We start from the raw sequence: 264,876 nt of genomic DNA, 5'->3' as shown, positions 1-264,876 counted from the left end.
GTTAGATCACTCGAACCACAGTTTCTAATCGTTGTAAACAAATACATGCAACTGGACTAATCGCATAATGTGTCATGGCCATAAAATAGAGCAGCTGTCCAAGAGATATTTGAAAATGAAACTTTTTGTCAGGCAGAACTCATTTAATTCAAATCTTCATATCCATGCAACATTCAGTTGTGTATAATAAAGAACGAACATAGTCAACTGAAAATCTAAATATTGACTCGTAAAAGAAAGGTAATGAATGTAACTGCCATTCTTACATGTTTACAAATGGTTGAGTATATATACATATCAGTAGCCTTTAAGCTCAGTCAGAGAAAACTGAGTTAAAAATTCGTTTCATACATTCGATGTTCGTTTTACTGTGAAAGAACTGCTGCATTGTGTGTCAACAAATTAGGCTGGTCGGAATCGGTGGAAAATTGATTTCTCTAACGGTTAATATATCAACTGACAACGTCTTTCATAACTAGGCAACGGTCCATGACATCGACCGTGATCAATACCATGTTAAAATCACGGCCAGTGATACTTGGTTTATTGTACCAGTCCCAGGTGGGAGTGTTATGGCGAACTGTCAACACTAACAGCTATAGCTGGTCTTGCTGACTTATAACAACACCACATTTTTTGTTCATTGTAACACGCCTTAATGAAGCAGTAACGTTTATGATAGAAATGGTTGTATATTGACATTCGTGTTTTATTCGTTATGTCGTTGTAAGAAAGATTCTGACAGTATTAATGATGTTTCTTAAACATGTTCCATGGCTTTGGGTCAGTCCCCATTTTGTTAATTCATTCTCAATAGAGTAGATACAGTCCCCATGGTCTTGGTACAGTCCGCATGGTGTTGATTCAATCCCCATGGTGTTGATACAGTCCCCATGGTGTTGATTCAATCCCCATGGTGTTGATACAGTCCCCATGGTGTTGATTCAATCCCCATGGTCTTGGTACATTCCCTGTGGTGTTGATTTAATTCCAGTGGTGTTGATTCAATCCCCGTGGTGTTGATACAGTTCCGATGGTGTTGACACAGTTCCAATAGTGTTGATACATTCTCCATGGTGCTGATACAGTTCCCATGGTGTTAATACATTCTCCATGGTGTTGATATAGTTCCCATGGTGTTGATACAGTTGCCATGGTGTTGATACATTCTCCATGGTGTTGATACAGTTCTCACAGTGTTGATACATTCTCCATGGCGTTGATACAGTTCCCATGGTGTAGATACAGCTTCCATGGTGTTGATACATTCTCCATGGTATTGATACATTCTCCATGGTGTTGATACAGTTCCCATGGTGTTGATACATTCTCCGTGGTGTTGATACATTCTCCGTGGTGTTGATACATTCTCCGTGGTGTTGATACACTTCACATGGTGTTGATACATTCCCCACGGTGTTGATACACTTCACATGGTGTTGATACATTCTCCATGGTGTTGATACAGTTGCCATGATGTTGATACAGTTGCCATGGTGTTGATATAGTTCCCATGGTGTTGATACAGTTCCTATGGTATAGATACAGCTTCCATGGTGTTGATACATTCTCCATGGTGTTGATACAGTTCCCATGGTGTTGATAAAGTTCCCATGGTGTTGATACATTCTCCGTGGTGTTGATACACTTCACATGGTGTTGATACATTCTCCATGGTGTTGATACTTTCCCCACGGTGTTGATACAGTTGCCATGATGTTGATACAGTTGCCATGGTGTTGATATAGTTCCCATGGTGTTGATACAGTTCCCATGGTGTAGATACAGCTTCCATGGTGTTGATACATTCTCCATGGTGTTGATACAGTTCCCACAGTGTTGATACATTCTCCATGGTGTTGATACAGTTCCCATGGTATAGATACAGCTTAGATGGTGTTGATACATTCTCCATGGTGTTGATACAGTTTCCACAGTGTTGATACATTCTCCATGGTGTTGATACAGTTCCCATGGTGTTGATACATTCTCCGTGGTGTTGATACACTTCACATGGTGTTGATGAAGTTCCCATTGTGTTGATACATTCCCCGTGGTGTTGTTACAGTTGCCATGATGTTGATACAATTGACATGGTGTTGATACAGTTGCCATGGTGTTGATACGTTCACATGGTGTTGATACAGTTCCCATGGTGTTGATACAGCTTCCTTGGTGTCGATACATTCTCCATGGTGTTGGTACATTCTCCATGGTGTTGATACACTTCCCATGGTGTTGATATACTTCCCATGATACAGTTCCCATGGTGTTGATACAGTCCCATGGTGTAGATACATTCTCCATAGTGTTGATTCAGTTCACATGGTGTTGATACACTTCCCATAGTGTTGATACAGTTTACACGGTGTTGATACATTCCTCATGGTGTTCATACATATCACATGGTATTGATACAGTTCACATGGTATTGATACATTCTCCACGGTGTTGATATAGTTCCCATGGTGTTGATACATTCTCCATGGTGTTGATACAGTTCGCATGGTGTTGATACATTCACATGGTGTTGATACAGTTCCCATGATGTTGATACACTTCCATACTGTTCGTACACTTCCATACTGTTCCCTATGGTGTTGACACAGTCCTTATGCTATCGATGGTGTTAATTCAATTGTGATGGCGTTGATACATTCCCATTGATGTCAATGCCCGTGGTGTTGATACATTCCCCATCACGTTCAATCCATATGATGTCTATACAGTCCCAATGTTGATTCAATCATTGAGGTGTTCATTCATTCCTCACGTCTTTGAAACAATTTCCATTATGATGCGGCACTCCCCATTGTGTTGCTGCATTCCTCATGGCGTTGGCTCAGTCTGTGTACTGCTGGTTCGAGCCCAGTGGTATTGATTCAGGCTCAATACTGCTGATTCGAGCCCGATGGTATTGATTCAATCTCCATACTGTTGGTACATTCCTCATGGCCTTGCCTCAGTCTCTATACTGCTGGTTCGAGCCCGGTGGTATTGATTCAATCTCCATACTGTTGATACATTCCTCATGGCCTTGCCTCAGTCTCTATACGGCTGGTTCGAGCCCGGTGGTATTGATTCAATCTCCATACTGTTGATACATTCCTCATGGCCTTGCCTCAGTCTCTATACTGCTGATTCGAGCCCGGTGGTATTGATTCAATTTCCATACTGTTGATACACTCCTCATGGCCTTGCCTCAGTCTCTATACGGCTGGTTCGAGCCCGGTGGTATTGATTCAATCTCCATACTGTTGATACATTCCTCATGGCCTTGCCTCAGTCTCTATACTGCTGGTTCGAGCCCGATGGTATTGATTCAATCTCCATACTGTTGATACATTCCTCATGGCCTTGCCTCAGTCTCTATACGGCTGGTTCGAGCCCGGTGGTATTGATTCAATCTTCATACTGTTGATACATTCCTCATGGCCTTGCCCCAGTCTCTATACTGCTGGTTCGAGCCCGATAGGATTGATTCAATCTCCATACTGTTGACACATTACTCATGGCCTTGCCTCAGTCTCAATACTGCTGGTTCGAGCCCGGTGGTATTGATTCAATCTCCATACTGTTGATACATTCCTCGTGGCCTTGCCTCAGTCTCTATACGGCTGATACACTTCCCATAGTGTTGATACAGTTCGCATGGTGTTGATACATCCCCCATGGTGTTGATATATTCCACATAGTGTTGACATATTTTCCATGATGTTAATCATTATATTTTTCACAAGATGTTGAAATAATGTACAGTTAAAGCACATGTACTCTTTTTCACATTATTGCAAAACTTTCAATAAGTTGCAAATCAGTGGCTCACAAGGACTCTGTCTTACCTAAATGCTTGAAATGCTTTGGGGCATAGTTTTATTGATACTGTGATTTCGCAAACACAGAAAACATGACGCACTTTACAGAGAAATTTGTTTTTGTGCTTTATTAGTAAATATGTGCAAGAAATTGAGTTATTCAAGGACAATCAAACTATTACCACTCTGTGAATGACAGTATTAGCAGTCACTGCAGAAAAACACATATTTGCAATGGAAGCAAGTCGAACACAGATCAATCCAGCGTATTGAACAGAAACTTTGATTTATTTGGAGTCAATCGCCAAAACGCACCGTTCCCAAACAAACCAATATAAACTTATCGAATTCACTATCAGTGTAGCGCACTGTGATGCGGGGTTAGACTGGCCAAGCACGTCGACAGTGGAGGGCATGGAGAAACATAGAACTTATCGTCTGTTTGTTGTTTGGATTGTGACCAGCATGGGAGCAATTTCTGGTAAGTCAGCCCAACTGTAAAGGAAAAATCATTCTCCATTAATATATTGAAAGATGAAAAGCAGAATGTCTTCTCTCAGTGTATTCGTAATGGATACACTCTAAACATATCTCAGTGTTGGTATTCTCTAAGTATATACTTCATTCTGTGACACTAGAATTATTGACTATTCCACAGTCACTGTCAAACAAATAGGTTACATGATCTAAATGCGCACCGGGCATGGCTTGACAGGAATAAATTTAAGTGGAGTCTCTATTTGTATATCTGAACATGAGATCTCAATGTCATTCTCTTTCAATAATTGCACATTTAATATCTGAACCCGTCACCACTCATGGCAGCATTACTATATTAACTTAAACTTCAGTAAAACAAGTGGAATCATAGTATGAAATGTTCGAAGAAAAAGTAGCAACAAAATGCAAACAGGCGATCCTCTCTTACAAAATATCACGTTTGCACCCAACGTGCTCAGTTGTCGACTCGCCATTGTTCTTCATGCCTGACGCTTGGTACCTCTCAATCTTGACTGACATTTAAAGATTATTTTTGATGCAAAGATCATAGCCATTCAGACTCTCTGGAAAGTGCAGTAGATTGTACACCTATTCACACGAAATGTGCATCATAATTAAAACTGAATGCTTTTTCTTTTTAAATGATAAGTGAAGACCACATGAATTCGATGAGCCTTGTGGCAGCAAGAGATGTATACTTCCCAGGGAACTACTAATATTTCCTGCTGTTGTGCAATATGTGATAAAAAAAACCCCAACAAAACTTGGCTATTATACAAATTGAATACCAACCTTGCAATCTACGTCAGAAACTTAGAAACATACCTGTGAAATGCTCTTTGTACTATTCCTCAGAGTTACTTTTAATATGTCATCTATTTTATCTTAAAGTACAGACAGTACAAAGGCACTGTGAACATTCATTCAAACTGTAATCACGTTACCTGCTTAGTTTGATGTAAATATCAAATATGATAAGTCAGTTAAAAGGAAACAAGTATTTAATGTTTAGAAGAGTTCATGCCATACCTTTAGATCCATAAGCTATGTTACCGGAGCAGCCCTGATTGCGTGTGATGAACTGTAAAGGGTCATAAGACAATCGTGCACATTTCTGCCACGCCACTGAACAAAATGTACGTCATGCCATGTGGTATTGGCGCTCGGATGACAGCGGCAATATTACTTTTGGAACCAGTGGACAGTCAGTGCCAAAGGTACGTAACTAGTGTGTGCCTACTGCGACTGAGGTTACGTAGATTACGTAACGTTGATTACACATACGTCCTTTAGCGCTCACCAAACGTTGAGTGTAAAGGAAGAGCAAGAGTGTAAAGGAAGTTATTACTACTAAATAGGCCCATTCATTTTATACCCCGTTTGATGACAATGAATGTACAGTTTTATCCTATTGCACTGTGTACATTATTTCATATTTCAACATTAGCATATTTCCCATAATCCCTCGTACCTCGTTGGTAATTCTCTAAATATTCACTCAAAAGTTACACTATCATTGAAGACATGCACATTTTGGTGATATTTTTACAAATGTCTTACCCTGAGTCACATACATGAATAACATATCATTAACAATTTCTACCTGTCGCCTAATATAAGCATGAGACGTAAAATAAACAAGAAAGGTGCTTTTTAATGCGTAGACACATAGAATTACAAATGGTGCACATTTCGTGAGGATGGGTGCGCAGAGTAAGGATGACTTTACACTCGCGGAAAAGTTCTTGGCGGGTTTGACCTGGCAACATTTCTGCGAGTGCGTGTGAAAATAAGAAGCAATGACAATGATACCGAAACAGTAGGAATAATATGAGAACTAAGGAAATTATTATAGAGAAGGTGCAAAGGCGATACGTATCTCTAAGCATATTTCGGGAGTATATATCAAGTTCTGATGTTTCCACAATGCAGGACATCTTGTTTGATTACAGTTGATTAGTTTACGTTGAGTTGCCAGTAAGATTGCCAACCGTTCTAAACAAAAGATATCGTCCGTTAGAATGACAGTGTGCTTGTCCCACAGTCAAGACATGACACTTTCAGATCTGACAACCATTCGAGCAATATGTGATATTTAAGCTACCCAGCCCCCTGCTCCATCGTACCTAACATGACACGGTTTGTCTAATCAGTGAGAAGCCGTACCGAAGACATACTTCTCTTGACCTTTTCAACACCATCCCGATAGCTGTGTGCTAAACCTATATCACATACAAAGAGGTGTTATGTTAGAGACGAAATATAAGCAACAAAATCAGTTCCGTAACCATAAGAACTTACTCCTATCGGTAAACGCAATGTTACAAATCCGACTATACATACATTGAATGGTGATGATACCAGGTGTTTTCTCGAAAAACAGTGGGATCGGTGCAAGCCGTGACGAACATATACTGATATAGGTCGAATATTCACCATACTAAACTCGAGACCACATGGTACAAGTCCAAAAAGGGAATTGAATCGCACCCAATACCCGTCTCATGATGCGCTAAAGTGGGATATATACTCCGGTTACCTTTATTTCTTAAAGGCTTTACAAAGGACTTGACAAAGGTGTCATGTTTTGTGAAATCTTCGAGGAACTGCACCTCAAACGTTATGACAGCAAGGGCACGAGTCGCTGGTATTGTGCTGCTCGACATACGGGTACATTGACTGTTGGAAAGTTTAACTCATACATCTATTCATGCTAATCCCCTAAATCTGAAACAAAAGAGTCGGCTTCGTCGGTCTCTGTCATGTAGTTCAGACGGATAAATCAGTGTTGTTGGCGGGGCATTATTTAACGTCACTAAATCCCAGACATAACCAAGGCCAAGTTAAACTTTTTGATCATATTCCCGAATTTTGATTTTGAAAATAGGGAAAGAATATGTCGATTCGTGTGATTAAATAAACAGAGAGGATACATAGAAGTAACGTCCGAGAAGTTTTTTTCAAATGACAACTCATGAAAGGGTCATGTCAATATGTTTGCGAATATTTACAGCACACCGACAGGTAACTGTTTTCATTTTTTTCCAGCAGCAGGATTGCAGCAAGGGAATGCCACCATTAGACCAAAATATGCAGGCTTCAATTACGAATTTGACATTCGAAATGATCTTATTAGACAACGCCATCTACTCCAGGCGGAAACAATATCTTCCACGACACTGGCATATCCTCAGGAGAAAGACCTACTAACAAAAATCAATGAATTTTACGCGGACAAGAACAATATGGCCATGTTCTGTGTTTTGCCTGTTATGATAATAATATACGGCGGTTGCAGCGCCATATATTGTGCAGCCAAGTGCAGACGATATATACGTAAGAGACATACACGGTCATCTAATCACCACGACGATAAAACACACCTGAACAGTGAAGATGTGTCTAACAGCGAGTTTATCGATATTCCTCCAAGTGAAACAGGTTCTCCGAGGACATTGGGTTCTCCTCCTGCTCCCACCGGGCCTACTCCTCTACCTTGGTATACTCCCGCAGACCCAATGGTACCACCGCTATCTTCTTTACCTCCGAAGTTCACAAGGGGTCACAATCACCGTCAAACTAACCACGGCGACGATAGGCACAGGACTTACAAAGACATATTGCAAATCAAAAAGCCAATGTGTGGGACAAGCGGGTACAAAGATGAGCCTCAAGGACATATCTGTGACATGTATGGAATGGCCTTCCCTGAACACTCCAACGATGGTAGGGACAGTGTCGTGTCATACAAAGACGAACTTTTGGCCAGATTTGATGCTTTGTCAACGTTCACCATGGCCAAAAAAGCTGCAAATATTCTGAGAACAGGAACCAACAGTACAAACAAAGAGCCTGATCTCTTTAATGGTAAACCTAAACAGAAGATGATATTCATTGCTGAATAAAAATCCCTGGAAGTCTCGGAATGAGACCGTCAACTACGCCAGCTATTATTTAGAAATGTTGATTTGTATGTTTCACGTATTTCTGTCCCTTGAAGGAGTAATTCAAGCTGAATAGCCTCATTTGAGTACCGAATCACTTAGTGAAACAGTTGAACACTACTCTGAGGATATACCAGGAGAAAAACGCATTTTCTTTATGCGAATTGTTTCAAGGAATCTAGAATGTCCTTGTTTCATTTCTGAACTTGTGGCAAAACACCTTTTCTCGGTAAAAGATGGTGTTAATATCATGTTTTGGAAAATGAACCATGATACTTGGTAATTCGTCTGATGAAAGCTTTGTCATAACCTTTTGGACAAAAGCCATACCTAGTAAGACAAGGCGTAAAACAAGGGCACAGGGGCTGTGTGACCACCGTGAATATACATGGTCTTGTTGCTTTGTGGTGGGGAAAATGCCAAACGTACGAACGCATGACACCAGATGATGGAAAACAGCTTTAATGATGGACTAAGCTAGTGTGTTGTTATGTGGGCAGGTATCATCTTGCTGATAACTGACATTGTATCTAGCTCAGAAGTGGCAGTACATGTTTTCTTACGATACACAAGATGCGCACGTAAAATATATGTACATTCACAAGGGTACAACTCGTGGATATGAAGCGGCTCATTTTAATGCCCTTAGCAATGGTCAGTTATGTTTGCCTATGGCTGATGCCACCTCACGTTATTAAACTTCCACTTTGTCCAACTCGCGTCTGCAGTTTCAGCCTGTCTGCATCACACCTAGGCCTCTATCTAAGATGTGGCTTTGCGCAAGTGCTGTTTGTATATTTACAGTGTTTTATAGGACAGCTAAATTCCATCAACGCGGACTGTTCACTTTCAAAAACTACGTGTCCGAGCAACATGATGTCCCAGACAAGTAGGGGTCCTAGCTGAGAACACACGTGCAAACTGTTGATTAAAACTTTAAAGTCGTGGAGATTTTGTCATAATGAATTCAGTTTCACCGAAATATATGTCACGTACCGTCGCTTTTTTTGGCTAGTACGTGCTGAATTTGATGTGATAAACATGTCGACACTTTACAGGATCATGTGAGTGTAACACAGGTAAATACCATTCCTAGATTTACCTGGAGATGTGGATTTGCTGACTCCGTTAGTATTGCTGTTTCTATGGCATCGACGTTATTTGCTGATTTATTCACGTGTTATCTGTGAATGTTGCTTCATCTGTTGATTCCTCTACTAGCGTTCTACGTCATTGTGCTATTTCATGGGGGTCGTCGTCGTCTGCTTTAAAACATTCTAAATGTACATCTAGGGGAAAATGGTATGATAAAGAGAGTGAGAATTTGAGATTAGTAAGTTTGGAAGAAAATAAATAGATCAACGAAGAATGTTAACTCCAGTGTCTCCAGTATTGGTACAGAAGATGGAACATTTCCCTACAGACATGGATCACATAAAACATGTAGACATACCATTGACAACCACAATGAGCAGTTGTGTGATGTTTGTACAGATGATAATGTAAATAATATTCTGAATGTTGATGTTGCAAAGGAAGAGACTGAAGTAGACATGAAAGATCTAAAGCAGGGTAAAGCACCAAGACCTGATGTTGTTAAAACTGAAATGATTCATAGTTGTAGCAATGTTTTAGCTCTGTATCTGTACAATAATATTTTGCCAAAGGGTATCTCCGCATCTGACTAGACTAAAGGTATTATTGTTCCACTGCACAAAAAAGAAAGTTTCGATTGTGTTGATAACTATTGACGTACAACGTTGAGGGATACCTTCAAGAAAATATCTACTCTATCATAAATGAATGTCTTAAACGTTTTGCTGATTTTTTCACAGTATCCCCGAAGCCCAGGCGGGATTTAGAAAAAGGTTAACAGACAATTACTTTGGCATTCAATGATGAATAAAGGTGTCCATGGTAAATTATTTACATTGAGAAATATGTATTCTAAATAAAGGCATACGTTAGATTATCGAATTCTACCATAACAGAATACTTTGATGGTCTAAGTGGAGTTAGGCAAGGGTGTGTAATTAGTCCACTTCTGTTTTCAGTTTTCATTGCTCAGTTTCAATCTATGATTGAGGATGCTGACTTCAGAGGTATAATCATAGGTGCAGAATATTTAGACCTTCTGTTATGATGATGTATGTATTTTCGATGACACTGTCATTGGTTTACAGAAAAAAATGATAATTTATGTAAAGTTTGCAAATCATGAGGCTTACAAGACAGAAATGTTATAATTTCAAGGTGATGGCTATTTACGAACTTATGAGACGGAAAAAACACTAAAAACAGAAACGTATTATAACTATCTAGGTGTTTTCTGTTGTACTAGATTCTCGTGAACAGTGTGATACCCTTGTATCAAATCAGTACGGCTTTACTATTGAGCAGCTCCAGCATAAATATACAAACCCTGCTAAGATATTATTTAAACTGTTTGACTCTAAATTTAATCCATTTTTGTTGTATAATGCAGAAGTATGGGAATTTTTGGAAAGATATCCCAGTGATAGATTTCCTAATAGTTGTTGTACATATGTTTCAGGTGTGGGTAAACATGTATCTACTAACGCTGCTTTGACTGAATGTGGTAGATATAGTATTTATATAGATTATTACTTGAAATGTGTGAAATATTGGTGGGAGTTGTTAAGAATGCCTGACACTCGCTACCCCAAACAATGTTGTCTTTTTATTAAGAATGTAGACTTTGTTGGACGGAACGCATGAGCTTCTTGTGTCATGTTATTGTTGAATATGTATGGTTTTGGATATGTGTGGGTTGTTCAAGATATAGGAGATATCTCATATTTCTGTCGTTATTTCAGCAGAGATTAAAAAAATAGTGGACAAAAAGTTTTTAGCAACATTAATGCTTCACTGAGATTATCAACTTATTAAATCATTGCATAAAGTTGAATATCATGTATCAAATACTAATAGTAGGGAAGTAAGAAGATACTTGTGTTTGTTAAGATTAATTGAGCTTCCTTTGCCTTGTAATGTTAGACAGAATATCTCAGCCATATCCTGACGAAAACAATTTAGACAGTAAAAATGAAAACATGTGGAAGATTAAAACCTGCCGGCGATGGACAGTAGAAATACTGGAGAATCACAGTTAGGAATATACAACTAGCGAGCTAAACGTTCCAATTAAAGAAGACAATACAGTATAAAACACGGGCTATAGATCGCCAACAACGGAAGGTACATCGCCATACTAAGAACCATGGGGACTTGCATTACTGTTGCAACTTGCATGGACACTAGCTGGATTTACACGAGCCCTTCAGCTGCTGGCGACTGTAAACGTTAGCCTAAAGTAAAGTAACAAGAATACTACGTTTAAAAATGCTGGTAAGATGAAACTGACTTTGCAAGTTTGGGAACTTACGTACCCTCTGAGGAGGACAATAATTTTACGGCACTTTAACCCCCCTCGAGGATACAGCCACTAACAATTTCAGTTACTAATTCAAACTTCCAACAATAAAATATCTGTCTATTTTCAAATCAGTTAACAAATCAAATGAAAGTGCAATAATTAAATGAGAACTGAAATTATTAAAAAGATTCTTCATAGTTCGGGATTTGAAATATGCCTCCCTTGTGATGGAAAGCTGAATAGTGATGCACGTATACCAGTCAACGGTCTTGAAAATGTATATATGAATTGTATATACCTTTGGCCTACAAACGGAAAATAAACCCTCTGCTATTATTGATTCTGTGTACTCATCTCTGTGTGCGTGTGCGTGGGCGTGGGCGTGTGCGTCTCACCACCAATGCTGGGAGCAAATACGTGGCACATAAAGTAAATCATCTTTATACAATTAGTGAATTTCGAGTGTTGCATCTTAATGGTTGCATTTGGTCAGTCATGTTCAGTGTTGAAGTTCTTTGAATTATGCTTGATAATGTTTCGTCTTAGGTATGTGATTTTTTAAAAAAATACCCATGTTCACACAGCAGAAAATGAGTACCCGGTGAAATAAGTCGCCTGATTTTCAACCTTCCAGCGCAAACAGCAGTTCTTGACAAGAGACATTATTCAATATATGGGGAGTGGGGAGTCGCAGACTTTTCAGTGTTCACCAGAGCACCAGATCTCGCCCTCGAGATCGTTTCCTGCAGACCAATTCCCAAGATATCCTGAGAAGCGGCCGACCAAGAGTTACCCAGGTTCTAAGCCCAGGACCGCTACATGCAGGCATGCTCACTCACGTCATCGTCATGCCACAGAGAAGAGTTTGACCAAACTGTCAGAATCGATTGCGTGGATGTGGGATTCGACCAAAAAGCCAGTTGTTCCCTCTGTTTCGAGGGGCTTCGGTACAATTCTTGTAGTGGTGTCGTAGAGTCAGAATTGGAACATTAGAAACTGGAGGCGAGCCTGGTTCATTGATGAACGCATATATAGTAAGCATATACTTCTGCCAACAATGCAAGAACGTGTCTGGATCCCTCCAGTGAAGAAAGTGGTTTACACCGTCATCTTTGGTATCATCATCTTTGGTGACACCGCTGTCATCATTTGCATAATACTTGCAATTCTGCCTTTAAAAGGTTGAAATCTGGCAGTGCCAAATGTGGTGAGTACAGAGGATATCCAATGAGATCAAGGCCAATTCATACATTTCAGCAATGGCGACGACAGACTAGTTCCAACGTGCAATGTCCTGGTGGAGCACAAATATATCGTAAGAAGTGAATTATCTTCGGTTTTCTACCATTTCTTCTTAAACACTGCTGTCCACAGTTTTTAACACCGAAAATATAAACAATGCATAATATTTTCAAACTCTCTTTGTTGCCTTGAGGCTATTAAATATTTTTGTCTCTACAACTTTTACTTTTATTTGATATAATTGAATTGTAAAATGATCTTGCTACTGACCAATACGATATCGCCCTCTGTTGGTAACCCAACCATGTTGGAATTCCTGGTAACTCAATGGGCGTTTCTGCAACAAAGGCAGCACTCAACAAATCTGTGACAAACCACTTCTCATCCCCATACTCTGATTACAAAACTGTCATAAGCACATCTAATATTATCTGTGATCTTATGCAAAAGAAGTGGGACACCCGACCAGTTGCCAATAAATAAGATATATTCTTGAATATTTGCTGAAAAGGTAAAGACCCTTCGTTCCCCGTCCCTTTTGATAAAATAATCACGGCCAAGCATGTCCTGCTTAACTGTATTGGTAATTACCTTAAAGCTCAAAGATAGATAATCTGTGATAGACTAGTTATTTTACTGTCCTGTGACATACATGCAAGTGTAAAAGTTTGTTTTTGTTGATTTATTCATTTACAAATTTACAACCTGCATTTTCATTTTATGGCTGAAAAATTACCGCCGATGTGACTTTTAATGACTCGAAACACTAATGCACAAAGGTTTTAGGCGCTATCATGTGGCCTGGGCGCTTTGTTAGTCCAGTGTTTCCCTCAGCGACTTCATTTTCCGAGAAGCCCTTTGCAATATTACTACTGAATTTGAAAAAAAAACCCCAAACCTCACAGTGACATATGCAGACAAACTATCCAGTGTCATGTATAGAAGTCGAAGTCACCTAAAGGTGAAAAAGCTAGATAGATAATTAAAAGTTTGATAGGTGTTCAGGCAACAAGGCCCATTTACACCTTGCCCATCATAAAGGTTTGCTAATATTCTAAACGTTTATGAAGTTGAAAAAGTACCCCACGCTTGGATATAAGCAAGAATGACATTCTGAACATCATTGCGAAAGGTATTCCTCGAGTTCAAGAGTCCAGTCAAGGAGATGTCAATATTGAGAGATTGAGGTACATATTTTTGGCAATGCAGTAAATATTGGGCCACATTATCTAGCTGATTACACACTGTGCAGTTAGCAGAAATATGTTTTTAATTATATTTAGATAGTCACCAAGACCCCAATGCCCAAGACGAAATCTTGTTAAAATCATCTCTTCTCGACGGTTACTTCTGGATAATTTTGGCATTGTTACAAAAGGTTCGATTCTATAGAGATGGCGTCCTTTTAAGGATGAGACCCATGTCTGTTGCCGTTTCGTTCCATAAAGGTGAAAGCTTTAAAGAGCCTTTTGCGCTTTCTAATTGTCATACTAAAATTTACATTTTCAACAATATTGTTTATGTGTCACCAGAATCCATGGGAAAGTTTTTAAATAACTTGGTCCAAACAACCAGATACTATTTCCTTGCCTGTTTGAATGTACATGTAAAAGTACGTGCCAAACGTCTGTATGTTCACGTACGACTTTTTCGGTAAACATTTCACATCGTGTACTACAGCTTTCTAAACCGATTTGAAAGACGACAGTACTAACAATTGTCTTTTCGAGACATGACAAGAGGGAGGCTAGTTACTAAGATGTCCTGTCGCTACATTGGTAGCAAAACAACTAGAATATCAACAATTAGAATTAAAACTAGCGTGGAAGTTATCCCTGATATCCCTATCTGGGCAAGAAAACATACAACAGGTTATAGATTACCAACTCGACACCACTGGTTACTTATAGTACCTTTGCTACCTACATGGATCCTAGTTGGATTTACACCATCTCTTCAGTTGAGGGCAACAGTAGGAAATGTTGGCCACAATTTAAAAACAAGAATGCTACGTCTAAAAACCCTGATAAGTTTAAATTTACTTCAAAAGTTTGGGGGCTTACGTACCCTCTCAACTACCAGTAATAGAATATTCAATTATTTACAAGTCATTTAACAAATCGAATTCTTTTAAATTAATTAAATAACTGTTATTATTAAAAGATATTCATAGTTCGTGTTTTAAAATAGTTGTCCCATGTGATGGAATATTCAACACAGTCAAGCAAGACGTGCTTGACCGTGAGTCTTTCATCACAAGGGATACAGAACGGATGATCGTCACCTTTCGCATGGTGATGACCTCTTCAAATCTGGACTGACAACCCAAGTAGGTATAACCAATGTAAGGTTTTATCAATGTAATTTAGTTACACCTACTTGAGTATCCCACTTCTTTTGCATCAGATTACGGACATAAGATCTAATGGTAGCCTTAAAATTAACGAATGGAACAGGAAGTGATGTCACAGATTTGTTGGGTGCTGCCTTGGAAGCAAGTTCGACCATTGTGTTACCAGAAATGTCAACGTGGCTGGGTAACCAACAAAAGTCAAAGTCGCATTAGCCAGTAGCAAAGTCATTTTATAAGTTAATAATTTCTATTGAAAGTGGATGATTACAGGATAGGTTTTAATGGCATGAAGGCAAGAAAAAAGAGTCTGACTAGATTATATACTGTTTACGTTTAGGGTGTTTTTGCATATATTTAAGAGCTGTTAATATGGCGTTTGCTTCAGCAGTAACATTGGAGCTGTTATGTGGAATTCTAGAAGATATTGTTCTCGACCCAATGACAGTGGCACATGCTCCTTCACCACCGTCCTTGGAACCATCTGCAAATAAGGGTTTGTAATTGCAATATTTACTATTTAATTGATTATATTGTTTATATTGTAATTCATGAGTGTCTTATTTTTTAACTGAGGTTAATGTTAGGTCGACTTGTGGCTTAACCAACTGCCAAAGGAGGAGAAGAAAGGGGACGGGAGGGAGCTATGTTTTCCAGCTCAATGCCGGCTGAAGAAAGAAAGGGTTTAATTCTGTGCCCTAGAGGTGGAACAAGAGAAGACCTCTTGTCGTACAAATCCTCATAAAGTGGATTGAACACACAGTTATATGCAGGGTTAGATTCATTAAGAGTATAATTTAGTAATGTACTGTAAGGATAGTTTTATACGACGTTGTGTAAGAGATGGTTCATCGACCTCAACGTAAAGACTGTCAGTAGGGGAAGTCCGGAAAGACCGAAAGTCTTAAACCTTGGTGGTGGACAGAATCTAAAATTTTAAGGTTGTTTTTGCAGGCTCCACCACATACGATGGAGCCGTAATCAAGTTTCGAACGGATGAATGATCGGTAAAGTTGTAAGAGGGTAGCTTGGGTCCCCTCCTCACTTACAATTAGAAATGGCAACTTTCAACAAGTCAAGTGCCTTCAGGCATTTAGTATTAAGGGATTTGATATGGAGGAGAAACGTTAGATGCGAGTCAAAAATCAATCCCAAGAACTTGGCCTCTTTTACTCGATGGTGTGCTATCTTCAGCCTCAACAACTAGAAAACGTGGTCGGTAATCGTTAGGGTTGGACAGTCTAAGGTCAGCATCAGTATGATCTGCAGAAAAGCAGACGGTTTTTTTTGGGGGGGTGGGGCCATGATTGGGGGGTTCATAGTCCATGATTTGTTTTTGGATTTCATCATCCGAGTTCCTCACCCACCACGATGTATCACAGGGACAATACTAAGGCAAGCGGGTCTCCAGCTTGCAGCACCAAGGATACCCGGATGATAAACTCCATCAGAAAAATTAAAAGGTTAATTATTCTACCACATTGGCCCATGAGCCACCGCCTTCTGTGTATTCTCAAAAACAAATCGGAAAGTCTTAAAATAGCATGTTACAATTTTCAAAATGTTTGCAACATTACAGATTGTAATGCTCGGGGCTTAGCGTGACCAGCCGATTGGTTGAACCGTGTCCATTCAACCAGTATGGTGAAGTAAGGGCCGAAGTGGTGTGTTCAGCAATAAGAGCACAGGTCCTACTCCTATGCCCTCAACCACCAGGATCCCTTCTTCCACCGAGACAGGGCACGGCAAACAGCCCATGGTTTTGAACAAGGTTTAGATTTGCTGTATGAATATTGTCAACAATTAGGCTCAGACGTCAGTGTAGATAAATCTAAGGTTGTAGTGTTTCGAAAGGGTGGCAGATTGGCCAAGAGTGAGGTTTGGAATTACGTAGGTAGCACGTAAGTGTGAAAACGGTATTTTCAAATAACTAAGTTTGGTAATTACACATGCTGATAATCCTTTTTTATCATATATCCTGCTTTTAACATACTGTCACCGGACAGTATTGTTATACTTAGCTTTCATTTCCCAATATGACTGGAGATGTGAATATTACATATGCATATGCATGATTTTCCCGGATATGAAATTATTGCATTTGGTGATTACAATGCAAAAACTGGTGCTTTATTTGATTATGTGATTGATGATGATAATAGACACATTCCATGTCTGGAGGATATGGACTACGTATCAGACGCCTTTAATATACCACGTAGGTCTAGAGACGAGGTGTATAATCAGTTCGGAAAGGAGCTAACCGAATTATGTGTTACATTTAATATTCATATGTTAAATGGCCGATATCAGGGTGATTATAATGGCGCTTACACGTGCTTCCGAGGAGAGGGGGCGAGTTTAGTCGACTATTGCTTGTGTTCCAGTAGTATATTCTTGTATGATATTGACTTTTGTGTTGAAACACGATGTGACTCTGACCATTTTCCGATTGTAATGACTATGCCAAAGAATGCGAATGTTTATATAGAACCAAATCGGGAGGAAACGGTTAATACATGAACTTTACCAAGATTCACATGGAATAATAGTACGGGTGCTTCTCTTGTTACTAACTTGTCGAATCTTCTTGAAAATTTTACATTAGCGGATTGTGAGGCCTGTTGTTTGAATGATATTGATGTGGCTGTTGACACACTTGTGAACATTATTCAAGAATCTGCTCGACTTTGTGGTCTTCAGAAGCACTTATCTACTCGACATCGTCAAAGATTTGAAAATAACAACAAATGGTATGACGATGCGTGTACTGCGTTAAAACAGAAAAAGTTCAAGACGTTGGATATTTTCAGAAGAACGGGGGATAAAGAAACTCTTAAAGAATACCAACACGTTAGAAATGAACATCGACGTGTGTGCAGAAACAAGAAAAGTGTATATGAAGATGACTGTGTAAATGATCTCGTGGCCACCAGTAATAACGGTAAATTATTTTGGAGAAAGCTCAGATTATTAACTCAGACAAAGGATAAGACAAATAGAGATAATATTCCCCCGGAGGAGTTGACTGAGTACTTTAAACGAGTTCTTAATCTGACGGATATTCAAGTGGACCCTGATAATATGGAGTCTGCAACTTTATATGAATGCAACCACACTGAGGAGAACTGTAACATCTGTCAAGATGTAACCTTAAATAGCATTTTGATATATCAGAGAGTGAAGTGTATAGGGCCATAAACAGGCTAAAATGCGGGACTGCACCTGGACAAGATGGTCTACCGCCGGAAATAATTATGAAATGTTGTAGTACTTTAGTTCCATATTTGACAGTATTATTTAATTGTATCATGCATACGGGAGTGTTTCCTTCTACGTGGGCCAAAAGTATTATTATACCTTTACATAAGAAGGGAAGTGTGAAAGATGTTAATAATTATAGAGGTATATCCTTGACAGACACGCTAGGAAAATGTTTGACTGCGGTTATGAATGACAGATTAGCTCAGTTTGCCGATTTGTATGAGAAGATCCCAGAAGCACAAGATGGATTTAGACGCGGATACTCTACTGTAGATAATATTTTTACTCTACAATGTTTGGTTCAAAAATATCTATCTAAGAAGGGCATGAGATTTTATTGCATTTTTGTAGATTTCAAGAAGGCTTTTGACTCTATTAACAGGAAACTTCTTTGGTACTCCATAATGAAGAATGGTGTTCATGGTCGTATACTTGTTTTGTTAAAGAACATGTATTCTAAAATTCAGTGTGCCGTTAAACTCTCTAACACTACAATGTCGGAGTTCTTTGATTCATTAAGTGGTGTTCGTCAAGGGTGTATTATTAGCCCAATGTTATTTTCCATGTTTATGTTAGAACTTCAGAATATGATAGAATCGTCCACTCTAAGACGTATATCGGTTGGCCAAGAGTTTATGGAAATATTATTATTACTACATGCGGATGATTTATGTTTAGTTGACGACAGTGTCATTGGACTGCAGCGGAAGATAGATATTCTTGATAGTTTTTGCAATAAGTGGGGTCTTCAAGTTCATTTAGATAAAACGGAAGTCATGTTTTTCAGAAATGGTGGTATATTAAGGCATTATGAAAAATGGTTCTTTAGTGGCTCTCAGATAAAGGTTACTACGTATTATAATTATTTGGGCATTTTGTTTTCAAATAGATTGTGTTGGTCAAAGTGTGTAGACACGTAAGCTGTCAAAGGCAACAAGGCGCTGTTTTTCATAAAAAAGTTACTTTTTATGCTCCCGGGATTGCTAGCTAATATTGCATTTAAACTATTCGACATTAAAATTAAGCCTGTGTTGCTATATGGTGCTGACGTCTGGGTATTGCAGAGATATCCAGTGTTAGAATCAGTACATTCTAATTTCTGTAAGTTTGTGCTGGGCGTTAGCAAATATAATTCTAGTAATGCTGTTTTGGCAGAGTGTGGTAGACATCGATTGTATATAGATTATAATGTCAAATGTGTTAAGTATTGGTGCAAACTTTTGAGGATGGATAATAGCAGATATCCCAGGCAGTGTTATCTTTTAATGAAACAAGTCGATGAATCTGGCAGGACAACATGGGCGAGTGGTCTAAGGCAGCTACTTTCCAGATTTGGATTTGGTGATGTGTGGTGGTTTCAGGATATTGGCGATATGGATAGGTTTTTAATGCTGTTTAAGCAACGCATATGTGAGTGTAACGTGCAAGTAATGTTTGATAACATAAGTACATCTTATAGGTTAAAGCATTATCTCCAGTTAAAATCATGCTTTGATACAGAATATTATGTCATGAATATTAGAAACTGGGAGTCGAGGAGATGCTTTTGTTTGCTTCGATTAGATGAGTTGCCTATTCAAACAACCATTGGACGAAGGTATGGTATCGATAAACGATTGTGTTTCTGTAAGTACTGTAATGATAAGACAGTTGAAGATGTTATGCACTTCTTATTTGTGTGCCCAATGTATAATTTGGTAAGGGCTAGATATATACCATCTCTATTTTCCGATAACCCCACTGCTTACTCATATAAGCAACTAGTATGTAGTAAAGATCATCAAACCATACTCAATGTAGCAAACTATGTTAAACATTGTTTGTCTCTCTGCAGTGCATAATCATTGTCACTAATGCTATATCACAAAGTTAATGTTCACAGATGTACATGGGCCGATGGCCTAAAAAACGAATAAAACAGTTACTTATGCTGTCACCTGACAACAATTAGCGAGAAACGTGACCATTATATTATTGCATTCACTGTCTTAATGTAGACTTGCAATCTGTAACAACATCCTAGTACATAAGTTAGTAGCACTATAGTTCGTAAACGAGTTAAAAGTTTGTAAATCAAGTTTGTTAATCACTTATCCTTATATCCTTGTTTATCATATACCCTGCTGTTAACATACTGTCTCTATATAAGTAATCTAACAATATTTACAAAAAAAAAAAAAAAAAAAATACATTGGAATAATAGCTCAAGTGCAAAACAGTGTAAGCGTGCACGTCTGTCGCCTGAGCGTTGGGGTTCCACTACACTATATCAACATCACATGCTCTCCGAGCGAGAACCGGGCAGAGGCCCGTGACAGCTGTGATTGGATGAAATAGTGTAAGATATTTATGTGTTTTAAAAGCACATCCACCCCGTTATTAAAACGGACCACAATATTAAGCATCTAGTGTTGTCGTTTTTATCACCATGGGTTATGCTTATGTGTGTACATATATTTTGAAGTAGGTGACATTTGGTGCGGAGATGGGGGTTGATGTGTTCCGCTTCCTGTGCATCAAAAATACGGCGGACAAGTTGGCCACAACTTGTGTTTTATTGTAGCTTAGAGGCCAGACTGTGCCCATGTGTACATGGAATGGCTAATGATAGTCTGCATGATTTTTTAAGAAAATATAACGTTACTATAGAAGTCTTTAGGAAAACATTTGGTGTCGTGTAACCTAGGCGATTGCAGCGCTGTTTCAAGGGAGGTAACAATGTTCTATTGTAGATGTTACAAAGTGAAAGATGTGGCCAATGGGAGGTAACTCTTGTCCTAACTCAAAATGCATTTTATGACCTAAAATAAAACGAACATTTTGTTATATGTGCATATACAGCCACCATGCAACAAATATGTGAGAAACATGGCTACAGTATTACTGCATTCGGTGTCTCAATGTTAATCAGTAATTTGTTCCACCATCCAGGTACATCCGTTACTTGCATATCGTTATATCCTTGTTTACCATGTATTATGCTGTCAACATACTGTCACCAGACAATATCGTCATATTAAGCCTCATATCCCGGTGCCATTAAATGTGTGATGCGTCTTTTGAATGTGTATTATTGCAATATGTATTGCCATCTGTAAATGAGAGTGAAATCAGTAGTTCAGTACTTTAGTTCATTAACTAAACGACTTGTGAGGAAGCCTGTGGCCTCCGGTGAAGTAAAGGATCGAACAAGACCTGGAAGATATATATGGCAAAACGCAGTGACCAATGACGAGGAACTGCACCAGCAATGGAGAATGGAGTACAAACTCTACACTAGTACAAGCAAGGAGCTGCATGCTAGTGTGAGGCCACGTCTACCGATCACATGTCCCTTTCTATGGCGTGGTTCAATGGCTGCCTTCTACACGTTTCCGACGCGAATGGAAACGTATAGAGAAATCGTAACGAGCCGTATCACCAGGAGATGATCCATACAGCTGACTCGTTTAACGGTTGCTCAGTGATGTGTTCGGCGTGCGTTCCGTATGGCTGGATCTCAGGTTGGATCTCAATACAATACCTAGGACAGTCATTGGTAATGTTATCAATAGGGAGTACTGGATACTACGGAGTATTTCTCGAACAACGCCTTCGAAACATTGTCAATGGCCACAAGAAACCCGGATATGAACCTCATCGAACATCTTTAGAACCATAGTAGACGCCAGACTTTCCTCCCGTTCAATGCCCGCGGAGCTGGGCAGATGTTAACCGTAAAACAGGGGGCTACACACCAATGATGTGGTCGCTAGTGGTGGTTCATATAACGCCAGCAAACTTTATTTGAGAACTATCTGACAGTCAGATTGATAGCGTAGTCATGGCGGCCGTCCTTTCCGAGATTGCAGATATTCACTGTTATGTGTACTTTCTCACACATTGCAAATAGACTGTTTCCAAATTCCGTTTTCGGTCTTATATTTATATTAATCCAAGTAAAATATAGTGAACTATAGTTTCCATAGTGAACTATATGTAAACTAGTGTCCAAAAGAAACGATGCCACATAAAATGAAAACAGAACAATAGACACGGTCAAAATTGGTGTTATTCTTTTGATAAATATCATTTCTCAATATCTGTAAAAGAATTCATTTCAGTCACATTTGAACACTGAATTTGACAAGACTTTAAAGATGGATGGGGTCGAAAAATGAACATTTCCTTAGAGCACTAATCAGGGAAACAATATGAAATGTCAACTGAAACGTCTCAAAGTCAAGTCAGTAGCGGATATGTCCACCGTCAGCCTCAATACACACCAGAACACGCCTGCGGACTGATGACGTCAAACGTCTGCCATTCCTCGAGAAGATATCGTTCCAAGTCCTGAACGTTGACCGGAGGCAGAGGGCGACGTCGGATTTGCCGATCGAGGTGGTCCCATAAGTGTCCGATGGGATTCATGTCCGGTGAACATGCGGGCCATGGCAAAACCTGTGTCTTGGCGTTGTTAAGGACGTTCTGTGTCAATCTTGCTGTGTGTGGTCTTGCATTGTTTTGTTGGAAAATGATTCCACAAGGTTGTTGCTGAAGAAAGGGCACCACAACAGATCGTAAGATGGCATTACGACAACGTTGCGCATTCAAATTTCTACGAATTACGACAAGCCTTGTCTTCATGTCACCACATATGCCACCCCAAACCATTAACCCTCCACCTCCAAACGGTCAGACTTGATGAACACAGTTAGGCGCCAAACGTTTCACCAACTCTTCGGTAAACAAGCTGTCGTCCATCGTTTCTGAAGATGGGGAATCTGCTTTCATCCGAGAACAGAACACGTGCCCAGTCACGACGTTGCCAGCGTCGGACTCGCCTGGCCCACATCAATCTGTCGTGCCGATGTCGAGGCGTAAGGGGCGGTCCGCAGTAGGGATGACGGGGCCTTATACCATACTGCCGTAGTCTGCTGTAGACAGTCTGTCGACTGATCCGGTGACCCAGTGCTGTAGCCGCCGTAGACGTCGCTATTGTTGATTTCCCGAGACAGTAGAATATTGCGGTTCTCCCTTGATCATTTGTTTCTCCGGATCTGTCCCCAATTGAACAGGCTTGGGGTGAAAAGGAGAAACGTTTACGTCAAGCCCAGAATGAGTCATTAACGTTAGCTGACTTAAGGAAGTGTTGGTTGAGACAATTTTGAACAACATTCCTCAAGTTTTCTTCAGTCGCTTAGTGGTGTCTGTACGTCGTGGTTATCAAGTGTGCATCAACGCCAATGGTTCACACACACGGTCCTATATTTATATCATTCTATACTCATATCTGTGACATGCCGATTCAGAAACCAAGCAAAACATTTTACAGAAAATTCACAGTATTCATCAGACATCATCGAAAATCACTGAAAGGTAAATTTCCAAACCTCCAAACTAATTGGGAAGGTATATCCCCATTACTGTTATCGATCTGTTGTCTCCATTATTGTTATCGATCTGGGGATCTGTCGTCTCCATTATTATTATCGATCTGTTGTCTCCATTATTGTTATCGATCTGTCGTCTGTTGTCGATCTGTTGTCTCCATTATTGTCATAGGTCTGTTGTCTCTGTTATTGTCCTCAATCTGCTGTCTCCATTATTGATCTGTTGTCTCCATTATTGATATCGACCTGTTGTCACCATTATTGTCTTTGGTCTGCTGTCCCTGTTATTGTCCTCGATCTGTTGTCACCATTATTGTCTTTGGTCTGCTGTCCCTGTTATTGTCCTCGATCTGTTGTCTCCATTATTGTCATCGATCTGTTGTCACTATTGTTGTCATCGATCTGTTGCCACCATTATTGCCATTGGTCTGTTGTCACCATTATTGTCATTGATCTTCGATCTGACGTCTGCTATTGTCCTCGTCTGTTGTCTCCATTAGTGTCATCGATCTGTTGTCTCCATTAGTGTCATCGATCTGTTGTCTCCATTAGTGTCATCGATCTGTTGTCTCCATTATTGTCATCGATCTGTTGTCTCCATTATTGCCAGTGACCTGTTGTTTCTATTATTGTCATCGATTTGTTGAATCCATTATTGTCATCGATCTGTTGACTCCATTATTGCCAGTGATTTGTTGTGTCTATTATTGTCATGGATCTGTTGTCCCTATAGTCATCTCTTTTTTTCTGAAAGTGAAGTGTAAATGTCTTTATTTCTATTTCGGATATATATTCCTCTTCTATATAGTCATCAATGTGTGTCGCCGATTTTAACAAACGAGCAGTTGCAGCACAACTGCATTTGATCTAAATTGACACAAAATTATGACAAGTTGATTTTCCACACTAAGTTTATAAGTATCTTTTAAGGGTTCTCGCCCTGAAACGATTAGGCCTGTATGTTATGAAAAACTGGGGAAAACATACAGTTCTATGTTATCGATATTTTCGCAGTAATCGAATTTCGACGTTGGGCGGCAGGACGGACTACAGGCCATTCGCTGGCTCTGGTGATTTGTTCCAAAATCTGTTGATAAAACTATAGTGACCTCAACACCGATATACTCTGTTCAATCAGTATTTGTTATTCTTCCTGGCAGATGGCGAGATCCATACAAGTGAATCGTCATTTGCGTCTTATAAAAGCTTTGAAGCCGAATTTGAACCTGGATTCGTTGGGGAAAAGAGACATTTTGAAATGGCCTATTGTTGATGGTAAATGTTTCACCGTTCTTTGATGCACCGAATTTGAATAAACGTTCTGCCTGATGTGACAGACGAGTCCTTCGAGTCCTTTAACATAGCCTGATCACAGACCGTAACAAAGAACGACTAGTTCTGCTCGGGCATCGATATTCCCCCTGGTTCTAATGCGTCACTGTAGTAAAGGAGGAGCACATGTTACCACCACTACAAGTTGGAAACTCACGCCCGAATCTGGTTGTAAACGAATGAATTCAAGGTGTCATATGAGAGCAGGCTTTCGAGACAATATTTGCTTTTATTGTCCTATGATCAGTAAATAAGGCGTTCACTCCTCACGCCGAAACCCCGGGTTCGATTCTCCACATGTGTGAAATCCATTTCTAGTGACCCATGGCGTGATATTGCTGGAATACTGCTAAACGTGGCGTAAAACCAAACTCACTCACTCACTCAATTACGAACTGTGGTGCAGCATAGTACTTGTAGTTTTAGATTGTCATATTGTTGCATGCAACGTTTGAAGGATTAGTTTTGTTAAAGGTTTAAGTGTGGGTTGTATGTGTCAGCTGTTAATTGAAGAGTTCATTGAGTGTCAAATCTTCTTTTAGTCTGTGCTTGTTCTCTCGTAAGGAGGGTGACCTCCGATTGTTATCTTTGGTCCAAATTCTGTCTTAGAGCTGGATGTACTTCGTCCCCTCCTCAGAGAGGTTCGACGTGAAAGAGCTTGTTTTGGGTTATTTACTCAGGTGACTAAACCATTCTGGAAGGCTAACTGTACCCAGATAAGACGAGGACGATTGAAGGCCTTCCTTCTACGATCTGACTTGCTCCTTTTCTTCTCACCCAGTCCCTCTGCGGACACCATACCTGTTTGAGTTATTCTATAACGACACATCGGAAATTTCTCAGAAATGTATACGTAAATACACTGACACCACAAACAGCTTTCGCCAACAGACGGTAAAACTGTTGGATTTAGGTTTAAAACTTGCATGTAGCCATTAAAACATAAAATTCGACAAAACAATAGAACACAATAGCGTGCTAAAAAAAACCCAGCAGATGAAGGTATATCAACTCACCAAGGACAATGGAAGTTGTAGTCCCTCTCTGATATCCCCTCGGGTGTTGGTAATGATTGGAGAAATAGACCAAACCTTGAACAAACATATATACTGCGAATATGCTTGGGATGACGCTTACCTTTCTTTATTGATTTGAAAATCCGTAATTCAGTATGTTTTGCTGATGGTTCATTGATCCAGTGCTATTATTTACTGATCCAACTATATATGTTTCTGACTGTTTTAAGGGTTAACCTTCGCGATTCAGTTTGGAAATCAATACATAACACTGGGGACGGGAGACTGTGATCACTGTCCTCGATCTACATAAGCAATTACAGAGTAAGCTTGAACTAATGTGATATATTCCAAAATATAAGAGGCTCACATTAGTTTTACGATTACTCATAGATATTGTTAGTTACTGACGGCACGACTGACCTATGTTGTGACATAATTGTCGGACGCTGGTTAACGGTTAAATATGTGTATAGGGAAGGTTAAAGACGCCATGGCTTGCTTTTATATGGGTGAGTACCACGTTACGTTATGAATTTAGGCCTTGGACCAACACTAGGGGGTATATAGTTTATCCATAACAGATATTATTGCTCATTTGTGTGACCCTAAAACCAAAGGTGCCAAACCTGAATGTTATTACAAGAAAACTTCAAAGTATCTGAACCTCTGAACCTCCATCTCACTGATTTGTAAGCCATCTGTAATTCTGTTGTTGATAATCATACTGATCTGCTTTTCATCATAGTTCATTATGAAACAAAGAAAATAATCCCCAAACATCACATGTATACAATTTCAACCCCAAATATTTACTGGAATGATGTCAAATGAAGAATGACCTAGTCCTTCGTTGCTTTGATTGTCATCAGAAAGCCAATATCCGGGCCGTAACAGATACAATGATACAGTAGTTGGTAACAAGACGCCTAGTGTGCAGTTACGAGCTCGATGCGAACTAGACCGTCGCCATTGCTTGACTGATAATGCAAGGGGTTATATTTACAAGCCACGTTCGATATTTATTAAAAATGACAATACTATGCAATACGATATACGTGTTTTTATGACCACTGGGGCACACCATAATGCTGTTGTCAGTATCTCAGATATGTTGAAGATTATTTTCAATTATCGTGTTGTGCTATGACGTCAGGTGGTTGTTCTGGTTCGGTACAGGCTAAAGACACTCACATATTAATGGCATTGATGCAATTATCGACTAGGTTCTCCACTTGGTATGTGTTCATTGTTATCGACATCTGAAGGTAGATGTTGACATGACTGAATTCATGAGTCACCAGGGAGACTTTTGTCGTTGTATCGATCGTTCACAAGCAAAGCGGGACTCATCGGTAAGACGGGAAGAAAAGCAATGAGTCTCCATGAGACATAACACAACAATAATACTGCACATGTTAGGAGCCTAACGCAAATTAAACAATCGGATAGACCTTCGTTATCACACACCCTCAAAACAAGGAGGTTAAAATCCCTGGTTTTTCATTAAAGATGAGACCAGCTAAACATTAGCACAGTAAGTCTATATCAATGCGGTTATTGTGATTCGTGGTCGGAGGTTAGTGATAAGCTATTTTCCTCATCAAAACGCACAACAGACTGTGAAGAGTCCATCGCAAACAGAAGACACATACGTATAGTGCACGATGAAAACCCTAACATTTATTGAGCAGGTGGTTCAGCCAATTCTCATCGACGAGTAATCCTTTAAAGTTGTTTCAAAGGCATTTAGACGCTGGTGGAATCAAACTGAAAATGCTTTATGGTTCAACTTCTTTATTATACAAGGTCACAACAGGTGAAGAAGAGACTAGGAACTGTCTCGAAACGTTGTGACCTTGTGTAATAAAGAAGTTGAACCAAAAAGCATTTTTAGTTTGAGTAATCCTTTCGTTAAGTAATATTTCCTCAAAGTTTTCTTCTGCCCATTTTTTGTTGTTGTTGTTGTTGACAAGACAGAACCACTCTTTATAGGGCCACGTTCAAGGCTGAATAAAAGTGATACAAGTCGTCAATCTGCAGTGGATATTTTATCTTCACAGTGTGGTGTTCATACTGACTGTAATCTCTCTACAGAAACATTCACAGTTGTATAAATGCCGCTATTTCCATTTGAGAAAAATTGGATCCGTTCGCCATCTGCTGACACGAGATGCTACCACGTTTCCCATGGGAACGTTAATCCTCTCTCGGCTATAACATTGTAACATTTTATTGTTTGGAACTGATCAACACGTTACAAAACATCCAGAATATTGCTGCTCGCATTAAGACAAGAAACAAACCATCCAGTCACACATGACACATCCTCCTGTCTCTCTCCACTAGCTTCACATTCTTGAACGCATTAAATTGAAAATACTGATGCTTAGCTGGCAATTCACATAATGGGACAAGCATATGCCTAAGACCTCATGACGCTGTACACTCCTGTCATGACTCTGCGCTCACATGATCTACTGTTCATACCTAGTTCAAAATTAAATTGCTTGGTGCCAAGTCCTTTCAGTATGCAGCTGCTACCTTTTGGAACTCTCTGCCTTTCGACCTAGAACAAGAACCAACTCGTCAAAAGTTTCGACAAATAAGCCTTTTCACACACATGATCAGCGTTAAATAACATCTGACGAGGGCGACGAAAGATGTCCCATTCAGGTACACAGAATTTAGGTGGAAGACTCGGAGACCAAACAGTACCATCTTTGGCTTTAAAAATGCCGCTGTTGTCACTAGTATCCCGTATTTCATCTTCTGCTTCTACCGGTTTAATGGGTGAAAACATCAGTCAATTTTAAGCATATCAGACTGCAACGATACTGCAAGGTACATTTCCATTACTAAGTTATGATATCAGTAAGACGTTACTAAAAATTTGAGAAAAAATACTTCAACACTGCCAACACCCTGAAACACCCAAACGTAACCAAATCAGTAGCCTAATAAAGCGTAGCCCATGAGGCCTATGTATGGCGAACAACATATCTAATGAATACATTTAATATGCTTTAGGTGAATACCTATGACTAGGCATACCAGTAACTCTAAGCCAAAACTTAACACATCTCAACAGGGAAGCCAAAATAAACTTGGAATCTACCTCATTCTTTCTCAGCTAAAACTTTCGGAGCCCTTGTGCACTAATGTCAAAAAACCGTTTAATCACTACAAGTTGTATTCTCTCCATACACTCTAGACGCTGAAGTCCAACAAATCGGAACCGTAGAGCACCACTGGCTAAGAACTAGAGCCAGATAGGTATAATTAGATACTACAACCACATTATTCCCACAGTATGTTCACTTTTCAAAACATGATAATTCTCCACCTTCTCTGAAAACCATTATTTTTGTGATTCACATTAACTTTGACGAATGTTAAGATGTTTCTGTTGATCATTTAAACTATCTGCAACAAGAACAATAACACTGAAGGCAATTTGATATGTCACAGCTTCAGTCAAGTACGTTGCCGATGCTCAATGATTCAAAACCGATCATTATCATCTCTGTTCATGAGAAAGTAACAGATAAACCTTCACAGTAACGCACACACATACACACCCCAAACCGACAAATATAGAAAAGGACAAATACAGAAATACATTATAGCAGTGCCATACATATATGTGCTTGAGTTGTTTCAGTTTTGCTAAAACAGATGGAAGATGGGATACTTTCTGTTCCTCTTTTGTCGTGGTAGATCATTAACTGCCTTTGATACTACTGTCTTAGATTACAAACCTCTTTAAAGGTGGCCTAGCTTTGGTTGCTGGTGGTCCACAGCCCGTATTCTAATTTCAATATATGACATATCGGGTTGCATCAGATGTATAACACTTGTATTCCTCGAATATATTACCAATCACTGCAGCAGCATCGCTACTCATAGTTTCAATAAGGCAAAATATATCGTATTGTTTACAAAAGGAAATAAAGTCCTCATTTTGTAGTTTAGGTAGACATTTGTCACACCAACTTGTTCTCGTCACTATATGGCTGAAATACTGCTGGTGTGATGGTAGATTTTAACTCACGCACGTTACAAAATCGGTAACATGAACCCCATGCCATATGAACATATTTATTATCTACGTTCAATGCACGACCAAAAAGAAAAGTATTTAGACACGGTTTATGTGCATCTACACTTGAAACGATGAAGAATCCAGATGTAAAGCTTGGGTGTTGCTGAAGTCCAGGGGTGAAAGTTAGTGCAGAATGTATATAATATCTAAACTTAAGAACTTAATTCCATCGATATAATAACGCAATAGGTACAACTCTACCTATGTCCGATCACATACTCGCACGCACGCTCGTGCGCTCTCACATATGCATGTACACTCACACGCTTCTGGCCCGGACAGAAGCAGTCAGAAGTTTCTTAATGTAGTCCATTCAATAAGTATCCCACTATGCATGTTATTCAATCAATCATTAAAGACTAGTATATATACAAGTGTGTTGAAAGAAGCAAATATAATGCCCTTATTTAAAAGGGGTGACCGCTTAATGGTCTGTGTCTATCGACCTATATCCATGATCAGTTGTGTGGGCAAGGTGTTTGATAGAGTGATGTCAAACATCTGTACAACATGTAAATCCGACGGTTATTATACAAGTACAATCAGGATTTCAGTCTGGTCATTCAACTGTCCATCAATTAATTGAAATTTATGACCAAATATGTGAGGCCTTAGATGATTAAAAAACCCACTATTGTGTGGTATTTTGTGATGCGTATAAAGCTTTTGACATCTATACAGTTCGGTTTACTTTATACTACTGAGAATAACAATTGCTAGTCTTTACCTGGAATGTTTGAAAATCCCTGGCATCCCTCTCATCTCGGACCAAGGTAGCAGCAGAAAGACGAGAGGGACCATCTTCTTAAAAACCATAGCATGCAGTGTGGACAGCTGATAGAACAGGTTCGGCGTTACGTAGAAAGTGCTGTCTCCGTAGATGGTGTCAGCGGCACAGAGGTTGTCTAGATTGGATGTAGTGCTGAAACCAAGGATCCTGTTATCGCTGCCATCGTCGATCAGCAGGAGTTCTTCTCCACATGGTAATTCTTTGAGATGGCCTGGGACGTCAAGATCCCGTCCATGAGATGGCAGGGGTGGGAGTGCCGCTCGTCTGGCGCTGTACAAGACATCTTTCTCCATGAGGAAGGTGGGCATGGAGGCGACTAGGGAGCGGTTCTCTTCTGTCCATTGGCCATTCTTGAGAGATGAAACAGCCTCGTCAAACAGACACTGCACTAACCTTTCCATGAGCTTCTGCATAGTTTCACGGATCTAAAATACAAAATTATTATGTGTGAATAATGGTATGAATATACACATTTAGATATTGACATACTTGACATACTAATTTTATTATTAAATATCGACACTCTATTGGTTTACTCACCTATCGGTGTATACTTATCGGAGAGGACATATGTTATGACATCAATCAACACTGAAAACAATTTCAGAGGGAACTCACTTGCCTATCATAAACACACGGGGAACAACCACAAGCTTACATGAGTGAACACGGTTCACGGAACTAAAACAATTTCGGATGAGAGTTCACATTTTGACACTTCCCGACCAGATAATCCCCTACTAAAACAACAGACGATATTAAAAAGGTACACCGCCTGTCCACATCCTGCGAATGCAAAGTTTCAGGTTGTCCACGTCCTGAGAATGAACCACTTAGAATTCTTGACACGATTATTTGCTGATGATTCGTCGCTAGGCTTATATTCTCATGATCACCTATTCATTGAAAGAGAACTGAATTCAGACTTGGAAAGGCTGAGCGCTTGGGCAAAGCGGTGGCTCATAACATATGTCCTGATAAAACTGAGGCAATTATTTTCACCTTGCATAAGAAAGCTGAGGCCCTCAATCTCTGCTTCAAATGGGTTTTGGTCAAAACCGTTGATAATCATAAACATTTGGGATTAACATTTTCAAAGATTGTAATTGGTCTGACCACACTGATAATATTGTAAAAACAACTTCAAAAATGATATCTTCTCTACGTAAACTCAAATTTTTATAACCGCGCTGTGTGTTGGACATGCGAGTGAAGTATGGGATGAGTGTGCTCATTACCAAGCAAATACATTAGAACAACTGCAATTAGAAGCAGCAAGAACTGTAACAGGTTTGCCAAAATATGCTCATCATGAACATCTATATTATGAAACTGGTTGGGAATCCTTATCAGAGCGTAGGAGAAAGCAAAAACGTTGTCTTTTATACAAAATACAGCATAATATGGCACCGTCGTACCTTAATGATCTAATTCCTGGGATGGTAGCGTCTAAAAGTAACTATAATCTTCGTAACTCTGACGATGTCTCGCTTCCCTTCTTACGATTAAAGTTTTCGTATAATTCGTATTTTCCACCCACTATTAGAATGAGGAATGAATTTCCAGTTGAAGTTAGAAGAAGCGTGTCACTGAATTCTTTTGAACCTACTATTGTTGTAACGCAAAACACAGCTCCCCAATGCTTTGGTTTTGAAACGAGAATCACTGATATCACCCTTACAAAACTACGTTACACGTGTAGTCAACTGAATTACGATCTATACCGTGCTGGTATAATAGATAATCCAAAATGTTCTTGTGGATATGTTTGTGAAAATTCATTACCTATTTGACTGTCAGCTATATACTCAACAGAGATCTACTATGATGGGTAATTTACGCAGTGTTACCAATGTTGATATAATACCTGAGTTACCGCTATGTGGCAATGCAGATCTGACTGATCATGCCAATCAAAACATATTTAAATTGTTCAAACATATATTTGTCAATCAAAAGGATTTTCTTAACTATTGCAATTGTCCCAATATTTCTCGCCATTCTGTTCTTGTCTGTCCATCTTGTATAATGAATGTAAATAATATTATGTAAATACTACGGAGAAGGTGTGCTAAGCTGTATAACTTGTACCCACACGCGTGCGCACACACACACACACACAAACACGTGCGCGCGCAAATCACAAACACATATTATTGAATATCACGTTTCACATATGATCCTCAGAGATGCTGTCTCCTCCACAACGTCATTTTGTCATAAATGAAAGAAAAATCAATGTGTCACGGTTGCTGTACATGCCACCAGCCTGTATCACACATCGATTAGGTCGTACAAAACACCGTGGTAAGGCTACCCGACTAGCAGAGCGAGGGTTGCACCATCGATCCAACACCGATATCTACTTATTTGGTTTAAACCCCTGAATTTTAACACTAGATGAGTCAAGTAATAGCAGAGGTAAACGTGTTTTAACGTGCAACAACGTATTGTAAATTCAGGGACATGTTGGTTTAAGCTCTCCATCGGTACATGTCGCTATCGTTCTAAATGATTCTCATAAACATCACGGTCCCCAGAAAATTATTAACAAACCAACGAACATTAAGTAAAAGCAAAATGTAGTCATAGAGTTAATAATTTGACCACTACGTCTTTATCATATAAACTGTCCCAAGAGTTGAATTGATACTAAAACGGTACAGCTGTTTGTGTTGGCAAAGAGTCAAGGCACCTTTTCCTATTATAGACGTAAGTATATTATGTAAGTAATTTAAGGGTGATATGTAGTCACTGATTTCTTAGGGTAACTCCATACAACCCGTTCCTCACAGTGTGAAACAATATCCCCCGCACAAATGGCCTTGTCACAGAGATTGTTGGTGAGAAAGGGTTAATGGTAGGCAAGAAAACACTGTACGCGCGACTGAGAGAGACAGGTCGGTCTTTGTCGACATAGGACGTGAAGCTGTCGTCATACATCAGCCGGAAAACATAAAACCGTAAGTCGACCACATCGGAACCATTTGAAATATTCACATCCTTATTGATACATAGCCTCTCCAATGTTTCCAATGTTTTATTGATAAGAAATGACATTCGGGGATGTGCTCTGTTATAGCCAGTAACTAATTCAGTTCGGTGAAGTAAGGTCTAACAAACTGTTTCTAGAAAAGATGGTTACATGGAAGATACACCTACGAGTCGTGGGTAAGATTTTTACTTTTATGTTTAAGGACTTTAATTGGTCAACGCTGGTTTTATTCCGAAAACAGAGCTTTTCAGGGGTTTTGGGTTTTCTAAATGATGCTTGTGTACCTCTTTGTGTGTCTTATGGTTCTTCATGAGATATCCATTTACAAGAACGATTTTCAGACGAAACACGATAAATATAAAAGAGATGTAATATTTTCTGAAGATGTTTTCAGTGTTTCAAAATGGCCGACATGTTCTTGACAAGACAAGCCACACGCACATTGGCTTGCTTACCTGTCAGTAGAGCAAGATGTTAAGAGCCATGAATAAGAGGAATTGAACGTTATCTGATCAACATAGCGTAAGGGTGGGGGAAAGCAGGGTTGAAAGGAGGGTGTATAGTGATTCCTGGGGGAAGCGGGGAGGGAAGCTGACTATGCTGTAGATATCCTTCTGACCAAATTAAGCTTTAGGATTCGAAGAGTAAATAAGCGGTAGGTACTTTGCTTCAAGCTGTTGGTATTTTTGCGACAACTGCAATGGTAGACGTTCCTGATGACAAAACGGAGTAGTCTGGGCGAACGCAGTATAGGTATTCTGAGCAAAGTTTGAAATAGTGTGGATATTATGGTAACACCTGGCAATGCATAATTTGGAGAGAAACAAAAATTTGACAGAAAAGAATAGTTGGCCTACTATATACAATACTTACACTGAATGTGGCACTTCCTTTCGGTCTGGTAATTGATATAGTGGGACAAAGAAATTAACGCAAAACAGAAAAACAGTAGCCAGTCACCATAGAGTGGCATCAAAATCAAAATTTCCAATGAACTGTCAGTGGTGTTATGAGACGAAAGGAATTTCAACAGTCATACTATAACGAATCAGATCAAATATGTCGAAGAGAAGGTATATTGTAAAGGAAAGAATCCGCAACCGCCAAAGTGAAACATTGGTCTCCCGAGAAAGAAAAAAACCCCAAACAAACAAAGAAACAAAATAAAACAAAAACACAAAAAAAATAAAATTAAATAAAAAAACTTTAAAAAACCCCCACAAATCAAACAAACAAAATAAATAAAAAAGGCCCAACCAACAGCAACAACACATCAAGGCGGGCGAAAACAAACGCTCTTGCGAAGTCTTGCAGGTATTTTGTTAAGGGATCATGAATATGTATGAATAACTTTCATGAGCACGAATGAAATCACGAACCGATGCGTTTTGTTGTGATAGGACACGACTGTGGTCGCGATGTCTTTCACGATTTGAGCTAATTTGAAACCAAGACGGGTGTATATACAGCCCAAGTGACCATGAACTCACAGAGGAGAGGAAACAACAGTTTGGTCAGTTCTACGGCCTCCTAGACAAACATTTATGGCGTTCCAAAACTACACAAAGTTAACAAAACAGCGCTTCTATGAAGTCTTGCAGAGGGTGACCGCAAACTACTGTGTGAATAGATGTGCCAACCAATTTGAGTTGAGATGGAATATCCACCACGCCACAGCGGCCTACTGCCAGACCCATTGATATCAAGAAGCCACTCCAAAGTGACAGCCTTCAAATTGCAATTGCTTCTTTTCCATTCTACTCCTAGATCTCTGGAATGCAGATGCAGCACTGTGTGGATGCTCTCATCTACCTGCATTGGTGTAGGCTCTGGCTAGACTGGTTAAGGGTCAGGCCTCGGGCAGTCTTACCCTTTTTCCTTCTTGCTTCTAGTAACCTTGGGTGAAATCTTTCAAAAGGCTCCAAAAATTACTAAGAAATGCAGGATGACAGATGTGCTCTCTTCAAAGCTAGATCGTTGAATGAAGCGAATTTATTCTGTGTTCCGGTACACACACACGCACACACACACGCACACACACACACACACACACACACACACACACACACACACACACACACACACACACACACACTATTAAGTCGTCGTGAGTCGTATCAGGTCAGGATTCGGAAGCACGATTAGATGCGATCTGTTGCGCTTTACTACGATCCAATCCGATCTAATTTCATCACGATGGACAGTTAATCGTGAACCCCCTAAATGTTTTCTATGATCAGCACGATTGCCTTACCTCAAGATCTGATAAGATCTGATAAGATCTGATACGATCATTACGGTCCGTGATAGTACGAACATAGCAACACCTAAACTACTTCGGTATTTTCATGCATGTGTTTAACGTGTCGTGAGACATACATTTGTACGGTTTGTAGTTATAAACATATTCATTCTTCACGTAGTGAAATAAAATTTACTATAAAGCGTAGTATTGTATTGGGTATTTGTTGTACGTTAACCGAGCTATTTGGCGAACGAAATTACTGTCCGTCCATCACAACAAAGATGGTACGACGTATTTTGTTTATCGACGTCCAGCTGAGTATGTGTATAGTCTACTCATTGTACTCCGTTTGTAGGTTATCATTTTGAATGAATAATTAGCATCATATTCGGCAACAGCAGCGCAGAACAAATATGGGTGTTCTCGGCTCTGTGCCACTTTCCTGCTTCTTTCGTCTTATAAGAGAACACGTGCAACAACATGTAGGAGTAATAATATAAGTGGTTATTCACGGAACTGAAATATCAGCGCTACTCCATTTCGGTCGTTCAATGTACGTTTCACAAGAAGCACACTGCTGCATTAACATTATCTGGTGTTACCTTCTTTCTTTTTCATGTCAACACAACAAATGGACTTGTCTAGTGGATAATGCCTAATATTACTGTCGCCCTTTCAGACTGACAAAACAGGGCATATTTGCGGCGGGCCGAAATTTGACTCACCTGCTTGTTGATGAACTGATATTGTACCCTTTAAACTAGTTATTTTGACCTGGGTTACTCGTTTTTGAGGGACGTTTGTCATTGTTTAACCGAACTATTCTAAACTCCAGAACTATCTTGCAATACAGTTATAATTCCATCTAGTATCAACACGTAATCATGTCAGTATGGGGTTCTTCAGAGGCATATAGAAGTTGGTAGTCAAGTATAACACAAAATATTGTGGATGTCAACTTCTCCTTTACATACACAGTGTTTCAGGACTTTCCTTTGCCCATTCGCCTGGTGACTATATGTCAGTATTAGGTGTAAGGATGTCAGTGAGATTTCCAAATGCACCAAAAAGTCTTATACGTTAGTAAAAGATTAATTTGGCTGTCGTCTTTCAGTGATATTGCGCAGCACTGAATTCGAGAGGGTACATTTTGTTCTTTAGGGTGGAATTTCAGATGTACGGGAATGTGTAATCACTAGTGGCAAAAAAACCAGCATTATTTACAACAATGTAAATATTACACAGTCGTACATTTAACCAAATAATAAAGAGAAATTATCTTCTGGCGCATGATTCAAGGATGATTTAATAGGTTACAAAATGGTATTAAGCATATTATAGACCTATTACATATAGCTCAATGGAACACATGAACTGTTGCAATCCGAGTCGTGTGAAGGAACGATTCTCCCTTCATCAATATCATCTATAATGCAAAACGGAAACGCTGACAGAATAAAATGAATTGTTTTCTTCTTGGCATCAGGAGTTAAGGTTGTTTTCGTTTACTGCCTAGCAACGCCCATCCCAAACAAAGTACAATTCCTCTGCAGTAAATGTCACTGTGTACGTTTATAGTTAATATATCAACACGCTACAATGGGGCAAGACTGGAAACCACCGCTACGTTTCAGCTACTGTTCAGATACAAGACCAGACATTTGTGAAATGTCTGTAAAATCTTCACTGGCTCAATAGATTGCATTGACCGATAGTCACCAAAATGAATTACCCTGGCTGTATTTGCTGTACCTATTACACAACACGTGAACCTCAATGAAACATACGGAAGCATTATCGATAACAACATCCTGTGTGTTGTTTTTGCATTAAGCAACGTTCGGTGTTGGTTCTTACACCTTTATATGGCTAAAAGCTATAAGTAATTATTCCTAAAGTCTTATGCGTAATTACTGACTCACTATGCCTCCAGAACGCCAATCAAACAATGAACATGATCCATATTTTAGTTTTCTAGATTCATTCGCTAATAAACATAGGCAACAACTTTGGTGCATGTAGCAATAGGGGACAACCACTGACGATATTACTTTTTCCGGTGGTCAAGGTGAAATCAGGAGACTGAAGAATCTATACAATATAATTTGATGAACGTAATTTCTCAAAGACAAAACAACAAAGGGGAATAACATGCTATACCGCCACATTTGCACTGATTTCAATAACTTAAAGGAGAATACCAACGCAAGACTATTTTGGATATATGGAAAAACGCATCCTAAAAATCACTTTCCGTTCATTAAAAATTGGTAAACTCGGACTCGGATTTTGGCCATGTGACCCAAAGCACAATTTGTTGTGACGACATAACCTCAACAGTGACAGGATGAACATATGTACATCTTCATGAAAAGGAAAACACAGGTTACATGAAAATTACGACCGAGAATAGACTTTTGAAATTTATACTAACAGTATGTAATTATTTTGTTCGGAGATCCGCTTACCTTTCATATACAAACAGTACTTGGTACAACATCGAGAACTCCTATATTACAGCACACATACATAGAGCATACATGAATGTTTTATTTGTACAATGGTTTTTTTTCAATAGTTTAATATTCATTTCAATGTAATTTACAGGAAGCACAAATCAATGTGTTGTCACTTAGTGCTGTAAGTAATTTTTATATTTCAGGGTGTATTAATGATTTGAAAGTCGTTAATTCCTTAAATATGTGGATGTACAAAGAGAGTCATGCCAAATCTGGGAATATGTATCACGGATTCCTTGTGCCCAAGTGCTGTTTAACATTTGTATTGTTCCTACATCTTGCTCTATCCAAACATTTGAAGCACCAGTTGTGACAAATAAGTGATTACATTCTTAATGTTTTAACCACACATTTGAGTAGACACAAGCGCGTATCTGCCACAACTCAATATTGTCCTGTTTGATCCATACTTGCAAACATTTCGAAATAATTTTAATTATGTAGTTGAACCTTTTCTATGGATCCATAATACCTAGCATATAATACCTATACCATATAATAACACAGGCATGATTTTACTACAAAATGCTTGATGTGCAACTGTGAAGGAAATATGCTTACTATAACGAAATAATCTACACATGGCACAAACTACTTTACTTGCTATGAGGGACATAGTTGGACATGCTTTTGACCACTTCAGTGATGATGAAAACAATTAAAATAAATGTATAATATTTATACAAGAATAACCGCTTCGACAAGATAAATCCATTAGAAATGTTTATCTAAGAGCGACATCTTTGAAGAACATTTGTCTTTTCGTAAGTTCGTCATATAAACAACTGTCGAATAATCGGTCTTTTTTGGTTCAATAATTTTGTTAAGGTGCCAGATGGTGAGATATAAACTTTATTCATGAAGTACTAATTCTGTCTATAGGAGCGGTTCTTTTTTCATCCTAACTTTTTACGCTGTTGGCATTTTTTACATCTTACGGTCCCTGCAACAAGTACCATTTTGTTCTTATGTTCATCGGAATTCGTATTATTGTACCAATTCGTCTTGTAAAATTCACGGCTTGTTTATGGTAACATTCGAAGCAATAAGCGCGTTTTATGTTTGATGGGTAAAGTTGATTGATTCTCATTCTGATGAAGAAAAGATTGTTTATTACAGTTTGTCACATCCTGGTAAAGAGTTAGGCCTCTTTGGGAACAAGCGACACAATGACACAAGTGCAAAAACGATGATGGTGCAAACAGCCCTCAAGCACGCGTCGTTAGGGATATGAACATAATATCTTATTGCATAACACCCCTCACTTCCTTCAACAGTCAGACAGCTGAAACAAATAAAATACATATTAAATAATGGCACACACACACACACACACACACACACACACACACACACACACACACACACACACACACACACACACACATATTCTTGCCCCATTTACCAGCTCATACAAAAACAGTCGGACTGTTTAAACAGATGAATTACATAAATGATGGTATTACCGTTCACACACACAGTACTTTAATGTAGTCTTAGGTGTGAAGGGTCGGGATGATCGGAACATTTATCGTGCCTAAATTTGTCTTTTCCCTTGGAAAACTGATGAAATGGTGGCTCTTTTCATTGTCCGATGATTCCGTGCATCCCAAGGCAGCAGAATAAACTATCTTGCCATTTGCAAAAACGACAGAAACAACACAACTTGTATTAAAACGACTTGTATTACTGGGACGCTTGATCTTTGGACTCAAGTCACATTTGACGTCACGAGCGGAAAGATCACGGGACTTCCAGCAGACTGTGCATATTGGCCGAAGCTCAGATAACAGAGACTGTTTTCGTGATTAAGACGTAAATAGGCATAATTTGTCATTGTAACTTTGGGTATATGTTTATGATGACTTTCATCCAGCAAATTATTGCAATTCTCTCATATTCTCTTTTAATACAAACGGATACATAGTTAGTTGTTCATATACCTTGTTTCCAAATGACCTGTCACTCATACCTTAACCATACAGAACTCTATCGAACGTTTTGGAGTTTGCAGAAGGCAACATGTTTATTGTTTCAGTCCGTGTTGGAATAGTGTATGGCGATGTCCACGTGGTTAACATTGGTTTCTGTACACTCACTGCTTTAGTTTCTACTGTTTATTAGTACTGGATTATTATCAGACACTGGCGTGCGAAACCTGTTCTGGTGTATCTGGAAAATACAATATTTTTTCTATACCGAAGAGAAACGTGTAACGCACAAACTCAGTTCTTGATTATTGACACATTTAAACATAACTCTAAAGCTTATGCCAGTGGTGTTCAGCCTATTGAACTGCTTTTCAGTGAGCGCCGTATCATCTGTAAACACCGTGTTGGACTCAGCATTCCCTATTTACACGGCTATGCTATATTTAGGATTTAACCTGAAGGGATTGCTACAATGTAAAACTAGGTCATTTCCCGTTTCACAAAATGATTTTTCACGCCAATCAACCGAAGGCTTCCATCGGTGTAATCGCTTGTGGTGGTGTCGTAGAGTCATAAACTGGAACATTTTCGTCAGCGGTGAGATGGAAGACAGCTTATCTACCGTCGGGAAAATGAACGTTTTGCCCGTACTTGCATGTGACAGGTCAATAGATTCGGTTGAAGCAAACGGTATGGTTTGGTCCGGGTTAAGACACGAACGTTCGGCACTTAAGTAGTGTTGTTGCTACAGTTGGATGGTGGGTTTCAAAAGTAAAATATGAAAGATGCAAGTTATAGCTATAGTATCTTGCATTTGAAAGAATATTTACTCTACAAAATAATTTTGTTCACGGATGGAAATATTCAAGGTCACAAGTGCTGAATACGAAATTTGGTGTTACACTGAAACATCTAAATATTCTGGATATCAAGAGATGTGTTCATTATATTATATTTTTGTTGTGTTCATTGTATTTCATTCAGTACATTATTCATTCTGGTTACCAGCGTTGGTGACGTGTTATAGTATTCCTTCCCCAAAGTATGTAAAACACCAAAGAAGGCTGTCCAAGGCGCTTTCACCGCTATTTTGTTGTTATATACTGAGTCAAAAAGGAAACTTCACAAAATGTAATTTATAAAAATAATGAATATTTTTTCTCTGATGATACATCTGGGATCCCTATCTTTCGACTCTAGAAAAACGTTAGCAAAACCCACTCAAACCCATCCATTCGTCGTGCAAATGACCTTAGTGCCAAATCAGATTTTACACGTGCAGTCGATCACGTGATCTTCGAATCGAAGTTTTCTTCTTCTTGAGAATTGTACTTTTAAACCACAGTTCTAAAGGTACTTTAAATGCCGAGATTGTCAAATGTTCAACGTTGACATGCTGCAAACGAAAATCTCGCAAGATATCGCAAGTCGCAAGAGCAATGGGATGCAGCAGTCGTACTGTGTATGACTAGCGGGGTCGTCTACAACAAACTGGCACCACTTCTGATCGCCCAAGGTTGGGTCGTCCACGAGTGATGTCACGAGCAGAAGACTGTCAAATCGTCCTAAGTCACCTACGTGACAGATTTCTGCCGGCTACACGAACCAGGGCTGAAATGTTTAGAGGTCGTCTGTTTAGAGGTCTCGAAATCGGTTGCGGGCTGCCAATCTCCATTCTCGACGTCCATATCTTGGGCCAATATTGACGCCGTTTCATCAACGTCAACGTCTACTGTGGGCCCAACGTCACCTCCGGTGGATCCAGAGAGACTGGAATCGAGTCGTCTTTAGCGATGAATCCAGATTTACCCTCAGATTCGCGGACGGCAGGCATAGAGTCTAGAGACGACGTCAGGAACGGTGTGCCCAATGTTGTGTATAGGAAGTCGACAGATTCGGGGGAGGAAGTTGCATGGTGTGGGGTGCTTTCTGTGGGAACAACCGTTCCCGACTGCTGGTCATCCGTGGAAACCTAACAGCTGCTGCTTACCGCGACCAGGTGCTCACCCCTGAACTCGTTCCTTTCATGGCGGCTCATAGCCCAGGTTTACAGTTGCAGCATAATAATGCTCGGCCGCATACCGCTATGTTGACAATAAATTTCCTTCAACACGCTGGAATCAACGTCATGGACCTCTGGCCATTGAGGTCCCCTGACCTTAATCCAATAGAGCACGTTTGGGATGCACTTGGGAGAAGGCTTTGTGGTCTTAAGAACCAACCTCAGATCTAGAATTTGCAGGAACCTAGCGCTGCCTTGCCAGAGCAATGGCGCAGAATCCCCAACCACGTGTTCACAAGCATCAGGCATTCGATGAGGAGACGGTGTTTGGCGGTGATGAATGCATGGGGCGGCCACGCACAATATTGAACCAAGAAAGTTTGAATTTTTATTCTTGTCACTTGACCTTCTGTATACCCACGTTTTGGAACGGCGGTGTAGCCTAACGGAACTGATTGTGGCACTGTCAGTGTATCGAGTACATCACACAGATCTCAGCAATTAAATAATAACAATTTGACCATCTTACCTTTTCTTGTTTTATAGTACCCTGAAGAAAGAATGTGAAGTTTCTTTTTTGACTCAGTATATAGTTGAGTTATAGTCGAGGAACTGCTTGAGGACGTGTCAACAAATTTACGTATTTTAAACAATCAGGCGTAGTTACTAGTACACAGTCTGTGTTTTGTTGGCTTTAATCATACCAATAATAAAACAATAATGCCGTCCTGATCCACCAGCGCCGGATAATGTTTCCGTTGATTTGCTAATGATTCTGAGGGCATGTCAAGAAAATGCTTAAATTAAACATTCATCTGAATCATGTCACGATACAGATACACGATACACGTCGTATAATAAGTTTATAGTCAGAGTAGGGCATCATAAGTGGTGTCACGTATTTCTTAATTCAAGAAATTCGGTTATAAGTCGATATGTAATTGTCATGTTTTAATGACCTGAAGCCAAGAAAGAGAATTTGAAAATATAGCTCTAAATTTGACTTAAAACCGAACGCGTACAAAATTTAGAGCTATTATAAATTCGTTATATACCTCTACGTTTCCAACACAGTACGTTTATCTCCATTCTACCATAGCCGTGTTATTAAGATTTTAAACAAATACATAATGTGTTGCAAAATCAGAGGTATATCACGTGATTATATACCTCGGAATGACTTTGATTAACCAATCACAATCCAGTATTTACTGAAGTCATGGTAGAATATGTAACTTGCTTCAGGTGTGAAGATGGGACTGTTTACAATCGAGAAGACACTGTTCAACTGCGCCACCATCATTGCATCCGTCTGTGAATATAAATACGTAAAACTGAGTTTCATAAATCATTATATTGTTGACCAAGATCTTTTATGGATAAGTCGTTTTTAATCTTTTAAAGGTGGATTGACAGTTAATACTATGACGTCACAATGCATGTGACATCACAATCACAGGCAACAAGTTGGACTACCACTGAATTGGATGGTAGTGCTCCTTTCTGGAGCAGAACTTAAAAACCTTTCAGTACTCTTTTTTCCACATTGCAGCATACATACTAAAACATTTGACATAAACATAACTACTTGACACATTCATGAAGGGTGTTTTGCCATTGCGAGGGATACTGTTTTCTTGTTGCATCTGCAAAACTAATGCTCTGGGGCAACACTATTCTGTTCATCGCCACTTCCTGTTTCCAAACAGTACAGTTTTTAGAGTACGGCTGGTGATCGATCCCATTTGAAGCACACTGGAGGATTCGGAATGTACGTTTTAGCATTGCTATTACAGTAGCCTTGAGCATTACGTAACGATGGTTGTTTTGTTTTTACAGAAGCGTTTGATATAGAGTACACTCTTAGTTCTCTTGTCGGGGACGATAACAAGTTCAAACATTTCAGCCAGCAATCGATCACGGTCTCTGACGATTCCCTTTGCTTGTTATCCCACCGACATGTAATAGTAAAGTCGGCGCCTCGTCCGTCTGGCGGTCCGTTTGTTATCATTTTGTTTCCGGGGCATAACTCAAAAAACGTTCAATATCTTTCAACCAAAATTGGTATATATATCACACAGGACCTATAATGGTACCTTTTGCTATTAACTCATTTTGTCACTTTGTTTTTGCAGGTTTATATGGAAACGATTCACACTTAGTCTCAAAAGGGAGGGGTGGGCTTCGTTTACGGATCACAACTCAAAAACCGTTCAATAATTTTCTTCAAGACTTGGTAGACATATCAAACATTATCTAAAGTGGTGCCTTTTGCTATCTACAGATTTTTGGCATTTTTTCCGGTTCCATGGAAACGATTCGGACTTAGTATCTAAAAGTAGGGATTGGTTTCCTCTCCGGAAATGGAAAACCGTTCAATTTCTTTCAACTATGTTTGGTAGATATATCAAATGGGATGGTGCCTGTTGCTATTTACAGCTTTTTGGCATTTTTATTTTTCCCGGTTTCCATGGAAACGATTCACACTTAGTGTCAAAAGGGAGGGGTAGGCTTCGTTTCTGGCGCACAACTCGAAAACCGTTCAATTTCCATCTTCAAAACCTGATAGATCTATCAAACATATGCTAAAATGGTGCCTTTAGGTATTTGCCGACCTTTGTCATTTATATCTTTCATGGTTTCCATGGAAAACTTTCCGACTTTATTTCCGGAGCACTACTAAAAAAACGTGGGTTTTTTCAACAATACTTGCTACATAATGAAACAGAACCAAAAGTGGCATTTTTCTCGGTTTCCTTGGAAACTATTCAGACTAGTCTTAAAAAAGGAGGGGTGAGCTTCGTTTCCGGAACACAGCTTACAAAATTCTAAGTGTCTTTAATCAAAACCTGGCAGATAATTAATGCAGACGACAAGGTGGTGCGGTTTTTCTATTTACAAATTATTTGCATTTATATTTTTCCCGGTTTCCATGGAAACGATTCAGACATAGTCTCAAAAGGGAGGGGTGGGCTTCGTTTCCGGGGTGGGCTTCATTTCCGGAGCACAACTTGAAAACCGTTCAATATCTTTTAACACAACCTGGCAGATTTATGAGGCAGATCTTCAAGTGGTGTCCTTTGCTATTTACAGATTCTTGACATTTATATCTTTTATGATGAAATGATTTGGACTTAGTTTAAGAATTCATCAAGTTGGACTTAAAGTAATGATTTGTTCTTTCAACTGTGTGGGGGCCGGGGGAATATGTCATCTTGTGATGAGTATTGCGTCAAGTGAGTGAGTGAGTGAGTGAGTGAGTGAGTGAGTGAGTGAGTGAGTGAGCTAATATTTAGCGTCACAAAGGCCATAATTCAGACAAAACGTGACGAGAACAATTTTATTTATATCAATTATTATGAAATTAAAATCAATACAGTTAGAACGTAAGAACTGTCATTGAAGGACAGTAAAATCATTGTACCACAAATATGAATATAAAACTACTATGTAAAACTAAAACATTTCTATTAAAGAAGACAAATGTTAAGACTGTTATATTGCAATAACGCGGTAAAATGTAATAAACTGTGCCAAATTGTAATAACACTGCGGTAAAGTGTCATAAATGAGTGAATGAGTTAAAATTTAATAGTCACATCGGCAATATTTCAGCTATATCGTGACTAAAACAAGTTTAGAATTCACCAGAAATACATGGAAGTTATAAAAACCTGTCAGTAAAGCCGGTTAGAATATCACAGTAGCAAGAAATATAACTCACATCGTTGTCTAAAATTGGATTTAAAATTAGGACGATACAATATAAAAATGAGCTCTAGATCTAGATCTAGACAGTGGGAACTTACAATGACTTCGCTACCTTCATGGACCCTAGCTGGATTTACACCATCCCTTCAGTAACTGGCGATTGTAGGAAATATTTGGCCACATTATTGGAGACACAGCTAAAAAGCAGGGTTAGAGTTTAGAAAATAGTTTTGTAATGTATATCAAAGATAATTTCTATGACATTGCCTCTACGTAGAGATTGTCAACAGGAGAGGTTCTAAAGGACCCAAGACAAAGTCTTAGACCTTGGTGGTGGACAGAATCTAATAGTTTTAAGTTCATTTCGCAGGCTCCACCTCATACGATGGAGCCATAATCAAGCTTTGACCGCATCCTCCCGTTTTTTATTTGGAAAAGATCGATAGTATTTGTGGTTTTTTTTACGGAAACCACATTGTACATCTGTTATAAGGTTATTAGTTTCCAAGTACAAAAAAGTAGATTATTTATCATACGTGCCGCACATACGTGTCATGGTTTTGCAAACGCAGCTGGTTTGTGAAACTTGTCATACAAATAATAATGCGATAAAATGTAATAACTACCCTTGCTGTCAGTTGTAATACAAATTGTGGCAAACAGTAATATCCACTGAGGTAAATTGTAATAAAATGCATTTCATTGCCTATTATTGGGTGGGGGTGGGGGTGGGGGTGGGGGTGGGTTGTAAATGAATGAAAGTATGTTTATAACAATCACGACACAAACTTCAACTCATTTTGGCTTAATTATGCTAATTCAGATCGGTGTGAAAAAATCTCACCCTTGGGCGAAACCCCCATTTTGTAGTTCATTCAACATGACAGTGATGAAGACGAACGGAGAGAAATTCAACTTTCTTTGGAAGTTAGAAGGAATGAGAGATGGTTCTTTTTGCAATTTACCACACGTGCTATTACAATTTGGAGCACTTTGATACAGTCTTACTCTAAATTTATGATAAAGACATACTGGTTTGAAATTGAAAAGATTGGGATGAAAGTATGTAATTATTGTGTTTGTTGTGATGGGGTCAGTTCAGGAGCACTAGTTCTAATGGTTTAGTCTTGTTAACCTTGTATTCTTATGCTGTATCATGATGCTAGTTATATATACTATAAAGACCTAAAAGGAGAGAAACACTGTTTCTGAAAGTAACTCTTACCCAACATCAAGAACTGATGACTGCTTTGATTACAAGTACTTTAGCAAATAAAGGGATGTTGGTAGTTCCCACGAGCGCGTGAATTTGGGATTTCTAGCTTTTCTGGAGATGGCCATTCACAGGATCAGAGAAATAATTTCACCATTAAAAAGAAACTATTGCGGTTAGTAGCTCCGAAAAATATGAAGAGCACGTGACTGCTACTTTGGTTAGTTTTTAGGTTTACACTAATCACAATCCATTGACTGTAGAATACAGAACAAAATACCGGCCCCTTTGATTCTGATAGTCAGCAGAAGAAAGAATGAGAGCACATTAGGAAATGTTGAGACAATGCTTTCCGTAGTACATAGAACAGTGGGTGTGGGAGAATATTGTTTAGACAATGCGCTCATGGGTATCGTAACAGTGGGTGTGGGATTACTGAACCAGGCAATGTGTTCGAGTTTATTGCAACAGTGGCATTACCAGATATAGTGCAATTGGAATGATCGATAAGTTTATATGGGAGCCATACACTGAGCCAAAAGCACAATGGAAGAGAGCATTTATCATCAGATTGCTTTATACTTAACTGCTTTCCCTCGCCTGAATTTTATTTTTGTATTTGCAATTTTATTTTGTCTTCAAGGTGAACTTAATAATCGTCATGTGAAGAGAGTGTAATTGACATTCAGAATTGTCGGTGTCCAGATCTTTATCTTTTCTACTTTATTTCAGCAATCAAGCAGACAAAGGTAAATTCATGGACGTCGACGGTGTTGAACCTCACTAACTAATGTTATTTTTACCCAAGGCAACGCTTTGCTGCTGGTAGGATCTGTTCTTGCCCAAAACACATCGACAAAGAGTGCGACAATGGCCACCGATCCCACCACAACCTTAGCTGAGTTGACCACCACTGAAAAAACATATGGCAGCGAGCTGGAGCGGTTCTTTGCAGATGATCACAACAAGGCCATGTACCTGGTCCTTCCCTGTATTATCTTGGTATATGGTAGGTAACTAACATCAACCTTTCAGGACCTGCATCCTACTATTGTTTGTAAGGTATTTGATACTCCACTAATTGTTCCCTGTTTAGTGCTGGTGTTAAAAAGTGGTTATACATGATCTGCTCTGTGGGAAAGGTTTTGAACAGTTACCAGCTGTAATTTGCAATGTGTATGGAATGTTAAAAAAAGCTAATCTCATCATTCATTATGAAGAGATGAACATGAATAGTTCAACACGTGTACAATAATTAGACAAAAACATGTATATGCGCCACACTGAGAATATAGATCATACATCAGCAGATGTGTGATTATGTGTTTACAGATCGAGAGATGTTTTGTTTCAATCAAATACAAACACTTTTTAAGAAAGGTACAAAGTCTTAAGAACCTCATCAATTTGATAAACATTTCAACCTGAGGGTAATTGCGATAGTATTGAAGAAAATATCAAACATTGTGTTCACTGGAAAGATATATCAAATATAATATGAAATTAATCTTCCAGTTCAGTCACACAAAAACTTGACAGTTTCATATTTTTGGAGTATCTGACAATAAAATATTTTGGAGTATCCTAACATCACAACCATGTATACTCGGACCTCCTTGTATCGCTGTATTCATGGTATCATGGCAGATCGGTATTTCCGGTTTTGTGCGCTAGACATGTATCCCGGGCTGGTATGGGATAACTGTCTCTTCAAATACAAAAGTCCATCAGTGGGTCCACAACACTTATTCATGATATAATCTGTTTACAACTACATGATGCTGTAACGAGGGCTCGGCGCATTTAGGGAGGCTATAGTCAGCCAACCTGCCTAGCCGCTGTCCGAGGGGTCCAGACTCACACAAAGCATTCTTAATTTAACCCTAGGGTCACGTGACGTGACGTATTTGTCCAGATGTCAGCCTGCAGTATCCTGCACCTCATCCACAATGTCATGCTTCAGTGGCCAACCGGCCTTTGTCTAACTAATCATAGGCAGCTAATGCCTCTGTGTTGGTGGCCATGAAGACAGTGGTCAAGCTGCGTTTGATTTCCTTTCTACAGAGAGCTATTTCAATGTACATACCTCAAGGGATATAATAAATGTCTCACAAACCCTGTTCCAAAATGCCAACGACATATGCCTACGATACATGGCTCTTAGAGGTGATTTTGTGTGTAAATCGACAGCCTAACGTCAGTGGTTTGTTTACTTTTTTTAAACTGACGGCATGCTTTGAATCTCTGTAAGCATTATCCAGCAGAATTATTAACATTAAAAATCTGAAATCTGTCTGACCCCCATCTATGAAATACCTGCTATAATATTTACGTTTCATATATGACCCTTCCCACTCCACTCCACTCCACTCCAGTCGTCTGCATATCCCTGTTGCCAAAAATATAGCGGATGATGTAATGAACTATATTTATGAATGAAGTATGAAGTATCTCTTCTGCGGAATGAAGTATCTCCTGCGGAATGAAGTATTTTGTTTACCGATACGATGGAGTTCTCTCCTTCGGCTCCGTTCATCTAACGGCTTTAGCTGAAATACTATCAAAGCTAAAATAATAGTTTTTTTCACAAATATCTTGATCCAATGTCATGTTAATCGGATTTCTCAATAAAATAGGCCTCAGAACTTCAAAATTTTATTTCCGATTACGGATGTGTCAAGTACCGCGATACAACGAGATCGCAGGCTATATTACAACGACGTTCAGTTAAAGATCTCCGTAAATCTTTCCAAATAATATACCCAAAGAAAAAAAATATGTTTACGGATGAGAAAATGTTTATGACGCATTTTGACTTAATCCATAGCAAATAGTTTTTGTTTTGCATGCATATTTCGTTTTTCCGTGGAAAGGGCACAAAACGTGTGTTTTTGAAAAGATGCGTCGAATCAGTGTCACCGAAATCATTGTTTAGACGTCGAGTGGTCCGAAAAACACTCATGTGGAGGCATCTGCTCGCATTTCTATATGCCACGACTAACTGACAATGAAAGATGGTGAGCCATTGGAATGACTGAAACGGGAACACTCCAGCAATATGTTGCAAACCAGTTGAACGTGCACCGGCGCATCATATGCCCTTTGTGGAGACGTTATCAACGCAATGCTATGCAACGATAGCTGGATTCGAACCACACATATACGCCAAAGATTCCAACAAGCCACGCTGACAAACCGGACCGATCATGGTGCAACAGGATATCACCAAGTACTATTCGTCGGCGTCTGGCTCCCCGCAAGATACGTGTTAGACGTCCTGCCAGACGACAAATTGTGACATTACGTCACCAACTTATACAACGGCTCTGACGCAGACATGTTCTCTTCACTGGCGAGTCCAGATTCTTCTTACACCGCACTGTTGGCCGAACCCGAGTTTACCGGTGACGTGATGAGCGTTATGTTAGAACTGTGTTCATGATGCTGGCTGTTTTGCCACAGTGGTGTGATAGTTTGAGGTGGGATAACTTGTGCCGGAAGTACACCTTTGCTTGTCATCAATGGAAATTTAACGGGTCCCGGGTACAGAGAACAAATTGTTATTCCTCTCATATGATACCGTTTCTCTAGCGGAAGAATGGGTCAGGAATTATCTTCCAGCAGGACCTAATATCGCCCTGGTGGTTCAGCTGTTCGTGGCGCAGCACAATGTTAATGTCCTTCCCTGCCCTTCCCATCCTCAGATCTACCCCCTGTCCAACACATCTGAGACGAAATGGAGAGGAGATTGGGACGCTGGCCTTAGGTGCCATTCCGGAAGACGTCTTGCGACAACTGATTGACTTTGAATCTTTGTTTGAAGGTGTCAAGCATGCATGAATGCTCATGGTGGATATACACGTTATTGACTGTGTGAATTTCTTTTTCACTCAGCGCGGGCTGAGCGGGTAAGGCGGCTGACTTTGTGTGCTAGCGATTAGGTGAAATTTATGATCTTGTATTACATTACCTCTGAATCTTTACTGCCACTTGTGTATTGTCATAGTGATATTTCTAGTGATATTTTTCATTGATTTGTGAACTAAGTTAATTCTTGAATACAGTTATTGTTGATTACATCACATTGGGTTTTTTTTGTCTATTCGTGTCTTTCACACTACTTCTCTTAAGGACTGGCTGTCGTGTTAATTTGTGGTCCTTTCCTTGTGCTAGTTGTTTACTCCACATTCAATAGCATTGCGGCGGCTAGGGAAAATGGCATCGAGTACCTGCATGTACTTATAGAATCGGAATCGAGTACCCCGAAATGTAAAGACTACACCGCGTTCTGCATATTCAATCACGATTTGACTAGAAATGTGAAAGGGTGGCAAAACGGCATCAAAACAGATCTCTATCTATTTATGTACTTTTGTTTAACCAATATAAACAGTAACACCATCAGTTACATTACTCATTAAAGCACAGAACTTTTCGTTCCTGCTCTTACTGTAACTTTACTACACACTGCTCATATGCAGATAAAAGACTTAATAAACTTAAAGTTATCATTTTTAAGAAGGGAGACTTTTTATTTAAATATGACAAATTGTTTATTAATGGACAGCCCATTGAAACTACATCTTATTATAAGTGACTTGGCGTTGTATTCTCCTGCAAAAACATGTTTTGAAAAGCATATGAGACACTTTCTCAACAAGCAGAAAAGGCACTGCACCCCATTAAACGTTTAATCAAGAAAATACAAAGTCTGCCAATGGACGTAGCAGGTAAGCTATTTCATGGTATGATTAAGCCTATACTGTTTTTGGGACTGAACTTTTGGATGCAAAAACATAAATCATTTGAAAAGGTTTATTCAAGTTTCTGTAAATATGTATTACAAATTGGCTCTGGGGCATCAAGTAAAGTCACGCTGGCCTTCTGTCGTTTTGGATGAGGACTTAACGTCAACCGCCATCCAAATATACTATTGTCAGCTGGTTCGTGTGGGGTAACCAGCTTAGATCCTTAAATAGAATGTAGAATTCCGTAAGTCAATGATCAGTCAGGGAGATGTTTCAACATTTATTGTGAGGTCAAGTGTGTCATACATAAATACATATACATAAAAGATATTTAAACAATAATCGAATATACACAATTTGATGGGGAATTAGCGTCTCAAATGGTCGAGCTTAAATCTGTAACAGTTATAACATTTCCTTTTTCAACATAACATCAAATACTAATCATAATGGGAAAGCATATTCATACAAATCCTTTTAACACATATCTCAATTGTGCCTCAGCTGTCGTTATGTAAAACATATATAAATGATATTTTGCTATTGAACCAAATATTCACTTTAGTTCACTATTAGCATAATGATGATGCAAAGTACATCTAATGTGTCCATACATGAGTGCAACACAGGCACAACTAATCCATGACAGCACATCTACTTCACTTACATGTTCAAATAACGACTGAGATATTATGCATGACGATGTTCATGCAAATACAATATTACATAGTCAGTAACGACTTTGACATTATGCATGACGATGTTCATACAAAGACAATATTACATAGTCAGTAACGACTTTGACATTATGCATGACGATGTTCATGCAAAGACACTATATACATGATATTGCCACTTTCTATTCATAAATAAGACATTTTAGTCATGGCATTAAATAATATAATATCAGAGTTGTACAAGAAAGCTTACCTTAAATAGAATGTAGAATTCCGTAAGTCAATGATCAGTCAGGGAGATGTTTCAACATTTATTGTGAGGTCAAGTGTGTAGACAAGAAATCACTGACCTCTTTTTATAGCCGAAACACCACTGATCAATGTTGGAATTCTTTTGTGATTGGCCAAAAAGGTACAATCGGTGTTTTAATTACCATTTTGATTGGTTGACCAAGATCGGATATTTTTACTATTGGTTACTGATTGAACAAGCCGAAATGAACTTTTGGAAGGGTAGTCACGTGCCCGTGACAGGATTATTACACCGACTTAATTATGGTTTGTTTTACAACTTCCTACAGCTGATGTCACCTGGCCGTGACAACAGTAGTTGGGGCTAATTAGCTTGGGGTTAATTAGACTGGATTTATTGCAGTTGTGGTCTGGGTGTCTATACCACGTGTCATTAAGACATTTACTGGTGCAATAAACAATAGCTTGAGTTTTAAGCGTGGCATGTTCAATGGTATATGGCCTGTGTTAATTATTCTTGCCAGGTGCGTTACATCAGTTTGAACCATGACACGAAGGCTAATTAATGTGGCATTTCAAAATTGCAACTCTTCAAAATGAATGTGAACTCACAGAAAGATATAAGTGGCAAACATATACAAAATACATACATACAAAAAAATATACAAATATGAAGAATACAAAGATAAATTGTGCACTGTCACACTATGAAATGTTATGAAATGTTAATGGGGATGAGAAATGCGCTTCAAAAGTGAGAATGTTATTTTTTGGCACTCGGTTTTGGCTATGTATGGAGAGCGTAAGATGTTGGTAACGAGAAATGGTTTCTGGAGTTTTTTTTACAGCCTTGCAGAGACATTTATCATCAAGAGTGGCATCAGCATATAGGTCCTTCACGTTCTTTTCAACTATAAAGACTGACTATTTTCGTGAAAAATATCTTGTAAATATTAGATCAAAAGATTTCCGGAGATAGTTGACAAACTTTTGTTGTAATGTACATGATTTTAATGTTAATTTGCATAGACACTGCAAAAACTATGAATATCGCGCTATATATGCTATCCCCAAAAGAAACGCATAGGCGATTTGCATTTTTAAAAAATCTGTTAATTACCTATTGTGTTCAAACAATAGTCATGATCTTTAACAAAAGTGTTGATAACATGATTTTGATCAGATTTGGTGAGATTTTGATGAGATTTATTACAAGGATTAAAAAGGCATCTTCGTCCAGTTGAAACTGTGCAGTGATTACTTTCGGAAACTGGAAGTCGTATTGAAGGAGTTTCAAGGTCAAATCACTACACTACGTCTTGACTCTTCGACACGGAACATCGTCATTGAAAGAATGCACGCTGGATATGTTGCCAAGTGTCTGGATGTTAGTCTGAGCAAGATATCACGGCTTGCAGCTTGCTACTAAACAGGTAGAACAAATGACCGTCCCCGTACAGGCAGACCTCGAATTACCACTGCAGCCCATGATCGGTACATCCGGTTACGATATTAACGTGATTGTTCTGCCACGAATGAGAGCACAGGAGCCAGGGTGCCTGGATTTCGGAGGATATCGGTTCAAATTGTATGGAACAGGTTGAAAGAGATTGGTCTGAGAGCCAAGAAAATCTGACATCGGGTCGTGCTGCGTAGTCACGATCGTGCTCAACGTAAGGCATTACCTTCAAAACTGGTTTGAAAATCCATGCACTAAAGTCTATTTGTGGAAGAGTTATACATGTTTGAAAATACAACATTTTCGCATCCGATTTCTGGTCTGGTTTCTATGGTATATTTACCTAAATACTGTTGTAAAGAACTTCTTGTTCAAATGTTTATTGAATTGTTGACAAGCGGTAAGAACAGACTTTCTATCTTTCTTAAAAACGTGTTTGTACTTCGATGGAAACAAAAAAATCTCTGTGAGTAACAATTGTAATAAGATCTACAATCTCAGTGTGGCGCATATCCATGTATTTACCTTACTTTTTACACATGTATCGCTCGGAGAGATATATTGTTACACCTAGTCCTCCAGTATCGCACTGAGGGATAGATTGGTTGCACTTGGGGTTGGTGGTGCTGTGTCTCTCCAGTGGATGCCGAGTGCATGAACAACACAAGTCTGTCTCGGGTCCACAACTCTTTATTCTTACAAACAGGTGTAGACACGTCTCTACAGCTTCGATTTCTCTGCTCTGCCCTCTCGGCCCTATTGTCTGGGCCGGTATATTTACCCTGGGTTGGTGAGTCTTGGCCTTTGTTCTAGCCGTTCTTAGCTCCTGGTCAGTGATGGATTATCAGTAATTATCTTAATTTGGCCACTAATTATTAATTAGACAGAATGTGCACTGCAGATGGTGTCTTGACGTGATTGCTTTTGTTCATTCCGGGGTGGCTATTGCCTGTAAGGACTTGGTCCTTCTATCTGTGTTATTTTGGGCGGACAGCACGTGCATATTCAGTTGGGGGAGCGGAGCCGCCTGTAAGTATGACGGGTATTACCAAGGGACAAAGGTATGCCACTGACCAGTGCTAATATCAATTACCCAACCCGCTTAGAGAGTGTGGGCCAGCTGGGCTCCTCTCCTCGGGAGTTCGGCAAGTAAATTGGCTCAATGCATGGGAGACCAACTGGGTTCTTGATAATGTGCCTTCGATACATGTTGTGCTGTTTGTCTTGCGGCCCTACATGAATTATCTGCCCTTGTCATTACAAAGTTGTCTCCCTTTCAGGGTACTTGATTCCTAGAAATAGAACTCGTTTCCGGCGGCACCCGATCTGAGGTGTATTCAACAGAACGATTAATCGCGACTACTCGCGAATATCCGCTGCTGAAAGACAACGAAGTCTCGAGTACCCGCGAGTACAAGCGTGACCACTTGAGAGCATTCACGCCAAGAGATTTAACATGACGTCCAGTGTTGATAGGTGATATTTCAATTATTAATGGCCTCTCTTGGAAGAACCTTTCTTTCAATATTGTTATTCATTTCAGTGGGGCATTTACAAAAGTATATAAGTGTGCTTTGATAACAAAATAATGTTGACATGATAGACTAGTGTAACAAGTAGGTAGAACAGCCTCTGGGAAGTACCTGTCTCTAAGCTCCATGTCACGACAGAAACGGTGATGGACTGCTGTGAGTTCTCCCTGGGTTATCGGGAGGAAAGTACTGACGAGGACAGCTACGGTTCAGCAGCCGTTCGCGTGTACTGTTGAACGCGCCTCTGATTCGAGTACCCAGTACCTGGCCCAACTCTAATGCAGGACCAGTTTACAGACGTGAATGGATTTCAGCATCCTTACACTGTGACCAATAAGCGCAAAAGCGCAATTGTATCGTGATGAGAATCTGATCAAGTTTGTTCTGTGGTTTCAGGTGGTTGTGGTGTCATCTACTGCTGCAGCCGAATACGACGCTACTTCCAGAGAGAGAAACGTCGTAAGCGTCGGGAAATGTTGGCAGTTCAGAATGGTGGATACGATGAGCAAGATGTATCTCCCCCTCAGAATCAACCCTTCACTAGTGCTCCTCCTCCAAACCCGGCATCCTTAAAACCAACTGCTCCATATTACAACCAAGGTCAGTATTTATATTTTAGAAGGACTGTGTCAGCCACATACAGGCAACAGGCGGTACTGTGCTCATCAATGACCGATGGTGTATTAACAAATGCGAGGAAGTGAAAAACAAAGCTAGAAGCAAATGTGTACTATAGCAGATAAAGAGCAACATACACACATTCGAAATCCGAATACCACAGATGTATACCTAAACTTCGTACACATACTGATACCATGGACAGTAGTTACTGCAGTCAGTAATTGGTATACAAGTTGATATACATGATCAAACCGATCTGTCTTCCATATTCTCTAGACTGTTGTTTTTTTGGGCGTTTGAATCAAACATGTTGCAAGTGTGTTTCAGCACTCTTGCTTTTCGCTGTTTTTGACAACGCTTTTAATTTTCACAGAATAATTATTAACTTAACTTAACATAACAATAACCTTCGAGAATGGAACCACATGATACTGACGGATTCAGAACAAATAACAGCTTGGAGGGTTAGCGTGGGAGGTGAAAGAAGATTGTTGGAAAGGCCCACCCCAACGTTTTCTATATGATAAAATTCTTGTTGGAGGAGGCACAAATTAATAATGCTGCAGTACAGTGCCGACCATACAAAAAATATCAAAACCTCCAGAGAGAACTGTCCACCCTGGAAGATAGACTTACGGATGGCATTATTGATATGTTGTATTACTTAGAGAGAGTATCTCAAGGAATGAAACTTGCTTAAAATAATATATGTGAAATCTATATTGTGATGTTGACTCTACGGTGATGTTGATACAGTAATTAAGTAACAGTCAGAACTGAATTGTACATATCGTAGAATATATATTTGTTGGTAATAAGTGGTGCAATATTTGATACATGGATATTTCATATGATAAGTTTTATCTTGTGATTAATGGTGAACGGACAAACCCCCTTTGGGCAAAAGCCTCATAGTGTTAAAGGGATCTATTCAGTAGGCAATGTCAAGACTGTAGACTCTGTTGTAATCAGTGATTTGGAGATGGCCACCTTAATGGCAGTTAGGTCTGTATTTGGGAATGATGTGAGGACCCAAGGTTGTTTCTATCATATTACCCAGAGCAACCGGCGGAAAATACAAGAATTGTGACTTGTCACACTTTACAAAGACAACCATGGCAAACATACTGTACGATTAGGGTAAGATGCGACAAGGTTGTAATAAGTAAATATGATGTGTCAAGTATCGGTTTCGGGTTTGATCTGACAAGAAGTACTACTCAGAAAATGTGTGTTCAAATGTTGATTTTTTATATTAAGATATAAATAAATCTTGCTAAACCTAATTTGTTTTCGTATATGTTATGCTTTTATCTGAGATGTCAGGGGCCTTTGTCCAATGGGACTTTTGTCCAAGGGGCTTCTGTCTTGTGGGAATCTTGTCAGGTAATCAGATTAATAGTGGTAACGACAAATACTAGTCAATTATATCATGAAATGTCAAATATCACTTTAGACCTGTTTCATTTTTTTCCACTTCAATTTTTCTTATCCACCTTGTGCCTGTAGAAACATGAGTTGGCCTTTGTTCGACTTGCAGGTAATGCCCCCAAAGCTCACTCCAGTGTTTTCAGAATTCAACTTTGTGGGAATTAACCGGCTGGGGAAGGGCTAAGGCTATATAGTGTGTGTATAGTGTACTGCACATGCTTAAACCATGTCGTAAACCAGCTTTGTTAACTCGCTGTGAGATATTGTGTAAGACAGACTTAGAAGTATAACAAATTAAAGTGACAGACTGTGACATGAAATCTTGATTATTCAGGAACATGACTTCAATTAATATACATCACACTATTGATACACAAACCTGTTACAGCAACAATGGTATATTAGTGGGGGTTCTGGACCGCAGAGGTACACCGGGTTAGATGATTTAAAACAAGCCAGTTCAGCTCCCAACAACCTTAATACTTTTTCGTTTTGCTTTTGCAGAGACGCATTTTGTTTGCATTGTGTTTTCTGATTTATGTTTATACAACAACCAGTCTGAAGCCATTGCGGTAGAGAGTTTTAGTTGTTTTTCCCCTACAAGACAATAGCAATTTCGGACAGTGAAAGTACAAACGTTTTTGAAATATGTATTTGTTGTTTGGGTATTCCAATTGGAGATATGCGGGTACATAGGTATAGTACAAACATGCCAGTAACCTAACTATCGCACGAAACCTACGCCGAGATTCGATTGGGTTGATTCTCCCTTCGTGAGTCAAAGATGAAGTACCACATATTGTAGGCCTAATACACACGAATCTGAGGTGGTATAGACCGAAAGTCACCATGGATGACAATTTTCAACAGGGCAGAGGTCTTCTTAGATCCTAGTGGAGATGTGTCCCCACATCTTCCTTCTCGACGAAGAGAAACAAATCCTAGAGCAATCAGGAGACACCTTCTACAAGCAGTAGCAGATTCCTCAGCACTTTCTCAAACTCTGTTTGCTGTGCTTTCGTCCCTTTGTAGAAGACTTCAAAATAGTTGATTTTGTCTACATGTACCACCCAACCAATTTTGACTCGTAGCAGGCAAACTCTGACTCGCTCTCAATGAGTGACTGCTCCCTGACACTCAAGGACAGACACAACCACCAGTACACTGACTGCCTCACTACCTCGTTCGAACTCCCCAATCTCTTCAAACCCAACAACTTGATGTGCAAGTGTGGCCCCATCGACCACTGCATCAACAGCAAGAAATACATTCCATTACAAAGCAATGGACTACACACCCCAGGATCAGCTCACACTCAAGTTTCCGGGAAACAAAAATCAAAATCCCTGACTGCATCGAGAATATATAGTACTTGTATGACAACGGCTGTGCTTTCTGGAGCATTCGGTACATATTCCTCCTCGACAAATTGGTGGACAATTGTCCGTGCAAGAAGAAAGAGTCTTGTATAAACCGACAGCCTATCAGGGAAAGCAGAGCCAAAGGGACAGAACCACTTACGGCGGACTCCAGGATATGAAAGTGACAGCCCTTCCATGCAGTGAACACCGAAAAGCCGTCGATGTTCCAAAAGGAATCTCCTCATGCAATAGTTTGCTGTAGTCAAAGGGAAAACCTGACTGTTGCTGCTTCTCAGTTCACCGAGTGGTGGACAAACGTTTCCAGTATACGGCTGCAAGATATGACCATTTTTGAGTAGACTCAGCAAAATCTACCAAGTGCCCACATTGAAAAGGTTATGCGATCGAGAAGTCAAGATACTGCTGCCAGAGACCAATCTTGTCCACTGAAACAGGTTTGGAGAATAAGGCCTGAGAAGGGTAGGAGGTTCTTGGCATTTCCCTGTTGGATACAATATGCATTGCTGCACTATACTTCCAACTGTGTTCATATATTTATATTTGTTTTCTTCTCCATATATTGGGGGACCGGGTTTGACCGTAGACACTGGTTTGGGCATTTTTGTTGTCTTCTCATCGGCCTGTCTATAGACGGATCTGGATATCAAAACGGGTTTCTACTAGTTCCTAATTGACATTTTCTGCATCCTTCTGGAGATTGTTGTCGTTGTCATTCAGCCTAGACGAAATACGTCAAAGTCATTGTTTGCTCCAAACGAGCCGATAACTTTGTAGCAGTTTGCTACACACCAGCTGAAACCATCTTCACGTTTTGCTCTGTACGAGCCTTGATCTCCCCCAGACGAAGTCCTGGATGGTCAGCATTGGAGGCGTGGCTCGCTAGTGGGTAAGATGGTTGACGGTTCTGCGGCAGGCAATACGTCTTTTTTCCTGGGAATTTCTGGGAGAGGATTGGTTGTTGTAGGATTCTGGGGGAAAAATCCGGAAATGTAAATTCAGAAAAAAAAATCAAACAAAAAGCGTCTCTGCAAAAGAAAATAAATCGATAAATCAATATAAAAATGTGGTTGTTGGGAGCTGAATTGGCTTCTAATCTGGTGTACCTATGCGGTCCAGAACCCCCACCACTGTACTGCTGCAACAAAACCTGAAAACGTCGCGAACAACATGGTTAGAATTAGACTTAAGTGAGACCAGAGAATGAATCGGCTGGTCAAGCTAATGACATGGAAATGCGTCTGATCGACCTATGTTGGCTTTGGTCATATCTTAACTGCAAGGTCTATTAAGACATTTATCTGGCTTTTAGAGTAGAAGATCTCTGATAGTATGATTTTTTGTCCTACGTTTTTCAGTTGTATTTTCAGGTAGAATTACTCTTTAAAGGTGACTCTCCATGTTGGCATGTCGTGTTTTATGAATTATTCTAGATATTCAAGGGGAAACCTGACATTAACACTACTGATAATAACCGTTTAATGGCTTGTCATAACCATACACACAGCAATTGCATGTAGATGGTTTGAACATTCTCTTGGTAGTGGACGTTGGTTGTAAAGTAAAAACCATGAAATATAACAATCACATTCAGTGAGTCACGTGTTCGCCTTTGCGATCGAACACGCATTAAAATACAAGTACATATATCGCTGGACATGAAAACGTGTCAACATTATTTTTGCACATAAAAGGTGATATGCCGGACTTACAAATCAGCTACGTTCCATGGGTAGGTTTAAAGGTAGACAATCCCTTGCAGCGAACCCTGGGGTACAGTCATCAGATCACAGGACAATCTGAGGACCATTGTGTGACAGACGGGCATCAAAGCAAATCGCCAAAGGTCTCACAGTAACATCACACAAAAAGGCATACAGACCAGGTTACGTCATCTCAACGAACAACAGATTTGCGTAACCATTTCTAGCAGATAAGAAATGAGGTACAGACGCCATTACGAATCTCCTGCATTTCAACATTACAACGCCGGCGCCCTATAGTGCAGTTGTTACATTCATGGGGTCATGGAACACCACGCAGAAATAAAATATATCAAAGCCGCAATCCACCTTTCATTGTCTGTATTGGTTCCAGGACGATAGCAGTATCTTACATAAGACGAACGTGCAAACACTATTTCGAATGTGGGGTTCAATCGAGCAGGTGTATTTTTTTCTGGTTGAGTTTGTGAATTATTGTTCACAGGAAACTTCGCCTCTTTTTATGAATATACAAACTTTACTTACCACATCATATAAACTCACTTTGCAGGACAACAATGGAAGGCTGAAGATTGCCTGGCGCTTGAGGTATCAGAGATTGACAATCAGCTGAAGCAAGCATTCGCTATGATTGATGACGTCACCAAAGACATCAAGAACAAACGCACGTTTGAGAACCGGTCGAAACCGGATATCGCTCGTCAAGCGGGCGAAAATGATGCAGAGATTAGAAAGAAAAGAAGGTACAAGTACAAGCATTTCACCAGTGCTAATTAAACATCAGTGGATAACTGTCCCAATCGTCGGGAATGGGCACTTAAAGAATATTTTACAAATTTGGTGGCTCATATTAAATATGTATAAAGGCACCTTAAAACCCACTTATGTTTTTTCAACCGTCAAATCCGCACCTGTTCTTATCAATATTTTATGTTGTTGACCACAGGAAAAACGTTCAGATATTGTTGCGTCTTTAAATGTGTGCAGAGACACTTGTTTAGCTTCACCTTTACAATGTTGTATCATGAAAGTATAGAAATACGAGGGCTGAATGATTGGTTCCGAAATTCACATAAAAAATAGTTGCATAATCTTTTGTTGAAACTTGAGACATTTTGGTAAGTCAGTGTAGGGAGGCTAGGTCTTGCATCTGAGGCCTTTGGAAAATGATAGACTTGAGGAATGTGCTGTGATCAAATACTCTAAATTAGGCTCTACACTGAAATCCCCAACTCAGGTTTTTGGAACACCACAGAAAGATGCTGTGGGCATCAGAGTAATTGTGATAGGATATACAGCCCCATCCTGAACGTGAGTCACGTCAGCAGCACCAGGCGAAGATTGACAAATGAATGAGAGTAAGGCTATTACTTCACTAAACACTTATCACGGAAGAGACATCCCATTTTCTAAGAAAACATGGAAATGAAGAATGTTCATTAAGTTCAAAAGCATCTAACATCTAACTGCTGACGGCATAAATCCACTTTGAGCACAAGCTTTCGACATTACACAGGTCCCAGGAAATCTTGGACCCATAGGGCATTATCATAGTTGCCATATTGCAAAGGCCAGACAGTATACACGGCACTATCATCCTTCACTTTAGGGCCATTGGTGTGAAAATGATGGTTTAGGGGGCGATAAGAAAAGGCAATGACTCTTTCGCCATGACTTGCAACCTTGAACAATAAAGTTAAAGCAGTCTTGGACAGATATTGACACAGATGAAGACACGTTGATCAGAACAGGTGTGCCTATCAATCGACCACCACTGCCTATTTATGACCTTTTACAATATCATAGTTGTTATATTGACTGCTCGTGAACCAGTGGGTTTTATGTGCAACGATGAATACTATTTATGCATCACTTTCACGGCTTACATATTTCATATTACGCTTGTGCCTAATTGTTGACAATTAAGATGCATCTGTCCTTTATTGTACCATAGCACATCGCTTTTGAATCTGTATTTCTTGTTTTACTATCATAAACACTGCATCTCGTGCAAAATTTCAGCGAGGCAGTTTGCAAAAGTACGACGGTAACTATGTTGTTTGTGAATTTATTGGTTTTTGCTTATAATATTATTTATTCATCAGTTAATATCTACTTTAGTTACTCAGTATAAACCGTTTCGATAACTCATTTTTCATAGTTCCATCTAGATAGGTATTCGTAAGTGCCTTAAGCCTGTATGTCCTTAAAATGTGTAAATACTGACAAAATGCTCAACTCTTGCATTTGACTAGCATAACCTTTCTACGTTCCACTGTTTGACCTGTAACAAACGTTGTACAACAAGTTCCTTATATGTACTTTCGTCAGGTTAGGGAAATATGCATTCTGCTTTCCCAACGTAAACAAGGGATATTTAAAGGTCACATGCACCCAAAAAATCATACATAATTAAAACACATTTATCACTTATTCATGACATATAATATACATTGCTGCTTTTAAAAAACAAAACAAAATTATAAGCGTACAATCGCGATTCAAATGTGCAGTATTTTGTACATGGGCTTACTTCCCCCGAAACGAAGCCTTCGGGAGACCGAACCCAGTCATAGCGGGTGGATATGCACTCAAGTGTAACGACGGCTTCCGGTTGGCTGTTTCATTTGCTGATATGCCGAGGGTTCACTGTGTGTACAGAAAGATGATCTGTTTGATGGGCATTTTAGAAGTATAGCCAGTCACAAGAAAGTAAGATTCTTTATGGATAACAACTTCTTTTTGTGTACTTGATGTGTCGTTTCAGTATGGATTCATATACTGTTGTCAAACAAAATCAGATACACTAAAAGAAGTCGTTATCCATGAAGAATGTATATAGAGATGCTGGATTTGGAAAATATATGTTCTCTGAATTTACACTCGATCCAATAAAAAATCATGTCAGTAGAGGTGGTAAACTACTGCGTGGCTGGAATCTGTCATTTGTCCAAGTACAAAGCTGGACTTGAAACTGACAAGAGTTTGCACCAGTTTCCGTCAGTTCTAGTCACCCGAAAAAAATGAATGTAGTTTGTTTGCAACCCAGACATAAAAACATGTCATGTGTATCACACGTGCCTAACTACCTAATGTGGCAGACACGGGGCTCGGGTGCACGAGTCATAAATCAACATATATTCATTATGTCGTATTGTCTGATAGGTGTTAAGTTCAAATTGCACGTGGTCCATTATTGAAGCTGTGTATTGCATGTTGTCTTTAGCAGACAGGCAGGCAGACATATAGGTGTCAATAAACCAGACACAGAGTTTTCTCTGTGACAGAGACTGCTTACCACAATCAACAAGTTTTTTTACGCAACGAGTAGATTATTTACTTGTTTGTGTACACAACCAAGATTAGACTACTGCTCACGACCTCAGACTCTGGGCATGCATACTGTTTCAAGCTCCGCGAAACTATTCACTGCGCATGCGTTATGGACGCAGCACAGCTGTTGAAACCAGTTTGAACTCCGATTTCGCGGGCTTTTTTCCATCACTTTTTTTACAACTTCATAGGTTGAATTGGCATTTTTTATGATTTGTTTCGGTAAGTGCATACTGAAAGGTACCAGAATCTGCAAAGTTGTGTTTTACGTTGCATGTGACCTTTAAGTATTTATTAAATGGTGTTTTCAAATAATTTGGAAACAAATTAATAGCATATGTCAGACTAAAGTTCTGTTCCATTTGTATTGATTGATGTTTTGAGACAGCGCCACGTGTTAACACATTGTCCACACGTCTTTATATGTTTTCACCCCTGCAGCTCCCTCATCAACGTTTTGATTTCATGTTGTGTGTGAATATAGAGAAATATATCAACATATATCACATTAATTCTGTATCAAATGTTTATTGATGTTTGGTTTGGTGCCGGTTAGTGTCACAATGGTTTTCTACTTGAACAAATGTATACAAAGACATCTATAGTCGGATTATATAATACAATAATATACTATATTCATTAGATACCAGGATCTCAACGACTTAGACTTAATCTGTCATGTAACTAACTGTTTTAAGCTCATACCAATAAGAAAAGTGTGTTTAAACAAACGTTCCCAGATCGATGTCTAATCTAGAACAATAATACAATGTCATTATAATAGCTGAGTGCATGAGCATTGTATTGTAGATTTTATCTATAATTTATCAGTTTTTCGATATTGATCGCTGAGTAACCTTAGCAGATAAATACAGTCCTTTAATGTTTGTATCAAAGCACAATGTGATATTTCTAGTACCTTTGCTGCTGACGAATGTAATATTATAGAGATACTTCTGTATTATTGGAGGATATTGCACCAATTGTTGTTCTTTTTTAACGTTGCTGTTGAATAAAAGTGTATACAGAGGCTAATACTTTGGTTTTGATGATATATGTCTTGAAACACTTCATGAGTGTTTCATACACAATATTTTATCTGACAACACTTCAACTATCAAGTAAATGTAAAACGATGTGGTTTGTCTGAACAGCAGTGACCATTTGGTTTGGGTACAAATGACTCGTACTCGGCTCTCATGAGTCCCAATGCTACGGACACAGATAGAAGCATGAGTGCAAGATTGGGCACCATGACCAAAGCTTTGGTAATTAAAACAACGTAGTGGGTTTGGAATATAGACATCCACACCGATGTTAAAGTACCCAGCCTCGCTTGATTTCGGAAGAGTGGAGAGGGCGAAGGCTAACTGGTAAGTATTTGATTTGATAATTGTGTTGTGCTGTTTTCTGGTGAAGCGCTTCAAGGAGGTAACGTCTTAATTTGTTAAAGAAGCAGAATTTTGTCATGTCAGACAGACATTTAGCTCTATCCTGAACAATTCCTCAACATGAATTCTGTGATTTGTGCACCGAACAACAGATGGTTGTCTTCGGGTACATCCAACAAGAAATGAACCAATGCAAAACCGAGATAAATTCTTCACCTCTCTGAAGACACACTTTGAATGTCCATGGGTGAACAAAACGGTTGATTTTGAATGGATTTCCATCAGTAGAAACTAGAACAAGAAACTTTGGCCAAGATTAGCAACATCTGGACAAAGATTCTACATGACGAAGTTCATTTGCTTTCAAAGAACCAGAGTTGTGGTTCCGAGATATGGCATGCAAAAAGTATTAAACACTCTTGATCACAACCAGCCATCGTGTGTCAACATGGATGAGGTTGGAGAGACAACCATCTACAACACCAGGGCTACAAAGGTGTTATACTCCAGCAAATACAATGTGAAGAGCCATATTTGCCTACCAAAGTGCACTGCCAGGCTGGTTCGGCCCATAACGTGTAATTGGAGACATACGGGATTCAGAGGTTGACTTTACCAGATTGGCCCATGAGCCGCCGTCTTCTGGCATAGGACTCTAAGCAATATAACATCATGAATAATTGGAAAATAATGTGCATACTAGTTATCAAAGTCATCAATACCCATTAAGTTGAAAGTGCAAAAATAGTTCTATGCACAGGGCATGGTGTAACCAGCCGATTGATAGAACCGGGCCAGTTCCACCTCCCTCATCCACGAAGACCTTCGACGTTGACTCTAGCAGCCATGATGTCGACTCCATTTCAAACGCACTTTTCTGTGACGTGTGTTAGTGGTGGGCGAACTGCAGGTCACCTACAGCCCTTAAACGTCAATGAATGGTGCTCCTGGATAACCTTACATTGTTAACATCGATGTTCCGTATAAAGATCTGCTGTGAAAAGGAATCTACTACGTAACATAGTGATAATCATGTGCCTATCATCTGGGACTGTGGAGCGACATGGTCGACGTGCATTTTCCACGGATCCGTGGCTTGAAATCTCTTCCACAATCGACCATAGCACTCCGACTCGCATTAAAAGTGGACAGCAACTTGCCGTCAAGTTTGACCAGGTTCCAAAAGGCCTATAGTATGACCCTTTCCAGAAACTGTCCAGGAAATTTCATTTTGCACTGTGATTTTTCACAGGGACCTGAACAGTGAACGACAGCGAAAAAGCGCCAGTGCACGTGCATTGTCCTCCGCTTTCTACGGATAGAGCGACTTGTACGTGCAAATCATAGACATTAAGTGGCAGGTGGATTTCCATATTGACAATTTGAACAAAACTGTGCCATTTGGTAATGTACTGGACTTCTTTCAACGGCCCGTTGTTTTTTCATACTGTTAAGAAGTTTAAAAACATTCAGTTCGACATATTGCAAACACAAAGATTTTACAACTTTTAAGAAATAGTGTTAGAAGAAGATTGATCCTTTATTAAAGACGCCGTGTTTATAGAAAACGTTCCACACAAAACTTAGTTGTATTTCTCTTCATTAACGAGTTGATGACTTTTCAGAATTTAAATGGTTCCTTTACTGAGGTATTATTTTGATATCCATCTCTTAACACTATTTCATACTCTTGTTCACGACAAAAGGAAACTTGATACCTGACAAAGTATTGGCAGGCACTTCACAGAACCTAATTAAGACTTACTTAATATTACATGATGTACTGACGTGCCATTTACAGAACGGGTGAAATTTGAAATTCACATGGCCATACCTTGGGCATGGATACATGCAAACACACGTCTTTGACGACGTTCTTGGTGATTCTTTGCCATTCCTCACTTAGCGTTTGAATCAGTTGTAACTGTCGACGTGTTTGTGGAGGTGGTTGTCGTTGTCTGATACGGCGATCGAGGTGGTCCCAGAGATGTTCAACAGCTGACATATCAGGAGACCTTGGAACCAGATTAGAACGTTGACGTTGCAGCGATTGAGAAAGTCAAGTACAAGTCTAGGAGCACGGGGCATGGCGTTGTCATGCTGGAAGAGAGTCCCTCACTGATGAACAGGGACAGGGAGAAGTTACCGGCGTCAAAACGTGGTCGATGTAGCGTTGACCAGTCAGTGTCTTGTCAAACACAACTAGTGTTGTCCAGTCTCCAATAATGACTCCCCCGATCATCACACTCCTTCCACCCAAACGCTCTGTCTCCTGAATGCAACAAGTTCGCCCACTCTCTGGTAAACCGTGTCCTGCCATTTTGAAACAGAGAAAACGGAGTTACGGAGGTGGAGATTACAGATGTAGCAGTCTCCCTGCGCTGCTGTGATATGGGGTCTCGATGAAGTGGACCAGTTTCTCGTTTGAACAGTCTGTTGGAAGCACTAAATGAGGTTAGATATAGCCGTGGTAGAGCAACCTGTTGGCAGGTGGGCGTGTGTATATGAAACGTTTTGTAAAATGAACACTACTAAAAATATCCTTACCAGTTTTTACATTGAAATATATTTCCCTTGTGGTGGAAAAATCAATAGAGTCAAGCAGGACATGATTGACCGATTCTTTCATCGGTCAGGAATACAAAATGGAGGATCTTCGCCTTTAAACAGGAATCCATGATTATATCTAGTGTGTCCAATGTGACATCGTCACATAATAACCCAAGTAGGTGTACGAAATATGTTTTATTTCGTGTAATTTATTCATACCAACTAGGGTATCCCACTTCTCCTGCATCACATACATAATAGACGCATGTTCTGATGCCAAATTTGCAATCAGAGTATGGAATCAGAATTGGTGTCACAGATTTGTTGTTTGGCCATTGTGCTACCAGAAATTCCAACATGGCTGGGTAACCAACAGAGGACGATGTCGCATTGTCCAGTAGCAAGATCATTATATAATTCAATAATTTCTATTAACAGTGGATGTTTGCAAGGAAGACTGTTCATAGACTAAAGGCATGAAACAGAGTCTGACTGATTTGTAAATAACAAAAGGCATCACTTTGACTTCTACCTCATACATTTGCCAGGTTTTGCTGAAAGATACTAAGTTTTCGAGTTGTGCTCTGGAAATGAAGCCCTTCAACCCCTTTTCAGTCTGAAATCATTTCCATAGAAACCCAGAAAAATAAAAATGACAAAACTCTGTGATAGCAAAATGCACCACTTTGAGATCTGCCTCACACACGCGACAAGTATTGCAGAAAGATATTGAGACGTCTTCAAGTTGTGCTGCAGAAACGAAACACCTCTCCCTTTTGAGATCAAGTCCAAAACATTTCCAAGGAAATCGAGAAAGTAATAAATCACAGAAACCTGTAAATAGCAAAAGGCACCAATTTAGGTTCTTATTGATATATCTAACAAGTTCTGATGAAAAATATTTAACAGTTTTTGAGTTAAACCCCAGCAACGAACCCCGCCCCTCACATTAAACTAAGACAAAAACGTTCCATGGAAAACAAAAAAAAAATTGTCGTAAAAATGTGTAAATAGCAAACGCACAACCATGGGTTTTGATATTATATCCACTAATTTTTATCTAACAACATTGAATGTGTCTTTGAATTATGCTCTGGAAACAAAATGATTACGGACGGACGAGGCGTTGACAATATAGATGAATTCGAGAAAAGTAATAGTATTAATAGATTTCCATAGCTTGAAGAAATCAAACAGATTAAGCCTGTGCTAACATCTGAGATAAAACAGGATGTTTTGGTAAAGAATTTAAAAATCAAACAAGACACACCTGTGAGGTGAGATTTGACAAATTCCACTGACCTATGGAGTACTGAGGGATAAACCCATTTATGCACATTATCCAAGTTTTGGAAGCAATGCTCAAAAAACACCCCAAAAACATTTCTCTCCTATTGCCTAAGATAGAAACTTGCGGTATAGATGTGAATGAAGCGGAGTCAATTGTTTTGTTGTTGAACCAATCACATTGCTTGTAGAGTTTTGGCTATTTATGCATAGCCACTTACAGTGGCGAGGTAGCTCACCTGCCAATTGGCGAAGTGGCAAGTTTGTTGATTTTTTTCAATGGTCCTTATTTTAAGTATGTAAGTTTATTAGAATGTGTTCACAAATTTCATTGCTAAAAAAAAATAAATAAAATGAAAATGGTTTGAATTTTCCCCTCATTCTCCATTTTCCACTAAAGTACTGTCTTAACATTGGAGTGCAAGTGACCTTTAAGTAGGTAATACATTAGGCTTAGTGTGAGATCAACCTCTAACATTTCAAAATTGACTGAACTTATAAGCTTTTGTGGAATACAATCAAACTGGCTTTTACATGCAACTATGTGTATTTCCAAATTGAAAGCTGAACATTTCATGAGCATTCCTGACCACATAAAATGTTTTCTAAAGATCATAGTTGACGAATGTATCCCTATGGAATCTGCTGTTCTTCATAAAAAATGTCAGCTTGTGCTGACCTTGTAGTCTTGAAGATGACCATGACACAAGCACCAGATTACCTCAGAATCATTAAGAAAATATAAAAATGATGCTTCACACTGAGGGAAAAAATGACAACCTGCTTTATGTTTGACGTTTTTAATGCCTTCATTTACATGTTCTCATATTCTGGAAGGGTACAGCATCTGAAACAAATAAAGTGAACATTTGAAAAAGACAACAGCTTGACGTTAACAATCCATCCATACACACCCACAATCATCCTCTGAGATAGCTCCCCGGATCAATGAATTACTTCATTCACAACTAGATCACAATTGATAAACTTAGAATTCAGGAACTAACAGTAACACTGGATGATACAAAATCATGACAAATATATTGTAGGGCATTAAACATTTATTTGACACACACAAAAATAATTCAAAGATTGAGTGTGAATGCACACAAGAACCTTCAGTGAAAGACTATTTATCTGGTGAGCTTTAAGGCTACTAGTATTACCCTGAAAGGAACTCCTCTTGCACCAATACAGATCTCTTGTACAACAGAAATCAAGGACGAGCGACACAAGTATCAGATGATAACTTAACAAAGTGACATACAGGCATACAACATACAGACATAAAAGCTTAAGGACCATCTAAAAGATGAACGCATAAACGAATAAATGCATTTTCATCTCATGGTTTTAGAATGCCGTAATAAGCATCTCCTTCCCAAAGTAAGCCTGACCTTCACTGTCTAACACATAACCTGGGTCAAACAACATTTTCATAGAAATTTTTTCACAAATATATGACATATTGTTTACACAAAACTTCTGTTTTACCCCCTTATAAAAATATCCTTTTCCAAACATCTCTATAAGAAGATACTAACAACACCTCTTCCAGCTATACCTTGATACGACTGGTTCTTTGGCATTATTTCAAAATTTGAGGTTCAGTCTTTACACTGCATTAGCTATTAAAACAAGATTCATCAGAAGATGACATATCCCCCCGGCCCCCAAATATTTGAAAGGACAAATCATCTGAGAGTAACTTATTGTTTTTTTTTAGACTAAGTTTGAATTGTTTCTATGGAATTCATGAAAAATATAAAAGTCATATATCTGTAATCAGAAAAAGTCACTATTTCAAGAACTGTGTCATATATCTACCAGTATCTTTTGAAAGATATGAAATGGTTTTGGAGTTGTGCTTCGGAAACGAAGTCTGCAATGTGTTCATGGAACCTAGAAAATAATACATCATAAAAACCTGTAAATAGCAAAAGGCACCACTTTCTGTTCTGAATGATATATCTAACAGGTTTAGGAGAAAAACATTGGAAAGTATTGAAAGGAGTTCTGCTCCGGAAATGACGTGCATCCCTCCATTTTTGAGACATAAGTCCGAAACATTTCCATGGAAACTGAGAAAATAAGAAATCACAAAAACCTGTAAATATCAAAAGGCAGTACTTTGGGGTCTGCATAAAAAAAGTGGATAAAGCCAAAACATCGTAGAGTCGAAGTACAGTATCTCATGCTAGGTTTAGATTAGGTGATTCCTTTTCAGAACACAAACATTGCTTTATCAGTATTTAACAGATTATTAAATGCAACATTAAGTCTATTGGTGAAAATTAATGCCTAGGCATACGTAATTATCAATCATTTCACTAGGTTGTGATTCAAATTGAAAAGATAGTTTAGAATTTGTTTTTGAGAACCTCTCCCAAAAATTATTATTTTAATTTTTGTGATGTTTTACCATAAATTTCGAACAGGCTCAACAATCTTTAAATACACCCAAAAAGCAATGCAGATTTTTCAGTCTCCTAAACCTGCCTGAGCAGCACTTAAACTTTTATTCGTTTCCAGATGCCTATTGAGTCTAGCATTCAAAATACAGTCATTTATTATGATTTAGTCTTTGCATCGCTGAATCTACTTCTTCCACAGTGATACTGTCATTCAATATAGTACTATCACAAGGCAATGCAAAAATAGTATCAATAATGTCATTTACATAATCTTGACACTTCTCATTATTTTTTTTACAAAAGTCATGAAAATCTTTCTAACTTGGAGTATGAAACTCGTTTTCATCTTTTTTGGGGGGTTATGTTAAGGGATTTCCAGAATTGGTTGTGAGAATGTTAATATGGGTTTGTTTCACCTTTGTATTGTTTGATATGTTTGTTTCAGCATGTTTATACAACTTTCCATGTTGACGATATGAAATATTATTGTTTTGTGCACTTTTTTTCTGTACTTCTGCCTTACCATAGTCTTCTTCTTCGTTGAACTAGGCTGAGTAAGTTTATGAGTGTCACTCATCTTCTATGTGTGTATTGGCGCTCGACTAACACCAACCTTTGGTGCAATGTTTTGTTTCATTTGAACCAGCTGATCATTTGAGACAAAGCATTAGTTACAGAACAGCAACAATGTGGAATTTTAATCTGTCTATAATTTTATGGACTGCTATATGCATGTTTCCTGAGTGAGTTTAGTTTTACATCACACTCAGCTGTATTCCAGCTATACAGCAGCGGTCTGTAAATAATTGAGTCTAGACCTGATAATCCTGTGATCAACAGCATGAGCATCGATCTGAGTGTAGCGGCCACAAAATGTTTTAGTCCTATGCTGAGATTCAAACTACGGACCTTCTGTTCCCAAGCTGGACATCTTGTCCACATGACCAAAGAGGTTAACCCCGTCAGCAAGCTGACAAGGTAAGGATGTCATTTGTGGGATGATTCCATGCAATGCTACATGCGCAAATGGGAACCTATGGCATGTGCCAACCAACTCATCATGTCTAACCAACTGATCCCATTAGTCGCCTTTCACAACAAGTATAGTCATCTTTTGTGCCAAGCATGGGTTGCTGCAGGCCTCTTCAGGTGGGTGGGTTCCTAACATATACACACTATCCGGGATTTACCTTGAGTCCTGTATTTGAGGATCCCTGGGACGCATGCTTATAATTTACAGGGTGTCCCAGACACTTAAATATTATTATCAATACTGTTATTGTAATGTGCATCATGATCAACACATTAATTGTTACAGTGATGAAAATGCAAGTGATACCATAACCCAGATGCAGCAACCTCACCGCTAACTTTCTGCTACCTGACTGGAATTCTGACATAAGTATTTGGACTTTGTCTGCGAAGCTGTGGATGCACTGATAAATTTTATTGCCTCTACAGTCAGTTCCTGCACTAATTTGATTTGACTGTGTCGGTTATTCAGTGTCAGGTGACAGTTATCTGAGGTGCGGTTTTGAATGGATTAAGATATGTTACACATACCACTCTCACTCTTTTGCCCATGGCTTTTGAGGGCAAATTCCTCCTGAATTGTGCACGAACAGCACCACTGTTTCCATGGGACCGAGTAATTTTCCCCCAGATGACTCGAATCTTGTTAGGTCTTGTTGGCTGAGCAGGACAGGCAGTTTTGCTGTTAACAAATAAAACAACCAAGATTGGTTAATTGTTCTGAACTGTTGAACATGTCAAACATGTGACATTCGACTCATCCTTCCCCTGTTTTAACTTTGGAAATGATAACTTTCTAGGTAAATATTTCATAATGGGAATCAAACATTAATCATAATTGTTTCAAATGAAATCATTTCCTAATGAAAATACAAACTAATTTTTCTTCAATGCTCAAAGTAAGCGGGAAAGCATTATTGTTTGTCGATCCAGTCTGGCAAGAGTGAACTCCTAAGAGAATGATGTGATGTGTGTGGATTCAAACTGGTTCTCCTCTTGTCCAAATACAAAAGATGTTCAAAGATTGACCAAATCATGTCATAATTAAAAGTGAAACCTGCCAACTTAGAATCATGAATTTTTAAGGTGTGGAAAAACACACCTGGCCGTTGAAATGTCATTACATTTTTTAATGTCCAACGCATTCTGTAACAAATGCCACATTTGGTCAAACTGTCAATATGGAAACCCACCTGCCGCTTACAGTCAATTAATTACACATGCAAATAGCTCAATCCATGTAAAAAGAACAATAACCAATAGGGGTTCGAATACTTTTTTTTAACAAGGGTTATCAGAAGATGACATAGCCCCCCCGGCCCCCACATATTTGAAAGGACAAATCATCTGACAGTTTCTTGATGTTTTCTTAGAGTAAGTTTGAATCGTTTGAGACTAAGTCCGAAACGTTTCCATGGAAACCAAGAAAATAATAAATCACAAAAAACTAGAAATAGCAAGAGCTACCACTCTGGGGTCTACCACACATATCTTTTAAGTCTTACTGACAGATATTATGAAGTTCTTGAGTTCTGGAAACGAAACACACCTCTCAGTTTTGAGATTATGTCAGAAATGTTTCCATGGAGACCAAGAAAATAATATATAAAAAAACCCTGGAAATACCAAAAGGCACCACTATGGGTTCAGACTCATACATCTACTAAGTTTTACAGAAAAATATTGAATGTTTTTTAGTTCTGCTTCGGAAACGAAGCCTATGCCTCCATTTCAAGACTATGTCTGAAACGTTTCCATGGAAACCAAGAAAATTTGAAATCACAAAACCCTGTAAATAGCACCACTTCAGGTTCTGATGATATATCTACCAAGTTTTGCAGAAAAATATTGAACGGTTTTTGAGTTCTGCTCCGGAAACAAAATGATAACGGATGGACAGACAGACAAGGTGATATGCTGGTTACAGAAGGGTTAATGATCAGATGTGAAATGAAATTCAAGTTTATTTGCAGTTTGAAACCATAAGTGGAAATTATCTAGTAGCCATGGGCAGGTAAGATACCATTATTTCATCACCCAAAGAGAAAACTGATTTGTCCATGCGTGCAGATTTAACCAATCTGGAGCAGGATGTGGATGACGGTGGTGAGGATGCACGAGAATGTTTTTCCACAGGGGTAATGGTAGAGGATGGGGAAACCAGTTCCTGACTGGCCACCAAGGCGCCACCACAATCAGTCGAAGGCAAGTCGTTTCCTTGATTATTGTAATAACTCAACAGCAAAAAGGAAACATGTGGAGCCCTTCCCAAGATAGGCCGAGATCAACCACTGCCCAAGCCACTGGATTGATGATTTTGCTGCAAACATATCTATGGAGAGCCCAGTGCGCGAGTCTAAGAGACAACCCTCAAGACATTTGATGGGGGAGGCCACCAATGGGGGTAGTGATGTAACTGAGGTGGAAGATGAAAATCATCCCTAAGGACGTACTGTTGATGAAAACGCTGAAGGGGACAAGTTGAAGTCACCCAGTGCTGGTTAGAACTTACGCCGACACTAACAATTCCAGAAGTTTATACCAGTGGGATGAAAGACAATCTTGTGCCATCTGTCCAGAGGAAATGGTCTATCTGGAATTGGTAGCAGACGAATGAGAGACTGTCATTCAGGACAAGCCAACCTAGTTGGTGTAACAGGAGAGTGAAATACTGTTGTGGTATAGTGAGCAGACGGTCCAAAAGGTGCATAAGACGATCGTCCAGACACAAAAGGAGTTGATGCCCCTCAAATCAAGATACCAGGAAATAGGAGTGATGAGGGGTGAATTTAGTTTAATGCAGCACTTGGCAATATTCCAGCCATGTGGCGGTGGTCTGTAAATAATTGAGTCTGGACCAGACAATCCAGTGACCAACAACATTGGCATCGATATGCACAATTGGGAACAGATGACCTGTGTCAACCAAGTCAGCGAGTCTGTCTACCCTATCCTGTTAGTCGTCTCATACAACAAGCATATTCACCTTTTATAGCAAGAATGGGTTTCTGAAAGCCTATTCTACTCCGGGACCTTCACGGGGTCTCAGGAAATAGGAGTTGTGATACATTTGAACAACCAGAGGGCCTTCGAAATTCGAAATGGGAGGGCAGCCCATTGGAAATATTGACTGTTGAAATAAAAGCACAGATACTGCCTGTTGCTGGGACGTATTGGAACATTAAGGTATGCATCCTGAGGGTCCAGGTCGAGGAGGAAATCTTTGACGCAGGCTATGCAAGAACCATCCTCATTTTCCTGCACCCTTTCTTCGGCACTTTTCGCCAACAGAAAAGCTACATTCTCCACCAAAAGGAGGTGTTGTATCTGGGAACAACATCAGAGGTGGATCGGCGATGAGTAGGAGCCAAAACCCCTGCCTCAATAAGGATCTTGAGTTTTGAGTTTAGCTCCGGAAACGAAGCCTGTCCCTCCATTTTGAGAAAGTGAGAAACGTACCATTGAAACCGAGGAAATAAGAAATCTCAAAAGCGTGTAAATAGCAAAAGGCACCATTTTAGTTTCTGGCTCATGTATCTACTAACTTTTGCAGGAAAATATTGAATGGTTTCCGAGTTAAGCTCCGGAAACAAAATAATTACAGACTGACAGATGAACGAGGCGTCGACTATATCCTCCCGCATTACATTGGGGGGGAAAGGAGGAGAAAGAGAGATACCAAAATGTTAACGGACGTACGGACAGACAGACAGACAGACGAGGCGTCTACTATATTCCACCCCAGCATTACATGTCAGGGGGATAACAATTTGTCTTGGCACATACAATATCAGCTTAACTCAAAGTTAAACTTGTTGCCATGGAAACGCATATTTTGTTCAGAAATCCCAAACCACTAAAGTCAACCAGTTCCCCACTAGACCCATCTATGTGCCAAACTTGGTGAAGAAATATTTAACACTTTTTTATGTTCAGTTCCAGAAAGGATGAAATCTGCACATAATAAGTCCAAAATAATACCCTCATGGAATGTGCTGTGGGGATAAATAAACATGATACATCAATCATCAAATGACATAGAAAGATAGTCATGCCAGTTGAAATAGAATATCCTGATGTGTCCTGCAGTGTTCGATCTAAATGCAGTTGGCAAAATGAAGTGAGTGAGAGAGTTGAGCTTTACGCCGCTCTCAGCAATATTCCAGCTACATGGCAGCGGCCTGTACATAACTTAGTCTGGACCAGACAATCCAGTGATCAGCAACATGAGAATCAATCTGCCCAGCTGGGAACGATGACATGCGTCAACCATTGAACCAAGTCAGCGAGTCTGACCACTTGATCCCTTTAGTTGCCTCTTACGACCAGCATAGTCGCCTTTTATGGCAAGCATTGGTTGCTGAAGGCCTATCCCAAACCGAACTTTCATGGGCCAGCAAAATAAAGATGCTGATATGAAGGAAAAGTCGAAGTAGTTCCATGAAGTGTTAAGTTTCAGTATATTGAACCTGTGGGGAAAAAATATTAAAAATAAATCAATGAAAAAGTCACTTTTACAAAACTTTCAAAATCAATGTCTTTTTTCCTCTCAAGTATACAGTAAAGAACAAACTTCCCTAAAACTACCAAAGAAGGAATTTAGTGCAATGTCATTTGAGACTATGGAAACTTCTGCAATAGTCCAATGCTTATTGTTCATATATTTCTTATTAACAACTTACTTCCTTGCACGGTACACATAGGCACATCTCTTGCCGAGGTAGAATTCAGTTTCCTCCTTGGTGGTGACACCGTCAATTCTCAAGAGAGATGTATTCTCATGTTGGTTCCTCAAACCTCTTTTGTAACCAGTAAAAACTGCCTTGCAATAGAGTCTGAAAATGACAACAGTATCTGTTCTGAGAACAATCTATGCAGCATTGAGTCAGCCCCTTCAACAAAGCAACACATTGTTCCAAGGCACTTGATTTAGTACACATGGTACTGTTGGTCCAAATTAAGTGCATTAAGACTTCAAATCACATGAATATATTATTTATGTATATCATATACACTGTTTACAGTACACTAAAACAAAATATAAATGTCAATAAAAATGTCAAAACAAGAGTCATCAGAAGATGACATATCCCCCCAACCACCACTATATGTTTGAAAGGACACATCATCTGACAGGTACTTACTGTTTTTCAGACTCAGTTTTTTCAGACTTAAATTGAATTGTTTCCATGGAAATCATGAAAAATATAAATGTTGGGAGATATGAAATGGGTCCAAATCACTTCCATGGAAAATGGGAAACTGATATATCACCAAAATCTGTAAATAGCAAAAGGCACCACTTTATGGTCTCCCGGACATATCTGTCAAGTCTTGCAGAAAGATATTTAGAAGTTTTTGAGCTATGCTCTGGAAACAAAGCCCATCCCTCCACTTTTGAGACTATGTCAGGATCACTTCCATGGAAACCAAGAAAATGATAACAACCAGAGTCATCAGAAGGTGACATATCCCCCTGGCCCCCACATAGTTGAAAGGACAAATGATCTGAGAGTTACTTATTGTGTTTTTAGACAAAGTCAGAATTGTTTCCATGGAATTCATGAAAAATATAAATGCCATATATCTGTAATCAGAAAAAGGCACCATTTCAAGATCTGCCTCGTATTGTATATCTGCCAAGATCTTTTGAAAGATATGAAATGTTTTTCGAGTTGTGCTACGGAAACAAAGTCAGCAACATGGAACAGTTCATGGAACCGAGAAAATAATACATCATAAAAACCCGTAAATAGCAAAAGGCACCACTTTGGGGTCTGTCACATACATCTACCAAGTTTTACTGACAGATATTAAGACGTTTTTGAGTTCTGCTCTGGAAACGGAACACACCTCTCACTTTCGAGACTAAGTCCGAAATGCTTCCATGGAAACCAAGAAAATAATAAATCAGAAAAACATGCAAATAGCAAAAGGCACCACTTTGGGGTCTGCCACACATATCTACCAAGTAACACTGACAGATATTAAGAAGTTTTTTAGTTCTGCTCCAGAAATGAAAGACACCCCTCACTTTTGAGACTAAGTACGAAATGCTTCCATGAAAACCAAGAAAATAACACATCACAAGATCCTGTATATAGCAAAAGGCACCACTTCAGGTTCTAACTGATATATCTACCAAGTTTTGCAGAAAAATATTGAACGGTTTTTGAGTTCTACTCTGGAAATGAAACACACCTCTCACTTTTGAGACTAAGTACGAAACGCTTCCATGAAAACCAAGAAAATAACACATCACAAGATCCTGTACATAACAAAAGGCTCCACTTTAGGTTCTGATTGATATATCTACCAAGTTTTGCAGAAAATTATTGAACGGTTTTTGAGTTCTGCTCCGGAAACGAAGCCCACCTCACCATAAGACTAATACCAAAATGTTCCATGGAAAAAAAAAAAAAAAAATATAAATGCTAAAAATTTGTAAACAGCAAAAGGCACAACCATGGGCTGAGATTACCATATGTATCAAGTTTGGTCTAAAAATATTGAACGGTTTCTGAGTTAGGCTCCGGAATCAAAATGATTCCGGACGGACGAGGCGTCGACTATACCCCCCCCCACACACACACATTACGTGCCGTTGGGATAAAAATGCCACAACTCTGTAAATAGCAAAAGGCACAATTATAGGTTGAGATTATCATATCTATGAAGTTTGGTCTAAAAGCTGGAACGGTTTCCGAGCTGTTCTTCCGGAAACAAAATGATTACCCATTACATGCCAGGGGGATAAAAAAACACACAAATAAACAAAATTATAAGCATGCAATCGTGATTCAAAATGCGATATTTTGTACTTGGGCTTATTTCCCTTGAAAGGAAACATTCGGGAGACCAAACCCAGCCATAGCGGGTGGGGGTGCACTCAAGTGTAACCATGGCTTCCGATTGGCTGGTTCATTTGCTGATATGCTGATGGCTCATTGTGTGTACAGAAAGATTTGTTTGATGGGCTTTTTAGAAGTATGGCGAGTCACAAGAAAGTAAGATTCTTTATGGAGAACAACTTCTTGTACTTGATGCGTTGTTTCAGTATGGATTCATATGTCATTGTGAAACAAAATCTTATGCAGTAGAAGTAGTTATCCATCAACAATGTATACAGAGATGTTGGTTTTTGTAAATACAGTCATCCCTCGCCATAACGCGGGTCTTGGGGTCCACGGATGACCCCCCACGTTATTAGACATCCGCATTATAGTACCTATTACATAATGTGGAACAAAGGCCGAGTTAGATCGTATAGTCCAAGGACATAACAAAACTGCTGTTTCGAGAATTGGGTCCAGTAAAATATATCGTATCGTTGAAGGTGAAAATAAACAAACTTTGAAAATGAATATATATATATATACGGTAAACTTTGCAATAAAAAATCACTACCTGTTATAAAAGACGTATATTCACGCGAATATACGTCCTTCTTGTTATTCATCTAAGCCGGAAAGAGCGATCAGCTGTGCACAGACGCTTTGGTCCTATGTACCGGTGATTCAGGTAAAACCGATCCGATAATATTACATAAAAGAACTTCTATTCCATTATCAGAATATTTTACATATTAAACTGTTATTGTAACAGATTATTTTACATTGCTATCTGTCTCGCATATAATGCAAGTTTTCTACAAACATATTTAACATAACAATGACCACAGGCCGTTACCTGTCTGGATACAATTTACGTAGGAGACAGTTTGACAAGTCACCACTGACTTCCTGTGATACTTGCAACTTTGATCGTAGAAAAAAACCCCAATATTTTGCCCATTTAATTGTTGAAACTGACTTCAATGAGTCAATAATGCGGGACTTGGAGTCCATGGATCACAAGACTAATCTGGTGGTGACTGCTAAGGATAATGTGAATATTGGTGCTATCGGGGTAGGCGTGAAAAACGGACCCTCACCAATGAGGTAAGCGGAAGTTGTATGCGTATGGAAAGAGGTAATGCTCTCATGGTGTTTCCGTTGTTTCTGTCAACAGTTTTAATAAATAAAATTGGGATTGAATTTAATCAAATAATATGTGGTTTCTGACACCATACATCCTGACTGTGTCTTACCGCGCTAAAGCGTGGTATGTTGCATCACAGCAAACACTGTAAGTACTCGTCATAACTCGACAGATAGCATGTCTTGTCTTTCATAAGTTACTGCTACAATGTTGGTACAGTTATTACTGAGAAAACCCTGCATGTTTTAAGCATGTGAAACACAATGGATATGTACAATAAACTCTGTCAGTTGCCATCCACACTGAATTTCATTAGTTTACGTAAGTTACAAGAGCGCAGCTGCGGATTTGTTGATGAGCTATTTTCGATTTCGTGAAGGGGCGTGATCGCAGTACAACCTTTTTATGGAAGCTACGGATTACCCTGCGGTTTAACTGAATCCGCAGTATCGTGAAGCGAGTTATTGCGAGGGATGACTGTACATGTTCTCTGAATTCGTGTTCTTCCCAATCAAAAATCATCTCAGTAGAGATGGTGAACTACTGCGTGGCTGGAAACTGTCATTTGGCCAAGTACAAAGCACGGCTTGAAACTGACGAGTTTGCACCAGTTTTGGTCAGATCCAGTCATGCGAGAAAAATGGATGCAGTTTGTTTGCAACCCACAGACATAAAAACATTTCATGCGTATAAGTATCACACCTGCCTAAATACATAATGTGGCAGAGACAGGACTCCACTGCATGAGTCATAAATCAATATATATTGTTTATGGTGTACAGTCTAATAGGTGTTAAGTTCAAATTTCATGTGGTCAATGATTGAGGCTGAGTATTGCATACTGTCTTTAGCAGACAGGGAGACATCAAGGTGTCAATAAATCAGACACTGAGCTTTTTATGTTACAGGCTGCTTACCACAATCAAGTTTTTTATTAACAAATAGAATATTTACTTGTTTGTGTACACAACCAAGATCAGACTACTGCTCACGACCTCATGCTCTGGGCATGCATACTGTTTAAGCTCTGCGAAGCTATTCACTGCGCATGCGTTATGGGCTACCGGCAGCACAGTTTTTGAAACCACTTTTTTCGCCCAGTGCTGGGTGAATCGTTTGAACTCTGATTTGGCTGGCTTTTTTTTCATTGTGTTTTTTTTCCAACTTTATAGGTAAAATGGGCATTTTTGATGATTTGCTTCAGTAAGTGCATACCAAAAGGTGCATTTGGTTGCACTTGACCTTTAACAGTCTCCACAAAATAATCATGCAACAACCTTACGTTTCTTCCACAAGAACACAATTCATGAAAGGCATTTCCACCACAGTAGTGACAACATGACCATGCCAAACAACTACTGCCTGAGTTGCTGATTCATAAAAGATGATACACTTGTACAACATTAAATAAACTCACCTGCCTGCCTTCTTCTGTGGGGCAGATGTCTTGGGCGAAGTATCAGCCATAATGTATAGCCTGTAAAAACAAAAAAGCAAAATCAAGTGAATGATTTCCCATAACACTTTGACTGAACCTTGACATATTCTTAGATACCAGCAATTCCATGCTTCCAACCTCAGTCAAATTTCTTGTATGTGGTTAAAATCAAGTGTATTTTCAAAAACATCTCAGTCTATGTTCATCAGTAATGTTTCAGATTTCTCATTAGTGGTTTCATATAAAAACGGTATCGGTGACCATTTACGTTATTTGGAAATTCAACATATCCAGCAATCATTTGATTTTCACATTCAAAAACCTGCAGCAAAAAACGATGTGAATCTCTGTGCGTGATATCCAAAGGATTTTCAATTAGTTGTATAGAAAATGTGTGACACGCTCATTTTGCATATTTCTTGACCACAACAAAGAGCTGCCGACTCGTTGTGGTGCAACTCCTATCAGGGGTCAGGTGATAGTATTACCATGCACGTATTCCACTGGACCCCACAATTCATGCTAAATGGGTTGTATATGAGAGCGAAGCAATCGCTGTGGAAGCTTGTAGTATATAATGAATCGGATAGTTTCACGACCCCTACCTTGCTTCCAAGATAGCAAATACTATTGAAGTTCAAAACAATTCTAGTTGTAGTGATTGATGACCAAAAGGATATTGCAACTTGTAACGTAATGATTTCTTCCACTGAGGAAAGGTTGCAGTGACAATAATACTGTAAGTAGTATTTATGACACCCGCCTTGGTTTCAAGAAAAAAATTGTTATGTAGCAATGTCATGCAAAATGCTTATGTCCATCAATCGAATACATATTTTACTAAACGCAAATAACATGTATTCTCAGAGAGGCTGGGCCATTTTTTAAAAAATATTCGGGTCATGGCCTAAAGTTGGTTTGCTTTCATCGAACTACAACCTACAGCGAACTTTGTCCAACTCACACTCTGTCTTTCTCGGATTGCTGTATAAAGCGGAATGAACTTATGGTCCTGATGTGATCCTTCTTTGTTGTCATAATGAAATAGCTCCACTGAACTGAACTGAACTGAACTTATGGTCCTGATGTGATCCTTCTTTGTTGTCATAATGAAATAGCTCTATGTCTCGGACTCTCATTATTTTGGATTTCGGACTGAAGTAACGGTACGAAGCGAAGAGGTAGTTAGTTATATGTAAAACACTGCTGTATAATTCGGACCGAGCAGAATGTCTACTTGGCCAGTAAACCTTGTATAAATAACCCATTGACTGGTTTGGGTATTTTGTCTGGCGGTGAAACCTTACTTTTTGATGTGATTGCTACTAATTGAGATCAGGGTGTGTACAGCCATATGACAATCAAATTTAAGGCCTTTTTAGGACTTTGTTAAGGCCACTTCAGCCAAATTTAAGGCCCACTGAGGATGCTTAAATTTACTAATAACCATGTACTGGATAACCGATTTGTATTGAATTTCTGAACGGCATTGTCAGCTACAAATTTTGAGATCGTGTTCGTTGCAGATTTTGCAGAAGTTGTACTTTCCGATTTTGGTGAGGCTGGAATAGTGAGGGTCAACAATTCACTGGGAGAATTAATTTCACCGCTCGATTTATCATCGTTGCTCGTTGTTGGCACTTGCAAGAACAAAGGCATGGATGACCGTACGCTTGAGCCACATGCTCGTTCGTTTACCTGATACGAACTACTTTGTGCGTGCGATTTTAAAGCTGACTCGCCCATCTTCCCGAGATCGATTGTCTTGTAGCAGACATTGCATAATGCCTTGTGGCAACCCCCTTTGAATGTATCCAACCAAGAATATTTCTTCCTCCAGTTGACATTAAAAACAGTGCGACCCATCTTGCACTGGATCAGTGGTCGTCACTAGGCCTAATGCACGAAGCACCCTTGCTGCCAAATATGGCATTAACCTATGACTCCTGTACATGGTAGTGCCCGACAATGCCAGCTGGACACGTGACAAGTGTTAGAACAGCCATTATAGAGCACTAGATTAATAAGTATTCCCAATATGTATGTTCTTGAATTAAAAGATCAAACCTTTCTGCTGGAATCATTTTGTGGATACATAACGTTCCACTTAAAACAACTCACCTTTTATTTAATTGAAGTATTATTTATACCACAAGATATGTTCTTAATTTGCACATAAGCAAATCTTACCCATCTTACCTATATTCAGCAATAGACTGATCCAATACAGGTCATGAAGTAAAAAAATGGAATGGCCCATGTTCTTGACAGGTAATACCAATACTTTGGTTTGTAAATACAACATCCCTGTTCAAAAATCCCATTAGCCCCGAACATGCATAATGCAATTTCATGACGGATTCCTGGCACACAAACGTTAATGTTTAACACTATCCTATCAGTGAAAGGAATTTATCAAAATTTATTTAGAAATTTTAACTTAAAGGCTGTGTAACTCTGCATGAATCCTCTAATTTGAAAACACTGATAGTATTTTCGTAAACAGACAGTTTTAGATGCCAGGAACCCACATTTACCCTTGAGCTTACTTGGCCATGAATATGCCACGTCAGCGTCTATTTTTTTAAATGACCTACATCTGACTGGTTGATAAGAAGGTCACCAACGATAATTGGTGGTTGTGCGTGAGCATTTTGAATAATGTATTTCCGTGAATGTTCGTTGTTTCCCAAACTGTGACGAAGCAAACTGTGATTAGTCAATGCATACATGTAAACTGTGACCCGAGTTTACTTATGCTGATGTAGGGGCGCGTAACAAGCAGGAAGTAAACAGTTCTTGTTCAACTTCTGATCTTTTACGTTTCAATAACATATTTAAATAGATCTATTTTTTAAAATATCTTTAAGATCAAATTTAAGGCCTTTTCAAGGCAATCTTTTAATATTCAAGGTCTTTATAAGTCAATGCTAAATTTAAGGTCTTTTCAAGGCAACTGTCAAATTTAAGGCCTATTCCAGGCCCGTGCGCACCCTGTGAGATGATCCTGTGTCAGTGACACAAAGCATTTAAGGAGCTGTCAGACACAGTGTGGCATCGATCTATTAAAAATATCTGAGAGACCACGAAAACGCCCATGTACAGAATTGTTGCTTGTAACCAAGATAAATTTAATCAATGAATCTGAGGCTACTCCAAAGATTTTACAGAAAGACCTGGCTGACAAGTACCAGATAAGCAAAGAAACCGGATCTGACATTTTGAAGAAAAAGGAAGAATATATGTTGACAGTTTGAAGAAAAGGTGACTTTTATGATATTTCGAATGCACAAGGGAAAGTTTGAAGTAATAAACAAGGCTGTCTGCATGACTGGTTTACGTGTGCATGGACAAAAATACATACCACTGTCGAAGTCAGTCTTGAAAGAGAAGGCATTTCAGTTATCAGTGGAACTTGTGACGGATGATTTGATTTCAAAGCTTAAGATGGTTGGCTAAGTTCATGGAGTCTCGTCATAACATCAAGCAGCTAAAGTTAGTGAAAAAAGTGCTGACTTAAACAGTGTTACTGTCGACATTTTCAAAGCCAGCTTCCCCTCAATCGACGACCACAATTTAGAAGATACCTTCAACTGCCATAAACAGACTTGTATTTTCGAGCATTACCAGACAAAACTCTGTCAGAGTAAAGTATAGCTGCCAAAGGTAGGGAAAGTGTCAAAAGAAAGGTTGACTGTGCTATTATGTTGCAGTGCAACAGGCGAGAAGCCCAAGCCTCTTGAAATCGATAAAGCTGTGTTTAAAGAATGTGAATGTGGAGACGCTCCCTGCGACTTGGCAAGTTAACTGGAAGGCATGGATGACCTCACACATTCAGTGATTGGCTAGATCAACTCAACAAGCAGATGCCAAAAAGAGACGAAACTTGTTTATTGACAATGCTCAGTCCCACCCTGAAGAGATAGTGCTCAGCAATGTTACAGTAAAATATCTTCAGGAAGTAGTATATACAATGGGGGTTTTAAAACACTTTCAAGAAAAGTCTCTACAAAGCCTTATTTACTAAATAAGGCTTTGGTTGGGCCCTTAGCTCTTGCTACTATTACCCCTACTACTTAACGTGTGTTGGAGGTAACACTGTGCCGTACGGTACGATCAATAATTCTTCTCTTACAAACCCCCTACCCGGCCCATCCCTCAAGTAGTATAAGTTAGGTTCGTCGGCTTTCATATCCACTTTATCTATGTTGTAAGTTTTGACTGACCATATAGGATCGGTGGCCCGCTTACGGCTATCACCCTCGTGTTCCCCCGGCTGGTATAGATACCTCACTAGGACCCTATCTGGTATCTGTTTCTCCTTCCCACGCAATGGAGCGGCCGACTCTGCAACTATTGATTTTAGTTTGATAGCGTCTGCCGGTTTCTGACCTTTGTATCGTGTTTGGCTAGCAGTTGTGACACGGCACCCATGAACTCCTGGACCACTTTCAAAAAAAAAGTCTCTACAACGCCTTATTTACTAACTAAGGCTTTGGTTGGCCCCTTAGCTCTTTCTACTATTACCCTTACTACAAAAAAGTTGGCGGCCTATGTCACGTTTATATCGATGAAACAGTTTAACGTGAACCGCCTATGATCTCTTTGGTGTTTGTAATAAAGGCTTGCTGGGCTTTTTGTATCCCCTGTTCTATGTACTTTTTTTTCTCGTCTTCGCTGATAGCAGACTTACGAGACTTGGACCGAATATCTTGTTTCATTCCGTTATATTTTGTGAGTTCAGAGAGGATTGAACGAAACTCCTCTTCTGAGATCTTACTATCAGAGAGTGCCATGGAAATACGCCCACTTACTGTGTTGAGCTTTGCTTCGGCCAGAACCCTGATCTCGTCGTGTTTCAATGCCTTACGATGCAGTCTGCGTGATATCAACTTAAGTGCCAACCCTGCCAACCCTGCCGTTATTTCAATACCTAGCACTATAGGTGCAGCCACGATGGTAGCTAACAACCCAACACCTGCCGCCCCTAGTCCCATGCTGGTTGCCATAAGGGTAGTGTCAGCCCCGTCCACGATATTGAAAGCTCTATAGTACTTCTTACATAGTGCTTTCCGCGTGTCACGGTCTTGTTCTAGTTGGCGTTTCACATCACATAACTGCCTCAAGCGGAACCCATCTACGGTTTCCAGCGTCTTCGCTACTTCCTCTACGACTGGGTACAGACCCATCCTATAATATATATTTTGAAAGATATTTTAATTGTGTTTCAGTTAATACTCTATTAATGTATTTGAAGTCTACAAGATCTAGACTAGTAGTCAGGGTAATAGGTGAGAGGCTAATAGACTTTCCTGTTGTAATAAAAACCCCACTGAGGTTTATTAAGCGGTTTATAGAACCCCAGTGGGTATCCTGTTGTATAATAATACGACAATATTGGTCTCGGTGTTCGTCAAACCAGTGTATTGACACCCCGGGTAAAATTTGGTGTACTGTTGGGGGGTTTTCATTGTCTAAACCAAAGAAGACTTCTATGATGAGTGTGAAAGGAGGGAATATTCTATAAGGACTATTACTAAATGTTAATTTATTGTTTGACCTAGCACTTAACCCCCTTTTTTCCCCGTCCCAAATAGTTATCATGAGTAATTCCCTCTCTGGAATGAAATCCCCGGGCCAGATACCGTTGTTCCTAATCTTAGTGGTATACACCGTATCTGCGTCTAATGTGATATAAGGTGAGGCGAGTGTTAAGTTGATCAGCCATTTGGGCTCTTTTAAATCTGATAACGACACCAGTCTGTACACGTTGTCTTTGAAGTGCAGGATATATAAGGCGTCTTCCTCACCAGGCTGATCGAATCCCTCCGTATCTCCTAGTCGTTAAGCGTAGTGTTCGGATGACTGGTCATTATTATACTATTACGATATAATTTCCAACTGGTTTTCTGATAATAATTCAGGGGTGAACTTCATACCCATGAAGTGTATGTTGTCAGGCAGGAAGATCTTGGTTAGTGATATCTTGTTTTCCACGATCACGTTGACCCCCTGCAGACTGGTGTTGTAGCCGACACTCACCCGCACGTAAACGTTGCAAACTTGATACTGGTGTCGTTTCACCCACCCGAGTTTGATTCCCTTCACGATCTCGACATCATTCCCCGATGGTTCCCCTAGGTAGACTTTGATGATCAGTGTTGAGTTTGCCGGTAGACTCTCTAGTATACTTACCACGCCTTCGAATTCAGACACCAACTGTAATGTCACGTTTGGTATGGCCGGTTTACTCGATAGCATGTGGGCTGCCATAGTGTTGAGTGGGCTGACGACTACGCTACGTCTCTGAGTTGGGACGTAAGCCACGAGCAGGGTTCCATTGTTCACGACTTTGTTTAGGTGGTTGTCTTTGTTATCCGTGAACACGTAGGGGGAGCCGAGCCTAATATTGAGAAACCAGTCGTTATCGGGTAACAACACCCACTTATCATCTTCGGTGAAGACGAGCATATATGGCTTGTTTCGGGCGATGGTAGTGCTCTCAACATCGTCTAAGTTGAACAGTTTACCCCCGAACGATGGGTATATTATCCAGTTATTACCGGTGTTGACAAGGGCGTACTTAGTGTTGATTTTTGCTCTTGTGGTATCTACTATATCACTTAGGGTTCCACCGGAGGGGACTTCAACGCGTTTGTAAATGTTGTTTTTCAGTTGCAAGGCATACGATTTACCATCTACTCCGGGAGCGTCGAAACCGTGCGTGTCTCCGAGGTCGGAGATCCCAATATTAACGCATTTTTTCACTCCGGGTCCTTGTGCGCTGGTCATTTTACATGAAGCGTTAAGCTGAGGTATCCTATATTTACAGGATTATGATTTATATCTAACACCGATATTATCAGCTCAGGTATGTTGCCCTGGGTTAATCTCTTATACTGCCGTGGTGAAAACGACTCGGTTCTACCGTCGTTGTATTTCTCAGTTTTCACCGGCACTGCTCTCAGTATAGTGGAAGGGTGACCTCCTTGAATGTTGTACGTTGTGCTCACCTGACCGAGATGAATGTACAGCTCTCGGTACGGTACTAGGTCGGGTAACTTCGTGCCTGTGACGGTTGTTGTTGGTTTTATCTCGTCAGGAGACATACCGAGTATCCTCGCTAATGGTCGGCCGAGCCTCAAGGGGTTTCTTCCGTTGTTGATTAACACCACTGTGCCGTTTGAGTCGTTCATCTTGAGTTCGGCTCCCAGGGGTTTGAAGACCTCGTCGTTTAGAGAGCACACGCTGTAGTAGCCGTCAGTTATCTGGCTGCGAGTTCCACTGACGAACAGCTTATTGTTGCTGGCGTTGATGTTAGTCCATTGCGGTAGGTAGGTGATATCGCAGAGTGCGACTTCGAGTTGACCTGACGTGTTATCGATCGCGTGCGTCAGCTGAACGGCCTCACCGCTCGTTATTCCTGGAAGTGTTATGTACATATTATAATATATAATTTATATATTATAATATGGACTTAGCACACTTGAAAATCGTGGTGGTAGGTAGTACGGGGTTTAAAGCAACCTTTATTAATATCTTTGAAAACTATATTGTGTCCGTTAATAACGCGCAGGCGGTGGTAAACTGGAATCAAAACCCAATGCAGTTTTGGCAGAACCAACTCAACTTTGCTGTGTGGTGTGCGACGACAGGGTCGGGTGTGACACTAGACTATGGTATAGACGAACTGAGTAAGGCAGTCATTTTGTTTCATATTTATTATCAAACGAGACGAATATTGAAGGAAATAAGTGCTCCTCTTCCCCAAGATAAAGCGTGGAGTATGACGAATAACCCCTATGATAAACGCGCTTATGAACGTGTTTGTGGGGAGTTTGAGATTCCAACGAATAAAGACTTTCGCCTTCCTGGTGTGAACCATGGTCTCGGTATAGTTCTTGTGTACTTCTACAGGTCCGGAACATATCAGGCCGGTTCTAAAGATGGTTCATACAACCCAAACCGTCATACATTTACAGGCCCCACAACGAATGAAAAGATCCATGTCAGCTGTATAAAGCAAACCAATCCTGATGCAGCCACAGCATGGACTAAAATGATCTCAAAAACATCGAAAGAATTCACTCGTGCTGGTACAATACGCTTGAACGACTCGATTCGAACGTACGTGTGGGCGCTGTTGGGTGCGCAGTCGATGACGCGTTCCAACATCCTCGGTAAGGTAACTGCTTACGACGCTCAGAAACAGTTCGTTGCCAACGTTGAGGATGCTATCAATTCTCCAGTTGATCTCCCGCGGGCCATCGACCGTTACCAAAACGTGTTAGAATACGCCAGATCGAAAGTCAATTACGTGTTTGGCGTGGGGCTGTACATGGCTCCGAGTGATATGCAACTGAGAGTAAAAAAAGTGGTGGGTTATAACAACAAAATAGTCATAGCCACGGCGGATCAAAAGTTGGGTATCAACCCCGATATTAACACCCCCTATATCCCACACATTCCACCACGTGAAACGGGTATAGTGGCGCCACCCCCGGAGTCTAAAGTTCATGTGGAGGTACCCCACACACACCCCCATATTCAGGCCTCCAATCATATTGATAATAAAACGGCCCTGGTGGTTGGTGGGGTAGCTTTGGGACTTATTTGGTTAAAAATTTCTTAGCCGCTACGTACACCAGACCCGCCACGGCGACGATGGCTGCCCACAGGTTTTGACTGAACCACAGGGCAGTTTTAGCCAGAGCGCCCAACAACCACGAGACGATGCTACCCAGGATGCCGGGAAGGGCTTCGGCGGCTTTACCAGCCAGTTTAGCTAGGCCTTCCCCGAGTTTTTTTTATCCAGTCTTTAACACCACCGACACTTGGGGTTCCTCCGCCGCCGGCAGACCCCACAGGGGTACCCCCTGTCAGTGACACCACCAAGGTTGATATGATGAAACCCAATGCAGTCAGAATGCTGGCGATGGTGATCCCTTGCTCCCGGAACAATATCCGAATCCTGTCTGCTAACGTGGTGTCTCGGTGGAGGACTTGATTGATGGTTTCCCGCACACGGTTGGTCTGGGATCTAAGCTTTTCTTTGTAGCCGGACGCTGTCTCCAACCAGGTCTGCCTTTCATCTTCCAAATTACGTATTCGTTCCTCGATGGTGGCTTTCATAGACTCGTCCTCAGTTTCATCGAGTTTTTTCTTTTCATAGGCGATGTGGTCGTCTATCTCACTCATTTTGGCCGTGCTTTTCCAGAGCTGACCACGAATGGTTTGCATCAACAGGTCCAACCCCTTCAGTTCCCGAAAGGTAATTTCGAGACCCGGGAAGGGCTTGTTCTCGTAGTCGGCCAACACCTTTTTAATATCATTAATATAAGTCATGTTTTGATCCGATGGGGCGTCCCTGATGCCTTCCAGACTTTGAACTAACTTCGGAGGAAGCTTAGGTCGCGCGCCACCGTAATCTCCGAAGTCTAGTTCATCGCGGATAAAGTCACTCCCATGTCGACTTCTCAGTGTTGATAAAGCAAGCTGTTCTCTCGTGCGTTTTTTCACGAGATCGATCTCCGGGCGAGCCTTCAAACGCAGCTTGCCATTGCTGAGGGTAAACTTGGAATAGTCTCGCCACAGCGGCTTGATGTTGTCTCTATTTTCAACTGCGTTGTAATAATCGTCGACGGCGCCCTTAATGAGCTCGTCACTTTGCGAGAATGAGGTCTCCTGGTCATCATTGAATGCCTGGGCACTATCGTCCCACATATCATCCATAGGTATGTCTTCATCCATTAGTATTAAAAATATATTTCCTTTATATAACAATGTACGGCAGAAAATTAGATCCTTTCAGAAGATTGAGAGAGCCACTAGGCGCCAGAGCCGTTCGCCAGTCGGTGACCATCACCAACAATCCCAGCAAGATAGACCAGAATCAAACTCTGCTGGTTAGATTTCCAAACCTTGGTGAGAATGACCTCATTGTACCAGGCACTGTTCGACTGGCGTTCAATATCACGTTGACATCCGACAACGACAAACGCGAGCTAGTGCGGAACATGGGTCGAGCTATCATCAAGAAAACGACAGTCAAGATCAGCGGTAACGAGGTGTTGAGTATCAACGACAGCGACGTGTTTCACTGCTACGGGGATCTCTGGAAAAGCGAGGGAGAACGAGTCAATGATGTGTACCAGGGTATCAGCAAATCAACCCGGTCGCGCATAGGGTATGCCTTCACGCCAGACCAGCTAGACAAGCTATAGGACGGTGAAAAGGCCATCGCTCGAGCATACGGGAATCGATTCTGCGTGCCGCTCGACTTCGAGTTGCTCACGGGACACGCGCCGTTTTACCAGGCCGCGCTGGGTGATAGGCTCGAATACGAGCTCACGTTTAACGACTATAGCAAAGTAGTGCGTACGCCGAACGGTGATGAGGCCAGTTATACCATAGACAACATCTCTCTGGAGTTCGACATGGTCACTAGCCCGGAGCTGGCCAGGCAGGTTCGAAGCCAGTACTCTGGGAAGATGGCTATCCTGTACGCTCGCGTACTGAGGCATAGATCAGTCGTGCGAGATAAGAGCGACACTGTGTGGAATATCAACCTGAACGTGCCGGCGCGATCGATGAAAGGTATCCTGGTCGTCCCCGTGGAGGATTACGAGCCATTCCGGAGGGACAGCGAGAAGTTTTTCAACCCCGAGATTGAAAAGGTGGAAGTGACCATCGAGGGCGTGCCCAACCAGCTGTTCAGTCATGGTATGAGACCACACCAGCAGTGGGATGAGATAAAAAAGCTACCAGTGGGGACCCCACATTATATAACAAAGGACCTGGACCTCGGCTCCGTGCAGATCGGTGAATACCTGACCACCAAGTACGCCCTATGGTTGGACATGCGATCCACGGATGATGATAAACTGCACGGTAGCGGGCGCCGTATAGATAATGGCAGCGAAGGGATAACCATCCAGATTACTAAGAAGGCTCAACCCGCTGGTAAGTTGAAATTATATCTGTACGTTATTATGGACGCGCAACTTAATATAGACAATGGGAGATTCGTGCAAGCCATCTACTAAGTGGGGGACACCCCCACACCCCCAACTACCCACTGACCCACACTGCGCCATAGGGTGCAGGCAGACTGGCTGTGGGAAGACCGTTTTCGTCTTGGATATGTTGGAGGGTTACTACAAGGATGTGTTCGATAACATCGTTATCATGTGCCCTACTCTGAGCATGAGATAATCGCGAGATAACAAAAAAGAGAGACATGCTATCGTACCTGGCCTTCTCCGGCCGGCATGCAAATCACAGCGTCTGGGTGCTAACGCAGAAGTTCAACTCGGTGTTGAAAGACCTCAGGGAGCAGACGCGATGGGTGGCCTTATTTCACTGCAAGGACAGGGATTCGTTCGAGGAGTGTTTGAGAGAGAACGATGTGATGAGCAAATTAGAACGAGAACGGGAACGGGTGAAGAAACAGCTCGCTGAAACTAAACACGCTAAGCTCGTGCTCAAGACCGACCAACCAGTAGCATATAGGGTGTGCTAAAGCTAAGCAAAGCTAAGCAAAGCTAAGCTAAAGCTAAGCAAATGCTAAGTATAGCTATGATATTTGAAGTGTTTGTCGTGTGCAACTTAACCTTCATTTCTCTGTGTTTTGTCTGCATCGGGTATTATATAGTTAAAACTAAATCTTACTTGTTATATTATAAGATGGAGTGTGAGGAATTGCTCGAACAATTGTTGGTGGAGGGTACCCCCACTGATGATAAGCGAGAGAAACTGGTGGCGTTGGCTGTTGGCGGCAAAGCCAAACATTACTTTGGAGACTACACTCCGGATAAAATTCACAAAATGTCAGCCGAAGAAATCGATAAGCTGTACGCTAGATACGAGTCCCGGCTCGGAGCAGAAATGACAAAGACAATAGGATCGGCTATGATCCAGATATACACCGGTATTGTATCATACTTCCTTCCCATTCCACCAGAGCGCCGACTTTACCTGTGGGAGGACCTCGAGAAAGACCCTTTTATCGAACACGCCGTGAGTTCTATCACCTGCGGGCTGTACCACAAATATGGTATGTTGTTGGCTCCAGTGACGGCGGCGATTATCACGGCAAAGCATTGTCAATTTGAGAGAAAAAATAATAATAATAGTATAGATGGATGCTGCTCCCGAGGTGACGGAACCAGTGAGGGAAACCCCAGTGGGGGTACAACCCACACACCCCACAGTGAGGGAAACCCCCACATTGAAGGAAACTCCACTGGAGGAGACCCCTTCAGTGGGGGTACCCCCAACAGTAACCAGACAGAAGAATCCTAAGAGAGTAGCTGCCGGTAAAAAACGGTGGTGTAACCAACATAAAATTATTACAGTGACCAACCAAACCCGACTGTTGTTGGCTGTAGGCGTAACTGCTGCCTTGGCTATCTCGTGGTTATATACACGTGAGGGAAACCCTCACCGTGAGGTGGTACCTGAGGGGGTAACCCCCACTGTCGACCCGCATATCATGTTATAATTTAAAATATTTTTATATATACATAATGTCTGAGGGGAAAACGTTCGTCAACGACGCATACCACGCCACAGTGGTCGCCAGTCTAGCAGTAGGGTACACTCGGTTGACTAAAATGGTGCTTAAACAACCAACTATCAAGCTAGATTTCAACCTGCAGGATATGGGTATGCTCATAATGAACCTTGGTATGGCGATGGCCACAAAAGACATCCTAGTAAAACAAGGGATAATACCTGATAAAATAATGAAATAAATATAGGATGGCCACGATAGCTATGATGGTCGGTGGGGCGTTAGTGAATGCCCTGGCATTTTCCGGGAGTAATTTCCTCTTCTCGAAACTACGAGATGATCACGCAGCTGAAATACAGGAAGAAAGGAAGCGGCACGATCTCGCTACTGAGAACTTACAAAAAGCACAGGCCGAGTACGCTAAAAAACGCCTCCAGAGGATCGATTTTATTAACGAACAACTCCAGCGTGAAAACCATGCCGTTCAAACATTCAACGATGTCGATGAAGCAATGAAAGAATACTACCTACTAACTGGTAAACGATTGGAACCGCTCAATAAACCCACACTCGCTCAGTACTACACACCATCCAAGGGACAAATGAATCGTGAACTGGGCTTCATAGTGTTGGGTATAGCAGCTACTGCGTTGGTTGCGAAGCAATTAAATTAAATACCTATATAAGTAAACATGAGACCCGCTCCATACCGATGCGAATACATACTTATGGGGAAGACCGAGGCCTGTGGTAGGAAATGCAGGAATCAGGGGTTCTGTTGTTTCCATATGGGAAGTCCTAACTACACGTGTTCTGTGTGTGGTATCGGGGTTAAAGGACACTACTGTCTATGTAAAGCTCACGGAGCGAACGTAGTCAGACATCAACTCATCTACGAGAATAAAAAGGACTACATAAAAGAACGTAGGCGACTGCTCAAGATAGACTCCAAATAAATGTTTACTCATGCACAAGGAACAGCCACATATTTTTATCAAGGGTTACCTCCCTTTACTGTGACCCAATTAGACATTGGTTATGTTAGGTGTAAACACTATGACTACTGTACGCGAGCTTAAGCGGGTCGCAAAACAGAGAGGTGTGATCGGGTATTCTCGAATGCGGAAGTCAGCATTGTTGAGATTACTAGGTTTAGAAGCCCCTCCTACGGTAAAACAATTAAAAGCTCAAGCAAAACAGCTTGGATACACGGGTTATTCAAACCTGGGGAGAGCCGGGTTAGTCGAATTGTTATCACATACCCCCGTAGCACGTCCCACTGTAAAACAACTGAAAGCCGAGGCACACGATTTGGGTTTAGGCGCGTATTCACGTATGAGAAAACCACAGCTTGTAGAATTATTACGACAGAATAGAGCTATTGACCTACAGTTCGTGCGCACTGAGCGCGCTGTAGGCAACTATTTGAGAGGTTGGCGCATGCACGTTGATAGAAACATAGACATTACAGATATCAAGCCTCTGATAGCTGATAAGGTCAACCAGGAACTATATAACCTAGGAAGTATCAAGTTTCAGATCACAGTGAAAATGTCGCTCGATAAGCAGGTTGGGAGTACCACTGAATATGTTCAGCCTTACTTCCGAGGTAAACAAGAGGTCGTCACACATACAGAGACCATTGACGCATCAATCGATACCAGTTTTCAGCAGATACGAGAATACCTAGAACGCTACACACACTTGGGGTCCGGGTGGGCTGTAGATAAAATCGATAATGTCTATCTAGACATAGCTAACTATGTGCCGTTCAGAGGCGGGTCATACCTAGCCTTGCCCCCCTACTATAGGAACAAACATGCCATAGTAAACGTTAAGAATAGAGGAAACGATTGCCTGAGGTTAGCTATCAGGTCAGCCTTATTTCCAGCTGACACTAATCCGAACAGGTCTTCTAATTATCCTCAGGAAGATGGGCTCAACTGGGATGGTACAGATGAACCCACCCCCATATCCCAGATCACTAAAGTAGAAAAACAGAATAATCTGGCTATAAATGTCTTTGGGCACGAAGGTAACACAACAATAGTACACAGGGTCAGCCCGGTGAAGGATCGCCAAGTTATCAATATATTCATGATCCAGCGAGGTGACAAGTATCACTACACATGGATAAAACACTTTAGCAGGCTGTTGTATGACCAATCGGCACACAGAGAAAAGACCCACTTCTGTGAACGATGCCTACATGGCTTCACACGAGCTGATTTATTAGAATCCCACCGGGAGGATTGCCAAGGTGTGGGGCAGACGGCCATACGAGTCGACATGCCTAAGGAAGGTGATAATATCCTAAAATTCAGTAACCACAAGAACCAAATGTCTGTGCCTTATATCATATACGCCGACTTCGAAGCCTTGGTGGTGGGGGAATCCCCCAAACAAGAGCATAAAGCCTGTGGGTTTGGATACATTATCGTCCGTTGTGACGGGGAAACGAAAGCTCCGGTAGTGTATAGGGGCCCTGACGCGGCTGAAAGGTTTCTAAAGTGTTTGCAGGAGGAAGAAAAAATTATTAGGAATACATTGTATAGAATCGCTCCCATGCGTATGACCCGAGTCGACAGGCTAGCTCACGCTAGTAGCACTAACTGTCACGTGTGTGACTCACCACTTAACGGTGATTCGGTGAGAGATCACTGCCACATAACTGGTAAGTATAGAGGCGCCGCTCACAGCGCGTGCAACCTCAAGCTTAAAATCAACCCTAAGACAATAAACATCCCCGTTGTCTTTCACAACTTGAGAGGGTACGACTCACACTTGATCATGCAGGCCATCGCGAAAATCGATGGTAATATAACGTGCATCCCCAACAACATGGAGAGATACATCTCCTTCAGCTTAAACGGACTTAGGTTCATTGACTCGTTTCAGTTCCTCCTGTCGTCACTCGACAGTCTGGTCAAGGCCAACAATACCTTCCCTATCACCGATCGATACACAGACGCCGAGACTAGACCCCTGCTTATGAGGAAGGGTGTGTACCCCTATGAGTACATGGATAGTTGGGTCAAGTTCACCGAGACCAGACTACCCCCTATTGACTGCTTTTATAGCAAGCTGAATGAGGCGTCCGTCTCACGAGATGATTACTCGCACGCGACTAACGTATGGAATAAACTGGGTTGTAAGAACCTGGGTGATTATCACGACCTGTACTTGAGGACAGATGTACTGCTGTTAGCCGACGTGTTTGAGACGTTTAGGCGAACGTGTTTCAAGCAGTATAAACTCGACCCCGCATGGTATTACACCAGCCCAGGTCTGTCGTGGGACGCCTTGCTTAAAAAGACCGGAGTTAATTTGGAATTGCTCACAGATTACGACATGCACCTATTCATTGAGAAAGGTTTGCGAGGTGGGATTTCCATGGCATCCAAACGATACGCGAAAGCAAATAATCAATACGTGAAAGGTTACGATCCTAACAAGCCAACCAATCACATTCTCTACCTCGACGCAAACAACCTGTACGGCTGGGCCATGAGCCAGTATCTACCTACAGGGGGATTCGAATGGGTACCCCACGTTGATGTTATGGGGGTTGCACCAGATTCGAACAAAGGTTATATCCTCGAGGTTGACTTAGAGTATACCAAGGAATTACACACATCGCACAACAGCTACCCCCTGGCCCCCGAACGTATGAGGGTTAACCCAGACTGGATGTCTGAGTACCAACATAACTTGTTAGGTGGGCGTGTGACAGACGTTGAAAAACTCGTGCCTAACTTAATGAATAAGACCAAGTACATCGTTCACTATCGCAACCTACAGCTGTACCTGTCGTTGGGTATGAGGCTGACCAAAATACACAGGGTGCTCATGTTCGACCAGAGCCCATGGATGGAGCCCTACATCAGAATGAACACAGACCTACGAAAAAAAGCCACCAGTGATTTTGAGAAAAATCTCTACAAGCTCATGAACAACTCGGTGTTTGGTAAGACTATGGAGAACCTGAGGAAACGCGTGACTGTGAAGCTGGTTCGGTCGAGTGAGGAAGACAAGCTCAGGAGATTGATAGCCAGTCCGGCATTCAACCGTAGTAAGATATTCACAGACAACCTGGTTGCCCTACACATGAAGAAAAGCCACATAAAATTCAACCGGCCTGTTTACGTGGGGATGAGCATCCTCGATTTATCCAAACACCTGATGTACGACTTTTACTACAACGAGCTCAAGAAACAGTACGGTGACAGGTGTGAAGTGCTGTACACTGACACGGATTCCCTGCTGATGGAGATTCGAACCGAGGACGTGTACGAGGACATGAAAAAACACCTCGATTTATACGACACCAGCGACTACCCTAAGACCCATGCCATACACAGTACGGTAAATAAAAAGGTCCTAGGTAAGATGAAGGACGAGTGTGCTGGCACGCCCATAGCTGAGTACATAGGTTTGAGACCTAAGATGTACTCCATACTGAAAGCCGACAATAGTGAGATCCGGAAGGCTAAGGGGGTTAAGAAGTATGTGGTGAAACAACACATCAAACACGCCAGATTCAAGGAAGCCCTGTTCAAGACCCGTACCTTTAGGCATAAAATGAACACACTTAGAAGTGATGGACATAAGATATACGGACTGACTATAAACAAGACGTCCCTGTCGCCTATGGACACGAAACGTTGGATAGCTATTGATGGGATAAACACATACGCGTATGGACATGAAAAAATTTGAGGCTATTTACTACAGCCCGCGTGGGTACTGGAAAGGAGCTAGCGCAGTAGATAAGCTAGCTAAAATAGTACCCCCGGAGGAAGCCAAAGCGTGGCTTAAAAAACAAGCCCTGTGGCAGATCTATTTGCCGGCACCACGCTACGTGCCTAGAAGGAGGTTCGGTATTAACATACCTAATAGCGTTCACCAGGCAGACCTACTGTTCCTACCCCACGACAAGAGGTACAAGTATGCCTTAACCGTAGTGGACGTAGCCAGTCGTTACAAGGAAGCCGAACCCTTGACCACGAAAGATTCGGCCCAGGTAGCCAGAGGATTCGAACGCATATACAAACGCAGCCTGCTGACGTGGCCAACAGAGCTGCAAGTTGACCCCGGACGGGAGTTCATGGGTGCCGTGTCACAACTGCTAGCCAAACACGATACAAAGGTCAGGCGTGGCACGGCCGGAGCCCATCGCAGCCAAGCCATAGTTGAGAGATTTAATAGGACTTTGGCTGAGCGCTTGTTCGGCCATCAGTATGCTAGGGAGATGGCCACCCCTGGAAAACGATCGACTGAATGGGTCACGAGGTTACCCAAGGTGGTGTCGGCAATCAACCATGAAGTCACCCGTCTCACCGGTAAGAAACCGGCAGACGCTATCAAACTAAAATCAATAGTTGCAGAGTCGGCCGCTCCATTGCGTGGGAAGGAGAAACAGATACCAGATAGGGTCCTAGTGAGGTATCTATACCAGCCGGGGGAACACGAGGGTGATAGCCGTAAGCGGGCCACCGATCCTATATGGTCAGTCAAAACTTACAACATAGATAAAGTGGATATGAAAGCCGACGAACCTAACTTATACTACTTGAGGGATGGGCCGGGTAGGGGGTTTGTAAGAGAAGAATTATTGATCGTACCGTACGGCACAGTGTTACCTCCAACACACGTTAAGTAGTAGGGGTAATAGTAGCAAGAGCTAAGGGCCCAACCAAAGCCTTATTTAGTAAATAAGGCTTTGTAGAGACTTTTCTTGAAAGTGTTTTAAAACCCCCATTGTATATACTACTCAGGATAACACAATATCAGTTCCTCAACCTCTTGATAAGGGAAATTGTGCCTTCAAAAATTGATATAGGAAATTTCTGATGAAATCCCTGATATCATGGGTCAACACATGCAACAGTGTGACCAAACTTTCAATGAACATTAATGTGTTTGACGCTATGCACTGGATAACCAAATCACGGCAGGATATGACAAGTTTGACAAAAATGAAGTGTTTCAGTGTATGTGGCTTTTCTACATGTGCACTATATTCTGTAGAATCTGACAAAGATGACATTCCACTGGCTTGTTTCAAACATGATGAGAAACGCATGTAACTTGGATGAGTTTGTGAATTGTGACTGCGACATTCCAACAGAGGACCCAGAAAGTAAGGACTGGGAAGCAGAAATTTTGGATAAACCGTGTGGTGGTAATGAGGACAATGAAGAAAGTGATTCACTAACTACCAACCTTATATATCCAAAGGTCCTCGAGATGTTAAGGAGAATAAAACATTTTGCCATGGTGCAAAACTCACTTTAACTGTTGAATCCAGTGGCCAGCCACTACAGGAACTGATACTCAAATGGTCACTTAGCAGTCAGTCACAGTCGTTGATGACCGATTTCTTCAGAAAATAAAGCTTTTGTATGATGAATGTACATGCATGATATATGTAATAAGTGAAAGTACCATATCAGTGTTTCATCTTTCTATGTGTGTCAAGAACAATAGTATGATCATCAAAGGGAGATAATTCTGTGTAGCTTGAACTGCCGTCTAATTCAGACTTTTCAGTTGATCAAGCCAGTTCGAACAAGACAGAGTGCACTGAACACTAGTTAAATATGATTTTGAATGACCAAAAGGATTTTGCGTGACCCAGCTTGTACCATAAAGATTTTTAACCAAAAACCGCTTTTTAACCAGTCAACCAGAGGCATATACTCACATGATACAGAGTTCACAGAGACTCTGATGTCATACATGAAGCCTTTGTTTATCAAGAAAATATCTATGATTAAATAATGACATTTAGAAAGTGGTCAAATGCAACTTCATATTTTGGATTTCACTTGAAAGTACTAGAATTCGTACTTTACTAAGAAAGTGAAATTCAAAATATGACATATGCTGCAAGTAAAATATCAGCTCATATATCATAATTAATACTACTTGTCAAACAGTTCAAGTAAACTTATCCTCAGTACTTTTCGTTACACTTGTCCAACAAAACCTTATGGGAGGTTGCGTCAGGTAACCTTTGAGATTGACCAATCAGAACACAGCTAACCAAATCGCAAAAGTGGACATTCGCACATACCTTTGGAACTTTTTATCTCGAAAAGGTTCGTACCCGAATGATTTTGAATGCGATTTAGTGTACATTCGCTTCTGGGTGATGCACATGGCATTCATACAACCATGACAACAGTGAGTAAACAGATGCAGAAAATGGTCTTTTGGCAATATTCAAGCATGTCATCTTACGGAAATATTAGCTAATGGTAACCATATCAACAGAAACCCCAAAGTGTATATACTGCAGATCAAATAACTGTGTTATATGCAGATTTTTGTTTGTGGAGAAATCTGTGTCAGTGACCTGAATATTTTGAAAGCCCGTCCTATCTCCAAATAGCAGCCGTTGTCTGATTAAATCTACTTAACCATCTCCATGATTGGATGGTCATTGGTCGCTCATCATGCTCATAGGTTACCTGACGCGACCTTTTACTAGGTTTTGTTAGAGTCAGTGAAGGAGTGTAACGAAATACACTGAGACTATGTTTACTTAGACTGACTTGTCAAACACAATTTTAAATGTCTTATTCTACTGTTTATATATATATGAAAGCTGCTTTTTATCATATTTTTCAAGTAAATTGAAATAAGTTAATTTTTCAAGAAAATGCAGTCTTAGACACATTAATAAAGCATGTAGGAAGCAAAAACTGAAGCAATTTTTGTCCATTTAAACACGTCATGACATCCCCTTCCCTTTTTCTTTCTTATTTTCATTTTTACGCTATTGGAATTTACCATAAAAGATTTCTGAAATATGTATGTTTGTGTTGGAAACGGTGACAACAGCATGAAATACCTCAGTTTTTCAAAGGTTTGTACATATCACTGTAACCAGGGCTCCAAATAAATTTTTAACATGAATATGTATGCCATAAAATTTTTCAATATAACACTACTAAGTAAAATCAAGTGAGTGAGTGAGTGAGTGAGTGAGTTAGTTTAGTTTTACACCGCACTCAGCAATATTCCAGCTATATGGCAGCGGTCTGTAAATCGTGGTAAATAATCTAGTCTGGACCAGACAATCCAGTGATCAACAGCATGAACATCGATCTGCAAGTGGGAACCGATGACATGTATCAACCAAGTCAGCGAGCCTGACTACCCAATCCTGTTAGTCGCCAAGCATAGTCACCTTTATGGCAAGCATGGGTTGTTGAAGGCCTATTCTAACCTTCACGGGTCAGAAAAGTTAAGAGTACATTTAGAGTACTGAATGCACAGAATATAACGGCATGTCAGTTAAGTTTCGTTCCATATATGCACCTCAAAACTGCTACTCGTGTGCAAACAGGTCAATAAACAATAAAGCAATACATTTTCAGATAAATACGTCTGTAAATGATTCTCAGACAGTACACCATTGCTGTAGTGCGTATCTGCTACTTTTCCTGATTTGTTTCCTACCGTATTGTGCATAATTTTTATCCGTACATATGCCGATGCTGCCCTTGTCTGGAGCCCTGCTGTATCCTTGCCAAGAGTATTTCCACAGGTGTAAGGATAAACACTGCTTTCTAATGACGCTTTTTCGCCACACTCTGCAGTAAGGATCATGATGGGTAAAAATATGACACGAGACCCAAGTCAGCCAATCAAATAACAGTAATGAATACTGTCCTCTTAAAGAACGAATAAACTCAAAATTTTTGTACCCTCTTAACCATTACATATGAAAGACTAAAACACCAAACTCATTCATAAACAACTTGTGGTTAATTCATACCGTGTGAAGTGACATTAATATTTTATGCAATATTATTTTGACCCTGACCTTGCTACAAAGAGTGAAATTGTTATGTTGTAAGCAATGTCATGTAAAATCCTATTGTCCATCAATCAAATACATGTGTTTCTATCAGTAGAAAGTAATTTGGATTTTGTAAGTCAGTGAAAACAAACCTGAACAGCATTTAACCTCAGAATGGGTGGTGCCGTTTTTTGAAAATCGTGAAGTCCTTTAGAATTAATGAGATTATGACAGAACTTGTAACAAAATGACAGCTTCCATGGAAGCTGGGGAGTGGGGTGAGGGTTTGAAGTCACAATAGTGAGCAATAAATTTCTTCCTTTGCTAAATTCATTTGTTTCATTAACGTTCACTCACCAGTATGAAGACACCAGTCAATGTGCGTCTTTATATTTGGTCTTTTAATCCTAATTACTTTATCATACTTGTATGCATTTTGAAAGTGAGTGAGTGAGTATATTTTTACGCCGCACTCGGCAATATTCCAGCTATATGGCGGCGGTCTGTAAATAATCAAGTCTGGACCAGACAATCCAGTGATCAACAACATGAGCATCGATCTGCACAATTGGGAACCGATGACATGTGTCAACCAAGTCAGCGAGCCTGACCACTCGATCCCGTTAGTCGCCTCTTACGACAAGCATAGTCGCCTATTATGGCAAGCATGGGTTGCTGAAGGCCTATTCTACCCCAGGACCTTCACGGGTCGCATTTTGAAAGAAGCGATCTGCTGATACTTATAGCGAATGTATAACATAAATGTAATATCTAGACATTTTATAGCTTGCCACTGTGAATTATAATTCACATGCATGCATGCCCTAGCATATGTTGCCTGTATCATTGCACTTCACGACAAAAGCAATGATTCCACTGAATGCTATGACAACTTAATACAAACAAAATGCAAACATTAAAATTAAAACAAACAAAAGTTATAGGAGCAATGGCAGGCTATTTTCTTGTTCGAGGATTGTATCCATCAGTATCCACAAAAACAAGTGACATGCCATTCATCTGAAGATTTTCCAAGTGATGTGTCTGTTAACAGTCTAATATGTGAAAACATGATACATTGTTTCAGGTTTTTCTCATTGGTGTACAGTCTCATAGGTCATCAAAGATAGCACACCTGACAACTAATTGCATAATGTCTGTCATTATTTTTAAAAAAGTAATTCAGTCACCCAATAATGAGCAACCAATCAATGTGTTGGCGGTTAATCCTTTGAAAGAAGTGTGTTGTTTTTACACAGACACAACAGAGTGTATTCAGTGTTGGTTAGTTAATGTACAGACATAAACACTACCTTTTGACAAATTAACATATAAATCCGCAAAAGAGTAATTAATCAATCAGCATGTTATCGGTTAATCCTTTACTCGATCCAGACACAAGAAAATGTGACCTTTGTTGGGTTGGTTTGTACAAATGTGTCAACGAAATATTAACCCCATGAAATGTAGATGAATTCTGCATAGGCCCTCACATCTATAGGACAGACCACGGTGACGTCAGTGTTTTGATCACGTGGTGCGCCCGAGTACTTCCGGTAGGCAGAAGTTAAACATAAACACGAGAGAACCACACAAACTGCATACATTTGATCGTTGACTTTTCATACGTAACAACTCTTCCCGGTATGTATTTCTTTTTCTTTTGGTGTGTTGTGTAATTAGACAAGTACACAACCTTTATCTTTCTAAAACATTTGTGCAAAGTATCATATTCACAATATCCAGATTTCATCCTTCAGTACTCTGGCCCAATACTGCAAGTCTTCGTTTTTTAAGCAAAAACGTAATGCAAAAACTCCCAAGTGCTTGTCTCGCATTTCTTTCAAACAATGCAAATTTTAAACAAACAATCCCTCACATCCTGTTTCCTTGCTTACATGTTGTCACAGAGTCAATGATATAATCAGGAAAGGTGACTAATCTGCCTCACCTGCCAGTCATACATGTTACATAAACACCACTCCAAACCTTCCTTGTCAACTATAACAACACATGCATCTACAGTTCAAAAGTCTTTAAATGGCATTGAGTGACCATTTCATCACAGCTTTGCCTTCTTACGAAAACAGATAAAGAAGTAGCTTTGATCTAAGCTAAGTCTTTAAATGGCATTGAGTTATCATGTCATCACATTAATTCCTACTTACAAATAACACATACAAAAGCAGCCTTGATCTATGCTAATCTCATCAACAGGGTGGTTTTAAAACTTTCCAGACACACTTGTGGTAGGCATCAGCAATATATTCTTTATTCCTAACAATCCAGTATGTAACTTGAACAGTCATCTCACAAACATAATTTTCTCTTACCAGACATCCAGCAAACACAGAGGTGATTTACCACCGACATTGTGGTACTGTATCGGAAAAAGGTGTCTACTTTCCACATATTCATATGCTTTCAGTGACTTGAAGGCTTTCATAGATTCGAGGGAGAGCTGACCTGGGGTGTCTATCAGATAGAAATAAAATCTTAAGTATATAATCCGACCATTCTTTGCCTTTCACGCTACACCGGTTGCCATCGTTATCATCAGCCATTGCGGCTTTCTGCCTACCCATGTATGAGTGAGCGTGGTTTGTGACGTCACTTCCGTAAACATATGGACACCGCTATACCTCGTATTATGAAGTTCGAGGCGACGGAAGCCGAGATGTCACATGACTTTCACTATTGCGCGACTGCATAAAAAGTATAAATAGCAACTTGATATACTAGTACCATGGTGTAACGTGTTTTCTGGGTTATAGCGCAAAAGATGATCATGAACATTATTGCGTATCAGTAGATTATCAAAACTGTAATTCCGTAAATAACTATCACCTAACCTTTTATAAATTTATTGTTAGAATGTTCTGTCGTCCGTTGGTTTCAAATGCAACATACATTTCGTGTCTTGTCTGCAAGCACTAGCACTAGAAGTGGCGTACCATGTTTTCGGATTACACGTTATTGAGCGGGGTAACGCCCTTGTATGCAAGACAATAAAATGTGTCAGGTATTTTTTCAGCAGAGTTGTATTTTAAATGCACCCAGAGGTCACATGCCTGGTGTGAATTCTGCTGCCCACCTAAATAAAAAAAATATTTACTAGAGATGACCAATTTGGTGTTCAATGTTTATTTATTACGTCTGCAACATTCCATTCAAGTCACGTGATATTTTTGTTTGGCTTTTCACTTGAGCAGATGATGGTCTGTGTCAGATGAACTGTAGACAGTGGCACGATATTAACAATTCAGTGAATAACTTTCATTCTTCTGGACTACTTGTCTTGTGTCTCGGCTTGTGACAGTTGGCTAGTGAAGGTCTAGTGGCCATTTTATGTTTAGTTCTAACCCTGAATACACGGTGGAAGGACTCACTGAGAGGAAATTTACCATCTGAAAAGATGGTATGGGCTGTACTCTGTCCATATTATGACCTTTACACAAGAGTATGAAGTAAGGACACAAGCTAACGAGAGGGGAAACTTTCTGCAATTTGTCCGGTTTCTAATCAAGTGATGACCAGGCCCATTGGTTAATATTTAAATCTAGAACTGCAAAGAGAACATGGTTCGAGAGATTTTCCTATTTCGCAGACCATTTTTCCAACAACGAGTGAACTGACACCTTCCAATACCATACATAAGCTGTGTCATGTTTGTGACTAGAAAATCCAAACCGTATGAAGTTAAGTTGAGGAATGGAAAATATCGACGTAATACTACACTTAAAATAAGAAAAACAAAGAATCTATGCGACTCCTTGAGATATAGTAGTGTGGGCATTTTCCCAACTGTAATGGACTCACGATCAGAAATAATTTTCAATCCCCCTTAACCATCTAACAATCCATCAAAGATCGTTTCACACATGAGACATCAGTTCAAGAAGGTACCGTAATTAATAAATAAGTGTTTCCAAGGAAACGTTCCTTTCGGTGTAAGCTATGATGCAATTGACTAAAACAAAATTAATTTACATTATTTTTGACTCTCAAATACTAACCTCACACACACACCGAGAAACAGCGGAAAGGGAAGTATTGAAGGGTTCGGGCCAAATGAAATATGTTAAATCAGAAAATCATAAATATAGCTTTTCTATTCAAACGTATATATACTAATACAAATTATGGGCCACTTTAAAATAAGCCATGCTTGAAATTATTGTTTCGCATTTTTAATATCCAAACACAAACAAGAAGGGTTCGACTGCGATACTACAGTGGAAATACTTCCTGTTATTCGTTGGCAACAGTAAACATTCTGGAATAAAACGAGGCAGTGCGTGTAAATGAACTGATCCCTCATGTGACATGACACTGGAGCAGAAGGACTACTCAGCATAGTTCAAGGTAGTATAACGTCTCTTAAAAGTATATTTCAGATTGATGATACACGATGATGATCATCATCCTGTTGTTAATATACTGTCGTTTCCTAGTATAACGGGTAAGGGTATTCCGGATCACGGCTATTCCAGATCACTGCCAGATCAAATTAATCCCTAGAAACTGTAAATCACGGTGGATTTCTTCACTCAGACTCTCAGTTTAAATGCGAGACAGTGCTCTTTAAGGTGATATCTTTTGTTTTACTTCATGTGAACCAGAATTTTACTTGCGTGCCCTGTATCCATCATCGTGTATCGCTACGTCATACGTTTCCGATCGTCATAATATTATGTTTTCGATCGGCCATTATGATTCTCATTTATAGCGCGATAATGCGGGAGAATCCATGAGAAGCATCCTGCATGTCAACAACGTGATCCCCGCTATTGGTGGGAAATAAATATACTATGAATCAAAGTTTATGCGTCAACAACAGTAAGAAATCAACGAAAGATTTATTTTAACTAGGGACTCATTAATGCAATATGTACCTCATAGTCAAATGCATAAAAATCCTAAATCTTTACTCCAAAGATGCCATTCATGTTTTTTCGCCTGCATGGTTTACATAATATGTTACAAGATCACGTTACTAGTCATATGACCACTCTGCTAGATCTATTTTCATGGCTCGCCAAAATGGCAAAATTGATTACGTAAAATCGGAATTGAATTGCAAAATTCATTTTCAAGCAGATATTAGTGCCGTTTAAATTATTTTGCCTCATGAAGGCTATCAACGCAAAAGGACCAGATACCAGCAGTGTAATTATTAGGCTCTAGATAATGATGATAAGGGGCAGCTGGATGGGGAATCCTATGACCTTCCATCTCATGTGGTACACACCATGATAAATGACATGGGAAATCTGCTTACGCAGGTGTTTTGTTCCCGGTTACAGTTAAAGAGCAAATTAGAAAGGGAAATTCTTTATTATCTCTGCAATCTGAAATGTTTGACTGTATAGTGAGAGTTTTTGATACAAGGGGCATGTCGTACTATCACAACATTTCTAAAAATATTCAGTCAACGAAAGGATCAAAAACATATGACATCACGTCCGGCGAAACGTTGAGATTGCTTCGATAGAAGTGGCAGCTTAATGATAGAAAATGCGTGATGTGCATGGGAATATAACAGTTTATGAAATAAATGTTCATTTTGTCTGAAGGTAGGCTGAACGGTATTAAAAGATTGTTATTATTTTCATTCACGAAATGTTTAATCGCTATCCGATCGAAAACCCATTACGCCAGGATAAATTGTCGTTGGCACGTCAGGAAAATGTAACTCATTCGGAATGGCCTGTCTCAAATAAGAATAGAATCATGTTCTTAATGCTAATAATCCACTGCATCGATATACTTTTCACCCGTGAAAAACGATGGTAAGAGTTCCGCCCGTACCCCCCACCCCCTCAACAATATATGACCAGCAATAGCTGCTGTTCCTGTATTCACCCTCGGGAATCGAAGGGGTGTCCAGATAGGTTGAGGTCAGCATAACAGCATCGCCATTTGTAAGCTATATTCCACACAACTGATCAATACTGAAGAAAAGTACAATGTACCTGTACTGTCATACAGAGTAAATGGAGCCAATGTCCCCTAGGATTTGTATGAAAATTTCTTTCTCGGCACTACAGTGATACATATATTCGGCTAGATGTTGGAGCAAAGTAGTGTCGCTGAGTGTGTGTTGTCGGTAGTTGCCTTTTGATGCACCACCACTGGTTTTCGATCAGGATTTTGCAGGCACCGGGGGTAGGATTTGGTACTAAATACAAATAATCATTACTGGAAATGGCAGATTATGTGCAAATCATTTGCGCGCATATACTATAATGCGTACACTTACCTGAAAAGTTCTCTGATTGGTTCACTGTAATATGGTTATAACCCAGGTCAGACAGTCCGTTGTAAGCCTTCCAACAGTCTGTAACTATATGAGTACCCCCCACCACTTTCATACAAATAATATCAAGTAATGTCCATCGGTCACACGTCTCTACAGGAACAAGAAAGAACTGTCTAGTCTCCCTACAAATATCATCCAAACCCACTGACCCTCTACCATCCTACCTCTATGATACTTACGTTTCCCAAATTTAATTTCGTCAGTTTCCACCGTCAAGCCAGCCCCACTAATTTTGTTCAAACCATTCTTTTCAACCATCGCAGAGCATACCTCTCTACAACACATGAAATAGTCCGATACTGTTTCTCTTGAGGTTTCTAGGGATTTCCATCCCCATCACCATAAATACTTGTTTCTCTGATTGTGTCTGCATATAACATTTTATGAGCAAAGCAGTAAGTAAGCAAAACACTTTTTCTCAGTGACAAATTCGACCTAGAAAACCACGTACCACACTGTGATGGAACTTGATTTTGGTTGCTTTTTTCACATACTTTGCGGTTACACTAGAAACGAGAGTTGGGGACCTTACCCTTGTGATTAATTGCATAAGTGCGAATTAGTACTTGCTGACAATTAGGAAAAGTTTGCCTGTACCGCTGGCAAAAAGAAACAGTGCTCTTGGTCCTACCTAAATGGGAAATTAGAAAGAAAAGATTCGTGTTTAGCATTGTCCAGAATGTGTAACAAGGCGAGGTGTTGTACGAGGTGCTGGGGAGACGTTACGAAGGGGTGTGGGGTGAGACACTGCATCAACAGGTGAAGGTTTGGGAGAGCGTGGAGGAGAGACAGATTAGAAGGCGTCTGCAGGAGTTAGGTGCAGGGTTTTTTGATTCACTTAAGGCGGCGGCTTGTTTCAGATGGTTTAGTGAACTAATGAACTTTAATGATGTATTAAGGGCGTGCTTGAACGGGAGGAGACGACGTACTAGGACTTGCAGCAGGTATGGGAGCAGTGTATTACTGCTGGTGTTAATATTTTGAGTAAGTGAAAAAGATACACCTGTACTGGACACTGAACAACTGCCTGGCTGACTGTCACTCGTTCGTCGCTCAGTTGATGGGTCACTAACGCTTTATGAACCCAGTGAGTCCTTGTTCAAGTCGTCAATTGCTCTCTGACCTGGGTCGATGTCACCATCTGAAAAGGGAGGAAAAGATCCAGAAGTGGGTCAGGTGAAGAAGAGGGCTCACGATCTCGTATTACGTTAGGGGGAATGTCTGAACTAGAGGATGACAACAGGGCTTCTAAATTTTTACTTTCTCTTACACTGGGAATGTGTACCACACTCAATTGGCCAGGGTCTCACATGCAAACGATGACAATGTGTATGTTTTATTGAAAAAGCATTAAATCATGGGACGTCATTACATACAAGCAACTTGTACCAAAATCATCGTATGCACGGGAAAAGCACACCAGGTGATCTCTCATTCAAATTTCGCACACACCAACAGAGTACGACATCACAATTCCTTTACTACGATCAGTTGTTATGCCAGTATAACCTCCATATGTCAACACTGTAACAGAAAAAAAAAATGGAGGGGTACGAGGTTTGATCTCATGAACTCACCATCCTCATCTCAGACGGAGGACTCTCGACCAGACGACCCGGGCTCGGTTCCCAGAAGCGATGTCATTTCTTTCACACTTAGTTAGATTCTTAGATAAAATTGTTAGTTATGTTATTCACTTGAATCCTTACACCACTAACATTAGATGTATGAAAGTAGTATGTTAATTCACAGGATGTGATTTTTTTTATTCTTGTTATTCTTTTTCACTGCCCCTCCCCCCACTTTTTGAATATTGCCCCCAAACTTCTAAACCCCCATTAAATGCTTTCCCTCCGCCCCCCCCCCCCAAAATATTATTCCAGCGCCCTTTTTAAAATATTACCTAGGGGAATAAATCCCTGGGAGAGCATTTCTTACTGCAAAAAGAAGGGGAAGTGGGGGGTGTTTACGGGTGGAACTCTTTCCAGAATGACAAAAATCTTCTCTACATCTGCCATATTTTGGGAGAAATAAGCAATTTATGGAACCATGTGGTTAAGCAAGTTCTGGATCACCAGAAAATAGGGATCATCTCAAAACTTATACATGACAATTTTATGAGTGAGTGAGTGAGTTTAGTTTTACGCCGCACTCAGCAATATTACAGCTATATGGCGGCGGTCTGTAAATAATCGAGTCTGGACCAGACAATCCAGTGATCAACAACATGAGCATTGATCTGTGCAATTGGGAACCGATGACACGCGTCAACCAAGTCAGCGAGTCTGACCACCCGATCCCGTTAGTCGCCTCTTATGACAAGCTGAGTCGCCTTTTATGGCAAGCATGGGTTGCTGAAGACCTATTCTACCCCGGGACCTTCACGGGTCGACAATTTTATGGATAGCAACTTGTTGGGTTTATTTTCACGACGTTTCGGGGTTTATCGTCGTGAAAATAAACCCAAGAAGTTGCTATCTATAAAATTGTCATGTATTACTATGCCAACTTCTAAATGCCTTTGAAGAATCATCTCAAAACTGTCGACCACCGAAAAATGTTAATTACTGTTGAAATAAAGTAATTAGTATCACAATGTTACTTCGCTTCCCTTTATTTAAAATATATACTCACTCTAAGGTCTGTCTTAGATGTCTGTCAAGGTAGATGCATAAAACGTTTTGGTCTTCATTTCACCAAAACATAAGTTGCGGTACAGAACAGTCTGCGAGGTAGAGGGTTATGAATGATGGAAATAGCCAAGTTGACAATGCTTTTGGGTTGAAATTATCTTTTTACCTAGTCACATTTTTCTTTTTTTTTAATAACTTGATGCATTTGTGTAAGGTATGACTCTTTACAATTGCCAAGCAGTCTTGCAGGGCCATTCAGGCAAATTCTTGATGTAGGTGGCAGTGTGTTTGCTGAACCAGCTGGAGAACTTGTTCCAAGTTTCTCCCCTTGGCCTGCACCAACACGGAAGGGAGGAGGTGTGGTCATACTATGTCATTATGTTATTTACCCGGTTACTTATGCCAGAGGCGGAATCAGTGAGGCTAGAGGAGACACTATCTATTTTGTTTCATTTTTAGACATATGAAGATACAAATAGTTCAAATACATTGGTATTAATCATGTTAATTGATTATGTTCGTTAGCTTTACTTTCAGTAACTGATGATGTGATGTTAAAAATCTTCATATTGACTGAATAAAGCATTAAAGCCTCTGAAAAAATGGATTATTTTGTCTCAATAGTTGCACTTTACAAGTTAAAGTCGCATGTAAAAGTCATGACAAGATATTATATATCGATATTGAAGAGATCAGTACCTTAAACCACATAGTATAAACCCCAAGAGAATTTTTTCAGCTCACATTGGTACCTGGAATTATGATTCTGGAATGTCTTGTTATGAGCATCAAAAGTTAGACCTATCTTTCAAGCGAATGCTGTTATCAAATGCAGTGTTTGTTGTTTAGTTTATTTGTCTGTTATTTATGAATATTGTTAATGCATCTATTCAATAGATGTTTGACACAGACCCCTGTTACCCCAAACGATCATCAATAACCAAACACTGACTTTTTTTGTCACGTGATCTGGAATAGAAGGTGATGGTGATAGATTACCTCCCGGACAAAGTCACAAAGAACTAGCAGATTCCTTCAACTCATTCTTCATCTCAAAGATTGATACCATTCGAAAAGGACTTTTAGTCAAGGACGTTGATAGGTGTTTCAGTGAACCTCACTTCACAGGTGATCCATTAATGCAGTTTGCACCTTTCAGTCCAAAGGACATTGAATCAATTATCCGCTCTTCAAAGCCAACCACCTGCAACTCTGACCCCATACCAACGAAACCTCTGTTTCAGTATCTTGACCTGCTTCTGCCAAGCATTACCAAAATTGTCAACTCAAGTTTGGTGAGCAGTGTATTTCCTAACATATCTAAACATGCTGTAGTAAACCCTTTGCTGAAAAAAACAGATCTTGACCCTCAGAATCTTCAGAACTTTCGACCTGTCTCAAATTTATCCTTCGTTTCCAAGATAATCGAGAAGGCTGTACATGTGAGGCTTAAAGACCATCTCTCCAAACATCTTCTGTTGGATGAATTCCAATCGGCGTATCGGCAATACTATAGTACAGAGACTGCACTACTGCAGGTGACAAATGAGCTCTGTTGTGCTGTCGACGACAGTAGGATTGCTGCTCTAGTGTTGTTGGACCTGTCTGCGGCCTTCGACACAATTGACCACCATAGACTCCTGTCTAGGCTTAAAAAAACAGTACGGACTTGAAGGCCATGCCCTTCAATGGGTATCATCTTATCTGTCCGACCGACAGCAATCTGTTGTCACTGGTAGTGAGAGATCTAAAGGCGCTGCAATCACATGTGGTGTGCCACAGGGGTCAGTCCTTGGTCCGGTCCTGTTTGTATTGTATACTGGATATGTCGGAATGATTACTAAAAGCCACACAGTTTCTCACCACACCTATGCTGATGACACTCAGCTCCTGAAAGCCTTCCATCTGTCAGATCTCTCCACATCTCTTCACTGCTTAGCTAAATGTACACAGGACATCAAGTGCTGGATGACTACAAATATGCTTAAACTCAATGACACTAAAACAGAAGCAGTTCTCGTTGGTACAAAGCAACAACTCAACAAAGTCAAAACCGATTTCCTCAAAGTTGCAGATGCAGACATCAAGTTCTCTGATGTTGTTACGGACTTGGGTGTCTACATTGACTCTTCTTTGACTCTGGATTCTCATGTTAATCATTTGAGCAGGATCTGCTACTTTCACCTGAAATCCATTGGTAACATCCGGCAATACCTAACAACTGCTGCAACTGAAGCCCTTGTTCGAGCTCTTGTTACATCAAGGCTTGATTACTGCAATAGCATCCTTTCAGGCCTCAGTTCTACACTCCTCGAGAAACTTCAAAAGATACAAAACACTTCTGCCCGCATCATCAGCAAGACTTCTAAACGTTCCCGTATAACACCTGTGCTGCAAGATTTGCATTGGCTACCAGTTAAGGCCAGAACTGACTTCAAGATCCTCTGTTTGATATAAAAGTGCCTCCATGGATTGGCTCCCTCCTACCTGTCTGAACTGCTACATCCGTTTGTCCCCGCATGCAACTTGTGCTCAAACACTCAAGATCTACTGGTCATCCCACCCTACAAACTGAAAGCCTTTGGCTACCGGTCATTCTCGTACTCTGCAGCTGTGCTTTGGAACTCTCTCCCTTGGGCCATTAAAAGCTCGAACACGATTGACATTTTTAAGTCCAGACTTAAAACTCACTTTTTCACAGCATACTACTAATTATTTCAGCTGTAAATATTCCATTGTATATATTTTGTAGCGCTTTGAGCATGCCTTAGGGTGTGGAACAGGCGCATTATAAGTATGCATTTATTATTATTATCAATACCCTGAAATGATTCATAACTGCCGTAATGGTGGAGCGTTTCTTTTGCAATATTTCTCAAGTCAGTCAGAACTGAATCAATTTCATATTTTAGTCTGAGTAACATGAAACATTGCTCCGACAGAAATTGTCCATAGGAACTTCAGATATATTTTTTGCGGCAGTGCATGCAGTTGGTGTTTCGTTAGTGATCTGGAACTGCCTTATGCATTGTACTTGCGGATATTGCCTGAAAGAATAATACAAACAGTTTGTATCGTATGAATGCTTGTTGAAGAGACTGACCCTCTAACGTCTGCATCTGTCAACTGCTTGATCCATCAGATGTGTAACCACTCTTGAGCTGAATTAAAACAAGGTCGTCCGTTATGACACAATGGAGGGGACCGTCTCAAAACTCACATGATTTTAGAAAGTCGATTCATTTCGGCCTACCTTTAGAATACAGCACCACAAACTTTGAAACATGTCATATTACTCTTTTATGTAATTGTAGGTGATTTTGTTCAAGAGCATGTTCTCAAAATATATATATAAAACAATGCCCAATGATGCCAGCATAGCAACAAGGTCATCAGTGAGTGCGTACAAGCTCCTATCACCTATGTTTCATCCCTACCAGCTATGTCATTGCAGAAGCTCAACAATGTTGCGAGTTTGCAGTAGTTGTTCACTGGCAGATGTGCAATTTTTCACAAGCACCAAGTTTAAAATATTTTTTTGACAAATACGCTCATATTTATTTGTATTAGGAGGTGCTGAGGTGTTATATTTTGTGTATTTTCATATTTTGTATTTTTTAAATGTAGGAAGAATGCATTACACTAGTCACATTCTGCCATATTCATTTATTTGCAGTTACTTGGTCAATTTAAGTTATCTAAATATATTTTATATTCCGATTTCAAACATAATTATTTGGACCAAATGAACTATAAATGTAAACTAAAATACATATGTATCTTTTTCATTCAGTGATTTGCATCATGACACAGAAAAGGATTTTATTAGTATGTATTTTTCGAAGCAGTAAGAATGCATTCTATTTGTTTGAATCATTTCAAGGGTTTAGGGTTTAGGGGTTGAAGGGTTAGGGTTTTGTGTTTGGGTAAAGGACCTAATCCAATATAGTACCCAGCTAACACGTGACATTCCCACAACGTTATGTTTACGTCAGGGTTGGTTACGTCGGGTAATGACGTAACTAAGACGTTATTAGAACGTCCTAGGATAACGTCATATCACAACCTTGCCACAACGTTACACATTACGTTCTCGCTACGTCCTTGCAACGTCCTTTACATACTTGGAGTAACGTACTCGGAACGTTGTGAGGACGTTCGTTTCATATATTTTGTTTACTTGACCTATTAGAAGATGTTTGTATTTGCAGTTGACCATCTAATTAGTTATCAAGACAATATTGAATCTAGAACAGATTTTGAATAAATTTGTTTTGTTTGCTTTGTTAAATGCGTTCAACTGAAGCAAATATATAACTTCACGTTTGAAGGTTATGTGAATGTCATTTACAGACATTGTCACAACGTTACACTTTACGTAACCAGGATGTCCTAACAGCGTGTATTTCAGACCAAGGTGCAACGCTCGTATAACCTTGTGAGGACGTTCTGTCCACGGCATTTTCCAGCACTGACCCGTTGAAAAATCGTTGCATCTTATTCTCCTCATCCCGGAGCTTACTTGATGGAATATCATATTTAACATAGTCGAAACATGTGATATTACCATATAGATCTACCTCTTCAGTATATAGTGAAGTTTATTCATAGTATTTACCTTATTTTTGTTTCATACAATTTATTAGTATATTATACACTTACTGCTGTGCTCTTGACTGCACTCATTTCAGGGAAGTTATGAAACATGTTTCCTTCTAGATCTTTTAACCCACAAGATCCAAATTGAGGCACATTGCACATGACTTCTTTATGTGATGTCATTGCCTGTGCAAGTACTTTCCCGCTCGCTGACATCACACTTCTCGCGCGGCTGCCACTCCTACGTGTACAGGGTTCTGTGTCTGTTCCTCACTTTTAAAACGGGCTCATCGCCATAACAGTGAGTATTTTGTTTTTTGTTTTGTTTAGATTAGTGAATTATATGTATTAATTCAGTACGTACTCATTAAAAATAATGAAACTGACTCTTGATTAGATCAATTTACTTGTCCTACTTTTTACACAAATCCAAAATTCACAGCGTCATTTGATATATGTTTTGAACTGTAAAAATCGGCTAATTACTCAGAGTTCTGAATTTCTAAATAGCATATTAATGATCACTGACATCAGTTTTGCATGAAATCACCAATGATAATTCTGAAACTTTGCCAATGAACCTAGAATTGGCTGGGATGTTTTCGAAAATACATGCTAACACTAAGTGCGTTTAAAATTTCTGCCATTTTGGATACTGAGTAGTGTTTACATACCATATCGTACGTGGATTCAGGGTAAGCGATTTTATTCTTTGAGAGTTTCTGTTTGTTTGAATAATAGTTACATAAATATTGTCATATTGAGTGTAGTATACGACATTTGAAACCGTTACTTGTTACACAAGTGTTATTAAAAGTAGGCATAACTGTCGCATGCTCCAAGGCTGTATGGAGGGCTAGGCCCATGGATGAAATTCTATCCTTCAAAGAGGCAAGTCAAGATAAGAGGACATTTCTGCCTTGTGAAATACCATTCCCCTCCCTCTCCCTGCCCACGTGGTTATCTTTTCTCATACGTTTCTCTTGCCACAGTTGTCCGAAAATTTACTAGGGTTATGATATGATGAAGGTTGATAGATGAATATATTATCACTAACACTGAAATATTGATATTTATTAGGGAAATAATCTATTGACGGTAAAGACATTTCACTGCTTACACTATTATAACAAAACAGGCTAAATATGTACATAGGGTGCACATCCATTGTAGCATTAACCCCCTGGATGCCACAGGGACACATATGTCATTCCTCTTGAATCTTCTCTTGAAGTCCAATAAAATTCTAAATATATCACGCACACAAATGTACTTCACAGTTGTGAATTCTGTGGGAAATTTCCTGTTTCTTGATACCGTGCACTATTGCTTTACCTCTCATTGTAAATGCTGCTTTTCATGATTCGTTATTTGCTGTATGTTTTGAAATGCGAAATTTGGATAATTACTGGGAGTATTGAATTTCAAAAATAACATATCACTAATATCAAGTTTTCATGAAACCAGTAATGATAATTCTGAAACGTTGCTGCTGAACCCAGAATCAGTTGTGATGTTTTCGAAAACACACTTACACGAACGCCAAAATCCGCTTTCCGCCATATTGGATAGTGTTTACAAAATCACGTTTCGCTAAGGTCGGTATTGAGACGCCTATTTCATCATGCATATTCCATTGTCAGCTGCGACAAATGCATCTTTGATTTCCCCATATATCTTAGAATCAAATTACAAATGGGCTTTGTCACCAATACCAAGGGTCTGGATAAAACGAAATGAAAGATATTGGGCATGAAAATGAATGCTGAGCTCAAAAGGCTATGCTTGTTTGAAATGAAAACAAAGAAAAATTCCGATTTTACACCACGTAACATTTTCGGAAATTTTCAGACATCTAGCTGTCTAATCATTGCTTACAATGGCTCAATACACTTTGAATATTCAGGGGAAGAGTATCGTAGCAGGAAATAGCAAATTAAAAATAGATATGATACAATCATTTGATAATTCATAAAAAAAACTGTCATGTCACTGCAGCGTGACACCATGACTGACGCAAAATCATGCAGAACGACAGCGGTAATTATGGGTATTTGTGACTTCTTCCATCATTTACAGTGTAAACGATAAAAACACGTAACAGTACACAGATAGTCAGAATAATTCTGATTACTTACATCTCACTTTCATGTACAAAACATCCCTAAATCAAGGAAAGAGTGCTCGCATGTCAGCGAGGCTGCTATTTTTAAAGAAATCGGCCCTCGATAGTGATGTCACACGTAAACATTGTTGCACATCTTAGGCAATTTCTTGGAGGTGAAGCTGAGTTGAACAAGAGTTAACACAATGGCCATATAATTCCGACTGCACTTTCCACATTGTGATTTATATTTTTCGTTCAGATACTTTTTCATGAAACTAATTTCAGTATCTTCATGTATCCTTGTTTATCATCATATCATATGTGGATATAGGGTATGCATTTTCATTCATTGACAGCTTTTGATTGTTTGAATATTTACACAGGAAATTGACTCAGTAAGTGTACTATAGGATCTATCACAGTTTAAGCCTCTACACAACTGTTGGAGGATCACACGTAGCCATTACTGCAACATGTGCTTTAGTTCCTGTGATGTACAATAGTCAATATGCTGGGACAAATATTGCAGTGTCATATGAACAGACTAATAAACAGCGATTTAATTCAAACTTATAAGTAAAACTGATAATATTAAGGAAAATGACTTGTACATCTTGTGCTTTTGAATAATATCAGGTCTTAACCTAAACTATTCTTTTTTCAGATGCACGCTGCCGCTGTGTAAGATGAGGAAGTGCAAGTCTAGAATGTATTATACTGGAATAAATGGTTCAATGTAAACAAAAGAAGCATCTCTGTTATTTGTTACCAGGGCTTAAAGTAGACAGTTTCGAAAAATCCAAACTACACATATATAATTGCCAAAATAAGTTTTCGAACTGTTGAACACTTGACCTTTTTTCAGCATTCGTAATTTAAATCTAACAAAAACAACGGAAACTATGACTTTTAGCCCTGGATATTGTTATGATCATGGTGACAACAACCCAGAAATCTAACACAAATATTTTATCCTCAGACTACTGTACGTTCTGAGTATGTATATACCCAAAAACCTACAAATAACGTTGTTACAACGTTATGTTTATGACGTCACAAGGATGTTATTTTTGGGTCGTATGAATGTAGAAAATAGCGTTGTGAGGACGTGTTTTCGAATCCACAAACAAGACATAAGGGGACGTTATATGCTGACGTTCTGGGAAGGTAGACGTAACGTTGTTAGCTCGGTAGGTAGATGTTTTGGGTGTAATGCATTTGCGTAGCATTTGTTCTCCTTGTTACATTTTTAATACTATTTTCACTCAACAAGAGTTAAATACATAATGCAATGTTTTAATGTAGAAATTTTGGGCTAAAATAGAAATCGGCCTGCAACTTGTAATGAAGTCACTTTCACTACAACATATGTTCAGTAATGATTTGCAGTCTAACTCACTCTCATGCCGTCACTAGACATGCCCATGTCTCACTCATTCCTTAGCGTGATCCATATAATCCTTACAGTGTTCCCTACAACACTTTTCTGTCATGAAAGCACCCTGTGATTTTTATACAGGCAAGTCATTCATGCATGTACCATGAAATTGATCTTGACGTTGACGTTTTCAGTTCTAGCCATATCAACTCATTCCACACCAGACGGTATCTTGTAAATTACGGAATAGGATGAGTGTGCCAAATGGTATCATGGCCATTTGGCAACCATCAATAGGTTAAAATCATGAGATGCCAAGAAAATCATGAGACATCGTGAAATACCTTCTGGAGATAGATACATCCACTACACTACATCAGTAGAAGTTTCCCCATTTGTGAGCCATTCTCAAGAAGGGTGAACTTCTCTTCCACCTCAGTGACAATCTTAAAAGTATCAATTAGGAAAGTACTTCAATAATAAATGCCAAGTTTTGTGTTTCTTTTGTCATTTTTACGCTTTGATAGCAGATAATACAAATGTCAGTTTTGAAAAATAACAAAATTATGTATGGCCATTTTGACTTTTTTGTGTGGCCATTTTGACTTTTAGGTATGGCCGTTTTGACTAGGGGTTGTGGCCATTCTCACTTTTTTGTGTGGCCATTTTGACTAGAGTCTGACTAGTCAGCTAACTTTTAACATGTACAGGACAACCCCAGTCATCATATCAACTGGTCAAAGTACACAATACTAGCAGCCAACCAACCTGATTTCACCAAATGAAAATAAAATTAAATGAAGCCATCCACATCAAACGACACCGCCCCCAGATCAATAGAGATCAAGGTTACTTCATCTCCTGTGCATATGATGAACTCATCAACCAATCCTAACTGGTCTTAGTTACCTGTATATACATGTCTGTACCCCCTACTGGCGCCTAGATGTAATCCTTTGTTATTCCTTCATTCTGGCTTCCACATGTAATCCCTTGTTACCACCTTATAATGGTTTCTACATGCCCCTTGTCATCACATTGTATATCGCAATTAATGTCTTTGGTGTTAGTTAAGTAAGTACTACATATATTAGTCTGTTTTCTACCTTACTCATACCAGCTTGACAACGATACAAGAATCTATATCAAAACATCGCATCATCTGAATAAACAAGTTGTTAATCCATAAAGCTTGTCCTGATATTACTGCAGTAGTTCCAAATCATGAATGGTCAATTTCTCAAATTACTTCTTCGAGCCTCTCCAACCTCCTACCACTCCTCCCTGAAGGCACGCATGCATGCACATTTAATTGTATAACCATTTAATGTATATTTTTAGTTATTTCTGATACTTCTTTTATTTGTCAGAGTCCATACTATATGTATTGCCTGTCACATGTTCAAAATGACCTAATGATTTTTGCTTTTGTTTAGATGAATGGGACAGCTTCTCCATTGTTGGACGGAGTGAATGCTATTCATGTTGCCACTGTACTAGAGGACTGTGTGGATCAGCTGGCTGTCCTTGGACGTATTATGCCAGCATCTTATGAATTCAGACCTGATGTTAAGGAAGTAAGTACAAATAAAGGTGAAGGATTTTGATAATAGCAGGTCCAGCAGGCACATGAACATTTGATAGACATGTAAATGATGTCTACCTTCAACCTTGAAATGACGTGAAATTGTAGTTTAAAGTGGAACTCTAGAAGAAGTTAAAGCATAAAAGTTGTTTAATCCTGTTGTTGTTGTTTAATTTGTTTAGTTGTTTAATGTTGTAATCAAACCCATTTGACAGGAGAAGGCGAGGTCTGCATATTTATCATGCTTTTCCTGACTCTTGCCAATCACATTGCTGTCAAAAGGGACAGAAAATTCAATGATATAAATAATTTCATTGGTTTTATCAAAAAGGACAAGATCAGGTTTGCTGGCTAGAATTCGTCTCAGACTGTCAATTGGCCTATTCCAGAGGAGTTTAAAAGCATCATTTTCCAGGACGCCCTGGACGTGTTCAGGGTCGTACCATGGATGGACCTCAGGGTCAAAGCCACAGGCATGGCGGAGACGATAATGAAAGTAGCAAGCCATGCCATCATGTCTTTTAAGATATGCTGTCTGTGCCAAGGAAGTTCATCCACTGACAAGGTGTTGGACAGTCTCTGTAAATTCATTGCACAGTCGACATTTCATGTTGACATTTTGGTTAAGAATCACATTTTGGCGATTGCGAGTGGGAAGTGCCTGGTCCTGAGCAGCAAAAAGGAAGCCCTCAGTTTCACATCTGAGACCAGCTGACTTCATCCAGGCGAAGGAGTCGGTTGGATTGCTGTTCTGTTCCACATACTGCATATACACACGATGCAGTGGCTTCTCAGACAGCCTCTTCACAAAGGACTGACTCTGGGCAGACTTGGTGAAGGACTTCACCTGGTTTACTCGCATCACTGTACCGTCCAGCAGTACATCACCATCAACAAAATCAACTTCAGATTTCAGATTGTGTCCAACAACCTTGGCAGGTTTAAAATAGCTGTGGAATTCCTTGCTTTCATCATGAGTCTTGATGTGTATCACCAGAGGATCATCCAATAAATAAATATGTGCAAAAGTACACAATAGAATTCTGTCATGAAGAGCCTCCACATTGATCAAATCCCGACCTCCCGAATTGATTGGCATATATAAACGATTAAGAGAGGAACGAGGGTGGTGTGCTCTGTTATCTGACATGATCCTTCTGCTCAGGCGGTCATGATGTGGATGTCTTGTTTTGTCCAATCAACTACTCCAAAGGAAGTTTGATCTTATTTCGAGCATTTAGCTCTGAACTCCAGATTTTCTTCAAACGAGATTTATACTCGGCCCGAAGTTTATCTTGAATCTGGGCATTCTGTAGCTTGTGTTGAACTTGCATTCCAAGATAGGTGTAGGCCTGATCTTCCACAAGATGCTCAATAACTCCTCCCCCTCGTTACCTGACTGATCCATCAGTAGTTACCTTGCCACATTTCAGATGAAGAGTATTATGTTTGTCAAGTCCAAAAGTCATGAGAATATCATTGGAGAAGGACTTGACAAGGAGAACCTGTTCTTTCAAATTAGTATCCTCTTTCATTGATATCCATGTAGAGGAGATGAGTGTTGGGGATCTGTGCTGAAGAGGTCCAGGGTCGTAACCCTCCTCCCTATTGAGCAGAAAACTCAAAGGATTTAGAGACAGACAAAAAGGACTGAAGGAGTCCCCCTGAAATATTTCCCTTCTGATTGGAATAGATTCCGAAGTCTGCACCTGCCCTGCACCTACCGTCTACATCTCAAGTTGAGTCGAACAGCAACTCATTAAAGACTTGAGTAAATCAAGTAGTCGCTGAGGGAGGTCAATACACTGAAGAGACTTCAGAATCCATTCATGTGGGACAGAGTCATATGCCATTTTGTAGTCAATCCAGCACATGGAGAGGTTGTGGTGATACGTTTTAGCCTCTTCCAAAATCATTTTCTGTACAAGAAGTTGATCCTTGCACCCCAACATCCCTTTCTTGCCCTCTTCTGCTGTCTGTAAATTATCTTATTGGAAGAGCAGTAAGATGACACGAGGTTTGTCAAATACCCTGTGAATAATTTGTATTGAGTATTCAGACATGTGATTGGGTGGAAGTTTTTGGGATCAGTCAAGTCTTCTTTCTTGTGGAGAAGTATTGTGCGACCTTTGCAGAACCATGGAGGAACATCACCTGTGTCCACAAGAGAATTGAAACGGTGGAGTAATGGTGTTTGGACACAAAGGAACAGTTTCCAACACTGGTTTCAAATGCCATCAGGCCCTGGAGCTGTATTAGATTTGGACTTTTTAATGAAATGTTTCAGGCAATCTGGTGAGATGTAACAGACAAATGACCTAGTTACTTTCTCATGCATTGCATGGTCATAATCACTGACCCATGGTGCCTCCAGGTTACAGTCGCTGGGTATAGACCACAACTGTTTCCAGAACCTTTCATTGGCATCCATGGGAGGTCGTTTATCATGCTCACCTTCACCACTCGTTTTAAGTTGCCTGTAGAATTGTTTCTCATTTTTTCTAAAATGTTTATTTTGTTTGATCAATTGTTTTTCTTTTCCCATTTTTTCTTTCTTTCAGTGCAAACTTTTATTTTTGCCTTAAGGGAATCGACAATTTGGAGAAGTACCTTTCCTTTTGTGGTCTTGTACTTTGATTTTAATTTTCTCCAAATTGCCTTTTGTTGTTTAGATATGGGATTGCCTGATTATCTTAGTTTCAGGCACAGCTCTATCCAGGAAATATATTTTCTAATCTGTGTTAATTTTACTTGGAAGCGGTTTTTCCTCGGTTTATTGTTCTTAGTATTAGAAGAATTTTCTTTGGAAACCGTGTGAAGTCCCTCCAAGGTTCACTCAGCAGCATAGACATAGCAATTAACTTCATGTAATGAACAGTCTGCAGAAAGTTTTAGAGATATAATTTCATTAAGTAAATCAATTTCATTTTTGGGAAAAGGCACGTTTAGTTGTTTAATTGGCCTCTGTCTCTCTAAAGGTAAATCACAAATTTCCTCATAAATAGAACTAAACAAATTATAATCAGGATTTTCGGAAAAGTCTGCAGCTGAAGAAGAGGAAGAGTGAGGGTCCAAAATTTTGCGGCCAACTGACTCTCTCTCGGAAGAGTTTCTGTCAGCAAGAGGCAAGAGGTTAACACGGACATCCATAAGAAGTTTTGGGTCAGCTGCCACTTGAGCATTCTGCTCTTGCAAAGGTTCCTGACGGGCACCAGTTGTTTGTTGAACTGGCTCACAGGACATGAGATATTTTAGCTGCCGATGTTGATCTCGAAGATTTTGCTCCGTCAGTTAAGCATACATGGGCATGGCATTGTCCCAATGCAGCTTAAGCGACTTGCCATTGATGCGTAGATTGTCACGCCATCCAGTCTCCTTCGCACACTCTTATAGGCCTATGGATACAGCTGACAACAAACTCAAAATGGGAAAAAGTTAAAGGTTTTTGTGTGTTCTGTAGTGTATATGTGGATTCATACATGTAAATTCAACAAGCAAAGGCCAAAGTGTATCGGTCAATATCCCTTCTGTTTTAGACATGGGGCCTCCGATGAGTCTCCATGCCTAAAACAGTTGGGATATTTACTGATGCAGCGAGGAAACCATGAATGAAACTTATAATTACTTATACTATATTTTCGGTTGAGCTTTCGTATTCTTCCTATATTATAAATAATTTTACATGCATTTAAATGGATGGCAAGATCAAGACTATTTAAAAATCCATTTCCTTGCATCTCTCCCCTTTTCACCCTCATTATCTCTGCTTGAGCATTTAATGCACATGAAATTCATTCCAGGTCGTGAGTAAACAAATCAGTAGCGTCTTGCCAAGCACCGGTGCGTCATTTGAAGTAATTAATCACAAACGGCATTGTTTTGACACTGATTTCCAGCCCATGGATTTTGGGCTGTGCCCCTTTAAAATATGATAGAATGTCTAATATCATAAAATATTGGAGTAAATTGTTAGTAACTGATAACTGTATTTTACAAAGCTGTTACAGTTATTTTTAGGATAATGTTTCAAGGTGTAATGTTTCAAATTGGGCCTATCGAGTTAAATGTATATTGACAAGTATTGGTTTTGGAGGTGTGTGGCATGCACAGGATTTTCCCTCTCGTTTTCTACCAGTTATTAAGCAGCGAGTCTATGATCAGGCCTCACAAGTTGTTACCAGTCAGTTATCTGTGTCGTCCAAATGTACTTTATATGTTAATCTTATTGGTACTTATAGCCTACAGTTTTACCTCTGCAAATGTATACCTCCCTTTTATATCTAAATTTAGATTATTTTCACACAATTTAGCAACAGAATCAGGTAGATGTCATAATAGTGTTAAAGATAGGTTATGTAAATTTTGTAAGATATTGAAGATGAGTTTCATTTTATCCTTAAATGTTATGAATATAATGAAATAAGACAGAGATATATAAAAGAATATTACTGAAAATATCCCTCTGTTTACAATTAATTTATTTACTATTCAGAATACCACTCAGTTTTGGGCAAATATCTTGTATCGTGTAGAATAAGAAATATGTAACTACAGATCTGTACATTCTCCCATCTTATTTTATCTTGCCATTGCATGTTTTCCCTGTTTCCGTAAGCTTATGAATGCCACACTGTCAAGTGTTGTGTATCCACATGTATTATATATTGTTATATTCGATGAAATGTAGAATTTCAAGGAATAAAGAAAGAAATTAATGAGTTCACAGATGTTAACAAATTTACACTTTGTAGGGTGTCACACCATGAAGATTTCCTATTAGAATTGTGATATATAAGCGCTTATTAAACTTTTGACACAAGTTAACTTACTAAGAAGGCGTTTTTAAGCTTGAGAACCTAAACTACAATTATTTTCCACTTCAAAGAACAACAGATGCAGACAACAATTCCATGTGTCTCACAAAAGATTATGTTTTTGAAAATCCCTCAATTTGTACAACCCAGTGGCAGGTCTAAAAAATTATGAAAGGTGCATAAAATATATGCATGTCATGTATGTTGTGTGATTGTTTAATTGTATGAATCGTGCCAGAAGTAAAATAACCTGTTTACAGGTCCCATAGATTTTTCAGTCATCCTTTTGAAAATGGCAAAAATAAAATATTGCGCCAGGTCGACGTGCTGAAGGCACTGAAATAAGCAAATTAACTGGGTCTGGCAGTACTTCTCCAACCAAATCATACCTGGTTTGAGCTGATAGTGTTAATGCATAGAATTTTTAGTGTAACATGAAATAGCACATACAATTCATTCGGGAAATTCCACATATGTGAAACATTAAACCGAGATATAAGTAGAACCGCAGTATTTTGCCTTCTGTTCTATATGTCTTGCTTTGATAGTTATGGTAACCTGTTTGGAAATTTCCAAGATTCATCACAAGCTGAGGAACAATTCAAGTACACGTATGTCAACAACATCAAATGAGGCACAAGTCAACCACGATCCAGCTGACCACTAGCACTGTTATATGATTGATATGTTCTATATTTTCAGCCAACTTGCATTGCGATAAAGGTTGTGGTGCCTCGGCTCCTGGCATGCTTGTGACTGTTTCACAGACATGTGCAAGACCAGATATATAGGTCCTTGGCACAATGCAAATAATAGTAGATATATATATATATATATCAAAATATCTAACCTTAATACAGATGGGCCTTCATCATCAGCTATGAAGGTTCATGTTCCTATGAAATGAAACACAGTCAGTTTTTAATTATTTGTAGTACTTTTACATACATATCTATTTGTTGGCTTGAGATGATAATGTATATGTTTTGATTGCACCTGTATGATATTTTGCTTTAAGATGGTGAGAGAAGAGGTCAGCCAGCTGGTAGAAGGCCAGCGAGATCTGGAAAATAAGTATCAGTCTGTGCTTGTCAGAAAATTGGAGTTGAAACATACAACAAAGAATGCTGGAAAGTTGGCAGAGGTTGATGAAGATGTTCTCAGCACAGGCAGAGATCTCAAGAACAGCCTGCATACATTTGGAAGAACATTGCGGCAAAACCCTGTGACTGGAGATAATATTGTTAAAATTCAAGATGATAGGTAAATGAGTAATATGTACTGCCATGATAGACACAGAAACATAAATCTTAAGTATTACAATAGAATGCTTACAAAACGTGTTCCAGAGGCCAAAGTGAACTTATATTTTGGTCTACTTCCATGGCGCAATTAAATAAGAAACAATATCAATGTGACTGATTATCTTACTCCAATTACTACTAAACATTTCAGCATAAAAAGATTCGTTTCAATGTTATGTTGTCAGATTCCATTCTCAGATCATCTTGACTACCAAATGAAATACAGTAATTAGCAGTGTGTCATATAGTGTGTTTCACCTTGAGAAAGTTTTATTTCAGTTGGAAAGTTAAGAATTGATGTCTGAAAATATGATTTGTTAATTTGAAATGTACATGTCATGGCTTGCATGTTTTTTACAACTGCAACATACAATTAATGGCATGCATATTACTATGTATAGAATGCTCATCTTGTTTCCAGGGATTTTGTCCAATGTGTTATGGTGAACACTATGGATGAGCTAATCCACAACTGCAGTTTCCAGGCCCTACTTGATGCAGTGCATTCAGAAAAACAGAGAAAGGCATCATTACAGAACACAATACAGAAGTGAGTAATGACTGTAACAAGTGAGTGTACAGTCGAACCCCTTTTATCCGGATGTTTTGGTTTCACTCGAAAATCGTTCGGATAGCGAGACGTCCAGTTACCTGGATCAAACAAGCAAAACGTGAAAATTAAGTGAAAGCAAAAAAATTTCATGTACATATAGCAATAAATCAACAGTCAATAGTAATAATAGCGAATTATCATAACATATAAGTGTACAGATAACACATGGAAGGCGGAATGCAGGTTACCATTTGTCAGGTTGTCTGGGATGTAATCATGTAGCGTGTGGAGCTTCAGATTGTAAGTTAGATGATAAACGTAAATCGATGACAAAAAGTTTCTCTTTTGCCAATTGCATATTCTTTTTTTCAAATTTTAAATGATCCAAAAACATATGACATTGCGTCGAACTTATGCTGTCTGCAGAAAGTAAACTGCCGGATGGGATCACATGACTTAGATCATGTGGGAGGCTATTTTTAACTTGCATCGCGAGGTCCAAGTAAATGGGGTTCGACTGTAATTAACAATATATTTGGAACATATCTTGTCACATATTATGCGCTTTCTTTTGTATTCATGACAACAAAGATAAAACAACTTGTAATAAATGTTTTTAGCCTCTTGGAATACCCTGCCTGAACACATCCCACCTCCGTATATTGTTCTAGGCAGTCACATGTAGACACGCTCCAGTTGATCATGTGACTCCAGCTGTCTTTATTCTCCTTTTTGTCACCTGTGAGTGAAGATGCCCTGTCTTTTAAGATAAGTTTTTACTGAAGCTAACTGTTTTCCCAGTTATTTGTCTGCAGCATGGGAAAGGATGACACAGCTCATCAAAAGATAGTGTTATGTGGTAGATGTAAACTCACCTTTGCTTCATTTCACTCCCACTGTTTGTGCATGGATTGTATCGGTATTTGCTCCATGCATAAATGTTACTAGGCTTGTAATCTTCTGAATGAAGATGACTTTACAATATACAGGGAGGCAAGCTCCAGACATTCTAAGGAGAGGGATTATGAACAACATTTTGAAGAATTTGGACTGACTTCATCTAAGACATTGAAAGAAAACAATAAAAAAAGTGCACTGGTCGTCTAGAAAACCAACGCATGTGACTGATGATTTTCTTGACACCTCTTTTGAAGTATACCTGTCACTGTGTGAGAATTTATCATTTCTTTTATGAACTCCTTCATGAATTTTATGCCAGTCAGGTCAATGCTTGTAGCGGTCCTTCAAAGATAGCTGATCCCTGCTGTGGTTCTTCCACTCCTGATGACTCTTTGCCTCCTGTTCAGTTGTTACTGCCTTTAATGCATCCATTAGATTCAGCTACAATCCAACTGGCATCTTCAACCTATGTGCTCCCATCAATGTGCTTCTACAATGATCACTAGGAGTTTTGTGTATTTTACTTATCCTCCTCCATCAATTCTATGATCTGTTGTTCACTTTGTCTTCAGCTTGTGTGTTGTTCCTATCATCATCATCATCATATACTTATACTTTGTCAGCTGTTAGCTTTGTCTACTGTCTGCAACGTAGCCTGGACTCCCCAAACTTTCATCAAACCATGTTTCTACTTTGTTGATTCCTTTTCAATTTATGTAACACCTTTAGAATACAGCACCACAACTTCTTGTGAGGATGTTAGGGTTAGGTTAACCTGACCCTAAGCTTAACTACCTACAATAACATAAAAGAGTATTATGACATGTTTTTGAAGTTTGTGGTGTTGTATTTGAAAGGTAGACCCAGCCTACAATCTCTTTGAGCTCTGGTTTATGAAGCAAGCATCTCACAGCTTTTCGACTTTCAAACCATTGTCCCTGTACAACAGTCCAACCCATGCTGTCCCATTCGTTGATTTCATCTTCTGTCTTCCAGTTCATTGGCTTCACCTCCATGAGTTGTCGCTGGGTAATGATGTGTCCACATCAGAAACATCCATAGCTTCTATCCCTTATCGATTTGGTTTGTGGAGCAACTTAGTCCTTCTAAGAGCTCCTCCTCCTGCTGACTTGGCTAAATCTTACACTATGAAGGATAAGGATATCAGTAGTATTAGACCCATCATATTTGAGGTTTCATCTTCAATTGATGCTGTTTCGGGTGAACTTAAAAGTGTCCAAGATTTACATGTTCATTCTTATGCCTCCTTGATTGTTTCACATCAGTTGGATGTGAACATTCTGACAATCTGCTGAAGCAAAACCATACATGCATTATTAGAACTGATTGGAGATCTAGATGTGGAAGTCCATTGAACATATCCAACATTCAGTATGATCCTGTGAGCATCAGAAGTCACAGCTATGTTGGTTACTCATACTTCGTCACAGGACCAAAGACACTTTTAATGGGTAACACACATACACACGAACACTTGTAGATTCTCTTGGACAAAGTCAAACATTTCTTTAGTTATCTCTATGATTCGATGCAGAGGTCCTTTTCATTTCTCCAGCTAGGATGGATCTTTTTCAATGTCCAGCAAGTTCTTGTTCAATGAGCCAATCCATACAGTCTCATAAGGTGGTGATAGATCTAAACCAGCGGACTTTTCATTCATGCAAATTACCACCTGAATTTCCAGTTCTCTTGATCTACTCCATCATATGTAGGCAAAGAACTTGGATCTTTGCCTCAAAATTGGACTTTACGGGATAACTCTTACATTGTCAATCTTTGGTAAATTGTGGGATTGTCACCCTTTATCATGGACCCAGCCCATTGTCAGACCCAGCTGATTACATCACAAGTAGCCAGTTGTGAGTTCTACACCTAACACTCCTGGCTTGTATTCTGCAATCTTTATCATTCCAAAGAAGGATTAAACGTAAATGATCTTCAGCATGGACATTTTGATCCAATTGATCCAATCTCTTCCAAACTTCCACTTTGTGTCCATTATATTTCTCAGCACAGTCATCAAAATGGGGGATTTTATGATAGCCTAGATCACCAGGAAGCATGTTTTGATGGCTGATCCTCCCAGATCATGGGAATTTAGTACACTGCTAGTGAAGAGTCCTCCAATTTGGCATTCCTGTGGCCCTATGGCTATTTAGCCATATTGCCTGATAAAAATACTCATCACTTAATTCCAAATCCAAGAAGGTTTTGACCCACTGACTTGTATTTATCAGTGATGTTTTTGACACATTGCTTGGCAAGAAGTTTGTTCTGGCACACAGATGGAAGAAGATACATAATCATGTGCACTGACACTGTTTCATGTGTGATCTGTACATCAGTGGCAAAAGATCCTGAGCTTGCTTGCATCAGCTTAACCTTTAGCCTGCTGAATTAATTTCAGCATAAGGCACTAATAAGAGGGTGGGTGATTTCAAACAGTCAGTGTGTCACTAAATAAGGAACAACCAAAAAAATATTCAGCTCAATAATACTAGATAGCAAAATAAACATTATTATAAAAAAATATCCAGATAATTTCAAACGTAGATATTAATTACAAAACAAACATAAAATAAAGTAATTTTTCCTGAATTACTCGATATACAGCCGGATGCGTTTTATATTTAGAATCATATAAATTGTCCAATTATCGCAAACCGATTTCAACATTATTACTACTGATATTTCATAAGTATCTGACTATAATTTTGTATGTTTGTATCAGCAAATATCCACATGACGACAAATTAAAAATTAATTCTGAAACAAAATAATCGAAAATGTTCGTCGTATACAAATCATATTTTCAATGTCATGACAGGTCTTACTGAAATGGCACTGTTTATGTTTATTTAAACGTGTCATGTCATGAAAATAGCAGAATGAAATGTATGATTTATAAACATTCATGAGTGCAAATTCAAGTGTTATGGTTCATTAATTTTTGCACAAACCTGCAAAAAGCCGGTGTTAGATTGTGTTACATGTACGAAAAACAAACATGGAGAGCTTTGTCCAACTCCTACATAAAATATAGCTTTTTTGATCAGAAGAAAGATTACAGAACTCTTCCGTGTAAGACCTGGCGAAAGAGGGAGAATTTCACATTCTACAAGTGTTCCCTGTATCATTTTCCGTTTAGTGTTGACGAGAGACAGACGAAAATTAAGATCGTGAAGTTGTTTTCTAGTAAGGATTGCGTGATGAAATTCGTGTCTGGCCACTTAGAAAAACCGCAAAGTTGGCTGTCAACATTGTGAATGTTGGAAGGTTTTTCAAACAAAATCAAAATACATTCGCTAAATATGGTAATTTCTGTGCAGAGTCAATAACATTTACCTATTCACACCGTGTAATTAATTTCAGATAAAATAGTTGGATATATCAAAAGGATGGCACATTTTCTTCGGCATCACGATGCATGTGGACTTGTTTGTTAACCGTCGTTGCCATGATCGTTCCTGTTCGTCCAATCGATGATGTAACGTTGAGATTGGTTTTGTTTGTATTCATTTAAGCCGAAAGTTACCAATTTTTAGAAAATGGGAAACTTGTGAGCTTACTCTTCGTTAAAGAACAAAAATATTGATTAAACTATCAAAAAATATTTCATTATGAAGAAAATATTTGAGTGGGTACCACTCGACGTGGTGTGTTTGAAAGTCAACAATGGCTGTTATTTTCGACTGTGTGCCGAGAAATTTGGCGATCACATTTTTAATTCACAGGCATTTTGTTTTAAGGTACATATACATATTGAAGATTATATATTTATAAAGCTGAGAATTAGTGCATTCCATACATAATGCATATGGCACGTAAATCCGACTCATTGAATAATTATTGCAAGTTTTATTTGGAGATGTCATTATCCTGCACTCCTGTCGAATAGGTTCGACGGCAGCACTGAGAGGATTAAGTTGCCACCCTCAGGGAATTGGCTACAGCTTGCTATGCCAGATCCAAGTCTGTCCATTCCTTCATTAGGATCAGGTTCACAAGCCAAGAATGTTTGACTTTTTAACTGCAATCATGGCAACACTGCATCTCTTCAAGGATGGGGTTGATCTTCTAAACCAATGGTAAATCACTGATCGTTAGATGAACAATTTTGAATTCAGGGTGATTATCCAAATTGTCTATGCAAATGTCTACCCAGATGATATAGCTGGATCTTTTGAGATCTTTTGATCTATCTGCTCAAGGATCTTGACCCCACGGGTGTGCCTGTATGCAACAAAGTTCAAAAGCATGATGTTCTAATGATATCCCGTAGTAGTGTAGACAATAGTGGTTTTGGATGCCCTTATCAGTGGAGTAGTTTTTGAACCAAGGACTTGTAAAGGAGCACGGGGTCGGTCTCGGAAGTCTTTTTTGGGGGGTTGTTAGAATTGACGACAATGTTTTTCAGCTGGACTTTGAAAAAAGAGAGAAACAATCAGTGTCAGGAAAGTCACAAGACAGTGATGGCTAACAGAATGATCATGGCACTATGGATGATGCATATTAGGGACCATGCCATGAGGTACGATCATCAACTCCTCTCTCTGCGGCCCTTCTTTCAAGTGGTACAAGTTGGGTTTGCCGTCTTTGACGTTGACCAGGTTGATGTTGTAAGTTTTCGTGAACCATTTTTGATCGGTGGCACCTCTCTGCTGTCTCCCTCATATTTGCCTGGCTGGTATAAGTGCCTAATGCTGAGCTTGGTCGTGTAATGGTTTCTCTTCTGTTTTATCAGGACATCTTACCGCTGGTGATGATTGGACAGATTTCATTTTGATGGCTTCAACAGGTCTCTTGCCCTGTGAGGAGTCTGGTGGCTTCGTGGTTGATATCATCCACCACTCTTGGCAAGCATGCAACCCATTCTGTGTTTCTGTTTCTGGAATCGATTAAATCCCACAAGTACTGATGTGAGAACAGGCGTTCGGCAAGGATGCGATTGAATCTCTCAATGATGGCTTGGCGGCGATGAGCTCTTGTCATGCCTCGTCTCTTGGCTGCGACACTGTTCCCATGAACTCGCATCTGGGATTGACTTGCAATATGGCTGGCCAGGCCAAGAGTCTGCATTTGTACATGCGTTCCAAGGCTTTGGCAACTTCGATTGAATCTTTGGTCGTCAGTGGTCAGCTTCTTTGTAGTGACTGGCAATGACGGTCAGGGCGTTCTTATAGGTTTTGCATCTCACTCTGTTGTGTGGGACAAACAAGTGGTTGGCTTGGTGAACACCATTTGACGATGAAATGTCAAATTTTATTCTTGGTATGTGCAGAGGCACAGGGAGGTAGACTTGCATGGTGGCTTGCTTTTTGAGCCATGCTTTGGCGTTCTTTTCTGAGATTTGCGTGGTTTTGGTGAGCTTTGGGGTGATGTTGGTGCCTTTCCAGTACCCTCGTGGATTGTAATAGATTTTCGCTAAGGATGTATGCATGCACATCGCCACATTGGTGCATCGCTCGGTGATGGTGAGGGTGTTGTGAAGGTGCCTGTGACCAAAGCGTTCAGCGATGGCTGGAGAAACTGAGCACTGTTGATCAATCTCAGACTGTTAAAGGAGAACAAGGTGTATTTTTCCTTGTGGTTGGGGATGCATGTTATTTTGCCGTTGACCTGATCAAGTGGGAATTGTACCCACAAAGGTTGTGAATCATTACAGGGATTTTGATGGTTTTGGGATCAATTCTGAGCTTCAGGTTGCATGGGTTGATCTCTGGCTGGTGCCTTGGCAATGATTATGATGTCAGCATTCAGGGGTTGGTCATAAGCGTGGCAGGTCTTGGCCTTCTTGTGAGCGAGTTTATCCTCTGACGTCATGCACATGGTTGCAGGATCTGATTTTTCTCTCTCCACGTAGCCAGGACACAAGAAAAGTTTGGCCATGTCAGGACCTCCGTATATGATGGGAGCATTTGTTCATCCGTCCGTTGAATAGCAGTAAGCTATCACTGAGCCTTCCACTAGCTTGGTCATTTGCAATTTATTAGCTGTAATGTGATGATCATGATACACAGTACAATAACAGTGTAACAGTAACTAAATTACAACACTATTCAACATAGTAATAATAATATTTAAGTGTGTGGGACACCCATTTCATAGTCCTGGACCCCTGAAAATTAGGAGTACGAGCCCCAGGAACCCTCAAATATTGGACTCAAGGTAAATCCTTGGTTGCTGATGTCAGGCAGCAGATGTCGATTTCATGACAGAAAAGTGTGGTAGGAAATGCTGTAAGGATTATGTGGATTGTGCCAAGGAACGAAGGAGTCATGAACATGTCTAGTAACAGCACAAAGTTGAGTTACCCTTTGAACCATTACTGAACATATGTAGCCTGTGAAAGTGACTTGGATGTTCTAGGCCAATAATTTCTACATTAACTCATTAAGCCCGAGAGCCACTTTACTCAACAACTGGAACCCTGTGCTGTTTGCCTGGCTCGCCATAGTGAGACTAATTAGTGCTATTCACGCCTAATATCCCTGACAATTTCAGGGATTACACGAAACTGTCTTGTCATACAAGCAAGTCCTCATTGTTTAATTGTCTTGTAAAGATATATCTTGAAGGAAAACAGGTGTGAATATATATCATATGTGCAACGTTTTACGTAATTTTATTTCGCTTTTTCTTCTATCTCTTGTAGACCTTTGGCGGCACGGCTTGTACATATGTATTTTCTTAACGTATGTATGTATTCTTTGTATGCAAGACATGAAACATACTGAAACAGATTGTCCCTCTCATGTCATTGTATGAGGTTAAATTGTACAAAACATCTATGTCTATGGCAGTAAAGAAGAATTTACGTATGTGCTTAATAATCTTCACTGATTCATTGCTAGTGTATACTGAAGAAGGAAAGTACTAATATGCTACTCTGTGACTTACATTTAACAGATTCACAGTTTGTCACTTTGGTTTATCTAGATTTAACACAGACAACACACGTTATCATATGAACATACAGAAGTACATATTGTATAATACTTAATCCTTGCACATAGAAGACAAAGAGTCATGGAATGGGGTGTCATGAACATTCCAGAATAGAACGTTTTGTATCTCAGCTGTTCAATATAGTGGCTGATTTGTTATCTATGACCAATCGCATCATGAGATACCTGTCACAGAGGAAATGACAGGTGATGGGGCATGGGCTAAATTTCTGGAGAGCATGTTTGGTCACTTAACAGCTTGGATATAGATTGATTATTCGAGATATCGTTGACCAATTGATAAGCTGGTTTTCAGCTAAATCAACTCTAGCTGTCATGAAAAAGTTTGTGTATTGTGAACATACATAATCACAACGATGCATGAAATGTACACACAAGACTATTAAGCACTTAGGCAAGTGTATTTTTCCTCAAAGACTGAAAACACATTTAATTTTTATCGACAAGTGAAACAAAGTGATTGAAATAACAACAACGGTATTTGCAAGGTGCTGAATTCTTCACCATGGAGGGGCATGCTACAAACCAATGATTATTACCCCAGATAACCCAATCCAACCACTGAGTAGAGATAGTACTTATTTGCATATACATTTTGGGCACACTACTAGTACATCAAACATAAAGGTTTGCTGAATATGTAATTCAAGTACATGTTGTATAGAATTCAAAAAGTGACACAATACTGAATTATTATGATGTCTAAACTGCAGTTTGAATCCCCCCAAATATTTATGAAGATGGGCATGCCTATATTTATATTGAATGCAAATGAGGTTCAGAAAATTATAGATGTGCATATATGCATGAAAATTACAGAGATGGGTGTGATTCCAAAAAAAACAGATTGTCCAATGATATAACAGCACATTAATTTGTTTTACACTTGTCATGGCACAAACCTATCTTGAGGTTGAAAGAGGTGTTCAAATATCTCATTACTGTTGTCTGATTGAATGATTATACGGATGTGTATCAATTCCATAACTGATATATTATCCTGCCTTTATTGACAGTGGATCAATAGAGACTTAGTTCATAGATACTCATGATAATTACACTGGATCAGCCAATTACAGAGATCAAATACAAATGCTTTTAAACAATGCTTTCATAGTTTGCATTGAAAAATCACAGTTCAAATCAACGTGAAACTTTCAACAGCTTGAACAAAAATGCTTCAGTTACCTTTGTATTTCATGTGTTATGACTTATTATATCACTGTCCATGCAAGAGTTATCAATTTATATTCGATTGCATAACATTATCAACTTTAGATTATGAAAAACAAATAGTCACAATTCAGTTAGGTCTGAATTAGTAACTTGGTTTATTTCAAATCTATACAGACATGGAAGTCTGACAGAACTTGTATAATATAACACTTAACAGATGAGTAATTTGGGGATGATAGCTTGAGAAATTAACTGTAATAGATTTATCTGTACCTGAAGGTCTTGTATCCATAGTTTCACTTATGCTGGGGGCATGATTTGTGGTTCTTTGCTCTTGCGGCTGATTTGTTTGGAATTGTGAAGTGTCTGACATGCACCATGCAACAAGGGCTTGTGTGACCATATTGGTGTTTAGATATATGACACATGACTTGCCAATTGGCTTGGCTGGTCCAACGGCATGTGCATTTCATGATGTTTTCCATCGTTTCACGGTCAGAGGTCGATTCCCTGCACGACTATATAAGTGACGGTGACTTTCAGTGTCAGTTGTCTTGTTGCGGTCATCGGAGCAGGTACCATTCTAGGGTCGATTCAGAGATCTTGTTATCAAGACTACCTCTTTGTTGGTTAAGGTCATTTGTAGAGAGTAGGTTGTGGAATATGTACAGCATTTTCTTGTTAGGTTGGGAAGGGGGACAATTAATGTAGGACTAAATAGGATAGGAGACAGGGATTAAAAGGGTCAGATTTGGATTAGGAATTATAAAGGGTTTGGTCGGAGGATGAATACAGAAGTTAATAAAGTAGTTTAGGTGTGACTGAGTACGAATGATATTTTGATATGTTTTTCTTTAGTTTCAATAAACTCATCTTCTGTCAAGATTTTGGTGTTGTTTTCCATGTGTTTATAGTCCAATAAAAGAACCGGAAACTAGATTACAGTTCGTAGCAATGATTGTGAAGAGGTTGGAGGGAGCACAGTCTCCTGTGCAGTTGTGTTGCAAACGTCTGACGCATCCTCAGTCTGATCTTCTGTTCCATTCAATATTGAACTGATGGCCTCCTTTTGGTCCTCCGAGGTTCCTTTAAAGGTCCTCACACCTGAAAACAGAATGTTTGATTTGTAAACATTGTGTATATTTGTGACGTGCAAAAACTTTATTGTGTTCACAACAGTGAATGAAGTAGTTGAACTTTACCGCAGCTTTCAAGAGTTTTTCACTCATATCGCACATGTTATTATTGTTGGAGGAAGTAAGGCTGGACCGCCAATGTGGTTTGTGATGGAGTGAAACCAGCGAGCATTGCCAGGAACTAGTGAACCATCGGTGAACCATAGGTGAACCATAGGTGAACCATACTATGAATTCTATCACTTTAGGGGACCTTTCATAATTTATGGCTGGGGTGGTGGTAGTGGTGTGTGTGTGGTTGGGTGTTGGTGTGGAGGTGTAATGATGATTTTAAGGGAGGGGGTAACCCATTTTGTTCTGAGGTGGGGGGGCATCAGTTTTGCACACATGTACTAGGTGGGGTGGGGGCATTATGGTGACAACCAAGGCGGGGTCACTTACTTCAAAAATTAATTGGGGGGGCATCATTCACATTGTACATGCAACTCCATTAAAATCGCGCCCCTCCCCCCAGCCATAAATTATGAACGGTCCCTAGAAAGGTTACTTTTTTTACGATGATGCCTTCATGTCTTATTTTCAGATTTCTGGTTTAATTTTAGAAGTTAGACTCACCCTCAACACTGTGGTGTCCTGTTCGTTCCATAGTCAGTTGTTCAGGTAATACTTTCTCAAACAGCTTCGTTGCTGTAGTGACCCTTAGTGGTTTATCATTGTTTATTATGTCCGGTTATACCTGCTTTACGACAAAGTTCGGGAACCAGTTTCTGCAATGTGTTGTGGCCAATTGGTCGACATCCCTTCCATCTGTGGGACACAGACTCATGTACTTCTTGTACAGCATTACGTGACAACGTTCTTTACATTCACTTGCATGGGGTGTTACCTCTTTAGGAGTTATCTTGCGATGCTTAAGTCCACCTTGGCAGGTCTTTGAAATATCTTCTTTGTACTTAAGATATGCTCGCTTTCCGGTAGGTTCACACAAGGTAATCTGAGATGGCTTGTAACGAAGGCTTCTGTGTTCGGATCCACTTCTCAGGGAGAAATGTTTACCATTTAGATACACCATAGTATTTACAAGAACTCTGGCGTTGTGACCGCCAAGAAGTTTTAGTTTCCACAGTTGGCACTCTTCATCATCCCAAATAGGCTTGGCTTGTTTCTTCTTTATTCCCAACCCAGTATTAGTAATTCTCTTAAGTTCAACATCAAACACTTGCCTGAATTCCTCAAATTCTGGAGAGTTGAGCCAGATCTCGCTTAGAGGTAAGTCGAATGTGAGACTGAAGTCCCATAACAAGAGATACAAGTGAAGACGGCGGGTACATCTCTCCATTCTTCTTTCTTACTTCCAGTACAAATCTACTCAACCAGAATGTTAGTTCTTCCGTATCCATATTATCCGGAGTTTTCATAATTTTCTCCTCGTTGAGTCTGTTGTAATTTCACCATATTGCCCACGTTTTATAAGTGTTCATGGCCCATTTGTTTCTACGACGGGTGTTCACGGTTACAGCAGTGCAGGCTTAGTCTTCTATGTCTGTTTTATACGAAATAAACTTGAACCGCACGTCCACGCCACTGTTTGCAGAATTACCTTCATTGTCGTCGCTGATATCAGAATAATGAGGGAGATCAGTGTTGTGTACCTTCTCAGGCCCAAGGACAGCAGTGAGGGCCTCTATTTCCTGACTTGCGGCGACTATTTCTTCGTCTGACTCTGTTAACATCGTGACTTCAAATGACATGGCACATGTTCATGCAGCGTCAAAACACTACAGTTCTGCGTTCAGTCATCAAAAACTCACAGTATGTTCATGGACGTTCACAAACATCCAATGTTTAAAAAGGATACCCGCGGCAAGGTATCAGCAACCAAACGCACCCCAGGTCCTGCATTCTGGTCTGTGCACGTGCACTTTCCCTTGGGACAATCTCATTTTATTTGGAGGGGTGTTTCCATTTTACCTGCGTGTATATTAACAAAGTAATCCTCGTTTTCTGCTGCATGTGTGGCAAATAGCAACCCCTCTCGGTTGATATAGAAATGAACACGGTCGCTGCTGCTCATTCAGTAACCAACTGCAATCCCTCGTTCTCTCCGGGTTTACATGACAACATGTGGGCGCAGCTCTACTTGAGACTGGTGTGATGATTACACTGCGTCTTTGTGATGGGACATAAGCCACAAACAGGATTCCATTGTTTATGACTTTATTTAGGTAGTGGTCTTTGTTTTCCATGAAAAAGTATGGAGAAATTAGTGTTATGTTGAGAAGCCAGTTGATTTGAGATGGTACCAGTTGTCGTCAGTGAGTATTAGAGTGTACGGTTTGTTTTGATCAACCTTTGTTGTTCTGTCAAAGTCTTCTAAATCACACAATTTACCACTGAATGATGGGTATATTCTCCTTTCATCCATGTCATTGCAAACTATATCATATCATGTTTTGCTGCTATATCTTGATGTATCTAGGTTAAAAGTATTATCAGGTCCATCGACAACGGTGACTTCAACGTGCCTGTAAATGTTGTTTATAAGCATAAAAGCATGTATTTTGCCATCTATCCCTGTGTCATCAAACCGTCTAGTATCACCTAGGTCTGATAAACTTGTATTAATGCATCTTTTTATTCGCATTCTTGGCCCTTGATTACTAGCCATTATTGTATATGTAGTGTTACACTTAAGTATCCTATATTTATAGCATTATTTTTTGTATATAAAATTAATATCTTTAATTCAGAAATATTACCATTTGTCAACTTTTTATACTGATGTGATGAAAATGACTCTGTGTGGCCCTCATTTTCTGTTTTAACCAGGACAGCCGTCAACAACGTGGAAGAATGTTCATTTGTATATTATTTGTTGTGCTAATCTGTTCAAGATGAATGCATAGCTTGCGGTATGGAACTAGATCTGGTACGTTTATACCAGTGCCGCCCTCATCAGGGATTATTTCACTTGATGGCAGCCCTAGCATCTTTGCCAACGGTCGACCAAATCTCAGTTTGCTTCCCTCAAGAGAGTTGGTATACTCCACTGTTTTGTTTGAGTCATTTATTTTAAGTTCTGAATTGAAGTCTTTGAAAATTTCATCATAGAGAGAACACAAGCTGTAGTAACCATCAGTTATTTTGGATGGAATTCCTTCGATGAAGAACTTATTGGTTTTTTTTGTTGATGTTTGTCCATTGCGGGTAGTAGGTGATATGGCATAGTGCTATTTTGAGTTGACCAGACGTGTTATCAATGGTGTATATAAGTTGAACGACCTCACTGCTCGTTATATCTGGAAGCGTAATGTACATATTATAATATAAATTATATGTAATAATAATATGTATAAACCCGAAGTGCATTGCCCAAAAAACGACAACATAAATGCCATCAACTTCACACACATGAAAATCTTGGTTGATGTGGATGGTTTATATTTCAAAGCCCGATTCATGGATGTGTTTGAACATTGTGTTTTTTCAGTCACGAACGTGAAACGGTACATGGTTTAACAACCCGATGCAATTCAGGCAGAATCAATTCAGTTTCGCTGTGTGGTGCGCGATGACTGGATGTGGCTTGACGTTGACACTAGAAGTGATGAACTGATTAAATCTGTGTTTACATTTCATGTGTACTACCATATCAGATGTATTCTCAAAGAAATAAGTGCACCAATACCTCAGGATAAGGCATGGAATGCAATAAACAACCCATACGATAGACGGTGTTGATCCAAAGACGGACTGGCGTTTACCAGGGCCAAATCACGGATTAGGGATTCTCAGGGCTCAGTCACAGACGTGCTCCAGTATCATAGGTGATGGAACTGCTTATGATGCGCAGAAACAGTTTGTGGCTACCATTGAGGACGCGATAGCATCATCAGTAGATCTACCTAGTGCAATAAAACAATACCAGGACACGTTACAATATGCCAGGTCAAAAGTCGATTACGTGTTTGATGTGGGATTGTACAGGGCTCCGAGTAACATGCGTCTGAGAATCAATAAAATAATGGGCTACAACAATGAAATAATCATTGCCACGTCTGACCAAAAATTGGGTGTTAATGCTGCGGTCATCGTCTCCCATGTACTATCATTTACTAGTGAAACTGGTATAGTGGCATCACCACCAGAGCCAAGGGTTAAACCAACATATGGGGGTGTGGGCGTATCCCCCACCATGCAGACAGCCAATCAGCAGCACATTGATCGTAAACCAGCGTTAGTTGTCGGAGGGATCATGGTCAGCTTGTGTCTCATTTGGCAATTCCCTAGCCGCGACGATGAATGCCCACAGATTTTGACCAAGCCACATGACAGTTTTACCCAGTGTGCTGAGCAGCCATGAGACGATGCTACCCATGCTACGACATGGTTTTTATTGCTTTTTAATCCATCATAATAATCGTCTACTGTTGTTTTCAAAAGTTGGTTGCTCAATGATGAACTAGTAACCAAAGTATCTTCATCGTAATCAACATCAGCAGTAGCTTCAAAATTATCCATCTGGATATCGTCCATAATTTTGAAATTATGTTATGCTAAATATTAATACATAATAATGTCATACGGTAGAAAACTAAATCCTTTTTGAAGATTAAGAGAACCACTAGGCATCAAAGCTCTGCGCCAGTCGGTTACTATTACAAACAACCCCAGCAACCCCAGACTTTGAGTTGCTAACTGGGCATGCACCATTTTACCAAGCTGCATTGGGTAACAGGTTGGAATATGAACTCAATGATTACAGCAAAGTCATTTACACACCAAACGGTGAAGAGGGTAGTTACAAGATCGACAACATATCGTTGGAGTTTGACATGGTGTCTAGTCTGGATCTTGCCAGGCACATTCGAAATCAGTATTCTGGAAAAATGACCATCCTGTACGATAGGATACTGCGGCATAGAATGATAGTACATGACAAGAGCGACATGTTATGGAATATCAACATGAAGTGCCGGCGCGATCGATGAAAGGTATATTGATCATACCCATGAAGGAATACAATCCATTTGAAAGAGATGAGAAATTTTTCAACCCAGAAATCACCAAAGTACGAGTAGAAGTGACCATAAAGGGAGTGCCTAATCAATTATTTAGCCATGGAAAGAGAGCATAGTAGCAATGGGATGAAATAATGAAGCTATCGGCGTTCAGATGAAACTCAATAGTCAACAACGTGGTTAGTGACCTGGATTAATCCTTCATGAATATCAGTAATTACCTAACAACAAAGTATGCGTTATGGTTGGATATGAGATCGACAGATGATAACACTCTACATGGTAGTGTTACCATTCAAATAACGAAGAAATCTCAATCATCTGGTAAATTAAATTATATTTACATGTAATTATGGACGCACAACTTACTATAGACAATGGGAGATTTGTGCAAGCCATCTATTAGTGGGAGGCACCCCCACACCCCCAATAACTATGAGGGTCACCCCCATGATCCGCACTGCGCCATAATATGTGTGCAGACGGGTTGTGGTAATACTGTTTTTATACTGGATTTGTTGGAGGGGTACTACAAAGAAGTATTTGACTAAATCGTTATTTTATGTCCTACTATAGACATGAACAAGACTTACAAGGATAGATCTTGGGTCATGGCGGACCTGGACATACGCAGAGTCGACCCAGGTACATGCCTACAAGAGTATTTAAACTTTTTTCACAACCATTTTAAAGGAAAAACGACTTTGTTCATCTTTGATGACAGCAGCGCTAATAGAGAGATAACAAAAATAAGAGACATGGTGTCGTTTTTAGCTTTTTCAGGCCGACACGCAAATCACAGCATCTGCGTGCTGACACAAAAATTCAACTCTGTGTTGAAATATTTGAGGGAGTTGACGCGATGGGTGGCATTATTTCACTGCAAGGATAGGGATTCGTTCGAGGAGTGTTTGAGAGAGACCGATGTGATGAGTAAACCAGACTGGGAACGGGTGAAGAAACAGCTCGCTGAAACTAAGCATGCAAAGTTCCTGTTGAAAACCGATCAACCAGTGGATTACCAAGTAATAGTTTAGTAATTCTTAGTAATTTTTAGTAATAGTGTAGTAATGATTTAGAAATTTTAGTTATGTTTCAGTAATACTGGTTTTTGAAGTTCTAGTTGTGTGTAAGCTAACCTTTGTATCTCTGTATTTAGTGTGTGTTGGTTATTATCTTTTAAAAATTAAAACTGGAATACTATATTATAAAATGGAGTGTGATAAATTACTGGAACAGATGTTATTATATGAACAAAAGGACAACAAGCAGCGAGACAGACTGATAACACTAGTTGTGGGTGGTAAGGCAAAACAATATTTAGGTGATAACATAACTGCTGATTAAATTCAGAAAATGTCAGATGAGGAAATAAATAAAATATATGGTAGGTATGGGACACAATTCGGGGCTGAGATGACAAAAGTGAAAGGTTCTACTATTACCCAGATTTATACCAGCATAGCATCGCACTTTTTGCCAATCCCACCGGAACATCGACTCTACTTGTTAGATAACTTAGAGAAGGACCCGTTTATCGATAATGCCTTGGGCTATATCAGTTGTGCTTTGTATCATAAATATGGTATATGTAGCTCTGATGATGGCAGCGATCATCACAGCGAAGCATTGTAAATTTGGTAAAAGAAGATATAATAATATTATACAAGATGGATGCTGCCCAGGAAGAGATAACCGAGATTCCGGAGCCGAGTCCTGTGGACAGCCGACTGACACGTCACCAAGAAGAAGAACCAAAAAAGAGTTGAAGCTGGTAGAATAAATGTCTTAGCCAGGCACAAAATAATTACACATTGTGGATGACAGTTGGTGGCATAGTAGCCACTGTTGCTGTTTCATATCGCGGCCCAAGTAAATCCCTGGCAATAACACGTCCGTTTTCAAATATAAATCATGGTAATCGCCTAGATTCTTACAACCCAGGTTTTCCCATATGTTTACGTGTTTGTAATCGTCTTGTGAGGCAGACGCGTCTGACAGCTTGCTATAAAAGCGGCCAATGGGAGGTAGCTCTGTCTTATTAAACTTAGACAGTCATCCATATATTCATACGGGTAGATACCCTTACGTAGCAGCAAAGGTCTAGTTTTCTCTTCTGTGTAACGATTAGTTAAAACTAATTCGTTTGAGTTATTAGCCTTTACCAAGCTAGCGACGACAACAGAAACTGAACACTGTCTATGAATCTCAGCCCATTTAAGGAAAAGGATATATATCTTTCCATATTGTTTGGGATACAGGTTATGTGGCCTTTTACCTTTGAAATGACCTGCATAATCAAGTGTGAATCATAGCCGCGGAGATTATGAAATACGATGGGGATGTGTATCTATTTCGGATTTATCCTGTAACTTTAAGTTGTTCATCGTTTTGTAAACACTTCAGAAATTTTTCAGCCACGCCATGGCCCTCTGTATATAACTGTGGGTTTACTTTTACCGTCACAACGAACGACCACATACCCGAATCCACACACTTTGTGCTCTTGGACTCTTTGTGTGAAACTTGTATCAGTGGAATGGGCTACTGTGCTGATTGGTTTCATGATAGCTTCGAAATTGGTGTAGATAATATACTGCACCAGCATTTGATTTTTGTGATTGTAAAGATATTATAGGGTTCTTTTGGCATCTCTATCCGTACAGCCGTTTCCCCCACCTCCCGGCAATACTTTCTGTGTGAGACGAGCAGGTTGGGCTTTGAGAATCCATGAAGGTACCTTTCACAAAAGTGTTTCTTCCCCTTATATTTTGATTGATTGTACACCAAGCGGCTGGAATGTGTTATTGTTATGTAGTGGCATCTGGATTCTGTTTTTCTATTTTTGTGAACTGAGAGATAGGGGTGGGCTCCTTTATACCATCCCAAATGATCCCATCATCTTCCAGATAACTGGAAAGTGTGCAGTGCATGGATGTTTCTTGATTGGAAGTTTGGCGACTCTTAATGCTATCCTCATGCAATTCTCCCCTGTATTTGGAATATTAACCATAGCGTGTTTGTCTGCAATATATTTAGGAGTGGATAAAGATCTCCATCCTTTCAATGGCACATAATTTGCGATATCCAGGTAGACCATGTGAATCTTGTCAACCACCCAACCAGATCCCTGATTAGTGTATTGTTCAAATGTTTCACGAGTACTGCAAGAAGTAAGAGATTCATCCAGCATTTCAAATTCAGATTCTTCAACTGACTTTAGCAACAGACAGAACATACTGAAATAAAGCCATAGCCAACCTATGCTTGTCAACTAGTGACATGGTTGATATCCCTATTTCTTTTGAGTTTAGGATTTGTCTGCACAGTTGAAATAATCACGGAAGATGTTAAAGCCCATTTTCCCTCAATGTATCTTTTCCTTTAAAGACTATTTCTTATGACATGTTCTATGCACAACATGGAGAATAAGTAATTGGAAACTGTTTATCAATATTCAAGCCCTTATCATATTGCACTATGGAATTTGCCAAAGACAGTTATTTCTTGTGTGCACCATTTGCATTGATGCAGGCTTGACAACAACAACCCACAGATGACACTAAGTAATTGATTTGATGAAAAATTGGGAAATGTTATTCCATGCTTGAACCAATTCAGCTAACGTCAGTGACTGATTCATCCATTTTATCCCAAGTGTGCATGATAGGTACTTGATTGCCAAGGGAGTACTGAAATGTTACGTTGTCTCAGGAAATCTGTCACTGCACAAGGGACATGTGAATGGGCATTATCTTGCTGAAATGCGAAGTTTATGTCCTCTAATGTAAGGCTGGACTTGAGGCCTATTGATCTCATTCCTATATCATAGACGTGTCAGACTGCCACAGACAATGACGAGTTGTGTCTGACCATGTGATGTGATGCATGCCCATACCATAATGCTTTTACTTAAGTGGCGATGTTGAACAATGCACAGATTAGAGTGCCATTCATCTCGCTGTTGTACACCTTTACTCTGTCTTCTTAGCTGTCATTTTGACTTATCAGTGAGCTAAACACCATCACAACCTTGTACCATAGATGCTGTCTGCACCAGGCAAAGACTGTCTGCCTTGTCACAATGGTACTTAATGGCTCATACCTACTATAGGTAACACTGCAACTGCTGAGAAATGTTTGCAGGTGTCCTGCAGATTTGAAGAAGTCAATTAATAACTTACTCACCAAGCAATATTTTGTGAAAGTGTTCACAGCCCTGGATTGGTACAGTAGTCTATCTTAGCCATGCACGGCTAGGCATGGAGTTGTGTTCTATGCCTAGTGATGCAGCCACAAAGTGTTTCCCTTTCAGCAGAAACCTCAAGAGAGCATCACCGACACTGCTTTAAGTAGCAGAAACATACTTCTCCCTAAACAAAATTATCCTGGAGGCACTGCAATCACTGCTTGATTGTGGTACTGGATTACGATTTTTGGGGGGTGGGAGGTGGGGTGGTGGTGTTTGAGTTGTTTGAGGAACTGTGATGGTGTGATGGGGAATACTCGTAAGAAGGTCATATCACGTATTGTAGTCCAATGGCTAGACCAGGTGATTCTAAAATATTTGTTATGCATGAAGGCACTGAAACCAGCCCCACTGGATAATACATCTGTAAGTAAGTGAAACAAATTCCTCTCCATCTACTTTTGGACTCTTGTCTGCATTGCATTCATGTCAATTCTACAACCCTCAAAAAATGAGTTCAAATGTTGTTGGCAATGACCCCAAACTGTTCGAGTGTATGTATACTCTCACTGAGGTTATCTGATGAGCATTTGCTGGTACCCACACTTGTTTTTTTAATTAAGAAGTCATCCAGGTAATGGGATGTGTGATTGCTTGCACCATTGCACTAAATGACTGAATATAGACATACAATATGGAACAGAAAGCATTTATTGATATATTCCTCAGTGTCAAATCATATGCCTGACAGTGAAGTTGGGTGGGTGGACTTGTATGATTGATTATAAAGGATGAACTGACTGGTGTTCAATGTCCCAGCTGTTGAACCATAGCTCCATCAAATCTGCCATCTACCGCTGAGACAATAGTTGTTGATAGATTTGCCCATGGAATAAGTTAAATGATGCATTAGCTGGAAATCATCAGCATGTTTGTCTGAATGATGAATGTAGTCATCTTTCTTATGCACCAGACCTACTGGGGATATGTGGAGGTTATGCAAGCAGAGCTCCAAATGAAATTTAGCCCATGTGGGTACTGAACCCACTGTATTTGTTTGGAGTGGGTATTGTGACTGTTGAGTGGGTGTTTCATTTTCTGTTACCCACTGTTTTAATATAAGTGAGTATTTCAGTCATTTTACTTACCTGTGTCAGTGAGTTTGCTAAACAGATGTGTACTACCTTATGTCATACCTAATAAAAAACAACTTAAATATAATGGTAATGATTTCATAAAAATCACTCCTCCTCTACTGACAGTACAAAACTAGTACAACTTCATAACAATCGATTTCAGTATGCAAGTGATTGTGATAAATATTTGCGTACACACGTTTTAAAGTTTTTGTGTGTTTAATATATTCAATGTGTAATTTGTGCCCAAAGATTATTTTTCAATGCATAATAATATTGGAAAGTTTCTCTGCATACTTTGTCTTGATAATGCAGCTTATCTGGGCCCCTGATTCAAGGGTATGTCCTAAAATGGGCCCATCTTGGTAATTTGCCCATGACAGAGGGTTTTTATTTAGGTAATTTCTCAAGGAAGCCAGATTCTGTCAGATTTCAGGGATGTTAGGAGAGAAAGCATCCTCTGTGAACAATCAAATGATGTCACTGTTGGTTTATAATTGTAGGATATGACATGACCACCGGGCGTTATTGAAAAGTAAGTCCGCTTCCAGCGGGAAATGCCCAAGGGCATGTTATACGATATCCAACTTATAAACCAACCAGAAGATGTAATTTAGATATAATTTCAATATCTAGTATTTATTGATGAAATTTACTGGTATAAGACTGGCAGCCAGTGCTTTCGCCTTGCATGCACAATGCATGTGCTCCCCGTGTGCTACCTGTGCCGTGCACATGTGCTGCCATCACTTCCCGTCTTGAGAAGAACATACAGTTCAAACAATCTGACAAACAATCACATTCTTCACAGTGATATCGCATTCAGTGATGGCAAGACAAAGTCGTATCAGTCTCCAAAACAAGTGGTAATTCAGAGTAATGGCCATTTCTCAGAAAAAACCCAGACAGATGGACGATATTGAAATAATATACTGGGGCACAGAGACGTTATTAAGATAATTGCCTGTGACAGAGGGACATTATTAAGATAAGCGCCCTCTGAAACAACATCATATCAGATTTGAGGAAAAGTTTCCCCTAAGAACAATAGAGTGACATCAATGTTGGTTTATGAGTAATTATAACACTTGTCTCAAGCGACAGATGTTTGGATTAGAGCTCAGGGACGGTGTCACACAATTATTATATTCATAAAATGTCATGAAAAGAACTATCAGTCAAGTTCTGTTATGTTTTTGTTCTTTGGCGTTCATTAACTTGTTAACAGATAATAGGTTGTGCTGTCCCAACATGGGTGAATATATAAAGAATAACTAAATGAATTACTTATCAAATAAGTCAAGGTTGTATGCTTTGTTATGTTCTGCCAACTTTAGTAAACTGCCATCTTGTCAGTAGATATCGGATTAAGAAAACTTATCAAAATAGTTCGTCTACATCTTTAAGTTACTTTTTAATAATCAATCTAGCACTGGAAACTGCCATGTGTTCAGTGACATTGGAGTACATACATACATACATACATACATACATACATACATACATACATACATACATACATACATACATACATACATACATACATACATACATACATACATACATACATACATACATACATACATACATACATACATACATACATACTGTACCACCACTGATTATTTAATCTGTGTTTAGATATGTGTGCAGAAAATAAATGTCAAAGTGGCTGAATGTCTTTATATGACAACTATGAAAAGGAAACATGTAGTTTTTGTGAAGTTTATTTAATTACCATATCTCGATGTAAAGAGTCAGTCTAAAATGCATCATGACATAGGTGGGTTGTTCTTCAAAATAAACTGAAGCACATATTAGGGCCTGATTTACTGAATCACATAGTACAGTCTGCTGCTTATTACCACAGTGAAATACTTAATCAAGCCTGTCTGGAGTGATAACTGATAAAGTTGACAACATAATTCTGTTTTGAATCATGGAGGTCAAACTGAAACGGGAAATAACTGCCCTTCACCTTTAATGATCTGACACTAAAACTAAAATGTATGTAACTTTTTTAACTGTTTTATTTAAATGGTGTACTCCAGAGAGGAAAATGGTCGGAAACGGGTCCGTCAACTCCACAAGCAGCTGATTGATGTTAAGAAAGAGAAAGAAATGGAGATGCAACAGAGAAATGAGATGATTGCACATCTTAAGGATCAGCTGCAGGAAATGAAGGCAAAGACCAACATGGAAGGAAAGTACATCAAGAAGTGTGCTGAAGTTGCTGTCACACAAACACAGAAAAGGTGCTTTCTGTCGGAGAAGGAAATGAAAGATGAGATAGAGGTAAATGTTTGCTTTCAGAATGAAGTTTATATGCATGCGAATGTTTGACATCATTCAAATCATATTGTGACGTCAGAATGACGTCACATATGAGCAACTCCTGATGAAACGGCCAGCTGATGACACTTCACCACTGTAACTGTTCTTGATGTAAAGGAGTGCAGACAGTAAAACCCTTTGGTTTTTTACGTTTTTGTTTACAATGTTGATAAACATCATGTGTTGGCCAATTTCCGGGTGTTATTGAGTATTTGAAGTCAGGGAATATTTCATTTGAAACCGACGACGATAGCTTCAAATACTCAGTGACACCCGGAAATTGGCCAACAAATGACGTCTATCACCTAAATGGAAAAACTTTCTATCAGTGCAGAAAACTGATTGCATACACATTCTACATTTCTCTTATGTTATAGTTGTCATGCCAAATGGAAATGACCCAAAATGTTACATTCACCTTGTCTCACTGTATTTTTTTTTTTTAATAAAAAGCCCATAGAAACTTAATCTGTCCACCAAACTGAAATTGTCTACTGTGTTTGAGTTGAATATTGAATTCAGTTCATTCTGTCAAATGAATTTTCCTGTGTTTATTAAAATTTGAGTAAAACCTCAAACTTAAATCAAACCTCAGACTTAAATTTGTTTTGAGAAATCAGGGCTTGAACATTTCACACATCACCATGATCGTCACTGACACGATTGGTCACATTCCACTATGTAACAGTGTCATGCAATATGTCCTGTGTGTTCAGGACAAACTTTGCCACATCAATTTCTTATTCGCTACCAAGGCCTTGAAACATGTTGTGAACTTGAAAAGAATTTTGCAATTGTTTATTTCATTTATTAACCATTTCTTGATCAGTCTCCACATGATGATGATGATAAAAAAGGGTTCAAATCTTTAATAAGGGGCCTCATTTTTTAATTTTTATTCTGAGTAGTCGGTTATGTCCATTGAGATAATCTGCAGTACGCTCTGTTAAACTCAGACTCTGTCTTTCTCGAATTGTGGTATGAAGTGGACTGAACTTACGGTCCCACCGTAATCCTTCTTTGTTGTCATGATGAAATAGCTGTTTTGCCTGGACCCTCATTATTTCAGATTTCGGACCAAAGTAACATCCTGAAAAGGTAGTTAAAAGTAGAGAAATTGTTTTTTAATTCGGACTGAGCAGGATGTCTGCTTGACCAGTAAACCTTGTATAACAACCCGTGGATTGGTTTAGATATTATATGTAGCTGTGAATGCTTACTTACCTTTTTGATGTGATTGACAATTAATTGAGACGATCATGTACACTCGGTGTCAGTGACACTAAGCATTTAAGAAGCCAAGTGTTTACCAATGGTGTTTCAAAGTAACAGGATTTTGGGTCCTGTAAGTTTCAGATGTCTGTCTGACCCAGTGAAAATTCACAGGACCCACAGAATAAAGTTAAACAAACATTTCAGATTTAACATTTCTCAGAATTGGCATTGAAATTATTAACATTATATAATGACAAACATTATAAACATAAATTTATTAACAGTGAACAAGTGTCACATGCCACAAATAACAACTTCAGACAAAGTCATTGTCATATATTCAGTCAGACACTGGGGCCAGCAGGTTGGAGACTTCCGTCTGACCATTGGCAAATCTGCCAGATTTGTCAGAGGGTCAGACACTATTCGTGAACACTGGAAGCCATCAAACAAAGTGTGGTATCAGTCAGTTCAAAAAGTCTGAGCGACCAAGGAAATGCCAGCGAACTGAATTGTCGCTTGAAACCAGGATTAATCTTATCAATGATTTTGAAGCTGTTCCAAAGATCTTACAGAAAGACTTGGCCGACAAGTACCAGATAAACAAACAAACTGTATCTGACATTTTGATGAAAAAGGAAGACTACTGATCACAGTTTGAAGAAAATGTGAATGGTTTGAGATTTCGAATGCACAAGCGAAAGTTTGAAGCAATAAACCAGACTCTGTATGACTGGTTTATACGTGTTCGAACAAAACATACCACTGTCGGGTCCTATTTGGAAAGAGAAGGCACTTCAGTTTTCAGCGGAACTTAAAATGGATGATTTCAAAGCTTCAGATGGTTAGCTGAATTCATGGAAGTCTTGCTATAACAAGAAGCCAAAGTTAGTGGTGAGAGATTGGGAGGCGGAAATCTTGGATAAACTGCGTGGTTTTAGTGAGGACAATGAAGTGTGTGACGAAGAGGGTGACAGCAACACTGAAGAAAGTGATTCAATAACCAGCAACCTCACATATCCAAAGGTTCTATAGATGCTTAGGGAAATAAAATGTTTTGCCATGGTGCAAAACTTATTGGAACTGTTGGATCCCGTGGCTGCACTTGAATCCACTACAGAAACTGTCATACTCAAATGGTCAATTAGCCATCAGTCATAGTCATTGATCACTAATTTCTACAGAAAGAAAACTTTGATATGGTGAATGAATGAATGTATGTAATAAACAAATGACTATGTCAGCAAGAGTTTCTTCTTTCTATGTACGATCGTCAAAGGGAGATAAATTTTTTGTTAATTTGTGTAACTTGGACTGTTGTTTCTGGACTATGATGTCATGACATCATAGGTGTTTCACTAGTGGTATTTTGAGGCAGTATGGTGGCATAAGTAATTCGGTGTGAGCTTACTTAGAGACCAAATTTTTAGCCTCTTTGGTTGTGACTAGACTTAATTCTAATTTTTAGAATTATTATGGAAACATGTTTGAATTGTGTGAAAAATTCTTGTGATATTTATTTAATCTAACAATTAAGTATGTGTTATCAGTGTGAAGACACTGTGTCTTGTGATGACTGTATGAAAGTTATGCAGTTGTTTGCTTAAAGAGATTATTGTTGTATTAAAACTTGGAGTTACTTTCCTAAGAATAATTTGCTTCTCCTAACTGGAGGGGGCCCTAGATATCAGAGTTACTGCTACTGAGAAAGGTAAGCTGTATGATTTATTGGAAGTCATGACGATGCATAGCATAGGTGATATGCACAGTCATATCTCTAACTCATTAAGGCCGAGAGACGAGTATGTGCATCAAATTAATTAGCTTCTCACAGCGAGAGCCTCATATGGGCGGTAATAAGAAGCATGTTTTACATTTTAAATTTGTACTGTACATATTATTTCAATCAATTTAGCAGTAATAATCAAAGATTAGCTTTTCTTACAAGAGTTAATCAGAAGAAGTATTAAAGTGTTTTGATAACAACTGCTAGCAATGTCATGGGCTTATACAGGTAAATGAATACATGTCTGTGAGAAAGGGGATTATGAGATGTTGTTTCAGGAAGTAAGTGTTTGTTACTCATCATTGGGAGTGAATACTAAAATACTATTTTTGCATATTGATTGAATTAACGGTGACAAGGATGCAAAACCTTCTTCTAAATTAAATCATTCATTCATTCTTTGTAATAGTTTATATTATAAATCGTAGACATAAATAGCAATACTGTATTACACCCATGTACGTATACATTTGAAATAAACCAAGTTACTAATTTAGACCAAACTCAATTGCGACTATTGATTTTTCATAATTCTAAAGTTGATAATAATGCATAATTGAATATGAAGTGCATCGACTCATCTTGCATCGACTCATCATGTATATATACATATATATTACACATACACCATACAAGGTAATGGGAGCACTTTGTTCAAGCTGTTGGAAGTTTCATGTTGATTTGAAATGTGATTTTTCAATGCAATTTACATCAGCATTGTGTAAGAAATGTTTGTATTTGATCTCTGTAATTATCTTATCCAGTGTCATGATCACATGTATCAGATCCATTGTCAATATAAGGAGTAATATATCAGTTACGGAATTGATGCGTATAATCAGTCATTCAATCAGACAACACTAACGAGATATTTGAACACCTCTTTCAACCTCAAAATAACAGCCTCTGGCAGAATGCATGTCCAGGTAAAGTTTTGTCAAGTGTAAAACAAACTATTGCGCTGTTATGTCTTTGGACAACCTGTTTTATGGAGTCACACCCATTATCAATCTTCTGAACCTTGTTTGCATTCAAAACAAATATAGGCATGTCTATCTTCATAAATATTTGAGGGGATTCAACTGCAAGTGTATACATTATAATAAATCTGTATCGTGTCACTTTTTGTAACAGTGTGCAAATTATATTGAAATGTTCAGCAAGCCATTATGTTTGATGTACAAGTGGTGTGCGCAAAATGTATATGAAAATAAATTTAGCTCACGCCCCATCACCTGTCATTTCCTGAAACTGTGACAGGTATCTCATGATACAATTGGTCATAGATAACAAATCAGCCAATATATTGTACAGCTGAGATACAAAACGTTCTATTTGGGAACTTTGATGATACCCCATCCCAAGACCCTTTGTCTGATATATATATGCAAGGAATAGTATTATACAATATGTATACATGTATGAGAACATATATTTTCTGCTTTAAATCTATATGAACCAAAGTGACAAACTGTGAATCAGCTCCATGTAGGTCACAGACTAGTTTATTGGTTCTTTCCTTAAAATATTCCGTATACACTAGCAATTTGTTTAAGTATGTCTTACATACAAAGAAAACAAACATGTTTTAAGAAAATACACATGTACACGCCATCAAAAGTCTACAAGAGAGACTACAATAAACTTACGTAAAACATTACATATATGACATGTATTCACTCCTGCTTTCTTTCAACATATTTTTTTACAGTGCAATTAAACAATGAAACAATCAGGACTTGCTCGTATGACGAGACAGTTTCCTGTAATCTCCAAAACCTGGCAGGGATATCTGGCATGAATAGCCCTAATTAGTCTCGTCGCAGCCAGCCAGGCAATCAGCATGGGGTTTCAGGTGTTGAGCAGTGAAGTGGCTCTCGGGCTTAATGAGTTAAAGGGGCATTGATGTGGAGCGAATAATGTTTCTCACCAACGGTCTAATTATGAAACCAAGCTGCAAATTGGTGAGCACCTGCTCCCTCGACTGTGACGGACAAAGGAACTGGGCTCCTATCCACATTAGCAGAATTTCTTCACCCTAAAAAGTGATGAGGCCGGATACCCATCACATGCTGTTATTTAAAAATATCCATGGTATTCCTTATCTGATTGTAACAAAATATCCCAGCAGTGTAGTTTTTTTCTGATGACTTGATGGTATGGTGACTGATCCAATTTGATCCTACTCCTGTGCTTTTTATCTCGATATTTAATCATGTCATTTGAAAATATGAAGTCTGCATACACGTAGCAAGCTATTTGTTTCATATAAGTGCGAAAGATTGCAAAGCTTTATATTTAGATAGTTTTGAGGGTTGGCCCAGCTGTCATAGCCAACGTAAATTTTGGTAGCTGCAACCCTGGTTTATTATCTATGATAATAAAAAACACACAGTTGATTTATCTGAATTTGTAAACTAATAAAAATGACTTTGCCATTGGTAGAGAAATTTTCTTACGTACAAAAACCTGATTATACCCATTTACCCAAGTACACAGCAAATACCTATGTGCATTTCTTATGTAACAACGTAGTTCCGTTGGTATCCTCAAAGCAGTTTTGGCCCATAAGTGTTTTCAGGCTGCATGCGACACAGAGATTACATCTTCCTTGCTGTAACTCGATTTTGATGGTGTAAACTTACACGTGTTATTTGTCATCATTCACTTGATGGCCAGTTAATGAATTTATAACGGGTATAAATAGTGGTAACACCACTAAAATTACTTGACATAGGTTTCCATTTGGCATTTCTCCTGTCTGGAGACAGCATAAATTAAGGTCTGTAGTAGCAAATGTATTGCATGTTATGTAATATATGCATGTAAGTGATGCAAGAGGGTTTATCAGCTGAGTTACAAGAACAAACATCGATCAAAGGATTAACTGATAACACACTGATTGATTAATTACGTCCACAGCGGGTTTTGTCAGAAAGGCAGTGTTTATGAGTGTAGATTTACATAATCTATACTGAATACACCCTGTCGTAAAGTACGAGTGTGAAAACAACATCCTTCCCACAAAGAATTAACCGCCACTGCCTTGACTGATTGTTGCTCATTATTGGCTAACTAATGGCAGACATCATACAGTTAGTTGCCAGGTGTGCTGTCCTGGGTGACCAGTGAGATTATGTATACACCAGTGTGAAAAATTCTCAAATGATGTGACACTTTTTCGCATATTAAACTGTTGGAAGACATGAGACAGAGCAGGATTATTTACCAGCTGCAGATGAATGGAATATCTTTCTTTTATGTGGATATTGATGGATACATTCCTGAACGAGGTAATAGCCTTTTAATATGTACAGGTTTTTGTGATTTATTATTTTCTTGGTTTCCATGGAAACGTTTCGGACTTAGTCTCAAAATTGAGAGGTGTGTTCAAAAGCCATTCAAAACGTGGCAGATATATCAGTTAGAAGCTGAAGTGGTGCCTTTTGCTATTTACAGGTTTTTGTGATTTATTATTTTCTCTGGTTCTATGGAAATCTTTCAGACATAGTCTCAAAAAGGAGGGATGGGCTTTGTTTCCGGAGGAGAACTCAAAAACTATTCAATGTTTTTCTGCAAAACTTGGTAGAATCTTATATCAATCAGAACCTATAGTTGTGCCTTTTGCTATGTACAGGATCTTGTGATTTATTATTTTCTCTGTTTCCATGGAAACGCTTTGGACCTAGTCTCAAAAGTGAGAGGTGTGTTTCATTTCCAGAGCAGAACTCAAAAACTTCTTAATATCTGTTAGTAAAACTTTCTAGATATATGTGGCAGACCCCAAAGTGGCGCCTTTTGGTTTTTAAAGGTTTTTGTGATGTATTGTTTTCTTGGTTTCCATGGAAACATTTCGGAGGAGTGGGCTTTGTTCCCAGAGCACAACTCGAAAACCATTTCATCTCTTTCAACAGATCTTGGCAGATATATGAGACACATCTTGAAATTGTGACTTTGCTGATTACAGATATATAGCATTTATAATTTTCATGAATTCCATGAAAACAATTCAAACTTAGACTAAAAAAACAATGAGTAACTCTCCGATTATTTGTCCTTTCAAACATGTGGAGGCCGGGGGGGATATGTCATCTTCTGATGACTCTTGTTATTAACTTTCAAAATGCATACAAATGTTACAAGGAACTAGTTAGGTTTATAAGACAAAATACAAAGACGTACACTGACTTTGTTATTTTTCAGTTCTAACAGGTTGTTTTTATACCACTGGCAGATGAGAAAACTTCAAAGATTTCTTTTCATAATAATGAAGTAAAATGACTTCATCTTTGTTGATCAGTCTACACATAAACTGTCAAATGCGCATATGGGAGGCGCAGCTTAGATCACGAACCAGTCACGAATTCAGGGATATCATCTGGGTACTCACGGGAGAAAAACAATAACCATAGTTGTGTGATGATCTCAGATTTTACATCATTCTTGCCACGATGTTCTGGATTAAAGTGAGGTGTAGGGGATTGTCATGTTTGTAGGTGATATCAGTGATATCAGTTAAATGTAAATGATAATTTATATTTAATCTGTTTTCCATTAATGTCTGATTGATGTATTTGATGTAGATAAAGTTCAGTTTTTTTTGCAGGTAAAGATGAGTGGGCGCTGTCATAAAAACATGGATCTCACCTGTGTTTTTGATGGGTGTTGATTCTGGATGCATGATGATATACGAGAACATCAAAACTTGTCTGTCATCCCAGCCTTTTGACAGTCAAGTTAAGTAATAAATCATTCAAGGGAGTGTTTGCAATATACTATAACCAGGATATTTGAATTGAAAAAACTTTGAATACATTTCAAAAACATTTAAGGAAAGTATACAGTCACGTTAAGAAGGGTCAGTGTACTGGGACAGTGCATTGTATGAGTAACCAAATTTTTATTGATTCATTTCCATTGGTGAATAACAAATTCTACAAAGTGTCGTAAGTGAGGAGGAACGATCAAATCTCTACACATTTCTATGGATTGAGTTTGGAATATAGATGGTCAGTTTGTCAATAGATAGAGACACAGAGGATCTAAGATTAGTCTATTTGTGTCTTCTGGTGCTTACTAGTAGGAAATATTAGTTCGATAATTGTTAGATGTGTTGATATTTGGTTATTGGATGGCTTAATGTTCACTAATTTAAGTTAATACATACCGGAAGAACTTGATGGTACCATTTAAGTCAGGGAATTCTGGTAATTATTATTATTTATTATCAAAAGTGGGGTATGAGTCATTTTTGCATGACGTAGGGCATTATTTCCAGGGGAGGAGTCAAAATTAATAATAATAATAATAACAATAATAATGTCAAGATTCATGATGAAAGCAAGGAATTCCACAGCTACTTTAAGCGTGCCAAGGTTGTTGGACACAATTTGAAATTTGAAGTTGATTTTGTTGATGGCGATGTACTGCTGGACGGTACAGTGATGGGAGTAAACCAGGTGAAGTCTTTCACCAAGTCTGCCCAGAGTCGGTCCTTTGTGGAGAAGCTGTCTGAGAAGCCATTGTATCGTGTGTATATGCAGTGTGTGGAACAGAACAGCAATCCAAGCGACTCCTTCGCCTGGATGAAGTCGGCTGGTCTCAAATGTGAAACTGAGGGCTTCCTTTTTGCTGCTCAGGACCAGTCACTTCCCACTCGCAATCGCCAGAATGTGATTCTTAAAGAAAATATCAATATGAAATGTCGTCTTTGCAATCAATTTACAGAGACTGTCCAACACCTTGTTAGTGGATGCCCTTCCTTGGCACAAACAGCATATCTTAAAAGACATGATGGCATGGCTCGCTGCTTTTATTATCGTCTCCGCCATGCCTGTGGCTTTGACTCCGAGGTCCATCCATGGTACGACGCTGAGCATGTCCAGGGCGTCCTGGAAAATGACAGCTACAAACTTCTCTGGAATAGGCCAATATACAGCCTGAGACGAATTCCAGCCAACAAACCTGATCTTGTCCTTTTTGATAAAGCCAATGAAATTATTTATATCATTGAATTTTCTGTCCCTTTTGACAGCAATGTGATTGGCAAGATTCAGGAAAAGCATGATAAATATGTGGACCTCGCCTTTGAAATGTCTTGCTTGCATCCCAAGTACACTGTCGTCAGGCTCCCCATTGTTCTCGGTGCCCTTGGTTTGGTACCTCCTGATCTCTTGGCGCAGATGAGGAGAGTGCCCGGGTTCTCCACCGGGAGCGCAGCCCTTCTGACAATCTGGGTAATGCAGAAGGCTGCAGTGTTGGGGAGCCTTCATATTCTCCGGAAAGTTCTTGGTGGGTTCGACTAGGCAGTGTTTCCTGGGAGAAGTCCCATTCGCTGTCTGGGCTGCGTGTAGAGGGGGCGAGGGCCCTGAGCTGATGATGAGCTTGACCAGCCTGACTGTGCCAGGATCACCCGAACCCTCTCTGCTGCATTTCAATTTTTAATCTGTAAAACATAATTCTCTGGAATAGGCCAATATACAGCCTGAGATGAATTCCAGCCAACAAACCTGATCTTGTCCTTTTTGATAAAACAAATGAAATTATTTATATTGTAATATACAACCCAAATTAACATTTTCCACAGGTGTTTGCATGCGACGAGTTTTCCCATATTGACATAGTGGCAGGGAGCGTCATCGCATTTATCCTCAGTCTTTAGATTAGGAGACGTAATACAGTTTGAATGACATTCAATAGATATTCTGTGTTATGTACACTCAAATGCATATCCTTGTTACCTGACAAAAACTTGTATTTAACTGCCGTTTTGTCAGAGCTATTGCTTCGGCAATGTTATCCATGGAGGCGGCCATATTGATGACGTCATGCATGGAAAGCCATATTGATGATGTCATGAGTTTATGTGTATACAGTTCGTCGACAAAATTACTTTTGCAATTTCTATATTTTGAGCATCAAAAGACATTTCCGTATTTATATTGACACTCAAAACGCTCTACACGTAATAGTACTTCACCCCTACTGCACCAATAGGAAATTAAAATATTTTGCTTGTTTACGTAAACAAATTACGTCAAGAGGACTGCGACGTAACTCTCGTCAGTTAGCATTTCTTGACAGTTAGGAGTGGTTGACTAACTGCGACCCATGCAAGTAGAGGTTTCTCTGTTGAGAAGATATTTTTGTCGGTATCTACCGTGTGTAACACTACAAATGTAAGTGTTTTTCTAGCAAAATTCAAGCAAAACTAAAGCAAGACTTAAGCTAGCAAAATATGTTAGGAATGGCACTGTATTTATTTACTGAAAATAATTGAAATACAAACATTGAGGTGGAGGAATAGGGTTGTGAAACCTGATATGACAAGGGAAAAGTTTTTCTCCAGGTGGGATACCAGGGAGAAGGTGAGGCGAAGCCGAGCCTTGTTCCTGGTATCGCACAGAGAGTTAGTCAGATGAATTATTGTATATTGCTATAACAATAATTATATAATATTCTATGATTTATTAAACACTATAAGTGAGTGTGGTTTACACCTTTATTAGCAATAATTCCAGCAATAACACAGCTTGATATATGAAAAAAGAAAATTTACGCAACATACTTTTTATCCCCCCGGCATGTAATGCAGGGGGATATAGTTGACGCCTCTTCCATCTGTCCGTCCGTCCGTCCGTCATCATTTTGTTTCTGGAGCATAACTCAGAAACCGTTCAGTACTTTTAGACGAAACTTGACTGATAAAATAATCTCAACCTATACTTGTGCCTTTTGCTACTTACAGAATTTTGGCATTTTTTTTGTGTGTTTTTCCATGGAACATTTTGGTGTTACTCTAATGGTAGGGTGGGCTTTGATTCCGGAGAAGAACTAAAAAAAAGTTGAGTATTTTTCTGCAAAACTTGGTAGATATGTGTGGCAGACCCCAAAGTGGTGCCTTTTGCTATTTATAGGTTTTTGTGATTTATTATTTTCTTGGTTTCCATGGAAATGTTTCCGACTTAGTCCCAAAATGGAGGGAATCGGGCTTCGTTTCCGGAGCAGAACTCAAAAGCCGTTCAATATTTTTCTGCAAAACTTGGTAGATATATCAATCAGAACCTAAAGTGGTGCATTTTGCTACTTACAGGTTTTTGTGATTTCTTAGTTTCTCGGTTTCCATGGAAGCGTTTTGTACTTAGTCTCAAAAGTGAGAGATGTGTTTCGTTTCTGGAGCAGAACTCATAAACTTCTTAATATCTGTCAGTGTTACTTGGTAGATATGTGTGGCAGACCCCAAAGTGGTGCCTTTTGCTATTTACAGGTTTTTGTGATGTATTATTTTCTCGGTTCCATAAAGACGTTGCACAGCCGGAGCACAACTTGAAAACCATGTCATATCTTTCAAAAGATCTTGGCAGATGTACGAGACAGATCTTGAAATGGTGACTTTTTCTGATTGCACATATTTGGCATTTATATTTTTCATGACTTCCATGGAAACAATTCAGACTTGGTCTAAAAACACAATAAGTAACTGTCGGATGATTTGTCCTTTCAAATATGTGGGGGCTGGGGGATATGTCATCTTCTGATGACTCTTCTTCTTATTTTCTCTCAGGAATGTTTAATACAAGTGAAGCCCATTTTCTGTGTCCTCGCCTTAATGTTGCTTGAATATTGCCAAAAGCGGTGTAAAACCACCACATTCAGTTAGTCACTTTAATACAAACAAGTTTAACAAACACCATTCAACACTTACAGTTTACAATGTGTACAAGCACGTTTTTCAAACTGACAGTGCAGTACACACCATTACAGAAAATGAATTCGGACGAAGAGGTGATTATGGCTTCTCAAGAAGTTGAAGATATCCTTAAAATGGAAGGTAAGTAATGCGCCCGAAGGGGCAATTGCTGTATGTGTATTCCTAGGGGCGGTGGGGGGAAAGAGTTCTGTCCGTACTCCCCTCTTTTTACCTAGTATATCTGCTTCAGGGGGATTCCTTCCCCAGTGTAGTATTCCTATACTGAAATAAGTCCATACAGTCCAAATGCCCCTGTTCGATTCCCCACATGGGAACAATGTATGAAGCCTATTTCTAGTGTTCCCCTGGAACATTGCTGGAATATTGCTAAAAGTGGCGTAAAACAACACTCACTTTACTCCCTGTACTCGTACACACTTAAAGCTGTAAGAATGTGATTCTCATGACCGCCTTCGCGGTTTTTATTTTTGAAAATATTAGGATATGGTGTGGTCATATTAATCCAAAGTTAATTCAGACAATGAAGTGATCTAATTGATTAGTGTTTAATATATTGATGTCATCTACCTAGTAACACTGCCTTATTCTTCTGATTAATGCTAATAACCTTAGATTGGTTTGGGAAATTGAGTTGACAGTACGACGAGATGATTTGGTTAATTTATCTGAATAGTACATGGACCATTGTCTATTATACAACTGTTGCAGGTGTGCGGACGTAAAAGAGAGTTAATGAACAAATGAAGATGGTCAGCAATATCCTCACCAGTAAGAAGCCAGAACCCGAGCAAGTACTATGTAGAGCCAAAAACCAAGACTTCAGCTCCAGAAAATGCTTTGTCTGAGGAGACATCTGGTATGTTTTCTTTGTCCCAGCAGAATCAAAATTTCAAGGAAAACCTTTGAACATTCCTGTTGATAATTGAATTTAAAATTATTGGTCTGATGCCAACCGACCTCTCATTCCATTGCTCGTGACTTTCTACTACCCAGTATGTCTATAATTTATTTTAGATTTGAGTAAAATATGTGTGATACTGATAACTCTAAATACCTATTTCATATTTCAGATGATTCAAGTGAACCTGAAGAAAATTGGAAAAGGAGAAGGTCTCAAGGGTGCAATGTGCAGATACTGTAGAAAATAAACTTGCTTGTATGGTTTTGAACTTATTTATTTATTAAAGGTGTTTATGGTATTTGGCACCAGACACTGTGCTGTGGAAAGTGTCTGAACGATTGATTACGATGCAGATTTTGCAGTTGTGTTTGTTGCATGGGTCATCAAGGAATGTGACTACCTGGCCACTGATTTGTGGCATGTTTTTGGGGTATTCTAGTGAGGCTCGTACTAGATAATCCTTCAGGGTTTTATTCCTTCTGTAGGCCATAATGGGGGGTAAGTTTAACACTTTTTGGCATATTTCTGATCCGGATAGCAGATGCCATCACTTCCGGATAATGGCATTGAGCTCTATGTTCATTGGATTGAAATCACAAACAAAGACCATGGCTTTTTGTTTGGTCTTAGATGGTCTTGTAGGGGTTGTCAGGAGGGTCTCCCTGTCCTTGCCGTCAGCCTTATGTTTGTTCTGTTGTATCAGTCTCTTGGGATATTCTCGTTTGAGGTAGAGGTTTATGAGGTTGAGACTATGTTTTTCTTACTCCTCAATAGAGGAGCAGATGCGTTTGAGTCTAAGGAACTGACTGTATGGGCCCTTAGTTTTGACATGTCTGGGGTGACATGACGTATACAACAGGTATATATAGAAAGATAGATTGTACCTGGACTTGCCCACATACCACAAGAGAAAACAAGCCATTGTCAACACCCAAAACAAAGGCACCAATTGTATGTGGGCATCTATCAGATCTGCTTTGTTTCCGGCCAACACTCTGATTCAGACAGACCTTCAAGCTATCCCAAAGATAATGGGCTTAACTGGAACAGCATACACAAACCCACGAGTATCTTCCAGATCACCAAAATAGAGAAACAGAGTGACCACAGTGTGTTTGGACATGAAGGGAACTAAATGACTGTGCACAGGATCAGCTCCCTGAATGGTCAAAACATGATCAGTTAATTCATGATACACAACAAGTATCACAATGCATGGATACATGGATAAAAAGTTTTGGGTACAGACACTTTTGTGAATGAGGCTGCTGGAATTGCACCAGGAGGACTGCCCCAGTGTGGGACAGCCATCCAAATCAGCATGCCCAAAGAAAACAGCTACAAATTTGTAAAAAAATTATCAGCCACAAAAACAACTACATCTATGCTGACTTTTTTAAGCTTTCATCAGAAACATCAACATCATCGCACATCCTTGGATAAATTTTTCACTCACAAAATGCAAGTACATGAAGTCTGTAGGTTCGGTTATGTGGTCGTTCAATGTGACAGGGAAATGAATGTTACAGAGGTCCTGACGTGGCCGAAAAATTTCTTAAATGTTTGCAACGCAAAGAGAAAATTGTCATGAAAATGTTGTATACTGTCATCCCAATGCACATAACCCAAGATTAACAAGGACAAAACAGAATTCATCATGTTAGGTACTCAACAGCTCACCAAGATTCCAGTCACCATTAACCTATCTGTGGACAAGATTCATGTTGCTCCAGCTAAAACTGTCAAAAACCTGGGCGTTGTCATGGACAGAACCATGTCGGGTAAACATCAGGCACTGAACACAGGTAAAGCAGCAAACTTTCATATCGCCAACATTGGCGAACTCTGAAAGTACCTTGACGATGAAACTTGCAAGATTTTAATTCAGTCTCAAGTAACTAGCAGACTTGATTACCGTAACTCTCTAGAGTTTGAATCTAGCGTAATCTCTCACTTACAGAGAGATTCAGAACAAGGAAGCTTGTATTGTCAGTCGCTCCAGAAAAGATTGTCACATTACGCCAATTCTCAGAGATCTACATTAGTTGCCCATCAGACACTGGGTCAGCTTCAAGTCTTCTTGTCTTGACATACAGTGCTCTTAATGTTGAATCATCACCTGCTTATTTATAGGATCTGCTATCGGTCTACCACGCAACAAGAACTCTACGTTCTGCCCAGGAGAAACTGGCTATTCCGTCAACATCGACAAAGACTGGAGATCGTGCCTTCTCAGTTGCAGGTCCTACCCTGTGGAACACGACCCCCCTCGACATCAGAAACAGTAACTCTCTCCCAACTGTTTAGAGAAAATTGAAAACATTGCTTTTTTCTTCAACTGATGAACTGAAGCAAAGTGACTTCTATCATGTAAAGCACCATTGAGCAGATGCATATAGCTGGAAATAAGGGCTATATAAAGCAATTATTATTATTATTATTATGTTTTACAGAGTAAGATTGAAATGCAGCAGAGAGGCTTCAGGTGATCCTGGCGGTCAGGCCGGTAAGGCTCATCATCAGCTCAGGGCCCTCGCCCCCTCTACAAGCAGGACAGACAGCGAATGGGACTTCTCCCAGGAAACACTGCCTAGTCGAACCCACCAAGAACTTTCCGGAGAATATGGAGGCTCCCCAACACTGCAGCCTTCTGCATTACCCAGATTGTCAGAAGGGCTGCGCTCCCGATGGAGAACCCGGGCACTCTCTTGATCTGCGCTAACAGATCAGGCGGTATCAAACCAAGGGCACCGAGAACAATGGGGAGCCTGACGACAGTGTACTTGGGATGCAAGCGAGACATTTCAAAGGCGAGGTCCACATATTTATCATGCTTTTCCTGAATCTTGCCAATCACATTGCTGTCAAAAGGGACAGAAAATTCAATGATATAAATAATTTCATTGGCTTTATCAAAAAGGACAAGATCAGGTTTGTTGGCTAGAATTCTTCTCAGACTGTAAAGTGGCCTATTCCAGAGAAGTTTGAAAGCATCATTTTCCAGGATGCCCTGGACGTGTTCAGGGTCGTACCATGGATGGACCTCAGAGTCAAAGCCACAGGCATGGCGGAGACGATAGTAAAAGCAGCGAGCCATGCCATCATGTCTTTTAAGATAAGCTGTTTGTGCCAAGGAAGGGCATCCATTGACAAGGTGTTGGACAGTCTCTGTAAATTGATTGCAAAGACGACATTTCATATTGATATTTTCTTTAAGAATAACATTCTGGAGATTGTGAGTGGGAAGTGACTGGTCCTGAGCAGCAAAAAGGAAGCCCTCAGTTTCAGATTTGAGGCCAGCCGACTTCATCCAGGCGAAGGAGTCGCTTGGATTGCTGTTCTGTTCCACACACTGCATGTAAACACGATGCAGTGGCTTCTTAGACAGCTTCTCCACAAAGGACCGACTCTGAGCAGACTTGGTGAAAGACTTCACCTGGTTTACTCCCATCACTGTACCATCCAGCAGTACATCGCCATGAACATAATCAACGTCAAATTTCAAATTGTGTCCAACAACCTTGGCATGCTTAAAATAGCTGTGGAATTCCTTGCTTTCATCGTGAGTCTTGACGTGCATCACCAGAGGATCATCCGATAAATAAATATGTGCAAAAGTGCACAATGGAATTCTATCATGAAGAGCTTCCACATTAATCAAACCCCAACCTCCTGAATTGATTGGCATGTATAAATGATTAAGAGAGGAACGAGGGTGGTGTGCTCTGTTATCTGACATGATCCTTCTGCTCAGGCAGTCAAGACCCTGGATGTCTTGTTTTGTCCAATCAACTACTCCAAAGGAATAGGAGAGGACTGGCACAGCAAAAGTATTGGTGGCTTTGATCTTATTTCGAGCATTTAGCTCTGAACTCCAGATTTTCTTCAAACGAGATTTATACTCGGCCCGAAGTTTATCTTGAATCTGGGCATTCTGGAGCTTGTCTCGAACTTGCATTCCAAGATAGGTGTAGGCCTGATCTTCCACAAGATGCTCAATAACTCCTCCCCCTTGTAACCTGACCGATCCATCATTAGTTACCTTGCCACGTTTCAAATGAAGAGTATTACATTTGTCGAGACCAAATGTCATGCCAATATCACTAGAGAAGGACTCGACAAGGAGAACCTGTTCTTTTAAATTGGTCTCTCCTTTGGCAAGGAGCTTGATGTCATCCATGTAGAGGAGATGAGTAAGAGGTGTTGGGGATCTGTGGGGTCCGGGATGGTAACCCTCCTTCCTATTGAGGAGAAAACTCAAAGGATTTAGAGACAGACAAAAAAGCAAAGGACTGAAGGAGTCCCCTTGAAATATTCCCCTTCTGATTGGAATAGATTCCGAAGTCTGCACCTGCCCTTGCGAGTACATCTCAAGCTGAGTCGACCAGCAACTCATTAAAGACTTGAGTAAATCAAGTAGTCGTTCAGGGAGGTCAATACACTGAAGAGACTTCAGAATCCATTCGTGAGGGACAGAGTCATATGCCTTTTTGTAGTCTATCCAGCCCATGGAGAGGTTGTGGTGGTATGTTTTAGCCTCTCCCAAAATCATTTTCTGTACAAGAAGTTGATCCTTGCACCCCAAACATCCCTTTCTCGCCCCCTTCTGCTCTTTGTAAATTATCTCATTGGAAGAGCAATAAGATGACACGAGGTTTGACAAACACCCTGTGAATAATTTGTATTGAGTATTTAGACATGTGATAGGGCGGAAGTTTTTGGGATCAGTCAAGTCTCCTTTTCTGGGGAGAAGTATTGTGTGACCTTTGCAAAACCATGGAGGAACATCACCTGTATCCACAAGAGAATTGAAACAGTGAAGTAATGGTGCTTGGACACAGGGAAACAGTTTCCAATACCGGTTTCGAATATTATTATTATTATTATTTATTATTCAAATGACTTGCAAGCTCACAACAGCAGTCACTGCCACATGTATGACATACCCCTGTGCAGCGATTTCAGGAGAGATCATTGCCAAGTCAAGAGCAAGTACATGGCCACCACACACTTTGCATGCAAGTTGAAGCTTGCGATCAATCCCAAAATCAAAACCCCCGTTGTGTTTTACAATCTGTGGTTACAATTTTCACATGATCTTTCACTTGATCATGCATGCCATCTTGAAGTCTGATGGTTAACTAACATGCATCCCAACAACATGGAAAAGTACAACTATTCACTAGTTATGACATACACTTGTTCACAGAGAAAGGCCAGGAAGGCAGGATTTCCATGGTATGTGAAGGCCAACAAGTATATGGAAGGTCACGACCTAAGCAAACCAACCAAACACATTCTTTGTCTTAATGCCAACAATCTGTACCACTGGGCCATGAGTCAGTATCTACCCACTGGGGATTCGAATGGGTGTTTGCATCTGATATCAATGTTGATAGCATCATGCCAGATTCAAACAAAGGCTACATACTGAAAGTGGACCTGGAGTATCCTGTGGAATTACCCAAAATGCACAACAGCTATCCATGCGCTCCTCAAATATTAACCGTGAACCTGGACAGGATGTCCAAATATCAGCAAACTTGTTGGGAAAAATAAGCTGACGGGCAACATAAAAAACGTGTACCAAACATGATGAAAAAGAAAAACATCATTCACTATTGTAACCTGGCCACCTGCGATTTTCAAAAGCTGCTGTACAAGGTCATGAACAGCTTGGGGGTTGGGAAGATCATAGAGAATTTGAGAAAACATGTGAATATGAAACAGTCCAATCAAGCTCGAAGGAAAAACTCAGGAAACTGTCAGGCATTCAGTCGAAACGAAATATTCTATGACACTTTGGCAGTACTGCAAATAGAAGAAAACTCATATCAAATTCAGCTGGCCTGTTTACATGGGGATGAGCATCCTCGATTCATCCAAACACTTGATGTACGACTTTAATTACAATGAGTTCAAGAGGCAGTATGACAAGTGTGAAATGTTGTCTGTGGACATGGATTCCCTGATGATGGAAATTCACATTGAGTGCTATGTACAAGGACATGATGAAAAAGTTGTGCCTGTATGATACCAGTGACTACACTAAAGACCTCCGGAAGAACACCTGATACACGACACATCAACTAAAAAGTGCTTGGCAAGATGAAGGACGAATGTGCCTACATGCCGATCACGGAATCCCATAATGTATTTGATCAAGAAAGCAGACTATGAATTCAGAATGGGCAGAAGGCGTGAAAAAATATGTGGTGAAAAAACACATCAAGCACGACAGATTCAAGGAAGCCTTCTTCAAAACCTACATGTTCAAACACAAAATGAACATGTTCATCGTGCATTCAAGCGCATGTACAAGCACAGTCCACTGACTTGATCTGCAAGTCGATTCTGGATGTGAGTTCATGGGCGCTGTGTTGCAACTGCTTACTTGGCACAATGTCCAAGTCAGGCATGGTGTGACTGGAGCTCATTGCAGCCAAGCCATCAACGAGAGATTCAATACCGAATGACTTCCACAAGTGGTGTCGACCATCAATTGAAATTGTCTTGCCAACAAAAAACCTAAAACATCCGACGCAATTAAAATGCCATTGGTGACTGCCAAATTGGGAATTATATGCCCAATCAGCTCCTGGTGAGGTACCTATTCCAGCTGGGTGAACATGATCAAGATCATACTTTTAGGGATCATTTCTATAGAATGCATCGCCATGACTTCAGGTAAAACTGTCTGTCTACCAAACCCTTGGAAATGAGCCAACAATCCAACATGGTCGATCAAAACATACAACATGGGTAAAGTGGACATCAAAGGCAATGAACTGAACTTGTACTTCTTGAAATGCGGATCGCCAAGTGGTGTCATCAGAGAAGATTTGCTGGTCATACCTCACAACACAGAGTTACCACTGGCCTGATGAAAGAGAGTGTGTTGCTCTCAACATGCTGGTCAACAGATCAGCCCCTCATCACTAAAAACTTAGTAAGACCAAAACTATTTGACTGATCCTCTTCCAATTTTGCATGTATGTATCAGTGATGCTCTCATTTACCAAGGTTCACTTTTTCATCCTTGCTGGTGGAGGCTCATTTAAACCTAATTAAGACTTAAGACTTAGTGTATGCATGTTTTTCTGAAATAACTTGGGAGTGTTGACATCCAACAGCAAGAGTATTAGAGTTGGGATCATTAGCTGGACAATTTAAAATAAACATGTCATTCCGATGTCTTTCACTGAGGTGGTTTTTACCAGCAACATGAAGGCTAAATCTTCATTCAGTTGGTACACTTCAGACTTGAAGTTAAATTGCTTAGTATGGCGGGCAAAACAGCGAAGTCTAAGTTTGCTAAAAATGCTATTTTTGAAACAACTATAATCACTCTTCAAACAGTCACCATTGATTTTCCCCAATGAGGTTCTGATGAAACCACTATTCTAACTGTCATGCGGGTCTGCTTGTCAGGAATCAGCTCAGCAAAGAGTCCACAAGAAGTTAGTTACAGTTTTATCAACAAGAAACAGAGTAACAAGGGTGGCCACAGTCTACAAGAAGTTAGTTACAGTTTTATCAACAAGAAACAGAGTAACAAGGGTGGCCACAGAGATTTGGTACAGCCCTCTGGGCTGAGGGCTAGGACTGTTGGGAGTCTAAACCCTCTCACAAATATTGGAATTGGTGACTATTTATCAAAACTTGAAACAGAAAAAAGATTACGATTCAATGAATGAGATGTGTCCTAATACGACTACTGTAATGACCAGACAGTGGGGAGTAATTGATCCTGTTAACTGGCACTAATGTTGAGGGAAGTACTTAATCCTGCTTACCACCAGTGGGTGGTCAGGCTTGCTGACTTAGTTAACCCAATGGTGTAGAACGATACTCATGGTTTTGATCACGGAATTATCTGGTATCTGGTCCAGACTCAATTATTTACAGACTACTGCCATTTAGCTGGAATATTGCTGAGTGCTGCAAAGAACTAAAGTCACTCGATCACTCTCTCCGTTTGAAAGTTGAAACTCCATCTTATTATTAGTGATTTATGTTCATACTAATTCATAGGATATCTTAATCATTTGAGGAGATAGGGATCATTTTAAATTTTTCTGGTCCAGGTCACATTTAACCAATCATTATCCGAATGTGCTGGAGAAATGAAACATTGACACTCAGACTACGTTTTCAGATTCTCACAAGAAATTTTCTCATTTTCTATTACACATAGTGTACATGAGTACATGAGTAGCTGGACTCTAATTTGCACTTGCCTCTTGTGTGTGCAAGGTGGGAAAAAACTTCTTTCGAGTGCTAGATGAATACCTTTTTTATTCTCTGACATCTTGGTAGTTTTACACATCTGGATACAAGTTTGTTTTTTATGTTTTAACTGTATCATAATACAGCTGTTTTAGGAAGTTCTTTCTTCAGTAGACTGGTTTATCCCCATCTATATACAAGACGTGCTTTTAGATAATGGTCTAAATGGATCCTAACTGCTTGTTGGAGTGAGTATGGTAATACTTTATTTTCAGTAAAATTCCAGCAAAGTCATGGCAGAGGACAACAGTAATGAGTAATGGGCTTCACTGATTGTAGAACTGAAGAGCCTTTATGTTACTCAATCTCTCACACAGTAAGACTTTCGCAGGAAAAACATCAAGTGGAAATACTAGTAATGCTGTACTCTATGGACACATGTTCTGCTTGATGTCATCCCTGTCTCCATAAAGTTAACCTCAGCATGTGCAATTTCCAGAAGACTTTTCCATGCTAAAATTCCATTTGAATTCAGGCCATGGTTTTATTATAAGTGGCAAAGGGACTCATTTGGCTTGGCCAACGCCACTACATTTATCCAATCGATTTTAATTCAGGTGGGGATGACCTCAAAATACTATTATTACCACGGCAGCGAATTTGGGTAGGGGATATAGAAACATGTTCCATGCGTCCATGTGTCTTTCACACTTTGTCTGAAGCATATCTCCTAAACTGTGTGTGATAGTTTATCCAAACTTATTACAAATGTTGGCTGTGATCCCTTTGGGGGCTAGACCTGGATATGAAATTTACTTTTTGTGGTTTCCATAGAAACCAGACATATGCTATGGCTATGAGGATGTCTTAACAGGAGCAGATCTCCTAAACTATACACACTAGGTTCATCAAACTTGGCACACACATCAAGCATGATCTGTAGATGTGGCATTTGATGCTTAGACCCAGATAACGATTTTGTTTTTTGTGACTTTGACTGTGACTGTGAGGATGTCATCTTGTTTGGAGTAGATCTCCCAAACTATACATGGTAGCTTCATCAAACGTGGTACATCAAGCGTGATTCATAGATTCATAGATATGTCATTTGATAGTTTCACACAGATAACAAGTTTGTACTTTGTGGTTTCCTTGGAAATGTGACTTTGACTGTGACTATGAGGATGTCATTTTGTCCAAAGGAGATCTACCAATCTCTTCATGCTAACTTTACCAAACTTTATGTGCATGCCAGGCATGATCCTTAGATGTGCCTTTTGTGGGTTACATGTTATGATAAGGATCTCGGGTCCAACTGTTAGGGTACCAGTGAGCTCCCTTATCTTAACTGCTGGTTTGTTTTGGGGAATTAACTCAGCAAAGAGTCTGAAGTCACAAGAAGCTAATTACAATTTTATTTACAAGAGATTGAATAACAAGGGTGGCCACAGAGAGTCGGTACAACCCTCTGGGCGGAGGGCTAGAGCTGACCTGTGTTGGGAGTCTAAACCCTACTGATGGACAAATGAAGTTGGAGACTATTTAACTACAATTTAAACAATACAAAGATTCTGATTTGGTGACTGATACAAAAATGGGTGTAACCTACAGTAGCCAATGAAATACAGAATAAACAAAATGGGGTTTGTCCTACCATTACAACTTCAGTGACCAGACAAGGGGAGTACTTAATCTTTTAATCCTACTATCTAAGTGACATTAATCTTGTTGGCAGATTTACTGGATGCTTGATTGCTTACTCTGGGCTGGATCTTTAACGACCCTTAACTGGTGTTTGTATAATGTTATTTTACACTAGGTGATGGCATGTTTACCACATCAAGCAGTTTATTAACCTGTCTAGACATAACCCTTGTCTTAGTGAATGGTTTGTCTTACAGTGGTGTTCTGATTACCTCAGGCTGGGATTTTAACTATGAAATTGTGTAGTCATAACTTATACCTTTTTCAATAGACTGTCTGTGAGATAAGCTTTACTACTTTTGAGGAGTCTTGTCAAAGCTATTACTGATACACGATGAAACTAATATTCTATATTCATATTTTCCAAATATTTGAATGCTAATATATTGCTTGTACTGGTTACAATTTATAATGAATTTTGGTATGAATTATCATTTCATGATTGGCTACTTCGGACAGATTCAATGGATATTTCAGAGAAAGATATTTAAATCTGGAGTCTGGCTTTGTAGTGAGACTTAGTACCAAACAATGATAATGATTAGTGTCATAAAAAGTATACATTAGCATCTCAGCAAATATTTCACATTAAGAAAGTTGAAACCAGGAGTCATACTTTACCGCGCGACTCAGACGGTACTTGTGGGTACGGTTGCCCTTTTAAGTATGATGGGTGCTCTTCACGTGTCTGTGACGGAGCTTGCCCATAAAGTATGGGTACTATGCCCAATAAAAAAAATACTCCTACAATGGGGGTTCCTGTGTCGTTGACAGAGCTTGCCCATATAGTGTGGGTGCTATGCCCAATAAAGAAGTATTAATAAAAACCCTACTCTGACTTCAAAATTCTAAAATGCTGAATATTGCTTTGCTGTTAACGCCTTAATATTGACACGTGATAAAAATGTGATTAAGGGTATCTGGACAAAAGAATATTCCTATTCTGACTTCATTCTATATATAAGTAATCAACGTTCACATGCACGAAATACAATATGGTATAGACATAAGAAGGTAGTAATGTACTGGTCTATGATCAAACATACCTGGTTGCACTTATCAACAAAAACACATTGAATATCCTGCACTCAGTTCATCTAAGTACACACAGATAAGTAAGTCCTAGTGAGCTGTCTTGTACACAATGTTCATAAGGTGGCTTCTGGATGAATATACGATCTCCATGGGAGAGACGCACCTGCTTTCTTGGTCTGTCATATCTTGCTGTTCCATCCTTAACTTGTGGGTTGTCCATTACGTGGTTGCTGTATGATGCTCCATTCAAGATGGCAGTGTTGACATACCATGTTCGCTTGCAATCTCTTCGTTTAATGATACATGATGTTAATGGTAGGCACATAGAGAGGTTTCAAGCTCGGGAGTAAGCTAAAAAGTTACTCCATCCGGATTCTAACACCAGTTGTCAACGCATGCCTGTAACGGGATCATATATAGTTGGTGCGTCGACTGGGGATCGGCTCATGGATAGGATGACTGGAGAATTACATACATGCAATAATTTGACGAAATGATGAATGAATACATTGATGAAGACGAAGGCATGGTTTAGTTGTTCAAACTTCTTTAGTTGGTTTCACAAGACATGACAAACAAGTATACATGAATGAGGTGAGCGGACTTCCAGCTCAACCCCCGGGCCTTTCCTGCGAGCGGCATAATCCTGCTCGCGGTCGTCCCCACAAAGACAGTCGGAATGCTGGTCTCCACACTCCCATCTCACTTCTCATCTCTCACATACAGTGTAGATGTGAGCATACATCTATATAGTTTTTAACAACAATAGACAGGCAAAGATTCAACAATGGACAGATAGAGAAGCTAATAGCACTTCCTTCTACAGCTGATGTGATGACAGACACAGCCAAGGGGGATGACCAATAAAGGCCATAAATGTCATATACAGTAATTAATGGAAGTGACAAAGAGGAACAAGGTAGCTGCCAAAACAATGTACTCTGCGGTAGTGATAAAGATCAAGATTGTAGATTGAATAAAAATAAATAAATATCATATAGACTGGCTACCTAGTTTTTGGTCTGTAGAAATATTTGGACATGGCTGTCCTGAAGTAGACACTATAACATACACATGTCTGTCCAAATTTCTAAGCTTAAGAAGTTCTATGAACTATGTCATTTTTAGAGGTCATATATTTTTTTTTCATATTCAGAAATGCCTTTATCTTAATAAATTGCTGAATAAAATACTTAATGCTTGGCATTTTCAATTTCTTTTTTGTGTTGTTGGGGTTTTGCTTGTTATCACTTGCAATGCGGAAAAGAACTTCAAAACTGTTCTTTATTTCTTCACCAAACTTGGCAGCTCACCCTGTGAAATGGTGGCGTCCTGGTGCCTTTTGGTAATTTTGGAATCATGGTTTTTTTGGTTTTCCCATGCCAACAGGTTTGACTTCAACTGAATTTGGTGGTAGTTATCCTTTCTGAAGCAGAACTTAAGAACGTTTCAATACTCTCCTCCATCTGTGTCATATACTCACCAAAACAGTTGATTGATCATCCATAATTTATGGCTGGGTTGGTGGTGATGATTTTAACGGTTTAACGGAGGGATCACCGATTTTTTTCTGGGGAGGTAGGGTCATCAATTTTATATACATGTTCCGGAGCAGGGATCATTGATTTTGTTGGGATGGGATCACTTACTTTGTACATTAATCTTAGAGGAGCCATACACATTGTACATGCAAACTCCATAAAAATCATCCCCCCACCCATAAATTATGAACAGTCCCTGACAACCATAATGCCTACACCATTCACATGTATTTTACTACTGTCGGTAATATTGATAACTTTGTCTTCTTGTTTTACAACATGTTTCATCATAAAAAAAGATTTAACAACATTATTTATTTATTAAAACATCATCCCTTACAGACAAATATAACTGGCACTGTCCTCAAATGAATTCAGCCATATCTGTCTGGGTCGGTTAAAATCCATGATGCCTACTCTCAAAAATCAGCTGGTTGTTTGGTGTGCCACAAGATTTGATTCACAGTTTACATTCTACCTGTTGGGAGACATAATTTGCAAACATGTTCTAGATTTCCATCAGTATACAGATGACAGTCATCTTTATATCAGCTTCAAATCCTCTGAACTTCAAGATCTCATTATTATTGTGAGGTTAAATAGTGGAGCTGCAGTGTTGCAACTGATGTTTTGATTTGTTTTTTGTGTTATGGACATGAAACAAAGTGCAAAATGTATTCTCATCTCTGCTTTCATGTCATGTTTATTACAGAAATTACAGCGACAAATAGATGAGGAGACAAGAGCGAATGCAGAAATAGAATCGTATTTGAGGACCCACCATGCTGTGAGTAATTCATCATTATAACAGTTGCTCTATACCTGATAAATGTCTTCTGACAATCTGGTATAAGCAGCAAGACTGACCAACAATGCAATAGGTTTGAAGCAAGCAAGAATTTATTTCACATAAATATGAAATTTCAACTAATCAGAGAAGGTAACAGCTGTTTTCTTGAGGATGAATTCATGTCATATTTTAGTTGTAGTTGTTTGTTGTAGTCATAGGACCAGATGGAAGAGTCATTTCTATGGTAGAAGCATGAAAATACAGTCAAATGCATTGTCACAAATCCACTTCGAACATGTTGTAAGCTGTTGTCTTCACATTCTTGTTTGTGGTTGCTGAGGGTTTATTGAAGCAGTAGAAATTGTTATAAAAGCATAAGAGTCATCTTTGGGGCAGGACTGCAACCTGAAAAGGATGTGAGGGACATATATATCAGGCCATTTATGACAGTGAAAGTCGTTCACAGAGCATGTACTGTAAACTGGAAATATTCTGCATCAGTTTATATTTTTGAATTTTGCATTTCTCTTCCCCACGCAAAAAATACTTGGAGCAGTAACAGCAACTCTTTCGAGGCCAGTGAACCAGATGCATTGCTTATTATAAAATGATTTCTCAAGTGATATGTATAGTTGACAATTTCCCAATATCAGTGGCTTTCCGCTCGTTAACGGGATAGAACAGGGGAAAATACCTCCACTTTGGAAGACTCATACAAATAACATGCAAGGCATCGTTATTGTGGGTATCAATGTCACTATACCCATGCCAAGAGTATTTTTGCAGTTGTAAGAGGCAATTCTATTGGACAAAGATTAATTTCTAATGATGCTTTCCTGCCTGAGTCTGCTATGAGGACCATGATTGTTCAGAATCATGCATATGTCCATTCATATTACAGCAATGGATACTGTCCTTGTAAACAAAAAACTTTAGAATCAGACGAGAGTTTTGGGTAAAATCATGCTTTTTCTGAACGTTTTGCATAAAAAAACAATCAACACCCATAGTATATATAATGGACGTAAGTGGAGACATCATGCTTGGTTGTGACCTGTCACCAAAATGCTTTTTGCATATATTTTAGGATTAAACATGATATCTGAGTGTGAAGTTCGAGGCGAGGAAAGCCAAGATGTTACTTGAATTACATTAAACGATCTCACAAAAAAGATGGAAATAGCAAGTTGTTATGTATGTTTGACGACTTTTATGAGCACTTTTATGTTTTATTTTTTTTGTGAAGCCTACTACTCTAGTAAAAATAACTCATCGCAGAACAGCCTGGGGGTATGCTGACGCAATATTTTAAAGGTGCAGAATATTTCCAGTTTTACAGTATCTCACTTTCACTAAAATGTCCTTTTCTTTTTGCTTTAAGTTTTAAAAAATGTTAGTGTTGTATTGTTTGAATACTTCTTTAATGACAAGTAACAACAATCTTTTGACATCAAAAGTAGGTCAATGAGTGAGTGGCATAGACTGTTTCATTTTTGGTTGAATATCTATGGGAAATTATGCCATGTGCATCACCTTTGTAGTCAGTGGAATAGAGTTTGGCTCATTGAGGTATCTAATGTCATGGATCAGGTCATTCCTCTTGCTCATAAAATGCCATTAAAGCGTCCCACTACAGATGGATTACTGGTAATTGTAGAAATAAAAACTTGATGCATGTTTTCCTCAGTATAAGGTCTTAGTGAAGGTCAGACTGAATTATCAGAAATGATTTTAAATTCCCATTTCAAATTTGTTCAACAAATAACTGTTTGACTGTTTCCAAATTTTGGGGACAACAGCAGTGGCTATGTCATATGTCACCCATGAAGAACCTAGGTAGAATAGGACTTCAACAACCCAATGCTTGCAACAATAGTCCTTGTAAGAGGTCACTAATGGGACATACAGAACAACTTTAGAAACGCTAAAATGCACTAAAAACAATGTGAAAACATAGGTTGGAATGAATGAATAAATGAATGAACCATTATGATAGGGATTTCAACATGTGAAACACACAGGGTGGTTCTAACTGTTAAAATAAAATTAAAAAAATATAAAATCAATAAAAAAAACAACCACATTTGTCGCTTGATATCATGAAAATCATAAAATGCACGTAATTTATCAAAAATGCTGATCTTATAACCACAAATACACATGGGTATAAAAGGTCACAATTTCCATGCTATTAATCAACAGTTTAAGTGTGAATTCAACTGTGATTGGCCTTATTTACCATGCCATGTTTGACACCAGAACAACAAGAAAAAGCACTGGGTTACTTGAATGCTGAATGGTTAACTCAGGAAGTGTCTCAAACATTCCACTGCCATCATTCCTCAACTCTCAGACACTGGAAGTACCAGTGACCACCAACGTCCTGGACAACCATGTCACCCTACGCAGACAAGATTGACACACTGTGTTGTTCCAGACTGCAACATGTACAGCGTTAATAATACATGGGTGAAGTGGAATCATCAGTGAATAAACTATACGGTGCCATTTACGTCATTTACATCCATACAGTTGTCTCATGTTGACCCAGATACCAATGTCGTCACTTAGACTGGGTTAGAACCCATCGAAGATGGATGTGCAATAACAGTGGGAAGGTGTGCTCTTCACTGATGAATCTTGTTTTCATCTAAATTATGCAGATGGAAGAGAGCGAGTGAGTTTAGTTTTATGCCACACTCAGCAATATTCCAGCTGTATTGCGGCAGTCTGTCAATAATTGAGTCTGGACCAGACAGTCCAGTGATCAACAGCATGAGCATTGATTTGCACAATTTGGACCAAGTCAGCGAGCCTGACCACCTGATCCCATTAGTTGCCTCTCATGACAAGCACAGTCGCCTTTTATGGCAAGCAGGGGTTGCTAAAGGCCTATTCTACCCCAGACCTTTAAGGTTACATGCAACCAAAAATCAAACACAATTAAAACACAGTTACCACTTGTTCATGATATATAGAATGCATTGGTGATTGTGAAAAAACAAATAAACAGAATTATAAGCTTTTTATCTCAAATCAAAAGTGCGATATTTTGTACTTGGGTTTACCGCCATCGAAACATAGCAGCCCCAATACCGATCCCAGTCAGTACCGCTGGATGTGCACTTAAGTGTAACAGGGCTTTTTCTTTGGCCACTGCATGGTTCATCTACCGATACATTGAGCCGGCTCTTTGTTTATGGCTTGTAAACCCGATAGGTGTTAATTTCAAATTGCAAATGGTCAGTAACCGAAGTTGTGCATTGCATATTGTCATCAGCAGACAGACAGGCAGACATATAGGTGTCAATAAATTGACGTTGAGTTTTCTCTGTGACAGAGTCTGCTTATCACAATCAACATGTTTTTTTTATGTAATGAGTAGATTATTTACTTGTTTGCGTACACTACAAAGATTAGACTACTGCTCACAACCTCATAATGCGGGCAGGCATACTGTTTCAAGCTCTGCAAACCTATTCACTGCACATGCGTCAAGAGCGCAGCGCAGTGTAGCTGTTGAAACCACTTTTTCGCGCAGTACTGGGGGAAATTTAGTGAGCCGTGAATCGATTTCGCAGGCTTTTTTTCAGCATGTAAGCTGATTTGCATTTTTGATGATCTGATTTGGTAAGTTGTGTTTTGCGTAGCATGTGACCTTTCACGGGTCTGCAGAGTTCGTCTACGACAACATCGTGGAGAACGGTATGCGGATTGCGACGGGAAGATCGTTGGGGTGTGAGTAGTGTGATGGTTTGGAGGAGGAGGATGTCTTGAGGATGCTTTAATGCCATCACGTACACAAACACTGTCTTCACAAAACCATGTGATTACATAATGCCAATCCACATATGCAGATCCTGAAGCAAGGTAATGCTCGAGCACACACAGCAAGGCACATCATGAACTTTTTGACACAAAACAATATGGATGCGCTTCCATGGCCTTCTCTGTTACCTGACTTGGCCTTGATTGAGCACATCTGGGATGGAATGGGGAGACTTCTAATGATGGCACCATCTGCTATCAATGTCCATCTATTGAAGATCATCCTGCAATGTGTATTGTAACAGATACCCAGTGAATAATCAGGACAGTGATTTTCTCTCTCAGACAGTACTGCGTCAATGGTGGACACACCAGCTACTGACAGTATCTACAACTCAGCTGTGACTTTGGATTTTGACCCCTGGTGCCTCTATACGTGTCATGCTCTGTCAGTCAATCTCTTTTTGGAAAAATGTTTTCTTCCTTTGCTGAGGGAATCTCCATGCTTTCTAACATTGCTAAGATATCATAAGTACGTTTCAGTCTGAAGGGGATATTTCGTATTATATGGGTGGTGCATTTCTAATGTTGTTCAGTATATATATTTTTTAGCATTAAAAAGTTTTCCCTGTGAAATCACAGTCGGCAAGACCTCTATTCATGTAAAAGCTATCACTTAATATCCAAACACTTAAAGAAAAAGTATTTTGTCTTGTTAACTATTCACACCTTTGTTGTTTGCACCTCACAATGCACTGCCAACATGTTTTGTTGATTTTGAAGTTTCAGCTAGTTCTTTTTTCTTATCCATCCATACCCTCATAACTCTTTGTATTTCTCTAATCATCTGTTACTTTTTAATGTCTACTCTTTTGTTGGGAGAGTATATCAGTATTTACACTTCATCAACACATTTGTTACAGGATGATTAGTCTGTTTGCTGAAAGCTGACCCTCACTATGTAACTGAAAATGGAAAAAAATATGTGTGAAATGACAGGCATCTGATGAAGTAAAATGAAATTGTATGACATCATGAGATCAGTTTAGATTATTTGTATGAGTTGTGATCAGATCTAAGTTTGTCAGTAATGATAGTGTCTTGCAGAGATGCCATGAGATTGTGACTGCCTCTATGAGTATACCATTTTCCCTCAGGATCTGTCAAAGAAGGTGGAGGTGTGGATGGAGAAGTATGAGACTGATGTTGAGGACAAACAAAGGGAGCTGGACATTCTGAAGGCTTCCAAGGCCAAAGACCTTGAGAGACTCCAGGACCTTACTAAACTGGTACTTGATGATTATACCAAAAATTTATATTATATTTTGTTTGTTTTTTTCAGGACTAAATACAGATTCACGTAGTTTTAGCTTCAGTGAGCTCTTCACTGAAAACAACATTGGTGTATCTCCATTCTATCAATCCATGGTGAAATTGGTGTTCAGGAACCTGTGTTTGTCTACAAAGTGATTAAGTGACTTGGTCACCATCATTCCATAATTGTGTATGGTGTTCTCAGAGTTTAATTTCGTATTGGTTATTCCACAGAACCCCCAGAGAGGATAAATTACTGTAAGAAACATAAAACAAACCTTAGAATGGCGATCACTCAAGTGGTGAAAAATATGGATTTTAGATAAGATTATAGAAAATCTGACATGATTCAGGCTTTAAATGATAGAATATAGCACTACACTTATGAGACTGGAAAAATATTTACTTACATGATTGTGATAAATTTGGATGGAGCCAGACTGAAAGCTAAGAAGAATTTTCTTGGGTTCAAAACATGTGCTTTGTAAAGGGACCTAAAGGGGCACTGATGCGGAGCAAATAGTGTTTCTTGCCAACAGTCTAATTGTGAAACCAAGCTGCAAATTGGTGAACACCCGCTCCCTCGACCGTGACGGACATGGGGACTGGGCTTCTGTCCACATCAGTAGAATTTCTTCACGCTTAAACAGTCAGGACGCTGGATGCCCATCATATGCCATTATTTAAATATATCCATGGTTTTCCTTGTCTGATTGTAACAAAATATCCGAGCAGTGTAGTATTTTTCTGATGCCTGGATGGTATGGTGACTGATCCAATTTGATCCTATTTCTGTGTTTTTGACCTTGATATTTAATCAAATCAAGTAAAACATGATGTCTGCAGGCACGTAGCAAGCCTTTTGTTTCATATAAGTCCGAAAGATTACAAAGCTTTATGTTGAGATAGTTTTGAGGGTTGGCCCAGCTGTCATAGCAAAAATCATGTGTAAATTTGGGTAGCTCTGGTAGCTACACTTGTTTATTATCTATGATAACAAAAACACACAGTTGATTTATTTGACTTTGTAAACTAAAACCACAACTTTGTCCTTGGTAAATAAATCTGAAAATTTTCAGATTGTAAGTCCAGTCTTGATGTTGATGTTTGCTGGGTATTAGTTGTTTGCCTAACATCCACATATCATGCTGTGTGTCAGGCCATTTCTTCCCCATTTTAAACTTTCTGTGATTCTGACCTATCTAGGCCACTTCTCCCCAACCCTTCTTATATCAAAAGGAGGATACTCTGGCTAAGCTGCCACTTGTTCCCCACCGTTACTCTTAAATCAAAAGGGAGAGATTCTGACCCAGCTAAACCCTTCACAACAAAGTCTCTAAGGTTTGCCTCAAGGTGTGTCAGTAAATAATTGTGTCTGTATGAGTAAGTCAGTGTGTCTGTCAGTTACTTACTTTTATTATTATTATCAATTTAGAGACATGTTAATTTTATGATTTTCATTCAGGCTTGGTGGCTAATATTCCCCTACAATTTCATCATTTCATTTATGCTCTCATTTAATCCATGGGCAGGAGGCCCTTAGCCAACACTTGATGATATCAGTGGTGACAGTATATATGTAGTTCCCATGATGTTGACCTTTGTTATATTATGTCTCTAATCTTGACCATAATATATCCCTAGTTTTCATGTCTGAAATATATCCTAATCTGTCAAATGTGTAGATGTGAATTAAAAGAATGTTACTTCCAAAATCTTGTTCTGCTTTGTTTTGTTTCAGTACAAAGAATATGAACAAGTGGTTGTGGAGGATCGTATTGCCAAGGAAAAAGAAAGACGGAGAGCAGAGCAGGACAATATTGAGCTTAAGGCTTCCATCAGAGTAAGAAATTTGGTGTTTTCATTTTGAAAAATTAGTCTTTCCCCAGGCTGTAACACATTCACCTTTAATGAAATGGAGGCCAATTAAACAACTTAATATGTCTTTTCCCTCAAATGAAATTAATTTGATTAATGAAATTATCTCTATAAAACTTTCTGTGGACTGTTCATAACATGAAGTAAATTGCTGTGTATGCTGCCACACAGTTTCTAAAGACAAACCATCTATTGATAAAAAAAGACCAAAAGAAAAAAATGGTTTCTTGTAAAACTTAACGAAACTAGAAGAAATACTTCCTTGATAGAACTGTGTCTTAAAATAAGATCGTCAGGGAATCCTTTTGACAAAAGTCAACTTGAAGGAAAAAACAACAGAAAAGGTGTTTCTCGAAAATTGTCAGTTCCCTTAAGGCAAAATCAAAAGTTTGGACTGAAAGAAGAAAATGCAGTGTTGCATCTAGGATTTGCTGTTTTTGAGTCAGTTGACTCACTGCCTTTCAATTTCTGCACCAAAGACCTTTAATGGTGTGCACATGTTATTTTGTGCATATGTAAACAGAAAATAACAGTAAACTGATTTTTATTTTTTTATTATTGATAAATTTATCATAATCTTTAAACTTACCCTTACATCTGTTGAGATCAGCCAGCCTCAGTCTCACACAAAGTCTTTAATGCTTGAAAATTCTCTTCTCTCTCTTGTTCTTCCACTTACATACAGCCTTAATGAAGTGAAACTTGTCAGTTGTGAACCCCTGTAGCTTTATCATCATGAGTCTGTTCAAAGTAACAGATGACAATCTGTATTGTGATGGGGATAGCAAACCATTCTGGCAGCTGAATGCCCTTTCACACAATCTGCGGTGTGGAGTGGCATTATCAAAGCTATTCTTGCCAATGTCAAAAGTTTTGGAAACATGGCTGAGTGGTAGGTGTAAATAAGAGTCCACAATGTCTGAAACTTATCCCTAGGGTACATCTGTTCACATACCATCTGCTTCACAAGTCCCCATTCCATCATAGTAGCATCCTTATCAATCAATGCAGGACTTGTGGTTCCAGTAGAACTTGTCATGTCCTTCCCATAATGGTCACACAGTATTTCTATCTCTTTCTTTCCATATTCATCTCTTTCTTCTTTACCTATGAAGGAGATGCTTCTCATTCCCATAACTGCAAAGACTGTAGCAACTGATGTACTGTCCTCTGGAAATCTCTTTCTAAGTCTGTCCTCCAAAGATTTGCAAAAATCATGTCTGACAGCCTAAGCCTTCTTCACACTGAAGTTTTTAAGTTTGATACCCCAGTAAGTGGCAGTTAAACCTTTCTCTCTTTCAGTTGATCTTGTTTCCTCTTTCTCAGTTGATCTTGTTTCCTCTTTTTCAGTTGATCTTATTTTCTCTTTCTCAGTTGATCTTGTTTCCTCTTTTTCAGTTGATCTTATTTTCTCTTTTTCAGTTGATCTGGTTTTCACCTTTTCAGTTGATCTGGTCTTCTCCTTTTCAGCTGACCTGGTTATTTGCACCTCTGTTGACTTCAAAGTAAGCTTTTCTTTTAAGGGTGTTTGGAAAAAACTCCTTCCAGTAGATGCTTTCTTAACACAGTCCATACAATGCTGAATGGATTGCTGAACACAAGCTATGTCGAGATCCACTTTCTGGAAAATCAAACTCAGCTGTGTGAAAGACGGAATTATGTCCATCATGATGTGAAGGGTGGACACAAACAAGTGCTCTGTTAAACTGTTCAGGAGCTCCTTTGCTTTGGACGTTCTTTTCTTAATGTCTTGAAAGTACTTCACTAGTGACCTCCAGCAACTATAGACAGCTTGTAGTGCAGAATATACTGAAAACCATCTAATTTCATGGACCACTTTGACCTTAAGTTGAGGTTCTTCAAGCACAGCCTGGATGTTCTTCAATTCGCTTACTCTACTTGAAGTTGATCAGTTAGTGTCTTCTGGAACACCTTAACATACTCCACTTCATCAGCAGCCTTAGAGGTTACCAAGTTCAGTCTATGAGGAAGACAATTAATATTCACTGAATGGGGGCTGTCATTTCTCAGAAGTGTTGCCACACCACCTTTTCTTCCAGTCATTATGGAGGCCCCATCTGACCCAAAAGCTCACATTATTCATGCTTATACCCTTCTCTGTGAGAAATTCCTGAAGTTTTGTGTAAATCACTGCTGCTGTAACACTTTTCATTTCAAGTGACACATTACCCAAAAACAAAGCTTCAACTGTTAATATACCCCTCAACAATTAAACTCACAGTATTAACAGATGAACGATAAGTGAGAGTCAGTACGTGACAAAAAGTTAGGTTCGCAGACTGACAGATAGCCGAGGAATTCCGATCGCGAAGCGTGATCTAATCTGACCAATTAGAACATTGTATTTTAATACCGATTGTTCACAAACCATTCCACCTGTTAAATGACGCTGTTGCTATTTTTAGATTGGAACATACGCAAAAGATAAGAATACTCAATATGCTTGACGCTGGTTGTAATTTCTACTGGTTATTACGCGGTATATAAGTAATAATGGGTATATATTTTCAAATTTCCGTAGGTTCTGACGTGTTATGTTTGTAAATTTGCGTATGAAAATAAAATTATGCACCAGATACGCAAATACTCGCTCTAGATGCAACACTAAAAATGGGTCTGATGTAATGCCCATACAACATCCTTCTGTACGTTTTCAGCCATGGTCGAGCCCAATAATGATGTTTTTGTCTATGGCTTCTTCTCAGAACAAGGGTCATTGCATCTTGTCACATAGTTTGTTGCTGCAACATAAAAAGAACGTCAGGGCTGCAGCATTGTGAGGAAGTTGATCCATGACTAGTCCTGTCAGGAGGTGCTGCCCACTTTATACTTGACTGCCGTTTTGGTGACAACGCTGACCTGTAGAGGGTAGTGTCCAATTACTCTATGAACAGTAACTGATTTGTTTAGATTGCTTTCATGGGAGTGTCAGGTTAGTGTCAGTTGACCTCAAATCTGACCACAGTTGGATCAGTTGGACACCGCCACTACCAGTCTGTCATCTGTTTAACCCGATCAATCTTAGACTCTATGAGGTTTTACTGAAGAAGGGGGACCCGTGCAAAAGGATGTCAGGTGAATTTCCGTCAGAATTCATTGGAAAAATTTGGATCAGATGGGCTGCAGATGACATGTTGATGGTCAGTGGAATGGGGGTGTAACATCAACAACGTGCAGAGTTTCACAACTATCTTTGGTTATAACTAGTTATAGTGTTTGACCTGATCCATGACTTGGACCGGACACTTGAAGTAGGAGATTGAAAGATGTAACAGAAGGATTAAGAAAAGGAGTGAAATTCCCCTATCAGAACCAGACGACCAGTTTAAAGGGCAGCTTTGACAAGGCTGGAATAATATTCAGGAGTTAGGGTGTTGAAATTTTGGGAAGACATTTCTAACTATTTTCTTGTAAAGCTTAATGAAACAAGAGGAAATATTTCCTGGATTGAGCTGTGCCTTAAAATAAGAATATCAGAATCCCATGTCAAAATGGCAAAAGGCAATCTGGAGAAAATTAAAGCTACAATACAAGACAACAAGAGAAATGTTACTTCTCCAAATTCTTCTTTCCCTTAAAGCAAAAATAAAGGTTTGGACATTAAGAAAGAGAAAATGGGAAAAGAAAAATACATTCTTCTCCAGGCACCTTAAAACAGGTGGTGATGGTGAGCAAGATAAATGGCCTCCCATGGATGCCAATGAAACAGTACATGAGAAAGTAGCTAGGTTGTTTGTCTGTTACATCTCACCAGATTGCCTGAAAAGTGTCATTAAAAAGTCCAAATCTAATACAGCTCCAGGGCCTGATGGAAACCAGCATTGGAAACTGTTTCCCTGCATCCAAATACTGTACTTCACTGTTTCAATTCTCTTGTGGACACAGGTGATGTTCATCCATGGTTCTGCAAAGGTCAAACAATACTCCGTCCCAAAAAACAGACACTTGACTGATCCCCTAAACTTCCACCCTATCATGTTTGAATACTCAATACAAATTATTCACAGGGTGTTTGACAAACCTCGTGTCATCTTACTGTTCTTCTATTGACATAAATTACAGAGAGCAGAAGGGGGCAAGAAAGGGAGGTTGGGGGTGCAAGGATCAACTTCTTATACAGAAAATGATTTGGGAAACTCATCACTGCAACCTCTCCATATGCTGGATTGACTACAAAAAAAAGCATTTGATTCTGTCCCACATGAATGGATTCTGAAGTCTCTTCAGTGTATTCACCTCCCTGAGTGAGGACTTGATTTACTGAAGTCTTTAATGAATTGCTGGTCAACTAAACTTGAGATGTACTCGCAAGGGCAGGTGCAGACTTTGGAATCTATTCCAATCAAAAGGGGAATATTTCAGTGGGACTCCTTCAGTCCTTTGCTTTTTTTGTCTGTCTCTAAATCTTTTGAGTTTTCTGCTCAATAGGGAGGAAAGTTACCATCCCGGACCTCCTCAGCACAGGTCCCCAACACCTCGTACTCATCTCCTCTAGATGGATGACATCGAGCTCCTTGCCAAAGGAGATGCCAATCTCAAAGAACAGGTTCTCCTTGTCGAATCCTTTTCTAATGATATTGGCATGACTTCTGGACTGGACAAATGTAATACTCTTCATTTGAAACGTGGCAAGGTAACTAATGATGGATCGGTCAAGTTACGAGGGGGAGGAGTTATTGAGCATCTCATAGAAGATCAGGCCTACACCTATCTTGGAAATTCAAGTTTGAGACAAGCTCCAGAGTGCCCAGATTCAAAATAAACTTCGGGCCAAGTGTAAATCTCGTTTGAAGAAAATCTGGAGTTCAGAGCTAAATGCTCGAAATAAGATCAAAGCCACCAATACTTTTGCTGTGCCAGTCCTCTCCCATTCCTTTGGAGTAGTTGATTGGACAAAACAAGACATCTAGAGTTTTTACTGCCTGAGCAGAAGGATCATGTCAGATAACAGAACACACCACCCTCGTTCCTCTCTTAATTGTTTATGTATGCCAATTAATTCTGGAGGTCGCGGTTTGATTAATGTGGAAGCTCTTCATGACAGAATTCTATTGTGTACTTTTGCACATATTTATTTATCAGATGATCCTTTGGTGATGCCTGTGAAGACTCACGATGAAAGCAAGGAATTCCACAGCTATTTTAAGCGTGCGAAGGTTGTTGGACACAATGTGAAATTTGACGTTGATTTTGCTCATGGTGATGTACTGCTGGATGGTACAGTGATGGGAGTAAACCAGGTGAAGTCCTTAACCAAATCTGCCCAGAGTCGGTCCTTTGTGGAGAAGCTGTCTGAGAGGCCATTGCATCGTGTGTACAGCCCAACAGTCCAACTGACTCCTTCACCTGAATGAAGTCGGCTGGTCTCAGATGTGAAACTGAGGGCTTCCTTTTTGCTGCTCAGGACCAGTCACTTCCCACTTGCAATCGCCAAAATGTGATTCTTAACCAAAATGTCAACATGAAATGTTGTCTTTGCAATGAATTTACAGAGACTGTCCAACACCTTGTCAGTGGATGCCCTTCCTTGGCACAAACAGCATATCTTAAAAGACATGATGGCATGGCTCGTTGCTTTTATTATCGTCTCTGCCATGCCTGTGGCTTTAATCCCAAGGTCCATCCATGGTATGACCCTGAACATGTCCAGGGCGTCCTGGAAAATGATGCTTTCAAATTTCTCTGGAATAGGCCCATATGCAGCCTGAGATGAATTCCAGCCAACAAACCTGATCTTATCCTTTTTGATAAGGCAATGAAATTATTTATATCATTGAATTGTCTGTCCCTTTTGACAGCAGTGTGATTGGCAAGATTCAGGAAAAGCATGATAAATATGCGGACCTTGCCTTTGAAATGTCTCGCTTGCATCACAAGTACACTGTCGTCAGGCTCCCCATTGTTCTCGGTGCCCTTGGTTTGGTTCCCCCTCTTGGTGCAAATCAGGAGAGTGCCCGGGTTCTCCACCGGGAGCTCAGCCCCTCTGATAATCTGAATAATGCAGAAGGCTGCAGTGTCGGGGAGTTTTCATATTCTCCGGAAAGTTCTTGGTGGGTTCAACTAGGCAGTGTTTCCTGGGAGAAGTCCCATTCGCTGTCTGGGCTGCGTGTAGAGGGGGCGAGGGCCCTGAACTGATGATGAGCCTTACCGGCCCCTGCGTGCCAGTATCACCCAAAGTGCTCTCAGCAGCACATCAATCTTAATCTGTAAAAAATAATAATACTGTAATAATGTTGTAAATCCTCAGAACCAAAGCCGCAAGTAATACATAATTATTTATTGAGCAGGAGATGCAACCTGTTTTTGTGTAAGGCATAACTGTAATTATGTGAGGCAGCTTAATAAGAGGATTCTTTTCCCGTAATCAGGGCATGCAGTAAATGATTTATTGTGGTCATGTTTGGAGCTAATTCATTTTGATTCCAATTCACATTTGTTACTGCCATGTACCTACATGTGGCAACAACAATATCAAACACTTAACATAAAAACATTTGACCTTAGTGGGCTATTTGAGGAAGAATATAAAGGTTATTGTAGGTTGACCTTGAAAATATGCATGCATCTCAAAAAGATGTACTTAATTTAATTCATGGTAGAAATTTCAGCTTCTAATATGTAGGTAATATATAGAATTATTTGTTTCATGTGCTTTGGATTAAGCACCACCAAAGTAATAGTCTTGAAGAACATCAAGTGGAGGAGAATTGATATAATGATCAGGATGAAGTAAAAGCTGAAAAATGTACTTTGTGTTTGCAGTTGCAAGCCTGGTGGCGGGGCATCATGGTGCGCAAAGGATTTGGTCCTTACAGTAAAAAGAAGAAGAAAGGCAAAAAAGGCAAAAAGGGCAAGAAGGGCAAGAAGAAGAAGTAGCATGATGCAATCATGACAAGAGCTATGTCCAGTTTCAAGGCACATGTACAGATGTTCATAAGGAATCAGTAATTCCTAACTGATGCAAACTTTATTTATCTTTATTCAAGATGTAATGATTTCAAATTCATGACTATAAATATCAATAAAGGTGATTCTGTTGGTGATTTTGTTTATTTAATGTCAGATATTGTTGTGCTATGGCAACATTAAAGAACAGATCATACTCTTGAAGTGATCATTTTTCTTAATGAGAAAAAGTGATACATTTCTTTGGATTTTCCATACATTTGACATATTCCAGGCATTAGAATGAATGTGTGATATCAAGTGATGAGTAAAGCACACATTATAGATGTTTTATTTCATTTTTTTCAACTGATTACAGTAAAGTGTTTAGAATTGAAGCACAAAGGTCAACATATGCTGTATTTGGATTTTCAGTATTTTTCTTAGGTTGAATCCCACACCCAGAGTTGTGCAGCTGGCTGCCAGGAGAGTATGGACATGTTTATACAACTTCTTAGGATGATGAAGGGTAGTATGGAGGTACAGGAGCAATATGATGACAAGGAATTACCCGTAGAGGCCAGTGACAATAGGTGGCATACAGAGGCCAGTGGGTGGGCACGGAGCTAGAGTAGGACATGTTACAAGCACTTAGTGTTGGTTGATGAGTTCGTCATATGCGGAGGGGATGAAGTAACCTTGATTTCTGTTGATCCGGGTCGCTGTCGTTTGATGTGGATGGCCTCTGTTAATTTCCGTTTGGTCAGGTTGGTTGGTGTGCGTGTATTCTGTCCAGTTGACTTGGTGATTGGGGTTGGGACTGATATGGCCGATTTGTTGTCGGATTTGTTTGTTGATGCCTGGTGCTCTTTCACTCTGGTGTTGATCGGCCTGGATGTTTCGCCAATATACGATAGTCCACAGTAAAAACCACAATCTGAGGATGTGGCACAGGATCCATTGGTCCAATAAAAACTGTTTTCTTCTTCATGTTACTGATGGCTGTTGGCGAGATTGGAGGAGTAATGAGGCTTATCAACAGTGAATGATCCATGCAACTGAACCCTTTGGCGGTGGCTCTGTAATGGCGTAGGGGTGTATCTCCTATGACTGTAAGCCGAATCTTATCACCATTCAAGGGACACTCAATGGGCAGAGATACCAACAGGAAGTACTGGAAGCTGCTGTTGTCCTGCAATTTGATAACCACCCCTTCGCCAGTCGACCAGTATTTATGGACGATAATGCTAAGCCCCATCGTTCCAGAGCTGTTATCACATACTTGCAGAACAATGCAGTTGACAGATTACCTTGGCCTGCAAGAAGCCCTGATCTCAACCCAATTGAGCATTGATGGGACCATCTGGGGCGTCAAGTTCACGTAAGGGATCCACCTGTTCAATATCTACAGATATTAGCCCAGGCTCATCATGAGGAATGGCAGAGGATTCCAATAATGGGCATTCGGTGTTTGATTTCCAGCTTGAGGTGGTGGGTTGCAGCAGTCGTCCGTGCGAGGGGAGGATACACCAAATACTGATGTCACCATTACTGTTGGCTTCGGATTGAACAGTGAACGGGTTTTTTTTTAGAACTTTGTGTACGTTGGACCACAGACATTGTCTTTGTGACCATAGTTTTGGACATGATTGTTGATAACGTTTTTAGTGCTCACATATGACTGTCAATAAATTACAGCCGAAAGTAGCAGCAGTGTTGGTAGTTGATGGATTGACACTTTAGATGGTTCAGTTATCGAAATTATAACCGTGTGTTGGTTTCCATATAATCGATGACCAACGTGTTGTGTTAGACACAATCTTATATCATGAAAATTGGTGGTGCTTAATTAATGCTCATGTGTATGTTATAATAACAAAAGAACACTTACCACCATCACATAAAGCTTGAAACCTATCTCAAGACCTCAGCGCATTTAGTTAAAAGACTAACAATAAGATTTGTATATAGGGGTCAGTGGAATAAAACATGGCATTCATCCTCAATACATTTATAATAATTTAAATAAACACGTTCATTCAGGGGTAGAATATGATAGCGGGACAATTAAGCGGGACAACTCCACAGCAGAATAGTGCAAGCTAAGGAATGATGGCAAGAACTGGGTAGAGAACTCTTGAGATGAAGGAGTAAGCATATGCTCTGAAACATCGTATTATTCACAATATTGAAGTTAAAATCCATAGATCTTGCTTTTCGTTTGCATTCCGCTTCTAAATACCCCGAGGGATTAAATCAGTATGTCTGGTTCCACTTCAGATGACACTTTCAACTCCCGATACAGACGAAGCTTGTTCTATCCTGATCCACGTTTACTCTCCTATGGATTACATGGGACAATCTATTAATCGTTTGTTTCTCATTAATTTTCGGTGATATGCTTTACCGATAGTGTAAACACAGTCTAAAGAAAACGAAGATCAAAACAATCAATAGTTGTATGTCGAATGCAACCTATCACACTTCTTCCATGAACCGAAGACCAGGAGTATTCAAATAAATTATGTCAGCAAGTTCTTGCATAAACCAGGGAGACTATATAGAGAGGATAAAGACACTCCTCGAAAAGCCCCTTAACGGGGATGGCCTAAAAGTCGGGCCGGGCCGGGCCATGCCGGGCCAAATATATTATTGGCTAATAAACCCATTAATGAGCACCATGCCGACAAATGATTAATGCAACATACACCTTTGACATTAATAATTAATTTTAAACAATTTTATACACCAGTGGTCACAAATTATACTGCCTCTACCCTTTCACTGAAGTGGTAGGTCTCACTTCATTGTGCACTAATGCCTACAGGGAATACAAAACACAGACTTTAAATGACATATCACTTTCATTTCTTCACACAAAATTACATTACATTACATATTATTTAATTATCAATTGTGATTACATGATGTAACATTCTGAGTCATGTATTAACATAAATCAACATGAATTATTTACATTTGTACAAATATACAAATGTACATTTCTGAAGCCATTCAAGCTATTTGTGTCATTTATGCCAACTTACTCAAGTGTCCAGCAGCTGAGAGGAACTCCATGGCGGTCTTGAGTCCAGTTGCCAGTTGGTCTTTCAGTCTTGTTACTCTCTGGTCAATCTCTATATAAATTCTCTTACGGAATGGGGGACGGGCACCATGTGACATCTGCACCAACATGTTTCTCTCGGTTTTACCACCTTCTGCAGCACATTTACAAAAGCAAAAATGTTCGGGTGAGCCCTTTGCAGTCTTGTTGAGGTGAGAATTGTTCGTCCCCGAGCCTTGCGTCTCGTGGTGGTTCCATACTCCAGCTCGAAACTTGGCATGGTCATCCACCCAGGTGCGGGTGGCGTCTTCGTGGAAGGCATCCTTTTGTGCAATGGCAGGGGCGTTGTTGAACTTTCCATAGCCATTGGAAGGAGGGGAAGTGCTGCTGTTCTTTGATACGGTCTCAATAGCGCTCATGGCGGCGGTTTCAAAATCATTCTGGATGACATCGGGCTGAAGGGGGATCCTGCTATCTGTTGTACCTTTTCGCTCAGCTGGAGAAGTAGCAGATATTCGTAGGTGCGACGTTGGCGGTTGGGCAGCAGACAGAAGACCAACTGAGTCATCTTTCCTCCAAGTACCCCAAGGATGGCGTACAGCTGATCCCAGAATGGTGGACAGCACTTTCCTTGAAGCAGTCTGGAAGATTCACTTCATCTTTCATCTCTGCTTGTAGAGTCCACTCTACACTGAACAGAAGGACTTGACTGACGCTGCTTCATCTAGATTGAGTCTTGACATCTCCACGTCGTAGATAGTTGGTACTAGCGTTGTCTCAGTCTGTACCCGTCGCCGCAAAGCACTGGCAATCTTCAGAGCTGCTTGATCCTCCTGTGGATGGATGTGTGGGGACTGATTTCGAACAAACTGTCCGACTGTGGTGCACACTTCCAGTGTATACAGGCATTTCGTCGGTTGTTGAGTCTGTATCTGTAGCCACCTTGTAGTATCTGCTGTCCTCCTGATGTGAAGTACTCGAGTTTCGTTGGGTTTGCCATGGTTAGCACAGAAGATTTAGATTCTGGTTACAAGCATTTTAAAGTAATAAGAAACATCTCTCAATAAATTTGTTTTATCCCTCAATATGTTCTCTACCCTTCAACCGTGTGAGATGGAGTATAGCCTCCGCTAAGTGCGCTTTGTCCTCTACTCCCCTAATCCCATTGTAGGCATTAGTGCACACTAGCTGGTACAGTCCACGCGTGTGCAGGTAAGCATATCGCTGGCACAACAATTTTTGTAGCTATTATTCCCTGTAGCTATTTGTCCCTGTAGGCATTAGTAGACCAAACCTCAATAGCTGGTTCAATTCGCTGAGTGTTGTGAAAACTGAAATTCTACATGTAGAACATGAGTTAAATATTAGGGTTTTATGTAATAACTGTTGTATAGTGGTAGAAGTCACCCTACACATGGCAGAATGGTATACATAGATTATGGTTTTATGTAATAACTGTGGTATAGTGGTAGAAGTCACCCTACACATGGCAGAATGGTATACATAGATTATGGTTTTATGTAATAACTGTGGTATAGTGGTAGAAGTCACTCTACACATGGCAGAATGGTATACATGTCATAGAGTTTCATGGAATAACTGTGGTATAGTGGTAGAAGTCACCCTACACATGGCAGAATGGTATACATAGATTATGGTTTTACGTAATAACTGTGGTATAGTGGTAGAAGTCACTCTACACATGGCAGAATGGTATACATGTCATAGAGTTTCATGGAATAACTGTGGTATAGTTGTAGACGTGACTCCACGCATGGCAGAATGGTATTGTAGTTTCAAGTGATAACTGTGGTACAGTGGTAGAAGTCTTCCCACACATGGCAGAATGGCATACGAGTCATTATCAACAGATGCAGCTTTTTTACGTATCAGGATTAAAACTTCAATATAACCGTCAAATTTTATCAATGTGTTAAAAATCTGCTTTTTCCTCATTAGCTATATCTAATGTAGCTTGGGAATTTGTTATGACAAACAAAAGGACTAAACACTTTTTATTTTATTCCTTTTTGTAACAAAGGATAAGCATTTTGTCATGTATCCGGGTGCAGAAACCTAACATCAGTTGTCTGCTGTGCACTAAATTTCATTTAAGAAAATATTGTTTCTCGGGTGGTTGAAAAGAATAGCCTCTTTCCCGTTCCTGGCAGATATTTGTGATTTTTAAGCTGAATTTTTAAGTAAAAAACAATTTTGTTCTCTTGTATACAAGAAAAATGTTTTTCCTGTAACAGTTCCATAAAGGTATGAAATAATCAGTGATCTCTCATCCTGTGAAAGTGGAACTCCCTATCATGCTCATTAACAGTTTCTGGTTGAGAGTGGTAAACATGTGGTGTTAAGTTCAAGATAAAACTTTAAAGGAAAATCAAGTTGAAAAGGTAAACATTTGCAAGTATTTTGTATGGGTGTCTTTTATGTAACATCAATTAAGAAAAAAACCCAAAACAAACAATTTTCAAAAAATATGTCTCTCTGCATTTGGAACCATAGTTAAAACACAAGGATGCTGACTGAAATGTGAAAGTAAATAGTCATTATTTTTTTTCTGAATTTACTTTTACAATTTGTCTGTCAAATAACAGTTTTTTCTGTAACAGCTATTTTGTTATCGGAATGACCATCAGTGTTACTTCAAAGAAAAACATCTTGATTACTCAAACATTCTTTTTACTTTAATGTCAGTGTCATTAACAGCTTAACTGTGATAAAGATCTAAGGTGTATATATGCTGAAACTGAAACATGTTTTACACTTTCTCTTCAGAATGCAGCTATACTTATTTTTGTAAAAGGTTGTTACTGGAGAGACAAGTTATGTAACTGAAAAGACAATTCAATACAAATTTGAAAATATATCTAGTAGGTCTTTTTTCATCTAGATTTTTTGTGTGCTCACATTAGTACCATTAAGTTTATATTTGAAGTAACAATTGATATTTTCCTTAACAATTTGTATGTTTCACACCTTTAAAAAATACCCGTTATTTAAAGGACTTATGATGTTACTACAAAGACAGTTTAATATAAATAATCTTTCATTTTTGTTTTTCTTTCCTGATTTATTCAGATGTGCATTCAGATATGAGACAAAAGTACCTTATGCTTAACACAGAAGTCTGTTCTTGAAACCTTGAATGCTTATATCCATTTTAAAGACTGTTATTTGAGAGTGTGTGACTGACCATGCTAATTATGACAGTGTAATAATCAGTCTGCAAAACAATCAAAGCATTGAACATCCAGTTTCCTAAATAAAGTTAACTGGTGATAATCTAAAACAAAAAAAATCAGTGAAACATTCATTTCTGTAAGGTTTTCACAACTCTTATGACAAACACTGAGATAAATTTTGTTGATTTATTTGTTACTTTGGCAGTCTGAGGCAGATGATCAAAATGTTGATGCTTTTGTTAGTTGTAAACCTGTTTGACAGGTTGAGGATGATGATCCAAACTTTGATACATTTGTTACTTATAAACCTGTTTGATAGTTTGATGAATTCATGACAAATAGTGTCAAACATGTCGTTAAACCTATTTTTTATGGGTTCCTGAAAGTAACAAATTTCAAGATGGTAACTTCTACTTTAATTGTTGTATATTTAAAGCACGAAATCTATAGTTTTTAAATTCTTCTTTGTCTTCCATTAACTTGTTCTGAAATATCTTTCCAGTAACACTGACATGCCTTTAGGGTAGCAAGGAGGCAAAGTTCTAAAATATAGACTATATATTTTGGTCTATGTATGGTAGAAGCAATACTTTTAGAAACTGATTGGTATGGAATTAGCTTATCGTCAATGTCACTGATGTATTCTTATCCTAACTGAATATATAATCAAATTGTCTTCTCTGTAACAAACATGTCATTGTTAGTCACCTTATTTGGAGATATGGATATAACACGTAACACTAACTATACTTCTGAGGTTAACACACAAAGAACTCTTTCTTTCATTACAGATGGATCAAAGATTTTTGTCACAATTAAATAGTTTTTCAAGTTTATTTCACATATTTTCTTTCCAGTAACAGTGAGTGTCTTTGGCATAACGATACTGCCTTTCATATAAGAGGGCTACAAAGTAAATGCTTTATGATCTAAAGAGTAAGACATTGTCCAAAATCAATCAGAAATATCAAAATCTTCTTTTCAAATCGCCTTCAGTGCAATATCTTTTATGAGAGACAGTTCAGGGGATATCGAGAACATTGAAAAGTGTCAGCAGATTTCACTTTTTCATCTGACACAATGTAGATCAGGTTTATTTCATAAACATGCAATCATAGAACTGAATTTTTAAGTGTATGTAACAATATAACAGGTAAGATAGAATTTACAATGCAAAATCTTTAGATATCAATGTATTTTTAAGAAAAAATATAAGTATTACTGTTGTTACAGAAAAGATATTGTGGCTTCGACCTTAATTAGGCCTCAAATACTATTGATATGTGAACCGTAACAATTTATTTTGCCATTTGAGAAAATAGTGATTGATTATTTTGTATCTGAATTATGTTGTCTCTTCTACACCAAATAGCTGCAACTTTTGAGAATGACATAAACATGTATTGCAGTTTCAAGCCTCACATGGCAGAATAGTATACATGGGCTATATTTTCATGTAATAACTGTGGTATGGCGGTAGAAATCACGCCACACATGGCAGACTGGTATACATAGATTAGGGTTTTATGTAATAACCGTGGTATAGTGGTAGAAGTCACAGAGGGTGGAGGGAGGGGCCAAGACATCATTGTGCATTTAAGGCTTTTCTGTGCACTTAAGGACTCGTATACATGACCTTAAATGCACAGAAAGGTCTTTAGTGCACAATGGATATTTTGAGAAAAGACAGAGCAAAATCAACATGCATTTCATTTCCTACCAGTCCTGTGGAGTGCTTGGGACTGGATGAAGCTCTGCTAGACAGCTGGCAGCACCTCTATGATGCACACTGACTGTTTACCTGAGGTGCCGAGACAATGACCCATGTTGACTGAAATTGGAGAGAGAGTGAATGAAATATGCAGTACAGATTGAAATGAATGAAAGATTTAGTCTAGATGGGTTTTTACATGGTCAAAGGGATGAGGTGAGGTCAGAAACAGCCAAGAGGGTGGAGGGAGGGGCCAAGACATCATTGTGCATTTAAGGCTTTTCTGTGCACTTAAGGACTCCCATACATGACCTTAAATGCACAGAAAAGTCTTAAGTGCACACTGGATATTTGGAGAAAAAAAACAGAGGAAGTACAAGATGCATTTCATTTCCTACCACTCATCTGATGTGCTTGGGGCTGGATGAATCTCTGCTGAGAACCTGCCAGCACCTCTATGGTGCACACTGACTGTTCGCCTGAGGTGCCGAGACAGTGGCCCATGCATATGTTGCCTGAAATGTGAGAGAAAGTGAATGAAATATTCAGTCTAGATGGGTTTTTACATGGTCAAAGGGATGAGGTGAGTCCTCTGCACCAGTCAGAAACAGCCAAGAGGGTGGAGGGAGGGGCCAAGACATCATTGTGCATTTAAGGCTTTTCTGTGCACTTAAGGACTCCTATACATGACCTTAAATGCACAGAAAGGTCTTAAGTGCACAATGGATATTTGGAGAAAAAAAACAGAGGAAGTACAAGATGCATTTCATTTCCTACCACTCATCTGGTGTGCTTGGGGCTGGATGAAGTTGTGCTGAGAACCTGACAACACCTCTATGGTGCACACTGACTGTTCGCCTGACAAGCCGTGACAGTGACCCATGCATATGTTGGCTGAAATGGGAGAGAAAGTGAATGAAATATTCAGTCTAGATGGGTGTGTACATGGTCAAAGGGATGAGGTGAAGCCTCTGCACAGTCAGAAACAGCCAAGAGGGTGGAGGGAGGGGCCAAGACATCATTGTGCATTTAAGGCTTTTCTGTGCACTTAAGGACTCCCATACGTGACCTTAAATGCACAGAAAGGTCTTAAGTGCACAATGGATATTTGGAGAAAAAAAACAGAGGAAGTACAAGATGCATTTCATTTCCTACCACTCATCTGGTGTGCTTGGGGCTGGATGAATCTCTGCTGAGAACCCGCCAGCACCTCTATGGTGCACACTGACTGTTCGCCTGACGAGGCGAGACAGTGACAGTGACCCATGCATATGTTGGCTGAAATGGGAGAGAAAGTGAATGAAATATTCAGTCTAGATGGGTGTGTACATGGTCAAAGGGATGAGGTGAGGCCTCTGCACAGTCAGAAACAGCCAAGAGGGTGGAGGGAGGGGCCAAGACATCATTGTGCATTTAAGGCTTTTCTGTGCACTTAAGGACTCCTATACATGACTGTAAATGCACAGAAAGTTCTTAAGCACAGAATGCACAATGGATATTTTGAGAAAAGACAAAGTAAAAACAAAATGCATTTCTTTTCCTACCAGTCCTGTGGAGTGCTTGGGGCTGGATGAAGCTCTACTAGACAGCTGGCAGCACCTCTATGGTGCACACTGACTGTTCGCCTGAGGTGCCGAGACAATGACCCATGTTGACTGAAATTGGAGAGAGAGTGAATGAAATATGCAGTACAGATTGTTTTGTACATGGTCAAAGGGATGAGGTGAGGCCTCTGCACCAGTCAAAAACAGCCAAGAGGGTGGCCAAGACATCATTGTGCATTTAAGGCTTTTCTGTGCACTTAAGGACTCCTATACATGACCTTAAATGCACAGAAAGGTCTTAAGTGCACAATGGATATTTGGAGAAAAAAAACAGAGGAAGTACAAGATGCATTTCATTTCCTACCACTCATCTGCTGTGCTTGGGGCTGGATGAATCTCTGCTGAGAACCTGCCAGCACCTCTACTGTGGACACTGACTGTTCGCCTGACGAGCCGAGATAGTGACAGTGACCCATGCATATGTTGGCTGAAATGGGAGAGAGAGTGAATGAAATATTCAGTCTAGATGGGTGTGTACATGGTCAAAGGGATGAGGTGAGGCCTCTGCACAGTCAGAAACAGCCAAGAGGGTGGAGGGAGGGGCCAAGACATCATTGTGCATTTAAGGCTTTTCTGTACACTTAAGGACTCCCATACATGACCTTAAATGCACAGAAAAGTCTTAAGTGCACACTGGATATTTGGAGAAAAAAAACAGAGGAAGTACAAGATGCATTTCATTTCCTACCACTCATCTGGTGTGCTTGGGGCTGGATGAAGCTCTACTAGACAGCTGGCAGCACCTCTATGGTGCACACTGACTGTTCGCCTGAGGTGCCGAGACAATGACCCATGTTGACTGAAATTGGAGAGAGAGTGAATGAAATATGCAGTACAGATTGTTTTGTACATGGTCAAAGGGATGAGGTGAGTCCTCTGCACCAGTCAGAAACAGCCAAGAGGGTGGAGGGAGGGGCCAAGACATCATTGTGCATTTAAGGCTTTTCTGTGCACTTAAGGACTCCTATACATGACCTTAAATGCACAGAAAAGTCTTAAGCACAGAATGCACAATGGATATTTTGAGAAAGACAAAGTAAAAACAAAATGTATTTCTTTTCCTACCAGTCCTGTGGAGTGCTTGGGGCTGGATGAAGCTCTACTAGACAGCTGGCAGCACCTCTATGGTGCACACTGACTGTTCGCCTGAGGTGCCGAGACAATGACCCATGTTGACTGAAATTGGAGAGAGAGTGAATGAAATATGCAGTACAGATTGTTTTGTACATGGTCAAAGGGATGAGGTGAGGCCTCTGCACCAGTCAAAAACAGCCAAGAGGGTGGCCAAGACATCATTGTGCATTTAAGGCTTTTCTGTGCACTTAAGGACTCGTATACATGACCTTAAATGCACAGAAAGGTCTTAAGTGCACAATGGATATTTGGAGAAAAAAAACAGAGGAAGTACAAGATGCATTTCATTTCCTACCACTCATCTGGTGTGCTTGGGGCTGGATGAATCTCTGCTGAGAACCTGGCAGCACCTCTACTGTGAACACTGAGTGTTTGCCTGACGAGCAGAGACGGTGACCCATGCATATGTTGGCTGAAATGGGAGAGAGAATGAATGAAATGGGGTGAGAAAATGGTGTGGATAAAGGTGGAAGTGTTTCCTTTCAATATGTATATAGTCTCACTGCTTTGGCATTCATATGTAGCCTTACTTACATTTACACTATTACACACGACGCTTTTGATTAGGTGGAGATAGCTTAAGTAGATCTGGCAATATGTGTGTTTATATACATTGTGTACATATGTAGTTGGTCATGAAGAGTTGTTAATGAGTTTGGCTGGATTGTTGTGAAAAACTTATGACTTGTCAATGTTTCGATCGCAGTGACTACTGGAGTACCGTGGTTGTTCTCGAGATGACTTGAAATCAAACTCGCTTGAACTCCGTCACTAGCGGAAGCTTTCAGAGAGAACATTACATTGAATACACGGCACACATACTTCAAGTTTACATCTCACGTGGATATTGTAGCTGTCGCATTGTATGAGGCGTATCAGTGTATCGTTCACTCCCTCCATTAGTTCAGCGGAAGACACTGTGCTGTGAATGTGACGCAATCACAAAATCTCCGCCCACTGATGAATATTAATGCTTTCTGAGCACTTAAGACCATTGTGCACTTGAGGGCACCACATAGGTATCCATTTTGGAACTGAGTGGTAAATGGTGATAAACATTTAAAAGCTTAAAATTGACAGGGACATTGCCCTGTTAAGTGTTACATATGTCATATTTGAGATTTCACTTTCTCAGTAAAAAATAAATTCTAGTACTGAATTGGTTGAGTCCCATCCGGGATTCATACCCGCACTCTCAGACTCAGGCAACTGATCGTCAGCACATAAAGTCAGCCGCCTAGCCCGCTCAGCCACCGCGACCCCTGCTTGTAATTTTGATAAACTGGCCCACTTGTAATATTTTTAGGGGATGGATGATTTTCTGGTGAAATTAAGTCATATAAAAAGGTTATTCCTCATCAATTCAACAGAAAATGCCGAGAGATTTATACATATTTCAGGTAAACCGATTTTGTCAAATAATTGTTTTATGTAATATAACCAAGGGTATGCCGTAGTATGTTGTTCATAGTCATGACTAATATGTTGGTATAAAACATGAGATAGTTTGATTATCTCAGTAGATGCGAGGTTATGTCAAAAGGACATGTTGACATGGATTCCTATTTTTAATGGGACTCTACCAAATTCGCCATAAACCATAAAGTTCGGGGTGGATTTGCTGAGACCACCACAAGTCTTGAAGGTGGCACTGGGTCTTCTCCAATTGTCTTAAACTCGAAGACAGACAGACAGAAATGTAATTTACCATGGGTAATGATAATTTAATGTCCAATATAATAAAATGTATAATGAAGAATAGAGGAGAAAATGTGTTAATAACTTTATTAGGGCTCCTTGCTGCGAAGCAGGAGACCTATTGTAATTTTTTTTATTTTTCTTCTTCTTCTTCTTATTATTATTATCATTATTCCGCCGGATTTTGTACAAGAGCTACAAAGAGCACCAATGGACAGAATCGCTTGAAACAAATCAGGCAGATGCCCATCGAGGTGTAGATATTCCCCATTAAAATCTCAAGGCTGTAGGTCCAATAGCAAAGGGGAGATAAATCAAAATTAATTCATTAATTAATCACAGATCAAGGCAGACGACAGTGAGAATCACGCAAAAACGCTTGGAAGAATGTACCAGTCACGATAAACAATAATGACTCTCAAAACATACAAGTTTCAGCAGGCTAAGAAAATAGGCACTTCTTTATATCGCCGATGGCCCAAGGATACGCGAGAGAATGTGTGAAAAGTTACAGGAGATTACTCTCACTAAGCATATGACGATTATGGCCGCTTCTTCAATCACACCACCGAGCTGTTTCATAGAGACAAGCTAGAGGACTACACATCACCACTCATAATAGTCTGCATGTTCAAAGTTGAGTAATATATGTATAAAATGAGGGGGGAGGGGGGGGGGGGCGTGATGGGTCCTTCCGAAGTGCATTTGGTGTAATCAGGGAGCCAATATACAGAGTGTTGTAGAGTAGTAAAAAACCCTCATTTAGAAAAAGAGATTATGCTCATGTTTGTGATTGATTGTTTGCAACTGTTATAGTGTCTACTTCAGGACAGCCATGTCCAAATATTTCTTCTGACCAAAAACTATGTAGCCAGGCTATATGATATTTAGTTATTATTATTCAATCTACAATCTTGACCTTTATCACTACCGTAGAGTACATTGTTTTGTCAGCTACCTTGTTCCTCTTTGTCACTTCCATTAATTACTGTATATGACATTTATGGCCTTTATTGGTCATCCCCCTTGGCTGTGTCAGCTGTAGAAGGAAGTGCTATTAGCTTCTCTATCTGTCCATTGTTGAATCTTTGCCTGTCTATTGTTGTTAAAAACTATGTAGATGTATGCTCACATCTATACTGTACGTGAGAGGTGAGAGGTGAGAGGTGAGAGGTGAGAAGTGAGATGTGAGTGTGGAGACCGGCATTTCGATTGTCTTTGTAGGGACGACCGTGAGCAGGATTATGCCGCTCGCAGGAAAGGCCCTTGGGTTGAGCTGGAAGTCCGCTCACCTCATTCATGTATACTTGTTTGTCATGTCTTGTGAAACCAACTAAAGAAGTCTGAACAACTAAACTATGCCTTCGTCTCACCAACGTATTCATCATTTGTCTTCGTCAAAGTAGTGCATGTATGTAATCACGCCGATGACTACAGGCCCGCGTTGACACAACTTAAATTGTTTTCAAACCTTTACTGAGACTCATCCCTCAAGCTGCCTAAATGCCGACTCAGTAGTTGTACATTTCATGTCTATTCTTATCCGACGCGGGATTTTGCATGTATTTCTCGTGCAAGCACGTGCGTTTCTCCTCGTAGTGTGGTAGTCTCGCCGAGTTGACGATATGTTTGAGTACTTTAAGTAGTATAGGGAATAGGGGTTCTGGCTCACTTTCAAGAAATGTCTCTACAAAGCCTTATTTACTAAATAAGGCTTTGGTTGGGTCATTAGCTCTTGCTACTATTACCCCTACTACAAAAAAGTTGGCGGTAATTACTGTGCCTTGGTAGGAGGTAATACTGTGCCGTACGGTACGATCAATAATTCTTCTCTTACAAATCCCCTACCCGGCCCATCCCTCAAGTAGTACAAGTTAGGTTCGTCGGCTTTCATATCCACTTTATCTATGTTGTAAGTTTTGACTGACCATATAGGATCGGTGGCTCGCTTACGGCTATCGCCCCTATGTTATGTTTATATCGATGAAACAGTTTAACGTGAACCGCCTACGATCTCTTTGGTGTTCATAATAAAGGCTTGCTGGGCTTTTTGTATCCCCTGTTCTATGTACTTTTTTTTCTCGTCCTCGCTGATAGCAGACTTACGAGACTTGGACCGAATATCTTGTTTCATTTCGTTATATTTTTTGAGTTCAGATAGGATTGAACGAAACTCCTCTTCTGAGATCTTACTGTCAGAGAGTGCCGTGGAAATTCGCTCACTCACTGTGTTCAGCTTTGCTTCGGCCAGAACCCTGATCTCGTCGTGTTTCAATGCCTTACGATTAAGTCTGCGTGATACTAACTTAAGCGTCAACCCTACCAACCCTGTCACCCCAGCCGTTATTTCAATACCTAGCACTATAGGTGCAGCCACGATGGTGGTTAACAACCCAACGCCTGCCGCCCCTAGTCCCATGCTGGTTGCCATAAGGGTAGTGTCAGCCCCGTTCACGATATTGAAAGCTCTATTATACTTTTTACATAGTGCTTTCCGCGTGTCACGGTCTTGTTCTAGTTGGCGTTTCACATCACATAACTGCCTCAAGCGGAACCCATCTACGGTTTCCAGCGTCTTCGCTACTTCCTCTACGACTGGGTACAGACCCATCCTATAATATATATTTTGAAAGATATTTTAATTGGGTTTCAGTTAAAAGTCTATCAATGAATTTGAAGTCTACAATTTCTAGACTATTAGTCAGGGTAATAGGTGAGAGGCTAATAGACTTTCCTGTTGTAATAGAAACCCCACGGAGGCTTATTAAGTGGTTTATAGGACCCGTGGTATCCTGTTGTATAACAATACGACAATATTTGCCTTTGTGTATGCTATACCAGTGTATATACACCTCGGGTAAAATTTGGTGTATTATTGGGGGGTCTCCATTGTCTGAATACTCAAAGAAGACTTCTATGATGAGTGTGAAAGGGGGGGATATTATTTCAGGATTACTAAATGTTAATTTATTTTCGAAGAAAGCCGATAACCCATTTTTGCTACTTCTTATTAATGTCCTCTCCGGAATGAAATCCCCGACCCAGATACCGTTATTCCTAATCTTAGAAATACGCCCCAATTCAGTTAATGTGATATAAGGTGAGGTGAGTGTTAAGTTGATCAGCCATTTAGGCTTTGTAAAATCTGGTAACGGCACCCGTCTGTACACGTTGTCTTTGAAGTGCAGGATATATAATTCATCTTCCTCACCAGGCTGATCGAATCCCTCCGTGTCTCCTAGGTCGTTAAGTGTAGTGTTGGGATGATGACTGGTCATTATTATATTATTACGATATAATTTCCAACTGGTTTTCTGATAATAATTCAGGGGTTAACTTCATACCCATGAAGTGTATGTTGTCAGGCAGGAAGATATTGATTAGTGATATCTTGTTTTCCACGATCACGTTGACCCCCTGCAGACTGGTGTTGGAGCCGACACCCACCCGCACGTAAACGTTGCAAACTTGATACTGGTGTCGTTTCACCCACCCGAGTTTGATCCCCTTCACGATCTCGACCTCATTCACCGATGGTTCCCCTAGGTAGACTTTCATGAACAATGTTGAGTTTGCTGGTAGACTCTCTAGTATCTTGACCACGCCTTCGAATTCAGACACCAACTGCAATTTCACGTTTTGTATGGCTGGTTTACTCGATAGCATGTGGGCTGCTATAGTGTTGACTGGGCTGACGACTATGCTACGTCTCTGAGTTGGGACGTAAGCCACGAGCAGGGTTCCATTGTTCACGACTTTGTTTAGGTGGTTGTCTTTGTTATCCGTGAACACGTAGGGGGAGACGAGTCTAATATTGAGAAACCAGTCGTTCTCGGGTAACAACACCCACTTGTCATCTTCGGTGAATACGAGCATATATGGTTTGTTTTTGACGACGGTAGTGCTCTCAACATCGTCTAAGTCGAACAGTTTACCCCCGAACGATGGGTATATTACCCAATTATTATCACCGGTGTTGACAAGGGTGTACTTAGTGTTTACTGTTGCTCTTGTGGTATCTACTATATCACTTAGGGCTCCACCGGAGGGGATTTCAACGCGTTTGTAAATGTTGTTTTTCAGTTGCAAGGCATACGATTTGCCATCTACTCCGGGAGCGTCGAAACCGCGTGTGTCTCCGAGGTCGGAGATCCCGATATTGACGCATTTTTTCACTCCGGGCCCTTGTGCGCTGGTCATGTTACGTGAAGCGTTAAGCTGAGGTATCCTATATTTACAGGATTATGATTTATATCTAACACCGATATTGTCAGCTCAGGTATGTTACCCTGGGTTAATCTCTTATACTGCCGTGGTGAAAACGACTCGGTTCTACCGTCGTTGAATTTCTCAGTTTTCACCGGCACTGCTCTCAATATAGTGGAAGGGTGACCTCCTTGAATGTTATACGTTGTGCTCACCTGGCCGAGATGAATGTACAGCTCTCGGTACGGTACTAGGTCGGGTAACTTCGTGCCTGTGACGGTTGTTGTTGGTTTTATCTCGTCAGGAGACATACCGAGTATCCTCGCTAATGGTCGGCCGAGTCTCAAGGAAATTCTTCCGTTGTTGATTAACACCACTGTGCCGTTTGAGTCGTTTATCTTGAGTTCGGCTCCCAGGGGTTTGAAGACCTCGTCGTTTAGAGAGCACACGCTGTAGTAGCCGTCAGTTATCTGGCTGCGAGTTCCACTGACGAACAGCTTATTGTTGCTGATGTTGATGTTAGTCCATTGCGGTAGGTAGGTGATATCGCAGAGAGCGACTTCGAGTTGACCTGACGTGTTATCGATCGCGTGCGCCAGCTGAACGGCCTCACCGCTCGTTATTCCTGGAAGTGTTATGTACATATTATAATATATGAATTATATATTATAATATGGATTTAGCACACTTGAAAATCGTGGTGAATGCAGATGGTACGGGGTTTAAAACAACCTTTATTGATATCTTTGAAAACTATATCGTGTCCGTTAATAACGCGCAGGCGGTGGTAAACTGGAATCAAAACCCAATGCAGTTTTGGCAGAACCAACTAAACTTTGCTGTGTGGTGTGCGACGACAGGGTCGGGTGTGACACCAGACTACGGTATAGACGAACTGAGTAAGGCGGTTATTTTGTTTCATATTTATTATCAAACGAGACGAATATTGAAGGAAATAAGTGCTCCTCTCCCCCAAGATAAAGCGTGGAGTATGACGAATAACCCCTATGATAGACGCGCTTATGAACGTATTTGTGGGGAGTTTGAGATTCCAACGAATAAAGACTTTCGCCTTCCTGGTGTGAACCATGGTCTCGGTATAGTTCTCGTGTACTTCTACAGGTCCGGAACATATCAGGCCGGTTCTAAAGATGGTTCATACAACCCAAACCGTCATACATTTACAGGCCCCACAACGAATGAAAAGATCCATGTCAGCTGTATAAAGCAAACCAATCCTGATGCAGCCACAGCCTGGACTAAAATGATCTCAAAAACATCGAAAGAATTCACTCGTGCTGGTACAATACGCTTGAACGACTCGATTCGAACGTACGTGTGGGCGCTGTTGGGTGCGCAGTCGATGACGCGTTCCAACATCCTCGGTAAGGGAACTGCTTACGACGCTCAGACACAATTCGTTTCCAACGTTGATGATGCTATCAATTCTCCAGTTGATCTCCCGAGGGCCATCGACCGTTACCAAAACGTGTTAGAATACGCCAGATCGAAAGTCAATTACGTGTTCGGCGTGGGGTTGTACATGGCTCCGAGTGATATGCAACTGAGAATAAAAAAAGTGGTGGGTTATAACAACAAAATAGTCATAGCCACGGCGGACCAAAAGTTGGGTATCAACCCCGATATTAACACCCCCTATATCCCACACATCCCACCACGTGAAAAGGGTATAGTGGCGCCACCCCCGGAGTCTAAAGTTCATGTGCCCCCCACACACCCCCATATTCAGACCTCCTATCAGCAGCATATTGATAATAAAACAGCCCTAGTGGTTGGTGGGGTAACTTTGGGACTTATTTGGTTAAAGATTTCTTAGCCGCTACGTACACCAGACCCGCCACGGCGACGATGGCTGCCCACAGGTTTTGACTGAGCCACATGGCAGTTTTAGACAGAGCGCTCAACAACCACGAGACGATGCTACCCAGGATGCCGGGAAGGGCTTCGGCGGCTTTACCAGCCAGTTTAGCTAGGCCTTCACCGAGTTTTTTTATCCAGTCTTTAACACCACCGCCACTTGGAGTTCCCCCGCCGCCGGCAGGCCCCACAGGGGTTCCCCCCGTCAGTGACCCCACCAGGGTTGATATAATGAAACCCAATGCAGTCAGAATGCTGGCGATGGTGATCCCTTGCTCCCGGAACAATATCCGAATCCTGTTGGCTAAAGTTGTATCCTCATTCAGTATTCTATCGATTGTTTCCCGAATGCGACTGATCTGGGATCGAAGCTGTTCAAGATTCGAGGAAGCGGATTCCAATCGTGTACGTCTCTCGTCTTCTAAATCGCGTAGTCGTTCATTGATACGGCGCTTCATATCATCGTTTTCAGTTTCGTTGAGTTTGGTTTTTTCCCTAGCGATGTGCTCGTCGATTTCGTTCAGTTTCCCCATGTTGTTCACGAGTTCTCCACGCACGCGTTTCACGGCTTCGTCTAAGCCGCGCAGTTCCCTTACCGGAAAGTCAAACCCCGGTAACGGTTTGTCCCAGTAGGTGCTCAACAGTTTTTCTATGCTGTCTGAGGCTTCTGTAGCACGCTGTGGTGTTATTTCATCTCTAGTGGTGAGGTGGGATCTGGTAGCTTGCAGATCTTCAACAACGGCCTTAGGTATTGTGCCAACGTAATCATGCATGTTTAGATGTTCACGGATAAATTCGACACCATGGCGTCTGGCTAGAGTTGATAAGGCCAGTGGTTTTTTATTGCGCTTGTTAACGAGGTCAACCCCTGGGTTAGACTTAAGACGTAGAACACCCTTTGTATCAATAAAAAAATTATCAAGGTATCGGCCCTGTGGATTAACGTAGTTTTTATCACTTCTTAAACTTTCGTAATAATCATCTACCGTTGTTGCCAAAAGTTCTTGGTTCAATGATGAACTAGTAAATGAGGTCTCCTGCTCATCATCGAATTCCTGGGCACTAGCGCCCGGTATCTCATCCATAGGTATGTCTTCATCCATTAGTATTTAAATATATTTTATTTATATATAACAATGTACGGCAGAAAATTAGATCCTTTCAGAAGATTGAGAGAGCCATTAGGCGCCAGAGCCGTGCGACAGTCGGTGACCATCACCAACAATCCCAGCAAGATAGACCAGAATCAAACTCTGCTGGTTAGATTTCCAAACCTTGGTGAGAATGACCTCATTGTACCAGGCACTGTTCGACTGGCGTTCAATATCACGTTGACCTCCGACAACGACAAACGCGAGCTAGTGCGGAACGTGGGTCGAGCTATCATCAAGAAAACGACCGTCAAGATCAGCGGTAACGAGGTGCTGAGCATCGACGACAGCGACGTGTTTCACTGCTACAAGGATCTCTGGAAAAGCGAGGGAGAACGAGTCAATGATGTGTACCAGGGTATCAGCAAATCAACCCGGGCGCGCATAGGATACGTCTTCACGCAAGACCAGCAAGACAAGCTATCGGACGGTGAAAAGGCCATCGCTCTAGCATACGGGAATCGATTCTGCGTGCCGCTCGACTTCGAGTTGCTCACGGGACACGCGCCGTTTTACCAGGCCGCGCTGGGTGATAGGCTCGAATACGAGCTCACGTTTAACGACTATAGCAAAGTAGTGCGTACGCCGAACGGTGATGAGGCTAGTTATGCCATAGACAACATCTCTCTTGAGTTCGACATGGTCACTAGCCCGGAGCTGGCCAGGCAGGTTCGAAACCAGTACTCTGGGAAGATGGCCATTCTGTACGATCGCGTACTGAGGCATAGATCAGTCGTGCGAGATAAGAGCGACACTGTGTGGAATATCAACCTGAACGTGCCGGCGCGATCGATGAAAGGTATCCTGGTCGTACCCGTGGAGGATTACGATCCATTCCGGAGGGACAGCGAGAAGTTTTTCAACCCCGAGATTGAAAAGGTGGAAGTTACCATCGAGGGCGTGCCCAACCAGCTGTTCAGTCATGGTATGAGACCACACCAGCAGTGGGATGAGATAAAAAAGCTACCAGTGGGGGACTACATAACAAAGGACCTGGGCCTCGGCTCCGTGCAGATCGGTGAATACCTGACCACCAAGTACGCCCTATGGTTGGACATGCGATCCACGGATGATGATAAACTGCACGGTAGCGGGCGTCGTATAGATAACGGCAGCGAAGGGATAACCATCCAGATTACTAAGAAGGCTCAAACCGCTGGTAAGTTGAAATTATATCTGTACGTTATTATGGACGCGCAACTTAATATAGACAATGGGAGATTCGTGCAAGCCATCTACTGATGGGGGGTACCCCCCACACCCCCCAACAATAAACTGCCACAACTACCCACTGACCCACACTGCGCCATAGTGTGCGGGCAGACTGGCTGTGGGAAGACCGTTTTCGTGTTGGATATGTTGGAGGGTTACTACAAGGATGTGTTCGATAACATCGTTATCATGTGCCCTACTCTGAGCATGAATAAAACGTACGCGCGACCTTGGGTGATGACGAACCCGGACGTACACAAAATCGACCCTGGAACACGCCTGCAGGACTGGTTGAAAGCTCTTCACGAGAAATTTAAAGGGGAACCGACGCTGTTTATACTGGACGACTGCAGCGTTAATCGCGAGATAACAAAAAAGAGAGACATGCTATCGTACCTGGCCTTCTCCGGCCGGCATGCAAATCACAGCGTCTGGGTGCTAACGCAGAAGTTCAACTCGGTGTTGAAAGACCTCAGGGAGCAGACGCGATGGGTGGCCTTATTTCACTGCAAGGACAGGGATTCGTTCGAGGAGTGTTTGAGAGAGAACGATGTGATGAGTAAATTAGAACGGGAACGGGTGAAGAAACAGCTCGCTGAAACTAAACACGCTAAGCTCGTTCTAAAAACCGACCAACCAGTAGCATATATAGTATGCTAAAGCTAAGCAAAGCTAAGCTAAAGCTAAGCAAAGCTAAGCAAAGCTAAGCAAAGCTATGATATTTGAAGTGTTTGTCATGTGCAACTTAACATTCATTTCTCTGTGTTTTGCCTGTATCGGGTATTATATAGTTAAAACTAAATCTTACTTGTTATATTATAAGATGGAGTGTGAGGAATTGCTCGAACAGTTGGTACCTGGGGGTACGGCAGGCCCCACTGATGACAAGCGAGAGAAACTGGTGGCGTTGGCTGTTGGCGGCAAAGCCAAACATTACTTTGGAGACTACACTCCGGATAAAATTAACAAAATGTCAGCCGAAGAAATCGATAAGCTGTACGCTAGATACGAGTCCCGGCTCGGAGCAGAAATGACAAAGACAATAGGATCGGCTATGATCCAGATATACACCGGTATTGTGTCATACTTCTTTCACATTCCACCAGAGCGCCGACTTTACCTGTGGGAGGACCTCGAGAAAGACCCTTTTATCGAACACGCCGTGAGCTCTATCAGCTGCGGGCTGTACCACAAATATGGTATGTTGTTGGCTCCAGTGACGGCGGCGATTATCACGGCAAAACATTGCCAATTTGAGAGAAAGAATAATAATAATAGTATAGATGGATGCTGCACAGGAAACCCCAGTGGAGGAGACCCCACCCCCAACAGTGAGTCCCGAGGTGACGGTGGAGACCCCAGTGGGGGTACCCCCAACAGTAACCAGACAGAAGAATCCTAAGAGAGTAGCTGCCGGTAAAAAACGGTGGTGTAACCAACATAAAGTGACCAACCCAACCCGACTGTTGTTGGCTGTAGGTGTAACTGCTGCCTTGGCTATCTCGTGGTTATACGTGGGGGTACCCTCCCACAGTGAGCCACCACCCACCCCCAACAGTGGGGGTGTGGGGGTATCCCCCACCGTCGACCCGCATATCATGTTATAATTTTAATATTTTATATCATATACATAATGTCTGAGGGGAAAACGTTCGTCAACGACGCATACCACGCCACAGTGGTAGCCAGTCTAGCAGTAGGGTACGCTCGGTTGACTAAAATGGTGCTTAAACAACCAACTATCAAGCTAGATTTCAACCTGCAGGATATGGGTATGCTCATAATGAACCTTGGTATGGCGATGGCCACAAAAGACATCCTAGTAAAACAAGGAATAATACCTGATAATATAATGAAATAAATATAGGGATGGCCACGATAGCTATGATGGTCGGTGGGGCGTTAGTGAATGCCCTGGCATTTTCCGGGAGTAATTTCCTCTTCTCGAAACTACGAGATGATCACGCGGCTGAAATACAGGAAGAAAGGAAGCGGCACGATCTCGCTACTGAGAACTTACAAAAGGCACAGGACGAGTACGTTAAAAAACGCCTCCAGAGGATCGATTTTATTAATGAACAGCTCAAGCGTGAAAACCATGCCATTAAAACATTCTACGATGTCGATGAAGCAATGAGAGAATACTATCTACTAACTGGTAAACAATTGGAACCGCTCAATAAACCCACACTCGCTCAGTACTACACACCATCCAAGGGACAAATGAATCGTGAACTGGGCTTCATAGTGTTGGGTATAGCAGCTACTGCGTTGGTTGCGAAGCAATTAAACTAAAATACCTTTATAAGTAAACATGAGACCCGCTCCATACCGATGCGAATACATACTTATGGGGAAGACCGAGGCCTGTGGTAGGAAATGTAGGAATCAGGGGTTCTGTTGTTTCCATATGGGAAGTCCTAACTACACGTGTTCTGTGTGTGGTATCGGGGTTAAAGGACACTACTGTCTATGTAAAGCTCACGGAGCGAACGTAGTCAGGCATCAACTCATCTACGAGAATAAAAAAGGCTACATAAAAGAACGTAGGCGACTGCTCAAGATAGCCACTTAAGAGTTACCTCCCCTTACTGTGAAGCAATTAGACATTGGTTCTCTTAGGTGTAAACACGATGTCTACTGTAAGCGAGCTCAAGCGGGTCGCAAAACAGAGAGGTGTCATCGGGTATTCTAGAATGCGGAAGTCAGCATTGTTGAGATTACTAGGTTTAGAAGCCCCTCCTACGGTAAAACAATTAAAAGCTCAAGCAAAACAGCTTGGACACACGGGTTATTCAAACCTGGGGAGAGCCGGGTTAACCGCATTGTTATCACATGCCCCCGTAGCACGTCCCACTGTAAAACAACTGAAAGCCGAGGCACACGATTTGGGTTTAGGCGGGTATTCCCGTATGAGAAAACCACAGCTTTTAGAATTATTACGACAGAATAGAGCTATTGACCTACAGTTCGTGCGCACTGAGCGCGCTGTAGGCAACTATTTGAGAGGTTGGCGCATGCACGTTGATAGAAACATAGACATTATAGATATCAAGCCTCTGATAGCTGATAAGGTCAACCAGGAACTAAATAATCTAGGAAGTATCAAGTTTCAGATCACAGTGAAAATGTCGCTCGATAAGCAGGTTGGGAGTACCACTGAGTATGTTCAGCCTTACTTCCGAGGTCAACAAGAGGTCGTCACACATGCAGAGACCATTGACGCATCAATCGATACCAGTTTTCAGCAGATACGAGAATACCTAGAACGCTACACACACTTAGGGTCCGGGTGGGCTGTAGATAAAATCGATAATGTCTATCTAGACATAGCTAACTACGTGCCGTTCAGAGGCGGGTCATACCTAGCCTTGCCTCCCTACTATAGGAACAAACATGCTATAGTAAACGTTAAGAATAGAGGAAACGATTGCCTTAGGTTAGCTATCAGGTCAGCCTTATTTCCAGCTGGCAAGAATTCAGATAGGCTTTCTAGCTATCCCCAAGACGATGGGCTTAATTGGGATGGTATAGATGAACCAATCCCAATATCCCAGATCACTAAAGTAGAAAAACAGAATAATCTGGCTATAAATGTCTTTGGGCACGAAGGTAACACAACAATAGTACACAGGGTCAGCCCGGTGAAGGATCGCCAAGTTATCAATATATTCATGATCCAACGAGGTGAAAAGTATCACTACACATGGATAAAACACTTTAGCAAGCTGTTGTATGACCAATCAGCATACAAAGGAAAGACCCACTTCTGTGAACGATGTCTACATGGCTTCACCCGAGCTGATTTATTAGAATCCCACCGGGATGATTGTCAAGGTGTGGGGCAGACGGCCATACGAGTCGACATGCCTAAGGAAGGTGAAAATATCCTAAAATTCAGTAACCACAAGAACCAAATGTCTGTACCTTATATTATATACGCCGACTTCGAAGCCTTAGTTGTGGGTGGGGATTCCCCTAGTGGGGGTAGCTTCACCCACAAGACACAAGAGCATAAAGCCTGTTCGTTTGGATACATTGTCGTCCGTTGTGACGGGGAAACGAAAGCCCCGGTAGTGTATAGGGGGCCTGACGCGGCTGAAAGGTTTCTAAAGTGTTTGCAGGAGGAAGAAAAAATTATTAGGAATGCATTGTATAAAATCGCTCCCATGCGTCTGACCCGAGTCGACAGGCTAGCCCACGCTAGTAGCATTAACTGTCACGTGTGTGAATCACCACTTAACGGTGATTCGGTGAGAGATCACTGTCACATAACTGGTAAGTATAGAGGCGCCGCTCACAACGCGTGCAACCTCAAGCTTAAAATCAACCCTAAGACAATAAACATCCCCGTTGTCTTTCACAACTTGAGAGGGTACGACTCACACTTGATCATGCAGGCCATCGCGAAAATCGATGGTAATATAACGTGCATCCCCAACAACATGGAGAGATACATCTCCTTCAGCTTAAACGGACTTAGGTTCATTGACTCGTTTCAGTTCCTCCTGTCGTCACTCGACAGTCTGGTCAAGGCCAACAATACCTTCCCTATCACCGATCGGTACACAGACGCCGAGACTAGACCCCTGCTTATGAGGAAGGGTGTGTACCCCTATGAGTACATGGATAGTTGGGCTAAGTTCACCGAGACCAGACTACCCCCTATTGACTGCTTTTATAGCAAGCTGAATGAGGCGTCCGTCTCACGAGATGATTACTCGCACGCGACTAACGTATGGAATAAACTGGGTTGTAAGAACCTGGGTGATTATCACGACCTGTACTTGAGGACAGATGTACTGCTGTTAGCCGACGTGTTTGAAACGTTCAGGCGGACCTGTTTAAAGCAGTATAAACTCGACCCCGCATGGTATTACACCAGCCCAGGTCTGTCGTGGGACGCCTTGCTTAAAAAGACCGGAGTTAATTTGGAATTGCTCACAGATTACGACATGCACCTATTCATTGAGAAAGGCTTGCGAGGTGGGATTTCCATGGCATCCAAACGATACGCGAAAGCAAATAATCAATACGTGAAAGGTTACGATCCTAACAAACCAACCAATCACATTCTCTACCTCGACGCAAACAACCTGTACGGCTGGGCCATGAGCCAGTATCTACCTACAGGGGGATTCGAATGGGTACCCCACGTTGATGTTATGGAGGTTGCACCAGATTCGAACAAAGGTTATATCCTCGAGGTTGACTTAGAGTATCCCAAGGAATTACACACATCACACAACAGCTACCCCCTGGCCCCCGAACGTATGAGGGTTAACCCAGACTGGATGTCTGAGTACCAACATAACTTGTCAGGTGGGCGTGTGACAGACGTTGAAAAACTCGTGCCTAACTTAATGAATAAGACCAAGTACATCGTTGACTATCGCAACCTACAGCTATACCTGTCGTTGGGTATGAGACTGACCAAAATACACAGGGTGCTCATGTTCGACCAGAGCCCATGGATGGAGCCCTACATCAGAATGAACACAGACCTACGAAAAAAAGCCACCAGTGATTTTGAGAAAAATCTCTACAAGCTCATGAATAACTCGGTGTTTGGTAAGACTATGGAAAACCTGAGGAAACGCGTGACCGTGAAGCTGGTTAGATCTAGTGAGGAAGACAAACTCAGGAAATTGATAGCCAGTCCGGCATTCAACCGTAGTAAGATATTCACAGACAACCTGGTTGCCCTACACATGAAGAAAAGCCACATAAAATTTAACCGGCCTGTTTACGTGGGGATGAGCATCCTCGATTTATCCAAACACCTGATGTACGACTTTTACTACAACGAGCTCAAGAAACAGTACGGCGACAGGTGTGAAGTGCTGTACACTGACACGGATTCCCTGCTGATGGAGATTCGAACCGAGGACGTGTACGAGGACATGAAAAAGCATCTCGATTTATACGACACCAGCGATTACCCTAAGACCCATACCCTACACAGCACGGTAAATAAAAAGGTCCTAGGTAAGATGAAGGACGAGTGTGCTGGCACGCCCATAGCCGAGTACATAGGTTTGAGACCTAAGATGTACTCCATACTGAAAGCCGACAATAGTGAGATCCGGAAGGCTAAGGGGGTTAAGAAGTATGTGGTGAAACAACACATCAAACACGCCAGATTCAAGGAAGCCCTGTTCAAGACCCGTACCTTTAGACATAAAATGAACACACTTAGAAGTGATGGACATAAGATATACGGACTGACTATAAACAAGACGTCCCTATCGCCTATGGACACGAAACGTTGGATAGCTATTGATGGTATAAACACATACGCGTATGGACATGAAAAAATTTGAGGCTATTTACTACAGCCCGCGTGGGTACTGGAAAGGAGCTAGCGCAGTAGATAAGCTAGCTAAAATAGCGCGAGTACCCCCGGAGGAAGCCAAAGCGTGGCTTAAAAAACAAGCCCTGTGGCAGATCTATTTGCCGGCACCACGCTACGTGCCTAGAAGGAGGTTCGGTATTAACATACCTAATAGCGTTCACCAGGCAGACCTACTGTTCCTACCCCACGACAAGAGGTACAAGTATGCCTTAACCGTAGTGGACGTAGCCAGTCGTTACAAGGAAGCCGAACCCTTGACCACGAAAGATTCGGCCCAGGTAGCCAGAGGATTCGAACGCATATACAAACGCAGCCCGCTGACGTGGCCAACAGAGCTGCAAGTTGACCCCGGACGGGAGTTCATGGGTGCCGTGTCACAACTGCTAGCCAAACACGATACAAAGGTCAGGCGTGGCACGGCCGGAGCCCATCGCAGCCAAGCCATAGTTGAGAGATTTAATAGGACTTTGGCTGAGCGCTTGTTCGGCTATCAGTATGCTAGGGAGATAGCCACCCCTGGAAAACGATCGACTGAATGGGTCACGAGGTTACCCAAGGTGGTGTCGGCAATCAACCATGAAGTCACCCATCTCACCGGTAAGAAACCGGCAGACGCTATCAAACTAAAATCAATAGTTGCAGAGTCGGCCGCTCCATTACGTGTGAAGGAGAAACAGATACCAGATAGGGCCCTAGTGAGGTATCTATACCAGCCGGGGGAACACGAGGGCGATAGCCGTAAGCGAGCCACCGATCCTATATGGTCAGTCAAAACTTACAACATAGATAAAGTGGATATGAAAGCCGACGAACCTAACTTGTACTACTTGAGGGATGGGCCGGGTAGGGGATTTGTAAGAGAAGAATTATTGATCGTACCGTACGGCACAGTATTACCTCCTACCAAGGCACAGTAATTACCGCCAACTTTTTTGTAGTAGGGGTAATAGTAGCAAGAGCTAATGACCCAACCAAAGCCTTATTTAGTAAATAAGGCTTTGTAGAGACATTTCTTGAAAGTGAGCCAGAACCCCTATTCCCTATACTACTCTTTATGCATATAAAATATGTGCATCATAAACGTTAAAATTTCTTTCGCTTACTGGATAAAGTTTAAAATGGTACAGACGTTGTGATAACTGACAGTTAAATGTGATTCACAACTTGTCAAGTACATTTCGGCATGCAATGCAGGTGAAGAGTATGACAATGTAATGTTTGGAAAAGAGCTAATAATAGTAAGTTCTGAATGCTTTAAAAACAAACTGATCAGCAGATATTAGTAACCGAACAGATTCATACATCAATCAATTTTATAGAATAAACAGGAGCAGTTTGATGGACACATTTATATGGAAAGGTGTAGGAATCTTGCATTGAACTCGAAGGTTAGCACTTGTGTTGTTTGTGCTCACTTCTTGATTTGATTGACACGACCTTTAGGAAGCCAGTCCACCGTGATTACGCTTTCAGAATAAAAAAAAGAAGCTGGGATTTCCCCAGCTGAAGGAACTGACTTTGCCTTCTTTGGAGTAGGAGATGTGACATATTTCCATTGTTTCGACTGTTCTTTTGATTCAGACTCAAGTTGACGGACCCATGTTTCATCCATGATAACAAATTGTTTGAGAAAAGTATCTGGATCACCTTCAAAAAGCTTTAGATTCTCCCTGGAGAGCTGCTTTGTTTGGTGCTTCTGATCCGCTGACAAAAGTTTGGGGACGAAACCTTGTGCATTCCTAAAATATCAGTCAGAATGAAATGCACTCACTCCTGAGAGTCTACTAAGTTGGCTATCTGTCGCTATGTCACTGTTCGGTCATCCGTAACTATATCCAGGATTAGCTGGACCATTTCTGGCGTTGAAGACACAGCACTTGGGCCAGGACGGGCTTCATCTTCAATGCTCGTTCGCCCACGTTTGAATTCTGTCACCCATCTTTTTACTGTTGGATATGATGGGGCATTGTCCCCTACTGTAGATGACATATCCTCAAAAATATCAGTTGGTGTCAACCCTTTCTGTCAAAGGTACTTGATCACAGCTCGTTTCTCTTGTTTTTCCATTTGTAGTCACCAGGTGACCCCCCTCTGCAGTCTATACCTTGCTCTCTCTGAAATAATGCGTCAAATACTTCCACCTTTTGTGTCTGTGGCTTGATTGCTTGATTGCTCTTTCACCACACCAAACGATCAAACGATTTCATCTGCACCACACTCTTTCAGTGGTAGGCTCAAAACTCATCAATTACCCCTCGTACCTGCGTAATATTTCCAAATGAGCTATTTGCATAGACAAGTCCTGCTTCTTCCGGTAATAGCTGTCTCTGCTTGAGTTGTCAAAAGGGCCAGTAGAATTACCTCTGATAACAATAATCCACTGACATCCCAAACCGTATATGAAGGATAAATTGTCGTTACATTTTGTTACAAAACGAATAAATGTATATTTGGTCACGGATATTATAAAACAAACTTTCTTAGTAATACATCTATGTTGAATATGACCGCAGCTGTTCCAGATGCTGAGGGGCTAGACGGTGAGGAGTTTTAAACACAAACATCAGTTTCTGGAAGCCTTATAAGATGGGCGTAATATGCTCATGTCTGCATGTGCCTTTTATCAATCTTGCCGCTGAGTTCTGTACCTTCTGAAGTTTGCACAGGCATAGTTAATTGATCCAGACAACGATGAATTACAATAAACAAGCCATAATGTCACAAAAGCATGAACAAGTGTCTTAGTTCCCGCAATGCATACATGCCACTTGATTTCAATGATAATTTGCAGGAGGCAGTAAGCAACCGTGCTTCATGTACTGTATACAAGAAGGCATCCAATAAAAGGATGAAGCTGATATTATTGGCCTAAACCTGAGAGACAACTTGGTATCATCTTCATATTAGTGAAACTTGTTTTGTTAATAAATTTTCTAGTTTTGTGACTGTTTGAACAAAGATTCTATTTCTTTTCAGATTCATGATACCTAAGTGATGTTTTTTCAATCTAAGTAAAATGTTTTGGGAACGGCTTCTAGAAACTTCCAGTAGTTCCAGTCGAAGAGCATTCAACTATTAGTGATATCATTCATATTAACTAACCGTTACTACTTTCAAGGTCAACGTGTGAGTTGCAAACAGCTGAGTTGTATTCAAGGCAAGGAGCCCTCATCGCTACTTATAACTATATTTTATATTGTTATTAGGTGCCAAAATTAAAGAGCGTCCACGTTAACCCGTTTTTCTGTGAAAATTGTGAGAGCCTCCGAGTGAGGCACGCCGTGTTCATTCAGCCATAACATCGCGTTGGAAGTACCGCGAAGGCTTCGCTCATTGAACCGAGAAGCGTCACGATTTTAGCCTTCCCGACCATGAACATGGAAAACCATTGTCGCTATTGCTAACTACCATTTAATGTTGTCTGATTTTACAGGCGCTTCATGTGTCCCAGTAATACTCAGATATTGTAGTCAAAGTAGAGGGTCTGTGGCCTCATTACCAAATAAAGTCAATCAAACAATCAATAGGATCCCGTAACCTCCAAAATACTGATTTTACGCTATTAGTTAGTATGATATCGTCAGCTAGTGAAAAGCCCATACTCTCAGATTGTGGTATCTGAAAACTATGCTTCATGGTTGATGACTGGGTCTAAGTTCTGGTTGCAGCTATTCAAAGTGGTCCATCAGATAATTCTTAATCACTTATCACTTTTGATACATTCATTTACAATTAACCCTCCTCTTCACTTTCTTTCATATCATATGTTACTTCATGCCAGAAACGGACATAACAACAAGTCACAGCTGTGGCTGGCTGACTGGCTGGCTGCCTGCCTGCCTGCCTCCCTCCCTCCCTACCTACCTGCCTACTACCTACCTACCTACATGTAAACGCAACAACAGGAACTTAACAATGTGATAACAAGTCATTAATTACATGTAGAGGCCAGTGAAAATAGATACTATACAGTGGGGTGTACAGAGCATGAGAGTTGGGACATGTTCACAAGCACTTAGGGTTGGTTGATGAGTTCGTCATATGCTGACGGGATGTAATAACTTTGATCTCTGTTGATCAGGGGTAGGTGTCGTATGATGTATATGGCTTCTGTTAATTTTCGTTTGGTGAAGTCAGGTTGGTTGGTTGATAGTAGTGTGTATTCTAGTTGATTTGATGATTGGGTTTAGACTGAATATGTTCTGATATGGCTGATTTGTTGTCGGATTTGTTTGTTGACGCCTGTTGCTCATTCGCACTGGTGTTGATTGGCCTGTATGTTTCGCCGATATAAGATTGTCTACAGTTACAGTCATTATTTCTGGGAACGAACACCCATAGGATTTGATTTTGTTTTAGGAGAGTTTACGCCCGTTGGCCTGTAGATGGTTATTCAGAATTCGTGAAGTGGAAAACGTGGTATCTATACCGTCTTGTTGTTTCAAGACCCTGCTAATCTGGTGTGAGGTCTTGCCAATGTAGAGGATGGAGATTTATGTCGGCGCTGGCTCTGTTCTTGTTCTTGATGCTGAAAGGGCGGAGGCCATGCTCCTGGTGACTAACTAGGGAGGATAATAATTGAGGCCAGTGAACGTGTCTTTGAGATGGCTGAGCGGGGTAGGCGGCGCACTTGGTGTGTGTTGGTTATTTAGTGCCTGACTCTGAGGCTGCGGGTTCGAATCCCGGATGGGACTCATCCACAAAGGTACTAGATTTTGTACTTTACTAAGAAAGTGTAATTCCAAATATGACATATGTTGCATTTGACCACTTTCTAAAATGGCAACCAGGGAGAGCCGTTATGTCAAAACAACGCACGTTCCCGCATTTGAATGTCTCACTGTCAATCGAATGATTCTTATAAAAACTTCATATCAGACGGCACAATTCTGTTAGCTACGCTCTTTGTGCTTTCAATGTGACGACTTTTCATGATTGTTTAAGAAAATAACATAATACCATAAACGATTTAAGTAGTTGGGATTATTTTTATCAAGGCACAGCAGTCTTCACACGCGTTCTCTTTGGATTGTATTTTCGCACATAACAAGCAACGAGAGGTCAGCAAGTCATCTGGGAGCATCCGTCACCACTCGCCCCTTTCCGTAACCTTCAAGAAGAATCTCGATGAACTTCCAGTTTGAAATAATTTATGTTTTAAGTCATTGTTGGGCATCTATTCACAATTATTACAGCTGAAATAAAAAGTTATTTAAGTTGCCTATTTAGGTGATAATCAATCTGCAATTATTTAGCCGGTTTTAGAAAATGTATGTATATGCTTGACAGCAAATAGTGAACAGCTGGTTAGAACATGTTTTCAACAATACATAACCTTCATTATTATTCTTTAAAGCACCCACCCATGGATTGAAGTTCATGTGCTACATTGATTCAATTCATTTGTATTGAACAACACATTTATGTCAGTTTGAGTTTAACTTGTAATTTTATATTTTCAATGCATCACACTTGTATCTTATATAATGAAACTTTTGTTTCGTTTCGTTTCTACAATGAAGAAAATTATTTTCAGACCTTACTCGGCTCATGTTACATCAAGAAAATGTCTATGTGTAAACGCCCGTCACTAGGGAAATTTTCGGTAATTTTTACCCTTTGTTTTGGGTTTGGCGACTGGGATTAGAATATGTAAAGTGTCTGGTTTACCCCTTCTTGTCCCTGGCTGTACCCTCCTTGCAACTAGCGACTGAACCACGCTTTCAGTTTGGCACAGAGTCCCGTTCAAATTCATGGGTAAGCTTCGAAAGTTTAGCCTCTTTGTTGTATATAAGTTCATGGGTATTGTCACTTGGGCAGTCACGGGCTTGGCCTGTGATTGGAGTTTTATTGTTCTCTGGGGTCACATGATCGTTTTAATCATGATCACATGGTATGACCCTAGCCAGGTTACACGAATACTCAGATTGAAAAATACTTTAAAGTGATATTTGAGTTTCTGCTTTAGAATTTAATGTAGCGGTGTTTTTTTAAAGAATAAATTCTCTTTCTATATTTAATAAAACAAATCTCATTTGTGATCATTAAACCATTTTATAAATATAATTGGTCACGTGATCGTCTTAATCACGTGAGGTCAAACTTCAATCTTTTGTCTGATCAGTCAGGCTATTTCTCCTTTCTGCCATGGAGTAATTTTTCTTCACAAGAGCACATGGGGTAAGTTCACTTATTACTTTATCTGGAATCTTAGGTTGGTCTTTATGTATTTAAGCATTGTTATATATACGAATCATTTTGTTAGTAGTGAATTATGTTGTAAGGTAGTGTTTATTCAACTTACTTGTGTATATGCCAGAGGTATAGGCCGAGTGTTTTTTTCATAGGATATATATGTACATTTTGTCTGTGTAAACGGGTTAGAAGTTTCTTATGTATCATATATGTATGTATATTATTTCGGGATATTGCATAATGTAATATGTACATACTGGCGTGGGTGTTCCATAATCTTTATTCCATTTTTTGTAGTAAGTTGAATTGTGTAGGTCTTAGATCACTGTACAGCTGAGATAATCCAGCCTGCATCCCTAAGACGAGGTGACATATTGGAAAGACGTCCGCCCGTATCCCCCGAACTTTTGATATCTGGCTATTTCTCCTTTCTGCCAAGGAGCAACGTTTCTTCACAAGAGCACATGGGGTAAGTTCACTTATTACTTTATCTGGAATCTTAGGTTGGTCTTTATGTATTTTAAGCATTGTTATATATACATATCATTTTGTTAGTGTATTATGTTGTAAGGTAGTGTTTATTCAACTTACTTGTGTACATGCCAGAGGGATAGGCCAAGCGTTTTTTCATAGGATATATCTATATGTATATGTACATTTTGTCTGTGTAAACGGGTTAGAAGTTTCTTATGTATCATATATGTATGTATATTATATCGGGAATTATATAGTGTAATATGTACATACTGGCGTGGGTGTTCCATAACCTTTATCTTATGTTTTATAGTACGTTTAATTGTGTAGGTCTTAGATCACTGTACAGCTGAGATAATCCAGCCTGCATCCCTAAGACGAGGTGACATATTGGAAAGACTTCCGTCCGTATCCCCCCGAGCTTTCAATATCTGGCTATTTCTCCTTTCTGCGAAGGAGCAACTTTTCTTCACAAGAGCACATGGGGTAAGTTCACTTATTATTTTATCTGGAATCTTAGTTTGGTCTTTATGTATTTTAAGCATTGTTATATATACGAATCATTTTGTTAGTGTATTATGTTGTAAGGTAGTGTTTATTCAACTTTTTTGTGTACATGACAGAGGTGTAGGCCAAGTGTTTTTCTCATAAGATATATATATGTGTATGTACATTTTGTCTGTGTAAACGGATTAGAAGTTTCTTATGTATCGAATATGTATGTATATTATATCGGGATATTACATAATGTAATATGTACATACTGGCGTGGGTGTTCCATAACCTTTATCCTATTTTTTATAGTATGTTGAATTGTGTAGGTCTTAGATCACTGTACAGCTGAGATAATCCAGCCTGCATCCCTAAGACGAGGTAACATTTTGGAAAGACGTCCGTCCGGATCCCCCCGAGCTCTTAATGTCAGGCTATTTCTCCTTTCTGCCAAGGAGCAACTTTTCTTAACAAGAGGACATGGGTAAGTTCACTTATGTATTTTAAGCATTGTTATACATATGAATCATTTTGTTAGTAGTGAATTATGTTGTAAGGTAGTGTTTATTCAACTTACTTGTGTACATGACAGAGGTATAGGCCGAGTGTTTTTCTCATAGGATATATATATATATATATATATATATATATATATATATATATATATATATATATATATATATATATATATATATATATATATATATATATATATATATATATATATATATATATATAGATAGATATGTATATGTACATTTTGTCTGTGTAAACGGGTGAGAAGTTTCTTATGTGTCATATATGTATGTATATTCTTTCTGGAATTATATAATGTAATATTTACACACTGGCGTGGGTGTTCCATAACCTTTATTCTATTTTTTGTAGTAAGTTGAATTGTGCAGGTCTTAGATCACGGTACAGCTGAGATAATCCAGCCTGCATCCCTAAGACGAGGTAACATATTGGAAAGACTTCCGCCCGTATCCCCCCGAGCTTTCAATATCTGGCTATTTCTCCTTTCTGCCAAGGAGCAACGTTTCTTCACAAGAGCACATGGGGTAAGTTCACTTATTACTTTATCTGGAATCTTAGGTTGGTCTTTATTTATTTTAAGCATTGTTATATATACGAATCATTTTGTTAGTAGTGAATTATGTTGTAAGGTAGTGTTTATTCAACTTACTTGTGTACATGCCAGAGGTATAGGCCAAGCGTTTTTTCATAGGATATATCTATATGTATATGTACATTTTGTCTGTGTAAACGGGTTAGAAGTTTCTTATGTATCATATATGTATGTATATTATATCGGGATATTACATAATGTAATATGTACATACTGGCGTGGGTGTTCCATAACCTTTATCCTATTTTTTATAGTATGTTGAATTGTGTAGGTCTTAGATCACTGTACAGCTGAGATAATCCAGCCTGCATCCCTAAAACGAGGTAACATTTTGGAAAGACGTCCGTCCGGATCCCCCCGAGCTTTTAATGTCAGGCTATTTCTCCTTTCTGCCAACAAGCAACTTTTCTTCACAAGAGGACATGGGTAAGTTCACTTATGTATTTTAAGCATTGTTATACATATGAATCATTTTGTTAGTGTATTTTGTTGTAAGGTAGTGTTTATTCAACTTACTTGTGTACATGACAAAGGTATAGGCCGAGTGTTTTTCTCATAGGATATATTTATATATATACATATATGTAGATATGTATATGTACATTTTGTCTGTGTAAACGGGTTAGAAGTTTCTTATGTGTCATATGTGTATGTATATTATTTCTGGAATTATATAATGTAATATTTACACACTGGCGTGGGTGTTCCATAACCTTTCTTCTATTTTTTGTAGTAAGTTGAATTGTGCAGGTCTTAGATCACGGTATCCAGCTGAGATAATCCAGCCTGCATCCCTAAGACGACGTAACATATTGGAAAGACTTCCGCCCGTATCCCCCCGAGCTTTCAATATCAGGCTTTTTCTCCTTTCTGCCAAGGAGCAACTTTTCTTCACAAGAGCACATGGGGTAAGTTCACTTATTACTTTATCTGGAATCTTAGGTTGGTCTTTATGTATTTTAAGGATTGTTATATATCGAATCATTTTGTTACTGTATTATGTTGTAAGGTAGTGTTTATTCAACTTACTTGTGTACATGCCAGAGATATATATCGAGTGTTTTTTTCATAGGATACATATATGTATATGTACATTTTGTCTGCGTAAACGGGTTAGAAGTTTCTTATGTATCATATATGTATGTATATTATATCGGGAATTATATAGTGTAATATGTACATACTGGCGTGGGTGTTCCATAACCTTTATCTTATGTTTTATAGTACGTTTAATTGTGTAGGTCTTAGATCACTGTACGCTGAGATAATCCAGCCTGCATCCCTAAGACGAGAGTGACATATTGGAAAGACTTCCGCCCGTATCCCCCCGAGCTTTTAATATCAGGCTTTTTCTCCTTTCTGCCAAGGAGCAACCTTTCTTCACAAGAGCACATGGGGTAAGTTCACTTATTATTTTATCTGGAATCTTAGGTTGGTGTTTATGTATTTTAAGCATTGTTACATATACAAATCATTTTGTTAGTAGTGAATTATGTTGTAAGGTAGTGTTTATTCAACTTACTTGTGTACCATGCCAGAGGTATAGGCCAAGCCGTTTTTTCATAGGATATATCTATATGTATACATGTACATTTTGTCTGTGTAAACGGGTTAGAAGTTTCTTGTGTATCATATATGTATGTATATTATATCGGGATATTACATAATGTAATATGTACATACTGGCGTGGGTGTTCCATAACCTTTATCCTATTTTTTATAGTATGTTGAATTGTGTAGGTCTTAGATCACTGTACAGCTGAGATAATCCAGCCTGCATCCCTAAACGAGGTAACATTTTGAAAGACGTCCGTCCGTATCCCCCCGAGCTTGTAATGTCAGGCTATTTCTCCTTTCTGCCAACAAGCAACTTTTCTTCACAAGAGGACATGGGTAAGTTCACTTATGTATTTTAAGCATTGTTATACATATGAATCATATTTGTTAGTGTATTTTGTTGTAAGGTAGTGTTTATTCAACTTACTTGTGTACATGACAAAGGTATAGGCCGAGTGTTTTTCTCATAGGATATATTTATATATATACATATATGTAGATATGTATATGTACATTTTGTCTGTGTAAACGCTTAGAAGTTTCTTATGTGTCATATGTGTATGTATATTATTTCTGGAATTATATAATGTAATATTTACACACTGGCGTGGGTGTTCCATAACCTTTCTTCTATTTTTTTGTAGTAAGTTGAATTGTGCAGGTCTTAGATCACGGTACAGCTGAGATAATCCAGCCTGCATCCCTAAGACGACGTAACATATTGGAAAGACTTCCGCCCGTATCCCCCCGAGCTTTCAATATCAGGCTTTTTCTCCTTTCTGCCAAGGAGCAACTTTTTTTCACAAGAGCACATGGGGTAAGTTCACTCATTACTTTATCTGGAATCTTAGGTTGGTCTTTATGTATTTTAAGGATTGTTATATATACGAATCATTTTGTTACTGTATTATGTTGTAAGGTAGTGTTTATTCAACTTACTTGTGTACATGCCAGAGATATATATCGAGTGTTTTTTTCATAGGATACATATATGTATATGTACATTTTGTCTGCGTAAACGGGTTAGAAGTTTCTTATGTATCATATATGTATGTATATTATATCGGGAATTATATAGTGTAATATGTACATACTGGCGTGGGTGTTCCATAACCTTTATCTTATGTTTTATAGTACGTTTAATTGTGTAGGTCTTAGATCACTGTACAGCTGAGATAATCCAGCCTGCATCCCTAAGACGAGTGACATATTGGAAAGACTTCCGCCGTATCCCCCCGAGCTTTTAATATCAGGCTATTTCTCCTCTCTGCCAAGGAGCAACTTTTCTTCACAAGAGCACATGGGTAAGTTCACTTATTATTTTATCTGGAATCTTAGGTTGGTGTTTATGTATTTTAAGCATTGTTACATATACGAATCATTTTGTTAGTAGTGAATTATGTTGTAAGGTAGTGTTTATTCAACTTACTTGTGTACATGCCAGAGGTATAGGCAAGCGTTTTTTCATAGGATATATCTATATGTATATGTACATTTTGTCTGTGTAAACGGGTTAGAAGTTTCTTATGTATCATATATGTATGTATATTATATCGGGATATTAAAGTAATGTAATATGTACATACTGGCGTGGGTGTTCCATAACCTTTATCCTATTTTTTATAGTATGTTGAATTGTGAGGTCTTAGATCACTGTACAGCTGAGATAATCCAGCCTGCATCCCTAAAACGAGGTAACATTTTGGAAAGACGTCAGTCCGTATCCCCCCGAGCTTTTAATGTCAGGCTATTTCTCCTTCTGCCAACAAGCAACTTTTCTTCACAAGAGGACATGGGTAAGTTCACTTATGTATTTTAAGCATTGTTATACATATGAATCATTTTGTTAGTGTATTTGTTGTAAGGTAGTGTTTATTCAACTTACTTGTGTACATGACAAAGAAGGTATAGGCCGAGTGTTTTTCTCATAGGATATATTTATATATATACATATATGTAGATATGTATATGTACATTTTGTCTGTGTAAACGGGTTAGAAGTTTCTTATGTGTCATATGTGTATGTATATTATTTCTGGAATTATATAATGTAATATTTACACACTGGCGTGGGTGTTCCATAACCTTTCTTCTATTTTTTGTAGTAAGTTGAATTGTGCAGGTCTTAGATCACGGTACAGCTGAGATAATCCAGCCTGCATCCCTAAGACGACGTAACATATTGGAAAGACTTCCGCCCGTATCCCCCCGAGCTTTCAATATCAGGCTTTTTCTCCTTTCTGCCAAGGAGCAACTTTTCTTCACAAGAGCACATGGGGTAAGTTCACTTATTACTTTATCTGGAATCTTAGGTTGGTCTTTATGTATTTTAAGGATTGTTATATATACGAATCATTTTGTTACTGTATTATGTTGTAAGGTAGTGTTTATTCAACTTACTTGTGTACATGCCAGAGATATATATCGAGTGTTTTTTTCATAGGATACATATATGTATATGTACATTTTGTCTGCGTAAACGGGTTAGAAGTTTCTTATGTATCATATATGTATGTATATTATATCGGGAATTATATAGTGTAATATGTACATACTGGCGTGGGTGTTCCATAACCTTTATCTTATGTTTTATAGTACGTTTAATTGTGTAGGTCTTAGATCACTGTACAGCTGAGATAATCCAGCCTGCATCCCTAAGACGAGGTGACATATTGGAAAGACTTCCGCCCGTATCCCCCCGAGCTTTTAATATCAGGCTTTTTCTCCTTTCTGCCAAGGAGCAACTTTTCTTCACAAGAGCACATGGGGTAAGTTCACTTATTACTTTATCTGGAATCTTAGGTTGGTCTTTATGTATTTTAAGGATTGTTATATATACGAATCATTTTGTTACTGTATTATGTTGTAAGGTAGTGTTTATTCAACTTACTTGTGTACATGCCAGAGATATATATCGAGTGTTTTTTTTCATAGGATACATATATGTATATGTACATTTTGTCTGCGTAAACGGGTTAGAAGTTTCTTATGTATCATATATGTATGTATATTATATCGGGAATTATATAGTGTAATATGTACATACTGGCGTGGGTGTTCCATAACCTTTATCTTATGTTTTATAGTACGTTTAATTGTGTAGGTCTTAGATCACTGTACAGCTGAGATAATCCAGCCTGCATCCCTAAGACGAGGTGACATATTGGAAAGACTTCCGCCCGTATCCCCCCGAGCTTTTAATATCAGGCTTTTTCTCCTTTCTGCCAAGGAGCAACCTTTCTTCACAAGAGCACATGGGGTAAGTTCACTTATTATTTTATCTGGAATCTTAGGTTGGTGTTTATGTATTTTAAGCATTGTTACATATACAAATCATTTTGTTAGTAGTGAATTATGTTGTAAGGTAGTGTTTATTCAACTTACTTGTGTACATGCCAGAGGTATAGGCCAAGCGTTTTTTCATAGGATATATCTATATGTATATGTACATTTTGTCTGTGTAAACGGGTTAGAAGTTTCTTGTGTATCATATATGTATGTATATTATATCGGGATATTACATAATGTAATATGTACATACTGGCGTGGGTGTTCCATAACCTTTATCCTATTTTTTATAGTATGTTGAATTGTGTAGGTCTTAGATCACTGTACAGCTGAGATAATCCAGCCTGCATCCCTAAAACGAGGTAACATTTTGGAAAGACGTCCGTCCGTATCCCCCCGAGCTTTTAATGTCAGGCTATTTCTCCTTTCTGCCAACAAGCAACTTTTCTTCACAAGAGGACATGGGTAAGTTCACTTATGTATTTTAAGCATTGTTATACATATGAATCATTTTGTTAGTGTATTTTGTTGTAAGGTAGTGTTTATTCAACTTACTTGTGTACATGACAAAGGTATAGGCCGAGTGTTTTTCTCATAGGATATATTTATATATATACATATATGTAGATATGTATATGTACATTTTGTCTGTGTAAACGGCTTAGAAGTTTCTTATGTGTCATATGTGTATGTATATTATTTCTGGAATTATATAATGTAATATTTACACACTGGCGTGGGTGTTCCATAACCTTTCTTCTATTTTTTGTAGTAAGTTGAATTGTGCAGGTCTTAGATCACGGTACAGCTGAGATAATCCAGCCTGCATCCCTAAGACGACGTAACATATTGGAAAGACTTCCGCCCGTATCCCCCCGAGCTTTCAATATCAGGCTTTTTCTCCTTTCTGCCAAGGAGCAACTTTTTTTCACAAGAGCACATGGGGTAAGTTCACTCATTACTTTATCTGGAATCTTAGGTTGGTCTTTATGTATTTTAAGGATTGTTATATATACGAATCATTTTGTTACTGTATTATGTTGTAAGGTAGTGTTTATTCAACTTACTTGTGTACATGCCAGAGATATATATCGAGTGTTTTTTTCATAGGATACATATATGTATATGTACATTTTGTCTGCGTAAACGGGTTAGAAGTTTCTTATGTATCATATATGTATGTATATTATATCGGGAATTATATAGTGTAATATGTACATACTGGCGTGGGTGTTCCATAACCTTTATCTTATGTTTTATAGTACGTTTAATTGTGTAGGTCTTAGATCACTGTACAGCTGAGATAATCCAGCCTGCATCCCTAAGACGAGGTGACATATTGGAAAGACTTCCGCCCGTATCCCCCCGAGCTTTTAATATCAGGCTATTTCTCCTCTCTGCCAAGGAGCAACTTTTCTTCACAAGAGCACATGGGGTAAGTTCACTTATTATTTTATCTGGAATCTTAGGTTGGTGTTTATGTATTTTAAGCATTGTTACATATACGAATCATTTTGTTAGTAGTGAATTATGTTGTAAGGTAGTGTTTATTCAACTTACTTGTGTACATGCCAGAGGTATAGGCCAAGCGTTTTTTCATAGGATATATCTATATGTATATGTACATTTTGTCTGTGTAAACGGGTTAGAAGTTTCTTATGTATCATATATGTATGTATATTATATCGGGATATTACATAATGTAATATGTACATACTGGCGTGGGTGTTCCATAACCTTTATCCTATTTTTTATAGTATGTTGAATTGTGTAGGTCTTAGATCACTGTACAGCTGAGATAATCCAGCCTGCATCCCTAAAACGAGGTAACATTTTGGAAAGACGTCCGTCCGTATCCCCCCGAGCTTTTAATGTCAGGCTATTTCTCCTTTCTGCCAACAAGCAACTTTTCTTCACAAGAGGACATGGGTAAGTTCACTTATGTATTTTAAGCATTGTTATACATATGAATCATTTTGTTAGTGTATTTTGTTGTAAGGTAGTGTTTATTCAACTTACTTGTGTACATGACAAAGGTATAGGCCGAGTGTTTTTCTCATAGGATATATTTATATATATACATATATGTAGATATGTATATGTACATTTTGTCTGTGTAAACGGGTTAGAAGTTTCTTATGTGTCATATGTGTATGTATATTATTTCTGGAATTATATAATGTAATATTTACACACTGGCGTGGGTGTTCCATAACCTTTCTTCTATTTTTTGTAGTAAGTTGAATTGTGCAGGTCTTAGATCACGGTACAGCTGAGATAATCCAGCCTGCATCCCTAAGACGACGTAACATATTGGAAAGACTTCCGCCCGTATCCCCCCGAGCTTTCAATATCAGGCTTTTTCTCCTTTCTGCCAAGGAGCAACTTTTCTTCACAAGAGCACATGGGGTAAGTTCACTTATTACTTTATCTGGAATCTTAGGTTGGTCTTTATGTATTTTAAGGATTGTTATATATACGAATCATTTTGTTACTGTATTATGTTGTAAGGTAGTGTTTATTCAACTTACTTGTGTACATGCCAGAGATATATATCGAGTGTTTTTTTCATAGGATACATATATGTATATGTACATTTTGTCTGCGTAAACGGGTTAGAAGTTTCTTATGTATCATATATGTATGTATATTATATCGGGAATTATATAGTGTAATATGTACATACTGGCGTGGGTGTTCCATAACCTTTATCTTATGTTTTATAGTACGTTTAATTGTGTAGGTCTTAGATCACTGTACAGCTGAGATAATCCAGCCTGCATCCCTAAGACGAGGTGACATATTGGAAAGACTTCCGCCCGTATCCCCCCGAGCTTTTAATATCAGGCTTTTTCTCCTTTCTGCCAAGGAGCAACCTTTCTTCACAAGAGCACATGGGGTAAGTTCACTTATTATTTTATCTGGAATCTTAGGTTGGTGTTTATGTATTTTAAGCATTGTTACATATACAAATCATTTTGTTAGTAGTGAATTATGTTGTAAGGTAGTGTTTATTCAACTTACTTGTGTACATGCCAGAGGTATAGGCCAAGCGTTTTTTCATAGGATATATCTATATGTATATGTACATTTTGTCTGTGTAAACGGGTTAGAAGTTTCTTGTGTATCATATATGTATGTATATTATATCGGGATATTACATAATGTAATATGTACATACTGGCGTGGGTGTTCCATAACCTTTATCCTATTTTTTATAGTATGTTGAATTGTGTAGGTCTTAGATCACTGTACAGCTGAGATAATCCAGCCTGCATCCCTAAAACGAGGTAACATTTTGGAAAGACGTCCGTCCGTATCCCCCCGAGCTTTTAATGTCAGGCTATTTCTCCTTTCTGCCAACAAGCAACTTTTCTTCACAAGAGGACATGGGTAAGTTCACTTATGTATTTTAAGCATTGTTATACATATGAATCATTTTGTTAGTGTATTTTGTTGTAAGGTAGTGTTTATTCAACTTACTTGTGTACATGACAAAGGTATAGGCCGAGTGTTTTTCTCATAGGATATATTTATATATATACATATATGTAGATATGTATATGTACATTTTGTCTGTGTAAACGGCTTAGAAGTTTCTTATGTGTCATATGTGTATGTATATTATTTCTGGAATTATATAATGTAATATTTACACACTGGCGTGGGTGTTCCATAACCTTTCTTCTATTTTTTGTAGTAAGTTGAATTGTGCAGGTCTTAGATCACGGTACAGCTGAGATAATCCAGCCTGCATCCCTAAGACGACGTAACATATTGGAAAGACTTCCGCCCGTATCCCCCCGAGCTTTCAATATCAGGCTTTTTCTCCTTTCTGCCAAGGAGCAACTTTTTTTCACAAGAGCACATGGGGTAAGTTCACTCATTACTTTATCTGGAATCGTAGGTTGGTCTTTATGTATTTTAAGGATTGTTATATATACGAATCATTTTGTTACTGTATTATGTTGTAAGGTAGTGTTTATTCAACTTACTTGTGTACATGCCAGAGATATATATCGAGTGTTTTTTTCATAGGATACATATATGTATATGTACATTTTGTCTGCGTAAACGGGTTAGAAGTTTCTTATGTATCATATATGTATGTATATTATATCGGGAATTATATAGTGTAATATGTACATACTGGCGTGGGTGTTCCATAACCTTTATCTTATGTTTTATAGTACGTTTAATTGTGTAGGTCTTAGATCACTGTACAGCTGAGATAATCCAGCCTGCATCCCTAAGACGAGGTGACATATTGGAAAGACTTCCGCCCGTATCCCCCCGAGCTTTTAATATCAGGCTATTTCTCCTTTCTGCCAAGGAGCAACTTTTCTTCACAAGAGCACATGGGGTAAGTTCACTTATTATTTTATCTGGAATCTTAGGTTGGTGTTTATGTATTTTAAGCATTGTTACATATACGAATCATTTTGTTATTAGTGAATTATGTTGTAAGGTAGTGTTTATTCAACTTACTTGTGTACATGCCAGAGGTATAGGCCAAGCGTTTTTTCATAGGATATATCTATATGTATATGTACATTTTGTCTGTGTAAACGGGTGAGAAGTTTCTTATGTATCATATATGTATGTATATTATATCGGCATATTACATAATGTAATATGTACATACTGGCGTGGGTGTTCCATAACCTTTATCCTATTTTTTATAGTATGTTGAATTGTGCAGGTCTTAGATCACTGTACAGCTGAGATAATCCAGCCTGCATCCCTAAAACGAGGTAACATTTTGGAAAGACTTCCGTCCGTATCTCCCCGAGCTTTTAATGTCAGGCTATTTCTCCTTTCTGCCAAGGAGCAACTTTTCTTCACAAGAGGACATGGGTAAGTTCACTTATGTATTTTAAGCATTGTTATACGTATGAATCATTTTGTTACTGTATTATGTTGTAAGGTAGTGTTTATTCAACTTACTTGTGTACATGCCAGAGACATGTTTCGAGTGTTTTTTTCATAGGATACATATATGTATATGTACATTTTGTCTGTGTGAACGGGTGAGAAGTTTCTTATGTATCATATATGTATGTATATTATATCGGGAATTATATAGTGTAATATGTACATACAGGCGTGGGTGTTCCATAACCTTTATCCTATGTTTTATAGTATGTTTGATTGTGTAGGTCTTAGATCACTGTACAATTGAGATAAGCTAGCCTGCATCCCTAAGACGAGGTGACATATTGGAAAGACTTCCGCCCGTATACCCCCGAGCTTTTAATATCAGGCTATTTCTCCTTTCTGCCAAGGAGCAACTTTTCTTCACAAGAGCACATGGGGAAAGTTCACTTATTACTTTATCTGGAATCTTAGGTTGGTCTTTATTTATTTTAAGCATTGTTACATATACGAATCATTTTGTTATTAGTGAATTATGTTGTAAGGTAGTGATTATTCAACTTACTTGTGTGCATGCCAGAGGTATATTTCGAGTGTTTTCTTCATAGGATATATCTACATGTATATGTACATTTTGCTGTGTAAACGGGTTAAAAGTTTCTTATGTATCATATATGTATGAATATTATTTCGGGATTTTGAATAATGTAATATGTACATACTGGTGTGGGTGTTCCATAACCTTTATCCTATTTTTTATAGTATGTTTAATTGTGTAGGTCTTAGTTCACTGTACAGCTGAGATAATCCAACCTGCATCCCTAAGACGAGGTAACATATTGGAAAGACTTCCGCCCGTATCCCCCCGAGCTTTTAATATCAGGCTATTTCTCCTTTCTGCCAAGGAGCAACTTTTCTTCACAAGAGCACATGGGGAAAGTTCACTTATTACTTTATCTGGAATCTTAGGTTGGTCTTTATTTATTTTAAGCATTGTTATATATACGAATCATTTTGTTAGTAGTGAATTATGTTGTAAGGTAGTGATTATTCAACTTACTTGTGTACATGCCAGAGGTATATTTCGAGTGTTTTTTTCATAGGATATATCTACATGTATATGTACATTTTGCTGTGTAAACGGGTTAAAAGTTTCTTATGTATCATATATGTATGAATATTATTTCGGGATATTGCATAATGTAATATGTACATACAGGCGTGGGTGTTCCATAACCTTTATCCTATTTTTTATAGTATGTTTAATTGTGTAGGTCTTAGTTCACTGTACAGCTGAGATAATCCAACCTGCATCCCTAAGACGAGGTAACATATTGGAAAGACTTCCGCCCGTATCCCCATGAGCTTTTAATATCAGGCTATTTCTCCTTTCTGCCAAGGAGCAACTTTTCTTCACAAGAGGACATGGGTAAGTTCACTTATGTATTTTAAGCATTGTTATACGTATGAATCATTTTGTTACTGTACTATGTTGTAAGGTAGTGTTTATTCAACTTACTTGTGTACATGCCAGAGACATGTTTCGAGTGTTTTTTTCATAGGATACATATATGTATATGTACATTTTGTCTGTGTAAACGGGTGAGAAGTTTCTTATGTATCATATATGTATGTATATTATATTGGGAATTATATAGTGTAATATGTACATACAGGCGTGGGTGTTCCATAACCTTTATCCTATGTTTTATAGTATGTTTGATTGTGTAGGTCTTAGATCACTGTACAGCTGAGATAAGCTAGCCTGCATCCCTAAGACGAGGTAACATATTGGAAAGACTTCCGCCCGTATCCCCCCGAGCTTTTAATATCAGGCTATTTCTCCTTTCTGCCAAGGAGCAACTTTTCTTCACAAGAGCACATGGGGAAAGTTCACTTATTACTTCATCTGGAATCTTAGGTTGGTCTTTATTTATTTTAAGCATTGTTATATATACGAATCATTTTGTTAGTAGTGAATTATGTTGTAAGGTAGTGATTATTCAACTTACTTGTGTGCATGCCAGAGGTATATTTCGAGTGTTTTCTTCATAGGATATATCTACATGTATATGTACATTTTGCTGTGTAAACGGGTTAAAAGTTTCTTATGTATCATATATGTATGAATATTATTTCGGGATTTTTAATAATGTAATATGTACATACTGGTGTGGGTGTTCCATAACCTTTATCCTATTTTTTATAGTATGTTTAATTGTGTAGGTCTTAGTTCACTGTACAGCTGAGATAATCCAACCTGCATCCCTAAGACGAGGTAACATATTGGAAAGACTTCCGCCCGTATCCCCCCGAGCTTTTAATATCAGGCTATTTCTCCTTTCTGCCAAGGAGCAACTTTTCTTCACAAGAGCACATGGGGAAAGTTCACTTATTACTTTATCTGGAATCTTAGGTTGGTCTTTATTTATTTTAAGCATTGTTATATATACGAATCATTTTGTTAGTAGTGAATTATGTTGTAAGGTAGTGATTATTCAACTTACTTGTGTACATGCCAGAGGTATATTTCGAGTGTTTTTTTCATAGGATATATCTACATGTATATGTACATTTTGCTGTGTAAACGGGTTAAAAGTTTCTTATGTATCATATATGTATGAATATTATTTCGGGATATTGCATAATGTAATATGTACATACTGGCGTGGGTGTTCCATAACCTTTATCCTATTTTTTATAGTATGTTTAATTGTGTAGGTCTTAGATCACTGTACAGCTGAGATAATCCAGCCTGCATCCCTAAGACGAGGTAACATATTGGAAAGACTTCCGCCCGTATCCCCATGAGCTTTTAATATCAGGCTATTTCTCCTTTCTGCCAAGGAGCAACTTTTCTTCACAAGAGCACATGGGGAAAGTTCACTTATTACTTTATCTGGAATCTTAGTTTGGTCTTTATTTATTTTAAGCATTGTTGTATATACGAATCATTTTGTTAGTAGTGAATTATGTTGTAAGGTAGTGATTATTCAACTTACTTGTGTGCATGCCAGATGTATATTTCGAGTGTTTTTTCATAGGATATATCTATATGTATATGTACATTTTGTCTGTGTAAACGGGTTAGAAGTTTCTTATGTATCATATGTGTATTTATATTATTTCGGGAATTATATAGTGTAATACGTACATACTGGTGTGGGTGTTCCATAACCTTTATCCTATTTTTTATAGTATGTTTAATTGTGTAGGTCTTAGATCACTGTACAGCTGAGATAATCCAACCTGCATCCCTAAGACGAGGTAACATATTGGAAAGACTTCCGCCCGTATCCCCCCGAGCTTTTAATATCAGGCTATTTCTCCTTTCTGCCAAGGAGCAACTTTTCTTCACAAGAGCACATGGGGTAAGTTCACTTATTACTTTATCTGGAATCTTAGGTTGGTCTTTATTTATTTTAAGCATTGTTATATATACGAATCATTTTGTTAGTAGTGAATTATGTTGTAAGGTAGTGATTATTCAACTTACTTGTGTACATGCCAGAGGTATATTTCGAGTGTTTTTTTCATAGGATATATCTACATGTATATGTACATTTTGCTGTGTAAACGGGTTAAACGTTTCTTATGTATCATATATGTATGAATATTATTTCGGGATATTGCATAATGTAATATGTACATACTGGCGTGGGTGTTCCATAACCTTTATCCTATTTTTTATAGTATGTTTAATTGTGTAGGTCTTAGTTCACTCTACAGCTGAGATAATCCAACCTGCATCCCTAAGACGAGGTGACATATTGGAAAGACTTCCGCCCGTATCCCCATGAGCTTTTAATATCAGGCTATTTCTCCTTTCTTCGAAGGAGCAACTTTTCTTCACAAGAGCACATGGGGTAAGTTCACTTATTACTTTATCTGGAATCTTAGGTTGGTCTTTATTTATTGTAAGCATTGTTATATATACGAATCATTTTGTTATTAGTGAATTATGTTGTAAGGTAGTGATTATTCAACTTACTTGTGTGCATGCCAGAGGTATATTTCGAGTGTTTTCTTCATAGGATATGTCTACATGTATATGTACATTTTGCTGTGTAAACGGGTTAAAAGTTTCTTATGTATCATATATGTATGAATATTATTTCGGGATTTTGAATAATGTAATATGTACATACTGGCGTGGGTGTTCCATAACCTTTATCCTATTTTTTATAGTATGTTTAATTGTGTAGGTCTTAGATCACTGTACAGCTGAGATAATCCAACCTGCATCCCTAAGACGAGGTGACATATTGGAAAGACTTCCGCCCGTATCCCCATGAGCTTTTAATATCAGGCTATTTCTCCTCTCTGCCAAGGAGCAACTTTTCTTCACAAGAGCACATGGGGTAAGTTCACTTATTACTTTATCTGGAATCTTAGGTTGGTCTTTATTTATTGTAAGCATTGTTATATATACGAATCATTTTGTTAGTAGTGAATTATGTTGTAAGGTAGTGATTATTCAACTTACTTGTGTACATGCCAGAGGTATATTTCGAGTGTTTTTTTCATAGGATATATCTACATGTATATGTACATTTTGCTGTGTAAACGGGTTAAAAGTTTCTTATGTATCATATATGTATGAATATTATTTCGGGATATTGCAAAATGTAATATGTACATACTGGCGTGGGTGTTCCATAACCTTTATCCTATTTTTTATAGTATGTTTAATTGTGTAGGTCTTAGTTCACTGTACAGCTGAGATAATCCAACCTGCATCCCTAAGACGAGGTGACATATTGGAAAGACTTCCGCCCGTATCCCCCTGAGCTTTTAATATCAGGCTATTTCTCCTTTCTGCCAAGGAGCAACTTTTCTTCACAAGAGCACATGGGGAAAGTTCACTTATTACTTTATCTGGAATGTTAGTTTGGTATTTATTTATTTTAAGCATTGTTATATATACGAATCATTTTGTTAGTAGTGAATTATGTTGTAAGGTAATGTTTATTCAACTTACTTGTGTACATGCCAGAGGTATATTTCGAGTGTTTTTTTCATAGGATATATCTACATGTATATGTACATTTTGCTGTGTAAACGGGTTAAAAGTTTCTTATGTATCATATATGTATGAATATTATTTCGGGATATTGCATAATGTAATATGTACATACTGGCGTGGGTGTTCCATAACCTTTATCCTATTTTTTATAGTATGTTTAATTGTGTAGGTCTTAGTTCACTCTACAGCTGAGATAATCCAACCTGCATCCCTAAGACGAGGTGACATATTGGAAAGACTTCCGCCCGTATCCCCATGAGCTTTTAATATCAGGCTATTTCTCCTTTCTGCCAAGGAGCAACTTTTCTTCACAAGAGCACATGGGGTAAGTTCACTTATTACTTTATCTGGAATCTTAGGTTGGTCTTTATTTATTTTAAGCATTGTTGTATATACGAATCATTTTGTTAGTAGTGAATTATGTTGTAAGGTAGTGATTATTCAACTTACTTGTGTACATGCCAGAGGTATATTTCGAGTGTTTTTTTCATAGGATATATCTACATGTATATGTACATTTTGCTGTGTAAACGGGTTAAAAGTTTCTTATGTATCATATATGTATGAATATTATTTCGGGATATTGCATAATGTAATATGTACATACTGGCGTGGGTGTTCCATAACCTTTATCCTATTTTTTATAGTATGTTTAATTGTGTAGGTCTTAGTTCACTGTACAGCTGAGATAATCCAACCTGCATCCCTAAGACGAGGTGACATATTGGAAAGACTTCCGCCCGTATCCCCCTGAGCTTTTAATATCAGGCTATTTCTCCTTTCTGCCAAGGAGCAACTTTTCTTCACAAGAGCACATGGGGAAAGTTCACTTATTACTTTATCTGGAATGTTAGTTTGGTCTTTATTTATTTTAAGCATTGTTATATATACGAATCATTTTGTTAGTAGTGAATTATGTTGTAAGGTAATGTTTATTCAACTTACTTGTGTACATGCCAGAGGTATATTTCGAGTGTTTTTTTCATAGGATATATCTATATGTATATGTACATTTTGTCTGTGTAAACGGGTTAGAAGTTTCTTATGTATCATATATGTATGAATATTATTTCGGGAATTATATAGTGTAATACGTACATACTGGTGTGGGTGTTCCATAGCATTTATCCTATTTTTTATAGTATGTTTAATTGTGTAGGTCTTAGATCACTGTACAGCTGAGATAATCCAGCCTGCATCCCTAAGACGAGGTAACATATTGGAAAGACTTCCGCCTGCATCCCCCCGAGCTTTTAATATCAGGCTATTTCTCCTTTCTGCCAAGGAGCAACTTTTATTCACAAGAGCACATCGGGAAAGTTCACTTATTACTTTATCTGGAATCTCAGGTTGGTCTTTATTTATTTTAAGCATTGTTATATATACGAATCATTTTGTTAGTAGTGAATTATGTTGTAAGGTAGTGATTATTTAACTTACTTGTGTGCATGCCAGAGGTATATTTCGAGTGTTTTCTTCATAGGATATATCTACATGTATATGTACATTTTGCTGTGTAAACGGGTTAAAAGTTTCTTATGTATCATATATGTATGAATATTATTTCGGGATATTGCATAATGTAATATGTACATACTGGCGTGGGTGTTCCATAACCTTTATCCTATTTTTTATAGTATGTTTAATTGTGTAGGTCTTAGTTCACTGTACAGCTGAGATAATCCAACCTGCATCCCTAAGACGAGGTGACATATTGGAAAGACTTCCGCCCGTATCCCCCCGAGCTTTTAATATCAGGCTATTTCTCCTTTCTGCCAAGGATCAACTTTTCTTCACAAGAGCACATGGGGTAAGTTCACTTATTACTTTATCTGGAATCTTAGGTTGGTCTTTATTTATTTTAAGCATTGTTATATATACGAATCATTTTGTTAGTAGTGAATTATGTTGTAAGGTAGTGATTATTCAACTTACTTGTGTACATGCCAGAGGTATATTTCGAGTGTTTTTTTCATAGGATATATCTACATGTATATGTACATTTTGCTGTGTAAACGGGTTAAATGTTTCATATGTATCATATATGTATGTATATTATATCGGGAATTATATAGTGTAATATGTACATACTGGCGTGGGTGTTCCATAACCTTTATCCTATTTTTTATAGTATGTTTAATTGTGTAGGTCTTAGATCACTGTACAGCTGAGATAATCCAGCCTGCATCCCTAAGACGAGGTGACATATTGGAAAGACTTCCGCCCGTATCCCCCCGAGCTTTTAATATCAGGCTATTTCTCCTTTCTGCCAAGGAGCAACTTTTCTTCACAAGAGCACATGGGGAAAGTTCACTTATTACTTTATCTGGAATGTTTGTTTGGTCTTTATTTATTGTAAGCATTGTTATATATACGAATCATTTTGTTAGTAGTGAATTATGTTGTAAGGTAATGTTTATTCAACTTACTTGTGTACATGCCAGAGGTATATTTCGAGTGTTTTTTTCATAGGATATATCTATATGTATATGTACATTTTGTCTGTGTAAACGGGTTAGAAGTTTCTTATGTATCATATATGTATGAATATTATTTCGGGAATTATATAGTGTAATACGTACATACTGGTGTGGGTGTTCCATAGCATTTATCCTATTTTTTATAGTATGTTTAATTGTGTAGGTCTTAGATCACTGTACAGCTGAGATAATCCAGCCTGCATCCCTAAGACGAGGTGACATATTGGAAAGACTTCCGCCTGTATCCCCCCGAGCTTTTAATATCAGGCTATTTCTCCTTTCTGCCAAGGAGCAACTTTTATTCACAAGAGCACATGGGGAAAGTTCACTTATTACTTTATCTGGAATCTTAGGTTGGTCTTTATTTATTTTAAGCATTGTTATATATACGAATCATTTTGTTAGTAGTGAATTATGTTGTAAGGTAGTGATTATTTAACTTACTTGTGTGCATGCCAGAGGTATAGGCCAAGTGTTTTTTTCATAGGATATATCTACATGTATATGTACATTTTGTCTGTGTAAACGGGTTAGAAGTTTCTTATGTATCATATATGTATGTATGTTATATCGGGAATTATATAGTGTAATACGTACATACTGGCGTGGGTGTTCCATAACCTTTATCCTATTTTTTATAGTATGTTTAATTGTGTAGGTCTTAGATCACTGTACAGCTGAGATAATCCAGCCTGCATCCCTAAGACGAGGTAACATATTGGAAAGACTTCCGCCCGTATCCCCCCGAGCTTTTAATATCAGGCTATTTCTCCTTTCTGCCAAGGAGCAACTTTTCTTCACAAGAGCACATGGGGTAAGTTCACTTATTACTTTATCTGGAATCTTAGGTTGGTCTTTATTTATTTTAAGCATTGTTATATATACGAATCATTTTGCTAGTAGTAAATTATGTTGTAAGGTAGTGATTATTCAACTTACTTGTGTACATGCCAGAGGTATATTTCGAGTGTTTTTTTCATAGGATATATCTACATGTATATGTACATTTTGCTGTGTAAACGGGTTAAAAGTTTCTTATGTATCATATATGTATGAATATTATTTCGGGATATTGCATAATGTAATATGTACATACTGGCGTGGGTGTTCCATAACCTTTATCCTATTTTTTATAGTATGTTTAATTGTGTAGGTCTTAGTTCACTGTACAGCTGAGATAATCCAACCTGCATCCCTAAGACGAGGTGACATATTGGAAAGACTTCCGCCCGTATCCCCATGAGCTTTTAATATCAGGCTATTTCTCCTTTCTGCCAAGGAGCAACTTTTCTTCACAAGAGCACATGGGGTAAGTTCACTTATTACTTTATCTGGAATCTTAGGTTGGTCTTTATTTATTTTAAGCATTGTTATATATACGAATCATTTTGTTAGTAGTGAATTATGTTGTAAGGTAATGTTTATTCAACTTACTTGTGTACATGCCAGAGGTATAGGCCAAGTGTTTTTTTCATAGGATATATCTATATGTATATGTACATTTTGTCTGTGTAAACGGGTTAGAAGTTTCATATGTATCATATATGTATGTACATTATTTCGGGAATTATACAGTGTAATACGTACATACTGGTGTGGGTGTTCCATAACCTTTATCCTATTTTTTATAGTATGTTTAATTGTGTAGGTCTTAGATCACTGTACAGCTGAGATAATCCAGCCTGCATCCCTAAGACGAGGTAACATATTGGAAAGACTTCCGCCCGTATCCCCCCGAGCTTTTAATATCAGGCTATTTCTCCTTTCTGCCAAGGAGCAACTTTTCTTCACAAGAGCACATGGGGAAAGTTCATTTATTACTTTATCTGGAATCTTAGGTTGGTCTTTATTTATTTTAAGCATTGTTATATATAGGAATCATTTTGTTAGTAGTGAATTATGTTGTAAGGTAGTGATTATTCAACTTACTTGTGTACATGCCAGAGGTATATTTCGAGTGTTTTTTTCATAGGATATATCTATATGTATATGTACATTTTGCTATGTAAACGGGTTAAAAGTTTCTTATGTATCATATATGTATGAATATTATTTCGGGATATTGCATAATGTAATATGTACATACTGGCGTGGGTGTTCCATAACCTTTATCCTATTTTTTATAGTATGTTTAATTGTGTAGGTCTTAGTTCACTGTACAGCTGAGATAATCCAACCTGCATCCCTAAGACGAGGTGACATATTGGAAAGACTTCCGCCCGTATCCCCATGAGCTTTTAATATCAGGCTATTTCTCCTTTCTGCCAAGGAGCAACTTTTCTTCACAAGAGCACATGGGGTAAGTTCACTTATTACTTTATCTGGAATCTTAGTTTGGTCTTTATTTATTTTAAGCATTGTTATATATACGAATCATTTTGTTAGTAGTGAATTATGTTGTAAGGTAATGTTTATTCAACTTACTTGTGTACATGCCAGAGGTATAGGGCAAGTGTTTTTTTCATAGGATATATCTATATGTATATGTACATTTTGTCTGTGTAAACGGGTTAGAAGTTTCATATGTATCATATATGTATGTACATTATTTCGGGAATTATACAGTGTAATACGTACATACTGGCGTGGGTGTTCCATAACCTTTATCCTATTTTTTATAGTATGTTTAATTGTGTAGGTCTTAGATCACTGTACAGCTGAGATAATCCAGCCTGCATCCCTAAGACGAGGTAACATATTGGAAAGACTTCCGCCCGTATCCCCCCGAGCTTTTAATATCAGGCTATTTCTCCTTTCTGCCAAGGAGCAACTTTTCTTCACAAGAGCACATGGGGAAAGTTCATTTATTACTTTATCTGGAATCTTAGGTTGGTCTTTATTTATTTTAAGCATTGTTATATATAGGAATCATTTTGTTAGTAGTGAATTATGTTGTAAGGTAGTGATTATTCAACTTACTTGTGTACATGCCAGAGGTATATTTCGAGTGTTTTTTTCATAGGATATATCTATATGTATATGTACATTTTGCTGTGTAAACGGGTTAAAAGTTTCTTATGTATCATATATGTATGAATATTATTTCGGGATATTGCATAATGTAATATGTACATACTGGCGTGGGTGTTCCATAACCTTTATCCTATTTTTTATAGTATGTTTAATTGTGTAGGTCTTAGTTCACTGTACAGCTGAGATAATCCAACCTGCATCCCTAAGACGAGGTGACATATTGGAAAGACTTCCGCCCGTATCCCCATGAGCTTTTAATATCAGGCTATTTCTCCTTTCTGCCAAGGAGCAACTTTTCTTCACAAGAGCACATGGGGTAAGTTCACTTATTACTTTATCTGGAATCTTAGTTTGGTCTTTATTTATTTTAAGCATTGTTATATATACGAATCATTTTGTTAGTAGTGAATTATGTTGTAAGGTAATGTTTATTCAACTTACTTGTGTACATGCCAGAGGTATAGGCCAAGTGTTTTTTTCATAGGATATATCTATATGTATATGTACATTTTGTCTGTGTAAACGGGTTAGAAGTTTCTTATGTATCATATATGCATGTATATTATTTCGGGAATTATATAGTGTAATACGTACATACTGGTGTGGGTGTTCCATAACCTTTATCCTATTTTTTATAGTATGTTTAATTGTGTAGGTCTTAGATCACTGTACAGCTGAGATAATCCAGCCTGCATCCCTAAGACGAGGTAACATATTGGAAAGACTTCCGCCCGTATCCCCCCGAGCTTTTAATATCAGGCTATTTCTCCTTTCTGCCAAGGAGCATCTTTTCTTCACAAGAGCACATGAGGTAAGTTCACTTATTACTTTATCTGGAATCTTAGGTTGGTCTTTATTTATTTCAAACATTGTTATATATAGGAATCATTTTGTTAGTAGTGAATTATGTTGTAAGGTAGTGTTTATTCAACATACCTGTGTACATACCAGAGGTATATTTCGAGTGTTTTTTCATAGGATGTATCTATATGTATATGTACATTTTGGTGTGTAAACGGGTTAAAAGTTTCTTATGTATCATATATGTATGAATATTATTTCGGGATATTGCATAGTGTAATATGTACATACTGGCGTGGATGTTCCATAACCTTTATCCTATTTTTTATAGTATGTTTAATTGTGTAGGTCTTAGTTCTCTGTACAGCTGAGATAATCCAACCTGCATCCCTAAGACGAGGTGACATATTGGAAAGACTTCCGTCCGTATCCCCATGAGCTTTTAATATCAGGCTATTTCTCCTTTCTGCCAAGGAGCAACTTTTCTTCACAAGAGCACATGGGGTAAGTTCACTTATTACTTTATCTGGAATCTTTGGTTGGTCTTTGTTTATTTTAAGCATTGTTATATATAGGAATCATTTTGTTAGTAGTGAATTATGTTGTAAGGTAGTGATTATTCAACTTACTTGTGTGCATGCCAGAGGTATATTTCGAGTGTTTTCTTCATAGGATATATGTACATGTATATGTACATTTTGCTGTGTAAACGGGTTAGAAGTTTCTCATGTATCATATATGTATGAATATTATTTCGGGATATTGCATAATGTAATATGTACATACTGGCGTGGGTGTTCCATAACCTTTATCCTATTTTTTATAGTATGTTTAATTGTGTAGGTCTTAGTTCACTGTACAGCTGAGATAATCCAACCTGCATCCCTAAGACGAGGTGACATATTGGAAAGACTTCCGCCCGTATCCCCCCGAGCTTTTAATATCAGGCTATTTCTCCTTTCTGCCAAGGAGCAACTTTTCTTCACAAGAGCACATGGGGTAAGTTCACTTATTACTTTATCTGGAATCTTAGGTTGGTCTTTATTTATTTTAAGCATTGCTACATATACGAATCATTTTGTTAGTAGTGAATTATGTTGTAAGGTAATGTTTATTCAACTTACTTGTGTACATGCCAGAGGTATAGGCCAAGTGTTTTTTTCATAGGATATATCTATATGTATATGTACATTTTGTCTGTGTAAACGGGTTAGAAGTTTCATATGTATCATATATGTATGTACATTATTTCGGGAATTATACAGTGTAATACGTACATACTGGTGTGGGTGTTCCATAACCTTTATCCTATTTTTTATAGTATGTTTAATTGTGTAGGTCTTAGATCACTGTACAGCTGAGATAATCCAGCCTGCATCCCTAAGACGAGGTAACATATTGGAAAGACTTCCGCCCGTATCCCCCCGAGCTTTTAATATCAGGCTATTTCTCCTTTCTGCCAAGGAGCAACTTTTCTTCACAAGAGCACATGGGGAAAGTTCATTTATTACTTTATCTGGAATCTTAGGTTGGTCTTTATTTATTTTAAGCATTGTTATATATAGGAATCATTTTGTTAGTAGTGAATTATGTTGTAAGGTAGTGATTATTCAACTTACTTGTGTACATGCCAGAGGTATATTTCGAGTGTTTTTTTCATAGGATATATCTATATGTATATGTACATTTTGCTATGTAAACGGGTTAAAAGTTTCTTATGTATCATATATGTATGAATATTATTTCGGGATATTGCATAATGTAATATGTACATACTGGCGTGGGTGTTCCATAACCTTTATCCTATTTTTTATAGTATGTTTAATTGTGTAGGTCTTAGTTCACTGTACAGCTGAGATAATCCAACCTGCATCCCTAAGACGAGGTGACATATTGGAAAGACTTCCGCCCGTATCCCCATGAGCTTTTAATATCAGGCTATTTCTCCTTTCTGCCAAGGAGCAACTTTTCTTCACAAGAGCACATGGGGTAAGTTCACTTATTACTTTATCTGGAATCTTAGTTTGGTCTTTATTTATTTTAAGCATTGTTATATATACGAATCATTTTGTTAGTAGTGAATTATGTTGTAAGGTAATGTTTATTCAACTTACTTGTGTACATGCCAGAGGTATAGGGCAAGTGTTTTTTTCATAGGATATATCTATATGTATATGTACATTTTGTCTGTGTAAACGGGTTAGAAGTTTCATATGTATCATATATGTATGTACATTATTTCGGGAATTATACAGTGTAATACGTACATACTGGCGTGGGTGTTCCATAACCTTTATCCTATTTTTTATAGTATGTTTAATTGTGTAGGTCTTAGATCACTGTACAGCTGAGATAATCCAGCCTGCATCCCTAAGACGAGGTAACATATTGGAAAGACTTCCGCCCGTATCCCCCCGAGCTTTTAATATCAGGCTATTTCTCCTTTCTGCCAAGGAGCAACTTTTCTTCACAAGAGCACATGGGGAAAGTTCATTTATTACTTTATCTGGAATCTTAGGTTGGTCTTTATTTATTTTAAGCATTGTTATATATAGGAATCATTTTGTTAGTAGTGAATTATGTTGTAAGGTAGTGATTATTCAACTTACTTGTGTACATGCCAGAGGTATATTTCGAGTGTTTTTTTCATAGGATATATCTATATGTATATGTACATTTTGCTGTGTAAACGGGTTAAAAGTTTCTTATGTATCATATATGTATGAATATTATTTCGGGATATTGCATAATGTAATATGTACATACTGGCGTGGGTGTTCCATAACCTTTATCCTATTTTTTATAGTATGTTTAATTGTGTAGGTCTTAGTTCACTGTACAGCTGAGATAATCCAACCTGCATCCCTAAGACGAGGTGACATATTGGAAAGACTTCCGCCCGTATCCCCATGAGCTTTTAATATCAGGCTATTTCTCCTTTCTGCCAAGGAGCAACTTTTCTTCACAAGAGCACATGGGGTAAGTTCACTTATTACTTTATCTGGAATCTTAGTTTGGTCTTTATTTATTTTAAGCATTGTTATATATACGAATCATTTTGTTAGTAGTGAATTATGTTGTAAGGTAATGTTTATTCAACTTACTTGTGTACATGCCAGAGGTATAGGCCAAGTGTTTTTTTCATAGGATATATCTATATGTATATGTACATTTTGTCTGTGTAAACGGGTTAGAAGTTTCTTATGTATCATATATGCATGTATATTATTTCGGGAATTATATAGTGTAATACGTACATACTGGTGTGGGTGTTCCATAACCTTTATCCTATTTTTTATAGTATGTTTAATTGTGTAGGTCTTAGATCACTGTACAGCTGAGATAATCCAGCCTGCATCCCTAAGACGAGGTAACATATTGGAAAGACTTCCGCCCGTATCCCCCCGAGCTTTTAATATCAGGCTATTTCTCCTTTCTGCCAAGGAGCATCTTTTCTTCACAAGAGCACATGAGGTAAGTTCACTTATTACTTTATCTGGAATCTTAGGTTGGTCTTTATTTATTTCAAACATTGTTATATATAGGAATCATTTTGTTAGTAGTGAATTATGTTGTAAGGTAGTGTTTATTCAACATACCTGTGTACATACCAGAGGTATATTTCGAGTGTTTTTTCATAGGATGTATCTATATGTATATGTACATTTTGGTGTGTAAACGGGTTAAAAGTTTCTTATGTATCATATATGTATGAATATTATTTCGGGATATTGCATAGTGTAATATGTACATACTGGCGTGGATGTTCCATAACCTTTATCCTATTTTTTATAGTATGTTTAATTGTGTAGGTCTTAGTTCTCTGTACAGCTGAGATAATCCAACCTGCATCCCTAAGACGAGGTGACATATTGGAAAGACTTCCGTCCGTATCCCCATGAGCTTTTAATATCAGGCTATTTCTCCTTTCTGCCAAGGAGCAACTTTTCTTCACAAGAGCACATGGGGTAAGTTCACTTATTACTTTATCTGGAATCTTTGGTTGGTCTTTGTTTATTTTAAGCATTGTTATATATAGGAATCATTTTGTTAGTAGTGAATTATGTTGTAAGGTAGTGATTATTCAACTTACTTGTGTGCATGCCAGAGGTATATTTCGAGTGTTTTCTTCATAGGATATATGTACATGTATATGTACATTTTGCTGTGTAAACGGGTTAGAAGTTTCTCATGTATCATATATGTATGAATATTATTTCGGGATATTGCATAATGTAATATGTACATACTGGCGTGGGTGTTCCATAACCTTTATCCTATTTTTTATAGTATGTTTAATTGTGTAGGTCTTAGTTCACTGTACAGCTGAGATAATCCAACCTGCATCCCTAAGACGAGGTGACATATTGGAAAGACTTCCGCCCGTATCCCCCCGAGCTTTTAATATCAGGCTATTTCTCCTTTCTGCCAAGGAGCAACTTTTCTTCACAAGAGCACATGGGGTAAGTTCACTTATTACTTTATCTGGAATCTTAGGTTGGTCTTTATTTATTTTAAGCATTGCTACATATACGAATCATTTTGTTAGTAGTGAATTATGTTGTAAGGTAATGTTTATTCAACTTACTTGTGTACATGCCAGAGGTATAGGGCAAGTGTTTTTTTCATAGGATATATCTATATGTATATGTACATTTTGTCTGTGTAAACGGGTTAGAAGTTTCATATGTATCATATATGTATGTACATTATTTCGGGAATTATACAGTGTAATACGTACATACTGGCGTGGGTGTTCCATAACCTTTATCCTATTTTTTATAGTATGTTTAATTGTGTAGGTCTTAGATCACTGTACAGCTGAGATAATCCAGCCTGCATCCCTAAGACGAGGTAACATATTGGAAAGACTTCCGCCCGTATCCCCCCGAGCTTTTAATATCAGGCTATTTCTCCTTTCTGCCAAGGAGCAACTTTTCTTCACAAGAGCACATGGGGAAAGTTCATTTATTACTTTATCTGGAATCTTAGGTTGGTCTTTATTTATTTTAAGCATTGTTATATATAGGAATCATTTTGTTAGTAGTGAATTATGTTGTAAGGTAGTGATTATTCAACTTACTTGTGTACATGCCAGAGGTATATTTCGAGTGTTTTTTTCATAGGATATATCTATATGTATATGTACATTTTGCTGTGTAAACGGGTTAAAAGTTTCTTATGTATCATATATGTATGAATATTATTTCGGGATATTGCATAATGTAATATGTACATACTGGCGTGGGTGTTCCATAACCTTTATCCTATTTTTTATAGTATGTTTAATTGTGTAGGTCTTAGTTCACTGTACAGCTGAGATAATCCAACCTGCATCCCTAAGACGAGGTGACATATTGGAAAGACTTCCGCCCGTATCCCCATGAGCTTTTAATATCAGGCTATTTCTCCTTTCTGCCAAGGAGCAACTTTTCTTCACAAGAGCACATGGGGTAAGTTCACTTATTACTTTATCTGGAATCTTAGTTTGGTCTTTATTTATTTTAAGCATTGTTATATATACGAATCATTTTGTTAGTAGTGAATTATGTTGTAAGGTAATGTTTATTCAACTTACTTGTGTACATGCCAGAGGTATAGGCCAAGTGTTTTTTTCATAGGATATATCTATATGTATATGTACATTTTGTCTGTGTAAACGGGTTAGAAGTTTCTTATGTATCATATATGCATGTATATTATTTCGGGAATTATATAGTGTAATACGTACATACTGGTGTGGGTGTTCCATAACCTTTATCCTATTTTTTATAGTATGTTTAATTGTGTAGGTCTTAGATCACTGTACAGCTGAGATAATCCAGCCTGCATCCCTAAGACGAGGTGACATATTGGAAAGACTTCCGCCCGTATCCCCCCGAGCTTTTAATATCAGGCTATTTCTCCTTTCTGCCAAGGAGCATCTTTTCTTCACAAGAGCACATGAGGTAAGTTCACTTATTACTTTATCTGGAATCTTAGGTTGGTCTTTATTTATTTCAAACATTGTTATATATAGGAATCATTTTGTTAGTAGTGAATTATGCTGTAAGGTAGTGTTTATTCAACATACCTGTGTACATACCAGAGGTATATTTCGAGTGTTTTTTCATAGGATGTATCTATATGTATATGTACATTTTGGTGTGTAAACGGGTTAAAAGTTTCTTATGTATCATATATGTATGAATATTATTTCGGGATATTGCATAGTGTAATATGTACATACTGGCGTGGATGTTCCATAACCTTTATCCTATTTTTTATAGTATGTTTAATTGTGTAGGTCTTAGTTCTCTGTACAGCTGAGATAATCCAACCTGCATCCCTAAGACGAGGTGACATATTGGAAAGACTTCCGTCCGTATCCCCATGAGCTTTTAATATCAGGCTATTTCTCCTTTCTGCCAAGGAGCAACTTTTCTTCACAAGAGCACATGGGGTAAGTTCACTTATTACTTTATCTGGAATCTTTGGTTGGTCTTTGTTTATTTTAAGCATTGTTATATATAGGAATCATTTTGTTAGTAGTGAATTATGTTGTAAGGTAGTGATTATTCAACTTACTTGTGTGCATGCCAGAGGTATATTTCGAGTGTTTTCTTCATAGGATATATGTACATGTATATGTACATTTTGCTGTGTAAACGGGTTAGAAGTTTCTCATGTATCATATATGTATGAATATTATTTCGGGATATTGCATAATGTAATATGTACATACTGGCGTGGGTGTTCCATAACCTTTATCCTATTTTTTATAGTATGTTTAATTGTGTAGGTCTTAGTTCACTGTACAGCTGAGATAATCCAACCTGCATCCCTAAGACGAGGTGACATATTGGAAAGACTTCCGCCCGTATCCCCCCGAGCTTTTAATATCAGGCTATTTCTCCTTTCTGCCAAGGAGCAACTTTTCTTCACAAGAGCACATGGGGTAAGTTCACTTATTACTTTATCTGGAATCTTAGGTTGGTCTTTATTTATTTTAAGCATTGCTACATATACGAATCATTTTGTTAGTAGTGAATTATGTTGTAAGGTAATGTTTATTCAACTTACTTGTGTACATGCCAGAGGTATAGGCCAAGTGTTTTTTTCATAGGATATATCTATATGTATATGTACATTTTGTCTGTGTAAACGGGTTAGAAGTTTCTTATGTATCATATATGTATGTATGTTATATCGGGAATTATATAGTGTAATACGTACATACTGGTGTGGGTGTTCCATAACCTTTATCCTATTTTTTATAGTATGTTTAATTGTGTAGGTCTTAGATCACTGTACAGCTGAGATAATCCAGCCTGCATCCCTAAGACGAGGTAACATATTGGAAAGACTTCCGCCCGTATCCCCCCGAGCTTTTAATATCAGGCTATTTCTCCTTTCTGCCAAGGAGCAACTTTTCTTCACAAGAGCACATGGGGAAAGTTCACTTATTACTTTATCTGGAATCTTAGGTTGGTCTTTATTTATTTTAAGCATTGTTATATATACGAATCATTTTGCTAGTAGTAAATTATGTTGTAAGGTAGTGATTATTCAACTTACTTGTGTACATGCCAGAGGTATATTTCGAGTGTTTTTTTCATAGGATATATCTACATGTATATGTACATTTTGCTGTGTAAACGGGTTAGAAGTTTCATATGTATCATATATGTATGTATTTTATATCGGGAATTATATAGTGTAATATGTACATACTGGCGTGGGTGTTCCATAACCTTTATCCTATTTTTTATAGTATGTTTAATTGTGTAGGTCTTAGATCACTGTACAGCTGAGATAATCCAGCCTGCATCCCTAAGACGAGGTAACATATTGGAAAGACTTCCGCCCGTATCCCCCCGAGCTTTTAATATCAGGCTATTTCTCCTTTCTGCCAAGGAGCAACTTTTCTTCACAAGAGCACATGGGGAAAGTTCACTTATTACTTTATCTGGAATCTTAGGTTGGTCTTTATTGATTTTAAGCATTGTTATATGTACGAATCATTTTGTTAGTAGTGAATTATGTTGTAAGGTAGTGATTATTCAACTTACTTGTGTACATGCCAGAGGTATATTTCGAGTGTTTTTTTCATAGGATATATCTATATGTATATGTACATTTTGCTGTGTAAACGGGTTAAAAGTTTCTTATGTATCATATATGTATGAATATTATTTCGGGATATTGCATAATGTAATATGTACATACTGGCGTGGGTGTTCCATAACCTTTATCCTATTTTTTATAGTATGTTTAATTGTGTAGGTCTTAGTTCACTGTACAGCTGAGATAATCCAACCTGCATCCCTAAGACGAGGTGACATATTGGAAAGACTTCCGCCCGTATCCCCATGAGCTTTTAATATCAGGCTATTTCTCCTTTCTGCCAAGGAGCAACTTTTCTTCACAAGAGCACATGGGGTAAGTTCACTTATTACTTTATCTGGAATCTTAGTTTGGTCTTTATTTATTTTAAGCATTGTTATATATACGAATCATTTTGTTAGTAGTGAATTATGTTGTAAGGTAATGTTTATTCAACTTACTTGTGTACATGCCAGAGGTATAGGCCAAGTGTTTTTTTCATAGGATATATCTATATGTATATGTACATTTTGTCTGTGTAAACGGGTTAGAAGTTTCATATGTATCATATATGTATGTACATTATTTCGGGAATTACACAGTGTAATACGTACATACTGGCGTGGGTGTTCCATAACCTTTATCCTATTTTTTATAGTATGTTTAATTGTGTAGGTCTTAGATCACTGTACAGCTGAGATAATCCAGCCTGCATCCCTAAGACGAGGTAACATATTGGAAAGACTTCCGCCCGTATCCCCCCGAGCTTTTAATATCAGGCTATTTCTCCTTTCTGCCAAGGAGCAACTTTTCTTCACAAGAGCACATGGGGAAAGTTCATTTATTACTTTATCTGGAATCTTAGGTTGGTCTTTATTTATTTTAAGCATTGTTATATATACGAATCATTTTGTTAGTAGTGAATTATGTTGTAAGGTAGTGATTATTCAACTTACTTGTGTACATGCCAGAGGTATATTTCGAGTGTTTTTTTCATAGGATATATCTATATGTATATGTACATTTTGCTGTGTAAACGGGTTAAAAGTTTCTTATGTATCATATATGTATGAATATTATTTCGGGATATTGCATAATGTAATATGTACATACTGGCGTGGGTGTTCCATAACCTTTATCCTATTTTTTATAGTATGTTTAATTGTGTAGGTCTTAGTTCACTGTACAGCTGAGATAATCCAACCTGCATCCCTAAGACGAGGTGACATATTGGAAAGACTTCCGCCCGTATCCCCATGAGCTTTTAATATCAGGCTATTTCTCCTTTCTGCCAAGGAGCAACTTTTCTTCACAAGAGCACATGGGGTAAGTTCACTTATTACTTTATCTGGAATCTTAGTTTGGTCTTTATTTATTTTAAGCATTGTTATATATACGAATCATTTTGTTAGTAGTGAATTATGTTGTAAGGTAGTGTTTATTCAACTTACTTGTGTACATGCCAGAGGTATAGGCCAAGTGTTTTTTTCATAGGATATATCTATATGTATATGTACATTTTGTCTGTGTAAACGGGTTAGAAGTTTCTTATGTATCATATATGCATGTATATTATTTCGGGAATTATATAGTGTAATACGTACATACTGGTGTGGGTGTTCCATAACCTTTATCCTATTTTTTATAGTATGTTTAATTGTGTAGGTCTTAGATCACTGTACAGCTGAGATAATCCAGCCTGCATCCCTAAGACGAGGTAACATATTGGAAAGACTTCCGCCCGTATCCCCCCGAGCTTTTAATATCAGGCTATTTCTCCTTTCTGCCAAGGAGCATCTTTTCTTCACAAGAGCACATGAGGTAAGTTCACTTATTACTTTATCTGGAATCTTAGGTTGGTCTTTATTTATTTCAAACATTGTTATATATACGAATCATTTTGTTAGTAGTGAATTATGTTGTAAGGTAGTGTTTATTCAACATACCTGTGTACATGCCAGAGGTATATTTCGAGTGTTTTTTCATAGGATGTATCTATATGTATATGTACATTTTGGTGTGTAAACGGGTTAAAAGTTTCTTATGCATCATATATGTATGAATATTATTTCGGGATATTGCATAGTGTAATATGTACATACTGGCGTGGATGTTCCATAACCTTTATCCTATTTTTTATAGTATGTTTAATTGTGTAGGTCTTAGTTCACTGTACAGCTGAGATAATCCAACCTGCATCCCTAAGACGAGGTGACATATTGGAAAGACTTCCGTCCGTATCCCCATGAGCTTTTAATATCAGGCTATTTCTCCTTTCTGCCAAGGAGCAACTTTTCTTCACAAGAGCACATGGGGTAAGTTCACTTATTACTTTATCTGGAATCTTTGGTTGGTCTTTGTTTATTTTAAGCATTGTTATATATAGGAATCATTTTGTTAGTAGTGAATTATGTTGTAAGGTAGTGATTATTCAACTTACTTGTGTACATGCCAGAGGTATATTTCGAGTGTTTTTTTCATAGGATATATCTATATGTATATGTACATTTTGCTGTGTAAACGGGTTAAAAGTTTCTTATGTATCATATATGTATGAATATTATTTCGGGATATTGCATAATGTAATACGTACATACTGGCGTGGGTGTTCCATAACCTTTATCCTATTTTTTATAGTATGTTTAATTGTGTAGGTCTTAGTTCACTGTACAGCTGAGATAATCCAACCTGCATCCCTAAGACGAGGTGACATATTGGAAAGACTTCCGCCCGTATCCCCATGAGCTTTTAATATCAGGCTATTTCTCCTTTCTGCCAAGGAGCAACTTTTCTTCACAAGAGCACATGAGGTAAGTTCACTTATTACTTTATCTGGAATCTTAGTTTGGTCTTTATTTATTTTAAGCATTGTTATATATACGAATCATTTTGTTAGTAGTGAATTATGTTGTAAGGTAGTGTTTATTCAACTTACTTGTGTACATGCCAGAGGTATATTTCGAGTGTTTTTTTCATAGGATATATCTATATGTATATGTACATTTTGTCTGTGTAAACGGGTTAGAAGTTTCTTATGTATCATATATGCATGTATATTATTTCGGGAATTATATAGTGTAATACGTACATACTGGTGTGGGTGTTCCATAACCTTTATCCTATTTTTTATATTATGTTTAATTGTGTAGGTCTTAGATCACTGTACAGCTGAGATAATCCAGCCTGCATCCCTAAGACGAGGTGACATATTGGAAAGACTTCCGCCCGTATCCCCCCGAGCTTTTAATATCAGGCTATTTCTCCTTTCTGCCAAGGAGCATCTTTTCTTCACAAGAGCACATGAGGTAAGTTCACTTATTACTTTATCTGGAATCTTAGGTTGGTCTTTATTTATTTCAAACATTGTTATATATACGAATCATTTTGTTAGTAGTGAATTATGTTGTAAGGTAGTGTTTATTCAACATACCTGTGTACATGCCAGAGGTATATTTCGAGTGTTTTTTCATAGGATGTATCTATATGTATATGTACATTTTGGTGTGTAAACGGGTTAAAAGTTTCTTATGTATCATATATGTATGAATATTATTTCGGGATATTGCATAGTGTAATATGTACATACTGGCGTGGATGTTCCATAACCTTTATCCTATTTTTTATAGTATGTTTAATTGTGTAGGTCTTAGTTCACTGTACAGCTGAGATAATCCAACCTGCATCCCTAAGACGAGGTGACATATTGGAAAGACTTCCGTCCGTATCCCCATGAGCTTTTAATATCAGGCTATTTCTCCTTTCTGCCAAGGAGCAACTTTTCTTCACAAGAGCACATGGGGTAAGTTCACTTATTACTTTATCTGGAATCTTTGGTTGGTCTTTGTTTATTTTAAGCATTGTTATATATAGGAATCATTTTGTTAGTAGTGAATTATGTTGTAAGGTAGTGATTATTCAACTTACTTGTGTGCATGCCAGAGGTATATTTCGATTGTTTTCTTCATAGGATATATGTACATGTATATGTACATTTTGCTGTGTAAACGGGTTAAAAGTTTCTCATGTATCATATATGTATGAATATTATTTCGGGATGTTGCATAATGTAATATGTACATACTGGCGTGGGTGTTCCATAACCTTTATCCTATTTTTTATAGTATGTTTAATTGTGTAGGTCTTAGTTCACTGTACAGCTGAGATAATCCAACCTGCATCCCTAAGACGAGGTGACATATTGGAAAGACTTCCGCCCGTATCCCCCCGAGCTTTTAATATCAGGCTATTTCTCCTTTCTGCCAAGGAGCAACTTTTCTTCACAAGAGCACATGGGGTAAGTTCACTTATTACTTTATCTGGAATCTTAGGTTGGTCTTTATTTATTTTAAGCATTGCTATATATACGAATCATTTTGTTAGTAGTGAATTATGTTGTAAGGTAATGTTTATTCAACTTACTTGTGTACATGCCAGAGGTATAGGCCAAGTGTTTTTTTCATAGGATATATCTATATGTATATGTACATTTTGTCTGTGTAAACGGGTTAGAAGTTTCTTATGTATCATATATGTATGTATGTTATATCGGGAATTATATAGTGTAATACGTACATACTGGCGTGGGTGTTCCATAACCTTTATCCTATTTTTTATAGTATGTTTAATTGTGTAGGTCTTAGATCACTGTACAGCTGAGATAATCCAGCCTGCATCCCTAAGACGAGGTGACATATTGGAAAGACTTCCGCCCGTATCCCCCCGAGCTTTTAATATCAGGCTATTTCTCCTTTCTGCCAAGGAGCATCTTTTCTTCACAAGAGCACATGAGGTAAGTTCACTTATTACTTTATCTGGAATCTTAGGTTGGTCTTTATTTATTTCAAACATTGTAATATATACGAATCATTTTGTTAGTAGTGAATTATGTTGTAAGGTAGTGTTTATTCAACTTACTTGTATACATGCCAGAGGTATAGGCCGAGTGTTTTTTCATAGGATGTATCTATATGTATTTGTACATTTTGGTGTGTAAACGGGTTAAAAGTTTCTTATGTATCATATATGTATGAATATTATTTCGGGATATTGCATAGTGTAATATGTACATACTGGCGTGGGTGTTCCATAACCTTTATCCTATTTTTTATAGTATGTTTAATTGTGTAGGTCTTAGTTCACTGTACAGCTGAGATAATCCAACCTGCATCCCTAAGACGAGGTGACATATTGGAAAGACTTCCGCCCGTATCCCCATGAGCTTTGAATATCAGGCTATTTCTCCTTTCTGCCAAGGAGCAACTTTTCTTCACAAGAGCACATGGGGTAAGTTCACTTATTACTTTATCTGGAATGTTTGGTTGGTCTTTGTTTATTTTAAGCATTGTTATATATAGGAATCATTTTGTTAGTAGTGAATTATGTTGTAAGGTAGTGATTATTCAACTTACTTCTGTGCATGCCAGAGGTATATTTCGAGTGTTTTCTTCATAGGATATATGTACATGTATATGTACATTTTGCTGTGTAAACGGGTTAAAAGTTTCTCATGTATCATATATGTATGAATATTATTTCGGGATATTGCATAATGTAATATGTACATACTGGCGTGGGTGTTCCATAACCTTTATCCTATTTTTTATAGTATGTTTAATTGTGTAGGTCTTAGTTCACTGTACAGCTGAGATAATCCAACCTGCATCCCTAAGACGAGGTGACATATTGGAAAGACTTCCGCCCGTATCCCCCCGAGCTTTTAATATCAGGCTATTTCTCCTTTCTGCCAAGGAGCAACTTTTCTTCACAAGAGCACATGGGGTAAGTTCACTTATTACTTTATCTGGAATCTTAGGTTGGTCTTTATTTATTTTAAGCATTGCTATATATACGAATCATTTTGTTAGTAGTGAATTATGTTGTAAGGTAATGTTTATTCAACTTACTTGTGTACATGCCAGAGGTATAGGCCAAGTGTTTTTTTCATAGGATATATCTATATGTATATGTACATTTTGTCTGTGTAAACGGGTTAGAAGTTTCTTATGTATCATATATGTATGTATGTTATATCGGGAATTATATAGTGTAATACGTACATACTGGCGTGGGTGTTCCATAACCTTTATCCTATTTTTTATAGTATGTTTAATTGTGTATGTCTTAGATCACTGTACAGCTGAGATAATCCAGCCTGCATCCCTAAGACGAGGTGACATATTGGAAAGACTTCCGCCCGTATCCCCCCGAGCTTTTAATATCAGGCTATTTCTCCTTTCTGCCAAGGAGCATCTTTTCTTCACAAGAGCACATGAGGTAAGTTCACTTATTACTTTATCTGGAATCTTAGGTTGGTCTTTATTTATTTCAAACATTGTAATATATACGAATCATTTTGTTAGTAGTGAATTATGTTGTAAGGTAGTGTTTATTCAACTTACTTGTATACATGCCAGAGGTATAGGCCGAGTGTTTTTTCATAGGATGTATCTATATGTATTTGTACATTTTGGTGTGTAAACGGGTTAAAAGTTTCTTATGTATCATATATGTATGAATATTATTTCGGGATATTGCATAGTGTAATATGTACATACTGGCGTGGGTGTTCCATAACCTTTATCCTATTTTTTATAGTATGTTTAATTGTGTAGGTCTTAGTTCACTGTACAGCTGAGATAATCCAACCTGCATCCCTAAGACGAGGTGACATATTGGAAAGACTTCCGCCCGTATCCCCATGAGCTTTGAACATCAGGCTATTTCTCCTTTCTGCCAAGGAGCAACTTTTCTTCACAAGAGCACATGGGGTAAGTTCACTTATTACTTTATCTGGAATGTTTGGTTGGTCTTTGTTTATTTTAAGCATTGTTATATATAGGAATCATTTTGTTAGTAGTGAATTATGTTGTAAGGTAGTGATTATTCAACTTACTTGTGTGCATGCCAGAGGTATATTTCGAGTGTTTTCTTCATAGGATATATGTACATGTATATGTACATTTTGCTGTGTAAACGGGTTAAAAGTTTCTCATGTATCATATATGTATGTATATTATTTCGGGATATTGCATAATGTAATATGTACATACTGGCGTGGGTGTTCCATAACCTTTATCCTATTTTTTATAGTATGTTTAATTGTGTAGGTCTTAGTTCACTGTACAGCTGAGATAATCCAACCTGCATCCCTAAGACGAGGTGACATATTGGAAAGACTTCCGCCCGTATCCCCCCGAGCTTTTAATATCAGGCTATTTCTCCTTTCTGCCAAGGAGCAACTTTTCTTCACAAGAGCACATGGGGTAAGTTCACTTATTACTTTATCTGGAATCTTAGGTTGGTCTTTATTTATTTTAAGCATTGCTACATATACGAATCATTTTGTTAGTAGTGAATTATGTTGTAAGGTAATGTTTATTCAACTTACTTGTGTACATGCCAGAGGTATAGGCCAAGTGTTTTTTTCATAGGATATATCTATATGTATATGTACATTTTGTCTGTGTAAACGGGTGAGAAGTTTCTTATGTATCATATATGTATGTATGTTATATCGGGAATTATATAGTGTAAGACGTACATACTGGCGTGGGTGTTCCATAACCTTTATCCTATTTTTTATAGTATGTTTAATTGTGTAGGTCTTCGATCACTGTACAGCTGAGATAATCCAGCCTGCATCCCTAAGACGAGGTGACATATTGGAAAGACTTCCGCCCGTATCCCACCGAGCTTTGAATATCAGGCTATTTCTCCTTTCTGCCAAGGAGCAACTTTTCTTCACAAGAGCACATGAGGTAAGTTCACTTATTACTTTATCTGGAATCTTAGGTTGGTCTTTATTTATTTCAAACATTGTTATATATACGAATCATTTTGTTAGTAGTGAATTATGTTGTAAGGTAGTGTTTATTCAACTTACTTGTGTACATGCCAGAGGTATATTTCGAGTGTTTTCTTCATAAGATATATCTACATGTATATGTACATTTTGGTGTGTAAACGGGTTAAAAGTTTCTTATGTATCATATATGTATGAATATTATTTCGGGATATTGCATGA

General features: G+C 39.2%; 5 protein-coding genes and 1 pseudogene across 7 annotated transcripts; 5 read left to right on the top strand and 1 right to left on the bottom strand.

Annotated features, from left to right (window-relative positions):
* The first annotated feature begins 4,196 nt into the window (after positions 1–4,196).
* LOC137282468 (uncharacterized) lies at positions 4,197–9,329 on the top strand. The gene is made up of 2 exons (XM_067814224.1): positions 4,197–4,296; positions 7,365–9,329. The coding sequence occupies exons 1-2, from the start codon at positions 4,230–4,232 to the stop codon at positions 8,219–8,221; spliced, it is 924 nt and encodes a 307-aa protein (XP_067670325.1). The 5' UTR covers positions 4,197–4,229; the 3' UTR covers positions 8,222–9,329.
* A 24,673-nt stretch (positions 9,330–34,002) lies between these two features.
* On the top strand, positions 34,003–65,929 carry LOC137281524 (uncharacterized). 2 transcript variants are annotated; one of them, XM_067812803.1, is made up of 4 exons: positions 34,003–34,091; positions 48,553–48,753; positions 56,809–57,012; positions 62,118–65,929. In XM_067812803.1, the coding sequence occupies exons 2-4, from the start codon at positions 48,615–48,617 to the stop codon at positions 62,342–62,344; spliced, it is 570 nt and encodes a 189-aa protein (XP_067668904.1). In that variant the 5' UTR covers positions 34,003–34,091; positions 48,553–48,614; the 3' UTR covers positions 62,345–65,929. The 2 variants fall into 2 exon arrangements, with proteins under 2 accessions (XP_067668904.1, XP_067668903.1); XM_067812802.1 differs by lacking the exon at positions 34,003–34,091 and adding an exon at positions 34,187–34,299.
* A 4,983-nt stretch (positions 65,930–70,912) lies between these two features.
* Positions 70,913–108,376, bottom strand: LOC137281533 (large ribosomal subunit protein eL33-like). Of its 2 annotated transcripts, none has more exons than XM_067812818.1 (5): positions 108,335–108,376; positions 82,972–83,031; positions 78,257–78,409; positions 74,106–74,256; positions 70,913–70,975 (listed from the first exon to the last, which is right to left on the bottom strand). In XM_067812818.1, exons 2-5 carry the CDS (start codon positions 83,019–83,021, stop codon positions 70,952–70,954), a joined length of 378 nt encoding a protein of 125 aa, XP_067668919.1. In that variant the 5' UTR covers positions 83,022–83,031; positions 108,335–108,376; the 3' UTR covers positions 70,913–70,951. The 2 variants fall into 2 exon arrangements, with proteins under 2 accessions (XP_067668919.1, XP_067668920.1); XM_067812819.1 differs by lacking the exon at positions 108,335–108,376 and adding an exon at positions 103,976–104,109.
* A 169-nt stretch (positions 108,377–108,545) lies between these two features.
* LOC137281525 (dynein regulatory complex protein 9-like) lies at positions 108,546–192,424 on the top strand. The gene is made up of 9 exons (XM_067812805.1): positions 108,546–108,683; positions 122,794–122,934; positions 128,775–129,019; positions 129,482–129,610; positions 152,212–152,455; positions 178,328–178,402; positions 183,331–183,462; positions 185,229–185,330; positions 192,149–192,424. The coding sequence occupies exons 2-9, from the start codon at positions 122,794–122,796 to the stop codon at positions 192,260–192,262; spliced, it is 1,182 nt and encodes a 393-aa protein (XP_067668906.1). The 5' UTR covers positions 108,546–108,683; the 3' UTR covers positions 192,263–192,424.
* LOC137280915 (uncharacterized) lies at positions 115,107–115,730 on the top strand. The gene has a single exon (XM_067812101.1). The coding sequence runs from the start codon at positions 115,107–115,109 to the stop codon at positions 115,728–115,730; it is 624 nt and encodes a 207-aa protein (XP_067668202.1).
* LOC137282785 (small nucleolar RNA U3) lies at positions 171,742–171,847 on the top strand (annotated as a pseudogene).
* Positions 192,425–264,876: the final 72,452 nt, after the last annotated feature.

The sequence above is a fragment of the Haliotis asinina genome, chromosome 4 (assembly GCF_037392515.1).
Source record: "Haliotis asinina isolate JCU_RB_2024 chromosome 4, JCU_Hal_asi_v2, whole genome shotgun sequence".
Lineage (NCBI taxonomy): Eukaryota > Metazoa > Mollusca > Gastropoda > Lepetellida > Haliotidae > Haliotis > Haliotis asinina.
This window is presented reverse-complemented; position numbering and strand designations above follow the sequence as displayed.

What these genes read in the sequence shown, in the direction of transcription:
- LOC137282468 (XM_067814224.1), top strand. Translation starts at nt 4,230, where the DNA reads ATGGAGAAACATAGAACTTATCGTCTGTTTGTTGTTTGGATTGTGACC. An exon ending in CAGCATGGGAGCAATTTCTG is followed by an intron (nt 4,297 to 7,364) that starts GTAAGTCAGCCC and finishes ATTTTTTTCCAG; the next exon opens with CAGCAGGATTGCAGCAAGGG.
- LOC137281524 (XM_067812802.1), top strand. Translation starts at nt 34,266, where the DNA reads ATGGTTACATGGAAGATACACCTACGAGTCGTGG. An exon ending in GATACACCTACGAGTCGTGG is followed by an intron (nt 34,300 to 48,552) that starts GTAAGATTTTTA and finishes TTTTTACCCAAG; the next exon opens with GCAACGCTTTGCTGCTGGTA. An exon ending in TGCTCCATATTACAACCAAG is followed by an intron (nt 57,013 to 62,117) that starts GTCAGTATTTAT and finishes CTCACTTTGCAG; the next exon opens with GACAACAATGGAAGGCTGAA.
- LOC137281533 (XM_067812818.1), bottom strand. Translation starts at nt 83,021, where the DNA reads ATGGCTGATACTTCGCCCAAGACATCTGCCCCACAGAAGAAGGCAGGC. An exon ending in TATGTGTACCGTGCAAGGAA is followed by an intron (nt 74,257 to 78,256) that starts GTAAGTTGTTAA and finishes ATTTGTTAACAG; the next exon opens with CAAAACTGCCTGTCCTGCTC. An exon ending in TGGGCAAAAGAGTGAGAGTG is followed by an intron (nt 70,976 to 74,105) that starts GTATGTGTAACA and finishes TATTTGTTTCAG; the next exon opens with ATGCTGTACCCTTCCAGAAT.
- LOC137280915 (XM_067812101.1), top strand. Translation starts at nt 115,107, where the DNA reads ATGATTACTAAAAGCCACACAGTTTCTCACCACACCTATGCTGATGAC.
- LOC137281525 (XM_067812805.1), top strand. Translation starts at nt 122,794, where the DNA reads ATGAATGGGACAGCTTCTCCATTGTTGGACGGAGTGAATGCTATTCAT. An exon ending in AAATGAAAGATGAGATAGAG is followed by an intron (nt 152,456 to 178,327) that starts GTAAATGTTTGC and finishes TGTTTATTACAG; the next exon opens with AAATTACAGCGACAAATAGA. An exon ending in TCCAGGACCTTACTAAACTG is followed by an intron (nt 183,463 to 185,228) that starts GTACTTGATGAT and finishes GTTTTGTTTCAG; the next exon opens with TACAAAGAATATGAACAAGT.